General features: G+C 37.8%; 2 protein-coding genes and 1 pseudogene across 2 annotated transcripts; 2 read left to right on the top strand and 1 right to left on the bottom strand.

Moving 5' to 3' along the window:
* Positions 1–77,967: 77,967 nt before the first annotated feature.
* Positions 77,968–104,369, top strand: LOC136154541 (E3 ubiquitin-protein ligase RNF138-like; annotated as a pseudogene).
* A 2,168-nt stretch (positions 104,370–106,537) lies between these two features.
* Positions 106,538–122,156, top strand: SATL1 (spermidine/spermine N1-acetyl transferase like 1). The gene is given in 6 exon segments (XM_065916789.1): positions 106,538–106,834; positions 110,804–110,855; positions 119,872–119,950; positions 120,606–120,709; positions 121,306–121,346; positions 121,986–122,156. Coding segments are annotated over 6 exon segments (744 nt in total).
* Positions 122,157–127,039: 4,883 nt separating this feature from the next.
* On the bottom strand, positions 127,040–250,297 carry APOOL (apolipoprotein O like). The gene is made up of 9 exons (XM_065916438.1): positions 250,192–250,297; positions 211,330–211,434; positions 153,751–153,870; positions 149,992–150,046; positions 148,246–148,344; positions 140,905–140,996; positions 139,150–139,257; positions 138,855–138,966; positions 127,040–127,549 (listed from the first exon to the last, which is right to left on the bottom strand). The coding sequence occupies exons 1-9, from the start codon at positions 250,204–250,206 to the stop codon at positions 127,461–127,463; spliced, it is 795 nt and encodes a 264-aa protein (XP_065772510.1). The 5' UTR covers positions 250,207–250,297; the 3' UTR covers positions 127,040–127,460.
* Positions 250,298–288,358: the final 38,061 nt, after the last annotated feature.

Raw genomic sequence — 288,358 nt, 5'->3', positions numbered from 1 at the left:
ATGGCAGCCCACCAGGCTCCCCCGTCCCTGGGATTCTCCAGGCAAGAATACAGGAGCGGTGTGTCCTTTCCTTCTCCAATGCATGAAAGTGAAAAGTGAAAGTGAAATCTCTCAGTCATGTCCCACTCCTAGTGACCCCATGGACTGCAGCCTACCAGGCCCCTCCATCCATGGGGATCTTCCAGGCAAGAGTACTGGAGTGAGTTGCCATTGCCTTCTCAGGCAGAAACATTACGTTGCCCACAAAGGTTCCTCTAGTCAAAGCTGTGATTTTTCCAGAAGTGATGTATGGATGTTAGTTCAGTTCAGTTCAGTCGCTCAATCGTGTCTGAGTTTTTTGACACCATGAACCGTAGCACACCAGGCCTCCCTGTCCATCACCAACTCCTGGAATCCACCCAAACCCATGTCCATCGAGTCGGTGATGCCATCCAACCATCTCATCCTCTGCAATAAATTAGTCAGTCTACCTCAAGAGGCTGACACAGTCACTGATTCTAGAGAAAAATGTCTTCATCAGTTCAGTTCAGTCACTCAGTCGTGTCCAACTCGTTGCGATCCCATGAATTGCAGCACACCAGGCCTCCCTGTCCATCATCAACTCCCAGAGTTTACTCAAACTCATGTCCATCGACTCGGTGATGCCATCCAGCCATCTCATACTCTGTCGTCCCCTTCTCCTCCTGCCCCCAATCCCTCCCAGCATCAGGGTCTTTTCCAATGAGTCAACTCTTCGCATGAGGTGGCCAAAGTATTGGAGTTTCAGCTTCAGCATCAGACCTTCCAATGAATACCCAGGACTCATCTCCTTTAGGATGGACTGGTTGGATCTCCTTGCAGTCCAAGGGACTCTCAAGAGTCTTCTCCAACACCACAGTTCAAAAGCATCAATTCTTCGGTGCTCAGCTTTCTTTATAGTCCAACTCTCACATCCATACATGACCTCTGGAAAAACCATAGCCTTGACTAGATGGACCTTTGTTGGCAAAGTAATGTCTCTGCTTTTTAATATGCTGTCTAGGTTGGTCATAACTTTCCTTCCAAGGAGTAAGCATCTTTTAATTTCATGGCTGCAATCACCATCTGCAGTGATTTTGGAGCCCAGAAAAATAAAGTCAGCCACTGTTTCCACTGTTTCCCCATCTATTTCCCATGAGGTGATGGGACCGGTTGTCTTGATCTTAGTTTTCTGAAGGTTGAGTTTTAAACCAACTTTTTCACTTTCCTCTTTCACTTTCATCAAGAGGCTTTTCAGTTCCTCTTCACTTTCTGCCATAAGGCTGGTGTCATCTGCATATCTGAGGTTATTGATATTAGTCCTGGCAATCTTGATTCCAGCCTGTGTTTCCTCCAGCCCAGTGTTTCTCATGATGTACTCTGCATATAAGTTGAATAAGCAGGGTGACAATATACAGCCTTGATGTACTCCTTTTCCTATTTGGAACCAGTCTGTAGTTCCATGTCCAGTTCTAGCTGTTGTTTCCTGACCTGCATACAAGTTTCTCAAGAGGCAGGTCAGGTGGTCTGGTATGCCAATCTCTTTCAGAATTTTGTTGACTATAAAGAAAGCTGAGAACTGAATAATTGATGCTTTTGAACTGTAGTATCTTGAGAAACCCTTGGACTGCAAAGAATCAACCAGTCCTTCCTAAAAAAATTCAGTCCTGAATATTAATTGGATGGACTGATGCTGAAACTCTAATACTTTGGCCACCTGCTTTGAAAAACTGACTCATTGGAAAAAAAACCTGATGCTGGAAAAGATTGAAGGCAGCAGGAGAAGGGGACGACAGAGGATGAGATGGCTGGATGGCATCACTGACTCAAAGGACATGAGTTTGAGCAAGTTCCGGGAGCTGTTGATGGACAGCGAAGCCTGGTGTTCTGAAGTCCATTGGATTGTAAAGAGTGGGACACCACTGAGTGTATGAACTGAATTGAACTGAATCTTTTACCTACTGGGCTTTCCTGGCGGCTCATTGGTAAAGAATCCACCTGCATTGCATGAGATGTGGGTTCAGTCCTGGGTCAGGAAGATCCCCTGGAGGAGGGCATGGAAACCCACTCCAGTATTCTTGCCAAGAATAACCCGTGGACAGAGGAGGCTGGTGGGCTACAGTCCATGGGGTTGCAAAGAGTCTGACACGATAGAAGTGACTGAGCTCGCACATGCATGCAATCTTCTAAAAAGATGGATGTTTGACTACATACATTTTCCTGCCAAAATATTTCATATACATCATGACTCATACCCTACCTCTTGAGGACAGTACCTCAGAGCTATCTGAGAAGCTGTCTCCTGGGCTATAGTCCTTGTTGCGTGTTCTTTTGACAGCAGATTAAAAAGAAAACAAACTTTTTCTGACCATATGTCCTTACGTTTATATCAGAAAATATAATTACTATTCATGTATTGCCCCCTATTTTAAAGAAATTCCTTCATAATCAGTGATGAGTAAGAGAACCCAAAATTTAGTGGAATGAGCCCGAGGGTCAAGGGCAAGTTTCTGTCTTTACTCTCTTTTTTATCCATGTGCTTACGCTCCTTTAGTGATCACATCTACTCCTAGGGTTTGACTACCAGACATACATTATTTTTCCTCTTTGAGCCCCAATTTCCTCATTTAAAAATGGGACTAATATCTGCCTCATAATTTTCTGTTCTAAGCATTAAAGGAGATAATGTGTATAAAGTGCTGAGCACAATGCCTGCCAAGGCTTGTCTTTTCACTGGGTTTGTCTGAAAGAAAATTTTTAATATAGAGATACAACTTCTTCAATTATTTGTGCCATGATTTTCTATAAAGCAACTTTTATGTGTCAAAAATCTGGACACAGGAATAAAACACAGACCTTATAGTTTGGGGGAAAGGAAGAGTCAATTGTCTAGCCTCTGTCTCCAAAGGATGATAAAGGATTAAGCGGGAAAACATGCACGAAATATTTAAAAAATGAGAAATTCAGCAGTGTTTTAAGATAATCCTGGTCATTTGAACTTATTCACTTAAAGTTTTGAGATATAATTTACACATCATAAAGTCCATGCATTTAAAGTGTATAACTCAGTGTTAGTATATTCAGACTTACACAACCATCAATCTAATTTTGGAGCATTCTCATCACTTCCCAAAAGAAACTCTTTACCCACTAGCAGCCATTCATTATTTCCCGCAAATGCTCTCCCACCCCTGCCCTAAGCGACCATCAGTCTACTTTCTGACTGTATGGATTTGCTTATTTTAGGTTTCTCAGGTGAATGAAATCTTACAATATATAGTCCTTCGTAACTGGCTTTTTTCACTTAGCACAAAGTTATATCCATGTTGTAGAGTGTATAAATATTTAATTCACTTTTTAAACCAAATAATATTCCATTCGATACATACACCACACTTTGTTTATCTGTTCATTAATTGATGGACATTTTGAGTTGAGCTACGTCTTAGCTATTATAAATAAGGCTGCTATAAACAGTCATGTGCAAGATTTTGATTAGACATATGATTTCAGTTCTCTTGAGCAAATATCTGGAATTGTGGGTCATATGGCAATTTTATGTTTAACTTTTTGAGGATCTGTCAGACTCTTTTCCAAAGTGGCTGCACCAAAGATAGAAATATAAATCAATGGAACAGAATTAAAAGCCCAGATATACATCCACGAACCTATGGATACCTTATCTTCGACAAAGGAGGCAAGAATATACAATGGAAACAAGACAAACTCTTTAATAAGTGGTGCTGGAAAAACTGGTCAACCACTTGTAAAAGAATGAAACTAGAACACCTTCTAACATCATCCACAAAAATAAACTCAAAATGGATTAAATATCTAAATGTAAGACCAGAAGCTATAAAACTCCTAGAGGAGAACATAGGCAAAACACTCTCGGACATAAATCACAGTAGGATCCTCTATGACCCACCTCCCAGAATATTGGAAATAAAAGCAAAAATAAACAAATGGGACCCAATTAAACTTAAAAGCTTTTGCACAACAAAGGAAACTATAAGCAAGGTGAAAAGACAGCCCTCAGAATGGGAGAAAATAATAGCAAACGAAGCAACAAACAAAGGATTAATCTCAAAAATATACAAGCAGCTCCTGCAGCTCAACTCCAGAAAAATAAATGACCCAATCAAAAAATGGGCCAAAAAACTAAACAGACATTTCTCCAAAGAAGACATGCAGATGGCTAACAAACACATGAAAAGATGCTCCACATCACTCATTATCAGCGAAATGCAAATCGAAACCACAACAAGGTACCATTATACATTACCATCAGAGTCAGGATGGCTGCTATCCAAAAGTTTACAAGCAATAAATGCTGGAGAGGGTGTGGAGAAAAAGGAACCCTCTTACACTGTTTGTGGGAATGCAAACTAGTACAGCCACTATGGAGAACATTGTGGAGATTCCTTAAAAGACTGGAAATAGAACTGCCATATGATCCAGCAATCCCACTTCTGAGCATACACACCGAGGAAACTAGATCTGAAAGAGACACGTGTACCCCAATGTTCATCGCAACACTGTTAATAATTGCCAGGACATGGAAGCAACCTAGATGCCCATCAGCAGATGAATGGATAAGGAAGCCATGGTACATATACACAATGGAATATTACTCAGCCATTAAAAAGAATTCATTTGAATCAGTTCTAATGAGATGGATGAAACTGGAGCCCATTATACGGAGTGAAGTAAGCTGGAAACATAAAGACCAATACAATATACTAACACACATATATATATACAAGACATAAAAATGATGGTAATGATAACCCAATATGCAAAACAGAAAAAGAGACACATGTACAGAATAGACTTTGGGACTCTGTGGGAGAAGGCGAGGGTAGGATGTTCTGAGAGAACAGCATTGAAACAAGTATACTATCAAGGGTGACAGACCACCAGCCCAGGTTGGGTGCATGAGACAAGTGCTCAGGGCTGGTGCACTGGGAAGACCCAGAGGGATGGGATGGGGAGGGAGGCGGGAGGGGGCATCAGGATGGGGAACACATGTAAATCCATGGCTAATTCATGTCAATATATGGCAAAAACCACTACAATATTGTAAAGTAATTAGCCTCCAACTAATAAGAATAAATGGAAAACAACAACAACAACAACAAAGTGGCTGCACCATTTTACATTTACACTAGCAGTGTAAAAGGGTTCCAATTTTTCTGCATTTTCTCTAAAACTTATTTCATTGTCTGTCTTTTCTATTATAGCCATCCTAGTGGGTGTGAAGCAGAATCCCATTTTGCTTTCCCATGATGGTTAATGACATAACATCTTTTTCGGTGTTTACTATCCATTTGTATATATTCTTTAGAGAAATATCTATTCAAATACTTTGCCAAATTTTTAGCTATGTTATTAAACTTTTCATTTTTGAGTATAGGAGCGTGTTATATAATTCTAGATAAATATCCCTTATCAGAGATATGTCTTAGCAACATTTTCTGTTGGGCTGTCTTTTTACTTTCTTAATGGTGTTTCTTTGAAGCAGAGAAGTTTATAATTTTGTGATTTCCAATTTACCTATTTTTTGTGTGTCATCAGTTGTGCTTTTGTTGTCATATTTCATAAACTATCACTTAAAACAAAGTCATAAAAGTTTATACCTGTTTCCTTCTTCTAAGAGTTGTAAAGTTTTATTAATGGCTCTTATTTTTAGGTATTTGATCTGTTTTAATAATGTTAATTATTATATATGTTGTGAGATAGGTGTCCAATTCCATTCTTTTGCATATGAACAGTCAGTTGTCCCAGCACAATTTTTGAGAAGCCTGTTCTTTCCCTTATTGGATTATATTGGTACCCTTATCAAAAATCAATTGCCTGAAATGTGAAGTTTTATTTCTGAATGCTCAATTCTATTCCATTGATATGTCTATCCTTATGTCAGTACCTCACCATCATGATTATACAGTAGTTTTGTTTGGAAAGTGAGAACTTTAGCTTTGTTCTTCATTATTGTTTTGACTATCCTGTTTCCTTTGCATTTTCATAGTTTGTATTTCACATTTTATGGTCAGACTTACTCTTTCTCCAAAGCAAAAACAAAACAACAACAAGAAACAACAGTAAGTGGAATTTTGCTAGAACTTGCACTGAATCTGTATATCAATTTGGGGAGTATTGCTGTCTTAACAAGAGTAAGTCTTTGGGCTTCCCTGGTAGCTCAGTGGTAAAGAATCTGCCTGCCAAGGCAAGAGATGTGGGTTCGATCCCTGGGGCGGGAAGATCCCCTAGAAAAGGAAATGACAGCCTACTTCATCCAGTATTCTTGCCTGGGAAATCCCATGGACAGAGGAGCCTGGCAGGCTACAATCCATGGGGTTGCAAAAGAGTCAGACACAACTGAGCGACTAAACAACAGGTCGTTCAATCCATGAACGTGGAATTTCTTTCCAATTATTAAGGTCTTCTTTATTTCAACAAGGTTTTTAGTTTATAATTTTTACTTCTTTTGTTAAATTTGTTCCTAAGTGTTTTTATTTTTATGCTACTATAAATGGAATTATTTTCTTAATTTGATTTTAGGATTGTTCATTGCTAATGCCCATATATAATTGATTTGTGTATTTTGATCTTGTATCCTGCTCAATTTTAACCACAAGTTCAATATAACCTGAATTTATATTCAATCTCATGACTAGTATGTGTTGTAGGAAGGTATTGGCTATGCTATGATTCTTCTTTTAAGATCTAAAATCCTATTTTATTTTTTTTCAGCCTTGAGAAATACACACAAATGTATTGTAAAATGTATTGTAAAATATGGTTCTGGACATGCCCTGGACTTTCTAAGTATCCACAGCCAGAAATATTTTCATATGACACATCCTTATCTGCTTGCCTCACTTTCAATGGAAAATAGTCCTTTCTGAAACCCAACTCCTATCGTCAACTATTTGGTCCTAAATTTTCTCCAGGGATAACACTACTTTTTGAACTCTTCACATTCAATCTTCTTAAAAGTGTGAACCATGATACCTCTAGTTTTTTACTATCTGCTCTCTTCTCAATCTATTATAATCTGCTTTCTCTCCACTAGTCCACTGCAAATATGACTTACTCTGAGTCTTGAGACCAGAAGAAAAGCTTGAGCTAAAAGCAGATTTTGGAGTCATTTACTGCCATTGTTTTAACTATCATTTCTCTGGTGATGCCTCCCAAATCAATATTTACAGTCAAGATTTCTCTCTTAAGCTACAGATCTATGCATTCAACTGTTTAATATGTCACCACCCTCATGATCCACAGTTCCTTCATATTTAATAGGGCCAAAACTATCTCCAAATCTGCTCTTTCTTTGCCCCAGGCTTACTGAACAGACTACCAGTACTCAGATTAGTAGCCCAAACACCCAGCAACCCAAATCTGAAATCTATGGATTTATTCTACGTCCTCATTTTGTGTTTACCACACATCCTGTCAGACTTGTCAGTTCTAGGTTTTACATCTTTTTCACCTCCGTTACTACTAAATCAATTCAGGCTATGATACATTTTGTGTTGATTACAATTTTTGTTTCTATCTCCAATCTTGTCAGCTATTTACTCCCATTCATTCTGCACACAATAACCAATAATATTTCTAAAATGCAAATCTAATCATGACAGTCTTCTATTTAAAATTCTTCAGTTTTATTCCCCAGTTTTCTACACCCTGTCACAAACTTCAAGAAAATCCCTTAACACGACTTAGATCATTCTTTGAAAAAGACCATGCCTTTTTTCACCCTTGTGTTCCCTATGTTCTAGATATATTAAAACATGCGTATATTGTGTGCAGTTCTTCAAATAAGCCACAATTTCACTGACTCACATACCTTTATTTGGACTCTTGTACCTGGACTATACATTCGGCTTTTTTGCCTGAGTAACTTGTACTTATCTCTGGGAAGACTTCCTTAACATTCTTTGAGTTAGGGGACATGTGAATTAAAATATTCAAGTGGATATGAACAGTGCATATGAATGATAATTCATGGGGATATGAACTTTCTGTGATGGAAGTAAAGTCTGATGCTATAAAGAACAATACTGCATAGGAACCTGGAATGTTAGGTCCATGAATCAAGGTAAATCCGAAGTGGTCAAACAGGAGATGGCAAGAGTGAACATCGACATTTTAGGAATCAGTGAACTGAAATGGACTGGAATGGGCGAATTTAAATCCAATGACCATTATATCTACTACTGTGGACAAGAATCCCTTAGAAGAAATGAAGTAACCCTCATAAGTCAACAAAAGAGTCTGAAATGCAGTACTTAGGTACAATCTCAAAAATGACAGAATGATCTCTGTTCATTTTCAAGGCAAACCATTCAGTATCACAGTAATCCAAGTTTCTGCCCCAACCAGTAATGCTGAAGAAGCTGAAACTGAATGGATCTATGAAGACATATAGGACCTTCTAAAACTAACACCCAAAAAATACGTCACTTTCATTATAGGGGACTGGAATGCAAAAGTAGGAAAGCAAGAGATACCTGGAGAAACAGGCAAAATAGGACTTGGACCACAAAAAGAAGCAGGGCAAACAAAGGCTAACAGAGTTTTGCCAAGAGAACACACTGGTCATAGAAAACATCCTCTTCCAACAACACAAGAGAAGACTCTACATATGGACATCAGCAAATGGTCAATACTGAAATTAGATTGATTATATCCTTTGCAGCTGAAGATGGAGAAGCTCTGTACAGTCAGCAAAAATAAGATCAGGAGCTGACTGTGGTTCAGATCATGATCATGCAAAATTCAAACTTAAATTCAAGAAAGTAGGGAAAACCATCAGACCATTCAGATATGACCTAAATCAAACCCCTTATGATTATAGAGTGGAAGAGACAAATAGATTCAAGAGATTAGATATGATAGACAGAGTGTCTGAGAACTGTGGATGAGGTTTGAGTCATTGTACAGGAGGCAGTGATCAAGACCAACTCCAAGAAAAAGAAATGCAAAAAGGCAAAATGGTTGTCTTAGGAGGCATTAACAATAGCTGAGAAAAGAAGAGAAGCTAAAGGTAAAGGAGAAAAGGAAAGATATACTCATTTGAATGCAGAGTTCCAGAGAATAGCAAGGAGACATAAGAAAGTCTTCCTCAGTGATCAATGCAAAGAAATAGAGGAAAACAATAGAATGGGAAAGACTAGAGAACTCTTCAAGAAAATTAGAGATACCAAGGGAACATTTCATGCAAAGATGGGCACAATAAAGGGCAGAAATTTTATGGACCTAACAGAAGCAGAAGATATTAAGATGTGGCAAGAATACACAGAAGAACTATACAAAAAATTTTTATGACCCAGATAATCACGATGGTGTGATCACTCATCTATAGCCAGACATCCTGGAATGTGAAGTCAAGTGGGCCTTAGGAAGCATCACACGAACAAATTTAGTGGAGGTAATGGAATTCCAGTTGAGCTATTTCCAAATCCTAAAACATGATGCTGTGAAAGTGCTGCACTCAATATGTCAGTATATCTGGAAAACTTACCAGTGGCCACAGGACTGTAAAAGGTCAGTTTTCACTCCAATCCCAAAGAAAGACAATGCCAAGGAATGCTCAAACTACCGCACAATTGCCCTCATGTCATAACCTAGCATAGTAATACTCAAAATTCTACAAAGCCAGGTTTCAACAGTATGTGAACCGTGAACTTCCAGATGTTCAAGGTGGATTTAGAAAAGGCAGAGGAACCAGAGATCAAATTGCCAACATCCGCTGCATCATTGAAAAAGCAAGAGAGTCCCAGAAAAACATCTACTTCTGCTTTATTGACTATGCCAAAGTCTTTGACTACGTGGATTCCAACAAAGTGCGAAAAATTATTCAAGATATTGGAATACCAGACCAACTTTCCTGCCTCCTGAGAAATCTGTATGCAGATCAAGAAACGACAGTTACAACTGGACATGGAAAAACAGAGTGGTTCAAACTTGGGAAAGGCATACATAAAGGTTGTATATTGTCACCCTGCATATTTAACTTATATTCAGAGTACATCATGCAAATGGTGGGCTGGATGAAGCACAAGCTAGAATCAAGATTGCCAGGAGAACTTTCAATAACTTCAGATATGCAGATGATCCAACCCTTATGGCAGAAAGCAAAGAACTAAATAGCCTCCTGATGAAAGTGAAAGAGGAGAGTGAAAATGCTAACTTAAAGCTCAACATTCAGAAAACAAAGTTCATGGCATCCGGCCTCACCACTTCATGGCAAATAGATGGGGAAACAGTGGAAACAATGAGAGACTATTTTTGGGGGCTCCAAAATCACTGCAGATTTTGACTGCAGTCATGAAATTAAAAGATGCTTGAGCTTGGAAAAAGAGCTATGACTAACCTAGACAGCATATTAAAAAGCAGAGACATTACTTTGCCAACAAAGTTCCATCTAGTCAAGCTGTGATTTTTCCAGTAAAGATGTATGGATGTGAGTGTTGGACTATAAAGAAAGCTGAATGATGAAGAATTGATGCCTTTGAACTGTGGTATTGAAGAAGACTCTTGAGAGTCCCTTGGAGTGCAAGGAGATCCAACCAGTCCATCCTAAAAAAAAAAAAAAAAAAAAAAAATCAGTCCTGAATATTCATTGGAAGGAATGATGCTGAAGCTGAAACTTCAATACTTTGACCACCTGACGCGGTGAACTGACTCTTTGGAAAAGACCCTGATGCTGGGAAAGATTGAAGACAGAAGGAGACGGGGAAGACAGAGGATGAGATTGTCGAATGGCATCATTGACTCGATGGACATGAGTTTTAGTAAGCTCCAAGAGTGTGTGATGGACAGGGAAGCCTGGTGTGCTGTAGTCCATAGGGTCTCAAAGAGTCAGACACAACTGAATGACTGAACTGAAGTGAACTGAACTGAATTACCATAGCACTCTGTGAATTCTTCTCTATTACAGAATTGATCACATTATATTTTCATCATTTCTTCTACCAATTAGATTGTGAGTTTGAGTACTGTGTTATAATCATATCTTTATCTCTAATGCTTCATATAGTGTCTGGAAGCAATTAAGTACTCAATTGATATCTGATGAGAGATGATGCAGAAATATAAAGTACTATAGGTAATGGCAAACCACTTCACATTCTTGCTTTGATAACCTCATTAACAGTATGAAAGGCAAAAAGATATGACACTGAAAGGTGAAATCCCCAGGTCAGTAGATGCCCAATATGCTGTTGGATAAGAGAAGGGATATAGCTCCAGAAAGAAAGAAGAGGCTGAGCCAAAGTAGAAACAACACCTAGTTGTGGATGTATCTGGTGGTGAAAGTAAAGTTAGATTCTATAAAGAGCAATATTACATAGGAAGCTGGAATATTAGGTCCATAAATCAAGGTAAATTGAAAGTGGTCAAACAGAAGATGGCAAGAGTGAACATCAACATTTTAGGAATCAGTGAGTTAAAATGGATGTGAATGGGAGAATTTAATTCAGATAACAGTTATTCTACTACTGTGGGTAAGAATCCCTTAGAAGAAATGGAGTAGCCCTCGTAGTCAAGAAAAGAGACTGAAATCCAGTGCAATCTCAAAAATGACAGAATGATCTCAGTTTGTTTCCAAGGCAAACGATTCAATATAACAGTAATCTAAGGCTATGCCCCAACCACTAATGCTGAAGAAACTGAAGTTGAATGGTTCTATGAAGACCTACAAGACTTTCTAGAACTAATACCCCAAAAAGGTGTCCTTTTCATCATAGAGGACTGAAATGTCAATGTAGGAAGTCGAGAGATACATGGAGTAAGAGGCAAGTTTGGTCTTAGAGTACAAAATGAAGCAGGGCAAAGGCTAACAGTTTTGCCAAGAGAATGCATAGTTCGTAGCAAACACCCTCTTTCAGCAACACAAGTGACGACTCTACACATGGACACCACTGGATGGTCAATATAGAAATCAGCTTGACTATATTCTGTGCAGCCAAATATGCAAAAGTTCTATACAGTCAGCAAAAACAAGTCTGGGGGCTGACTATGGCTCAGATATTGAACTCCTTATTGCAAAATTCAGACTTGAACTAAAGAAAGTAGGAAAAACCACTAGACAATTCAGGTATGACCTGAATCAAATCTCTTATGATTATACAGTGGAAATGACAAATAGATTCAAGGGATTAGATCTGATAGATGGTGCCTCAAGAACTATGGATGGAGGTTCATAAAATTATACAGGAGGCAGTGATCAGGACCATGCCCAAGAAAAAGAAATGTAAGGAGTCAGGCTTTACAAGTAGCTGAGAAAAGAAGATAAGTGAAAGGAAAAGGGGAACAGCAAAGATAAACCCATTTGAATGCAGAGTTCCAAAAAATAGCAAGGAGAGATTATAAAGCCTTCCTAAGTGAGCAATGCAAGAAAAAAAAAAAAAAAAGGAAAGAAAGGAAAACAAAGACTGGGGAAGACTAGAGCTCTCTTCAAGATAATTACAGATACCATGGGGACATTTCATGCAAAGATGGGCACAATAAAGGACAGAAGCGGTAAGGACCTAACAGAAGCAAAACAAATTAAGAAGAGGTGGCAGGAATACACAGAAGAATTATACAAAAAAGATCTTAATGACCTGGATAACCACAATGGCGTGGTCACTCACCTAGAGCAAGACATCCTGGAATGTGAAGTCAAGTGGGCCTTAGGAAGCATTTCTATGAACAAAGCTAGTGGAGGTGTAGAATGCCAGCTGAGCTAATTCAAATCCTAAAAAAATGATGCTGTGAAAATGCTGCACTCAAAATGTCAACAAATTTGAAAACTCAGCATTGGCCACAAGACTGGAAAACATCACTCTTCATCCAGTCCCAAAGAAGGGCAATGCCAAAGAATGTTCAAACTATGACAGAATTGCACTCATTTCACATGCTAGCATGTAGTGCTTAAAATCTTCCAAGCTAGGCTTCAACAGTATGTGAACCGAGAATTTCCAGATGTACAAGCTGAAGTTAGAAAAGGCATGGGAACTAGAAATGAAATTGCTAACATTCATTAGATGATAGAGAAACCAAGGGAATTCCAGGTAAACATCTACTTCTGCTTCTTTGACAACGCCAAAGCCTTTGACTCTGTGGATCACAACAAACTGTGGAAAATTTTTAAGGAGATGGGAATACCAGACCACCCTACCTGCCTCCTGAGTCAAGATGCAAGAGTTAGAACCGGACATGGAACAACAGACTGTTTCAACATTGGAAAAGGAGTACGTTAAGTCTGTATACTGCCATCCTGCTTATTTAATTTCTTTGCAAAGTACATCATGCAAAAATTCAGTCTGGATGAAGCTCAGGCTGCAATCAAGACTGCTTGGGGTAATACCAATACTTTCAGATATGCAGATAACACCACCCTAATGGAAGAAAGTGAAGAGGAACTAAATAGCCTCTTGATGAGGGTGAAAGAGGAGAATAATAAAGCTATCTTAAAACTCAACATTCAAAAAAACGAAGATCATGGCACCCAGTCCTATCATTTCATGGCAAATAAATGGGTGAAAATTGGAAACAGTGACAGACTTTATTTTCTTGGGCTCCAAAATCACTGCGGATGGTGACTGCTGCCATGAAATTAAAAGACGCTTACTCCTTGGAAGAAAAGCTATGACAAATCTAGACAGCATATTAAAAAGTAGAGACATACTTTGATGACAATGATCCCTATAGTCAAAGCTACGGTTTTTCTTGTAGTCATATACGGAAGAGAGATTTAGACCATAAAGAAGACTGAGCACTAAAGAAGACTCCAGCAACTGTGGTGCTGGAGAAGACTCTTGGGAGTCCCTTGGGCAGCAAGGAGATCAAGCCAGTCAGTCTTAAAGGAAATCAGTTCTGAATGTTCATTGCAGGGACTGATGCTGAAACTGAAGCTCCAATATTTTGGCCACCTGATGTGAAGAACTGCCCCATTGAAAAAGGCCCTGATGCTGGGAAAGATTGAAGACAGGAGAAAAGGGGCGACAGAGGATGAGATGGTTGGATGGCATCATTGACTCAATGGACATGAGTTTGAACAAACTCTGGGACATAGTGAAGGGCAGGGAAGGAAGCCTGGCATGCTCTAGTCCATGGGGTGGTAAAAGGCAGATATGACTTAGCAACTGAACAACAACAACACTTTAAGCCTTGAACTGTGGGGAATCTAAAATCTTTTCTACACATATTCATAATTCCGCAAGCTTCAGTGTTGAAATCTGGATGAAGACTTTCAGATACAACAAAATGCCACATCAAAATTTTGTCTCCTTCCAAAAAGGACCCCATTAATAGCAAGTTTTCTGAGACATCATGTCCATAGAACAAGAGATAAAAACTTTCAAAGATAGAACATTTTAGCAAAGCTAACAGAATTTAAGCTTCATAGTTTTTGTGTTTGGTTGATATGACTAAAATTACTTGAGCCTGAAAGAATTTGGTATGGTTACTTTGATCAGCCTAGAGTCATACACAACTGAGCACCTAACACTTTCACTATCAGTGGTTGAATTTTATTGCTGAATATGTGAGTTAATTAATTGCATGATCAACAATTTGTTCTTTACACTGAAATACAAAATCCAAAATTTTGTGACCAACTAGGTAACTATTGATGTAAATAGTATTTTCCTTTAATACAGTATGAAAGCTAGAAGTGATAAGTAAAAAGTGGCACTGTTTACTAAATATCTGTCCTTTAACATCATTAAATAATGTTAATTGAGCATTCATGAGGTATATAGCAACCATATAAGCGTAAGGGAATATCAAGATGAATTTTGCCACATTCATTTTATTAAGAAATTTGCAATCCAAGCGGAAAAGTAATGAAGATATTTACTCCCAATATTTTAGAGTATCTCCACTTGAAATATACTGTTTTGCATGTACAAATGTGTTTGAAAAACCTCAGTTCAGTTCAGTTCAGTCGCTCAGTCGTGTCCGACTTTTTGCTGGGACTGCAGCACGCCAGGCTTCCCTGTCCATCACCAACTCCCAGAGTTTGCTCAAACTCATGTCTATGGAGTCAGTGATGCCATCCAACCATCTCATCCACTGTCATCCCCTTCTCCTTCAGCCTTCAATCTTTTCCAGCATCAGGGTCTTTGACAGTGAGTCAATTCTTCACATCAGGTGGCCAAATTATTGGAGTTTCAACTTTATCATCAGTCCTTCCAATGAATATTCAGGATTGATTTCCTTTAGGATTGACTGGTTGGCTCTCCTTGCACTCCAAGGGACTCTCAAGAGTCCTCTCCAACACCACACTTCAAAAGCATTAAAAGACTGTGGCTAATTTATATTAACAACTATTTTCATTTAGACATTCCCTTTTATAATATTGACTATTTTTATTCCTTATAGCAAGACACACATGCAACTCTTCTTAACCATCTCCTGAAATTTTTCCACTTCCCCACATGCCACCCCATCCACAGACATGTAAAACTATCTTTAAACCCACAACAACCTGAAAATTTAGTAGTTAATTATTTTACTGAAAGTATGAAAAAGAGAGCACCATATCTCCACTGGATTAAAACATATATATTTTTTGCACTTTCATGTGTATGTTATGGCCAAATATCTTTTTTTATACTACAATTTTTAGATGCAAAAAAGGTAAAAATTTATTTCGAAAGAGATAATAAATAGCAGAATATACTAAAAACATATGTGAGAACTTTCAGAGACTCATAGTAGTTTTTTGATGAGCAAATGAGAACTATTAGAATTCTGTGCTAGTTTGTTTTCTTTTTACAATAATAGAGTAAGGGTTAGAAATTTCTAGAAGAGTCTAAAAGGTCTAGAACTTTAAAAAAACACTTTTGCTTTATTTTGAGTTTATGAATTTAAAACATACCAAAGAATCCAGAAAAAAGTGCAAATTATTTTAGTGCTTAATGCCACATCTTATTTATCCATTCCTCTGTTATGAACATTTAGGTTGCTTCCATGTCTCGGCTACTGCAAATAGTGCTTCTATGAACATTGCGGTGCATGGATTTTTCGAATTATGATATTCTCCAGATATTTGACCAAGAGTGGAATTGCTGAATCATGTGTTATCTTTATTTCTAGTTCTTTAAGGAACAACCATTCAGTTTTCTTTGGTGGTTGCACCAATTTACTTTCCCATCAACAGTGTAGGAGGCTTCCTTTTTCTCCTATCACTTATTATTTATGAACTCTTTTTTTATAGTTTTATTTTTATGGGATTATATTTGCTTTACAATGTTGTGTTAGTTTCTACTGAACAACAAAGTGAATCAGCTATAAGTATACATATATCCCTTTCCTCGTGAGCCTCCCTCCCACATCCCCATCCCACCCCTCTAGGTCATCACAGAGCACCAAGCTGAGTTCCCTGTTCTATACAGTAGCTTCCCACCAGATATCTGTTTTACACATGATAGTGTATATATGTCAGTGCTACTCTTCTAATTCATCCCATGCTACACTTCTCCCATTGTGTTAACATGTCCATTCTCTATATCTGTATCTCTATTCCTGCCCTGCAAATAGGTTCATTTGTATCATTTTTCCAGATTCCATATATATGCATTTTTATACACTGTTTTTTCTTTCTTTTTAATTTTTTTAAAATTTATTTTTAATTGGGTGAAAATTCCTTTACAATACTGTATTTGTTTATGCTATATAACAATGCAAATCAGTTATACTTATACATACATCACCTCCCTCTTGAGCCTCTCTCTCCTCCTCCCAACCTACCCCTTTAAGTGATCAAGAGAGCCAGGCTCGGCTCCCTGTGTTATATAGCAACTTCTTATCAGCTATCTATTTTACACATGGCAGTGTATATATATTGATGCTACTTTCTCCATTTGTTCCACTATCTCCTTCCCTTACTGTGTCCACAAGTCCATTCTCTATATCTGAATCTCTACTGCTTCTCTGCAATAGGTTCATTATATCATTTTTCCAGATTCCATATATATATGCTAATATGCAATATTTGTTTTTATCTTTCTGGCTTACTTCAATCTGTATGACAGACTCTAGGTTCATCCACATCACTACAATGATGCAATTCCATTCCTTTTCATGACTGAGTGATATTCCATTGCCTATATGTACCTTATCTTCTTTACATTTCTCTGTCAATTGACATTTAGGTTCTTTCCATGTCCTGGCTATTCTAAATAGTTCTGCAATGAACACTGGGGTGCATGCGTCTTTTTGAAGTATGATTTTTCTTAGGGTACATGCCCAGTAGTGGAATTGCTGAGTCATATAGGATTGGGGGCAGGAGAAGAAGGGGATGACAAAGGATCGCATTACCGACTCAATGGACATAGGTGTGAGTAAACTCCAGGAGTTGGTGATGGACAGGGAGGCCTGGCGTGCTGCGATTCATGGGGTCACAAAGAGTCGGACATGACTGAGCGACTAAACTGACTGACTGACTGACTGATAGAAGTTTTATTTTTTAGCTTTTTAAGGAACTGCTATACTGTTATCCATAGTGGCTGTATTAATTTGCACTCCCACTCACAGTGCAATAGGGTTCCCTTTTCTCCACACCCTCTCCAGTACTTATGGTTTATAAATTTTTTGATGATGGCCATTCTGACTGCTGTGAAGTGGTACCTCATTGTAGATTTGATTTACATTTCTCTCTTAATTAGTGACATTGAATATCTTTTAATGTGCTTGTAGGCCATTTGCATGTCTACAAAGAAGAGCAATTAAAGAGGATAGGGAAATGCACTATGAGCCTGAAAATGTCTACAAATACATTTTTTATTGTTGTGATAAAAATAAAAGAATAAATAAGGAATAAGGAATAAAAGATAAAAAAAAGATAGGAAAAAATCATTTGAACTACTTGATTACCATGATTCAATAGGTTCAGATTTTTTATAGATTCTACATTTAAAAAGACCACAGAATCATTTCTCAGGCTCTGATCATATGCCTCCAAAGAGACAAATGAGAGAAAACACAAAAGTAGGTCTTAGAATTAAGAGTATGATTAGAGAAGATATTACATGAATTATTTTCTTTGGTTTTTACTGAGGGAAACTAATAATAAAGCTTTCCTGAAAGTGTTTAGTAAATCAAAGGTATCAGAAAAAAATTATTTTAAATGTTTAGATAGTCTATGCCTTTTCTATCCAGTATAGTAGCCGCTAGCCATATTTAGTTATTTAAATTTAAATTCATTATAATAAAAGAGCCCATTTCTTAGTCATACTAACTGAATTTTAATTCCACTATAACCACATGTGGCTAGTGGTTGACATATTGGGCAGCATAGATTTATAGAACATTTCTGTCATTGCAGAAAGTTATAGTTGAAATCACTTGTCAAATCTTAGTCAATGTACTAGATGTAGGAGGATCATAAGAACTAGAGAACATCTCTTAGTTTGAAGGAACTCAGAGTTAAAATTGTGCAGTAGATGACCACAAAGTGTAAGACTTTTTTTGTTTGTTTTTATAAATGGCCACTTCAATCCATAAGGATAGAATTCTGAGAACTATAGACCAATAATTCTTATTCTTACATTGTGGGCCAGGTGGAAAATTAACAGCAATAACATCAAATGCTTAAGAAAGCATAACCTACTAGGTAAAAATGATCATGATTTCTATAAGGAAAATTATGATTGACAAAATCAACTAGGGTTTTTTGCACATTTTTAGTAAGGGAGTTGAAATGGTTATAACTTATTTAGACTTTCAAAAAATTTCCATAAGTTTCCACACCAGAAGCCTTTAAAAGTGTCTGCCATTGACTACTTGGTCTCCAAAATTCCTTCCAAACTAACATCTGATGCTGACCTTCATGACATTGAACTGCCAAGCTGACAACAATAATCTGCATGGAGATCTCCCAAGGCTAGGTGAGTGGGTAGGACTCAACAGATAAGCTTCAATGAGCCAAATGTTATTTATTAGAAAATGGGCTTCAAAAAATAACCTTGACATTTAACATACTGAAAACACAGGGTTGAAGGATAGCAAAATAAAAAAGAACTCCTTTGATTCTTCAAATATAAAGGAAGCTGAAGCAAATTTAAAGTATAATATGTCAGAAAGGATATAAAATCTTAGCAGTGACTATCATAGAATTTTATCTGCTATCTAGTCTTTAACTCCACCTGAAGATGTCACTTCTGTCTCATCCTACCCTCTTTTGGAATATTTCCAGTTTTGAGGAGTGTACCCCTCACTAGACCAATTTGTTTAATTATTCTCTAACTGCTAGAAAATAGATATATTACATTGAACTGAAGTTTGCCTCCATTAATTTCCACCATTGGTTTTGGTTCTGCCTTTTGGAACTAGGCAAAATGAACATAATCTTTCTTCCCCTGATATTCCCTACATATGCTTTAAGACACCTATCATGTGCAACATGTACATGTATTTCCTTGCCCCTAGTGGGGATGCAGACAGTAAAAAAATAACCACCCAGATTAGAACATAGGTGCAAAGTACATATATATATATACGTATAAATATATATATATATATATACACACACACACACACATATATATATATACATATATATATATACTATATATATATTATATATATAATATATATAACACAAAGATGTGTTACTGAGGGAGACACAGCTTCCTGCAAGAGGGTATAGCAAAGGAACCTGATTCAGACCTGTCCATTGTTTCATGGATCTTTATAATCTCCCTGGATACCAGGGATAATCATGTTCATCTGTCTTCCCACACAACCCATCAAAAGTTTGGGCTAAAGAGATTCTCAACCAATGTTTATTTTCAAAAACATTTTATTTTGAAATTATTTTAGATTACAGACAAGTTGAAAAAAATGCACAGTGAGTCCTGGATTACTTTGACTCTGCTTCCTCCAATGTTCACATCTTACATAAGTATTTGTTGTTCAGTCTCTAAGTCGTGTTTGACTTTTTCCACTTCATGGACTGCAGCACGCCAGGCTTCCCTGCCCTTCACTATCTCCCAGAGTTTGTTCAAACCCATGTCCATTGAGTCCATGATGCCATCCAAACATCTCATTCTTTGTCATCCCCTTTTGCTCCTGCCCTCAATCTTTCCTTGTATTAGGGTCTTTTCCAATGAGTTGGCTCTTCCCATAAGGCCAAAGTATTGGAGGTTCAGCTTCAGCATCAGCCCTTGCAATGAATATTCAGGGTTGATTGCCTTTAGGATTGACTGGCTTGATCTCCTTGTTGTCCAAGGGACTCTCAAGAGTCTTCTGTAGAACTGGAGTTCAAAAGCATCAATTCTTCAGCGCTCAGCCGTGTTTATGGTCCAACTCTCACATCCATACCTGACTATTGGAAAACCCAAAGCTTTGACTACACAGAATTTTGTCAGCAAAATGATGTCTCTGCTTTTTAATGTGCTGTCTAGGTTGGTCATAGCTTATCTTCCAAGGATCAAACATCTTTATTTCATGGCTGCAGTCACCATCCGCAGTGATTTTCGAGCCCAAGAAAATAAGTCTGTCACTATTTCCGTTTCTCTACATCTATTTGCCGTGAAGTGATGGGACCAAATGCTATGGTCTTAGATTTTTTTAATGCTGTTTCAAGCCAGCTTTTTTCACTCTCCTCTTTCGCTTTCATCGAGAGGCTCTTTAGTTCCTCTTTCTGCCATTAGGGTGGTGCCATCTGCATATCTGAGGTTATTGACATTTCTCCTGGGAATCTTGAGTCCAGCTTGTGCTTCTTCCAGCTCAGCATTTTGCATGAAGTACTCTGCATATAAATTAAATAAGCAGGGTGACAATATACATCCTTGATATACTCCTTCCCCAGTTTGGAAGCAGTCTGTTGTTCCATGTCCAGTTCTAACTGTTGCTTCTTGACTTGCATACATACAGATTTCTCAGGAGGCAGGTAAGTTGGTCTGGTATTTCCAAATCTTTAAAAATTTTTCACAGTTTGTTGCCATCCATCCGTACAGTCAAAGGCTTTAGGATAGTCAATGAAGCAGAAACAGATGTGTCTCTCTATCATTCGGTGAGTATTGACAATTTTATCTCTGGCTCCTCTGCCTTTTCTAAATTCAGCTTTAACATCTGAAAATTCTCTGTTCACGTACTGTTGAAACCCAGCTTGAAGGATTTTGAGCATTACCTTACTAGCACGTGAAATGAGTGCAATTGTAAAATAGTCTGGACTTTCTTTGTGATTGGAGTGAAAATTGACGTTTTCCAGTCCTGTGATCACTGCTGAGTTTTCCAGTTTGCTGGCATTTTGAGTGCAGCACATTCACAACATCATCTTTTAGGATTTAAAATGGCTCAGCTGGAATTCTATCACCTCCACTAACTTTGTTCTAAAAATGCTTCCTAAGGCCCACTTGATTTCACACTCCAGGATGTCTTGCTCTAGGTGAGTGGTCACACCATCGTGGTTATCCAGGTCATGAGAACCTTTTTTGTACAGTTCTTTTGTGTATTCTTGCCACCTCTTCTTAATCTCTTCTACTTATGTTAGGTCCTTACCATTTCTGTCCTTTATCATGCCCATCTTAGCATGAAATGTTCCCTTGGTACCTCTAATTTTCTTGAAGAAATCTCTAGTCTTCCTCATTCTATTTTTTTTTAAACTATTTCTTTGCATTATTCACTTAAGAAGACTTTCTTACCTTTGCTTGCTATTCTTTGGAACTCTGCATTCAGATGGGTATATCTTTCCTTTTCTCCTTTGTCTTTAGCTTCTCTCCTTTTCTCAGCTAATTGTAAGGCCTACTGTATATAACTATATGTACATAACTATAGCACATTATCAAAATCAGGAAAAGAATAATGGCACAATATTACTAACTAACAACTGTAACTAATTAACATAACTAACTAAATAAGGTTTTATTTATTCCATCATTAAAAACAAATTGCAATGAAAAATTTTGAATGACTAATAATTTAAACAAGGATTTTCCTTTTCTCACCCTGTCCCCTAATCACTAAGTTCCCACCCCCTAACCCCCCAACAGTAGTCATTTTTATAGTCGCTTGTGTATTAATCCAAAGTTTCTTTATGTAAATAGAAGCAAACACGAATATATATTCTTACTTTCTCTCCTTTTTATACAAAAGGAAGCATATCATACACATTCTTTTGCATCTTTTTTTTTCCACTCTACCTTTCTTGGAGGACTTTTTATATCAGAGATAACTTCTTTTGTAAAGTCCTTAAACATTCCAGTATATAGATGTACTATAGACTATTTAACTAGCCTCTCTTGATAGGCATTTGTGTTGTTTCCAATCCTTTCCTTTTGTAATTGATGCTGCAATAAAAAATCTTGCAAATGTATCAGTCTGCACCTATGGGAATATATTTGAAGGATATAAACTCTCCAAAGGCATATTGCTAGATCAAATGATACATGCATTTGTAATTGCCAAACTGCCTTTCCACCAACCATTTTCCTCAGAGCCTTTCTAATGGAATATATTATCAAGCTTTTGGTTCTTTACTAAAATGATAGGCAAATATGATATTTCAGTAGTCACGTTTCTATCACAATAATGAAGGAAGCTTAACATCTTTCTATGTTTAAGAGCCACTTGAATTCCCTCTTCAATGAATTGTCAGTTCATCTAATTTCTCCATTTAGTGTTGATCTTTAACTTCACGTATATGAAGTTTTTATATATTAAGGAAAATTAACCTATAGTTTCCCACATAAAGAAAAATATTTTTAATATTTTGGCTAAAGTATTTCCATCATATATGTATACTTTAGAAAAAAGAGTTGTAATCCTTCAGCATTATATTTTTATCTTCCTATTTTCCACCTGATTGATGCTTCCCTTACAATGCTATTAGTGTGACACAAATCAGTTAAGATTTAATCAGAATTACCATGATTCGATAGTGATGGCAAATCCTCTCAATGATTTGGCCCTGAATGCTTAACTACAGGTTTTCTGCTTTTGAATTTTCAGAGCCTCTTCCTCTCCAAACCAGATGGCCTACAAAGATATATTTAATGGTTAATCATTGCCATCTGCTGGTAAAGATGGAAATTTCATCTAGCTACTTGCACTTGTAGCTTGGATAATTTGCTATTAAAAATGAATTTTTAAAATGTTGATGTGTCACTCATTATCAGAGAAATGCAAATCAAAACCACAATGAGGTACCATTACACGCCAGTCAGGATGGCTGCTATCCAAAAGTCTACAAGCAATAAATGCTGGAGAGGGTGTGGAGAAAAGGGAACCCTCTTACACTGTTGGTGGGAATGCAAACTAGTACAACCACTATGAAGAACAATGTGGAGATTCCTTAAAAACTGGAAATAGAACTGCCATATGACCCAGCAATCCCACTCCTTGGCATACACACCGAGGAAACCAGATCTGAAAGAGACACTTGCACCCCTATGTTCATCGCAGCACTGTTTATAATAGCCAGGACATGGAAGCAACCTAGATGCCCATCAGCAGATGAATGGATAAGGAAGCTATGGCACATATACACAATGGAATATTACTCAACCATTAAAAAGAATTCATTTGAATCAGTTCTATTGAGATGGATGAAACTGGAACCCATTTTACAGAGTGAAGTAAGCCAGAAAGATGAAGACCATATACTTTAGACCATATAGTATACCATATACTAACACATATATATAGAATTTAAAAATATGGTAACGATAACCCTATATACAAAACTGAAAAAGGGACACAGATGTACAGAACAGACTTTGGGACTCTGTGGGAGAAGACGAGGATGGGATGTCCTGAGATAATAACAATAAAACAAGCCTACTATCAAGGGTGAAACAGATCTCCAGCCCAGGTTGGATGCATGACAAAAGTGCTCAGGGCTGGTGCACTGGGAAGACCCAGAGGGATGGGATGGGGAAGGAGGTGAGGGGGGGATCAGGATGGGAAACACATGTAAATTCATGGCTGATTCATGTCAATGTATGGCAAAAAAAACCACTACAATATTATAAAGTAATTAGCCTCCAACTAACAAAAATAAATTAAAAAAAAAAAAAAAGGTAACAATAATCCTATATGTAAAACAGAAAAAGAGACACAGATGTACAGAACAGACTTTTGGACTCTGTGGGAGAAGGCGAGGGTGGGATGTTCTCAGAGAATAGCATTGAAACATGTATACTATCAAGGGTGATACAGATCTCCAGCCTAGGTTGGATGCATGAGACAAGTGCTCAGGGCTGGTGCACTGGGAAGACCCAGAGGGATGGGATGGGAAGGGAGGAGGGAAGGGGGATCGGGATGGGGAACACGTGTAAGTTCATGGCTGATTCATGTCAATGTATGGCAAAACCCACTACAATATTGTAAAGTAATCAGCCTCAAACTAATAAAAATAAATGAAAGTTAAAAAAATTAAATGTTGATATATGGCAAGTTAAAATGTTGATGTACAACAGAAAACCACAAAATTATGTAAAGCAATTGTCCTTCAATTAAAAAAATTAATATATATATATATATATATATATATATATATATAAAGTGACACACGGTATAAAAAAAAAGAAAAAAAATACATTTCCTGTTTTCAAGTCATTCAATGCCTAGTGGAAAGACAATCCCATAAACAGACTTTTAATATCAAGTGATAGAAGTGCAACAACTAAGGTAAATACAGAGCAGGCTGTGGAAGTCCAGTAGGAGGAAACTAACCAGGGAGGGGAAGTCAATCCTTTCTAGAGGAGATGAGGCTGGACCTGAGCATCATTTCTATCCCATCTACAATTTCCACTCACTTACATGGAGTGAACAACACTTTATCTTTAATAAAGCATATGCTTTAAAAAAATTGCAGAAAATCTGGATGCTTGATAGTCTTAAATAAAATGACAAAGAAATAGAAACAAAAATTTAGAAATCTTATGAGTTTAGTCAAAACATAGCTTTCTTTGAAACCACTTATTCAAAAGATGCATGCATCTCAATGTTCATAGCAAGCAGCATTATTCACAATAGCCAAGACATGGAAACAATCTAAGTGTCCATCAACAGATGAATGGATAAAGATGTGATATACAATGGAATACTACTCAGTCATAAAAAGAATGAAATTTTGCCATTTGTAGCAGCATTCATGGATTTGGAAGATATTATGCTAAGTGAAATAAGTCAGAGAAAGATAAATACTGTATGATATCACTTATATGTGGAATCTAAAAGCTACAACAAACTCCTGAATAAGCTACATAAAAGAAGCAGACTCACGGAGCTAGAGAACAAATTGGTGGTTACCAAGGGGGGAGGAAGGGCAATAAAAGGGTAAGAGAGAAAGGTACAAACTGTTGAGTGTCAGATAGGCTCAAGGATGTATTGTACAAAGGGAATATAGCCAATATTTTTAAATAACTGTAAATGGAAAGTAACCCTTAAAATCATATAAAAAGTAAAGCACAAAAAAATAATAAAATGAAGGTTAAAATGCTGCAAAATATACTCCTTTTTCAATTACTAAGATTCCTTTAGTGTTTCTAGCCAATTAGCAGAATATTGGACTTTTGAAGAAACTAATCACAAACGTATTATTTCTACCTTGCTGATTTCCAATTCATTTAAATTTTATTCATTGTTTTGAACAAATTAATTTTGTGAATTAGATAAGTGATGCAATATAAGGCTTCAACTATGTAAATATTCAGAAGCCTGTGACTAATCATTTACTGATAAGGTAGAATATTATATCGTATTGAATATAACATATTCAATGATAATGCAGACTGAAAATGTAACAATGGTCTGGAGATTATCACAGTTTGCCCAGTGCTATCTATACTGCAGTTTGATAATGTTTAACTGTTTCAAGATGATATTAACAACCTCTAATGAAAAATTATTTCATGATAATATTCTCATGTTTGTAAAGAATACTTTAATTACTGGATATTATTTTCATTTATTATCTAGGAAGAATAGTCACCCGGATTTAGTAAATGGATAATTTAAAGCCTAGCTTATTATCTCCTCCTGTTTTCAATTTACTCTGTTTGAAAATTAATTATTCCAGCAATTTGGTAAATGTGTGATTATAATGTCAAATTTAGAAAATTTTATTGTTAGTCAAAGTATTCTTCCTTTTCAGTGAGCACATCTCAATATTTGTTGCCTCCACTATATGGTTTATTATTTGCTCTTTAAGTCATACCAGTATTTATTTCTATGCTCTTCAGACTATCCCTGAGTTTCTTAAAAAATGTATTTTTTTTCTCTTGACATAGTTGCTGTATATTTCACTAGGTGAAAGTAGTCAAAACATGTTACAGCCTGTAGCTGAATGTCTCCGAATCATGCCATGTAAGCTTGACTTTAAAGGCAGATAAACGTAAAAAAAAAAATTATCAGAACAACAACCAAAAATAAACAACAAAGGCAATGGTGAATTCTCACAGGACTAAACTGTGCTGCACACGTTTCTGCTAGAGCTTCACAGAATATATTGGGACTTCTAGGTATATGCTTATGATAGGATTGTAACAGCTTTGAAACCCACAAGCTATTCTGTGGTAAAAGTAAAACTGGGTGGAAGTGAAGAAGAGGTAGCAAGAATATAGTAGTCTAACCTCCAGTCACTCAAACCTAATTGTTAAGTCAATTAGAAAAGATTAATGTTGACAACTCGAGAATTAACTCAGGTTCTGCTTTTTAGTTCCTGGTTCTCTGTGTGTGAACTACCTGGATAAAGAATATAGTGATAACTTTGCATGAAGAAGCATTAATCAATTCTGTGGAAATCTGATCTGGGGCTTAGCTTCTGAAAATTCTCACACGTCAAAGTCAATATTTTATATGTACACTCAGAGCACAGTACATCTGAACACCTTTCTAAAAAGTGTAACTCAGCTTGAAAGTTTCCTAGTCCTCTATTAAATTGTAAACCTGCAGTCCATTTCTTCTTCCTAATTCCCCGACTCTAGGAAACCATCAGGAAGAGAAGAAAATGGCAGATTGACAAGAGGCATAGCAGTTCACTTGTGGCGTCCCCAGTAAAGGGAAGTTTAGGTGGTCACAGAAATGAAGAGAAAGTGTCTACAGTGGAAGTATTCAGATAGATATAACAAAAACTAAGTAGGAATTTAGAAATCAACTCTGAATATTCATTGGAAGGACTGATGCTGAAACTGAAACTCCAGTACTTTGGCCACCTGATGGGAAGAGGCGACTCATTGGGAAAGATCCTGATGCTGGAAAAAGTTGAAGTCAGGAGGAGAATGAGGCAACAGAGGATGAGATGGTTGGATGGACATGAGTTTGAGCAAACTCCAGGAGATGGTGAAGGACAGGGAAGACTGTCTGTGGGGTTGCAAAGAAATAGACACGATTTAGTGACTGAACAGCAATGGGATTAACAGATACAAATTGCTACACACACACACACACACACACACACACACACACACACACAAAAGAATGAAATTTTGCCATTTGCAGCAATTTAGCTGAAACTAAGGTACATTATGATTAGTGAAATAAGTCCATTGGTTTGTGTTCTTTTGAAAAATATCTATACAGATTCTCTGCCAGTTTTTAATCAGATTGTTTTTTGCCTGTTGAGTTATGTGTTCTTCATATATTTGGGGGTACTAATCCCTCATCATCCATATGATTTATAAATTTATAAATATCTTCTCCTATTAACTAGGTTACCTTTTTGTTTTATTGATGGCTTTCGTCACTGTGCAGAAGTTTTTTTTTTTTTTTTTAAATTTTGGCCTAGTCACATTTGTTTATTCTTGCTTTTGTTTCCCTTGCCTTTAGAATCAGAGGCACAAAACATTGCTAAGATCAATGTCAGTGAGATTACTGCCTATGTTTCTTCTAGGAATTTTATGGTTTTGAGTTTTACACTCAAACTGTTATTCCATTATGAGCTAATTTTTGTGTGCTGTGTATGTTAGTAGTCTATTTTTTTCTTTTGCATGTGGCTTTCCAGTTGTCTCAGCACCTTTACTAAAGAGCCTCCTCTTTCTTTATTGTAAGTTCTTTGCTTCATTGTCGTAGATCAATTGTCCATATATATGCGGATTTATTTCTGGGTTCTTAATTTGGTTCCACTGATGTATGTGCACTTTTAATGCCAGCACCATGCTGTCCTGATTACTATAACTTTAAAATATAGTTTGAAATGAGGGGTCGTAGTGCATCCAGCTTTGTCCTTCTTTCTCAACATGGCTTTGGGCATTCTGGGACTGTTGTGTTTCCATATAGATTTTAGTAATGTTGGCATACATGAAATTAAAGCACATTAATGCATTAAAATACAATGCATTCCAATGGCATTGGAATCTTGATAGGTATTGTGTTGAATTTGGAGACTGCTTTGAATAGTAAGGACACGTTAGTAATATTGATCCTTACAAACTATGAATGCAGAGTATCTTTCCATTTATTGGGGTCTTCTCCAGTTTCTTTCATCAATGTCTTATAGTTTTCTGTGTGCAGATCGTTCAGCTCTTTGTTTAAATTTATACTTAGGTATTTTACTCTTTTCAATGAAATTCATGTGGGATTGCTTTCTTAATTTCTCTTTCAGAGAGTTTCTTATTAGCATATAGAATTGCTACAAATTTCTGTATATCGATTTTGTATCCTGTCACATTGCTTAATTCATTTATTAATTATAACAGTTTCTTTTGGTGGACCTTTTAGGGCTTCTATTTATAAGTATGCATCATCTTTGAATAGTGATAGTTTTACTTCTTCCTTTCCAATTTGCATGATTTTTCTTTCTTGCCTAATTGTTCTGGCTAGGACTTCCAATGATTCGTTGAATAGAAGTTGTGAGAGTAGGCATCCTTTTCTTCTTGTTGTTAGTTAAAGCTTTCAGCTTTTTATCATTGAGTTTTGTATTATCTGTGGACTTGTCACATATGGCCTTTATTATTTTAAGATATGTTCTCTCTATACATCCTTTGTTGAAAGTTTTTACATAAATGGATGTTGAATTCAGTCAGATGATTTCTTCTGCATTTATTGAGATGATCATATCATTTTTATCTTTCATTCTGCTCATATGGTACATCACATTTATTGATGTGTGGATACTGAACCATCCTTGCATACCTGAGATAAATCCCACTTCATCATTGCTTATAATCTTTTTAAAGTACTGTTGAATTTTGTTACTTATAGTTTGCTGAGGTTTTTATTATTTATTTTTTTTGCATCTATGTACATTAGGGATATTGGTCTATAATTTCATCTTTCAGAGACGCCCTTGTCTGGTTCTGGTATACTCAATAAAGCAGAAATAGATGTTTTTGTGGAATTCTCTTGCTTTTTCTATGATCCAGTGGATGTTGGCAACACTTTGGTTCCTCTGCCTTTTCTAAATCCAGCTTGAACATCTGGAAGTTCACAGTCCATGTGCTTTTGAAGCATGGCTTGGAGAACTTTGAGCATTACTTTGCTCATCTATTTCTGCTTTATTGATTATGTCAAAGCATTGACTCTGTACATCACAACAAACTGTGGAAAATTCTTCGAGGGATGGGAATACCAGACCACCTTACCTGCCTCCTGAGAAATCTGTATGCAGGTCAAGAAGCAACAGTTAGGACCAGACATGGAATAATGGACTGATTCCAAATTGGGAAAGTAGTACGTCAAGGCTGCCTATTGTCACCCTGCTTATTTAGCTTATATGCAAAGTACATCATGCAAAATGCCAGACTGGATGAAGCACATGCTGAAATCAAGATTGTCAAGAGAAATATCAATAACCTCAGATACACAGATGATACCATCTTTATGGCAGAAAGTGAAAAGGAACTAAAGAGCCTCTTGATGAAAATGAAAGAGGAGAGTGCAAAAGCTGGCTTAAAATTCACCATTCCTAAAACTAAGATCATGGCATCTGGTCCTATCTCTTCATGGCAAATCGATGGGGAAGCAATGGAAACAGTGAAAGACTATTTTCTTGGGTTTCAAAATCACTGCAGATGGTGACTGCAGCTATGAAATTTAAAGATTCTTGTCCTTGCAAGAAAACCTGTGACCAACCTAAACAGCCTATTAAAAACAGAGATATTACTTTGCTAACAAAGGTACATCTAGTCAAAGCTATGGTTTTTCCAGTAGTCGTTTATGGATGTAAGTGTTGGACTATAAAGAAAGCTGAGTGCTGAAAAGTTGATGCTTTTGTACTGTGGTGCTGGAGAAGACTCCTGAGCGTCCCTTGGACTGCAAGTAGATCAAACCAGTCAAACCTAAAGGAAATCCGTCGTGAAAATTCATTGAAATGACTGATGCTGAAGCTGAAAGCAGTACTTTGGCCACCTGATGTGAAGAACTGACTCACTGGAAAGAACCCTGATGCTTGGAAAGATTGAAGGCAGGAGAAGAAAGGGACGACACAGGATAAGATGATTGGACGGCATCACCGACTCAATGGACATGAGTTTGAGCAAGTTTCAGGAGTTGGTGATGGACAGGGAAGCCTGGCGTGCTGCAGTCCGTGAGGTTGCAGAGTTGGACACGACTGAGTGGCTGAATTGAACTTTCTGGTTTTGTCATCAGAGTAATGCTGATCTTGTAAAATGAGTCTGGAATTGTTTCCTTCTCTTCTGTTTTTTTTTTGTTTTTTTGTTTGTTTGTTTGTTTGTTTTTTGTTTTGTTTTGTTTTGTTTTTGAAAGATTTCAAGAAGAATTGTCAATTGGTATTAATCCATGAATGTTTGCTAGAATTCACCAGTGATACTGTCTGCCCTTAAACTTTTGTTTGTTGGGATGTTTTTGATTATCAACCAATCTGTTACTGGTAATCCATCTGTTTGGATTTTCTATTTTTTCATAACTTTTTCCTTAAAAGTTGTATGTTAATATTAATTTATTCACTTCTTATACATTGTCCAATATCTTGGCATACAATTGTAGTTGTTCCTTATGATCCTTTATATTTCTTTGGTATCACTTATAGCTTGTCTTTTATTTCTGATTTTGTTTGACTCATCACTATTTTTCTTCATTATTCTAGCCAAACGGTTCTTAATTTCATGTGCTTTCAAAGAACCAGGTCTTCTTTTTATTATCTTTTTATTGGCCTTTTCGTTTCTGTTTTTTTGTTTCTGCTGTGATCTTCATTTCCCTCCTTCTACTTATTTTGCTTTTTGTGTGTTCTTTCTTTTTATAATTTCTCAAGTTGTAAAGTTAGGTTTTATATTTTATATTTTTCTTGCTTTTTGAGGCAGGTATTTACTGTTATTAACTTTCCTCTTATAACTGCTTTTGCTGCATACCATTAGGTTTTTGTTGTTGTTGTTGTTATGTTGCATTTCCATTTTTGTTTGTCTCTAGGTATTTTTAAATTTGCTCTTGATTATTTTAGTTGACTTATTGGTTGTGACACATTGTTTAATCTTCACATATTTATGAATTTTCAATTTTCTCCTTGCAATTTATTTCTAGTATTATGCATTGGATTGAAAATAATGCTTAATATAATTTCAGTCTGTTCAAATTTAACACTTGCTTTAGGTCCTAACATATATCCTAAAGAAGGTTACACATGTGTACTTTATTAATTAATTAATTTATTCTTTAAAATCTTTCTTTTTTTGCATATTTTTATTTGTTGAAGGCTAATTTCTTTACAATGCTGTAGTGTTTTTTGCCATACATTGACATGAATCAGCCATGGATTTATATGTGTTTCCCATCCTGAACCCCTATTTCACCTACCTCCCTATCCCATCGCTCTGGGTCATCCAAGTGCACCAGCCCTGAACACTTGACTAATGCATCCAACCTGGACTGGCGATCTGTTTCACACTTGATAATATAAATGTTTGGATGTTATTCTCTCAGATCATTCCACCCTCGCCTTCTCCCATAGAGTCCAAAAGTCTGTTCTATACATCTGTGTCTCTTTTTCTGTCTTGCATATAGGGTTATTGTTATCATCTTTCTATATTCCACATATATGCATTAGTATACTGTATTGGTCTTTATCTTTCTGGCTTACTTCACTCTGTATAATAGGCTCCAGTTTTATCCATCTCATTAGAACTGATTCAAATGTATTATTTTTTTATTATTTTTTTTTTGTTATTATTATTGTTTTTTAGAATCTCCCAATTTGGAATAATCATATGAATCTCTTCTCTCCAGTTTTTGAATAGCAGTTTAGCTGGAGAAAGAGTTAAGCCAATCCCTCATCTACGCATTCTCATCTGCCTTTCTGTAAGAGAAAAAGAGTACTGCATGTGTTAAAATTACATTTGGAGAATCTGACAGACACTTTTGGGTGCCATTCCAATACCCATTTTCTCCTTTCCTTTTGCCAACCAAACCTTCATTTTTATCAAAGCAATGTGATCAAAGTCTTGAGTAATGGAATATTGCATTTCCTCCAAAGATATCCATATTATAATCCATTGAACTTTTGAATGTTACCTTAAACAGTGAATGGGAATTAAAGTTACAGATGGAGTAAAGGGTGCTAACCATCTAATATCAAGATAGGGAGGCTGCTCTGGATTTATCTGGGTAGGTCCAATTTATTTTATTTTATTTTATTTTTAAAGTGGAAAAGGAGGGCTGAAATGGTATTTGGAGTGATTCAGTGTAAGAAGGACTGAACCCACCAATGCTGGCTTTGACAGAGACCATAAGCAGAGGGATGTGAGTACCTTAGAAGCTGGAAAAATAGAGGAAACTTATTTTCCCCTAGAGCAGGAGAAGTCCAGCCATGTCCATACTTTGATTTTAGCTCAGTGAGAATAATGTTGAGACTCTGACCTATAGAATTTTAAGAGAATAGATTAGTTTCATAAACCAACTAAGTTCCTGGTGATTTGTCACAGTGGCCATAGGAAACTAAGATTAAACCTGATAGATGAGCTCACTTTTACAAATACTGAGTTTTCAATGCTTTTTCAATATCCACATGAAGATGCCCCATAGGCAGATGACCACATGGAAAAGTCTGGAAGATGTCTCAACTACAGATGCAGAATTAGGAGTTACTACAGATGATAATTAGAACAATGAGAGCAAATTAAATTGCTTATGGAGAATGAATAAGTTTAGAAGAAGAAAGGACTTAACTCCAGTAGTTAGTGAATTGAGTAGGGGAAGAAGCCAGCGAGGAGGCTGACGAGGAGCAGAGTTAGGCATGATAAAATGAGATCAAGCCTCACAAAACCAAAGGAACAGAATGTTTCAAGCATGGTCATTGGTAATCAATGCTGATGATTATACTAGTAAAATATAGACTGGAAATCGTATATTAGATTTTGTGACAGAAGTAATTGGTTATACTAGTAAGAGCATTTTGGGTGAAATAGTAGGTGTACTAGGTATTGAAGCTAAATTGATGTGAACTGAGGGATGAGCAAGGAGAGAGAAATGAAGGCAGGGAGTAATGACAACTCATTCCAGAAACTTGACAGTGAAGGAAAGAACTGAGAAGTTGCAGGGGAAAATGTTATTAAGGGAGTATATTTAAGTAGGCCCTCGCAGAAGCAAGCATCAAGATGGGATTAGACTGTGCAAGGTTTTTCTTTTTTCTTTTTTTTTGAATTAGAGAAAATGAGGAGAAATATGGAAAAGGCTGAGAAAGTATGACCCTGAGTGAAGGAGAGAGGGAAGGAAAGTTGGGAGAAAATTTCTAGACTGCTGTGTAGTCTAAGGAAGGTTCATCAAAGCCATTAGGGAGTCCTCAAGCCAAAGTCAGTCATCAGAGTAGTCCCATGACTTTCAGAAAAGAACTCACATTAGCATTCTTCTTTGTCTCTGCCATAAGCTGGGGTAGTGTGGGGGAAGCATGGTCTCCAGGCAAAATGCAGGAATGGATTTCAGAACACAGTAGTATGGACCCTTGGTTAGAGGTCTATGGGACACATTCTTCATGGCTTTCACAGATGGGTTTTCATGGCTTTTTTAAAAGTTTAGTGTATATTTAAGCTCATTAGATGGAGCCAATAGAGAGAGAGAGAGAGGTAGAAGATACCCAGGATAAAAGGAAGATAACTGATGCAGCAAGGTCCAAGTAAAGGCTGGGGAAGATAGGATCTGTCAGAGTAAAAGTTATTGCCCTTAGATGAGATGTGAGATGATTTGAAAGAAGAGGGTGGATGTAGGAGCATTTGTTGGTTTGGGAGTTTCAATCTCATGGTTTCCATTTACTCTTTAAATTACAACATTGTTAATTGGCTATACCCCAATACAAAAAAAAAAAAGTTTAAAGTTTGGAAAAAAGGTTACACGTTGAGGTCATTTCCTGAGAATGGGAGTATGAGTGTGTGGGTGGGTCAGAGTTCAAGGAAAGACATAAAGTAATCACTGTGGGGAGTTGGAGAGTGACCTGTCTTGTGGTCAAATGGCTGAACAGTATTAATGTGCCCAGTTGAGTCTGGTCATGTAAACCAGTGGCATTAACCTACCCCTATCCTCCCAGCTCTTTCATTATTTTACTCCTCACCCAGTCTGTTCATTGGATTGTTAATCTGTTAACAACCTACCTCCATGAATACTGCCAATATCTTTTGAAACATAATGACTTATTCCTTCCATCTGTGACATCTCATGAGCCTCCAGGTCCCGTCAGTTTATTTTATAGAATTTACCTCAAACTGCCTTTCCTCTCAATCTTTTTCTCTCACTGCTCGAGTGATAGGATTTCTCATCTCTACCTTCTAACTTGTTATTTTGCCTCTCATCTTGTCTCCTTTAAATCCATCTTGCACATAACCATCAGAGTGATCAATCTAAACATTAAATCTGATTTTGATTATTTAAGGGCTTCCCTTGTGGCTCAGCTAGTAAAGAATTTGCCTGCAATGAAGGAGACCTGGGTTCAATCCCTCAGTTGGGAAGATCCCCTGAAGAAAAGGAAGGCTACTCACTCCAGTATTCTGGCCTAGAGAATTTCATGAACTGTATAGTCCATGGGGTCACAAAGAGTCAGATATGACTGAGCAACTTTCACTGACAATTATTTTAAATCTTTCAATAAAATAACCAATAAAATTTAGTCTAAACTCCTTAACAAGGCATATGAAAGCCTTTGTGACATAACTTTTGGCTACCTCCCCAGGCTCATCTCTTATCTTATGCCCTTGCTCACTTTTACACACCAGCAGTACTTGGAAATTTCCTGCATACTCCATGTTATTTTTCATTTCTCCGCTTTTTGCTTTCCCTCTGTCTCAAAAACTCTCTCTCAAGCTCACTTTATAAAGCTAACTCTCACTCACCTTTTATGAGAGCTTTGCCATCGCCTTCTTTTATGGCCTTCTTCCTTCACCAGTATTATCACACTTCTCCCTAGTGGTTTATTGGTTAATTGTTCTTTGGGTTCCTACTTTCTTGTATACATTTTTATCATTGTACTGATCACGTTGGATAAAAATAAGTGGCTTTTGTCTCTGTCTTTTGTATTAGTCTGAGCTCCAGGGACTATCCCAGATTCATCTTTGTATCACTGCGACTAATCAGTGCTTGACACACAACTGGTGTGAAATAAGTGCCTTTTAGATAAAGGAGGGTAGACATTGAGATGGCCAATAAACACATGGAAAGATGCTTAACATCATTAATTATTAGAGAAATGCAAATCAAAACTACAATGAGGTATCACCTCACACCAGTCAGAATGGCTATCGTCAAAAAATCTACAAACATTACATGCTGGAGAAGGTGTGGAGAAAAGGGAACCCTCTTGCACTGTTGATGGGAATGTAAATTGATACAGTAACTATAGAGAACGTTATAGGGGTTCCTTAGAAAACTAAAAATGGACCACTGTATGACACAGCAATCCCACTACTGTGCACATACACAGAGAAAAACATAATTCAAAAAGACACACACAGGACTTCTCTGGTGGTCCAGTGGTTAAGAATTTGCCTGCCAGTGCAGGCGACACAGGTTCTATCCCTGGTCCAGGATGGGATAACTAAACCTATGAACTGCAAGTACTGAAGGTCATGTGAATAGATCCCATGCTCCACAACAAGAGAAGCCTCTGCAATGAGAAGCCCCTCACACTGCAACTAAATTGTAGCCCTGACTTGCCAAAACTAGAGAAAGCCCACATTCAGCAACTAAGATCCAACACAGTCAAAAAAGAAGATAAATAATTTTAAAAAATTTTAAAAATATACATGCACCCCTATGCTCACTGCAGCACTTTTTACAATAGCCAGGACATGGAAACAACCTAAATATCCATCAACAGAGGAATGGATAAAGAAGATGTGGTACATATATACAATGGAATATTACTCAGTCATAAAAAGGAATGAAATTGGGTCATTTGTAAAGACATAGATGGATTTACAGACTGCCATACAGAGTGAAGTAAGTCAGAAAGAGAAAAACAAATATCATACATTAACACATATATGTGGAATCTAGAGAAAAGATTTTGATGATCTTATTTGCAAAGCAGAAATAGAGACACAGACACAGAGAACAAATGTATGGATACCAAGCAGGGATGGGGAGAGGTGTGCTGGATTGGGAGATTGGGATTGACAATTTCACGCTACTATGTATAACAGATAACTAATGAGAACCTACTGTATAGCACAGGAAAATACTCAATGCTCTGTGGTGACTTAAATGGGAAGGAAATCCAAAACAGAGTGGCTGTATTGTATGAGTACAGCTGATTCACTTGTCTGCACAACAGAAGCTAACACAGCATTGTAAAGCAACTATACTCTAATAAGGGCTTCCCTGGAGGCTCTGTAGTAAAGAATACACCTGCCAATGCAGGAAACGTGGGTTGATCCCTGGGTCAGGAAGTTGCCTTGGAGAAGGAAATGGCAACCACTCCAGTTTTCTTGCCTGAAAAATTCCATGGACAGAGGAGTTCAGAGGGCTACAGTCCATGGGGTTGTAAAGATTTGGATATTACTGAACAACTAAGCAAGATACTCCAATAAGGAGTCATAAAAGAATAAATAAAGGAGGGATAAAGGAAGACAAGTAGGAATAATGGAAGAAAGGAAAAGGGTAAGGAAGAACCCAGATCTTGGAATCATTCCACAACGCCACTCAGTTACAGAAATTATTTAGTAATTCTTAGTTTATTTTAAGAGACTACTTTATAATCAAGCCATATATTTCAAATAAAATTCATTTTTATGTGTTGATGCTTTGATGAAATCCTATATGTATATCTAGTAACTAAAATGTATTCAATATTCTCTGTAAGCGATTTCCAACCAACCTTCTGTGCATTTCAATGAGCATGCTATAAAGATATATGCCATAAATCAATAAGCAAATGTTAATGCTGAATTTTGGAGATAACAAGTATTTGCCATCCCTGGTGAAGTAATGAAGTTGGTAACTGAAAATGAAAGCTTTGCTCTGTGGTCATAGAGAGGGTGGGGGGAAGGAAAAGTTAAACCCACTGAAAAGTAAAAAATTAAAAAAAAAAAATTTTAAAAAGTAAAAAAAAATTTTAGAGATAAGAATTGATAGCATTAAAAGAGAAAGAAAGGTAAAGGATAATTTATAGCAGAGGAAACTCATACCCATAGCTTTATATAAATATTCCAAGTACGCTTTGAAGTTGATCATATGATATTGTATTTTATTTTTTTTCTGCAGGAAACTTAATAGTTGGGTTTCATCTACAAGCGTCCTATCCTATAAGGGACTTCTGGCTCCTCAGAACTTGGATGTACAATTTGTTGTCTCTCCCTTTGAATATAGCTTGATTTCGGACCTCCTGGGGTGGACGAACTCTGCAAGGAAGTTGAAAATATCAAACATAATTAAATGATACTTAATAAAATCTCTATTCTTGTTTAGATATACTCATGTATTAGAAAATTGGACATACAATATCTGAATCATTTTAAGAATTTGTTTAATCACCATTATAAATGTTAGTTATTTAAAACAACACACAGAAAATTTTTAGCAAAAGAATTGTTGGCTGCCTTTATATAACGATTAAACACTGTGCTCGTAGTAGTTTCCCTAGACAAGTTTAGACACAGTGCAATCCGGAATCTCCATAGTAAAGTAAGAATCTAATATTACAGGAGCAAATTTACATAAAAAAAAACGAGACACTTCTTTTTTCCCTGAAATTACAGTATCAAAGTCCACACTCTAATCTTGCAGGGATGAATGTTAGTACTATATAACTGTAAATTAAAGTTGTCACTTTTATGAAGTATCTTACTTTTCTTTTATTGTATAATCATATTGACAAATATTAATCTACATCACTAGTTTTTCCAAAACAAATGTTTCCAAATCATTAATATAACAACACTGTTTATGTCATAGTAACCCAGACTTGTGTCACTGCTACAAAAGTTTTTTATGATAGGGGTCATACTGAAACCTCACTTTCTTAGCATAACACGTTACTTTTTAACAATTAAAAGTCTCTACTTACAGATGCCCTTTTCTATTGCAGAGACCCTGAGAAACATGTTCATGAGCATTTAGAAATACTATTTTAAAACAGATCTGAGAAAGGAATGAATGCTGTAGGCCTTTATTTTGAGAGTTCTCTATTTTTATTGGAAAACATTATACTAATCACCTTCCCCACTTGTAAGAGAATGGTTCAAAGATAAACACACACACATGTACACATGTTGACCATGACTCTGTAGCAGGCATTCTGCTTGGCACTCAGAATACAATAATGAATAAGTGGTGGTTGTTGATCTGGATGAATTAAAAATCAAGTGGAAGACACATATACTATAGAAAGGCAGACAAATATTTATAACATGATCTCTTAGTATAAGAATGAAGACAGTAGTAGCACTGTTGGGAGGGCAGAGAATAGAGCACTACCTCTGCGTAAAGATTTGGGAAAGGCTTCATGAATGTGATACCTAAAGTATATACTAGGATGAGTAGGAGTTTTGCAGACATAGAATCATAATTGCTTGGGAACCATGTACTTGGGAAGCCATATATTTGGTATGGCTGGAACATAGAGTGGAAGCCTGAGATCAGCAAGAGATGGAGGTAGAGAGTTGGAGAGATGAGGGGGGCTAAAATCCTTCATATTATGCTTACTTGAGGAACATTGATGTATTTGTATGAGGATCAAGCATGGTGTTTTAAGCTAGATTACAATCAGATCATATTTGGTTTTAAGATGATAACTTAGGCAGCAGTGTGACAGGTAAACCTGAAATAGGAACAGAGGTGGCAAAGGAATTAGTTGGCCATAATTTAGAAGAGGTGGCTCAGTAGTAAAGAATCTGCCTGCCAAGCAGGAGATGTAGGTTTGATCCCTGAGTCAGGAAGATCCCCTGGAGTATTCTTGCTTGGGAAGTCCCATGGAGAGAGGAGCCTGGTGGGCTACAGTCCATGGGGTCACAAGAGCTGGACATAGTAACTAAACCACCACCACCAATTTAGAAGAGACATACTGAAGACCTGAAGTAAGTCAGTGACAGAGGGAATGAGTTGTTCCAGAACTGAAGGGGTTCCTGGAAATGTGGGCCTTTCACTTTTAAAGCCAAGACTGTCCCAACTGGTTTGTCTTGGGACAAACCAAGCAAATTGTGGTGAGTTGGTCACCCTAGATTTAAGGGAAAAAAGAACAACACACGACTTCATGCATGATTAGACTTAAAGGGAGCAGTAAAGGAGATAAAAGAACTTCTTTATGCTTACAGACTCCAGTCTTAGATGATTGGGTCAGTGGCACCATTCACTATAATACAAAATATAGGAGAGGAATAGGGCAGAGTGGAGATAATATCATACGTCTTTAAGGAGTCTGCTAGAAATATAAGTGTACAAATCTCCTATAGAGTATTAGAATCACTGGTCTAGATCTAGAGAGACTTTTATGGGTTGACATTAGATTTGAAATTTACCAGCAAGATGGAACCTTGAACAAACAGTACGATTTAAGCTGTAGACAGAGTTGGAAGTTCTTGGAGTTTGCTCGACTCATGTCCATTGAGTCAGTAATGTCATCCAACCATTTCCTCTTTTGCTGCCCTGTTCTCCTTTTTCCCTCAAGCTTTCCCATCATCAGGGTCTTTTCCAATGAGTCAGCTCTTCGCATCAGGTGGCCAAAGTATTAAGGTCTTATAACAATTACAACACTTGAACATGTCTATACATATGCATCGGATATATGCTATATGACATGGGCAAAGCTGCCCTGTCTTCCCCAAGATAGCCTTGCGCTCACCAAAGTTAATGGTAGACAAAAGTCAAGCAAGACTTAGGAAACCGGGAATTTTCCTGCTCTGCCAATAATTAAATACTGGAGAGCCTTATTCCTCCTAGAACTTTAGGCTTCTCACTATCAAATGAGAGACTTAGACTAGATGACCTGCAGGGTACTTTTCAGCTCTAGCTTTCTCTGATATCTAGGTGTCCTCCTGTGGAGCAGCCTTTCCACAGAACAACATCTCCCTCTGGCTGCATACCTGACCTCCATCCATCCATCCATCCACAAAAGCAGTTTTCCTAATTCCATTTAGTTGTCTATATTGTGTTCTTTTATTTTGCTGGATTTCCTTAAGAGGATTGTTCTCCATTCTTTGTGTGACAATTTGCAGATTTCCATTTTCTTAGGGTCAGTTCTTGGAGCTTTTATTAGTTTCCTTTGTTGATGTTATATTTACTTGGTTTTTGTTATCCTTGATTTATTACATTGGTATCTGCACCTTTTACTGTGCACATTTAGGCAGAGGCGGATCTTCACCAATCAACTCAGGTTGTGTTTCTAGGAATATCTGTTGATAATGTCCTTAGGCAAGTGGGGTCTGCTATTATGTTGAGGGTGAAGGGAGGCAACTATTCAAGCTCTGATTTTGGGGATGGGGAGGTGTGCCACTGGCTGAGAACATGTGGATAGCACTGCTAGCTTGGTTCTCTACACAAGTAAGCCTGTTAGATGGTGCTGTACTTTGCTGGATTCTCTGGTCAAGCTTACTAGACGATTGAGACTGGGTACTATGTTCTGTAGTAGATGGACCTATGAATTAATTTCCCTCCCTGGTAGGGAATCAAGCGCCTGTATGGCTTTATTGTTTGGGACCCCAAATCAGGCAATAGTGTGCACTGAATTCCTCACTCAGGTGAAAACACCAGCTTTTGTTTTTTGCTTTTGCTGAAAATAGGGAAAGATATGGGTTGTGCTCTCTGTTCAAGTGCCACTCTAATCAGGGATGTTGGATGGCCTATGCAGCTTCCTGTGCTCTGGTTAGGTTCCCTGCTCAGGCAAGATAGAGGCTGTATTCAGCAATGAGCAGGGCCATGAATTAGTTTCCCTGCTTGGATGCAGTGACAGATGCAACCCTAAAACTATTAAAGCTCTTTGTTTGTTGTCTTAAGCCAACCCATACTCCAAGTTCTCTGGCCAAACATGTTCATTGGCTCTGCTGTGCAAACTATCAGCTCTGCCTGCCTGCTTCTTGCCTTAAGTGTTGCTGGGCTGCACAGCTTCCAGATATTCTTACTAGCCTTTCTGATCAGATGAGGTGGGAGATACTCTTCACATTGGGTGGGGATATGTCTCAGTTCCCTTGGCTGGGCAAGCCCACCTCTTGGTCCAAGCATTGCTGATTACACAGTTTCTAGGTGTTGCCAGCTTTTCTGGTCAGATAGAGCTCTGGATCCATAGTAGGTGGGGCTATGTTTCAGGTCACTTGCCTGAGTGGGACAGTGAAGGGTCACTGTAGGCAATGCCCATTTTTTTCCAAGCAAGCTTTCTTGTCTAGAGGGGCTGGGAGTTACCCTCAGCCCTGTCTATGAGTTAATCTCCCAGCCTGGCCTTAGCAAGGGAGCCCTCCAATCCCACTGGCTTTAATCTGGGAGCAATCAGCTCTAGATGTCTTTCAGCTGGAGTGTTGCTAGGCTACACAGCTTCTAGGTGCTCGCACCAGCCTCTCTGATCATATGGGGTTGGGAGACACTCTCCCCAGTGGATGCATCCCAGTGGGCTCAGCTCCTTGCCTCAGACTCCTTGGCCCAGGCTCTATGACCAGAAACACTCCTCATCTGAGTACCCAAATAAGGCATATCCACATCCTGACGAGAACTATTGAGCAGGTCACATAAATAAGCCTGGTCAAAATGCACCACTGACTTGGTTCTGCAAATAAACAAAGCCATTTAATTAGGATTACTGCTTGGGCACTGCAGCTATGAATTTGGTCTGCCACAATCCTTGTTGAAATCCCCTTCCCTCCGCTCCATAACAGTCAGATTCCCGATGGTTGAACCCTGCAAGTTCACCTGAAATCCTCATGTGGTGAGACCAGAGTAGGGGCTCTCACAAAGCAACCCATGAAGCTTAGGAGGTTGGTTGACCCACTGGGCTCTCCTTTCCCACTGGAGGAAACACAGACCTCTCTGAGTGGTGCTATACTGGCAAGAGGAGGGACAATGCAGTCAATGTGGTGCGGCTCCTCTTATCCTTCTAATGCAGTATCTCTTGGTCTCTGTGGTGCAGGGCATGCTTTAATCTCACCCCTATTTCTAGAATTCTCTCAGTTGTGCCATGCTCTTGAATAGATGTTTAGCTCCTCTTCCGAGGAATGAAGTCAAGAATGACACATGTTGCCATCTTGGTGCTATCACTCGCCCCACTGTGGGTTTTTTGGGGAAGGTCATTTTGTCGTGGTCACTCAACTAAAAATGACCCTCCCCCCACAAAATGCAACACTTCAATATGTCAACAAACATCAGATATTCATTTCTGGTGGGTTAGTTTCAGTTTTATATTGTTCGTTATATTTGTCAAGAACATTCATAAAGATAACTTTCAGGTGTTTCTTCATTTTTGATTTCTGATTTTAAACACATACAAAGAAACAGTTTACACCTCATATTAGTTCTTAACATGTAACCAGACATCAGCAGTTAGCCAGTATTCAGCATTAGCTTGAGCAATGTGCTATTTAATGTATCATGTACACTAAAACACAAATAGCAGTTGTCTTGTTAAAATATGATCAGTTAATAATAATCATAATATCAGTCTGACCTCTGAGTTATTCTTATGAAATTTAACCAGTCTTCTTTGATCTCAAATCTCCTGTCTAAATATTACAAATTTATGTTATATATATAGCATATTAATTCATATGAAGTCTTACATGTACTATACCTTGGACTCTTATTTCCTAATCCCATTTTACAAAATGAAATAGTGGTGATAGTCTTATAAGCTAAACCTTCTGTATCTTTATCTTAACTGGTTCTGTCATATAATTTTGCTATAGCAAAGCCTTAGTATTCATTATAATACTTATATATGAACTGTGACACTAATTGTATACAGAAATTGAAATACATGATACACACAAAAAGTGGCTTCATGTGCATTGCCAAAGAGTACTTGTCCCCATAGTTTGCTTCAGGTTTAGCTGTTTCCAGGAAGCCATCCCAGTTAAAAGACGGGTAGATATAAGGATCGTCCTCTTTGGGTTCATGAGTCATCATGCTATTTTAAATGAAAAAATAAACATGGAATATTTTAGGATATTTAAAAAATTCAAACACACCTAGACTGTTTTCATATATTCTCTAGGAAGGAAATAAATGAAGTCATCCAGAAAGCACATTAGATAACAGATATACTAATATAATGGCATCTTTCAGAAAACAAAGAAACCATTCTTCTTTTATTCTATTCCTCACTAAAACTAAAGTTTTTGTTAGGGATTATTTACTGTGTCTAAGAGTATCTAAGAAATCACTAGGATACTTAGATAAATGAAGGAAATACAATTTTAAAAATCTTACAGATTAATTAAGGTCAATGTTGTTTTCCTCCAGAAATATATTAGAGTTATCTTCTGGCATAAACAAAATTATGTATATATTCATAGTTAGAAACATTGTTGTTTCTGACAATGCCCCTCCCTCTCTGCAACCCCATCTCCTACTGAGAAATAAATACAAATCCTTTCTATTAAAATTATTTCCATCTAAGTTTCTGCTTTTTCCCCCCTCCCCCGCCCCGCCCCCAGTATTTACAAGCTTAAATTTTCCTTTTAAGGGATTGCTTACGTGTAATTTCTTCCAGAGTTCTGTTGTGGTAGAGATACAGGACTTCTAGGAAAGACACTTTGAAGGGATGAGCTCCAGGGATGCTGCACATAGATTTTTTTTTTAAGGACAAGAGGAAAGGTTTAGTCATGATTTTAAGGAGATTGGAAATACAATGACCCATATTGATTGTTGTTGTTTAGTCGCTAAGTTGTGTCTGACTCTTTTTGACCACCGTGGACGGTAGCCTGGCAGGCTCCTCTGTCCATGGAATTCTCCAGGCAAGAATACTGGAGTGGGTTGCCATTTCCTTCTCGAGGGGATCTTCCCTACCCAGGGATCGAATCTGCGTCTCCTGCTTGGCAGGCAGATTCTTTACCAACGAGCCACCAGGGAAGGTGGCTCATATTGATACCACATGCTAAATATGTAAATATCAAGATATTTCTAAGCTTGTCCCTAAAAGATGACAAATAAACATATATTATTAAAAGGCAAATGTTTGGGTATTATGGTAGTAACTTAGCAGGTCTTTGTATCTGTCTGTCATCTATTTATGTTTATCTATCTTTCTATGATATAGAATGGCTTAAAAAAGGGGAAATGCAAATGGAAGGTTCATTTCAGCTGTTACTGCAAGAAGTGAGTGAACCTTCCAGCCAAAAGAATTAAATATAAACCCCCCCTTCCCATTGTTATAGTGTGAAAAATGTTTATCCCCAGAGAAAACAAAGTTGACAAAAAGTAGCTTAGAGAATACTGAGGCTGAATATAGAGAGTTGCAGCATTAAACAGATACACTATACAGCAGAGTTTCGGAGGGAGGCTAATACATATAAACCTCAACTAATAAAAACTTTCTTCTTAAAGACCATGCTTTCAGTAAGCGCATAAGTAAAGAGTAAATTCTAATAATAACAGACTTTGAAATTGGCCTTATATCATAGACATGAGTCATATAAGCGGGTCCAGACGCGATCTATGCAGAACCTATTCTTAAAGTCATGCTAGTTATGAATGGGTTCATAACATTGTGACATAACCATTCTGATGAGCCATACTAAAATCAAGAATATTTTAACATAGCTACTTTTACGGAGATATTCTGACATGGGGAAATTTGATACAGACTGTAAAATAATTCACTGTACATTCTGATTAACAAAAGATTAAGTTGGATGTGAAATATATACCAAAACTCATCCCTAAGCTTCAGTTCATGTCCATCCACAACCACCCTGGAGAAGGGGGAACCTTGGTTTGATAATAATATTAGACATGATATAAAGGTAAGGCATCATCTGGAAAGAGAAACTGATATAAACAGGAAGAATGAAACATACCCAGTAGGTTTCCTCCATTGTTTAAATATTTTTCTTCTGTCTTTGGGCTTGCTTCTCCTGCTTTTTTTTTTCAATCTTCTTGAAAATGTAATAGAAGGCCACCGCAAAACACAAAAGGAAAACCATAACTCTTGAAAATGTGATTTCAGTGAAGCTTGGCAAGAAAGTTTCTCCTGTCTATAGCCAGTCCTTCTTGTCTTTGCTGCCTGATGTCACAGTAGACAGAATCACAGGCTCCTGACTATTCTGTGCATCATTTCTTAAAGGGGCTATGTTTTCCATCCATGGACTTAATTACATTGGTCCAGGACTTTTTCTCTAGCAGGCAAGAGAAACTAGCATGTCTGATGCAATGGAATGAGACCTATCTAAATTTCGGATTTGGGGGCCACAAACCAGATTTTCTAGCTTTAGCAATGCAGATATACTTGGGGGAAAGAATCCCATAGGAAGCAGTAGGTGAGTCTCAGCACATAGAGGGATGTCCTCTACTTCCCATTTGTCCAATTTTGGCCTAATTTAAACTCATTAAGCCAGACTTGGGCCCTGGTTCAACTAGATAGATGTAGAAAAGTGTTTCAAGCAGAACCTAAGGAATAGAGAACTTTTGAAATGTGGTGTTGGAGAAGACTTTTGAAAGTCCCTTGGACTGCAAGGAGATCAAACCAGTCCATCCTAGAGGAAGTCAGTCCTGAGTGTTCATTGGAAGGACTGGTGCTGAAGTTGAAACTCCAATACTTTGGCCACTTGATGTGAAGGACTGACTCATTTGAAAAGACCCTGATGCTGGGAAAGATTTCAGGCAGGAGGAGAAGGGGATGACAGAGGATGAGATGGTTGGATGGCATCACCGACTCAGTGGGCGTGAGTTTGAGTAAACTCCAGGAGTTGGTGATGGGCAGGGAGGCCTGGCGTGCTGCAGTCCATGGAGTCACAAAGAGTCAGACATGACTGAGTGACTGAACTGAACTGGGCTGACTAGAAGGTGAGGTCAGATTGACATGGTGACTTTTTTTTAAAGATCAGATACTAGAGATAGTGGTGATGGTTATGTGATTGCAGTGGGACACTCTACCCTTATGAGCTCATGGGGGTCCAGAAAGAAGAATAGCAGCTAGCTATGAAGACATTTGGGGCTTCCCTTGTCGCTCAGCTGTAAAGAATCTGCCTGCAATATGGGAGACCTGGGTTATATCCCTGGGTTGGGAAGATTCCCTGGAGAAGGGAAAGGCTACCCACTCCAGTACTCTGGCCTGGAGAATTCCATGGACAGTCCATGGGGTCACAAAGAGTCAGACATGACTGAGCGACATGCCGGCTGTGAGGGACAGCGCAGAAGCGCGGCAAGAGGAGCTGCCCTCCCCCAAGGTCAAGGGCGGCGTCTGAGACCCAAGCTGAGATGGCGCAGGAGCAGTCGAGAGGAGCTACCCCACGTCCGAGGTCAGGGGTGTTGGCCGAGAAAAGTTACTCCATGGCGGAGTTCTGGGGCAGTGGCCGAGAGGAGCTTCCACAGCCTGAGGTCTGGGGTGGCGGCCAAGAGGAGCAACCCCCGTCCAAGTCCAAGGAGCGGTGGCTGCACGGTTGCAGGAGGGCCGATAAGAGGTACCTCATGTTCAAGGTCAGCAGGGGCGACCGTGAGGAGATACCCCTCATCCAAGATAAGGAGGAGCGGCTGCATTTTGCTGGAACAGCTGTTAAGAAATACCCCACCTCCAAGGCAAGAAGAACCCAAGTAAGAGGGCATCAGAGAGCAGACACACTGAAACCGTAATCACAGAAAACTAGCCAATCTGATCGCACAGACCGTGGTCTCGTCTAACTCAGTGAAACTAAGCCATGCCATGTGGGGCCACCCAAGACTGACCGGTCATGGTGGAGAGGTCTGACAGAATGTGGTCCACTGGAGAAGGGAATGGCAAACTACTTCAGTATTCTTGCCTTGATAACTCCATGAACAGTATGAAAAGACAATATGATAGGATACTGAAAGAGGAACTCCCCAGGTCAGTAGGTACCCAATATGCTACTGGAGATCAGTGGAGAAATAACTCCAGAAAGAATGAAGGGATGGAGCCAAAGCAAAGACAATACCCAATTTTAGATGTAACTGTGATAGAAGCAAGGTCCATGATGTAAAGAGCAATATTGCACAGGAACTGGAATGTTAGGTCCATGAATCAAGGCAAATTGGAAGTCGTCAAACAGGAGATAGTAAGAGTAAACTTCGATATTCTGGGAATCAGCAAATTAAAATGGGCAAGAGTGGGTAAATTTAAATCAGATGACCATGATATCTACGACTGTGAGCAGGGATTGCTTAGAAGAAATGGAGTAGCCATCATGGTCAACTAAAGAGTCCGAAATGCAGTACTTGGAGGCAATCTCAAAAACGGCAGAATGATCTCTGTTCGTTTCCAAGGCAAACCATTCAATATCACAGTAATCCAAGCCTACACCCCAAGCAGTAATGCTTAAGAAGCTGAAGTTGAACAGTTCTATGAAGACCTCCAAGACCTTTTAGAACTAACACCCATAAAGAATGTCCTTTTCATTATAGGGGACTGGAATGCAAAAGTAGGAAGTCAAGAAACACCTGGAGTAACAGGCAAATTTGGCCTTGGAGGAGGGAATGAAGCAGGGCAAAGGCTAATAGAATTTTGCCAAGGAAACAAACTGGTCATAGCAAACACCCTCTTCCAACAACACAAGAGAAAACTCTACACGTGGACATCACAAGATGGTCAACACCAAAATCAGATTGATTATATTCTTTGCAGTCAAAGATGGAGAAGCTCTATACAGTGAGCAAAAACAAGACCAGGAGCAGACTGTGGCTCAGATCATGAACTCCTTATTGCTAAATTCAGACTGAAATTGAAGAAAGTAGAGAGAACCACTAGGCCATTCATGTATGACCTAAATCAAATCCCTTATGATTATAGAGTGGAAGTGAGAAATAGTTTTAAGGGATTAAATCTGATAGAAAGAATGCCTGATGAACTATGAATGGAGGTTTGTGACATTGTACAGGAGACAAGGGTTAAGACCATCTCCATGGAGAATAAATGCAATAATCAAAACGGCTGTGTAAGGAGGCTTACATATAGTTGTGAAGAGAAGAGAAGCGGGAAAAATAAATGAGAAAAGGAAAAATATCCCCATTTGAATGCAGAGTTCCAAAGAATAGCAAGGAGAGATAAGAAAGCTTTCCTCAGAGATCAGTGCAAAGAAATAGAGGGAAACAACAGAATGGGAAAGACTAGAGATCTCTTCAAGAAAATTAGAGATGCCAAGGGAAGATTTCATGCAAAGATGGACTCGATCAAGGACAGAAATTGTATGGACCTAACAGAAACAGAAGACTTTAAGAAGAGGTGTCAAGAATAAACAGAAGAACTGTACAAAAAAGATCTTCATGACCCAGATAATCACGATGGTGTGATCACTCACGTAAAACCAGACATCCGGGAATGTGAAGCCAAGTGGGCCTTAGAAAGAATCACTACACACAAAGCTAGTGGAGGTGATGGAATTCCAGTTGAACTGTTTCAAATCCTGAAAGATGATGCTGTGAAAGTGCTGCACTCAATATGCCAGCAAATTTGGAAAACTCAACAGTGGCCACAGGACTGGAAAAGGTCAGTTTTCATTCCAATCCCAAAGAAATGCAATGCCAAAGAATGCTCAATCTACTGCGCAATTGCTTTCTTTTCACATGCTAGTAAAGTAATGCTCAAAATTCTCCAAGCAATGCTTCAGCAATACATAAACCATGAAATTCCAGATGTTCAAGCTGGTTTTAGAAAAGGCAGAGGAACCAGAGATCAAATTGCCAACATCCACTGGATCATTGAAAAGGCAAGAGAGTTCCAGAAAAACATCTATTTCTGCTTTATTTACGATGCCAAAGCCTTTGACTGTATGGATCACAATAAACTGTGGAACGTTCTGAAGGAAATGGGAACACCATAACACTTGAACTGCCTCTTGAGAAGCCTATAGGCACATCAGGAAGCAACTGTTTGAACTGGACATGAAACAGCAGACTGTATGTCAAGGCTGTATATTGTCACCCTGGTTATTCAACTTATATGCACTGTATATCATGAGAAACACTGGGCTAGAGGAAGCACAGGCTGGAGTCAAGATTGCCGGGAGAAATATCAATAACCTCAGATATGCAGATGACACCAGCCTAATGGCAGAAATTGAAGAGGAACGAAAAAGCCTCTTGATGAAACTGAAAGAGGAGAGTGAAAATGTTGGCTTAAAGCTCAACCTTCAAAAAACTAAGATCATGGCATCTGGTCCCATCATTTCATGGGAAATAGATGGCGAAACAGTGGGAAGAGTGCCTGACTTTATATTCCTGGGCTCCAAAATCACTGCAGATGGTGATTGCAGCCATGAAATTAAAAGACGCTTACTCCTTGGAAGGAAAGTTATGACCAACCTAGACAGCATATTAAAAAGCAGAGACATTACTTTGCCAACAAAGGTCCATGTGGTCAAGGCTATGGTTTTTCCAGTGGTCATGTATGGATATGAAAGTTGGACTATAAAGAAGCTGAGCACCGGAGAATTGATGCTTTTGAACTGTGGTGTTGGAGAACACTCTTGAGGGTCCCTTGGACTGCAAGGAGATCCAACCAGTCCATCCTAAAGGAGATGAGTCCTGAGTATTCATTGGAAGGACTGATGCTGAAGCTGAAACTCCAATACTTTGGCCACCTCATGAGAAGAGTTGACTCATTGGAAAAGACCCTGATGCTGGGAGGGTTTGGGGGCAGGAGGAGAAGGGGTCGACAGAAGATGAGATGGCTGGATGGCATCACTGAGTCGATGGACATGAGTTTGAGTAAACTCTGGGAGTTGGTGATGGACAGGGAGGCCTGGCGTGCTGCAATTCATGGGGTCACAAAAGAGTTGGACATGACTGAGTGACTGAACTGAACTGATGAAGACATTTTTCTCTAGAATCAGTGACTGTGTCAAGCTCTTGAGGTAGACTGACTAATTTATTGCCCAAACAAAAAAAATTAGAAATGAGAATGACAGGGGCAACCATGTTTACACTGGAACAACCAACAGAAAGTGAGACTAACCTCATCACCCTACCTTGAAGTCACAAGTTGTTGGAACGAAAAGCTGAGCCTCCACCTGTTTTTCAGAAATACAGTCAACACAGCTTCCATTTTCTATATCAAAAGAAATTCTTCTTCCATATCTTGCTTTGGAAAACCTTGAAATACCCTGTTTGGTAGTACGTAGGCACAATCATTGATTCTGTTTCTCAGCACCCACAATGAGGTTGACCTTGTGAGAGTGTGGGACTGATATATTCCAATTTATGCCATTGTGGAACCAAAGCACTAAGCCATGGTCCACCTTGACAACTTCAAAAGAAAAAGAAAAAGCTATGTGGAGGGCATTTTTTTCTACATTAGTAAATGCAGAAAAGTGAGCAGATTCTCATTTTTTTTCCATTTATTTTTATTAGTTGGAAGCTAATTACTGTACAATATTGTAGTGGTTTTTGTCATAAATTGACATGAATCAGCCATGGATTTATATGCACTGTTTATAATAGCCAGGACATGGAAGCAACCTAGATGCCCATCAGCAGACAAATGGATAAGGAAGCTGTGGTACATTTACACCATGGAATATTACTCAGCCATTAAAAAGAATTCATTTGAATCAGTTTTAATGAGATGGATGAAACTGGAGTCCATTATACAGAGTGAAGTAACCCAGAAAGATAAACACCAATACAGTATACTAATGCATATATATGGAATTTAGAAAGATGGTAATGATAACCCTGTATGCAAAACAGATTCTCATTTTTTTCCCATTTATTTTTATTAGTTGGAGGCTAATAACTTTACAATATTATAGTGGATTTTGCCATACATTGACATGTATCAGCCATGGATTTACATGTGTTCCCCATCCCGATCCCCCCTCCCGCCTCCCTCCCCATCCCATCCCTCTGGGTCTTCCCAGTGCACCAGCCCTGAGCACTTGTCTCATGCATCCAACCTGGGCTGGTGATCTGTTTCACCCTTGGTGGTATACTTGTTTCAACGCTATTCTCTCAGAACATCCCACCCTCGCCTTCTCCCACAGAGTCCCAAAGTCTGTTGTGTACATCTGTGTCTCTTTTTCTGTTTTGCACCACTTGTTAAAGAGGTTGTCCTTTTTTCCATTGTATATTTGCCTCCTTTGTCAAAGATAAGTTGTCTATAGGTTCGTGGATTTACCTCTGGGCTTTCTATTCTGTTCCATTGATTTATATTTCTGTCTTTGTTCCAGTACCTTAGTGTCTTGAAGACCGTGCCTTGTAGTAGAGCCTGAAGTCAGGCAGCTTGATTCCTCCAATTCCATTCTTCTTTCTCAAGATTGCTTTGGCTATTCGAGGTTTTCTTATTTCCATACAAATTGTGAAATTATTTGTTCTAGTTCTGTGAAGAATACCATTGGTAATTTGATAGGGATTGCAATGAATCTATAGATTACTTTGGGTAGTATACTCATTTTCACAATACTGATTCTTCCAATCCATGAACATGGAATATTTCTCCATCTATTTGTGTCCTCTTTGATTTCTTTCATCAGTGTTCTATAGTTTTCTATGTATAGGTCTTTTATTTCTTTAGGTAGATATACTCCTAAGTATTTTATTCTTTTTGTTGCAATGGTGAATGGTATTGTTTCCTTAATTTCTCTTTCTGTTTTCTCATTGTCAGTGTATAGGAATGCAAGGGATTTCTGTGTGTTAATTTTATACCCTGCACTTTTCTATAGTCATAGATTAACTCTAGCAATTTCCTGGTAGCGTCTTTAGGGTTTTCTATGTACAGGATCATGTCATCTGCAAACAGTGAGAGTTTCACTTCTTTTCCTATCTGGATTCCTTTTATTTCTTTTTCTGCTCTAATTGCTTTGGCCAAAACTTCCAAACTTATGTTGAATAGTAGTGGTGAGAGTGGGCATCCTTGTCTTGTTCCTGACTTTAGGGAAGATATTTTCAATTTTTCACCGTTGAGGTTAATGTTTGCTGTGGGTTTGTCATATATAGCTTTTTTTATGTTGAGGTATGTTCCTTCTATTCTTGCTTTCTGGAGAGTTTTTATCATTAATGCATGTTGAATTTTGTCAAAGGCTTTTTCTGATTCTACTGAGATAATCATGTGATTTTTATCTTTCAATTTGTTAATGTGGTGTATTATATTGATTGATTTGCAAATATTAAAGAATCCTTGCATTCCTGGGATAAAGCCCACTTGGTCAAGATGTATGATCTTTTCAATATATTGTTGGATTCAGTTTGCTATAATTTTGTTAAGGATTTTTGCGTCTATGTTCCTCAGTGATATTAGCCTGCAGTTTTCTTTTCTTGTGGCATCTTTGTCTGGTTTTGGAATTAGGGTGATGTTGTCCTTATAGAATGAGTTTGGAAGTTTACCTTCTGCAATTTTCTGGATGAGTTTGAGTAAGATAGGTGTTAACTCTTCTCTAAATTTTTGGTAGAATTTAGCTGTGAAGCCATCTTTTCCTGGATTTTTGTTTGCTGGAAGATTTCTGATTACAGTTTTGATTTCCTTGCTTGTGATGGGTCTGTTAAAATCTTTTATGTCTTCCTTGTTCAGTTTTGGAAAGTTATAGTTTTCAAAGAATTTGTCCATTTCTTCCAACTTGTCCATTTTATTGGCATATAGCTTATGGTCATATTCTCTTATGATCCTTTGTATTTCACTGCTGTCTGTTGTGATCTCTCCATTTTCACTTCTAATTTTGTTGATATGGTTCTTCTCCCTTTATTTCTTAATGAGTCTGGCTAACGGTTTGTCAATTTTGTTTATCTTTTCAAAAAACCAGCTTTTTACCTTGCAGATTTTTGCTATGGTCTCTTTCTTTCTTTTGCATTTATTTCTGCCCTAATTTTTAAGATTTTTTGCCTTCTACTAACCCTGCGGTTCTTCATTTCTTCCTTCTCTAGTTGCTTTAGGTGTAGAGTTAGGTGATTTATTTGACAATTTTCTTGTTTCTTGAGTAAGGTTGTGTTGCTATGAACCTTCCCCTTAGCATTGCTTTTACAGTGTCCCACAGATTTTTGGTTGTTGTGTTTTTATTTTCATTCGTTTCTATGCATATTTGGGTTCTTTTTTAATTTCTTCTATGGTTTGTTTGTTATTCAGATGCATGTTATTTAGCCTCCATATATTTGAATTTTAAATAGTATTTTTTTTTCCTGTAATTGAGATCTAACCTTACTGCATTGTGGTCAGAAAAGATGACTGGAATGATTTCATGTTTTTTTTTTTTTGTTTTTTTTTTTGAATTTACCAAGGCTAGATTTATGGCCCAGTATGTGGTCTATTCTGGAGAAGGTTCCATGTGCACTTGAGAAAAAGGTGAAATTAATTGTTTTGGGGTGACATGTCCTGTAGATATCAATTAGGTCTAGCTGGTCCATTGTGTCATTTAAAGTTTGTGTTCCATGTTAATTTTCTGTTTAGTTGATCTATCCATAGTTGTGATTGGGGTATTAAAATCTCCCACTATTATTGTGTTATTTTTAATTTCCCCTTTCATACTCATTAGGATTTGCCTTACATATTGCGGTGCTCCTATGTTGGGTGCATATATGTTTTTAATTGCTGTATCTTCTTGGATTGATCCTTTGATCATTATATAGTGTCTTTCTTTGTCTTTTTTTCCCAGCCTTCATTTCAAAGTCTATTTTACCTGATATGAGTATTGCGACTCTTGCTTTCTTTTGGTCAATGTTTGCATGAAATATTTTTTTCCAGCCCTTTGCTTTCAGTCTGTATGTGTCCTTTGTTTTGAGGTGGGTCTCTTCTATACAACATATATAGGGGTCTTGCTTTCATATCCATTAAGCCACTATTTGTCTTTGGTTTGAGGCATTAAGCTCATTTACATGTAAGGTAATTATTGATAAGGATGGTCCCGTTGCCATTTACTTTGTTGTTTTGGGTTCGCGTTTGTACAACCTTTCTGTGTTTCCTGGCTAGAGAAGATCCTTTTGCATTTGTTGAAGAGTTGGTTTGGTGGTGCTGAATTCTCTCAGCTTTTGCTTGTCTGTGAAGCTTTTGAATTCTCCTGCATATCTGAATGAGATCCTTACTGGGTACAGTAATCTGGGTTGTAGGTTGTTCTCTTTCATTACTTTAAATATGTCCTGCCATTCTCTTCTGGCCTGAAAAGTTTCTATTGAAAGATCAGTCGTTATCCTTACAGGAATCCCCTTGTGTGTTATTCATTGTTTCTCCCTTGCTGCTCTTAATATTTGTTCTTTGTGTTTGATCTTTGTTAATTTGATTTAATATGTGTCTTGGAGTGTCTCGCCTTGGGTTTATCCTTTTTGGGACTCTCTGGGTTTCTTGGACTTGTGTAACTATTTCCTTCCCCATTTGGGGGAAGTTCTCAGCTATTATCTCCTCGAGTATTTTCTCATGGCCTTTCTTTTTATCTTCTTCTTCTAGGACTCCTATGATTCGAATGTTGGGGCGTTTCACATTGTCCCAGAGGTTCCTGAGGTTGTCCTCATTTCTTTTGATTCTTTTTTCTTTTTTCCTCTCTGCTTCATTTTTTTTCCATTTTATCTTCTACCTCACTTATCCTATCTTCTGCCTCCATTATTCTACTTTTGGTTCCCACTAGAGTGTTTTTGATCTCATTTATTGCATTATTCATTATATATTGACTCTTTTTTAGTTCTTCTAGGTCCTTGTTAAACATTTCTTGCATCTTCTCAGTCCTTGTCTCCAGGCTATTTATCTGTAACTCCATTTTGTTTTCAAGATTTTGGATCATTTTTATTATCATTAACCTAAATTCTTTTTCAGGTAGATTCCCTATCTCCTTCTCTTTTGTTTGGCTTGGTGGGCATTTTTCATGTTCCTTTACCTGCTGGGTATTTTTCTGCCTTTTCATCTTGTTTATATTGCTCTGTTTGGGGTGGCCTTTCTGAATTCTGGTGGTCTGTGGTTCCTTTTTATTGTGGAGTTTTCTCCCAATGGGTGGGGTTGGACGCTTGGCTTGTCAAGGTTTCCGGGTTAGGGGAGCTTGCTTCGGTGTTCTGTTGGGTGTAGCTGGATTTCTTCTCTCTGGAGTGCAATGGAGTGTCCAGTCGTGAGTTTTGAGGTGGGTCTGTGGGTTTGGTGTGACTTTTGGTGGCCTGTATATTCACGTTCAGGGCTTTGTTCCTTCATTGCTAGAGAATATGCGTGGTATGTCTTGCTCTGGAACTTATTGACTTTTGGGTGGTGGTTTCTTTCAGTGTAGGTATAGAGGTTTTTGGATGATCTCTCATTCCTTAATATTCCTTGTAGTTAGGAGTTCTCTGGCATTCTCGGTTTATGGGCTAGTCTCCTGCCTCTAGATTTCAGTCATATACTTCCAGTAGGCTCAAGACTTCTCCATCCATACAGCACTGATAATAAAACTTGTAGGTTAATGGTGAAAAGATTCTCCACAGTGAGGGACACACAGAGAGGTTCACAGAGTTATGTGAAGAGGAGAGGGGGGAAGGAGATAGAGGTTAGCAGGAGGATAAAAGTGGGGACTCAAGAGGAGAGAGACAGATCTAGGAAATATTCTGTTCCCTAAGTGTTCTCCACAGCCAAGAGCACCCACAGAGATTCACAGAATTGGATTGAGAAGAGAAGGAGGAGGGAGGAAACAGAGGTGATCTGGGGTGGAAAAAGGAGAGTCATAAGGGGAAGAGAGTAATCATCACACTCTTGAGTAAAAATGGGTACTGAATATTGGATTCATAGATGTCGAAAATTGATATCAAATACTGAAAAACAAAGATTAAAAGTATAGTGTACAGGATAGACACTTAAAAATAAAGAAGAGATGCAGAAGTACAGAACAGACTTTTGAACACTGTGGGAGAAGGTGATGGTGGGATATTTCGAAAGAACAGCATGTATATTATCTGTGGTGAAACAGACCATCAGCCCAGGTGGGATGCATGAGTCAAGTGCTCGGGCCTTTTGGGCTGGGAAGACCCAGAGGAATCGGGTGGAGAGGGAGGTGGGATGGGAGACTGGGATGGGGAATACGTTTAACCCTATGGCTGATTCATATCAATGTATCACAGAACCCACTGAAAATGAAAAAAAAAGGATAATTGCTATAAAAAATAAATAAATAAAAATAAATTATTTTAAAAAGCAACAAAAATTTAATAAATAAACTTGAAGTTTGCTTTAAAACTACGATTTTTTTTTTGGAAAGTTTATAGTGGGTTATGAAAATGAAAATTAAGGAGTAATAGAGGAGTAATAGTTCAGTTTATTCACTCAGTCGTGGCCAACTCTTCGTGACCCCATGAATTGCAGCATGCCAGGCCTCCCTGTTCATCACAAACTCCTGGAGTATAGTCAAACTCATGCCCATCAGGTCAGTGATGCCATCCAGCCATCTTATCCTCTGTCTCCCCCTTCTCCTCCTACCCTTAATCCCTCCCAGAATCAGGGACTTGTCCAATGAGTCAACACTTTGCATGAGGTGGCCAAAATATTGGAGTTTCAGCTTCAGCATCAGTCCTTCCAATGAACACCCAGGACTTATCTGCTTCAGGTTGGACTGGTTGCATCTCCTTGCATTCCAAGGGACTCTCAAGAGTCTTCTCCAACACCACAGTTCAAAGCATCAAATTTTCAGCGTTCAGCTGTCTTCACACCCCAAATTTCACATCCATACATGACCACTGGAAAACCATAGCCTTGATTGATGGACCTTTGTTGGCAAAGTAATGTCTCTGCTTTTTAATATGCTATCTAGTTTGGTCATAACTTTCCTTCGAAGGAGCAAGTGACTTTTAACTTCATGGCTACAGTTCCCATCTGCTGTGATTTTTGGAGCCCCCCCAAAAAAAGTTTGACACTGTTTCCACTGTCTCTGCATCTATTTCCCATGAAGTGATGGGACTAGATTCCATGATCTTAGTATTCTGAATGTTAAGCTTTAAGTCAACTTTTTCACTCTCCTCTTTTACTTTCATCAAGAGGCTTTTTAGTTCGTCTTCACTTTCTGCCATAAGGGTGGTGTCATCTGCATAGCTGAGCTTATTGATATTTCTCACGGCAATCTTGATTCCAGCTTGTGCTTCTTCTAGCCCAGAGTTTCTCATCATGTACTCTGCATATAAGTTAAATAAGCAGGGTGACAATATACAGCCTTGACATGCTCCTTTTCGTATTAGGAACCAGTCTGTTGCTCCTTATCCAGTTCTAAATGTTGCTTCCTGACCTGCATACAGGTTTCTCAAGAGGCAGGTCAGGTGGTCTGGTATTCCCATGTCCTTCAGAATTTTCCACAGTTTATTGTGATCCACAAAGTCGAAGGCTTTGGCATAGTCAATAGAGCAGAAATAGATGTTTTTCTGGAACTCTTTTGCTTTTTGATGATCCAGGAGATATAGGAAATTTGATCTCTGGTTCCTCTGTCTTTTTTAAAACCAGCTTGAACATCTGGAAGTTTTCGGTTCACGTATTGTTGATGCCTGGCTTGGAGAATTTTGAGCATTACCTTACTCGCCTGTGAGATGAGTGCAATTTTGCGGTAGTTTGAGCATTCTTTGGCATTGTCTTTCTTAGTTATTGGAGTGAAAATTGACTTTTTCCAGTCCTGTGGCCACTGCTGAGATTTCCAAATTTGTTGGCATATTGAGTGCAGCACTTTCACGGCATCATCTTTCAGGATTTGAAATAGCTCAACTGGAATTCCATCACCTCCACTAGCTTTGTGTGTCGTGAGTCTTTATAAGGCCCACATGACTTCATATTCCAAGATGTCTGGCTCTAGGTGAGTGATCATACCATTGTGATTATCTGGTCATGAAAATCTTTTTTGTACTGTTCTTCTGGGTATTCTTGCCACCTCTTCTTAATATTTTCTGCTTCTGTTAGGCCCATACCATTTCTGTCCTTTATTGTACCCACTTTTCCATGAAATATTCCCTTGTTATCTCTTATTTTCTTGAAGAGATCTCTAGTCCTTCCCATTTTGTTGTTTCCCTCTATTTCTTTGCATTGATCGCTGAGGAAGGCTTTCTTAACTCTCCTGGCTATTCTTTGGAAGTCTGCATTCAGATGGGGATATCTTTCCTTCTCTCCTTTGCTTTTCATTTCTCTTCGTTTTACAGCTATTGTGAGGCCTCTTCAGACAACCATTTTGCCTTTTTGCATTTCTTTTCCATGGGAGTGGTCTTGATCCCTGTCTCCTGTACAATGTCAAGAGCCTCTGCCCATAGTTCCTCAGGCTCTCTGTCTATCAAATCTAAACCCTTAAATATATTTCTCACTTCCACTGTATAGTCATAAGGGATTTTATTTAGGTCATACCTGCATGGTCTATTGGTTTTCTCCACTTTCTTCAGTTTGAGTCTGAATTTGGCAGTAAGGTATTCACGATCTGAGCCATAGTCTGGTCCTCATCTTGTTTTAGCTGACTGTATAAAGTTTCTCCATCTTTGACTGCAAAGAATATAATCAATCTGATGATGTCCATGTGTAGAGTCTTCTCTTGCGTTGTTGGAAGAAGGTGTTTGCTATGACCAGTGCGTTCTCTTGGCAAAACTCCATTAGCCTTTGCCCTGCTTCATTCTGTACTCCAAGGCCAAATTTGCCTGTTACTCCAGGTGTTTCTTGATTTCCTACTTTTGCATTCCAGTCCCCTATAATGAAAAGGACATCTTTTTTGGCTGTTAGTTCTAAACGTTCTTGTAGGTCTTCATAGAACCGTTCAACTTCCGCTTCTTCAGCGTTACTGGTTGTGGCATAGGCTTGGATTACCATGACATTGAATGGTTTGCCTTGGAAACAAACAGAGATCATTCTGTCGTTTTTGAGATTGCATCCAAGTACTGCTTTATTGACTCTTTTGTTGACTATGATGGCTACTGCAATTCTTCTAAGGGATTCCTGCCTACAGTTGTATATATGATGGTTATCTGAGTTAAATTCACCCGTTCCAGTACTTTTTATTTTATTGTATTGTATTAATTTTATTTTATTAGTTGGAGGCTAATTACTTCACAACATTTCAGTGGGTTTTGTCATACATTGACATGAATCAGCCATAGAGTTATACGTATTCCCCATCCCGAACCCCCCTCCAACCTCCCTCCCACCGGACTCCTCTGGGTCCTCCCAGTGCACCAGAGCCGAGCACCGTTACAGTACATTTTAGTTTGCTGATTCCTAGAATGTCGACATTGACTCTTGCCATCTCCTATTTGACCACTTCCAATTTGCCTTGATTCAAGGACCTAACATCCCAGGAGCCTATCCAATATTGGTCTTTACAGCATCGGACCTTGTTTCTATCAACAGTCCCATCCACAACTGGGTATTGTTTTGACTTTGGCTCAATCCCTTCATTCTTCCTGGAGTTATTTCTCCACTGATCTCCAGTAGCATATTGGGCACCTACCGACCTGGGGAGTTCCTCTTTCAGTATCCTATCATTTTGCCTCCTCATACTGTTCATGGGGTTCTCAAGGAAAGAATACTGAAGTGTTTTGCCATTCCCTTCTCCAGGGGACCACATTCTGTCAGATCTCTCCACCATGACCCGACCACCTTGGGTGGCCCCACATGGCATGGCTTAGTTTCACTGAGTTAGACAAGACTGTGGTCCTGTGATCTGACTGGCTAGTTTTCTGTGATTATGGTTTTAGTGTGTCTGCCCTTTGAAACCCTCTCGCAACACCTACTGCCTTACTTGGGTTTCTCTCACCTTGGCCATGGGGTATCTCTTCACAGAGTAACAGATAGTGAGAACTCACACTAACGAAACCAGTTGAATACAAGACCCAGCATCATACCACCACAAGTAACATCCTATGCTGGCTGCCTCATGTAAACAACAAACAAAGCAAAAATGTAAGCCAAATAATCAGCAGACAGGATTATCACCTCAGCCTTGCCCATCAGAGGAAAAGCAAGCAAACAGGGAGACAACAAAAACAACAAAAATCTCAGCACAAACTCACCCAATACAAAGATTACACGAACACCTGGACCAAACTTAGGAGGGCAGAAACCAAAAGGAAGAAGTAATTCAACCTTGAAGCCTCGGGGAAAAGAGACCCCAAACACAATAAGTTAAAAAAAAAAAAAGTAATGAAAAGGTAGAGAAACACTACACAAATGAAGGAACATACTAGAAAGACAGAAGTCCAAATAAATGAAGAGGAAATAGGCAAAATACATGAAAAAGAATTCAGAATAACGATAGTAAATCTTTGAAAACAAATTGGAGAAAATGCAAGAATCAACTAAGAAAAATCTTTAAGTATTAAAGAATAAGCATGCAGAGACAAATCACACAATTAATGAAATTAAAAATACTCTAGAAGGATTCAACAGCAGAATTTCTGAAGCTGAAGAATGAATCAGTGAGCTGTAAGGTAAAATGTTGGAAATAACCTCTGAATAGTAGAATAAAGTAAAAGGAATGAAAAGGACTGAGGAAAGTCTTAGAGACCGTTGGGACCATATCAAGTTCAACAACATTTGAATTATAGGGGTCCCAGAAGATGAAGAGAAAAAGAAAGGGCATGAGAAAATTTTTGAAGAGATTATAGTTGAAAATTTCCTCAGCATGGAAAAGGCAATAGTCAATCAAGTCCAAGAGGCACAAAGAGTCCCATACAGGACGAACCCAAGGAGAAACATGCCAAGACACATATCAGTGAAACTAACAAAGACTAAAAACAATGAAAGAATATTAAAAGCAGCAAAGGAAAAGCAACAAATTACATACAAGGGAAACCCCATAGGTTTAAAAGCTGATCTTTCAGCCAAAACTTTACAGGCCAGAAGGGAATGGCAGGATATATATATATATATATATATATATATATATATATATATTAAAGTGCTGAAAGGAAAAACTCTACAACCAAGATTAGTGTACCCAAGAAGGATCTCATTCAAGATTGATGGAGAAATAAAAAGCTTTTCAGACAAGCAAAAGTTAAGAGAATTCAGTACCACCAAACTAGTTTTACAACAAATGTTAAAGGGACTTATATAGTCAAGAAATATAAGAGAATAAAAAAGATCTACAAAATCAAATCCAAACAATTGAGAAAATGGCAATAGAAACATATATATCAATAATTATTTTAAATGTAAATGAATTAAATGCTCCAACTAAAAGACGAAGATTGGCTAAATGGGGACAAAAACAAGACCCATATATATGCTGTCTACAAGAAACCCACTTCAGACTTAAAAACACATATAGACTGAAAGTGAGAAGATGGAAAAATACATTCATGCAAATGGGAAGCAGAAGAAAGCTGGAGTAGCAATCCTCATATCAGACAAAATAAACCTTAAAGATTATCATAAGAGGTAAGGAACACACTACATAATGATCAAGGGATGAATCCAAGAGGAAGACATCACAATTTTAAGTATCTATGCACCCAACATGGGAGCACCTCAAGACACAAGACAAACACTAACAGACATAAAAGGAGAAGTTAACACTAACACAGTAGTAGTAGGACACTTTAACACCCTACTCACACCAATGGAGAGATCATTAAAATGGAAAATTAATAAGGAAACACAAGTCTTAAATGATACATTAAATGAATGAATCTCATTGATATCTTCAGGACATTCCATCCAAATGCAAAAGAATACATCTTCTTCTCAAGTGCACATGGAACATTCTCCAGGATAGACCACATCTTGGGTCACAAAACAAACCTCAGTAAATGTAAGAAAATGGAAATCATATGAGGCATATTCTCTGACCACAATGCTATGAGACTATTGTTTTGTTTTCTTTTTTAATTTATTTTAGTCAGAGGCTAATTACTTTACAAAATTTTAGTGACTCTTGCCATACATTGATATGAATCAGCCATGGGTGTACATGGGTTCCCCATCCCCATCCTTCTGGGTCATCCCAGTGCACCAGCCCTGAGCACCCTGTCTCATGCATCCAACCTGGACTGGAGATCTATTTCACATATGATAATGTACATGCTTCAATGCCATCCTCTCAGATCATCCCACCCTCACCTTCTCCCATAGAGTCCAAAAAACTATTCTATATATCTGTGTCTCTTTTGCTGTCTCACATATAGGGTTATCATTACCATCTTTCTAAATTCCATATATATGCATTAGTATACTGTATTGGTGTTTTTCTTTATGGCTTACTACACTCTGTATAACAGGCTCCAGTTTCATCCACCTCATTAGAACTGATTCAAATGTATTCTTTTAATGGCTGAGTAATATTCTATCTCTAAAACAGCTCAATTCCAGAAAATTAAGCGACCCAATCAAAAAATGGGCCAGAGAACTAAACAGACATTTCTCCAAAGAAGACTTACAGATGGCTAACAAACAATGAAAAGATGCTCAACATCACTCATTATCAGAGAAATCCAAATCAAAACCACAATGAAGTACCATCTCACGCTCGTCATAAAGGCTGCTATCAAAAAGTCTACAAACAATAAATGCTGGAGAGGGTGCAGAGAAAAGGGCACCCTCTTACACTGTTTGTAGGAATGCAAACTAGTATAGTCACTATGGGGAACAGTGTGGAGATTCCTTAAAAAACTGGAAATAGAACTGCCATATGACCCAGCAATCCCATTGCTGGGCATAAGCACTGAGGAAACCAGAATTGAAAGAGATGCATGTACCTCAATGTTCATCACAGCACTGTATATAATAGCCTGGACATAGAAGCAACCTAGATGCCCATCAATTGATGAATGGATAAGAAAGCTGTGGTACATATACACAATGGAATATTACTCAGCGATTAAAAAGAATACATTTGAATCAGTTCTAATGAGGTGGATGAAACTGGAGCCTATTATACACAGTGAGTTTAGTCAGAAAGAAGAACACCAATACAGTATAGTAACACATATATATGGAATTTAGAAAGTTGGTAATGATGACCCTATATGTGAGGCAACAAAAGAGACACAGATGTATAGAAAAGTCTTTTGGACTCTGTGTGAGAAGGCGAGGGTGGGATGATCTGAGAGAATAGCATTGAAACTTGTATAGTATCATATGTGAAACAGATCGCCAGTCCAGGTTTGATGCATGAGACAGGGTGCTCAGGGTTGGTGCACTGGGATGACCCTGAAGGATAGGATAAGGAGGGAGGTAGGAGGGAGGTTCAGGATGGGACACATATATAAACCCATGGCTTATTCATGTCAATGTACGGCAAAAATCACTACAATATTTTTAAATAATTAGCCTCCAATTAAAATATATAAATTAAAAAGTAGAAAAGGAAAGAAAAGACAAAATAAATAAAAATGAAAATAATGCCTATCAAAATAAATAAATAAATAAATAAATAAAGCGAGGATAAGTTATTTCTTAAATATTTCCTGAATCATTGTATTCTAGTACTTGGATTTTTCCCTTTTAGTCTTTTTTTTAAATTGAAGAACAGTTGTTTCATGTATACAACAAAGTAATTCTGTTTCATATATATGTATATGTATATATATATTTTTTTTCATATTCTTTTCCATTGTAGGTTATTATAAGATATTGAATATAGTTCCCTGCAATATACAGTATGGCCTTTTTGTTTATTTTATATGCAGTAGTATATCTATGTTAACCCCAAGGTCCTAATATATTCCTCCTCTGATTTCCCCTTTAGTAACCAGGAATTTGTTTTCTGTCTGTCTCTTTCTGTTATTAAAAAAAGGTAATTTGAATTGTTTCAAAGATTCCACATGTAAGTAATATCAAATGATGCTTTTCATTCTCTGTATGACTTACTTCACCTAGTAGGATCATTATGTCCACCCATCCATGTTGCTGCAAGCGGCATTATTTCATTCCACTTTATTGCACAGTAGAATTCCATTGTATATATGTGCTATGCATTCTTTATTATTTATCTGTTGATAGACACTTAGGTTGCTTCCATGTCTTGGCAACTATTAATAATGCTGCTATGAACATTATGGTACATGTACCTTCTTGAATAAGAGTTTTTGTCTTTTCATGATATATGCCAAGGGTAAAATTGCTGGATCATATGGTAGCTATGGGCTTCCCAGGTGTTGCTGGTTGTTAAGAGCTCACCTTCCAATTCAGGAGATGTAAGAACCACGGGTTCAGTCCCTGTGTTGGGAAGATCCCCTGGAGGAGGGAATACTCCAGTATTCTTGCCTGGAGAATCCCATGGACAGCGAACCTTGGCAGACTAAAGCCCATAGGGTCAGAAAGAGTCAAACATGTCTGAAGCAACCTAGCCTGCATCATGCATGCATGGTAGCTATATTTTTAATTATTAGAAGAAATTCCATGCTATCAGTTTACTTGGATATTTCCCTTTAGTATTTTTTTAAAAATCAGGTATAGTTGATTTAAAATATTGTGTTGGATTCAAATGTACAGCATAGTGATAAAAGCTTTTGCAAATTATATTCCATTATAAGTTATTACAAGATCTTTTCAATTTTTTTCACTTAATTAAAAAATACATTTATCCTAATTTTACTCTTTGATATTAAAATAAAAAGGAAAAAACTGTAAAATTTAAATATCATGCCTTGAGAAACTCATGGACAGTATGAAAAGGTAAGAAGATAGGACACTGAAAGATGAACTCCCCAGGTCGGTAGGTGCTCAATATGCTACTGGTGATCAGTGGAGAAATAACTCCAGAAAGAATGAAAGGATGCAGGCAAAGCAAAAACAACACCCAGTTGTAGATGGGACTGGTGATAGAAGCAAGGTTCGATGCTGTAAAGAGCAATATTGCATAGGAACCCGGAATGTTAAGTCCATGAATCAAGGCAAATTGGAAGTGGTCAATCAGGAGATAGCAAGAGTGAACACTGACATTCTAGGAATCAGTGAGCTAAGATGGACTGGAATGGGTGAATTTAACTGAGATGACCATTATATCTACTACTGTGGGCAGGAATTCCTTTGAAGAAATGGAGGAGCCATCATAGTCAACAAAAGAGTCTGAAATGCAGTACTTGGAGGCAATCTCAAAAACGGCAGAATGATCTCTGTTCGTTTCCAAGGCAAACCATTCAATATCATGGTAATCCAAGTCTATGCCCTGACTAGTAATGCTGAAGAAGCTGAAGTTGAACAGTTCTATGAAGACCTCCAAGACCTTTTAGAACTAACACCCAAAAAAGATGTCCTTTTCATTACAGGGGACTGGAATGCAAAAGTAGGAAGTCAAGAAACACCTGGAGTAACAGGCATATTTGGCCTTGGAGGAGGGAATGAAGCAGGGTAAAGGCTAATAGAGTTCTGCCAAGAGAACTCACAGGTCATAGCAAACACCCTCTTCCAACAACACAAGAGAAAACTCTACACATGGACATTACCAGATGGTCAACACCAAAATCAGATTGATTATATTCTTTGCAACCAAAGGTGGAGAGGCTCTATACAGTCAGCAAAAACAAGACTGGGAGATGACCGTGGTTCAGATCATGAACTTCTTATTGCCAAATTCAGAGTGAAATTAAAGAAAGTGGAGAAAACCACTAGACCATTCAGGTATGGCTTAAATCAAATCCCTTATGACTTATACAGTCATATGACTTATACTTATGACTTATACATATGACTTATGACTTATACTTATCCCTTATACAGTGGAAGTGAGAAATAGATTTAAGGGACTAGATCTGATAGAGTGCCTGATGAACTACGGACAGAGGTTCATGACATTGTACAGGAGACAGGAATCAAGATCATACCTAAAAAAAAGAAATGCAAAGAAACAAAATGGCTGTCTGAGGAGGCCTTACAAATAGCTGTGAAAAGAAAGGAAGAAAAATCAAAGGAGAAAAGGAAAGATATTCCCATTTGGATGCAGAGTTCCAAAGAATAGCAAGAAGAGATAAGACAGCCTTCCCCAGTGATCAATGCAAAGAAATAAAAGATAACAATAGAATGGGAAAAAACTAGAGATCTCTTCAAGAAAATTAGATACCAAGGGAATATTTCATGCAAAGATGGGCTCAATAAAGGACAGAAATAGTAGGGGCCTAATAGAAGCAGAAAATATTAAGAAGAGGTGGCAAGAATACACAGAAGAACTGTACAAAAAAGATCTTCATGACACAGATAATCACAATGGTGTGATCATTCACCTAGAGCCAGACATCCTGGAATGTGAAGTTAAGTGGGCCTTAGGAAGCATCACTATGAACTATAGAAATGATCCCTGAAATCTATAGTGAAACAGATCACCAGCCCAGGTGGAATGCATGAGACAAATGCTCGGGCCTAGTGCACTGGGAAGACCCAGAGGAATCGGGTGGAGAGGGAGGTGGGAGGGGGGATCGGGATGGGGAATACATGTAATTCCATGGCTGATTCATGTCAATGTATGACAAAACCCACTACAATATTGTGAAGTAATTAGCCTCCAACTAATAAAAATAATTGAAAAAAAAAAATAAAGAGAGAAGCATCACTGCGAACAAAACTAGTGGAAGTGATGGAATTCCTGTTGAGCTATTTCAAATCCTGAAAGATGATGATGTTAAAGTGCTCTACTCAATATGCCAGCAAATTTGGAAAACTCAGCAGTGGCCATAGGACTGGAAAAAGTCAGTTTTCATTCCAATCACTAAGAAAGGCAATGCCAAAGAATGCTCAAACTGCCACACAATTGCACTCATCTCACACGCTAGTAAAGTAATGCTCAAAATTCTCCAAAGCAGGCTTCAGCAATACGTGAACCATGAACTTCCCGATGTTTAAGCTGATTTTAGAAAAGGCAGAAGAACCAGAGATCAAATTTCCAACATCCGCCAGATAATCAAAAAAGCAAGAGAGTTCCAGAAAAACATCTATTTCTTCTTTATTGACTATGCCAAAGCCTTTGACTGTGTGGATCACAATAAACTTTGGAAAGTTCTGAAAGAGATAGGAATACCAAACCACCTGACCTGCCTCTTGAGAAACCTGTGTGCAGGTCAGGAAGCAACAGTTAAAACTGGACATGGAACAACAGACTGGTTCCAAATAGGAAAAGGGGTACGTCAAGGCTGTATATTGTCACCCTGCTTATTTAACTTATATGCAGAGTACATCATGAGAAATGCTGGGCTGGAAGAAGCATAAGCTGGAATCAAGATTGCCGGGAGAAATATCAATAACCTCAGATATGCAGATGACACCACCCTTATGTCAGAAAGTGAAGAAGAACTAAAATGCCTCTTGATGAAAGTGAAAGAGGAGAGTGGAAAAGTTGGCTTAAAGCTCAACATTCAGAATACTAAGATCATGGCATCTGGTCCCATCACATCATGGGAAATAGATGGGGATACAATGGAAACATTGGCTGACTTCATATTTCAGGGCTCCAAAATCAATGCAGATGGTGGTTGCAGCCATGAAATTAAAAGAAACTTACTCCTTTGAAGGAAAGTTATGACCAACCTAGATAACATATTAAAAAGCAGAGACATTACTTTGCCAACAAAGGTCTGTCTAATCAAGGCTATGGCTTTTTCCAGTTGTCATGTATGGATGTTAGAGTTGGATTTTAAAGAAAGGTGAGTGCTGAAGAATTGATGCTTTTGAACTGTGGTGTTGGAGAAGACTCTTGAGAGTCCCTTGGACTGCAAAGAGATCCAAGCAGTCCATCCTAAAGGATATCAGTCCTGGGGTTCATTGGTAGGGATGATGTTGAAGCTGAAACTCCAATACTTTGGTCACCTGATGTAAGAGCTGACTCATTTGAAAAGACCCTGATGCTGGGAAAGATTGAGGGCAGGAGGATAAGGGGGCGACAGAGGATGAGATACTTGGATGTCATCACCGACTTAATGGACATGGGTTTGGGTTGACTCAGGGAGTTGGTGATGCACAGGGAGGCCTGGCGTGCTGTGGTTCATGGGGTTGCAGAGTGGGACACGACTGAGTGCCTGAACTGAACTGAACTGAACTGAATTGCTATTAATCGTATCAAAAATCCCTTTTAAGGAAAGTTTTTCTCCATCAATTTCCTCTGGTTCTCCTTAAGATATTTGAAGTGTTCGAATAAAGATACTTTTTTTTTTTTTTTAACATGAAAAGAAAATTCTAACTTGACACTCCCTGGGTATTTGCTGAAACTTTTATACTAAGGAAGATCATTTGCCTAAGAGTCCTATATATAAAATGCCAAGTAGTTAAGCATGTCTTTTTAGTGGTTCCTCCTATAAAGAGGAGGATATTAATTAATCTTTTATTTATATACTGCTAAATTTTTAAGAGATTCCCAATATCCCAGTGGTACTTTTATAATTTTCTAATATATATATTACAAAATACACATATATTTAAACTGGAGTATAATTGCTTTACAGTGTTGTGTTGATGTTGTTGTTTAGTCACTCAGTGTTGTTGATGTTGTTTGTGACCCTATGGACTGCAGCATGCCAGTCTTTCCTGTCCTTCATTATGTCCTGGAGTTTGTTCAAACTCATGTCCTTTGAGTCGATGATTGCCTCCAAACATCTCACCCTCTGTCACCCTCTTCTCCTCCTGCTGTCAATCTTTCCCAGCATTAGGGTCTTTCCCAATGAGTTGATTCTTCACATCAAGTGGCCAAAGTATGGGAGCTTCAAATTCAGCATTAGTCCTTGCAATGAATATTCAGGGATTAATTCCTTTAGGATTGGCTGTTTTCATCTCTTTGCTATCCAAGGGACTCTCAAAAGCCTCCTCTAACACCACAGTTCCAAAACATCAGGTTTTTGGCACTCGGCCTTCTTTATGGTCCAACTCTCACATCTGACATGACTACTGGAAAAGCCATAGCTTTGACTCTATGGACCTTTGTCAGCAAAGTGATGTCTGTGCTTTTTAATATGCTGTCTAGGTTGGTCATAGCTTTCCTTCCAAGGAGCAAGTGTCTTTTAATTTCATGGATGCAGTTACTGTCAGCAGTGATTTGGGAGCTCAGTGCAACTATGAGCAATGCCTTATAGGGCCACCCAAGACAGATTGGTCATAGTGGAGAGTTCTGACAAAACATGGTCCATTAGAGAAGGGAATGGCAAACCACTTCAGCATTCTTGCCTTGAGAATCCCATGAAGAGTATATAAAAAGGTAAAAAGATGTGACACTGAACAGTCCAATGTGTTACTAGGGAAGAGTGGAGAAATAGCTCCAGAAGGAATGAAGAGGCTGAGCCAAAACGGAAATGACACCCAGTTGTGGATGTGTCTAGTGGTGAAAATAAATTCAGATGCTGTTATGAACAATGTTGTGTTAGCTTCTGCTATACAACAAAGTGAATCACCTATATGTATACATATATGCCCTCACTTTTGGACTTCACTCCCCCTCTCCCATCCATCTAGGTCACCATAGAGCCCCGAGTTGAGCTCCCTGGGCTATACAGCATGTTTCCTCTTGCTATCTGTTTTACAAATGGCAGTGCACATATGTCAATCCCAATCTCCAAGTTCATTCTCATTCCCCCATTCCATGTTCACTTATCCATTCTATATGCTTGTGTTTCTACTCCTGCACTGCAAATAGGTTCATCTGTACCATACTTTTGATTCCACATATATGTGTTGACATATGATATTTATGTTTCTTTTTCTGACTTACTTAGGTCAGACTATGACAGACTATAGGTATGACAGACTATAGGTCAATCCCTATCTCTACAAATGACACAATAGCATTCCTTTCTATGGCCAGGTAACATGCCATTGTATATATGGAACACATCTTCCTTATCCATTCATCTGTTGATGGGCATTTAGGTTGCTTCCATGTCCTGGCTACTGTAAATTGTGCTACAATGAACATTAAGGTGAATGTGTCTTGAATTATGGTTCTCTCAGGATATATTCCCAGTAGTGGGATTGCTGGGTCATATGGTAGTCCTATTTTTAGTTTAATAAGGAAACTCCATACCGTTCTCCATAGTGGCTGGATCAATTTACATTCCCACCAACAGTGCAAGAGTGTTCCCTTTGCTCCACACTCTCTCCAGCATTTATTCTTTGTAAATTTTTTGATGATGGCCATTCTGACCAGTATAACATGATACCTCATTATAGTTTTGATAATAATAATAATTTAATAATCAATGATGTTGAGCATATTTTCATGTGCCTCTTGGCCATTGGAATGTCTTCTTTGGAGAAGTATCTATTAGATCTTCTGCCCATTTTATGATTAGGTTTCTTTTTCTTTCTTTTTTTTTTATGTTGAGATTTGTGAGTTATTTGTAAATTTTGGAGATTAATCCCTTGTAAGATGCTTCAGTTGGAAATGCTTTCTGCCATTCTGAAGGCTATCTTTTTGTTTTGTTTATGGCTTCCTTTGATGTTCAAAAGTTTTTAACTTTAATTAGGTCCCATGTGCTTATTTTAGTTTTTATTTTCATTACTCTAGGAGATGGGTCAGAAAAGAGCTTGCTGTGATTTATGTCAAAGAGCGTTCTGCCTATGTTTTCCTGTAAGAGTTTTATATTTTCTGGTCTTACATTTAGGTCTTTAATCCATTTTGAGTTTACTTTTGTGTATGGTGTTGGGGAGTGTTCTAATTTCATTCTTTTATACCTAGCTACACAGTTTTCTTAACACCATTTATTGAAGAAACTGTCTTATTCTCATTGTATATTCTTCCCTCGTTTGTCATAGATTAGGTGACCATAAGTGTGTGGGTTTATCTCTGGGCTTTCTATCCTGTTCCATTGATCTATATTTCTGTTTTTTTGTGCCAGTACTGTGTTATCTTGATTACTGTAGATTTGTAGTATTGTCTGAAGTTGGGGAGCCTGATTCCTCCTGCTCCATTTTTCTTTCTCAAGATTGCTTTGTCTATCCGGGGTCTTTTGTGTTTCCATACAAATTGTAAAATGTTTAGTTCTAATTCTGTGAAAAATGCCCTTGGTAATTTGATAAAGATTGCATTAAATCTGTATATTTCTTTGGGTAGTATAGTCATTTTCACAATATTGATTCTTCCAATCCAAGAACATGGTATATCTCTCCATTTGTTTGTGCCATCTTTGTTTTCTTTCATCAGTGTTGTTTCGTTTTGATAGCTTATGGTGAACAGTGTTGCTGTATTCGTGGTCTCTGGAGGAGAAGATTTAACTCTGGAACAAGATAGTCTCAGTCACTTGGAGATTTGTGTAGATTTTATTTAAAGTGGAAGTGACAGAAAAAGCTTCTGACATAGACATCAGAAGGGGCAGGAGAATACCCGCCTCACAAGTTTAATTGGGACCTTATATACTTCTCAACTAGCTGCTGAGAATAGGTAAAAAATACCTCAAGGCGATGAGAATTTTGCCCAGATCATGTCCTGTAACATACATCCTGGGATGACATTAGCATGAGATTAGCTGGGAACAGGTTAACCCAGAGCTCAAGGCTGCGGAAATTTTTACCCAGACCTCCCATAATGTACATCTAAAGCTAAAAAAAAAAAAAAAAAAAGACATGTCATTGAACAAGAGATACTGTTGCCTATGAGGCCTACTTGTCTAAGGCAAAAGAATGTGAAAAAGAAAGAATATTTACCTCTTCCTTAAAGGGGCCTTAGGGTTGGACTCCTTATCAACCTGCCTAAGTTAACTCAGTTTTCTGAGTACAGGACTTTATTTATATCCTTAGGCAAGTTTATTCTTCGGTATTTTATTCTTTATATTCCTATGGGAAATGGGATTGTTTAGAATTTCCCTTCTGATATTTCATTTTATTGTATAAAAATACGAAAGATTTCTGTATAATTATTTTGTATTCTGCAACTTTACTGACTTCATTGATGAGTTCTAGTAGTTTTCTGATAGTGTTTTTAGGATTTTCTATGGATAATACCATGCCATCTGCAAATATCAACAGTTTTACTTCTTGTTTTCCAATTTGGATTCTTATTATTTCTTTTTCTTGTTTTATTGCCATGGCTAGGACTTTCAAAACTATGTTGAGTAATAGTGGCTTAGAATGGACATCCTTGTATTACTCCTGATCTTAGACGAAATGTTTTCAGTTTTTCACCACAGAGAATGACATTTGCTATGGGGTGGTCATATATAGCTTTTATTATGTTGAGGTAGGTTCCCTCTGTGCCCACTCTCTGGAGAAGTTTTATCATAAATGGGTGTTGAAATTTGTCAAAAGCTTTTTCTGCTTCTATTGAGATGATCATATGTTTTTGTATCCTTTAATTTGTTGATATGGTTTATCAGGTTGATTGATTTGCTTATATTGAAGAAACCTTGCATCCTTGGGATAAATCCTACTTGATCACAGTGTGTGATCCTTTTAATGTATTATTGGATTCTGTTTGCTAGTATTTTGTTGGGGATTTTTGTGTCTATGTTTATCAGTGATATTGGTCTGTAATTTTCTTTTTGGTGACATCTTTGTCTGCTTTTGGTATCAGGATAATGCTGGCCTCATAGAATGAGTTGGGAATGATTTTCCTTCTGCATTTTTTGCTAGAATTTGAGAGGGATGGGTGTTAGCTCTTCTCTAAATATTTGATAGAATTCACCTGTGAAACCGTCTGGTCTTGGACTTCTGTTTGTTGGAAAATTTTTAACTGCAGTTTCAATTTCATTACTTGTGATTGGAAGGCTATACTTTCTAATAATTTGTCCATTTCTTCCAGGTTGTACTTTTCATTGGTGTGTAGTTGTTTGTAGTAGTCTTTTATGATCCTTTATATTAGGTTGGTGCAAAGGTAATTGTGGTTTCAGACCGTGATTTTTGAATCATTATAATTAGGCTCAAACACATCTTTATTAATTAAAATAGGAACCATTACAATCAACACTTTTTTGCCAATGAGAAATACGTTTATTCCTGTAGCATGAAAATCCATGCTTCAGGACTTGATGAATTCTTGGAAAGCATTTTCTGCTTCCTGGTGGTTGTGGAAGCATTTTCCCTGCAAAAAGTTGTTGAGATGCTAAAAAAAAAGTGGTAGTGGGTTCGTGAGAGGTCAGGTGAATATGGCTGATAAGGTAAAACTTCGTAGCCCAATTCAATTAACTTTTGAAGCATTGATTTTGTGACATGCAGTTGGGTGTTGTCATGAAGAGTTGGGCCCTTTCTGTTGACCAATGCCTACTATAGGCATTGTAGTTTTTGGTGCATTTCATCAGTTATTTAATGATTTCGTTGGGTTTCAGAAAGTTGTAGTAGATCAGATGGGCAGTAGACCACCAAACAGTGACCATGACCCTTTTTTGGTGCAAGTTTAGCTTTGGAGTTTCTCGGTCCAACCACTGAGTTGATCATTGGCAGTTGTCATATAAAATCCACGTTTTGTCACACATCACAATCCAATCAAGAAATGTTTCATTGTTGTTGCATAGAATAAAAGAAGATGACAGTTCAAAACAATGACTTTTTAAAAATTTTCAGTCAGCTCGTGAGGCACCCACTTATCAAGCTTTTTTACCTTTCCAATTTGCTTCAAATCCCAAGCAATCACAGAATGGTCGATGTTGAGTTCTTTGGCAACTTCTCCTGTAGCTGCAAGAAAATTAGCTTTGATGTCAACTCCCAATGGCTGGCCACTACACTCCTCATCTTCAAGGCTCTCTTCTTTGAAAAGCTTCTTGAACCACCACTGCACTGTACATTCATTGGCAGTTCCTGGCCAAATGCATTGTTGATGCTGCAAGTTGTCTCTGCTGCTTTATAACCCATTTTGAACTTGAATAAGAAGAAGTAAAGTCAAGTCACTCAGTCGTGTCTGACTCTTTGCAACCCCGTGGACTGTAGCCTACCAGGCTCCTCCATCCATGGGATTTTCCAGGCAAGAATACTGGAGTGGGTTGCCATTTCCTTCTCCAGGGGATCTTCCCGACCCAGGGATCAAACCTCGGTCCCCCACATTGCAGGCAGACGCTTTACCCTCCGAGCCACCAGGGAAGCCCTGGTGAATAAGAAAATTGCTCAAATTTGCTTTTGTCTAACATAATTTCCATAAACTACAATAAATATAAAATGAGCAGCAAAGAATAAATTATCCTGGAGAATGTTCTGTATGCACTTGAGAAAAAATTGTATTCTGCTGCTTTTGGATGGCATGTTTTATAAATGTCAAGTCTATCAAGTCTAACATGTCATTTAAGGCTTGTGTTTCCTTACTAATTTTCTGTATTGATGATCTGTCCATTGGTGTAAATGGGGTGTCAAAGTTCCCCACTATTATTGTGTTACTGTTGCTTTCCCTTTTATGGTAGTTAGCATTTGCCTTATATATTGAGGTGCTCATATATGAGGTGCATATATATTTACAATTCTTATATCTTCTTGGATTGATCCCTTGATCATTATGTAGTGTTCTTCTTTGTCTCTTGTAATAATCTTTTTTAAACTCCATTTTGTCTGATATGAACATGGGAAATCTTTTGTTCATCCCCTCACTTTCAGTGTATGTGTGTCTCTGGGTCTGAAGAGGGTCTCGTGTAGACAGAATATATATATGTGTGTATTTCATTTTTTTTAATATTCATTCAAACTATGTCTTTTGGTAGAAGTAATTAATTCATTTACATTTATGGTATTTATCAATATGTATATTCCTGTTACCATTTTGTTTATGGTTTTGAGTTTGTTTTTGTAGACGTTTTCTTCTTCTTTTCTGTTTCCCACCTACAGAAGGCCTTGTAGCATTTGTTGCAAAGTTGGTTAGGTTGTGCTGAATTCTCATAGTGACAGCTTATGGTGAATGATGTCAGATTTGTGATCTCTGAAGATGATTTAGCTTTGCGACCAGGGACCAGGCTTAATCACTCAAGAGCTTTTGTGTAGCAGAGTTTTATTAAAATATAAAAAGGAACAGAAAAAGCTTCTGACATAGATACCAGAAAGGGGACAGAGTGCCCCCCCTAGCTAGTCTTATCAAGTTCTTAAATACTTTTACCAGACCCACTCCCACAACATACATCCTAAATTAACAAGATTAGGACTAACAATAGAAAGGTCTTACCAGACCTTTTTTCTCCCTCCTAAAATAACAAAATTAGTCAGAAAGTTCCTGTTAAAAAGAAGAAACATGTCCTTGAGCAAGATACATTGTTGCTATATAATCCATTTGTCCTTTTCTCCTCCTTGAAGGCCCCAGACTCCTTATCAAACTTCCTAAGAATTAACTCTCTCAATAGCTTTTGCTTGTCTGAAATCTTTAGATTTTTCTGTAGAATCTGAATGAGATTTTTGCTAGTTTGAGTAATCTTGGTTTTAATTTTTCCCTTTCATTACTATAAATACATCCTGCCACTTTCTTCTGGCCTGCAGAGTTTCTGCTGAAAACTCAGCTGATATCTTTATTGAGATTTCTTTATATGTTACTTTTTGCATTTCCCTTGCTGTTTTTAATATTTTTTCTTTGTATTTAATTTTTGTTTATTTGATTAATACATATCTTGGTGTGTTTCTCTCTAGGTTTATCCTGTATGAAACTCTCTGTGATTCCTGGATCTGCCTGGCTATTTCCTTTCCATGTTAGGGAAGTTTTCATCAATAATCTCTTAAAATATTTTCTCAGACCATTTCTCTTTTTTTCTTCTGGGACCTCTATAATTCAAATAATGGTGTGTTTACTCTCCAACATAAATCACATCAGGATCCTCTATAACCCACCTCCCAGAATATTGGAAAGAAAAACAAAAATAAACAAATGGGACCTAATGAAACTTAAAAGCTTTTGCACAACAAAGGAAACGATAAGCAAGGTGAAAAGACAGTCTTCAGAATGGGAGAAAATAATAGCAAATGAAGCAACAAACAAAGGATTAATCTCAAGAATATACAAGCAACTCCTGAAGCTCAATTCCAGAAAAATAAATGACCCAATCAAAAAATGGGCCAAAGAACTAAACAGACATTTCTCCAAAGAAGACATACAGATGGCTAACAAACACATGAAAAGATGCTCAACATCACTCATTATTAGAGAAATGCAAATCAAAACCACAATGAGGTACCATTACACGCCAGTCAGGATGGCTGCTATCCAAAAGTCTACAAGCAATAAATGCTGGAGAGGGTGCGGAGAAAAGGGAACCCTCTTACACTGTTGGTGGGAATGCAAACTAGCACAGCCATTATGGAGAACAGTGTGGAGATTCCTTAAAAAACTGGAAATAGAACTGCCATATGACCCAGCAATCCCACTCCTGGGCATACACACCGAGGAAACCAGATCTGAAAGAGATACGTGCACCCCAATGTTCATCGCAGCACTATTTATAATAGCCAGGACATGGAAGCAACCTAGATGCCCATCAGCAGACGAATGGATAAGGAAGCTGTGGTACATATACACAATGGAATATTACTCAGCCATTAAAAAGAATACATTTGAATCAGTTCTAATGAGATGAATGAAACTGAAGCCCATTATACAGAACTAAGTAAGCCAGAAAGATAAAGACCAATACAGTATACTAACGCATATATATGGAATTTAAAACGATGGTAACAATAACCCTATATGCAAAACAGAAAAAGAGACACAGATGTACAGAACAGACTTTGGGACTCTGTGGGAGAAGGCATGGTGGGATGTTCTGAGAGAATAGCGTTGAAACAAGTATACTACCAAGGGTGAAACAGATCACCAGCCCAGGTTGGATGCATGAGACAAGTGCTCAGGGCTGGTGCACTGGGATGACCCGGAGAGATGGGATGGGGAGGGAGGTGGCAGGGGGGATTGAGATGGGGAACACGTGTAAATCCATGGCTGATTCATGTCAATGTATAGCAAAAATCACTACAATATTGCAAAGTAATTAGCCTCCAACTAATAAAAATAAATGAAAAAAAATTAAGAAAAAACAAAACAAATAATGGTGTGTTTAATGTTTTCCCAGAGGTCTCTGAGACTGTCCTCATTTCTTTTCTATCTTTTTTCTTTATTCTGTTCCTTGGTAGTTTCCATCATTCTATCTTCCAGTTCGCTTATTCATTCTTCTGTCTCAATTGTTCTGCTATTGATTCCTTCTAGTGTATTTTTCATTTCAGTTATTGTATTGTTCACTGTTTATTCTTTAGTTCTTCCAGGTCCTTGTTAATCATTTCTTGCATTTTCTATATCCATGCTTACATTCTATTTCCAATATTTTGGATCATCTTTACTACCATTACTCTGAATTGTTTTCCATGTAGTTTGTCTATTTCCTCTTCATTTATCTGGTCTTGTAGGTTTTTACCTTGCTCCTTCATCTGTAACATAGTTTTTATCACTTCATTTTTTTTTAATGGGTGGTGCTGTACTTGTCTTGGTGGTTGTTTGACCTGAGGCATCTGCCACTGGAATTTCCAGGCATTTGGGTGGAGCCAGGTCTTAATGCCAAGATGAGGACCTCTGGAAGACTTGCTCCAATTAATATTCCCTGGGGCCCGAAGTTCTCTGTTAGCTCAGAGACTTGGACTCAGTGTTCCCACCACAGAAGCTCAGGCCTGACCTGCGAACCAAGACCCTGAAAGTTTCACCACATGGAAAAAAAAAAAAATCAAAAGAGCAACAAAGAGTAAAGAGAAGAGCAATAACACAGAATAAAAAATAATAAGAAATATATTAGAAGGAATAACAGCAAAATTAAACACCAATTCCTACCCCCTCTCCCCCCACCATGGTTGAGTTCTCTGAGGTCACATCCTACACAAAAGATGACTTCTACTGTCCCGTCTGTCAGGAGGTGTTCAAAATGCCTGTGCAGACCACAGCCAGTCAGAACTTTTTTTTTTTTTTTTTTGTAGAAAATGTTCCCTGACCACAATGAGAAAAAGTGGAATACGTTGTCCCCTCTCTCATGGAAATGTGACTTAGAAGTGGGAGGGCATATCATGAACTAGACTTAAACCTTGAAAATATGAGAAAATTTTCTTGTAGCTCCACAAAACAGATTAAATTATATTTCATGAGACATCATTGCAAATATTATAAGAAGTATCAAGATGAATGCGGTTCTTCTTCTATCATTCCAAACTTTCAGATTCCTCAAGATTCAGTATGGAACAGTAGTAGGAGTGAAACATCCATATCTGATAGCACAGAAACTTATTGAAAGAATAAAAGTTCTTCTGGGCATCTCATCTTTAAATGTCCCTTGTGTCAAGAATCAAATTTTACCAGACAGTGTTTAGTAAACAGTAATCACCTGTCTCGTATATCACATGTTTCATTCATTTTAGCAGTAATCACCTATTTCTGATAGCTCCTGTGGCGTGTCCTATTTGTGTATCTCTTCCTTGAGAGTCCCTTGGACTGCAAGGAGATCCAACCAGTCCATCCTAAAGGAGATCAGTCCTGGGTGTTCATTGGGAGGACTGATGCTGAAGCTGAAACTCCAGTACTTTGGCCACTTCATGCGAAGAGTTGACTCATTGGAAAAGACCCTGATGCTGGGAGGGATTGGGGGCAGGAGGAGAAGGGGACGACAGAGAATGAGATGGCTGGATGGCATCACCGACTCGATGGGCATGAGTTTGTGCAAACTCCGGGAGCTGGTGATGAACAGGGAGGCCTGGCGTGCTGTGATTCATGGGGTCACAAAGAGTTGGACACGACTGAGTGACTGAACTGAACTGAACTGAACTCCTTAGCCAGATTACTAGAAATTTCATTAGTCATCTAAATCAAAGATATCAGTTTCATTATGGAGATTTGTGAATCTTCAATTAGTTGAGGAAACCCAGTATCAAACTGCTGTTGAAGAATCTTTTCAAGTAAATATCTGTAGGTTGTAGACATCATTGCATCTTTGAACCTGTAAGTGCCGTCTTTAAGGAGAAAACTACATGAAGTCACCATTTCAATAACTTGATGTGTATATTAGTAAAAGTAATTCAGTTTATTGTTTTAGATTTTTAATTGAAAAATAAAGGTGGGCCATCTAAGAACTTCATTCTCTTAATAAGTTAAAAGATAAAACTTAGGACATTATCTTTAAAAGCATTAAAATGATTACATTTCATTAACATAATGTTGAAAAGGGAATGCCTGTTGTACTTATAGTATATATTCTTGAATTTTTCCTTGCTTTTGAAATTTGTTTGCTGCAGTTCCTCCAATTGATGCTATTGTATACAGGTAACACAGTACCAAATTCTGAAAAATGCGATTGATATACACTTAACAAATCTGAGCTAGTTATGTGAGTTGCATAATGGAGACTTGAAGCGCTAATGAAACTGTTCAAAATAAGCATTTAAAAATACAGATTCTAGCCAAAGAATTTATATACAAGAAAATTGTATTTATATACAGTTTACTGTTTTTGAAGACTAGTGAGATTTCTTTAATAATTTTTAACTGTTTAAAAAGTGAAAGATCATTGTATGGATAGTTCCTTTTTGCTGTTAGAGGAAATATCAAGAGAAAAATGTATTTCTTTTGTGGGCAGTTGGTAGTTTCAAATCTTGTTTGACTAATTCGTAAGCTTAAAGTACAATAAGCTAAATTACAGCTCTTTGGTCTCAGAATTTTCAATAGCAGAATTGCTATTGGTTAGCTAAATGAAACTTTTATTAGAAACTTTAAATTGGTGATATTACAGTATATGGTGGCGGTTTAGTCACTAAGTCATGTCCGACTCTTGCAACTCTATGGACTATAGCCTGCCAGGTTCCTCTATCCATGGGATTCTCAAGGCAAAAATACTGGAGTGGGTTGCCATTTCTTTCTCCAGGGGATCTTCCCAACCAAGGAATCAAACCCTGGTCTCCTGCATTGAAGGCAGATACTTTACCAACTGAGGTATGAGGCAAGCATGGATTACATTGTGTGTGTGTGTGTACATATATATGTATTTAGATGAGTGGCTTGATTTATCTCACTTTAGAAATTCATTCAAAGTCAAAGATGCATATGTGTATATACATGCACTTTTGTATGTATATACATGCATAAGCATGTAGTTCGTCAGGTTATATATATACTTTATATTAAGATTTTAAAATGAACAAGCAATATGGGATTGAAGTATTTATTTGATTTGATTAAAATTTTGTATATCACCAAATTTTTAAAGGTAACAGTCAAATGCTAAATCGTCTGCTTGGCTACTATGGCACCTTAAAAATTGAGTTTACACACCTACAAATTACCTGTGCATATGGTGTTCATTTGTTATCTTAAAGATAATGTGAGACTAGAGTAGTGAGATGGATTCTACCAGCCACTCTGTTACACTGTATTTTAGTCACTAATGAGAATCACAAACATAGAAAATATTATATATATTATATACTTGTAGTTTAAATATGCCAATGTTACTGTCTAAATTCATCCCACCCTCTCCTTCCCCCGCTGTGTCCATAAATCTGTTGTCTATCTCTGCGTCTCTATTCCTGTCCTGCAGATAGGTTTATTAGTACCATTTTTCTGGATTCCATATGTATGTGTTCATATATTTGTTTTTCTCTTTCTGACTTACTTCATTCTGTATAACAGGCACTAGGTTCATCTACTTCAGTTCAACTGACATTTGTTCTTTTTATGTCTGAGTCATATTCCATTGTATATATGTACCACACCTTCTTAAACACCAACCATGTGTCAAAATTGCTTGAGCCCCACATTTATCAAGGGTCAAGTACTATGGTGCATGCTTTATATACACAATCCCATTTAATCCTAACAACAAATTTGGCATAATGATCCCAGTTTCATAGAGAAGGAAATTGAGGCTTAGAGATGTTAACATGCCTGAGATCACACAATTTGGAAATGGTTGAGTTAAGATTCAAACTCATGACTAGTGTGACCTCCTGAATCCATTGTTCTGAACCAAATTTGGAGACACTTCACTGTCTATGTACATGTTTTCTTTTATTTAATCAACCCCATATTTGATGTGCATTTTAATTATTTCCAATTTTGTGGTATCAGTGCTCCAGTGAACATATTTGTGCAATAAATTTTTAAATAAATATTACTTTAAATATTCCCAAAGAGCCTGGAAACTTTTTGGAAAAATAGCAGTAGATGAAGCCCAGACAAAAGCTCTTTTTGAGATACTTAGCAGGGTGGAGTCAAGATGGCAGAGTAGGAGGACATGGAGTTCATATCTCACTAGGGCACAACTAGCACCTTGGGTGCTAGTGGGAGTCCTCAGACACCAGAAGGGACAGAAAGAACCTCAGTGCAACTGGGTAGGTCATGGGAGGGAAGCAGGGAGACAGAAAACGTGGAGGCAGGACAAGATTATGCCCCAGAAGGGTGCCTAGAGGAGGGGAGAGGTTCCTGTGCTTGGAGGGATCCACTCCATGTGGGGGGATCAGCAGGGATGGAGAGAAACCTTAAAAGAACTTGGAGATTGGAGGGGAATGCATCCAGTGTCTCCCCTTCCCAATGGGCTCCAGCATGACTGCTCGGATCCCAGGTCTGAGCTCCTCCTACCTAGGCCTCTTCTGGCCATGTGAACCCCCATGTCTGGGCTCCCCCCAACCTTCGCAAAGTCTTCTCTGGCTGTGTGGGTCCTGGCAGATCAAGTGGCAGCCCTGAAAGGACCTGCTCTGGCTGTGAAATTCAGGAAGGCTGAGTGCTATACACCCTCTAAGGACTCCTCCAGCTGCACAGGACCCTGTGAGCCTGCCTGTGGAGGTTTGCATGGGCATGCATGCCTCGGACCAGCTCCAGAAACAGATGCTGGTGAGAGGAACACACAGACTTTAGGCTGACACAGTGGGTCCAGAGACGTACCTAGAGATCTTGGAGGCCTGCTGAGGAGGCAGAGGTATGCTGCAGTTCACCATGGGGCAAGGACAACAATACAAGAGGCATCAGGGAATTTTTTTATTTTTTTATTTTCTTAATCTATTTTTTAAAAATTTTATTTTATTTTTTACTCTCTTTTTTTTTTTCTCTTGGCTGTTTTTCTGTTTTCTTATCTTGGTGCTTCATCCCCCACCCCAAAAACTAACATTAACAAAAAAAAAAAAGCTAAAACAAAGTTCACTGTAGAAATTCAACAAGGGTTTTAACAAAAACAAAGTATACCTTTTTATAAGTATATGTACATATATTATCAGCAAACTACTACTGAGATTTCATGTTCTTTTATTTATTTATTTTAAAGAAAGCATAAACAATTATATTAGTATGGAATGTCAGCTAATCAATTCTTTTATTCTGTGATATGGGCCTTCTAGTGCAAGTGATTTTATGATTCTCATTCAGTTCAGTTCAGTTGCTCAGTTGTGTCTGACTCTTTGCAACCTCAAGGACTGCCACATGCCAGGCTTCCCTGTCCTTCACCATCTTCCAAAGCTTGCTCAAACTCATGTCCAATGATGCCATCCAACGATCTTGTCCTCTGTCATCCCCTTCTCCTCCTGCCTTTAATCTTTCTTAGCATCAGGGTCTTTTCTAATGAGTCAGCTCTTCTCATCAGGTGGTCAAAATATTAGAACTTCAGCTCAGCATCAGTCATTCCAAAGAAGATTCAGGGTTGATTTCATTTAGGATTGACTGGTTTGCTCTTTTCAGTCCAGAGGGCCAGGGAGTCCAGCTTGTCCCTCTGTGACAACTTAGAAGGGTGGAATGAGGGGTGGAGTAGGAGGGAGGCTCAAGAGGGAGCCATACACCTATGGCTAATTTGCAACGTTGTATGGCAGAAACCAACACAACATTGTAGCAACTATCCTCCTATTAAAAAAGCATTTGTTGAATGATAGCAAATTTTATAAAAACATTATATGTAATGCTATAGTAACTGGAGAAGTCTAACAATACTTTGTTAAGTAAAGATAATTACTATGATGTCAAGTTTATTTAAAATTTTACATACTTTTAGGTAGAGAGAAAAAATATATAGAGAGGCAAAGGATAGTCATTGAAATGTAAATAATGATTATGTACAGATAGGACTCTGAGAGATTTTTCATTTCTATTTTATATGTTTCTTAGGTCTCCCAGTCTTCTATAGTCATTTATTCCTTGAAAAAGCAAATGTCTTGAGTTCCTACCCCAGGTAACAGCAGGGTTTATGCTCTTTACCTATCCCTCCTCTCTATAGTGAACTTCTTCTTAGATATCTTCTCACCAATCAGTCCAAGCTATAGTTCTACTAGTCCCTGTGTTCAACTCCTGCAGGTGCTGTCTTCTTTCAGCACCTCTGTCACACATGTAGCCTTCATTCTTCCATTTACATGTCTCGGAACCACTGAGGCTAGTTTAGTGACTTCCATTAAATTATTGGTAGACATACTTCCACACAGCATCCAATAGGAAAAATTTTAAAACTGAATGAGTGAGTGAGTGAAGTTGCTCAGTCGTGTCTGACTCTTTGCGACCCCACGGACTGTAGCCTACAAGGCTCCTCCATCCATGGGATTTTCCAAGTAAGAATACTGGAGTGGACTGCCATTTCCTTCTCCAGGAGATCTTCCTGACCCAGAGACTGAACCTGGGTCTCCCGCATTGTAGGCAGATGCTTTACCATCTGAGCCACCAGGGAAGTTTAAAGTTGAATACTGATATCTTAAAGAGAACCTTTACTGGTTGTCTTGTGCCCTAGAATGTAGTGTATTACAGTTGGGCCAGGTACTGCTCCTCAAGCCAAGAAGTCTTCCTTTCATTTAACCTCTATTTTCCTAGTTTCTAAAATGTCCAGCCTCTTTCTCAAGATTTCTCCCTGGGGAAAAAAATCCAATTTATTGTTTTTATATGCAAAACAATCTAATTTTTAGTCCTCCCTCCCAGACTAGGCTTTGGACCCATATTATCTTTTACAAAACTTCCCTCGTGGCTCAGTTGGTAAAGTGTCTGCCTACAATGAGGGATACCCGAGTTCAATCATAGGGTTAGGAAGATCTCCTGGAGAAGGAAATGGCAATCCACTCCAGTATTCTTACTTGGAAAATCCCATGGATGGAGGAGCCTGGTAGGTTACAGTCCATGGGGTCGCAAAGAGTTGGACATGACTGAGCGACTTCACTCACTCACTCACTCAATGTTGGGGAACTTTTCTAAACAAAACAAAACAAAAAATCCATGCATCCCTGATTTACACCCTCAGCTAAGCAAATGGACAGCGTAAGTAAAGTCATGATTTCCTTTAATTGGAAATTTGCTGACAATATATGGAAAGGAATAAAATGAAAATTCTTGGATGTGCTCATTTTTAATCAGAGCAAAATCTAGAGGAAATTTTTCGTCTGTTACAGATATTTTCCAAATGTTTTACAATGAGCATGTGTTTTTTAATAAAATAAAATATAGCAAATATTATAAAAATATAATTCTTTTCATTGATGAATGTCTCCAAAGCATTTTAGATTTTTATTTCAGAAAATAACTGCTATATGTTAGTTCTGTTCTCCTTGCCTTAAACCCTTCCTCATCTTGTGCCCTCAACTTCTGCAATTTCCTTTTCTTTCTTTTTGTTTGTTTGCATTTTACAGGGGTAAAAATAAAAAGCCTGTAACTTCAAAGGGACAGGAAAAAGGTTGGCTGTGAAGTATAGGGAGATTGCAACAAATTTATCTGCTTGCTATAGATGAAAATTATACAAATGACTTTCTCAATTGTAAGGAGGATCTTATGTATTGTAGTCATTAGTTTAAGTGCATAAATATATCCATTTTTAAACCTATAGGAAGTGGCTTATATATTATATTAAATTAAAAACATTTTGGTAGAGTAGAATATAAATGTACATTTTGATTCTTAGAATTTGGCAGGTTTGGGCTTACAAAATTAACAAATTAGGCTAGATCTGTAATAAAAGATCTGCATGTTAAGAATAAAGCTAGATTTTAGAAATTTTCTGATAATATCTGGAAATGATAAAAACCTGAAATTTAAATAATATGTATGTATTTATTAAATATAAGCAAGATTACAACGTTTATCATTTAGACTTTGTCCCTAAACTGGACAGCTCCACCTTTTGGCCAAGACTGATTATTGCCACTTCTGTCTAAATAGATAAAAAAACTATTTTTTCCCTGATAATATATCAGGTACAGTGTGGTGATAATTTGCATGACTGATAAAGACAGTCTCATTTTGTTTCTAAGATGGAACAAGCTGTGTTAGTAAGTAACTGCGAGCAAGAATATGCATTTTTGATACAACCTCTTAAAATCACCATTATATAAAGTTTAAAAAAAATTAAAAACTAACACCTAAATCACCTTCAAGTTATGATAAGGTTCATGAGTCAAAATATAAAATAAACTTATTAACAGTTCTAGATCATACACTGTAATTTCTAATGGTACCTCTTTAAGGCATCAGCCAGAAACCTAACACATGTCTCCTCCTATAAAAAAAGTCATTCATCCCTACCATAAACTATGAAAGTGGTTGGATTTTTGTTAAGCAAACAACAAAATTCTTTCACCTCTTTTCGGGCATTTCAGTTCAGCTCAGTTAAGTTCAGTACAGTTGCTTAGTCATGTCTGACTCTTTGCAACCCTATGGACTGCAGCATGCCAGGCCTCCCTGTCCATCATCAACTCCCGGAGTTTACTCAAACTCATGTCCATTGAGTCAGCGCTGCCATCCAACCATCTCATCCTCTCCCGTCCCCTTCACCTCCTGCCTTCAATCATTTGCAGCATCAGGGTCTTTTCAAATGAGTCAGTTCTTCATATCAGGAGGCCAAAGTATTGGAGTTTCAGCTTCAACATCTGTCCTTCCAATGAATATTAAGGACTGATTTCCTTTAGGACGGACTGGTTATATCTCCTTACTGTACAAGTGACTCTCAAGAGTCTTCTCAAACACCACACTACAAAAGCATCAGTTCTTCAGCTCTCTGCTTTCTTTATAGTCCAACTCTCACATCCATACATGACTATTGGAAAAACCATTGCCTTGACAAGATGGAAATTTGTTGGCAAAGTAATGTCTCTGCTTTTTAATAAGCTATCTAGGTTGGTCATAAATTTTATTCCAAGGAGCAAGTGTCTTTTAATTTTATGGCTGCAGTCTCTATCTGCAGTGATTTTTTTTTTTTTGAGTTTTATGAACAAAGCACCGTTATTAAATGAGAAACAAGTCCTTTCAAAGATACCCTTCACCATTCAATATAGAAAATGGTGGAAAGTCAGTTACAGACCAACAAATACTACAGCTCAGCATGAGAGCTCTCTGATTCTTTAAACACTGTCAAAGAGTAAAACAAAGAATACTTTTACTGATTAAAAGAAATTCACATGAAGAAGATAGAATAGTCACAGTGGAAGTTGGATGACTTTCTACAATATATATGGAAGGTATCAATCTTTCAGCTCAAATGACTGAATGTACTACCACCAGAAATATTTCCTGATTTCAAAATTGCAACAAGTTTTGAATGCCAGGGTGAAATCATATAAAATGTAAGAGCTCCATTTACTATTACAAAGATGATCAAAGATCAAAATGGTAAGTCTAAATCATGCACACTAAAATATCTAAACCTTTTTACAGCATGGCTGCAGATGCATGTGACGACAATGTAGGAAATGTTTTTTCCCTGGCTTGTGCAATAGTTTTCTTTTTTTTCTTTTTTTAATTTTATTTTGTTAGTTGGAGGCTGATTACTTCACAAAATTTCAGTGGGTTTTCTCATACATTGACATGAATCAGCCATAGAGTTACACGTATTCCCCATCCCGATTCCCCCTCCCACCTCCCTCTCCACCCGATTCCTCTGGGTCCTCCCAGTGCACCAGGCCCGAGCACTTGTCTCATGCATTTCACCTGGCCTAGTGATCTGTTTCATCATAGATAATATACATGCTGTTCTTTCGAAACATCCCACCCTCACCTTCTCCCACAGAGTTCAAAAGTCTGTCCTGTACTTCCTTTTTTTTTTTTTTTTTAAATATTATTTTATTAGTTGGAGGCCAGTCACTTTACAACATTTCAGTGGGTTTTGTCATACATTGACATGAATCAGCCATATAGTTACACGTATTCCCCATCCCGATCCCCCCTCCCATCTCCCCCCCCACCCGACTCGTCAGGGTCCTCCCAGTGCACCAGGCAAGAGCACCTGACTCATGCATCCCACCTGGGCTGGTGGTCCGTTTCACCATAGATAGTATACATGCTGTTCTTTCAAAACATCCCACCCTCACGTTCTCCCCCAGAGTTCAAAAGTCTGTTCTGTACTTCTGTGTCTCTTTTTCTGTTTTGCATATAGGGTTATCGCCACCATCTATCTAAATTCCGTATATATGTGTTAGTATACTGTAATGTTCTTTATCTTTCTGGCTTACTTCACTCTGTATAATGGGCTCCAGTTTCATCCATCTCATTAGAACTGATTCAAATGAATTCTTTTTAACGGCTGAGTAATATTCCATGGTGTATATGTACCACAGCTTCCTTATCCATTCATCTGTTGATGGGCATCTGGGTTGCTTCCATGTCCTGGCTATTATAAACAGTGCTGCGATGAACATTGGGGTGCACGTGTCTCTTTCAGATCTGGATCCTCAGTGTGTATGCCTAGAAGTGGTATTGCTGGGTCATATGGCAGTTCTATTTCCAGTTTTTTAAGAAATCTCCACACTGTTTTCCATAGTGGCTGTACTAGTTTGCATTCCCACCAACAGTGTAAGAGGGTTCCCTTTTCTCCACACCCTCTCCAGCATTTATTGCTTGTAGACTTTTGGATAGCAGCCATCCTGACTGGCGTGTAATGGTACCTCATTGTGGTTTTGATTTGCATTTCTCTGATGATGAGTGATGTTGAGCATCTTTTCATGTGTTTGTTAGCCATCTGTATGTCTTCTTTGGAGAAATGTCTGTTTAGTTCTTTGGCCCATTTTTTGATTGGGTCGTTTATTTTTCTGGAATTGAGCTTCAGGAGTTGCTTGTATATTTTTGAGATTAATCCTTTGTCTGTTTCCTCATTTGTTATTATTTTCTCCCAATCTGAGGGCTGTCTTTTCACCTTACTTATAGTTTCCTTTGTTGTGCAAAAGCTTTTAATTTTCATTAGGTCCCATTTGTTTATTTTTGCTTTTATTTCCAATATTCTGGGAGGTGGGTCATAGAAGATCTTGCTGTGATTTATGTCGGAGAGTGTTTTGCCTATGTTCTCCTCTAGGAGTTTTATAGTTTCTGGTCTTACATTTAGATCTTTAATCCATTTTGAGTTTATTTTTGTGTATGGTGTTAATAAGTGATCTAGTTTCATTCTTTTACAAGTGGTTGACCAGTTTTCCCAGCACCACTTGTTAAAGAGATTGTCTTTTTTCCATTGTATATCCTTGCCTCCTTTGTCAAAGATGAGGTGTCCATAGGTTCGTGGATTTATCTCTGGGCTTTCTATTCTGTTCCATTGATCTATATTTCTGTCTTTGTGCCAGTACCATACTGTCTTGATGACTGTGGCTTTGTAGTAGAGTCTGAAGTCAGGCAGGTTGATTCCTCCAGTTCCTTTCTTCTTTCTCAAGATTACTTTGGCTATTCGAGGTTTTTTGTATTTCCATACAAATTGTGAAATTATTTGTTCTAGTTCTGTGAAAAATACCGTTGGTAGCTTGATAGGGATTGCATTGAATCTATAGATTGCTTTGGGTAAAATAGCCATTTTGACAATATTGATTCTTCCAATCCATGAACACGGTATGTTTCTCCATCTGTTTGTGTCCTCTTTGATTTCTTTCATCAGTGTTTTATAGTTTTCTATGTATAGGTCTTTTGTTTCTTTAGGTAGATATACTCCTAAGTATTTTATTCTTTTTGTTGCAATGGTGAATGATATTGTTTCCTTAATTTCTCTTTCTGTTTTTTCATTGTTAGTGTATAGGAATGCAAGGGATTTCTGTGTGTTAATTTTATATCCTGCAACTTTACTATATTCATTGATTAGCTCTAGTAATTTTCTGGAAGAGTCTTTAGGGTTTTCTATGTAGAGGATCATGTCATCTGCAAACAGCGAGAGTTTCACTTCTTCTTTTCCTATCTGGATTCCTTTTATGTCTTTTTCTGCTCTGATTGCTGTGGCCAAAACTTCCAACACTATGTTGAATAGTAGTGGTGAGAGTGGGCATCCTTGTCTTGTTCCTGATTTCAGAGGAAATGCTTTCAATTTTTCACCATTGAGGGTGATGCTTGCTGTGGGTTTGTCATATATAGCTTTTATTATGTTGAGGTATGTTCCTTCTATTCCTGCTTTCTGGAGAGTTTTAATCATAAATGAGTGTTGAATTTTGTCAAAGGCTTTCTCTGCATCTATTGAGATAATCATATGATTTTTATCTTTCAATTTGTTAATGTGGTGTATTACGTTGATTGACTTGCGGATATTAAAGAATCCTTGCATTCCTGGGATAAAGCCCACTTGGTCATGGTGTATGATTTTTTTAATATGTTGTTGGATTCTGTTTGCTAGAATTTTGTTAAGGATTTTTGCATCTATGTTCATCAGTGATATTGGCCTGTAGTTTTCTTTTTTGGTGGCATCTTTGTCTGGTTTTGGAATTAGGGTGATTGTGGCCTCATAGAATGAGTTTGGAAGTTTACCTTCTTCTGCAATTTTCTGGAAGAGTTTGAGTAAGATAGGTGTTAGCTCTTCTCTAAATTTTTGGTAGAATTCAGCTGTGAAGCCATCTGGTCCTGGGCTTTTGTTTGCTGGAAGATTTCTGATTGCACTTTCGATTTCCTTGCTTGTGATGACTCTGTTAAGATCTTCTATTTCTTCCTGGTTCAGTTTTGGAAAGTTATACTTTTCTAATAATTTGTCCATTTCATCCAAGTTGTCCATTTTATTGGCATAGAGCTGCTGGTAGTAGTCTCTTATGATCCTTTGTATTTCAGTGTTGTCTGTTGTGATCTCACCCTTTTCATTTCTTATTTTGTTAATTTGGTTCTTCTCTCTTTGTTTCTTAATGAGTCTTGCTAATGGTTTGTCAATTTTGTTTATTTTTTCAAAAAACCAGCTTTTAGCTTTGTTGATTTTTGCTATGGTCTCTTTAGTTTCTTTCGCATTTATTTCTGCCCTAATCTTTAAGATTTCTTTCCTTCTGCTAACCCTGGGGTTCTTCATTTCTTCCTTCTCTAATTGCTTTAGGTGTAGAGTTAGGTTATTTATTTGGCTTTTTTCTTGTTTCTTGATGTGTACCTGTAATGCTATGAACCTTCCCCTTAGCACTGCTTTTACAGTGTCCCATAGGTTTTGGGTTGTTGTGTTTTCATTTTCATTTATTTCTATACATACTTTGATTTCTTTTTTGATTTCTTCTATGATTTGTTGGTTATTCAGAAGCGTGTTATTTAGCCTCCATATGTTAGAATTTTTAACAATTTTTTTCCTGTAATTGAGATCTAATCTTACTGCACTGTGGTCAGAAAAGATGACTGGAATGATTTCAATTTTTTTGAATTTTCCAAGACCAGATTTATGGCCCAGGATGTGATCTATTCTGGAGAAGGTTCCGTGTGCACTTGAGAAAAAGGTGAAGTTGATTGTTTTGGGGTGAAATGTCCTATAGATATCAATTAGGTCTAGCTGGTCCATTGTATCATTTAAGGTTTGTGTTTCCTTGTTGATTTTCTGTTTAGTTGATCTATCCATGGTTGTGAGTGGGGTATTAAAGTCTCCCACTATTATTGTGTTACTATTAATTTCCTCTTTCATACTCGTTAGTGTTTGCCGTACATATTGCGGTGCTCCTATGTTGGGTGCATATATATTTATAATTGTTATATCTTCTTCTTGGATTGATCCTTTGATCATTATGTAGTGTCCTTCTTTGTCTCTTTTCACATCCTTTATTTGGAAGTCTATTTTATCTGATATGAGTATTGCGACTCCTGCTTTCTTTTGGTCTCCGTTTGCGTGAAATATTTTTTTCCAGCCCTTCACTTTCAGTCTGTATGTGTCCCTTGTTTTGAGGTGGGTCTCTTGTAGACAGCATATATAGGGGTCTTGTTTTTGTATCCATTCAGCCAATCTTTGTCTTTTGGTTGGGGCATTCAACCCATTTACATTTAAGGTAATTATTGATAGGTGTGGTCCCGTTGTCATTTACTTTGTTGTTTTGGGTTCACGTTTATACAACCTTTCTGCATTTCCTGTCTAGAGAAGATCCTTTAGCATTTGTTGAAGAGCTGGTTTGGTGGTGCTGAATTCTCTCAGCTTTTGCTTGTCTGTAAAGCTTTTGAATTCTCCTTCATATCTGAATGAGATCCTTGCTGGGTACAGTAATCTAGGTTGTAGGTTATTCTCTTTCATTACTTTCAGTATGTCCTGCCATTCCCTTCTGGCCTGGAGGGTTTCTATTGATAGATCAGCTGTTATCCTTATAGGAATCCCTTTGTGTGTTATTTGTTGTTTCTCCCTTGCTGCTTTTAGTATTTGTTCTTTGTGTTTGATCTTTGTTAATTTGATTAATATGTGTCTTGGGGTGTTTCGCCTTGGGTTTATCCTGTTTGGGACTCTCTGGGTTTCTTGGACATGGGTGGCTATTTCCTTCCCCATTTTAGGGAAGTTCTCAGCTATTATCTCCTCGAGTATTTTCTCATGGTCTTTCTTTTTGTCTTCTTCTTCTGGGACTCCTATGATTCGAATGTTGGGGCGTTTCACATTGTCCCAGAGGTCCCTGAGGTTGTCCTCATTTCTTTTGATCCTTTTTTCTTTTTTCCTCTCTGCTTCATTTATTTCCACCATTTTATCTTCTACCTCACTTATCCTATCTTCTGTCTCCGTTATTCTACTCTTGGTTCCCTCCAGAGTGTTTTTGATCTCATTCATTGCATTATTCATTTTTAATTGACTCTTTTTTATTTCTTCTAGATCTTTATTAAACATTTCTTGCATCTTTTCAATCTTTGTCTCCAGGCTATTTATCTCTACCTCCATTTTGCTTTCAAGATTTTGGATCATTTTTATTATCATTATTCTAAATTCTTTTTCAGGTAGATTCCCTATCTCCTCCTCTTTTGTTTGACTTGGTGGGCTTTTTTCATGTTCCTTTACCTGTTGGGTATTTCTCTGCCTTTTCATCTTGTTTAGATTGCTGTGTCTGGAGTGGGCTTTCTGTATTCTGCAGGTCTGTGGTTCCTTTTATTGTGGAGGTTTTACCCAGTGGGTGGGGTTAGACGATTGGCTTGTCAAGGTTTCCTGATTAGCGAAGCTTGCGTCAGTGTTCTGGTGTGTGGATCTTGATTTCTTCTCTTTGGATAGCAATGGAGTGCCCAGTAATGAGTTTTGAGATGGGTCTATGTGTTAGGTGTGACCTTGGGCTGTCTGTATGTTGACGTTCGGGGCAATGTTCCTGCGTTGCTGGAGAATTTGCGTGGTATGTCGTGCTCTAAAACTTATTGGCTCTTGGGTGGTGGTTGGTTTCGGTGCAGGTATGGAGGCTTTTGTACGGTCACTTATTACTTAAAGATCCATGTAGTCAGGAGTTTTCTGGTGTTCTCAGGTTTTGGGCTTAAGTCTCCTGCTTCTGGATTTCAGTTTTATTCTTCCTGTAGTCTCAGGACTTCTCCAACTATACAGCACTGATAATAAAACTTCTTTGTTAATGGTGGAAAGTTTCTCCCCCGTTAGGGATACCCAGAGAGGTTCACCGAGTTACATGGAGAAGAGGAGAGGGAGGAGGGAGATAGAGATGGGCAGGAGGAGAAAGAGGGGGACTCAAGAGGAGAGAGACAGATCTACGAAGTTGTCTGATCCCAGAGTGTTCTCCGTAGCCCAGACACCCACAAAGATTCACAGAATTGGATTGGGAAGAGAAGGGGAAAGGAGGAAATAGAGGTGTTCTGAGGTAGAAAACAGAGTCAAGATTGGGAGAGAATAATCAACACATTCGTGAATAAAAATGGGAGCTGAATATTGGATTCTTAAATGATCACAATTTATATCATATACTGAAAAACAAAAATTAAAAATCTAGAGTAGAGGTTAGACTCTTAAAAATACTATATTAAAAACAAAAACCAAAACACACAAAAGAAATTTTAGAAATATATATGAAGTTTGGTATAAAAATAGGGCTTCTCTTCTTTTTTTTTTTTTTTTCCCTTTCTTCTGTAAGGTTATAGTGGATTGAAAATGAAAATTAAGGCGCAGTAAAAGGAGTGCTAGAGGGCTTTAAAAGAAATAAGAGAAAAAGAAAAAGAAAATAGAAGAGAAGAAGAAAAAAGAACAGAAAAAAAGAAGAAAAAGAAGAAAAAGAAAAAAAAAGAAAAAAGAAAGAGAAAAAAAATTGTTTTGTCTAATTAAAAAAAAATCGTAAAAATCTATGAAAGTTAAGGAGTAATGGGGGAGTAATAAGGAATTTTTAAAGGAAAATAAAAGAGAACCAAGAAAAAAGAAAAAAAATTTTTTTTTTTCCTTACTTAAAGAAAAAAAAGAAAAGAAAAAGAAAAAATATATCTAGGAATTTCTCTGGAGCTGTTGCGGTCAGTGTGGGTTCGGCTCAGCTTCAGATAGCTCCTCGTTCCAGCTTACACTTCTCGATATCTACAGGCCCTTCCGGTGTAGTCAGTCGGTGGTTTCTTCAGGGATTTTAATCTGTTGCACCGGTCCCTTCTTAAGCGGCTCCCTTTATTTGGGTTCTGTTGCCGGTCTCTCTTCCGCGGCTTATTTCCGCCCTGACACAGGGGGCGGAGGTGGATTCTTATTCAGGTAGCTAGTTCCGTCGCGCTGCGGGGAGGGGCCGTGCGGGGAGGGGCCGTGCGGGGAGGGGCCGTGCGGGGAGGGGCCGTGCGGGGAGGGGCCGGCGCTCCAGGGAGAGGCTGGCGCTCTTTTCTCGGTCTGCGCTGCTCAGGCTCCGGGCTGCTCTGTATGAAGCGCGCGCCACGCTGCGCGCGGCTCCAGCCCTCGGGCGATTCACAAAAGCACAGCACACAAAGCTGGGCCCGCGCTCCAGCCCCACGCCGCCCGAGCGGCCCAGGCAGCCAGGCGCTTGACGGGCGCTCTCTCCCCGGGTGCGGCGCGTCTTCTGCCCTGCGCGGTCCCAGTCTCAGTCCCCACCGGCGCCAGTCGGGCGTGCGCGCCCTCTGCCCTCCGCGTCCCCAGCCCCAGTTCCCGCCCGCACCGGTCGGGCGCCCGCGCCCTCCGTCTCGCCGCGACCCTCCCGGCGGACTTCGGTCGCCCAGAATCTCGGTCTCTTTGTTCTGCGAACGGCCGGCAGTGTGTTCCGGCCGGTTAGTTTTCTCTCTCTCTTGCTCTCCCACAGTTCAAGCTGGCAACTCACAAATGCTCCCTCCTATTGTCCTCAGGGCGCTCAGGCCCGGACCCTGCCCCAAGTAATGCCGCCCGCCCCTCTCCGTTCCGCCCCCACTTGCTGGTCGCGGATGCGGGCGTCTGGGGTACTTTTCTGCTGGGAGTTGCTTTTAGGCTCGTAATCTGTGGGTTTTATTTATTCTATCCCTCCCAGTCAGATTCAAACTCTTGAGATTCCAACACTTCCCCCAGGCCCGCCAGTGCGAGGGTTTCCCGGTGTCTGGGAACGTCCTCTATTAAGTCCCTTCCCGGGATGGATCTCAGTTCTTAGCTCTTTTGTTTCGCTTTTTATCTTTTATATTTTGTCCTACCTCCTTTCGAAGACAATGGGCTGCTTTTCTGGGCGCCTGATGACCTCAGCTAGCGATCAGAAGTTGTTTTGTGAAGTTTGCTCTGCGTTCAGTTATTTTTTTGATGAATTTCTAGGAGAGAAAGTGGTCTCTCCGTCCTACTCCTCCGCCATCTTGGCTCCTCCTCTGTCCTGTACTTCTGTGTCTCTGTTTCTGTTTTGCATATAGGGTTATTATTACCATCTTTCTAAATTCCATATATATGTGTTAGTATGCTGTAATGTTCTTTATCTTTCTGGCTTACTTCACTTTGTATAATGGGCTTCAGCTTCATTCATCTCATTAGAACTGATTCAAATGAATTCTTTTCAATGGCTGAGTAATATTCCATGGTGTATGTGTACCACAGCTTCCTTATCCATTCATCTACTGATGGGCATCTAGGGTGCTTCCATGTCCTGGCTATTATAAACAGTGCTGCGATGAACATTGGGGTGCACGTGTCTCTTTCAGATCTGGTTTCCTCGGTGTGTATGCCCAGGAGTGGTATTGCTGGGTCATATGGCAGTTCTATTTTCAGTTTTTTAAGTAATCTCCACACAGTTTTCCATAGTGGCTGTACTAGTTTGCATTCCCACTAACAGTGTAAGAGGGTTCCCTTTTCTCCACACCCTCTCCAGCATTTATTGCTTGTAGACTTTTGGATAGCAGCCATCCTGACTGGCGTGTAATGGTACCTCATTGTGGTTTTGATTTGCATTTCTCTAATAATGAGTGATGTTGAGCATCTTTTCATGTGTTTGTTAGCCATCTGTATGTCTTCTTTGGAGAAATGTCTGTTTAGTTCTTTGGCCCATTTTTTGATTGGGTCATTTATTTTTCTGGAATTGAGCTTCAGGAGTTGCTTGTATATTCTTGAGATTAATCCTTTGTTTGTTGCTTCATTTGCTATTATTTTCTCCCATTCTGAAGACTGTCTTTTCACCTTACTTATAGTTTCCTTTGTAGTGCAGAAGCTTTTAAGTTTCATTAGGTCCCATTTGTTTAGTTTTGCTTTTCTTTCCAATATTCTGGGAGGTGGGTCATAGAGGATCTTGCTGTGATTTATGTCGGAGAGAGTTTTGCCTATGTTCTCCTCTAGGAGTTTTATATTTTCTGGTCTTACATTTAGATCTTTAATCCATTTTGAGTTTATTTTTGTGTATGGTGTTAATAAGTGATCTAGTTTCATTCTTTTACAAGTGGTTGACCAGTTTTCCCAGCACCACTTGTTAAAGAGGTTGTCTTTTTTCCATTGTATATCCTTGCCTCCTTTGTCAAAGATAAGGTGTCCATAGGTTCGTGGATTTATCTCTGGGCTTTCTATTCTGTTCCATTGATCTATATTTCTGTCTTTGTGCCAGTACCATACTGTCTTGATGACTGTGGCTTTGTAGTAGAGTTTGAAGTCAGGCAGGTTGATTCTTCCAGTTTCATTCTTCTTTCTTAAGATTACTTTGGCTATTCGAGGTTTTTTGTATTTCCATACAAATTGTGAAATTATTTGTTCTAGTTCTGTGAAAAATACCGTTGGTAGCTTGATAGGGATTGCATTGAATCTATAGATTGCATTGGGTAGAATAGCCATTTTGACAATATTGATTCTTCCATTCCATGAACACGGAATATTTCTCCATCTGTTTGTGTCCTCTTTGATTACTTTCATTAGTGTTTTATAGTTTTCTATGTATAGGTCTTTTGTTTCTTTAGGTAGATATACTCCTAAGTATTTTATTCTTTTTGTTGCAATGGTGAATGGTATTGTTTCCCTAATTTCTCTTCTGTTTTTTCATTGTTAGTATATAGGAATGCAAGGGATTTCTGTGTGTTAATTTTATATCCTGCAACTTTACTATATTCATTGATTAGCTCTAGTAATTTTCTGGAAGAGTCTTTAGGGTTTTCTATGTAGAGGATCATGTCATCTGCAAACAGTGAGAGTTTCAATTCTTCTTTTCCTATCTGGATTCCTTTTACGTCTTTTTCTGCTCTGATTGCTGTGGCCAAAACTTCCAACACTATGTTGAGTGGTAGTGGTGAGGGTGGGCACCCTTGTCTTGTTCCTGATTTCAGGGGAAATGCTTTCAATTTTTCACCATTGAGGGTGATGTTTGCTGTGGGTTTGTCATATATAGCTTTTATTATGTTGAGGTATGTTCCTTCTATTCCTGCTTTCTGGAGAGTTTTAATCATAAATGAGTGTTGAATTTTGTCAAAGGCTTTCTCTGCATCTATTGAGCTAATCATATGGTTTTTAAACTTTGAATTTGTTAATGTGGTGTATTACATTGCTTAATTTGCGGATATTAAAGAATCCTTGCATTCCTGGGATAAAGCCCACTTGGTAATTGTGTATGATTTTTTAAATATGTTGTTGGATTCTGTTTGCTGGAATTTTGTTAAGAATTTTTGCATTTATGTTCATCAGTGATATTGGCCTATAGTTTTCCTTTTTTGTGGCATCTTTGTCTGGTTTTGGAATTAGGGTGATTGTGGCCTCATAGAATGAGTTTGGAGGTTTACCTTCTTCTGCAATTTTCTGGAAGAGTTTGAGTAAGATAGGTGTTAGCTCTTCTCTAAATTTTTGGTAGAATTCAGCTGTGAAGCCATCTGGTCCTGGGCTTTTGTTTGCTGGAAGTTTTTTTATTATAGTTTCGATTTCCTTGCTTGTGATGGGTCTGTTAAGATCTTCTATTTCTTCCTGGTTCAGTTTTGGAAAGTTATACTTTTCTAATAATTTGTCCATTTCATCCAAGTTGTCCATTTTATTGGCATAGAGCTGCTGGTAGTAGTCTCTTATGATCCTTTGTATTTCAGTGTTGTCTGTTGTGATCTCACCCTTTTCATTTCTTATTTTGTTAATTTGGTTCTTCTCTCTTTGTTTCTTAATGAGTCTTGCTAATGGTTTGTCAATTTTGTTTATTTTTTCAAAAAACCAGCTTTTAGCTTTGTTGATTTTTGCTATGGTCTCTTTAGTTTCTTTTGCATTTATTTCTGCCCTAATCTTTAAGATTTCTTTCCTTCTGCTAACCCTGGGGTTCTTCATTTCTTCCTTCTCTAATTGCTTTAGGTGTAGATTTAGGTTATTTATTTGACTTTTTTCTGCTTTCTTGATGTAAGCCTGTAATGCTATGCACCTTCCCCTTAGCACTATCTGCAGTGATTTTGGAGCCCCCCAAAATAAAGTCTGCCACTGTTTCCATTGTTTCCCCATCTATCTGCCATGAAGTGATGGGACCAGATGCCATAATCTTCATTTCCTGAAAGTTAAGTTTTAAGCCAACTTTTTCACTCTCCTCTTTCACTTTCCTCAAGAGGTTCTTTTGTTCTTCTTGACATTCTGTCATAAGGGTGGTGTCATCTGCATATATGAGGTTATTGATATTTTCCCTGGCAATCTTGATTCCAGCTTGCACTTCATCCAGCCCAGCATTTCAAATGATGTACTCTGAATATAAGCTAAATAAGCAGGGTGACAATATTCAGCCTTGATGTACTCCTTTTCCGATTTGGAACCAGTCTGTTGTTCCATGTCCAGTTCTATCTGTTGCTTCTTGACCTGCATACAGATTTCTCAGGAAGCAGGTCACGTGGTCTGGTATTCCAAATTCTTGAAGAATTTTCCACAGTTTGTTGTGATCCACACAGTCACAGGCTTTGGCACAGTCAATGAAGCAGAAGTAGATGTTTTTCTGGAACTCTCTTGCATTTTCTATGATGCAACAGATTGGCAACTTGATCTCTGGTTCATGTTTCTTTTCTAAACCCAGCTTGAACATCTGGAAGTTCATGGTTCATGTAATGTTGAAGCTTAGCTTGGAGATTTTGAGCATTACTTTGCTAGTGTGTGAGATGAGTTCAATTGTGCAATAGTTGAGCATTCTTTGGTGTTGCCTTTCTTTAGGATTGGAATAAAAACTGATGTTTTCCTGTCCTATAACGACTGCTGAGTTTTCCAAATTTGCTGGCATATTAAATGAAGCACTTTCACAGAATCATCTTTTAGGATCTGAAATAGCTCAACTGGAATTCCATCACCTCCACTAGCTTTGTTCATAGTGATGCTTCCTAAGGCCCACTTGGCTTCACATTCCAGGATGTCTGGCTCTAGGTGAGTGATCATACCATCATAATTGTCTGGATCATGAGGATCTTTTTTGTATAGTTCTTCTGTGTATTCTTGCCACTTCTTCTTAATATCTTCTGCTTCTATTAGGTCCATACCATTTCTGTCCTTTATTGAGCCCATCTTTGCATGAAATATTCCCTTGGTATCTCTAATTTTCTTGAAGAGATCTATAGTCTTTCTCATTCTATTGTTTTCCTCTAGTTCTTTGCATTGATCATTAAGGAAAATTTTCTTATCTCTCCTTGCTATTCTTTGGAACTCTGCCATCAAATGGGTATATCTTTCCTTTTCTCCTTTGCCTTTAGCCTCTCTTCTTTACATAGCTGTGTGTAAGGCCTTCTCAGACAACCATTTTGTCTTTTTTTTCATTTCTTTTTCTTGGGGATGGTCTTGATCATTGCCTCCTGCACAGTGTCATGAACATCCATCCATAGTTCTTCAGGGACTCTGTCTATCAGATTTAATCCCTTGAATCTATTTGTCACTTCCACTGTAGAGTCATAAGAGATTTGATTTAGGTCATACTTGAATGGTCTAGTGGTTTTCCCTACTTTCATCTATTTAAGTCTGAATTTGGCAATAAGGAGTTCATGATCTGAGCCACCATCAACTCCCGGTCTTGTTTTTGCTGACTGTATAGAGCTTCTTCATCTTTGGCTGCAAAGAATATAATCAATCTGATTTCAGTTTTGACCATCTGGTGATGTCCAGGTGTAGAGTCTTCTCTTGTGTTGCTGGAGAGGAGGGTGTTTGCTATCACCAGTGTGTTCTCTTGGCAAAACTGTGATAGCCTGCTTCATTCTGTACTCCAAGGCCATATATGCCCGTTACTTTAGGTGTTTCTTGACTTCTTACTTTTTCATTGCAGTCCCCTACAATGAAAAGGAGATTTTTTTGGGTGTTAGTTCTAGAAGGTCTTGTAGGTCTTCATAGAAACATTCAACTTCAGCTTCTGCAGCATTACTGGTCGGGGAATATACTTGGATTACTATGATATTGAAAGGTTTGCCTTGGAAATGAACAGAGATCATTCTGTCATTTTGAGATTGCATCCAAGTAGTGCATTTTGCACTATTTTGTTGACTATGATGGCTCTTCCATTTCTTTTAAGGGATTCTTGCCCACAGTAGTAGATACAATGGTCATCTGAGTTAAATTCACCCATTCGAGTCCATTATAGCTCACTGATTCCTAGAATGTGGACGTTCACTCTTGCTATCTCCTGTGTGATCTTGATTCATGGACCTAACTTTCCAGGTTATTATGCAATATTGCTCTTACAGCATCGGACTTTACTTCCATCACCAGTCATATCCACAGCTGGGTATTCTATCATTTCAGAAAAGTCATAATGAGAACAGGGTATTCTTTATTTTGTCTGCACTTTCAGTTATGTGACTTAAGTTACTTAACATCTCTGAATCTCAGTTCCTTTACCTGAAAAATGAATATAATAATATTATCTACCTCACTGGGTAAGGTAATCTTCACAATGGGGATTAAATGAGTAAATTGTCCCCTAGAACCATGACTAACACCACAGGAATCATTCATAAAATTTTAGCTTTCATTATTACAGGTTGATCAAGATCAGGAATGTATCTGTATCTAATTTGTGTTCGTTTTGGCATAGTTCTGTGACATTACTGTATTTATCTGTCATGCTAAGAAGGTGAGCTAAGTTCCACTAATAGCTAGTATGAGTCAAATTTTGTTTTATTTATTTATTTATTTATTTATTTATTTTAATTTTATTTTATTAGTTGGAGGCTAATTACTTCACAATATTTCAGTGGGTTTTGTCATATTTTGATTTTACTCTTTAGTTCTATTCAAACCTAGTATCTACAGAATGGACCTAGAACTTTGTCCCCATTTTGGCATATATTAGATTTGGGAAAATTAATCTTTCTAAGTTTCAGTTTCTTTATTGATAAAATGAAGAACAAGGGTATATATCTCTTATGGTTGTTTTGATGATTCTTTTTAAGGTTTGAATGTTTTTATTTTTTAATTTTAAATTAATTAATTTACATAAATTGGAGGCTAATTATATTACAACACTCTAGTGATTTTTGTCATACCATTCATTGACATGAATCAGCCATGGGTCTACATGTAATCCCCATCCCGAACCCCCTTCCACCTCCCTCCCCATCCCATCTCTCAGGGTCATCCCAGTGCACCAGCCCTGAACACCCTGCAACGAAGCTGGTCTGGTGATCAGTTTCACATATGATAATATACATGTCTCAATTCTGTTCTCTCAAATCATCCCACCCTTGCCTTCTCCCACAGAGTCTAAAAGTCTATTCTATACATCTGTGTCTCTTTTGCTGTCTCACATATAGGGTCATCATTACCATCTTTCTAAATTCCATATATATGTGTTAATATACTGTATTGGTGCTTTTCTTTCTGACATACTTCACTCTGTATAATAGGCTCCAGTTTCATCCACCTCATTAGAACTGATTCAAATGCACTCTTTTTAATAGCTGAGTAATATTCCATTGTGTATATGTATCACAGTTTTCTTATCCATTTATCTGCTGATGGATATCCACATCCTGGCTATTGTAAACAGTGCTGTGATGAACACTGGGGTGCATGTGTCTTTCAATTCTGGTTTCCTGGGTGTGTATGCCCAGCAGTGGGATTGCTGGGTCATATGGCAGTTCTATGTCCAGTTTTTTAAGGAATCTCCACACATTTCTCCACAGTGGCTATACTAGTTTGTATTCCCACCAACACTGTAAGAGGGTTCCCTTTTCTCCACACCCTCTCCATCATTTATTATTTGTAGACATTTTGATAGCAGCCATTCTGACTGATGTGAGATGGTACCTCATTGCGGCTTTGATTTGCATTTCTCTGTTAATGAGTGATGTTGAGCATCTTTTCATGTGTTTGTTAGTCATCTGCATGTCTTCTTTGGAGAAATGTCTGTTTAGTGTTTTGGCTAATTTTTTGATTGGGTCGTTTACTTCGATTACTCTGGGAGGTGGGTCATAGAAGGTCCTGCTGTGATTTATGTCAGAGAGTGTTTTGTCTATGTTTTCCTCTAGGAATTCTATAGTTTCTGGTCTTACATTTAGATCTTTAATCCATTTTGAGTTTATTTTTGTGTATGGTGTTAGAAAGTGTTCTAGTTTCATTCTTTTACAAGTGGTTGATCAGTTTTCCCAGCACCATTTTTTAAAGAGGTTGTTTTTTCTCCATTGCATATTCTTGCCTCCTGTGTCAAAGATAAGGTGTCCATAGGTGCATGGATTTATCTTTGGGCTTTCTATTTTGTTCCATTGATCTATATTTCTGTCTTTGTTCCAGTACCATAGTGTCTTGATAACTGTAGCTTTGTGGTATAGTCTGAAGTCCGGCAGGTTGATTCCTCCAGTTCCATTCTTCTATCTCAAGGTTCTATCTTCTATCTCCACTCTTCTATCTCAAGCTATCAAATAGCTTTGGCCATTTGAGGTTTTTTGGTATTTCTATGCAAATTGTGAAATTATTTGTTCTAGTTCTCTGAAATATATCATTGGTAGCTTGATAGGGTTTGCATTGAATCTATAGATTGCTTTGGGTAGTATACTTATTCTCATTATATTGTTTCTTCTGATCCATGAACATGGCATCATTCTCCATCTATTTGTGTCATCTTTGATTACTTTCATCAGCCTCAAAAGTTCTCCATCCATACAGCAGTGATGATAAAACATCTAGGTTAATTGTGAAAAGATTCTCCATAGTGAGGGACACCCAGAGAGGTTCACAGAGTTACATGGAGAAGACAAGAGGGATAAGGGAGATAGAGATGACTAGGTGGAGAAGAGGGGGAGTCAAAAGGGGAGAGAGCAATCTAGTGAGTAATCAATTCCCTATATGCTCTCCACATACTGAAACACTCAGAGAGGTTCACGGATTTACATAGAGAAGAGAAGAGGGAGGAAGGAGATAGAGGTGACCAGGAGAAGAGGAGGAGTCAAAAGGAGAAAGACAGATCTAGCTATAATCAGTTCCCTAAGTATTCCCCACAGCCCAGAACACCCAAAGAGATTCACAGAGTTAGGTAAAGAAGAGCAGGGGGAGGGAGGAGATAGAGGTGACCTGGAGGAGAAAAAGAAGAGTCCAAAGGGGAGAGAGCAATCAAGCCAGTAATCACACTCCTAAGTAAAAATGGGTACTGAAGATTGGATTCTTAAAGGTACAAAATTGATAACAAAGACCTAAAAGCAAAGACGAAAAATATAGAGGTTAGACTCTCAAAAATACAATATTAAAAAAACAAAACAAAATCACAAAAATTATAAACATAAATATATATATATATATATATATATTTATGAAATTTGCTTTAAAAATAGGGTCTTATTTTGGCAAGGTAATCATAGGTTATAAAAATAAAAATTAAAGGAGTAATAAAGAACTTAAAAATAAAAAAAAACTTTTCAAATTAAACAATGATAATAATAATAATATATATCTAGGAATTTCTCTGGAGTTGTTGAGGGCAGTTTAGGGTCAGTTCAGTTTCAAATTGTTCCTCGTTCCATCTTATACTTCTTCTCAAGATTTATAGGCCCCTTCCAATGCTGAGTCAATATTAACTACAAGGTTTTAATCTGTTGAACCTGTCACTTCCAGAGCAGTTCCCTCTTCTTTGTTTATTTTGGCTTCCTGTGTTTGCAAGTCTCTTCAGTGTCTAATTTCTGCCCTGACACAAGGGGTGGAAGGTGGTCACTTATTTATGCTCACTTGTTCAGCTGTGTTGTGGGTAGGGAGGGACACTGCAAACAAATATCACTGGCGTGTGTGTGGAGTGCTCACAATGTCTGAGCCACACTGGGTTTGCCCCAGCTCATGGTGTGTGTGCTTTTCTGGTCTACACAGCTCAGGCTCCAGGTTGCTTTGCAGGGCAACTGTCTAAAGTGGGCCTGGGTTGCGTGCACTTCTCAGGTCTAAGCTGCTAAGTTTCCAGTTCTCAGGTACTCTGCAAAGGCACAGACTCGGTTGGGTCTGCATTATGTGCCCTTCCCAGTTCTGAGCAGCTCAGGCAACCAGGTGCTTGATGAGTACACTCTCCCAGGTGGGCAGTGCATCTTATCACCTTCCTGGTTCCAGCCCCTCAGTTTACTGGGTGCACTGTGAGTGGCCCATCTCAGGTGTGCTCTGTGTCTCCTTTGGGGACCTGATCTCTGACTGTGACCCTCCTGGTGGATGTCAACCATCCAGGATCCCAGGAAGACTTGGTTAGCAACCGGGAGCCTGCTCACGGTTTGGTGGAGAATGCATCTCTGGGGCCAAGATTGCCCCTAGTCTTCCAGCTCTGGCTGCCGCCCGCCTGCCTCTCTGCCTCCGGCAGGGGGATGGGCCTGTCTGCAGCTGGCTAGCTCTCCTCTGTATTTGCTCAGTCCTTTGTTTTTTGAGCAGGTCCAACAGTTCCTTAGGTTAGAGTTTTTCACGGGAAAGTTCTCTCCCTTTCTTCTCTCTCTGGCTATCCCACAGTTTGGGTTGTTATCTCCTGTTAGCTCCTTCAGATTGTCCTCAGGGCATTCAGGCCAGGTCCTTACCCTAAGCATGCAGCCCGTGCCTCCCTGTTCAGTCCCTGCTTCCTGTTGGTGAATGTGAGCATCTGAGCTACTTCTCTGCTGGGAGTTGTAGTTAGGCAAGTAATCTGTGGGTTTGTTATTTTTTTCTCCTTCCCATTATGTTGCCCTCTGAAATTCCAAAACTTCCCACAGACCCACCAGTAAGGGGGTTTCCTGGTATGTGGAAACTTCTCCTCCTTCACGAACCCCCACCCCCCGGGATGGGTCTCTGTTCCTAACTCTTTTGTCTCTCTTTGTAACTTTTATATTTTATCTTATCTCCTTTTGAAGAGAATGGGCTGTCTTTCTGGGTGTCTGGTGTCCTCTGCCAGCATTCAGAAAGTGTTTTGTGGAATTTCCTCAGTGTTCAAATGATCTTTTGATGAATTTGTGGGGGAGAAGGTGATCTTCCTGTCCTATCCCCCTGCCATCTTAGGACTGACCCCGACTTTGATGATTAAATGAAGTAATGCATACATAAAGACCTATCAGCAAACTGTGAGACTTCACAGCTTCAACCAACATTTTCTGGTATTTTTTAAAAAAATACAAGACACTCCATCTACAACAATATTAGCACCAGCACATAATATATGTTATTAAGGAAGTGATCCAACAGATAAAAAGATAGGAGAAGGAATTCTATGAAAGGAGATGGGGTGAAAGGACAACATACCTGATCTTACAGATATGGGGGGTGGAGATAAGTACAGTGTGTATAATGGATAGGATAATATCATGGTAAAAATCCTGGAACTGGAATCAGATAGACCTGGGTCTGAATTCAGGCTCTTTGCCAACTGTTCAGATCTTGGTTAGCTTACCAAATCTTTTGAATCAATTTCCTTAGAATTGGGGATAATAGGGTTGCTGTGGGATTGAATGTGAAAATGTAAAAAAAAAAAAAAAAGTTCCCACTGAACCTAGGTCAGAAAATAACTCAAAATGTAGTAGCCACAGATATTCTTAATTATTTGTAAAGAAATATTTTCTTCATTAGGGACTTGAATACCTCTCTAGGAGAATCCTTTTAAACATTCTACTGCCTATGGTGTGGGGAAAAGATAATAAGTAAAAGTCAGAACAAAAATAGGAAGTGAATTATTTCAGGGCTGGAGCATGGGGAAAGCAGAAAGGTTTAGGGCAAATATCTTTAAATTGGTTGGTTAAAACAGTGGGCACTGAGGATGAATGTCTAGCATATACTCTGAGATTCCTTCTAGCTTTTTGTTTCAGCCTTGTCGCTCTTGCGAGGAGGAAATAAAGTGGTCAAGCAGGCCCTGCCTCACCCCTCCCTCATCACTTGGGGGAGCATGTATACATGTAAATAAGGGCATTGTGATTTCATCGCTGTGAGGCAGTGACAGTGCAAGGTGTTGCGGCAGTAATAGTCTCCCAGGGTCATTTTCTTCTGCCCCTCACTTCCGGCCCATTGGTAGGGAACAGCCAGATGACAACCTGAAACCCAGATAAGCATACAACTATGATAGCTGGTGGGGTCAACTCCAGCAAATCAGAGGCATCAATAATCTTTTTTAGATAACACTCTTTTATTTTCCCATTCTCATCGTGATAGAGAGGTATCTCAAAGAACGAATCAAGTGAGATAAAACAGAAACATCCTACAGCCTTCCACAACAGCACTGTAGTTAAGGGCTCCTATTACATCAAGGCACTTAGTCATTGGCCAACCAGTCCTCTGCCAACCCACAATCCATCAACTAGTCATAAGTCAACTAGCCCTCAGCCAACCAGACACGAATCAACTAGGTATGAATCAATCAAGCCTACCAGACATGAACCAGCCAGGCACGAGCTTACTTGGTATGAAGCAACTGGACATGAACCAACCAAGCACGAGCTTACCTGACACTAACCAACTGGGTCAACTAGGCATGAGGCAACCAGGCCTGTTCTAAATAAGCATGAGGCAATCTGGCACAAGGCAAGCACTCCTGAGCCAATCAGGCATGAAGCAAACAGGCATGAGCCAATCAAACACAAGCCAATCAGGCACAAGTCAGCCAGGCCTGAGTCAACTGCAACCAGGCCCGAGCCAATCAATCATGAGTCAACTAGGCCCGAGCCAATCAGGCACAAGTCAAACATGCATAAGCTAATCAGGCAGGAGCCAACTAGGAATGAACCAGCCAAGTCTGAGGCAACCAGGCAGGAGCCAATCAAGCATGAGGCAACCAACTGTGACTTCTTTTAGAGTAAGACCTGCGGAGGCTCGAGACTGCCCGGAAATCCTGCATCTAATTAAAGTAAGCTGCTTTCTCTTCATTCCATGGAGCTTCATGGCATTTGTTTAAGACTGAGGGTATGGAAGGCATATTCTGTCTGAATCCTAGCTCTGTCAATTATGACTCATGTATATAAATTTCTGGAAGTTACTTAAGCTCTATAAGCTTCTGTTTCCACATCTAAAATCAAGATCACAATACTATCTATTCACAAGATTGTTGTAAAGATTCAGAATATAAAATGATTACATATAAATTGCTTGACTTATAGTGGGGGGCTTAAAAAATCAAGGGGGAACCAACATGGATATTTCAGGGACCTAATGCGTTGTTCCTCCTGAGGAAATTTTAACTTTAAGAAAGGATCTTCAATAAAAGGAATGCTTAACTCACATGAATGACCTGTCAGTGATAGAATTTCTAGCTAGTAATGGCTAAGATTTTAGGATAGGGCATCTTTGTTTGAAGACCACACCTACTTGTGGAATCTCATGATTAACTGTCCAGAAACAATATTTGTCCACAGCAGTTTTTCTGTGTAATTTCAGACTGTTGTTTGACTACTGAAGCGCATCCACAGATATCCTCCCAGGAGTTCAAGGAGTGGGGTTAAAAGTTTCTCATTTAAAAATTCATTTTAATGGTTTTCCTGGAAATCATCCCAGTGCAGTAAAAGGGACAAACAATTAGCCATAGCTACTGTGCTGGAGCTCTGTGGCACTCAAGGCAATCATTTATGTGATACACAACCTAAACAATTCCATATAAAAGCCCATATAAAAGCAGTTGGTTAGATTTTTTTAAAGGAGTAAATATGTGGCTGGAACAAGTCACCCTTATAAAATATTTTTGTAATGGAACTGTTTCCATCTAATATATAATTTAAATTAGGCCAAGTTTCTGTTCCTTTGGATCAGAGAATGTGTTTTCATGGGCAAAATAAAATACTGGAAGTTTTCAAGTGAAATATGTCTGTCAAAATGATGCTAGGCCTGGTTACAGATCTGTAAGAACTGGATTATCTATCTTTCCATGTCTTCTATTTTATTCTATTCACCAAAGTTCCCACATCATTTCTCTAACTGGCATTAATCCACATGACTAGGTCATCAATCAAGATACTATCTCAACATGGTAATTATTCTTGAACCATATTTTCCCAGGTAGAAAATAATTTTAAAGAGTTTTTTTTTTTTTTAGCTTATTACCTAACATTCAGTTGGCAGTTAATACATTTACTATTGAACAACAATGAATCTTTCTATCCAGAAAACTTACCTTCCTTATCTTTACAAACAGGGCCCACTGTTATCACCAAGGGAAAAACATCACTAGATTCTCTGACTTTAGTGAACCTATATCTGTGAAGTTCCTAACCACATTTACTTTTGAATTTGCCTCTTGTGCTTGAATAAACACTATATGTTTCTTGGAAATAATTTTAATGAATATTCACTGTAGAAAATAATAGAAAAGATAAATTACTCTGTACCACAGACATGAATATGATTAATTTGCTTTTAGATGATCTTCTCTAATGCATATATATCTATTCATCCTTACTCCTATTCATTGCTAAGTTTGCAAGGCGTTCTCTTTGTAAATGAATTTATGAGAGTTTGCCATCATAATAATTCATTCCTTAACTGAGAGTTTTCCAGGTTTTACTTACTGTCCTGCCAAGAGACTTAAAACTCTTCCAAGCATCCTCTATATGCATCTGTTTTATCCTATTAATCACCACACCACAGCATTATTTGGCCATCTAGCCACTTTATGGCTAGGCAGTCATAACTTCCTGCTTATCAGACTTTCCATTTAAAGCCTTTTTATGGTAGTTCTCAAAGTGTGGTTTTTGGACCATGTGCTTAGCACATGTGGAAGGCCATGTGCTAAGTACTATAAAGGATGTTGCTGTTCTTTAATAGCTGTCATGTCCAACTCTTTTGTGATCTCATGAACTGTAGGCTCCTCTGTCCATGGGATTCTCTAGGCAAGAATACTGGAGTGGGTTGCAGTTTCCTTCTCCAGGGGATCTTACTGATGTAGGTATCAATCCTATGTCTCCTGCATTGGCAGGGGGATTCTTTACCACTGAGCCACCTGGGAAGCTCCACTATAAAGGATACCAGATTATTAAACTATAGCTGCTGCCCTCAAAGAGCTTACAGTCTTAGGGAAGGTGCTCCAAACAGCAGCCAAAATGCTCAAACTTCATTGGGCTCTGGTTGCACTGAGAATAAAATCCAAATTTCTCAGCAATGCTTTATATAATCTGGCCCTTGCTGTCTTCCTTATGTATTTTAAAGACTTTTTCCATTATGAATTTAATGCGATTCCAGTCAAAATCTCCAAGAAGAATAAATGTGTGACTATTTCTAGAAAAATTCCAAAAAGAAGAGTGATGAGGGGGTGTGATTCCTACCAGATACTGTAAAGCTGTAAGTAATTAAAATACTATGGTAATCTATTACAGTAGATGCAGAGATAGATCACTGGAACAGAATGGAGAGTCTAGAAGTTCTCTTAGGTATATATGTGAATGTAGTACATAATAGGGCCTCCCTGGTGCCTAAGCAGTAAAGAATTTTCCTGTCAATGCAGGAGATATGGGCTTGATCCCTGGGTTGAGAAGATTCCCTGGAGAAGGTAATAACAACCCACTTCAATATTCTTGCCTGGGAAATCCTATGGACCGAGGAGCCTGGTGGGCTACAGTCTGTGGAGTCTCAAAAGATTTGGATAGCACTTAGCAACTAAACAAGAACAATAATGGTACATAATAAAGTGGACATTTCAATTCAGTTAATAAAAGATGGGTTATTAAATAAACAGTGTTAGGATAATTGGGGAAAAAGACAAAGGTGAAATTCCACCTTCTTACACACAGATAAAACCAAATTAATCAATTATTAATATATAAAGAACTTAAAACAGATTGGTGGTTCCTAGAGGTGGGAGGTGTGGGTGGGGGAGATGGCTGAAGGCAGTTAAAGGATAAAGACTTCCAGGTATAAGATAAAAAAGCTCTGGGGATGTCATATACAGTATAGTGGCTATAGTTAACAAAGAAGCCCATAGTTAACAGAACTGTAGTGCATATTTGAAAGTTATTAAGAGACTAGATCTTAAAAGTTCTCATCACAAGAAAAATTGTAACTATATGACATCATTAATGTTAACTAAACTTATTGTGGTAGTCATATCACAATGTATACCTACATCAAATCATTATGTTGTGCACCTTGGATTAATACAATGTTATATGTCAATTATATCTCAAAAAACTGGAAAAAATAAAAAAAAATTAAGAAAGGAACAAAAGTGACTATTTTTATAATTCCAAAGGGGGGATTGCCTTTCCAAACATGAGATCCAAACTGTGAAAAATTAATTTGAAGGTGTAGAAAAAACTATATTAAAAAATCAAATAAATTCTAAAGTTAAATTGGAAAGAACACCTCACAAACAAATACAACAGACTTCTCTGTAAAGTCTGTGAACTTTATAAGACTTTGTGACATCTACCTTGAATGCTCAGAAAACCTTTTCGCTTTACTTTCTGATTTCATTGTATTCAAGGCTAGTTACCTAGATAGCTACCTAGTTACCTAGATAGACCTTCATAGGAGTGATGTATTGACATAGTTAATTTCTCTATATATTTATTCTCTTGTTGCATATGCTATTTTGGATTTTAAGTTTCTAGATGACTGGAGTTAAGTCTGATTCATTTTAATACTACCCACAGCATTGTATGTTAATAAATGCTCAATGAAAACTTCATGCTTATCATCTTAAGAATTTGTTACTAGGAATCCCCTTGTAGTCTGCTGGTTAGGACTTGGCGCATTTACTGCCATGACATGGGTTTAATCTCTGTTTGGGGAACTAAAAGATACTGCAAGTTGTGCAGAATGGCCAAAATTTTTTAAAAATTAAAGAATTTGTTACTAAACCATAAACTGAAAGTTTTCTCTACTTTGACAGGAATTGGCTGCCTGTGAAAACATGCTAGATGCAGTGAAGTTAACATCAAAGGGTAAGATGATATTTTCAGAGTTAGAAAAAGAAACATGGCGTAATGTATGCACAAAGCGTTACTTGTACCTAGATATGTGGATGCTGCTGTCCTTGGTGCACAAAGAAACTGTCATTAATAGTATCTAGATGTACAGGGCAAAAGTTCGTATGAAGTGCTATTAATAGTTTTGTAAGTGCAGCAGTATATTTTCCCCATTTTTAAAGTATGAAACTGATAGTTAAGTCATCTTTACAGCAGCAATGGACTTCAACATTTTTTCAATATATAAAATGAGACGTGTAGTTGATCAAAGACAGTATAATTTAATGCCCAATATGTTAGAAGAAGCCTGATAGGATGAAATGGATAAAAACAAAATGACTTAAAACTATTTTCAAGGAATTTACTACATTTTGATAGCCAGCAATATTAATAGGCTAGTTCAGTTCAGTCACTTAGTTGTGTTTGACTCTTTGCGACCCCATAGACTGCAGCATGCCAGGCTTCCCTATTCATCACCAACTCCTGGAACTTGCTCAAACTCACATTCATCGAGCCAGTGATCCCATCCAAACATCTTAGCCTCTGTCATCCCCTTCCCCTCCTGTCTTCAGTCTTTCCCAACATCAGGTTCTTCGTATCAGGTGGCCAAAGTATTGGAGTTTCGGCTTCAGCATCAGTACTTCCAATGAATATTCAGGGCTGATTTCCTTTAGGATTGACTGGTTTGATATCTTTTCAGTCCAAGGGACTCTGAAGAGTCTTCTCCAACACCACAGTTCAGAAGCATTAATTCTTCGGTGCTCAGCTTTCTTTATAGTCCAACTCTCATATCTATACATGACCACTGGAAAAACCATAGCTTTGACTAGATGGACCTTTGTTGACAAAGTAATGTCTCTGCTTTTTAATATGCTGTTTAGGTTGGTCATAACTTTTCTTCCAAGGAGCAAGCGTCTTTTAACTTCATGGTTGCAATCACCAGCTGCAGTGATTTTGGGAACCCAAGAAAATAAAGCCTCTCACTATTTCCATTGTTTCCCCATCTATTTGCTGTGAAATGATGGGACCAGATGCCATGATCTTCATTTTTTTAATGTTGATTTTTAAGCCAACATTTTCACTCTCCTTTTTCACTTTCATCAAGAGGCTCTTAAGTTCCTCTTTGAATTCTGCCATTAGGGTGATGTCATCTGCATATCTGAGGTTATTGATATTTCTCCCGGCAGTCTTGATTCCAGCTTGTGCTTCATCCAGTTTGGCATTTCGCATGATGTACTTTGCATATAAGTTAAATAAACAGGATGACAGTATATAGCTTTGGCGTCCTCCTTTCCCGTTTTAGAACCGGTCTGATGTTCCATGGCCAGTTCTAACTGTTGCTTCTTGACCTGCATACAGATTTCTCAGAAGGCAGATAAGGTGGTCTGGTATTCCAGTCACTTGAAGAATTTTCCACAGTTTGTTGTGAACCACACAGTCAAATGCTTTGTTGTAGTCAATAAAGCAGATGTTTTTCTGGAACTCTCTTGCTTATTCGATGATCCAGTGGATGTTGGCAATTTGATCTCTGGTTCCTCTGCCTTCTCTAAATCCAGCTTGAACATCTGAAAGTTCACAGTTCACATGCTGTTGAAGCCTGGCTTGGAGAATTTTGAGCATTGCTTTGCTAGTGTGTGAGATTAGTGCAATTGTGCAGTAGTTTGAACATTCTTTGGCACTAATTTTCTTTGGGATTGGAAAGTAAACTGACCTTTTCTAGTCCTGTGGCCACTGCTGAGTTTTCCAAATTTGTTGGTATATTGAGTGCAGCACTTTCACAGCATCATCTTTTAGGATTTGAATAGCTCAATTGGAATTCCATCACCTCCACTAGCTTTGTTCATAATGATGCTTCCTAAGGCCCACTTGACTTCACATTCCAGGATGTCTGGCTCTAGGTGAGTGATCACACCGTCGTGATTATCTGGGTCATGAAGATCTTTTTTGTATAGGTCTTTTGTGTATTCTTGCCACCTCTTCTTAATATCTTCTGCTTCTGTTAGGTTCATACCATTTATGTCATTTATTGTGCCCATCTTTGCACAAAATTTTCCCTTGGTATCTCTAATTTTCTTAAAGATATCTCTAGTCTTTCCCATTCTATTGTTTTCCTCTATTTCTTTGCATTGATCACTGAGGAAGACTTTCTTATCTCTCCTTGCTATTCTTTGGAACTCTGCATCCTAATGAGTATATCTTTCCTTTTCTCCTTTGCCTTTAGCTTCTCTTCTTTACACAGCTATTTGTAAGGCCTCCTCAGACAACCATTTTGCTTTTTTGCATTTCTTTTTCTTGGGGATGGTCTTGATCCCTGCCTCCTGTACAATGTCACGAACCTCTGTTCATAGTTCTTTAGACACTCTATCTATCAGATCTAATCCCTTGAATCTGTTTGTCACTTTCACTGTATAATCGTAAGGGATTTGGTTTAGGTCTTATCTGAATGGTCTAGTGGTTTTTCCTACTTTCTTCCATTTAAGTCTGAATTTGAAATAAAGAGTTCATGATTTGAGCCACAGTCAGCTCCTGTTTTTGCTAACCATATGGAGCTTCTTCATCTTTGGCTGCAAAGAACATAATCTGGTTTCAGTGTTGACCATCTTGTGATGTCCATGTGTTGTGTTGTCTCCTATTTTGTTGGAAGATGATGTCTGCTATGACCAGTGTGTTCTCTTGGCAAAACTCTATTAGCCTTTGCTCCACTTCATTTTGTACTCCAAGGCTAAATTTGCCTGTTATTCCAGGTATCTCTTGACTTCCTACTTTTGCATTCCAGTCCCCTATGATGAAAAGGACATCTTTTTTGGGTGTTAATTCTACAATGTATTGTTAATTCTATGTTTTCATAGAATCTACAAGATGATGAATTACAACATTTTAGGCAGGGAATGAGAGAAGAAATGAAATGATTAAAGTGTACAGTCCCTGACTTACTTATGGTATGACTTAAAGATTTTTGGACTTTATAATGGTTCAAAAGCAGTACACATTCAATAGAAACTCTAGGTCATATTTTGAAGTTTGTCCTTTACCTAAGCTAGCTATATGCATAAGATGCTTTCTTATGATGCTAGGCAGAAGCAGTGAGCTGCGGCTCCTTGTCAGCGATGTAATCATGAGGGTTAATAACTGATACATTTACAACCATTCTGTACCCATACAACCATTCTGTTTTCATTAAGTAATCAGTAAATTACATGAGATATTCAACACTTTATTATAAAATAGGCTTTGTGTTAGATAATTTTGTCCCACTCTAGGTTAATGTAAGGGCTTCTTCAGTAGCACTAGTGGTAAAGAACGTACCTGGCAATGGAGGAAATAATGAGATGTGGGTTCGATCCCTGGGTCAGGAAGATCCCCTGGAGGAGGGCATGGAAACCCACTCCAGTATTGCTGCCTGGAGAATACCATGGACAGAGGAGTCTAGCGGGCTGCAGTCCATAGGATCACAAAGAGTCGGACCCAATTGAAACAACAGCATGCAGGCTAATCTAAGTGCTCTCAGCAGGTTTAAGCTAGTGAAATGAAAGTCATTCAGTCATGCCCGGCTCTTTGCGACCCCATTGACTATACAATCCATGGGATTCTCCAGGCCAGAATCCTGGAGTGGGTAGCTGTTCCCTTCTCCAAGGGATCTTCCCAACCCAGGGATCAAACCCAGGTCTCCTGCATTGCAGGCAGATTCTTTATCAGCTGAGCCACCAGGGAAGCCCAAGAATACTAGAGTGGGTAACCTATTCCTTTTCTAGTGGATCTTCCCAACCCAGGAACTGAAGTGGGGTCTGCTGCATTGCAGGCGGACTCTTTACCAGCTGAGCTACCAGGAAAGCCCCAGGTTGAAGGTAGGTTTAGGTTTAGGCTAAACTATGATGCTCAATAGTTTGGGTATATTAAATACATTTTTGATTTATGATATTTTCCACTTATGATGAGTTTATCAGGATGTAACCCCATCTTCGGTCAAGTGAAGTCTTGACCTAAATAAAATTACACACATGGGATTCCAAATAAATCTGAGGATCAGTTTCATCACTCCTGTGAAAGAGGATGTTAGAATTTTTATTGGGATGGCAGTGAATCTTCAGATAACTTTGGATAATATTGACATCTTAACAATATTAATTTAAGTCTTATCTATGAACACAGGATAACTTTTAATTTTTTGAGATCTTTAATTTCTTTCAGCAATGTTTTATAGTTTTTTGTATGTATTTCACCTCCTTGGGTACATTTATTCCTAGGTATTTAGTTATTTTTTAGGGGCGGTTGTAAATGAAATTGTTTTTTTTCTTTTGTCTTGAGGAATTGCTTTTTTAATTGATTTTTTGGTTTGTTCTTTGCTGGTATATAACAATACAACTGATTTATGTTTGTTGATCTTGTAGCCTGCAACTTTGCTGAATTTGTATTAGTAGCTTTCTTTTGGATTCTTTGGAATTGTCTATAAATAGGCTTATGTCATCAGAAAATAAGGGCTTCCCAGGTGGTAGTAGTGATAAAGAACTTGCCTGCCAATGCAGGGAACATGAGATGATCCCTTGGAAAAAGGCGTGGCAAACCACTCCAGTATTCTTCCCTAGATACAGGTCATTTTACCTCTTCCTTTCTAATTTGGATGGCTTTTATTTCTTTTTATTGTATAATAGCTCTAGCTATAACTTCCAGTACAATGTTGAATAGCAGTGTTGAGAGTGGGCATCCTGTCAGTTGCCTTTTCTGTAACAATTGAGATGGTTCTGTGCTCTTTTTCCCCCTTTGTTCTGTTAACATGATTGATTTCCTTATATTGAACCATCCTTTCATCCCTAGGATGAATCACACTTGGTCATAATGAATGATCCTATTAATATACTGTTGGGTTCAATTTGCTATTAATATTTTGTTGAGTACTTTTGCATCTGTATTAATAAGGGATATTGGTCTTTGATTTTCTTGTGATGTCTTTTTCTGTATTTGGTATCAGAATAATGCTGACTTAATATGAGTTATAAAAAGTTCCCTCCTCTTCAATTTTTCAGAAAGAGTTTGAGAAGGATTGGTGTTAATTCTCTAAATGTTTGGTAGAATTCCCCAGTGAAACCATCTGGTGGTCCCTGACTTTGCTTTGTTGGGAGATTTTTTATTATTATTGATTCAAACTCTTGTTATGGGGCTGCTTAGATTTTATTTCTTCTTGAATTCATAAGTTTCAAGGAATCTGTTCGTTTTGGCTATCTAATTTGTTGGTGTACAATTCACAGTACTTAAAATATTTTTTATCTCTGTAAGATCAGTGGATTTTAATTACTTGGCTTTTTTTATTTTCTTCTTTGTCAGTCTACCTATAAATTTGTTGACCTTTTCAAACAACCAACTTTTGGTTCCATTGATTTTCTCTATTGCATTTCTATCTTCTATTTAGCTTAATCTTCTTTCTAATCTTTATTGCCTTCTTTCTGCTAGTTCTGGTTCCTAAGGTGTTAGATTAATTATTGCTTGAGGCCTTTCTTTTCTTTTTTTCTTTAATGTTGGCATTTCCAACTATAAATTCCCTTCTGAGCACTTCTTTCACTGCATCTCATAAGTTTTTTTTTTTCATTTATTTTTATTAGTTGGAGGCTAATTATTTTACAATATTGTAGTGGTTTTTGTCATACATTGACATGAATCAGTCATGGATTTACATGTATCCCCCATCCCGATCCCCCCTCCCACCTCCCTCTCTACCTGATCCCTCTGGGTCTTCCCAGTGCCCCAGATCCGAGCACTCGTCTCATGCATCCAACCTAGGCTGGTGATCTGTTTCACCCTAGATAATATACATGTTTCGATGCTGTTCTCTCGAAACATCCCACCCTCGCCTTCTCCCACAGAGTCCAAAAGTCTGTTCAGTACATCTGTGTCTCTTTTTCTGTTTTGCATATAGGGTTATCATTACCATCTTTCTAAAATCCATATATATGTGTTAGTATACTGTAATGGTCATAAGTTTTATATGTTGTGTTTTCCTTCTCATTCATCTCTTTTTTTCTAATTTCTCTTTTTACTTCTACTTTGAGCCATTAGTTTTTTGAGTGCATTGTTAATTTCCACATATTTGTGAATTTCCTAGTTTCCTTCTGCTGATTTCTAGTTTCAATCTATTGTGATTGGAAAAGATACTCTGTATGGTTTTGATCTTTCAAAATGTATTAACACTTGCTTTCTGGCCTAACATATCGTCTATCCTAGAGAAAGTTCAAGAAAAGTGTGTATTATGTTTTTGGGTGGGGTGCACTATTTCTGTTAGGGGTTCAGTTTTGTTCTTATAATCTATCAATATTAATGTATTTATCATTGTTCTGGTTGTTCAGTACATTATTGAAATTGATGTCATGAAGTTCCCTACTATTATTTTAGAGCAGTCTCTATCTTCAATTCTCTCAATATTTGCTTCATATATTTGGGAGCTCTGATGTTTGGTGCACAAATGTTTATAAATGTTATATCTTCTTGCTGAATTGAACCTTCTATCACTAATATCCTTCTCCCCTGTAACAGTTTTCCACTTAAAGTCTATTTTGTGTTATATTAGTACAGCCACTCCAGCTTTCTTTTGATTACTATTTGAATGAAATGTCTTTTTCCATCATTTCACTATCAACCTTGTGCCTATTAAAGTTGTTTTTCTTTTAAAAATTATTTTAACTGGTGGATAATTACTTTACACTATTGTGATGGCTTATGCCATATATCAACATGAATCAGCCATAGGCATATATGTGATGCCTCCCTCTTGAATCCCTCTCCCTCCTCCCTCTCCACCCCATTCCTCCAGGTTATCACAGAGCACCAGCTTTGGGTTCCCTGCATAGAGCCTATGATACAGAGTGAAGTCAGCCAGAAAGACAAATATTGCATATAAATGCATATATATGGAATCTAGAAATTTATTTTTAATTGGAGGACAACTGCTTTACAATGTTGTATTGATTCCTGCCATACAACAACAGCAATCAATACTATATATTCTTGTTTTTTTTAAATCTAAAGTGAGTCTCTTATAAGGGTTTCCCTGGTGGCCCAGTTGGTAAAGAGTCTGCCTGCATTGTGGGAGAGCTGGTTTGATCCCTGGGTTGGGAACATCCCCTGGAGAAGGAAGTGGCAACCCACTCCAGTATTCTTGCCTGGAGAATTTCATGGACAGAGGAACCTGGTGGGATAAAGCCCATGGGGTCACAAAGAGTTGGACATGACCTTTTTAATAGTCAGTGTCTCTTATAGATAGCATATAGTTGGATCATGCTTTTTTTTTTTCTTTTAATCCATTCTGCTAATCTCTGTCTTTTGATTAGGGCATTTAATCCACTTATATTTAAAGTAATTACCAACAAGGAGGGACTTCTGACATTTTCCCATTTGTATTCTATGTAGTTTTTTGTCCTTCATTTCCACATTTCTACCTTCTTTTCATTTTTGCAGTAAAATGTTTTGATTCCCTTCTCATTTCCTTAGGTGCATATTCTATAGATATTTTCTTTAATGTTATCATGGGGATTACATTTATTAGGTTGGCCAAAAATATTTGTTCAGGTTTTATGGAAAAACTCAAATGAGCTTTTGGCCAACTCAATAACATCCAAAAGTTGTAATAGTAAAATTTGAATTTATATTAGCTTAATGTCAACAGCATACAAAAACTCTTCCCTTATATATCTCCATTCCCCCTGTTTACGTCATTGATGTCACAGATTACATCTTTATACATTGTGTGCCCAAGAACAAACATTAATGACTAATTTTATGCACTGTCTTTTAAATCATGTAGAAAATAAAAAGTAGAACTATAAATAAATTTAAAGTGACACTAGTTGTTTTTTTTTTTTTATAATTGCCCATATATTTACCTTTAACTAGGCACCATTATCTTTATTTCTTCATATGGCTTTCAGTATTGCCTATTTTCCTTCTATTTCAACCTGAAGGACTCCATTTTGTGCAGGGCAGGCCTAGTGATAATGAATTTCCTCAGCTTTTTTTTTTCTTTTGAGTTTGGGGGAGAACTGGGGATATCTTAATTTCTCTCTCATTTTTGAAGGATTTTTTGGTGGATATAGAATTCTTGGTTAAGTTTTGCAGTCTTCCTCTCTTCCCCTGTCCTCTGTACTGGCTGCCTAGGTTTCTGATGAGAAATCAGATCATAATCCTATTGAGGATCCATTGTATGTGACAAGTTATTTCTGTCTTGCTGCTTTGAAGATTTTCTCTTTAATTATGTGTCTTGGTATTGATCTTTTGGGGCTTATACTACTTGGAGTTTGTTGAACTTGGATTTGTAAAATGATGTATTGCATCCATTTTGGGAAGTTTTCAGTCATTATTCAAATATTCTTTTTTCCTTACTTTCTCTCTTCTCCTTCTGAGAGCTCCATAATACATATGTTGGTCTGTTTGATGGTGTTCCACAGGTATCTTAGGCTTTTTACTTTTCTTGTTCCTCAGACTTGATAATTTTAATTATCCTGTCTTTAAGTTCACTGACTCTTTTTTCAGCTTGCTTAGAAATTTGGATTTTGAACCCCTGCAGTACACTTTCATTACGCTTTTCAGCTTCAGAATTTTTTGGTGGGGATTATTTTTTATAATTTCTGTTTCCTTATTGGTATCTCTACTTTGTTTATACATATTTTTCCTGTGTGCATGTCTCCCTTTAGCTCTTTGAGCACATTTAAGACAGTTGTTTAAAAGTGTTTGTTAATGATCGAGTGGGTGGGGGCAGTTGGAAGCCACCACTAGGCTGATGGCTGAATTTCACCAAAATTAACTGAAATTTATCAGTCAAGCTGTCCTCTGGAAGCTGCAAGTACAGGTATTAAAATAAACTCTAGTTCCAAAATAGTCACTTCAGGCAGTTTACGCCTGTACAATTGTTGTACAGGTGAAGAAAGGAATTCTGGCATTGCCAACTACACTATCTTCCTTCTCTTTACTCTAAACTTTCTAATATATTTTATGTGAATTGATATTTCAGATTTACTCAGGAATGGCTTTGGGGACAATCCCCTTTTCTACTGTCTGATTGCAGAAGTACACAATCTTCAAAAACCATCAGTTAAATAAACTTCCATTTTTCAATTCAATCAGGACTATATTTTCTCTACCCTGAAAACAAAGTACAGTTTGATAGCATACAGTTACTCTTAAGCCAAGGAGACGAGTGTAAGTACATAAACTAAGTTTTGCTCTCTGAAAGAGAAAATGTGTGGTATGCATTTAAGTTGGACTTCGCAGGTGGCACTAGTGGTAAAGAACCAGCCTGCCAATGCATGAGATATGAGAAACGGGTTCAATCCTGGGTCAGGAAGATCCCCTGGAGAAGGATAGGACAACCCACTCCAGTATTCTTGCCTGGAGAATCCCATGGACAGAGGAGCCTGGTGGGCTACAGCCCATGGTGTCGCAAAGAGTTGGACAAAACTGAAGTGACTTAGCACACAACACACATGCATTTATGTTTGTATATGCACAGAAAAAAATTAGGAAGAATATACTCCACACTGTTAAAAGATGGGTTATCTCTTAAATGTTGTATTATAAGGACTTAAACCTTCTTTATTATACATTTCTGTATTATTTAAAATTTTGTCCAGCAAGCTTTTATTACTTTAATAGATAAAAATGAACACAAAGATATTCCATTTTGGAGGAAAGAACATTGTAAGAGTCAATGTATTAACTTCTTTATAACCCCTCTTTTCTCTTCCTAGGTAAAGTGACTGTTGGATTTGCCATGTACTACTTTACATATGACCCCTGAATTGGCAAGTTACTTTACCTAGAGGACTTATATGTCATACAAGCTTACCAAGGTCAGGTAACACATAGTATTACTTATATTTTAAAAATTAAAATGGTATATTTTAAGGAGTTTTAGTATAAATATGGTGTTTAAGTTAATTTATATAACTAATTCCTATTTCATGAGACTGATCACTATCCTAGTTATCCTTGCATATGGTATGGTGAAGACTCAATCACAGATTAGAAAATATTTATTAGTTCCCATCAAGGCTTGAATAAGCCAAGTTATCAAAACTATACTTTTATCTTTTTTGTTTTGTTTCTTTTTTTTTAAAGCTATACTTTTATCTCTAAAACATGCTTTTACATTTTGTGTTGATTTGTCTAAAATGAATAAGAAATATATTCCGTGATAAGATGAGAGTGACAAGGGCTCATTTCCTCTTCACTGTTCTTTAAAATAAATCCAAAGTCTTTTCCATTACCTTTGGAACCATATTCCAATTCAGAAAAAGAGATATGAAAAACATTCATGAGCTGAATTTCAACACAAGCTATTATGAATATGTAACAACCAGATAACAGGGTTTAAGCTAAAGCAAACAAATTGTTAAGTGGAATTTTTCAACTTATGTTTTTTCATTTTGTATTATCTATTTAAAAGGTCTAGGTATTGGAGCTGAAATGCTGAAGAGGCTAAGTCAGGTATATATTGCAGTTAGTATTGTTATTCTATGTGTTATCCTTTTCTTCATCAAATGTTATTATTTAACATTGCATAAATTAGATACTTTATCTTAACATTGGAAAATAATCTCAAAATATACTTAATCTTTTATTCAAATTAAACTGGTTTTCAAATTAAGATATTGATACAGCTCTTGTTTGACTTATGTTTAAGAGTTGATATAATCCACAACCACATTATATACCTTTTTGCTACAAAGCAGAAGCAAGTAAAAGGGAGATTAGAAGGCAATTTACCCATAAAATGTGTCTACAGTATGAACATGAGAACAATATAAAAAGATTCTTTTGCATTTTGGAAATACATATAAATAAATGTTTTCTGTAGGATAAAGAAAAAAACTGAATTAGATTTATAGAAAAACCAATGAGTAGATTTTGCAAGTTTGTTTTGGACTTCTAAAGAAAGGGTTTTAAAACTCAAGAGGACTTTTTTTCTTTTTACAGATTTAGAGAACTCCAAGCGATAAATATTGCATTATTATTTGGAAGTATTTTACACACACACAGTGCCTTGCATATAGTAGATCTTCCATAAAATAAATGTGACAATGAAGATTATACTTTCAAATAAAAGTAATACTTGTTTTTAAACAGATAGCCATTAGAAGTCAGTGTAACTGCATGCACTTTCTTGTCGTCATTTGGAACCAGGCTTCTATCGACTACTACACTCGTCGAGGGGCTTTAGACCTTTCCTCCGAGGAGGGCTGGCATCTGTTCAGGTTTAACAGAGAAGAACTCATGGACATGGCAGGGGAAAAGTGAAAGGTGACTTATCACTTGTCCCAATATAGGCTCCAACATCTGAATATAACAACTTGTCCCAATATAGGCTCCAACATCTGAATGTCGCCTGAGTCCAACAGCAGTTTGGCTGTCATATAATACAGCAAGTGAACAACTCTGGTTTCAGCTGATCTTTGAAACAGATTTTGTAGATACAACTTGCCATTATCCATATTAACATACTAATGGTTAGTAGAAGAGCTGATAACCCAAAAGAGCAGATAATTCAAAAATAACTTATACTTGGCTTTAGGATATTTATTTTTTTACCTACTGTATCCTATGAAATTTCAAATGCTTATATTTTCATATTGTAACACATCTGAAATTTGGATAAGTATTATGATCAACTGGCAGCACTTTTCCCTTAGAGGTCTTGGATTTGATGAAATATTGTACATTTGCTCACAAACAGATTTGAGGTAAAAAAAAAAAAAGTATAAAATACTAAAGCTAAGTTATGAAAAGCTTACCTATGAATAACTAGTAAATGAACTGCTTTCCCACCTTGAGCAGATCAAGGACCACTGCCTTGACTTCATCTCAGAACTACATTCCATCTCTGTCTTTATTTTTGAACTAAATTCCATCTCTGAGAAACCAACTTTTGTTGTAACTATCTTAGGGAAGATATTACATAGCACACTGTATCTGTGTATGTTTCTATCCTTTCTAGTAGGATATAAGTATTTTGATAGAATTATAATTATTTTTTCACCCTACATTACAACCAGCATGTGAGTTCCTACTATGTACCAGGTATTGTGGGTATAAAAGCTATGAAGTGAAAGTGAAAGTTGCTCAGTTGTGTCCACCTCTTTGTGACCTTCTGGACTGTAGCCCATCAGGCTCCTCTGTGAAATTCTCCAGGCAAGAATACCAAAGTGGGCAAGTTGCCATGCCCTTCTCCAGGGGATCTTCCCAACCCAGGGAACGAACCTAGGTCTCCTGCATTGCAGGCCGATCCTTTACCATTTAAGCTACCTGGCAAGCCCATTGAAAAAGCTATACAAAGATGATTCAGTTATACCACAAGGAACCTTGTAAATGAAAAAAAATACTAATCTAGCTTTAGTTTTATAATAAATTATGTGGGCTATCACAGCCATAAGTACCAAATGTAAGAGAATGTACAGGAGAGTATCTAAATCCTACCTTGGGGAACTGAGAAAGGATGGGTTTGAAGAATAAGTAGGAAGTTGGAATGAAGTGTGACAAGACAAAAACAATTCTGAGACACTAGCATAGGCAGAGAAAGAGGTAATAAGAGAGCAAAGCATGTTTATGAAGCAAGTGGTATTATAGATAACATACTGGGCAGCCAAAAAGTTTGTTCAAGTTTTTCTGTACAGTGTTATGGAAAAATCCAAATGAACTTTTTTGCCAACCCAATATAATATACTTGATAGTAGGGTGGCTGGGGAGAGGGAAGGAAGGGTTAAAGTTTAGCTGGGATCATATATGAAGGCCTTGTATGTCATGCTAATGGGTCTTGATTTGATCCTGTAGACAATGTTGAGTCACTGAAAATCTCAGGAAGACAATTATGTCATAATAATCTGATAGATGGGTAGCAGACACTATATATTAACTTAAACTCAACACCATTCCAAATTCCTTACCACTTGCCTTTCTCTTCATAGACAAAAATGTAATTTGCCAATCTTAAATATGACTTATTAGACAAATTTTGGTTAAGATATAGACAGAAGTCTTTTGAGAGGGACTCTAAGAAATCATTTAATTCTCTGATAAGAGGGAGTCAGAAGCATCTGGTACAGCTTTTTGTAACCCCTTTTCCTATTTTGAATGTGTGTGTGTGTTTCCCAGAGGTATAGGAGCCATTTTGTGATCATGAGGTGACAAATCAACATGCTAAAGAGTATAGTAGAAAGAGAAATATGGCTATATCCTTGATGACACCAATGAGTCACTATACCAACTCTGTACGGACCAATTACAGACTTTAAACAGACTCATTTATTTAAGCAGCTATAGTTAACTGGTTTACTGATACTTATAAGCAGGATGCAATGTTAAGTGACAGAAAGCAGACTGATGGCAAGCAGATTGACCAGAAGCATATATAATAATCCAGGAAACTGATTATGAAGACCTGAATGAGAGTAAGGATTAGAGAAAGTAGAATCGATTCAAGAAACAAAGAAGTGAGAGAGATATAGAGACAATTTAATTTTAGGTCTTTTGATATTGGGGCTTCCCAGGTGGCTCAGTGGTAAAGAATTCACCTGCCAATGTAGAAGATGCAGGTAGACCTGGGTTCAATACACTGGAGGAGGGAATGGCAACCCACTCCAGTATTCATGGCTGAAGAATCCCATGGACAGAAGAGCCTGACCTCCTGAGAAACCTGTATGCAGGTCAAGAAGCAACAGTTAGAACCAGATGTGGAACAACAGACTGGTTCCAAATTGGGAAAAGAGTATGTCAAGGCTGTATATTGTCACTCTGCTTATTTAACTTATATGCAGAGTACATCATGTGAAATGCTTGGCTAGATGAAGCATAAACTAGAATCAAGATTGCAGGGAGAAATATCAATAACCTCAGATATGCAGATGACATCATCCTAATGGCAGAAAGCCAAGAGGAACTAAACAGCATCCTGATGAAGGTGAAAGAGGACAGTAAAAGAGCTGGCTTAAAACCCAACATTCAGAAAACTAAGATTATGGCATCTGGTCCCATGAGTTCATGGCAAATAGATGGGGAAACAATGGAAACAGTGACAGACTTTGTTTTCTTGGATTCCGAAATCACTGCAGCCATGCAATTAACAGGTGCTTGCTCCTTGGAAGAAAAGCTATGACAAACCTGTGCTGTGCTGTGATTAGTCACTCAGTCATGTCCAACTGTTTGCAACCTCATGGACTATAGCTTTCCAGCCTCCTCAGTCCATGTGGATTCTTCAGGTAAGAATACTGGAGTGGGTTGCCATGCCTGCCTCCATAGGATCTTCCCAACCTAGGGATCGAATCCAGGTTTCTCTCAGTGCAGATGCATGTTGCCTACTAAAAAGCAGAGACATCACTTTGCTGACAAAGGTCCATCTAGTCAAAGCTATAGTTTTTCCAGTAGTCATGTATGGATGTGAGGGTTGGACTATAAAGAAGACTCAGTGCCTAAGAATTGATGCTTTTGAACTATAGTGTTGGAGAAGACTCTTGAGAGCCTCTTGAACTGCAAGGAGATCCAACCAGTCCATCCTAAAGGAAATCGACCCTGAATGTTCATTGGAGGGACTAATTCTGAAGCTCCAATACTTTGGCCACTTAATGTGAAGAGCCAGCTCACTAGAAAAGATGCTGATGCTGGAAAATATTGAAGACAGGAGGATAAAGGGATGACAGAGGATAAGATGGCTGGATGGCATCAATGACTCAATGGACAGGAGTTTGAGCAGGCTCTGGGAGATGGTGAAGGGCAAAGAGGCCCGGAGTGTTGCAGTCCATGGGGTCACAACGAGTTGGATACGACTAAGTGACTGAACAACTATTGATACTGAGAATCTCTATGGGATATACAGGGCTTTCCAGGTGGTGCTAGTGGTAAAAGAACCTGCCTGCCAATGCAGGAGATGGAAGAGATGTGGGTTTGATCCCTGGGTTGGGAAGAACCCCTGGAGGAGGGACTGGCAAATCACTCCAGTATTCTTGCCAGGAGAACCCCAGGGTTTTTGGAGAATCCCTCTGGGCTACAGTCCATAGGGTCGCAAAGAGTCAGACATGACTGAAGCAACTTAGCACACATGCACATATTGGATATAAGATAGATATGAGTAATAATTATATAGGTACACACTTCTGGAGAAATATGGAAATATAAATAATAGGGACATATAAATGATGCTTGAAGTCAGTGAAGTATGTTGAATGGAAGTGAGAGAGCAGAGTGAGAAAAAACAAGAAATGCAAATTGAGGAGCCTGAGTATGTAAGGGATTCAGAGCAAGAGAAGAATGAGTAACAAGAGGAGCAGGAATAACACTAAAAGGAGGACTGAATTTCAGGAGGGAGTAGTTACGAGTTAATCATTACAGAAAATTCAAGTAGGTACAGAGGATGAGATTATTCGATAGCATCACTAACTCAATGAACATAAATTTGAGCAAATTTTGGGAGATAGTGAAGCAAACTCTGGGAGATCTGGTGTGCTACAGTCTATGGGGTCGCACAGAGTCAGATATAACCTAGAGATTGAACAACAACAACATAGAGGCCAAGGTGTAGCAAGTTATAGAGGAATTGAAATTGAGGACATAAGAAAGTGACATTAATTAGTGTTTTATGAAGTCTGGAAATCATAGGAAGGAGAAAGAAAAGATAGCTCAAGAGGAAGAGGGAGTTAGGGAAAGGGTCTTGCTACTGTTGTTTTTGGATAAAGAGGATATGAAGCTGTTAGAGACTGAGGAAAGAAATCAGTTAAAAGAGAAACAAAGGACTGAAAACTAAACAGGATGGAATATGGTACTAGAAAAGATGGAAAGGAGATCAGGAACACAAATAGAAGCATCAGCTTTAGAAAAGGGGGATGTATGGCTGAAAAGTGATAAGTCTTGAAGACAGATGGGAAGAAGTTGGGAAAGACTATGTCTAATAACTTATTTTTCCCTCTGTGTAATAGGAGACATAGTCATCTTTGGCTGGTATAGGAGATTTCAGAATAAGAGGTCTGTAAAACCTCTCCTGGAGACCAGAATAGGAAACTACCCAGGAATCAGTAGAAAGAATGCTAAGCAGCACTGAGGGGTCCCATGTAGCACATAGTCCTCTCAAACAGACTAATTTTTGGACATCTAAGAGGAGTTAGCATTAATTAAACAAAGAGACAAAGCCAAGCCCATGTCATAAAATATGTATATTTTATTACATCTCTGGGAAATGCAAAACAAATGGGGGAGTGAACACATCCTTCCACACACCATTCTAATTTAGTTGATATTAATTCAGAAAAGCTACAGCAAATATATATGTGTATATGTATATATATTTATATATACACACATTTTTTTTTATAAACACACTTAAAGTCACCAAATGCATCCTAATACTTCTACTTCTGCCTCCTCATCGATCATTTAATGTTGTTTGGATTGTATTCAGTTTGTGTTTTAGTCACTTATGTGATTTGCCAAACTGTACATTAGAAGATGTAAGGGAAAACTTGGTTTAATTTATACCCTATGCATCAGTTACCCATTACACCATCTTTTTCACCATTATTTGAGACTTCACATATGTTGTAGTTCTGTATGCAGACTATTTCAACTTCTAGTGCTGTACATATCTATATCTTCTGGATGGGACTGCCCGTGATCCATGAGCTTGGGGTCAGGCATAAACTGTGTAGCACCTGATAAAGTATTAAAATGAAAAAAAAAATTAGTCATTCATTTAACAAATTTCTTGTTAATGTGGGGAACACATCAATGAGCAAAACAGATAAAAATCTCTACCAACATGGACCTAACATTCAAGTTGGGTGAAAGAGACAATAAGTTAAGTAAACAGTATGTCAGATGGTGGTATGAAGAAAAATAAAACAGAGTGGAGAGACATATGGAGAGATTGGGTGATCTGCAATTTAAAACAGGGTGGTCAGGGAAAGAAAGCCTTCCATATTTGAGCAAAGAACCAAAGGAGGTGCAGGTATGAGCCCTGTAGCTATCTGAGGGAAATGCCTTACTGAAAGAGCAGGTTGCAAGTGTAACAGACCTTAGGTATGTCTGAGGAGCCATAAAATGGCCAATATGGCTGGAACAGAGTTAGCAAGATGTGCTGATGGTGGATACAATGAGTGATAGAAGTCATGATCAGAAAACAGTGGAATGCTAGGCCACACAAGGTCATAAGAAAGTTTTTCTCTTTTATTCTAAGAGATGAGAAGTCACTGGACAGTTTTGAGCAGAAGTGTAATATGATATTGTGTTTTTTAAAAGGTTACTCTTGGCTATGTGTAGAAGAGAGTGTAGGGAAACAAGCATAGAAGTAGGGAGACCAGTTAGGAAGCTATTATAGCAAAGAAGACTGCAGTACCCCAGGAGGGAAATGGTAATGGCTTTTATTAGGGTAGTAGAGGTGGTGAAAAGGTATTGAATTCTGGATAAATTAAAGACAGGATTTCCAAAATGGATTCAGTATGTCGTGTGAGGGATACTCTTTAATTTGAGAAACTAAAAGAATGGAGTTGACATTTACTGAGATGGAGGAAATATAGAAACATGTTTTGTTGTTGTTGTCATTCAGTCGCTCAGTCATGTCCGACTCTTTGCAACCTCATAAACTGTAGCCCACCATGTTCCTCTGTCCATACAATTTCTCAGGCAAGAATACTGGAGTAGGTTACCATTTCCTTCTCCAGGGCATCTCCCCAGATCAGGAATTGAACTTCCATCTCTTACATTGGCAGACAGGTTCTTGACCACTGAACCACCAGGGAAGCCCCAGAAACATGTTTGGGAGAAGGTAAATGAAGTGTTAAGTTTTAGGTGTGCTATATTTGCATTGCTAACTAGACATCACTTCATGGCAAATAGATGGGGAAACAATAGAAACAGTGATAGACTTTGTTTTCTTGGGCTCCAAAACAACTGCAGCCATGAAATTAAAAGACACGTGTTCCTTGGAAGAAAAGCTATGACCAAAACAGACAGCAAACTAAAAGCAGAGACATTACTCTACAACAAAGGTCCATCTAGTCAAAACTATGGTTCTTCCAGTAGTTATGTATGTATGTGAGTTCAGTTCAGTCGCTCAGTCATGTCCGACTCTTTGCGACCCCATGAAGCGCAGCACGCTAGACCTCCCTGTCCATCACCAACTCCTGGAGCCCACCCAAACCCTTGTCCATCAAGTCAGTGACGCCATCCAACCATCTCATCCTCTGTCGTCCCCTTCTCCTCCTGCCCACAATCTTTCCCAGCATCAGGGTCTTCTCAAATGAGTCAGCTCTTTGTATCAGGTGGCCAAAGTATTGGAGTTTCAGCTTCAGCATCAGTCCTTCCAGTGAACACCCAGGACTGATCTCCTTTAGGATGGACTGGTTGGATCTCCTTGCAGTCCAAGGGACTCTCAAGAGTCTTCTCCAACACCATAGTTCAAAAGCATCAATTCTTATGCACTCAGTTTTCTTTATAGTCCAACTCTCACATCCATACATGACAACTGGAAAAACCATAGCCTTGACTAGACAGACCTTTGTTGGCAAAGTAATGTCACTGCTTTTTAATATGCTGTCTAGGTTGGTCATAACTTTCCTTCCAAGGAGTAAGCCTCTTTTAATTTCATGGCTTCAATCATCATCTGCAGTGATTTTGGATCCCCCCCCCAAAAAAGTCAGCCACTGTTTCCACTGCATCCCTATCTATTTGTCTTGATGTGATGGGACCAGATGCCATGATCTCAGTTTTCTGAATGTTGAGCTTTAAGCCAACTTTTTCACTCTCCTCTTTCACTTTCATCAAGAGGCTCTTTAGTTCTTCTTCACTTTCTGCCATAAGGGTGATGTCACCTGCATATCTGAGGTTATTGATGTTTCTCCTGGCAATCTTGATTCCAGCTGGTGCTTCCTCCAGCCCAGCATTTCTCATGATGTACTCTGCATATAAGTTAAATAAATAGGGTGACAATATACAGCCTTGAGTTACTCCTTTTCCTATTTGGAACCAGGCTGTTGGTCCATGCCTAGTTCTAACTGTTGCTTCCTGACCTGCATACAGATTTCTCAGGAGGCAGGTCAGGTGTTCTGGTATTCCCATCTCTTTCAGAATTTTCTACAGTTTACTGTGATCCACACAATCAAAGGCTTTGGTATAGCCAATAAAGCAGAAATAGATGTTTTTTCTGGAACTCTCTTGCTTTTTTGATTATCCAGCGGATGTTGGCAATTTGATCTCTGGTTCCTCTGACGTTCTAAAACCAGCTTGAACATCTGGAAGTTCACAGTTCACGTATTGCTGAAGCCTGATTTGGAGAATTTTAAGCATTACTTTACTAGCGTGTGAGATGAGTGCAATTGTGGGGTAGTTTGAGCATTCTTTGGCATTGCCTTTCTTTGGGACTGGAGTGAAAACTGACCTTTTCCAGTCCTGTGGCCACTGTTGAGTTTTCCAAATTTGCTGGCATATTGAGTGCAGCACTTTCACAGCATCATCTTTCAGGATTTGAAATAGCTCAACTGGAATTCCATCACCTCCACTAGCTTTGTTTGTAGTGATGCTTCCTAAGCCCCACTTGACTTCACATTCCAGGATGTCTGGCTATAGGTGAGTGATCACACCGTCGTGATTATCTGGGTCGTGAAGATCTTTTTTGTACAGTTCTGTGTATTCTTGCCACCTCTTCTTAATATCTTCTGCTTCTTTTATGTCCCTACAATTTCTGTCCTTTGTTGATTCCATCTTTGCAAAAATGTTCCCTTGGTATGAGAGTTGGACTATAAAGAATGCTGAGTGCCAGAGAATTGATGCTTTTGAATTGTGGTGTTGGAGAAGACCGTTGAGAGCTCCTTGGACTGCAAGGAGATCCAACCAGTCCATCCTAAAGAAAATCAGTCCTGAACATTCATTGGAAGGACTGATGCTGAATCTGAAACTCCAATACTTTGGCCAACTGATGTGAAGAACTGACTCATTGAAAAAGGTCCTGATGCTGGGAGGGATTGAGGGCAGGAGGAGAAGGGGACAACAGAGGATGAGATGGCAGGATGGCAGCGCTGACTCAATGGACTTGAGTCTGAGTAAACTCCGCGAGTTGGTGACGAACAGGGAGGCCTGGTGTGCTACAGTTCATGGAGTTGCAAAGTGTTAGACACGACTGAGTGACTGAACTGAACTTACTGAACCAGACATCTGAATAGAAATACTGAGTAAGCAGTTAGAAATGTGAATCTAGAGTTCAGGAGTCGCCTCGCTGTTTTATAAATTTTATGTACCTAGGCTATAAATAGCATCTAAAACTATGGGAACATATGAGGTCATCCAGAACATCAGAAAAGAAGTCCAAGGAATGAGCCCTTTGGATCCTCCAACTTTTTGAGGTTAAGAGTATTAGGAGAATATAGCAGAGAAGACTGCAAAGAAACAGCCAGTCAGTGAAGTAAGAGAACCAAGAATAAGTGATATCCCACAGGCCAAGTAAAGAGACTGTTTCAGGGAGGAAGGAGTGACCATTTCTGTTAGAAGTTACTGATGGATTATATAAGATAGAGATTGGGAATGGAACCTGGATTTGGCAGTGCGGATCAATGGTGATTTTGATAAGCTGACTGTGTACCAGGCAAGATGTCACATTATTTTCATGCATTATCTCAGAATAACACCATGAGACAGATGACATTTTTATATTATCCATGTTTTACAGATAAGGGCATTTTAATGTAGAGGTTAAGAAACTTGAGCAGTGTCATCCAGGTGATTAAGTAGTGGAGCCAGGATTGAATCCAGTTTTGTCTGACTCCCAATACAACAACCCTGGCTTTTCTGTAAAGTGAGGGTTAGAGTAGGCAGAAATGTCACAAAATGTCACAAAACCCTGGCTCTTCTGTAAAAGGGGGATTAGAGTAGTCACAAAATATCACAAAATTACTTTAGTATTCAACAGAATAATAAATACAAAGTGGTACATATACTACCCTGTGTATGTTAAGTAGGTAAAAAGAATTTTTATATTTATTTTGTGACATACACTAAAAATATTTTTCACATTTTTTTTATTTTAAATATTTTTCAAATTCTGATTCATTTTGAAATGATTTTTTTTTACATCTGAGAGACACACCTTTTTGCCATAAAGGAATTTAGTTTCTAGGTAAAAGTGAGAAATAGATTTATATACACATTTATTTTACAGCTACCTTTTCAGAAATAGTTTCTGTTTTATAAACTGGGATAGATCTATATGTAACTTCACCACTAAGTATATTTTAAAAACAGCCAGATCTTAAATAATCACTACCCGTGACAAGAATACATTTCTCCATAGACTTTTAAACTGGAAACCTTTTGGAGGAGGGGAGTCTGTGGACAGAATTCATGTGATCTATGAACTTGGATAGGGGAAATTTGTCTTTGTTTTCATTAACCTCTGACTGAAAAATGAATGTCTTCTTCAATAATGAATGCAGGCAACAAACCACAATACTATACACTTAATAGTACCTTAGACTCTGTCACTAATAGAAACCATAGATATTTTCATATCACACTGCAGTTGCAGATATCTTGAAATATTTATACTTACTACTACTTCAAAATTATACCCTTTATCAGATATGTTGTTAAATATTGTTGATTAATACAATTAGGGAAGCTCATACATTACTGTGTATTTTGTTTATGCATTTAAAAACATTCTGAGATGGGGTCTGTAGTACAAGTAGGTTAAGAAACAGTGGTTCTGACTTCTCCTTTTCCAAATGCATCTTCCTGGTGGAAGCTTTTGGTCAGTACAAGTGAAAAATGTACTAAGAAATAGTTTTATCAAATAGACATACTATAGGTTCAGTTCAGTCGCTCAATCGTGTCTGACTTTTTGTGACCCCATGAATTGCAGCACGCCAGGCCTTCCTGTCCATCACCAGCTCCTGGAGTCTACCCAAACCCATGTCCATCGAGTCGGGGATGCCATCCAACCATCTCATCCTCTGTCATCCCCTTCTCCTCCTGCCCTCAATCTTCCCCAGCATCAGGCTCTTCTCAAATGAGTCAGCTCTTCGCATCAGGCGGCCAAAGTATTGGAGTTTCAGCTTCAACATCAGTCCTTCCAATGAACACCCAGGACTGATCTTCTTTAGGATGGACTGGTTGGATCTCCTTGCAGTCCAAGGGACTCTCAAGAGTCTTTTCCAACACTGCAGTTCAAAAGCATCAATTCTTTGGCACTCAGCTTTCTTTATAGCCCAACTCTTACTATAGATATACTATAATAAGCATTGACAAATACTTATTTTATATAAGCCTGAATGTGTCTGATTTGCTTAACAATGTTCATCAACTGACTAAGTTTTCTAACACTTCTACTAACTTTCTTAATTTATATTATTGTCCAAAATCTGGTCAAATAGTCAGCTCACCTATATTTGAAAGGCTCTGTTGCCTTTAGATCCCCATCTCTCAAAATGTGTTGAAGGGCTTGAGATTTTTTGTTTATTCATAGCTTATATTGGTCATTATTAACTAGAGGAATGTGCATACAGAATTCCTTGTGGAGCTTTTCCTATAATCCACCTGCTTGGAGGCCTCACCACTGGAAATTCTAATTTATAATTCTTATGCAGAGTGAATTTTAGGGAAAAAAACTCAAGAAATTGTGATGTGGATCCCTCTGGCTTAGAACCACTTAGCCTAGTTCATTTGATTCCTGCCTTTTTAAAAAGGGTTTGTCTCATGCTTTTCTGAGTAATTAAAGATTATATTTTTCCTCAGAAATTTCTTCATCCTTTTGATAAAAGGCTCTCTGTCTTCCCAAAGAATTAGCAGTCATAAAACTCTTCTTGAATCTCATTCCCCTAATCATGATAATGCTTTTCTTTGTAGTTTATCATATTTTAAATCTCTAATAAAAAATATTTATGCTTAGCTTTTTTAGTCAACTTTAAAAAAAGCTGCTGTTATAGCAAACAGGTAAAGAATAAAGTTGTTTATAAAACAGCAAAGAATTATTGTCTCAAATAGCCATTAGGTGTTACCTGTTCACTGATAATTTAGTTCACGCCTTATCTCATTTATATTTTAAGCAAGTTCATTATCAAAACTAGGACAGACCACTAATAAATTGCTGAGCGAAATTATGAATATTAGAGATTCTATTTTTGTTTCTTCTGCATAAAATCAGGATGATATTCAGTATTCAGCTGTCTCAGTAACTGAAACACTTAAACATATTAATCATTGCAAAGTGTGTTCTCCCACTGATCTATTCTTTCCATTCTTTTTTCTCTCTGGCTTCAGTTTGTCTTTTTTATCCTATATTTGAGTTCATTATTTCTGTCCTCTTTTTGTATACAATCTGCTATTAAACCCATCCAATAAGTTCATAATTTCAGGTACTGTATTTTTCACATCTAGAATATCCACTTGATTTTTTCAGATTCCAACTGGCTGTGAAATTTTCCATCCTTTTGTCCATTTTGTTCATCATATTTTCCACTTGACATATTAGCCATAGTTATTTTAAAGTGCTTTTCTGCTAACTTCAATATTTAGATCACCTGTGGGTCTGCTGTAATTTTTTTTCTCTTTTCTTAGTCATATCTTCCTGTCTCTTTGCATGACTAGTATTTTATTTGTAGGACTTCCCTGTAGCTCAAATGGTAAAGAATCTGCCTGCAACTCAGGAGACCAGGGTTCGATCCCTGGGTCTTGAAGATCCTCTGGAGAAGGGAACAGCAATCCACTCCAGTATTCTTACCTGGAGAATCCCATGGACAGAAAAGCCTGGCAGGGTACAGTCCACAGGGTTGTGAAGAGTTAGACAAGACTGAGTGACTAACACACATTTTATTTGTATGGTGGACACTGTGTAAAAAAGAACTGTAGAAGCTCCAGATAACATCATCTGCAGAGTGGGGACTCTTTTCCTTTCTTGGGGAGGTGTAAAGTATTGATACTTATCATCTCACTACAATCAGGCACTGAGCTGTGTTGCAGTTTACAGAAGAGTCAATCAACCCTGTTCCTCAGGTATGGTACTCTCTAGCTTCTGATTGACAGCTTGAGTTTCTGTCTCCCTAACACTAAAAGACTGTAGGAAATTTTGTTTTGCCTATCAGAATTTTGATTTTGGATATTTAGTGTCATGACCCATATAATAATCTGGGAAATATCATGAGGGGAACATGAGTCATGAATGTATGGTACACCTCATCCCTCTAAAATAGGAATCAGCAAATTTATTTGCAAAGGACCAAAGTAAACATTTAAACTTTATAAACCATAAGGTCTCCATCACAACCACTCAACTCTGCCAATTTAGGGTGAAAGCAGCCACAGACAATACATGAATGAGTGTGGCTGTGTTGCAATAAAACTTTATTTATGGATATTATAATTTATATTTCATACAATTTTCACTTGTCATGAAACATTTTTCTTCTGATTTTTAAAAAACTATTTAAATTACATAGGAACTATTCTTGGCTTGTGGAATGTGCAAAAAGAGTGAGCCAGATTTAGCACAAAGTCCATAGCTTGCCAACATCTATTTGAGAGAGACATTAATCTTGTGAGACTGTGAGAGATTTCATTCTTTTTTTTCTTTACAAATTATTTTAATATATTATGTATATTAATATATATGCATGTATACACTGTCAAGAAAGTTTTCTTAACTCGAAAAAAGTTTCTATGAAACATCTTCATTTCGACTACTTAGAGACAGAATATATTTATTTTTTTCTGATTACAAAAAAGTATGCTGATTATAAAAATCCAAATATTATATAGATAAATTAAAAAGCAAAGGTCTCCCACAATCATAACTCTAGAAATAACTGTTTTCAATAATTTAAACAGGTTAGTACAAATTGTTCCAGAACACAGGCATATGTGCACACACATATATACAGACTACAATTTGGTTTTTGTTACTTAATAATATATCCTGGACATTCATCCATATCATTTCATTCTGCTTTCATCAGATTTTGAAGAGGTCCATGTCACCAAATTTCCAAATTTGTGATTCCCAAAATAACAGTTGTCACCATAAATGTATATGGATGATAGAGGACAATCAAACTCACGCTCTGAGTCACAATATATTGTTGGACAATATACACAAGTTATTCTGTATGGTGAGAAGTGGTGGCCAGGGACGTGCTCCCCCACTAAGTAATGTGCTCCCAAAGTGTGCTCAATGACAAATTTGTTTATTGGCAAAATGGACAATTACTCTAGGCCAATGATAATGATATATTGTAACACTCATTGAGAATTTAGTATGTGCTTGACAGTGTACTTTTTGCTTTACATGCAATATCTCACTTAATCTTCATAACAATCATGTCAAAAAATACTATTATTGACTCTCTTTTATAGATGAAGAGACTGAGGCTTGGGGTATTAGATAACTTGCCCCAGGCAATAGAACCAGTAAATGCTGGATTTAGGATTAAGATTCATGTTCTATCTTAAAACCGCTTTTGCACAACAAAGGAAACTATAAGTAAGGTGAAAAGACAGCCCTCAGATTGGGAGAAAATAATAGCAAATGAGGAAACAGACAAAGGATTAATCTCAAAAATATACAAGCAACTCCTGAAGCTCAATTCCAGAAAAATAAATGACCCAATCAAAAAATGGGCCAAAGAACTAAACAGACACTTCTCCAAAGAAGACATACAGATGGCTAACAAACACATGAAAAGATGCTCAACATCACTCATTATCAGAGAAATGCAAATCAAAACCACAATGAGGTACCATTACACGCCAGTCAGGATGGCTGCTATCCAAAAGTCTACAAGCAATAAATGCTGGAGAGGGTGTGGAGAAAAGGGAACCCTCTTACACTGTTGGTGGGAATGCAAACTAGTACAGCCACTATGGAAAACAGTGTGGAGATTTCTTAAAAAACTGGAAATAGAACTTCCATATGACCCAGCAATACCACTTCTGGGCATACACACTGAGGAAACCAGATCTGAAAGAGACACGTGCACCCCAATGTTCATTGCGGCACTGTTTATAATAGCCAGGACATGGAAGCAACCTAGATGCCCATCAGCAGATGAATGGATAAGGAAGCTGTGGTACATATACACCATGGAATATTATTCAGCCATTAAAAAGAATTCATTTGAATCAGTTCTAATGAGATGGATGAAACTGGAGCCCATTATACAGAGTGAAGTAAGCCAGAAAGATAAAGAACATTACAGTATACTAACACATATATACGGAATTTAGAAAGATGGTAACGATGGCCCTATATGCAGGGCAGAAGAAGAGATGCAGAAGTACAGAACAGACTTTTGAACTCTGTGGGAGAAGGGGAGGGTGGGATGTTTCGAAAGAACAGCATGTATATTATCTGTGGTGAATCAGACCACCAGCCCAGGTGGGAGGCATGAGTCAAGTGCTCGGGCCTGTTGAGCTGGGAAGATCCAGAGGAATCGGGTGGAGAGGGAGGTGGGATGGGAGACTGGGATGGGGAATTCGTGTAACTCTATGGCTGATTCATATCAATGTATGACAAAACCCACTGAAAAATAAATAAATTAATTAAAAAAAAAACAAAAACAAAAAAACCTATGCTCATGATCACTACTGTTTTTCACATAATGGACCTTTGGGATTGCATATGAAATGTGGAAATAATGTGTCTCAATTCTGGGTCTACTATATAATCAACCCTGAATGATATATGATAAGGATGAATAGTACTGAGTATCTCTCTCCTCTATATGTCTCCTTAGAATGCTTTTCATATACCAGATTACCTATGATAAGCAGGCAAAAGGTTCCAGAATACAGATGTGAAAAGAAAACACATTGGCTAGGAGTGTCTGGTCCCACTGTTAAGCTGTAACATCTCCACAAAGATCTCTGGAGTTGACAGGCATTTAGAGAAATGACCAGATATATTATATACTTGAGGGAATATGATAAACTATAGATTATTCAGAGAGTCTAAAACCTGTATAACTTATCTTGATTAGAAAAGAGAGGAGACAGGAAAATATTAAAATTCAAATCAGGTTTGTTACTCAGTGAGAGCTTTTATAAAGATTAAGTGACAGGAGAGGAGACTAAAATCTCCTCAGAGGAAATTAGAGACTAAAATCATGTTTTAAATTAGATAATCTATATGCAAAGGAGGAGCTTGGACTTCAGTGTCAAGAATATCTAGACTATAAAAATAACTCTATTTGTAAACTATAATTTTGGGCAGGTTACTTAAGTTCCCTGAATCTCAGTCTATTCATCATAAAACAATTATAATTACACACACACCAGAGTTTTTTTTATTTTGCTTTTTGGGAGAGGATTGAATAACACATTTATAGTTCTTTGCCCCAAAGCAGTTGCTCAGTAAAGGGCAGATATTTTCATTATTCTCTAATTCTCTATGTCTGAGTTGGTCCTATTTCCTTTGTAATAAGATGACTTGATGCATAGTATCATTTACTTAGTACAGATAAACCTACATAAGCCAATGACTGGTGAGTTTATGTGAATATACTATTGAAATGATATCTGTTTCTTTTTGATCACAGTAAAACCATGGCAGTATTTGTTTAGAAAGTATAACTGTCACATTTTGATCTCACATAGTTGCCTGTATCTAATACTAGCAAAGATACTAGTATTATAATTTGTGCTATTTATACTATTTATGCTGAAAGTTTTCCTAGTATCTAAACTAAATAAAACTGAAGGTGGAAGCAAAGACAGATGGGGATAGAACAAGAAATGGAAAACTGGTATTTCTTCTATGTAGATGTGACACATTGTTATAGCCTATAAGCTAGAAGAATCCAGAAAGACACATTTTCCTCTACCTGATTGAGAACTTCATAACCTAAAAAGATACACAGACTACAGATATGAGGACAAAACATTTATGAAAACACATAAATAAATTCAAACTACTAATTATAATACTATAAAGTTATTTAAGAAAATATTAATTTTAAAAACGAATTATTCCAAACAAACCTGATGTAGATTTGGTCTTTGTTTCAGAGTTGAGTTCTGTTGGCAAAGGCACTGAATGTTTCAGGTTGTGAGTTGTTTCTGCAGGTATTTCTATTTCATCAGCACTTCCTAGCTGTTTACCAAAAAAATTTTTCTTTCATAAGTAAATTATTTTACTAAAAGAATAAAATATCCTAAAAAATTATAGCATGCAAGGTAGTATATTCCTTCATCTCTTTTCATTCCATCCTTGACCTCTGTCTAGGACATCCACCTAAACAAAACAGTCTACATTTTTAGTCCATTTAAACTCTACCTTAGTTTCTTCTTTATGTTCAGGAAGTTTTTTGTTGTTTTTTGTCCACAGTGATTTAACAGCTTCATACACTTGCTGGCTTGTAGCATATGCCTTTTTCCCAGCTACCTAATTAAAACAAAAAGAGAGTCAAATAATATAAATTTTTAAAAGTTAAAATAACAAATATTAAAAAAAATTATGTCTTGTATTTTATATGAGAAACCAGGTCAGAATCAACAGTAAAGCTATAAGTCTCTAGATCATGATAACACACAGCTTCATTTTCTATATCTTATACAAAAAATTATTTGCCTCATGATATATATTATTTTGAGGTGTGATTTTTTTTCAAAAGCTTAACAACATGTCACAGAGATGTTTCCATATCAGTTTGTATACCAGAAGATCTGCTTCTAATAGCTGCACAGTGTGTACTCTATAAGGAACACATCATAATTCATTTAACAAACCCACTATTGATGGGCATATGAGCATTATGATTTGTTTAACAAATCCTTTGGTGACGGGCATCCTTTTTTTTCTTTTGGCAATTATAACCATGCTGTAATTAGCATCCTTTCACAAATAACTGGGATCATATACCCTTGTGGTAATTGCTTGGGTATATCATTACATTTTGATTTTTGATACTATTGCCACATGGCCTTCAGAATTTCAGCACTGTACTGTAGCAATTTACACTCTCACCAAGAGTATATAACTATTTTCCAACTCAATTTCTCAGCAGCAATTTTATGAATCTTTTAAATCTCTGTCAAATGGAAAGGCTAAAAACCAATATCTAAATTATCTTTTAAATTTGGATTTATTTGATTGCTGATGAAGTTAAGCATCTTTAATATATTAGGCCACTTACATTTCTTATTTTGTGGATTGTTTGTTCATATACTTTCTTCATTTTCTTAGAGGGCATTCATTGTTTTCCTATTGATATATACGAGCTTTTCATATATGGAAGGATATTATTTAGTCCTGTGTTCAGTTCAGTTCAGTTCAGTTGCTCAGTCGTGTCTGACTCTTTGCGACCCCATGAATCGCAGCATGCCAGGCCTCCCTGTCCATCACCACTTCCCGGAGTTTACTTAAACTCATGTCCTGTGTTATATATGTGCAAATAAGTTTCCCAATTTTTCATCTATCCTTTAACTTTGTATATGGTATACTGTGATCAACAGAAATGTATGACTTTGATGCAGTAAAATACATTATTTTTTTTTTTCTTTGATGGCTTCTGGCTGTGTTTTAAGAAGGCCTTTCCTATCTCAAGATTATACAAAAATACATTTCTGCTCTTCTAATATTTTATAGCATTATATTTTCTCATTATATCTTTATTCTACTTGCAATATTTTTGCATGATATTTGGTAAACATCGAAATATTTTTCTGAAATGTCAATTATTTCACTATTCCACAATTATTCTCCTATTCCAACTATATCTTGAATAGTCCACCTTTTCTTTACACACTGATCTGAAATGCCACTTGTAGCTTAATCCTCAAACCAGCATTTATATTGTTGAATTATATTTAAAAAATTAATCCTATTTATTTGTGATAATCATGTAATTAACAATGGCATTAACAAGCTGAGATGCTAATGTGATTTTGCTAACAGAGTTGCCAGCAGAGTTAATACCAACTATATTTCCCTGAAAATTAAATGTTAAAGGTACTGTGTGACATTTAAATATTGTCACACTGAGAATTTAAACAAATACTGAAATGAAGCTATCACTTAAAAAGAGCTTACCTTTGCAATTATTACTGATTGAACAGGGTAGCAAACAGTTGCTCCCAAAGTGGCCAATCCCAATGGATAAGCAATTCTCTTAAACCGAGAACCTGTAACATTCAAACAAACTATTAAACTCCAAACAGATGCTGCCAGACACTTGATGCTTTTATAACTTTAATGTTTTCTTTGTTCTGCTTTAAGCCATCATTTATGCTAAGTTATTTTTTAGGTAAAAATACCAATCAAGATGAGAGATAAAATGTCCTTAAGTATTACAGTTCAATTAATATCCCTTAGTTGCCACGTTCAATTTAAGAAAAGTATTCTCAATCTAACATTGATAATTACCTACACAAGGGGGGTTGATGATTTTCTTCTTTTTAAAAGCTAGGTATTTTTCATGTCCTAAGAAACCCAGAGTTGTAGCCACAGCTTTACCAAGTTTGTAACACCATGTTAAACTGAAATGGACTCTTTTCAGATATTTTTTTTAAACTATGTCTCTAGAAAGATGAAATGATCCAACTAATAAAGTTAAAGATTTTAAAAGGTACATAGCTCCTTCATGTCATTGTTTTAGAATACTGAAGTAATAATTTAATAATTGCAAGTAACTTGTAATAATTCATTCATTTTCACTACTGCCTTAATTAAGCATCTAGGAGTCATTTTGAAACTTTGTTTAAAGTAGCAAAATTCTTTAAAAAAAAATCTTCCAAATAGAACCTCACTAGGAATTGATGATTTTGAACTGTGGTGTTGGAGAAGACTCTTGAGAGTCCCTTGGACTGTAAGGAGATCCAACCAGTCCATCCTAAAGGAGATCAGTCCTGGGTGTTCATTGGAAGGACTGATGCTGAAGCTGAAACTCCAATACTTTGGCCACCTCATGCAAAGAGTTGACTCATTGGAAAAGACCCTGATGCTGGGAGGGATTGGGGGCGGGAGGAGAAGGGGATGAGAGAGGATGAGATGGCTGGATCCAGGCATCACCGACTCAATGGACATATGTTTGAGTAAACTCCAGGAGTTTGTGTTGGATACAGAGGCCTGGCGTGCTGCGATTCATGGGATTGCAAGGAGTCGGACACTACTGAATGACTGAACTGAACTGACTGAGGAACTTCATATATAAAATCTATAGACTTGAAGTTAACTCTAGTTAGCCTGAGGAAGTGAGGATCATTATCAAGCCCTACCTACATGGCTTTTCCAGAATTCCCATATCACCCCTGAACACTTTTATGGAACCCTAGATTCTACAGAATAATTTGAAACCCACTACTCTAAGCCATAGCTTAGTTCAAACAGACTGTTAGCTCAAAACATTATGTATCTTAAATACTTGTCTGAGTACCCTTGACTTTAAATATGATCTGGGAAATTATTATAGATGATGGGATTTCTAATTATGGTAAGTACTTTTATTCTCTGGAACAGAATTTACAACTCAATTAAAAAATGAGACAGTTTATCTAGTATATCAGTAAAATATACTAGTTTATCTGGTATATCAGAAAAATATAGCAGGCAACTTCACAGTTTAGGGAAGGTAAAACAAGATGTATTTCACTATCTGGTTTTGACTATTAGTAATGAGGCCTTCTACAGTCATGTCTATAATAGAATAAGCATTGAGGGAGGTGGGTAGGTAGGTTGCTTCAACCTTTAGTTTTACTTTCCTTTAGATATAGACTGGTTTTGGTGATATTGGGAAAGAAGGACTAATTATATTAAAATAGGTCTTGTTCACTATTGTCCTAGTATCTGTAGTTTGGTTCTTCATTTTCAGTTCAGTTCAGTCGCTCAGTCGTGTCCGACACTTTGTGACCCCATGAATCGCAGCACGCCAGGCCTCCCTATCCATCACAAACTCTTGGAGTTTACTCAAACTCATGCCCATCGAGTCAGTGATGTCATCCAGCCATCTCATCCTCTGTCGTCCCCTTCTCCTCCCACCCCCAATCCCTGCCAGCATCAGGATCTTTTCCAATGAGTCAACTCTTCCCATGAGGTGGCCAAAGTATAGGAGTTTCAGCTTCAGCATCAGTCCTTCCAATGAACACCCAGGACTGATCTCCTTTAGGATGGACTGGTTGGATCTCCTTGCAGTCCAAGGGACTCTCAAGAGTCTTCTCCAACACCACAGTTCAAAAGCATCAATTTTTCGGTGCTCAGCTTTCTTCACAGTCCAACTCTCAATTCCATACATGACCACTGGAAAACCCATAGCCTTGACTAGACGGACCTTTGTTGGCAAAGTAATGTCTCTGCTTTTTAATATGCTATCTAGATTGGTCATAACTTTCCTTCCAAGGAGTAAGCGTCTTTTAATTTCATGGATGCAGTCACCATCTGCAGTGATTTTGGAGTCCAAAAAGATAAAGTTTGACACTGTATCCACTGTCTCCCCATCTATTTCCCATGAGGTAATGGGACCAGATGCCATGATCTTAGTTTTCTGAATGTTGAGCTTTAAGCCAACTTTTTCACTCTCCTCTTTCACTTTCATCAAGAGGCTTTTTATTTCGTCTTCACTTTCTGCCATAAGGCTGGTGTCATCTGCATATTTGAGATTATTGATATTTCTCCCGGCAATCTTGATTCCAGCCTGTGCTTCTTCCAGCCCAGTAAAATCAGTTCTTGATTTTACTGGCCTAATATTTCTTACTGTATGTTTCCTTGACTCAGCCAAATTCTAATTCTGCTGCTCCTAAACTTGGAAGGTGGCAGGTTTTCCTTGATGTGTCATCTTATTTTATTCGTTATTTACTTTTTTTGTAGTTGCTATACTTTTAAAAATCATTTTAAAATTGAAGTATAACCATTTCTTTATTGATAAACATTGAAGAGTATACCATTCTCAAATCAACTATCCAAATGTTTAGTGTTGAATATTGCATATGCTTGGATTTGTTCTGTTTTTTCATATGACTATATATCTATGGGAAAAAAATTGAAGTGTGTTTGATTTACAATGTTGTGTTAGTTTCAGGTGTATAGCAAAGTGGTCCAGTTATATATATATATTCTTTTTCAGATTCTTATCCATTATTGGTTATTACAATATATTGAATATAGTTCCCTTGTTATATCATTGTTGTTTATTTAGTTTATATACAGTAGTGTGTATATATTAATCCCAAACTCCTAATTTCCCTCCCTCTCTCCTCCCCACTATCCCCTTTGATAACCATAAGTTTGTTTTCTATGTCTATGATTCTATTTCTGTTTTTTAAATAAGTTCATTTATATCACTTAGATTCCCCATATAAGTGATATCATATGATATCTGTCTTTCTCTTACTTCACTTACTATGATAATTTCTAGGTCCATCCATGTTGCTGTAAATGGCATTATTTCATTCTTTTTTAAGGCTGAGTAATAATATTCCATTCTATCTGTGTGTATATGTACACATATCACATATTCTTTATTATTTTAAATATTAAAAGATTTACATTCATCCTCTCTTTACTTGATATGAAAGACCAGTTTACAAGACAATAAATTGCATTTGTGTTCAAGTGCCCTACTCCTATAAGTAGGAAATGACTCTAGACATAGTCACTAACTAGCTATGTAATATGTACTATGCAATCATTGAACGATTTCCTTTCTCTAGACTTCTATCTGTAACATTATAGGATTACACTAAACCAACATCTTTCATACTTTTTTGACCATGACTCACACTGAAGAACAAATTTTGACATATCTCTGTTTCTATTTCTCTTTCACATACAAACACACACATACACTACTGAAACAAAAGTTTCACAATATTTATCCATACGGGGTACAAAACACTCTTATATTTGCTATCCTCCTCTATTTTGTTTGTGAATAAAATGCTTCCTGAGAATCACCATATTTAATTCACTACCTACTTATAAACTGAGCTCTGTAATTTAAAAAATTGGATTAGATTATTCTAGCTCTGACACTTTGGAGTCATTGTGGATGACTTAAGGAACAGTCTCTCTTACAAGTGAATTGTGAGAACTGAGTAATACACTTTGGCCAGTTTCCTTTAAAATTGAATTCTTTGTCTTATTGTCACATATGGTGATCTTGGTTTTCAATGTCTTTCCTAACAAATAATTTATAATATGTATGCAATTAAAGGTTGCATATAGTGTTAGAATAAAAACTATGATACAAGGAGCCATTAATATTATCTATAGGGACAGTGTTAGATCTGTTGTGATAGGTACATGGGTTATAGTAGCATGCTGGAATATTCTTATAACTTACAGAGGTTTTATATCTGATTAGGTATACTTGGGTTAAGGCTACTTTAAGGACTAAAGCCAGGTAAACCAACCATAATGCATCTGACGCCAAACTCCAGGCTGGTTGAGAACTGTGGTTCAGCTGGTTCTAACCACGTGTAATTTAGTTTAGAGATAATGACTGGCATTGGGAGACAGAGGATAAATGGAAGGTGCTCAAAATGGCTAATGACCAGAGAACTGACCAGCTTTGTAAGGGCTTAAGTAAGGAGGGTAGGCAGTAATTCCTACTGAGAGAGATTTCCATACCAGAGATGGAAGATGGGCAAATACAAAATTCACCATGTGTTTAGGAGAGTTATTTAATGATGTGCAGAAAAGAGTTAACATATGCCCAAGACTGCTACTGTTAGTAAGGTATGCTTGCAAGACTGGCTGGCACCTGGAAACCTGACTGGTAAGTAGTTCACTACACTAAGAGAAAATGTTTCCGGAATCACAAGAATGGTTCAGTTCAGTTCAGTTGCTCAGTCGTGTCTGACTCTTCACGACCCCATAGACCACAGTACGCCTGGCTTCCCTGTCCATCACCAACTCCCGGAGTTTACTCAAACTCATGTCCATCGAGTCGGTGATGCCATCCAACCATCTCATCCTCTGTCATCCCCTTCTCCTTCCGCCTTCAATCTTTCCCAGCATCAGGGTCTTTTCCATTGAGTCAGTTATTCGCATCAGGTGGCCAAAGTATTGGAGTTTCAGCTTTAGCATCAGTCCTTCTGATGAATATTCAGGGATTACTTCCTTTAGGATTCACTGGTTGGGTCTCCTTGCAGTCCAAGGGACTCTCAAGAGTCTTCACCAACACCATGTTCAAAAGCATCAATTCTTTGGTGCTCAGCTTTCTTTATAGTCCAACTCTCACAAATAACATGGCTTATGCTGAACAACTATTGATACTTTACTTCTGGGAGTCTGGAATCTTGGTACATGCCAGACAAACAGTGTTTATATGACTAGCCTCCAATAATAGCCTTGGTCACTCAGTCTCTAATGAGCTTCTCTGACTGACAACATCTCATAAGTATTGTCACAATTCATTAGTGGAAGAATTAGGTGCATCTTATGACTTATACAAGGAGCCTGGCGGGCTTCAGTCCATAGGGTCACAAAGAGTTGGACATGACTCAAGTGACTGAGCATGCACACATGACTTACATGACTCTACTGGGAGAAAACTCCTGGAAGCTTGTAATTCGTTTCTTCTAAGCTTTGTCTGATGTATCTTTTCCCTTTGTTGATTTTACTTTTCATCCTTTCAATGGAATAAATCTTAGCCATGAATATGACTATAGGTTGAATCCCCTAAGTCTTCTGAGCTAACCATCAAACCTGGGAGTGGCTGTGGGGACTCTCTCTGTAGAAGTGGTATAGTGAGAAGGAAGGACAAAGTTGGTAGAGATACAGAGTACAAAGATGAAAAGAAATCAAATATATTAACCCTCATGTGCTGAATGAGAGTAGTGAGTGAGTTGTCTACCTCAGAATCTCCATTCCCAGCTAGCTGATGTCAGTTCCAACAACCTTGATCAGGATGAGACCAAGAGGGAATAATTTTTTTTTTCTGAGATATATCAGTATCTCTGTCTTGATTTCTTAATATAGTCCCCCAAATATGGGTGTTCACAACTAAGCAAAGAAAAGTAGTTTGAGTGGCTAGTATACATTATTATATAAATGTAAAAATTTTAAGACTTTTTAATAGCAATAGATTATTAAGATCTTGTCAAAAATAATGTTGTCTAAAAGATGAAAAACAAAATGATAAATTACAATTTTAAAAGGAACAGCTATATATTTTTCAAATTTTATTTTTAAATGACCATTCAGGAAATTCAACTTTTGGGGGGGGGTTCAGTTCTATCCATTTTAATATATGTACAGAGTCATGAAACCACGACTACAATCAGGGTATGTTCTATCACTCCTAAAAATTATCTTATGTTATCCCTTTGTAGTCACACCTTTCCCCCACTCCTAACCCCTGTGAACCACTGACTTATTCTTTGTCACTAAAGTTTTGCCTTTTTGAGAATAATGTGAATGGAATCATACATTGTGTAACTTTTTAAGACTGGCTTCTTTAACTCAGATTCATCAAGACTGTTGTACGTGTCAATGGTTCATTCCTTTTGTTCCTAAGTAGTATTTCTTTGTATGAATGTGCCATAGATTAGTTTACTGTTGAAAGACATTTACGTTGTTTGCAGCTTTCGGTGGTTATGAATGGAGTTACTATAAATACACCAGGGAAGCTTGGCATGCTGCAGCTCATGGGGTTGCAAAGAGTCAGACACGACTGGGCGAATGAACAACAACAACTATAAACATTAGTGTACAGGTTATCCAGAGTAAATACCCAAGAGTGGGAATACTGGATCTCATAGTAATTACATGTTTAACTTTATGAGAAACTGTCAGGCTATTTTCCAGGATGGCTATCTCATTTTGTATTCCCACCAAAAGTGTACAAGGGTGTCAGTTGCTCTGCATTCTCAACTACATTTTGTATGAGCATTCTTCTTAATTTGAGATATTCTAATAGGTATGTATTGTTATCTCACTGTATCTTTTAAAAATATATATTTATTTTTTAATTGAAGGATGATTGCTTTACAGAATTTTGTTGTTTTCTATCAAACATCAAGAATCAGTCATAGGTGCACCCACATCCCCTCCCTTCTGAGCCTCCTTCCCATCTCCCTCCCTCTTGAACCCTTCTAGATTGTTATAGAGTTCCTTGCATCATACAGCAAATTCCCATTGACTATCTATTTTACATATGGTATTGTAAGTTTCCATGTTACTCTCATCATACATCTAACTGTAGTTTTAATTTGCATTTCCCTAATAACTAATGATATTGGACTTCTTTTGGAATCACTCTATTTCTAAAAACACAAAAAAGTCTTCGTGAAAGTAAAGTAAACACACGGTACTATAGAATCTAAAAATTTTTTACATTAGGCTATCAATAAGGGATATGAGGTTTTCCTGTAGCAGTAAAATTCAGCAATTAGTATAATAGCATTGAAAGAGGGAATATATATATTTTAACCTTACCTTTTCTTGCTGAAATGAAGCCTGCCAATCCTGAAACTGTAATCACTCCAATTTTTGGAAGAAAATCTCGAGGTGGATTCTTCAGATATACATATGCATCTCGAGAAATCAGTTAAAATTAATATGAATAATTTACAATTGGGCATTCATATCAGTATGATGAAAAGTTAAGAGATTTACTAAGATAATAGCAGATGATTTAAACATTCACGAGAGCCAACTCACTGGAAAAGACCATGATGCTGGGAAAGATCAAAGACAAAAGGAGAAGGGGATGAGATGGTTGAATGGCATCACTGGCTCAATGGATATGAGTTTGAGCAAACTCCAGGAGATAGTGAAGGACAGAGGAGCTTGGCAGGCTACAGTCCATGGGGTTGCAAACAGCTGGACAAGGCTTAGCGACTGAACAACAACAAAAAGAACTACACAAAATAATGATTTGAGCAGCAACTTAAAAAGCCAGTTATAATAGTTACCTGCTACAAAATAAAAATCTTCCTTCCACAGGTTATTTTATAGCACTTGTTTTCTTAATAGAGGTAAGTATTACATTTTAATGAAACATAATGCTAGAGTTCACACTTTAAGATGGATTACTATAAAGTAAATTCCTGATTGTATATGCACAATAATGGAAATGCTTCTGGCCTTATCGATTTAAACAATGGTAGGATCCAGAAAGAATTGAAATAGATACTTTATTAAGGAACTTTGAATAAGAGTCTAGTAAAACATGCAGCTACTACACTCTGCTTGTCACACTATTCCCCAGTAACCTCAGAATAGTTGTTGCTCTCAGTTAAAACCAATGATCAGAGTACAGACAAAAAAATAGATGGAGAGTGGGTAGAGGTTCAGATTTCTTGACTTTTTTATATGTTTATATGGTTTCTGATTCCATGCAACCCCCAGAAACACTTCTATCACAATTATTTAATTATTTAATGGAGTTCATTTATTTAATATTCCTCAAGGCTGATGAGACATATAACTTGGAATTAATTAGAATTAATCTCTACACACATTATATGATGATACATATACAGGTTATCAATACCAGTGACATTTAAAAATTTTAGCTAATCTTTCTGTCCCTACTCCCCATACACATTTATTTTGACAACTGTCTTAGGCTAAGAAGGGAGCTATATCTGCTGCCAAACTTCATTATCAAATTAACAAGTCAAATACAATTGTTTTCCAACATTGGCTCAAATATTCTAGGGTGACTAATTGAAGTACTGTTTCCCAGCAATTGGTAGCAAACTACTATGCATTTTAACAGCAATCAGTACTTATTTAAACTAACTAATAATAATGGAGATATATTTCAGTTTATGGTTTATGAGTATGTAATATGGGTTTTGTAACCAAAACAGTTTGAGTCCAGGTGTTGCCACTTACTAGCTATGTGACCTTGGTAATCCACTTAACCCTCCTAAACCACAGATTCCTCATCTATAAAATGGGAGTAAGTATAATACCAACATTCACAGGTTTGCTACAAAATTAAAATGGATAAATTATGTAAAATGCTTATTATAGTGCCTCAGCATATAACAATTGCTAAATAAATAATGGATACCATTGTTTTATTATTGTCATAAACTGCTATATGGAGTATCTTCTGAGTTGGTAAAACATGATGATGGATAACACTCCAAGTTTGTTTTCTCACATGTAAACACTGCAAGTTAAAAAGACAGTAGAACATTTCTGAATATAGATGGTTCACTCACCTACCTTTTCCAAATTGCACTGTATCCATTATCCCATTTTTCACAAAGACATAAACACCCTAAGTAAAAAGGGGGGGAAAAAGGACATCTGTATTTTTGAAGATATTGATAATTAGATCAAATAGCCCACATCTCTGAGAGTGTATGAAATTTCACCAAAATAAATCTAGCTTCTTTATTATCTATCAGAACACTTCTTGAACTTAGCTTCTCTTCTTATTTTTCATCTATTTAACATGGATAATACATGTTACTATTTTCCTCATATAAATGGGTAAAGTAATGCCTAGAAAACACATCAGAGCTGCTCACAGAAAAGTTATTACAGAAATACAAAGATTTATCATCTTATTTTATGACGCTGTAGAAAAATGAATGGAATTTTTAAAAAGTATGAAGAGAGCTATATTTCAGCATAGAAGCAACATCTGATTAATAAAGATGCAGTACAATATTGTAAAGTAATTAGCCTCCAACTAATAAAAATAAATGAAAAAAAAAGATGCAACAGCAACAACATTAATGATTTGTGGAGAAAACAAAAAGCCTAAACAAAGTGTTTCATCTCCCTCTTCCTTAGTTTGCATTCAGTTCAGTTCAGTCGCTCAGTTGTGTCTGACTTTTGTGACACCATGGACTGCAGCACGCCAGGCTTCCCTGTCCATCACCAACTCCCAGAACTTGCTCAAACTCATGTCCATCGAGTCAGAGATGCCATCCAACCATCTCATCCTCTGTTGTCCCCTTCTCCTCCCGCCTTCAATCTTTCCCAGCATCAGGGTCTTTTCAAATGAGTCAGTTCTTCGCATCAGGTGGCTAAAGTATTGGAGATTCAGCTTTAGCATCAGTCCTTCCAATGAATATTCAGGACTGATTTCCTTTAGGATGGACTGGTTGGATCTCCTTGCAGTCCAAGGGACTCTCAAGAGTCTTCTCCAACACCACAGTTCAAAAGCATCAATTCTTCGGTGTTCAGCTTTCTTTATGGTCCAACTCTCACATCCACACATGACTACTGGAAAAACCATAGCTTTGACTATATGGACCTTGTCAGCAAAGTAGTGTCTCTGCTTTTAATACGCTGTCTGTGTTTGTCATAGCTTTTCTTCCAAGGAGCAAGTGTCTTTTAATTTCATGGCTGCAGTCACCATCTGCAGTGATTTTGGAGCCCAAGAAAATAAAGTTTGTCACTGTTTCCATTGTTTCCCCGTCTATTTGCCATTAAGTGATGGGACCGAATGCCATGACCTTAGTTTTTTGAATATTGAGCTTTATAGTGTGCATTAGAAAAATAAATAAGACATTTATCTTAGGATAGAAATCATCCTACACAGACTGCTGTTCATCTTGTTTTTTCAATAGGAACATAAATTCTCTGCAAATCAAGAGCATATTAACCCACTGGAGGAATTAAAGCTTTAAATCAAATTCCTCCTTTTACCTGTTTCTATTTTAATACAGGAAATATTGTTACACACATTTTTTCAATAGGTATTATCTCATTTACATCAGAAGAAAAATGAAGGTATGGAATAATTTACCAGTACCAATTGCCCATTGTCATGCTGTATTCTATTAATGGAACTATTAATATTTAATAATTATTAATTATTAAATATTATTATTAATTATTAAACATTAATAAATAATAATTAATAATTATTCCATTCTATTAATGGAATTCTATTAATGGAACTGCAAAACACAGTGTAAATAGTCTCCTTCTATGAACTAGATGCTATGAAATCATGGAATGAAAACAACAAAAGAAAACAACAACGACAACAATAAAAGATTTTCAAAGCAAAGAAAATAGAAATAATTACATTAAATAAGAAAGAAATGTTATTGCTATTGACAAAGTATTAGTAACTTTGTCTCAGATACTTTCATGATGATCAGATGCAGAACCTGTTCATTATGTTTTAAAGCTGTACAAACCAACACGTGCCCTAATTGCCACTGAGCTATTTCTCCTCAGGGACTGTCTCTTGAAAAAATGTTTACTTTCGAAGTTATAATACTTACAGACCAGTTGATTGGGAATCATGTAACTGTTGAGGAAGAAAACTAGTCACTGCTTTTGGGGAATTTTCCTTAGCTGTGTTTAGGGATTCACTTTTACCACTGGAGGTCACTGCTACCTAAATTTCAAAACACTAAGGAATAGGAATAGAAAATGAATTTGCCCTCCATGATTCTAAGTTTAATGCAGAATGTAATTTGAGTCAGAGGTAATTTTTAGAGAATAGATTATTTTTAAAAGAAAATTGGAGAGGAAACGTTTACATTGAAGATGAAATGCATTTGAAAGCACCCTCCTTCAACCTATTCAGTTCAGCATATTAACAGAATAAAAAGTTCTTTTGGTCTTAAATTGGGTGACGGTAACAATACCAATTTAAAGATCCCTCAGGAACAATTTCCCTCACTGAAAACAACTTTGAGGACACTATGGAAAATGAGCTCTCAAGAGATTTCAGTCTGAATCATCCAGATGTTGACATATAGTCTCACGGGCATGATTCAGACCCTATTAGTTAAGCTATTTCTTGCTAAGATCAAACTATAGTACAACTAGTCAAACTATTAAGGGTGTGTTAAAAGTCTATCGTAATTTTTTGACAGGCATAAAATAAAACACTATATATTCATCAGATGTTTGAAATGCCAGCTGAAATGACCATAGTTCAAAGATTTGCTATTTAAGAACATTAGAATTTTCTTTCTAAAAAGAATGGATTAGAAACAAAAAAGGCACAAGGGTTCACAATTGATAGGTTAGATTTGTGGTTATTAGGTCACAATGATTAAAATAATAGTACCGACCTTATCACTATGACATTTACACTGGAAATGTTGATGTTAGCACACCTCTATGTGGATGTGATAATGAAACAGCAGTAATGTACTAGCTTATTCCACCATTCTACTGCTGGATAGTGTTGATTCAAAGCTAAGTATTAAAATAAGGTGAATTCTATCTTGCCCAATAGATGACTACAGTCAGAAATGTCTTATGAAGCAAACCCAATATGTTTACATTTTACTTAGTCAAATAAGGAACAATGCAGAAGTAACCTCAGAACTTCATGTAAAAACTCAAGCAATGTTTTGTACATGCCATGTGACATAAATGATTGTTGAACTTCTTTAATCTATGCAGTAGTGGTAGAGTACATTATATATGGCCACAAATTTTTTGCTGCTACTCATACTGAGAGATGGTATCTAATTTCTCTCTCATAAAAACTGGGTTGGCCTTAGTGACTTTATTTAACAACAAAATGTTGTACAAGTAACTTTTCTGGACATTTTAAGATGGGTAAGAAGCTTGGTGAATTGTGACTAGGGCCTCTTGCAACATTTTATCTAGAAGCCCTGAACTGTCCATATAACTTATCTGACTACCTGAGGCTGGGTGTAGATGCTTCAGTCAACATTCCCAGCTGAGCTCAGCCTTATAGCCATCTGTGACAAGGTGCCAGTGATGAGAATGAAGCTGTCTTGGACTCTGTAGATCAGTCCATTCACCTGACAAATGCCACTGAGTGACCTTTGTCAATACCATATGCAACAGAACAATCAGCTATCCGAAGTATGATTAAATTTCTGACTCACAAAATCATGAGTTAGAATAGTTACTATTTTAAGCCATTAAGTTTTGGGACAGTTTGTTATACATCACTGGATAACTGGAACAATTGTTATGTAAGACAAATGAGAACCCTCTGATATTAAACCACTATCAGAATTCACTTACCTTGCACCAGCCAATATAACGACCAGTTGTAGTGCGAATGGATGCAAAGCCCATTTGTAAATGACCAGGCTGCTCTTCAACATATTTAGATTGGAGAGGTGGTGCAGTATATATGGGGAGCTAGAAGGGAAAAAGTTCATGTCAAAAATATAAAATAGCTGAACTTCTTTTTTCCAGCATATGGCAGAATAAGAATCCTTATCAACCTTCCTACTGAAAACAACTGAAAAGTACTGATAAAATATATTTTGCGTGTGTGCTAGGTCACTTCAGTCACGTCCGACTCTTTGCGACCCTATGGACTATGTAGCCCACCAGGCTCCTCCAGGCAACAATACTGGAGTGGGTTGCCATGCCCTTCTCCAGGGAAACTTCCTGACCCAGGGATCGAATCTGCATCTCTTATGTCTCCTGCATTGGCAGGCGAGTTCTTTACCACTAACGCCACCTGGGAAGACCAAAATATATTTTAAACCATTTTAAATGCAGGAATAACCTGGTAACCTGTTTATAAAGACTATTCAAAAGCCAGACATTAGGTGAAGGCAAAAATGCAGAGATGAACAACAAAACCAGCTTCTACCTTGATGTCATTTGCTGTGAAACAGATGGTTAATGGAGTATGGATTCAGAAAACAAAACCCAGAATGAGCTTCAGGTGGGCAATCTTACTGGAGACCCTTTAAAAACTGACATCTCAAGGTGCTGCACCCCAAATTAAGGTTGAGCTAGAAATAAACATTTCATTGCAAGGGGCTGTTAGGATAACTGATTGTCTCAAAGACTGGTCACTGAGTAGAGAAGAAAGAACATTTCCTAAGAATTGGCAGTCACAAGTGAGAACTCATAAACTATAGCACAAAACTATCTCAATAATCTAAGAAATCTCAAATCAAGTATACATGTAGTGTGTGCCCAGGCTGGTATCCCCCACAGATATGTAGCAGATGCAAATGAACAGATCCTCTCTGGAGGAAGCCACCCAGACTTCAAAGAATTATAACAGATAAAGTTCTAAGAAATATGAAACCACAATTTTGAAAAATTTTAAAAAATTCAAAGAAGCAAAATTAGAAAACATTAGAAAGGATCTTGACAAGAGCTAGCAGAAACAACAAAGAGCAGAATCAGAACCGCAAAAATGTCTACACTAGAACATATGATATCAAATACATGTATTTTTTTTGTTGTTGTTGACAGTGAGGGCCACTCCATTTCTTCTAAGGGATTCTTGCCCACAGTAGTAGATATAATGGTCATCTGAATTAAATTCACCCATTCCTGTTCGTTTTAGTTCATTGATTATTAAAATGTTGATGTTCACTCTTGCCATCTCCTGCGTGACCATGTCCAATTTACCTTGATTCATGAACCTAACATTCCAAGTTCCTATGTACCATTTTTGTCTACAGGATTGGAATTTACTTTCAACACCATACCCATTCACACCTGAGCATCATTTCTGCTTTAGCCCAGACAATTCATTCTTTCTAGAGCTATTTCTCTGCTCTTCCCCAGTAGCATATCAGACACCTACCGACTTGGGGTGCTCATCATCCAGAGTCATATATTTTTCCCTTTTCATACTGTTCATGGGTTCTCTAGGCAACAATACTGAAGTGATCTGCCATTCCCTTCTCCAATGGGCAACATTTTGCCAGAACTCTCCACCATGACCAATCCATATTTGGTGACAAGAGTCCAAAATGCAGTACATGGGTACAATCTCAGAAACGACAGAATAATCTCAGTTTGTTCACAAGGCAAACCATTCAATATCACAGTAATCCAAATCTATGCCTCAACCACTAATGCTGAAGAAGCTGAAGTTTTATGGTTATATGAAGACCTACAAGATTTTCTAGAACTAACATCAAAAAAAAAAAAAAATGTCCTTTTCACCATAGGGGATTGGAATGCAAAAGTAGGAAGTCAAGAGTTACCTGGAGTAACAGGCAAGTTTGGTCTTAGGAGTACAAAATGAATTAGAGCAAAGGCTAATAGAGTTTTGCTACAAGAACACAATGGTCATAGCAAACACTTCTTCAAACAACACAAGAGATGACTCTACACATGGACATCATCAGATGGTCAGTACCAAAATCAGATTATATTCTTTGAAGCCAAAGATGGAGAAGCAAAAACAAGACCAGGAGCTGACTATGGCTCAGATCATGAGCTCCTTATTGAAAAATTCAGGCTTAAATTGAAGAAAGTAGAGAAAATCACTAGATCATTCAGGTATGACTTAAATCAAATTCTTTATGATTTTACAGTGGAGGTAACAAATAAATTGAAGGGGTTAGATCTGATAGAGTGCTTGAAGAACTATGGATGGGGGTTCATGACATCGTACAGGAGGTGGTTACCAAAATTAGTCCACAGAAAAAGAAATGCAAGAAGGCAAAATGGTTGTCTGAGGAACTCTTATAAACAGCTGAGAAAAGAAGAAAAGCAGAAGGCAAATTAGAAAGGGAAAGGCATACCCAACTGAATGCAGAGTTCCAGAGAGCAGAAAGGAGAGATAAGAAAGCCTTCCTAAGCTAACAATGAAAAGAAATAGAGGAAAACAATAGAATGGGAAAGACTAGATATTTCTAAAGAAAACTGGAGATATCAAGGGAATATTTTATGCAAAGATCTGCACTACAAAGGACAGAAATGGTAAGGACTTAAAAGAAGCAGAAGAGATTAAGAAGAGTAGCAAAAAAAAAAAAACAAACAAAAAAAAAAAAAAAACACCACAGAAGCCTTAAGACCTGGATAACCATGATGTTGTGGTCACTCACCTAGAGCCAGACATCCTGGTGCGTGAAGTGGGCCTTAGGAAGCATTACTACAAACAAAGCTAGTGAAGGTGATGAAATTCCAGAAGAGCTATTTAAAATCCTAAAAGATGATGCTATTAAAGTGCTGCACTCAATATGCCAATAAATTTTGAAAACTCCTCAATGGCCATAGGACTGGAAACGGCCTGTTTTCATTCCAATCTCAAAGACAGACAGTGCCAAAAAATGTTCAAACTATCGTACAACTACATTCATTTAGCATGCTAGCAAGATAATGCTCAAAATCCTTCAACCTAGACTTCAGCAGTACATGAACTGAAAACTTACAGATGTACAAGTTGAATTTAGAAAAGGCAGAAGAATCAGAACCCAAATTGCTGATATCCGTTGGATCATAGAAAAAGCAAGAGAATTTCAGAAAAATATCTACTTCTGCTTTATTAACTATGCCAAAGACTTTAATTGTGTGGATCACAACTGTGGAAAATTCTTAAAGAGAAGGGAATACCAGACCACCTTACCGGTCTCCTCAGAAACCTGTATGCAGGTCAAGAAGCAATAGTTAGTACTGGACATAGAACATGGACTGGTTCAAAATTGGGAAAGGAGTATGTCACGGCTGTATACTGTTACCCTGCTTATTTAACTTACATGCAGATTACATCATATGAAATGCCAGGCTGGATGAGTCACAAGCTGTAATCAAGTTTGCCAGGAGAAATATCAACAATCTCAGATATGCAGATGATACCACTCTAATGGCAGAAAGCAAAGAGGAACTAAAAACAAAACAAAACTCTTGATGAGGTTCAAAGAAGAGCGTTAAAAAGCTAGCTTAAAATTCAACATTCAAAAAACTAAGATCATAGCATGGCATCTGGTCCCATCACTCCATGGCAAATAGATGAGGAAAAAGTGGAAAAGTGGCAAATTTTATTTTCTTATGCCTGAAAATCACTGCGAATGATGACCATAGCCACAAAATTAAAAGACACTTGCTCCTTGGAAGAAAAGCTATGACAAACCTAGACAGTGTATTAAAAAGCAGAGACATCACTTTGCTGACAAAGGTCCATATACTACAAGCTATGGTTTTTCAAGTATTCATGTACAGATGGGAGAGTTGTATCATAAAGAAGGCTTAGTGCCAAAGAATTGTTTTTTTCAAATTGTGGTGCTGGAGAAGACTCCTGAGAATCCCTCAGATAGCAAGGAGATCAAATCAGTCAACCCTGAAGGAACTCAACCCTGAATATTCATTGGAAGTACTGATGCTTAAGCTGAAGCTCCGATACTTTGGCCACCTGATGTGAGGAGCTGACTCACTGGAAAAGACCTTGATGCTGGGAAAGATTGAGGGCAGGAGAAGAAGGGGTGGCAGAGAATGAGATGGTTGGATGGCATCACTGACTCAATGAACATAAGCTTGACAAGCAAACTCCAGGAGATGGAGTGAAGGACACAGTTAAGGGCAGTAAAGTCTGGTGTGCTGCATTCCTTGTGGTCTCAAAGAGCTGGACAGGACTCAGCAATTGAACAACAACAACATATATTTTTATATTTAGAGAAATAGAAAGGGAAATTTGAGTTTAGAGCAAGAACTACAAAAATTACCAAAGTTAATGAAAATAAAGTGAAAGAGAATTTCTACAACTGGAGATTAAAACTTAAAGAACTCCGCTGATAAGTTTTGATAGATCAGAAACAGTTTAGAGTTTCTGAGGGACTTTGTGAACTAGTAGTCCTGAGAGAAATTGTTATGCAAAGAAATGAAAAAAAATATGAAAGTGGTATGTACAATAGATTGAGAAATATCAACTTAGGTCTAATCAGAGTTCCAAAAGAAAGGAGAAAGATGGGGTAGAAGTAATATTTTAAGAGAATAGTTAAGAATTTTCCAGAACTTAAGAACGCTTGACAGGTTCAGAAATCCAACATATCCCAAACAGGATAAATAAAAAGTAGTCCACATTTAGGCAAACCATAGTAAAACTCCATAATGCCAAGGACAAAGGGGGGATATTAAAAAGAAAACCAGATAGAAAAGACAGATTACCTTCACAGGAATAAAAACTAGATAAACTTCTGCAAAACAACATTGGAAGGCACGATATAATATCTTCAATGTGTTAAAGAAAGTAACTCAACTGAGAATTATATATTCAGTAGAATACCTTTGTTTCAAAAATGAGGGGAGAAGTAAGGACACATTCAGACAGACAAAATTCAAGGTAGTTTGAAAACAAATGACCCTCAGTGAGAAATTTCACATCACGTACTTAAGGTAGAAGAAAAATGTTCCCATTGAGAAGGTCTGTGATAGAAGAAAGAATCATTAGCAAAGAAAGTGATAAATACGTAGGTAAAACTGAAGCAATGAAAATATAACATAATAATTGTATGCATGTATTAAAAAAATAGAACTACCTCCCTGAAGGTAGTATAAATTAGGAAAGGCTTCCCAGGTGGCGCAGTGGTCAAGAATCCACCTGCCAATGCAGGAGACGCGGGTTCAATCCCTGGGTCAGGAAGATCCCCTGGAGCAAAAAATGGCAACCCATTCCAGTATTCTTGCCTGAAAAATTCCATGGACAGAGGAGCCTGGCAGTCTAAAGTCCATGGGGTCTCAAAGAGTCAGGCATGACTGAGCGCACACACACACACACACACACACGCGCGCGCGCACATACACACACTCCCGCGTGTGCACACACACACACACGGACACACACACATGCGCACACACACACATGTAAGTTAGGAAGGGATGACAGAAATTAAAATGTTCTCAGTTTCTAGTATTGTTTGGATGGAGGGTGAATATAATGATGAGACTTGAAATGAATACAGGTTAAAATTTCTAGGGTAACCAATAAAGAAAATAAAAAGAAGGTAGAATCAGCAAATTCTGTTATAGAAAAAATAAATTAAGTGTAAACATAAAGCAAAGAAATAAGAAGAGGTAACAAAACCCACAAAAGCTTGATATAAAAAATTCCAAGGATATTAAAAATTATAGTAAATGCAAATGGATAAAATGATCTAGTTAAAAGCCAAAGACAAAAAGAGTGTATTTACAAAATACAGTCACATGCCTTTTATATGAGACATTCCTAAAACAACTATTTAGGAAAGTTAGGGGAAAAACAGGAATAAAAAATACATATTGGGCAAATAGCCACCAAAAGAAAGGTACTATAAGTGATATGAATATTAGGATAAATAGATTTTAAGACAAAAACCACTATTAGAGATAAAGTGCCTATATTAAGTCCAAACGTTTAAATAAGAGAGATTACACTCTTAAACTTGTATGAATCTATTAATATATTTTCAAAATAAATGAAACAAGGAAAAACAGACAAAATCACCATCACAGGGAGTTTAACTTATTATCTATGATGGCTGATCAAAAGGAGATTTAAAAAATAGTAATGAACAGAAACAGGCAAACGACAACCTGTGGACCAGTCACCTGTTTATGTAACTCAAATTTTACTGGATCACAGCTATACTCAGTCATTAATGCATTGTCTATGGCTGCTTTTGTGCTACAACAATAGTTAAGAAGATGTGACAGAGATGTGTATGTTTAAAATATTTACTATAAGGCTTTTTAAAGAAAAAAACTCTATTGATTCCTGGTACAGAAAAATATAATCAATAAGTTGGTCTCATGGACATATATAGCACAAAGAATTGAACAACTGTAAAATACATAATATTTTCAAGCACAAATGAAAATGTATAAAAATTGACCACACCCTGTGCCATTTCAGGAATTGAAACTCTCAGGAAGTTTCAAAGGACTAATATACAGAATATGCTAACACAAAATTCCAACAGCTAAATCTTAATGGTAAGAGACTGAATGTTTATTCCCTTACATCAAAATCATAAAAAATGCCACTCTTACTACTTCTATTCAACATTTTACTGGAGGTTCTAGTCAGTGCATTCAGGCAAGAAAAAGAAATAGAAGACAATAAACCTGAAAGGAATAAATAAAACTCTCTCCATTCACAGATGACAGGATCTTGTACACAGAAAATCCTAACAAATCCAGCATAATCCCTATAACAAATAAATTCTACAAGGTTGCAGGATAAAATAATACACAAAAATCAACTGTATTTTTATATGCTAGCAATGAATGATCTGAAAATGAAATTAAGAAAGCAATTCCATTTAAAACATCAAAAAATAAAATCCTTAGGAATAAATTTAACAAAGACGTGTAAGACTTGTACACCAAAACCTATAAAAAATGTTGAAAGAAATACAGAAGATGTAAATAAATAGAAGACATCACGGAATCCCATGTTTTTGGATTAGAAAGCTAATATTGTTAAAATGGCAATTACTTCCCAAATTGATCCACAGATTCAATGGAAGCACTTTGAAAATTCCAATTGCCTTTTTTCCCCATAAAAAGAAAAATTTGATGCTAAAATTCATACAGATGTGAAAGGGACCCAGAATAGCCAAAACAATCTTGAAAAAGAAGAAAAATGTTAGAAGACACATACTCCCTAATTTCAAAACTTGTTACAAAATAATGGTGTGTTATTGTTATAGGGATAGACATATAGACAAATGGAATAGAATTTTGAGTCTAGAAATGAACCCATGCATTTATGGTCAACTGATTTTCAACAAAGTAACAAAGAAAATTCAATGGAGTAAAAATAGTATTTTCTATAAACAGTGCATGGACAACTACTAACTCACAAAAGGACAAAGTTGGATCCTTACCTCATGCCACAGACAAAAAATTAATGCAAAATGGATCATGTAAATAACTATAAGAGCTAAAACTATAAAACTCTTAAAAGAAAACATAAAGGTGAATCTTCATGATTTTGGGTTAAGCAATATTTCTTGTATACAACACTAGAAGCACTAGCAACAAAACTAAAAAAATAACAATAAGTTGAACTTCATAAAAATTAAAAAATTGTGTTGCAAATGATATCATCAATATAGTAAAAGGACAACCATAGACAATATTATAAATCATGTGTCTCATAAACAACTTGTATCTAGAATATATAATCTATATATATTCTGAACTTCCAATTCAGCAATAAAAAGGCTAATTACCCAATTTAAAAAATGACAAAGAATCTGAACAGACAGTTCTTCAAAGATGTACAAATTATCAGCAAGCAGATGAAAAAAAATGCTTGATACTATTACTTATTACAGAAATGCAAATCAAATCCCCAATTAAGTATGATTTCATACCCACTAGGATGGCTACAATCAAAAAAAGCATAAAATAACAAGGACTGGTAAATATGTGGAAAAACTGGAACCTTCATACACTGCTGGTGAGAAGATAAAATGGTGTAGTTGCTTTGGAAAACAGCCTGGCACTTCCTTAAAAAGTGAAAGCTGAGTTACTATATGGATCGGAAATTCCACTTCTAGGTCTATACCTCAGAGAAATAAAAATAAATGTTGACACAAAATTTATACACCAAAGGTCATAGCAGCATCAGCCATAATAGCCCCAAAGTGGAAATAACCCAAGTATCTATCAGCTGATACACGGATAAATATTTGCTGTATTTACAGAATGAACCACACTCATCAATAAAAGGAAACTACATAATTATATGTTCTATAACATGGATGAAACTTGAAAACATTTTGGTAATTGAAAGAAGCCAGTAACAAAAGGTCATATATTATATGATTCTATTTATATGACATGTCTAGCTTCGGCATTTTCATAAGGAAAGTAGATCAGTGGTTACCAAGGGCTTGGGAAAGAGTGAAATTGAAGTGATGATAATGGGTATGAGCTTTCTTTTTGTAGTGATAATTTTTTTTTCTAAAATTAGCAGTAAGGGGATTTCCAAGATGGCAGAGGTGTAGGAGGATGTGAAGTTCATCTGCCCCTACAAACACATCAAGAATACATCTATATATGGAACAGTTCTCACAGAGCACCTGATGAACACTAGCAGAGGACCCTGGAAACCTAAAGGACAAGAAAGATCTCCACGTAACTGGGCCGGGCAAAAAAAAAGAAGAGAAAAGGAAGAGAGGAAGCAGGACGGGACCTGAGTACCTGGTGAGGAGCTGGAGGTGAGGAGAGGCTCCATCATCCGGGGAAGCCCCTTTATCAGCAAGGAGATCAGATGGGACAGAAGGGGAGATTTGGGGTCTTGGAGGAGAGGTCAGCAATTGGTCAGTGGCAGGGAGGACAGAGGGAGACCTACAGAGGGTTTGTCCCACAGCATTGTGCACCTCAGTCAGAGATGGGTGTCCTGGGGCTAGGTTCTGTAACGTGGGGTTTGGAGAGCACACCAAAGGAGGATACTGCTGCTGGCTATGAGAAGACAGCATGAGGGGATGAGAGTGAGGAGCTATGAAACCAGGAATGCCTGTGGAGGAAGCCATGACCACTATAGAAGCAAAGTGCCACTGTTGAGTGACGCAGAAGGGAGGGGCCACCATTCCAGCCTTTCTCCTCACACGTGCAAATGCTGAACCATGTCTCCACAGGTACTAGGGAGGGCTCCTGAAAAAGAAGGCTCATGTACCCCTGCCACTGTCTCCTCTACTACGTCTCTCACCTTCCCGCTTGGGCAACCTGCAAGCTCTGATCGCTGCCAGACCAGCTAGTGCATTCCAATCGCTACCCCAGCACCCTCCCACCTGGGCAGCCTGCTCGTCTTGATTGCCACCTCAGCTCCTTCCTGCCTGATGGGCTCATGTTTTCTGGCAATCTCTGGAGCAGACTCTGGTGGGGCTGAAACCACAGCTGAATCCCAGGGACAGTGTAATTAAGGAAGAAGAGCTGAAATCTCTCCTGGTAGCTGTATGAACCACAGAGTTATCCTCTGCTAATGGCTTCTTATAGTCAGCTACTATGAAATGTCTGAAAGTACAATGAGTGCTCCTACAGCTGGGATGGGTCTGACTTTAGCAGCTGCAGGCTTTGTAGGCATGTACATGCAAGGGGTTGGGGCAGGCCAGAGTCTGAGCTGCCTCCACAGCTTCCAGTGACTCCAGGTGTGCAACTACTGCAGTCCTGGGACCTGACTTCAGCGGATCTGCACAGGTGGCCTGGTGAAAAAAACACCTGAGAGTCACCAGGGCCAACTGATGTCATATCCACAGTTAAGGTGGGACTGAGAGCAGCACCAACAACAGTGTACATTGTGAGCTCACACAATAGGCAAAAGGGGACACAACAGAGCACACTGACAGGTGAATAGCTCCAAAGGAAGAATATTCAGTGGCTTCTCTCCCAGCAGGAGTGCTTCAATCCCACCTATATTGTACCATAGATCACAAACACAGCCAAAAATCATATCTGGGGGCCTCTATTCCAACAAATAGGGAGCAGACCTCACACCTGACCAAGCAGTGACAACCAAACAGCAAAGAGGAGGCCCTGCTCAATATCCAGTCCCTACAACATCAGTCAAACCATCTATCAAGGGAATAGCATAAGCCTCAGGACAAATCTCATCTACGAAGGGGCAGACTCCAGAAGCAGGAGGAACTAAGATCCTGCAGCCTATGGAAAGACCACAAACAGAGTAAGTTTGACAAAATGAGACAATAAGGAAGTATGTTGCAGATGAAGGAGCAAGATAAAAACTTACAAGAACAACTAAATGAAGAGGAGATAGGCAGTCTATCTGAAAAAGAACTCAGAGTAATGATAGTAAGATGATCCACAATCAGAAAAGGAAATGGAGGTACAGATTGAGAAGAAACAAGAAATGTTTAACAAAGACTTAGAAGAACTAAAGAACAAACAAAGAAAGAGATGAACCATACAAGAACGGAAATAAAAAATACACTAGAGGGAATCAAAAGCAGAATCACTGGGGCAGAAGAACAGATAAATGAGCTGGAATACAAAATGGTGGAAATCACTGCCACAGAACAGAATAAAGAAAAAAGAATGAATATAAATGAGGACAGTCTCAGAGACTTCTGAGAAATTAAATACACCAACATTTGAATTAGGAGAAAATTAGGAGATTTAACATTTGAATCAGAAGAAGGAGAAAAAAGATCCTGAGAAAATATTTGAAAAGATTTTAGATGAAAACTTCCATACCACAGGAAAAGAAATAATCATCCAGGTCCAGGAAGGTAGGAGTCCCATCTAGGATAAACCCAAGGAGGAAATGCTGAGACACATATTAATCAAATGAAAAAAATTAAATACAAAGAAAAAATATTAAAATCTGTAAGGGAAAAGCAACAGATAACATATAAGAGAACTCTCATAAGGTTATCAGCTGATTTTTCAGCAGAAACTCTGCACTTCAGAAGGGAGTGGTAGGATATATTTGAAGTAATGAAAGGGGGGAAAAAAAAACTACAACCAGGAATATTCTACCCAGCAAGGCTCTCATTCAGATTTGAGAAATCAAAACCTTTACTGGCAAGCAAAAGCTAAGAGAAGTCAGCACCACCAAGCCATCTATACAACAAATGCTAAAGGAACTTCTCTAGGCAAGAAAAAACTAAAAAGATACTACAACTAGAAACAAGAAAATTACAAATAGGAAAGCTCACTGGTATAGTATCAAAAGAAGCAACCATGAGAAGTGGAGTACAAATGAAGGAAAGGGAAATTGCATCTGAAATTAAGAGACCAACAACTTAAAATAACCTATATATAGACTGCTTTATCAAAACCTCATGGGAAATACAAACCCCAAAACTACAACAGATAAACACAAAAAAGCAAAAGCAACTCAAACACAATACTACAGATGGTAATCAAACCACAAGAGAGGAAAACAAAAGAGGAAGGGAAGAAAAAAGGCCTACGCAAACAACCCCAAAACAATTAAGAAAATGGCAATAAGAACATACATATCAATAATTACCTTAAATGGAGATGGATTAAATGCCCCAACCAAAAAGACATGGACTGGTTGAATGGATACAAAAACAAGACCCATATATAGCTGTCTACAAGAGACCAACTTCAGATTTAGGGGCATACACAGGTTGAAAGTGAGGGGATGGAAAAAGGCATTCATTCCACACAAATGGAAATCAAAATAAAGCTGAAGTAGCAATACTCATGGAGAAGGAAATGGCAACCCACTCCAGTATTCTTGCCTGGAGAATCCCATGGACAGAGGAGCCTGGCATGCTACAGTCCATGGGGTTGCAGAGAGTTGGACATGACTGAAGCGACTCAGCAGCAGCAGCAGCAGCAGCAGCAATACTCATACCAGATAAAACAGACTTCAAAGACTGTTATAAAAGACAGGAATGACTGTACATAATGATCAAGGGATCAATAGAAGAAGAAGATATAACAACTGTAAATATATATGCATCCAACATAGGAGCATCTCAATATACAAGGCAAAGGCTAACAGCCATTAGAGGGGAAATAACAGTAATAAAACAATAGTGGGGGACTTTAAAACCCCACTTACATCAATGGAAAGATCATCCAGACAAAAAATGAATAAGAAAACACAAGCCTTAAATGACACATTAAACCATGACATGCCATTCAAAAGCAGCAGAATACATTTTCTTCTCAAGTGCACACAGAACATTCTATGGGATATATCACATCTTGGGTCACAAATCAAGCCTTGGTAAATTTAAGAAATACAAATAGGATCAAGCATCTTTTCTGACCACAATACTGAGATTAGAAATCAACTATAGAAAAAAAACTGTAAAGAAACAAACATGTGAAGGTTGAATAACCAATAAAAACTGAAGAAATCAAACAGGAAATTAAAAAATACCTAGACAAATGACAACAAAACACCACAATCCAAAACCTATGGGACTCAGCAAAAGTAGTTCTGACAAGGGATTAATCTCCAAAATATACAAACAGCTCATGAAGCTCAATATACAAAAAACAAACAAACAAACAAAAATGAGCAGAAGATCTAAATAGACATTTCTTCAACAAAGACATATAGATGGCTAAAAACCACATGACAAGATGCTCAGCATCACTAATTATCAGAGAACTTCAAATCAAAACTACAGTGGGGTATTCACATGTCAGAATGGCCATCAACAAAAACGTCTACAAACAATAAATGCTGGAGAGGATGTGGAGAAAAGGGAACCCTTCTATACTGTTCTTGGGAGTACAAACTGATACAGCCACTATAGAGAACAGTACGGAGGTTCCTTAAAAAAATATGGGAATAAATCTATCATATGACCCAGCAATTCTACTACTGGGCATTTATCTCAAGAAAACCATAATTTGAAAATATATATACACCCCAACATTCATTGCATCACTACTCACGATACCCAGGACATGGAAGCAACCTAAATGACCATCAACAGAGGAACAGATAAAGAAAATGTGAAATATTACTCAGCCGTGAAAAGAATGAAATAATACCATTTACAGCAACATGGATGGACCTAGAGATTGTCATACTGAGGTGAAGTAAAAGGGAAAGTGAAAAGTCGCTCAGTTGTGCCCAACTCTTGCGACCTCATGGACTATACAGTCCATGGAATTCTCCAGATCAGAATACTGGAGTGGGTAGCCTTCTTCTCCTCCAGGGGATCTTCCCAACCCAGGGATCAAACCCAGGTCTCCCGCATTGCACGCAGATTCTTTACCAACTGAGCTACAAGGGAAGTCCAAGAATACTGGAGTGAGTAGCCGTTCCCTTCTCCAGTGAATCTTCCTGACCCAGGAATTGAACTGGGGTCTCCTGCACTGCAGGTGGATTCTTTACCAACTGAGCTATCAGGGAAGTCCAAGATGAAGTAGAAGAAAAACAAATATGTGACATCACTTATATGTGAAATCTAAATAAGGGTACAAATGAGCTTATCTACAGAACAGAAATACAGTTACAGATATAGAAAACAAACTGATGGTTACAGGGGGGGATAAATCGAGAGATTAGGATTTACATATGCACAATGTGCGTGTGTTCGTGTGTGCTAAGTTGTTTCAGTCATGTCCAACTCTTGGCAACCCCATGAACCATAGCCCACCAGGCTCCTCTGTCCATGGGATTCTCTAGGCAAGAATACTGGAGTGGGGTGCCATGCCCTCCTCCAGGGGATCTTCCTAACCCAGGGATCAAACCTATCTCTCTTATGTCTCTTGCATTGGCAGGTGGGTCCTTTACCAGTAGTGCTACCTGGGAAGCCCATATATACACATTACTGTATATAAAATAGATAACTAATAAAGACCTGCTATATATTGCTGGGAACTGCTGGGAACTCTGGCCTATATGGGGAAGAAAAAATCTAAAAAAGAGTGGATATAAAAAAAAAGAGTGGATATATGTATATATATATATATAACTGATTCATTTTACTGTACATCTGAAACAAACACATTATATTATATTCCAATGAAAATTAAAAAAATAAAATTAGCATTAAATCTAAATATACTAAAACCCAATTATTTCTTAAAAAAATAACTAAAACATGAATAAATGCTTATGACTTCTGATTAGGCAAAAATTTCTTGGACATGACATCAAAATCATAACCCATAAATTTGAGAATTGACAAATTAGATTTTATAAAAATTAAAATCTTCTGTTCCCCAAAAGACACTGTCAAAATGAGGTAGTGTGTGCAGAACAATGACCCCCATCCAAAAATGTCTTAATCCTTGGAAGTCATGAATATGTTATGTTACAATAAATGAGAGTTAAGGTTGCATATATAATTAGCATTAATCAGTTGACCTTAAGATAGGAAGATTTGCCTGGATTATCTGGGTGGGTTCAAAGTAATCCTCAGACATTAGAAGCAGAAGGGGTGCATGGAAGGGTAATGCCAGGGGGAGATGTAACTTTAGAAGAATGGTCAGAGTGCTGTGACATGAGAATGACTTATACTAGTTTTCCTAGCTTTGAAAATGAATGAAATGGGCCATAAGCCAAGGAAAGTGGTCCAGTCTCTAAAGCTGAAAAAAAGAAGAAAATGGATTCTCTCAAGAGCCTCCAGAAACAAATGCAACCTTGCCAACACCTTGACTTTAGCCCAGTATACTTGTGTTAGAATTCTAGCTTAATAAAAACTATAAGATAATAAAATTGTGTTGTGTAAAATCACTAATTTTCTGGTAGTCTGTTACAGAAGCAATGAAAAAGTAATATATATAGAAGAGAAAAGTCACAGTTTAGGAGAAAATATTTGCAAATCACATATCTGCTATAGGGTTGAAAGCCCAGAATATATATAAAAAAATAAAGCTCAATAATAGCAAACTAAACAAATAACCTAATAAATATGTGCCAAACATTTTAACAGATTATTCAACAAAGAAGAATGGCAAATAGCACATGAAAAGATGCTCGATATATTGTTATTAGAAAAATACAATTGCAATGTTATACCTGTATATAACCACTAGAATAACTAATACATAAAATGATGTTCATCTTCATTAATAACATGGAAATGCAAATGAAAACCACAGTGAGAAAGCATTTCAATGTCACCTATTTGGCAAAGTCTGACAGTATCAAGTTGACAAGAATATGGAGCAACCTTGATCTGGGCTATATACACACAACGAAATATTATAAATTAGGGGGAAATATACAAATTACAGCTACACGGAAAAATCTGGATGAATTTCAGAAATGTTGAGCATAAAAAAGTATTTGTAGAACAAAAGGGGAAAAATGGAGAAAAGGATATGTAGGTATATTTCCATCAACATATAGTTCAAAAACTTATAAAACCAAAAACACTGTTTAGTAATACTGACATACAAGGTAAAGTTAAAAAGTAAAGAAAGGAAGCAATAATCAAAATTCAGAATAGGGTAATGGTTATCTCTGTATGGATAGGGAGTGTGATAAGAACAAAGGGATTTTATTTTGTTTTTCCTTTAAACTAGATGGTTGGTATATGGTTGTTCATCATGCTATTATTGTTATACCTTTCATAAACTGATTAAATAGTCTTTTAATTCTAATCTAGTCAATAAAAACAAATATAAAACATAAAATAATTATGAAAAATTAATGAGGTAAGAACTTAGTCCCTTCAAAAATACATATTATCTGCTTTATATTCAGGGTGTATCATCTTTCCTTAAGATTTGAGAAAGACATATTTGGGAAGAATCAAGTTTACCCATCAATAGCAAGGGAATTAGATCATTAATAGCCTTAGATCTTCCGTCAGCAACAAATATGAGACAGTTTAGTTTTGGTAAAACTTTACAAGTAATGGGTCACAAAATTCTTGTTTTACCATTAGACAGATCGCTCTTTGCTACCCGTACCAGGTTAAAATGTTTCTTTTCAGGCTAATGCTTGAAAATTAAATTCACTACGTTAGCAACTATGTGTAATTAGGAAGGTCAAAGGTACATATTTTATATTAAAGGGGTGTAACATGCATAAAAAGCAGGTACACAGCAGGTAAGGAAGTTCCCCAGCTTCCAAGAAAGGAAGAATATATGTGGATGTATGGGTGTTAAAACAGATAAAATTATTTACTTACATGTTTGTTTCTTTACATGTACATGTTTCTTTTTACACTCCCCAATTCAAACTTTATGAGTCATAGAGTGTTCTTGTTCTCTCTTGTATCCTAATCAAAACCTGCTGATTTTTCATTTATACCCCAGTATAAATTAGATCAACAGTCTAAAGGACAGGTTTGCTTTTTGTGGTCTATTGTAAGCAAAATTTTGAATATGCACTTTCCTAGGAAGAACATTCAAAATTTTCATCAGATTCTCAAAGGAGTCAAAATGGTTAAAATCAGTGCTTTAAACTATTTTCCTTCTTAGATATGGGCATTCAAGCATACTTGAAAGGTTTATGATAAAAGTACTTCTTGAAATGATAAACAAAATTGACAAACTCTTAGCTAGACTAACCAGCAAAAAAAAAAAAAAAATGAAAGAGAGAGGGTAGATTCAAATAAAATTAGAAATGAAAGACCAGATATTACAATTGGTGCCTCGGAAACAAAAGGATCATAAAAGACTATCATGAATAAGTACATGTCAACAAATTGGATAACTTAGAAGAAATCAATGAATTCCTAGAAATATACAACCTAACAAGAAGAAATGGAAAGTCAGAAGAGACCAGTTGAGAAATTGAGTCAGTAATCAAAATCCTCTCAGCAAAGAAGAACCCAGGATGAGATGGCTTCACAGGTAAATTAAAAATTCAAATACCAGCTCGTCTTGAACTCTCCCCCAGACCGGAAGAGGGAATACTCCTAAACTCATTTGATTGTATCACTCTGATAAAAAACAGACACAGAAACTATAGGAAAATAAAACCACAAACCAATATCCCTAGCGAAGTGAAAGTGAAAGTTGCTCAGTCATGTCTGACTCTTTGTGACCGCATGGACTATACAGTCCATGGAGTTCTCCAGGACAGAATACTGGAGTGGGTAACCTTTCCCTTCTCCAGGGGATCATCCCAACCCAGGGACTGAACCCAGGTCTCCCCCACTACAGGCAGATTCTTTACTAGCTGAGCCACAAGGGAAGCCCATTCCTAGTGAATACATATGCAACAAATTTCAATAAAGTAAAAGTAAATTAAATTCAACAGCATATTAAAAGGATTATACAACAGGAACAAGTGGGCTGTATCCCTGGAATGCAAGGATGATTCACTATGTGCATATCAACGTGATATACAACATTAGCAGAATAAAAGATAAAACCCATATTTGTGATTACCTCAATAGATGCAGAAAAAGTATCTTACAAAATTCAAAATCCATTCATGAGAGAAAGCTCTAAACAAAACTTAACAAACATATATGAAAAGCCCATGGCTAACATCAACTGGATAAAAAACTGAAAAATTATTCTCTAAGTCTACTCAAATCAGGGATACCCACATTCAAAACTTCTATTTAATACAGCATTAGAAGTTCTAGCTAGAACAACTAAACAAGAAAAACAAATTTAAAAAAATTCAAATCAGAAAGGAAGAAGTTAAGGATCTGCACAAGACACAATGATGTATGTTGAAAACTCAAAGAACAACCAAAATTTATGAGAATTAATAAATAAAGTCATTAAACTTCAAGATATAAAATCAACATACAAAAAATCAGTGGTGTTTCTACACATTAGAGGTGAACTATCAAAAAAATTAAGAAAATAATTCCATTTCCAATAGCTATAAAAATAATAAAATAGTCAAGAATAAACTCAACCAGAGGTGAGAGACTTGGACACTGAAAATTATTAAAAAAAACTGATAAAGGAAATTAAAGAAGACACAAAAAAGGAAAGATATCCCATGTCCATGGATTGGAAGAATATTGCTAAAATGCCCATGCTGCCCAAAATGATGTATAGATTAAATGCAACTATTAAAATCCCAATGGCATTCTTTACAGAAAAAGAAAAAAAAAGTCCTAAATTTCAAATGAAAAAAAAAAAAAAATCCTGAATAGAAAAGCAAGTTTTGATCAAGAACAAAGCTGGACGTACTCACACTTTCTGATTTCAAAACCGTAATCAAGAAAAATAAATGCAACAAGGGAAAGTGGTTGTCTGAGTTCTTACAAATAGCTGAGAAAGGAAGAGAAGCAAAAGACAAATGAGAAAGGGAAAGATGTATACATCTGAATGCAGAAGCAACAGTTGGAACTGGACATAGAACACGGACTGGGAAAAAAAAAAACAAAACAACATGGACTGGTTCAAAACTGGGAAAGGAGTATGTCAAGGCCATATATTGTAATCTTGCTTATTTAACTTATGTGCAGAGTACATCATGCAAAATGCTGGGCTGGATGAAGCACAAGCTGGAATCAAGATTGCTAGGAGAAATATCAATAATCTCAAATATGCAGATGACACCATGCTAATGGCAGAAATCACTGCAGATGGTGACTGCAACCAGGAAATTAAAGGATGTTTGATTCTTGGAAGAAAAGTTACAACAAACCTAGACAGCATATTAAAAAGTAGAGACATTATTTTGCCAATAAAGGTCTGTATATTCAAAACCATGGTTTTTCCAGTAGTCATGTACAGATGTGAGAGCTGGACCATAAAGAAGGCTGAGTGCTAAAGAATTGATGCTTTTGAACTGTGGTGCTGGAGATTCTTGAGAGTCCCTTGGACAGCAAGGAGATCAAACCAGTCGATGCTAAAGGAAATCAATCCTGAATATTCATTGGAAGGAATGATGCTGAAGCTCAAACTCCAATACTTTGGCCACCTGATGCAAAGAGTTGACTCACTGGAAAAGACTGTAATGCTGGGAAAGATTGAGGGCAGGAGGAGAAGGGGCAACAGAGGATGAGATGGTTGGATGGCATCATTAACTCAATGGAAATGAGTTTAAGCATATTCCAGGAGATAGTTAAAGACTGAAAAGCGTGGTGTGCTGGAGTCCATAGGGTCACAAAAAGTTGGGTATGAGTGAGCGACTGACCAACAACAACAAATCACACTTTCTGATTTCAAAATATATTACAAAGTTATAGTAATCCAAATATTATTATACTGACATAAAACACGCATATAGAACAATGTAACAGAACAGGCTATACAGAAATAAATATATACCTTTATGGCCAAACGTGATCTTTGACAAGGGTGATAAAGACAGTGGGAAAAGGATAATCATTTCAATAAATGGTGTTGGGGACTTCCTTGGTGGATCAGTGGTGAAGAATCTCCTGCCAAGGCCGGAGACATAGGTTCGACCCCTGATCTGGGAAGATGCCACATGCCACAGTTCAACTAAGCTTGTGCACCACAACTATTGAGCCTGTGCTCTAGAGCCTGGGAACCATAACTACTGAGCCCACACTCCACAACTACTGAAATCTGTGCACTGTGGAGCCCATACTCTGCAACAAGAGAAACCACTGCAATGTGAAGTTCACAACTACAGTGGCCCGTGCTCACCACAACTAGCAAAAGCACACACCCATGGAATGAAGACCCAGCACAGCCAAAAATAAATAAATAAATAAAACAACTAAAAAAATCGTGTTGGGAGAACTGGGTATCCAGATTCAAAAGAATGAAACTGGACCCTAATTTCATATCTCATACCATATACAAAGATCAACTCAAAATACATGAAGAGGAGGGAGCAAAGATGGTGGAGGAATAGGACGGGGAGACCACTTTCTCCCCCACAAATTCATTAAAGGAACATTTGAACACAGAGCAAACTACACAAAACAACTTCTGATCGCTAATAGAGGACATCAGGCACCCAGAAAAGCAGCCCATTGTCTTCGAAAGGAGGTAGGACAAAATATAAAAGATAAAAAGAGAGAAAAAGACTTAGGGACGGAGATCCAACCCAGAAGGGAGACTTAATAGAGGAAGTTTCCAAACAACAAGAAACCCTCTCACTGGCGGGTCTGGGGAAATTTTTGAATCTCAGAGGGCATCCTACCTGGGAGGAAAAATAAATAAAACCCACTGATTACATGCCTAAAAGCAACTCCCAGCAGAAAAGTACCCCAGACGGTCGCATCCACTACCAGCAAGTGGGGGCTGAACAGAGAGAAGCATTGCTTAGAGTAAGGACTGGACCTGAATGCCCTGAGGGCAATCTGAGGGAGCTAACGTAAGATAGCAACTTAAAACTGTGGGATAGCAAGAGAGAATTAACGTTCATCAAGACAGTATGGTACTGGCACAAAGACAGAAATATAGATCAATGGAACAGAATAGAAAGCCCAGAGAAAAATCCACGAACCTATGGACACCTTATCTTTGACAAAGGAGGCAAGGATATACAATGGAAAAAAGACAATCTCTTTAACAAGTGGTGCTGGGAAAACTGGTCAACCACTTGTAAAAGAATGAAACTAGAACACTTTCTAACACCATACACAAAAATAAACTCAAAATGGATTAAAGATCTAAATGTAAGACCAGAAACTATAAAACTCCTAGAGGAGAACATAGGCAAAACACTCTCTGACATAAATCACAGCAAGATCTTCTATGACCCACCTCCCAGAATATTGGAAATAAAAGCAAAGATAAACAAATGGGACCTAATGAAACTTAAAAGCTTTTGCACAACAAAGGAAACTATAAGTAAGGTGAAAAGACAGCCCTCAGATTGGGAGAAAATAATAGCAAATGAGGAAACAGACAAAGGATTAATCTCAAAAATATACAAGCAACTCCTGAAGCTCAATTCCAGAAAAATAAATGACCCAATCAAAAAATGGGCCAAAGAACTAAACAGACATTTCTCCAAAGAAGACATACAGATGGCTAACAAACACATGAAAAGATGCTCCACATCGCTCATTATCAGAGAAATGCAAATCAAAACCACAATGAGGTACCATTACACGCCAGTCAGGATGGCTGCTATCCAAAAGTCTACAAGCAATAAATGCTGGAGAGGGTGTGGAGAAAAGGGAACCCTCTTACACTGTTGGTGGGAATGCAAACTAGTACAGCCACTATGGAAAACAGTGTGGAGATTTCTTAAAAAACTGGAAATAGAACTACCATATGACCCAGCAATACCACTTCTGGGCATACACACTGAGGAATCCAGATCTGAAAGAGACACGTGCACCCCAATGTTCATCGCAGCACTGTTTATAATAGCCAGGACATGGAAGCAACCTAGATGCCCATCAGCAGATGAATGGATAAGGAAGCTGTGGTACATATACACCATGGAATATTACTCAGCCGTTAAAAAGAATTCATTTGAATCAGTTCTAATGAGATGGATGAAACTGGAGCCCATTATACAGAGTGAAGTAAGCCAGAAAGATAAAGAACATTACAGTATACTAACACATATATACGGAATTTAGAAAGATGGTAACGATGGCCCTATATGCAGGGCAGAAGAAGAGACGCAGAAGTACAGAACAGACTTTTGAACTCTGTGGGAGAAGGGGAGGGTGGGATGTTTTGAAAGAACAGCATGTATATTATCTGTGGTGAAACAGACCACCAGCCCAGGTGGGAGGCATGAGTCAAGTGCTCGGGCCTGTTGGGCTGGGAAGATCCAGAGGAATCGGGTGGAGAGGGAGGTGGGATGGGAGACCGGGATGGGGAATTTGTGTAACTCTATGGCTGATTCACATCAATGTATGACAAAACCCACTGAAAAATAAAAAAAAATTAAAAAAAAAAAATAAAAGCCCTAACCTAAGGCACAGCCACCCGTTCGCAGAACAAAAGAACTGAGCAATACCGGAGAAGAGCTAGCCTGCTGTGGACTGGCCCAACTCCTGCTAGAGGCAGGGGGGAGGCGGGCACCAGGCAGAGCCGGAAAGAGGCAAACTCGACCCCAGAGACGGCATCCCCCACCAAACTGCAAACAGGCTTCCAGTTTCTAACCAAAGACATCCTGAGATTCTGGATGGTTGACATCAACTTGGGAGGGTCGCAGCCAGAGATCACCTCCCCAGAAGAGACACAAGGCACACCGGCTGGTGCGCCCAGAAACTGAGGCGGGGACGGGGAAGGGAGAAGTTATGCTGCACCTGGGGAGAGTGCCCTCGTCAAGTTCCTGGTTGCCTGAGCTGCTTGGGGACAGGGAAGGCACAAAACGTAGGCCCAATTGAGTCTGCACATTTGTGGAGTACCTGAGAACCTAAACCTGAGGGGCTTAGGCCTGGGAAGTGCATGCAACTCAGGGCCTGCTCCCTGAAGGGCAACCTGGAGCCTGAGCAGTGTAGATGGGGAAAGCACACACTCCGTGAGTGAGGGCAAACCCAGTGTGGCCAAAACACTGCGAGTACTCCTCACACATGCCAGTGATATTTGTTTGCAGTGCCCCTCCCTCCTCACAGCATGACTGTACAAGCAAGCCTAAAAAAGAGACCACCTGGGCCCACTTCTGTCAGGGCGGAAATTAGACACTATAGAGACCTGCAAACAAAAGCCAAATAAACAAAGGAAACTGCTTTAGAAGTGACAGGTGCAACAGATTAAAATCCCTGTAGTTAACACTGACTACACTGGAAGGGGCCTATAGGTATTGAGAAGTATAAGCTGGAAAAAGGAACTATCTGAAACTGAACTGAACACACACTGCCTAAAACAGATCCAGAGAAATTTCTAGATATATTTTTACTATCATTATTATTTTAATTTAAAAAATATTTTAAAAAATTCTTTTTCTTTTCTTTTTATAAAGTCCTCTACTACTCCTCTATTACTCCTTAATTTTCAATTCTATAACCCACTATAACCTTGCAAAACAAAAAGGAACCTACTTTTAAAGCAAACTTCATATATATTTCTTAAATTTTTTGTTTTTCTTTTTTTATTATTGTATTTTTAAGAGTCTAATGTCTACTCTAGATTTTTAACCTTTGTTTTTCAGTATTTGATATCAATTTTGGACATTTAAGAATCCAATCTTCACTACCCATTTTTACTCAGGAGTGTGATTACTGGTTTGATTACTCTTTCCCCCTTTTGACTCTGCTTTTTCTCCCCCAGATCACCTCTATTTCCTCCCTCCCCACTCTCTTCTCAATCCAATTCTGTGAATCTCTGTGGGTGTTCTGGGCCACAGAGAACACTTGGGGAACAGAGTATTGCCTAGATCTGTCTCTCTCCTCTTGAGTCCCCCTTTTGCCCCTCCTGCTCACCTCTATCTCCTTCCTCCCTCTCCTCTTCTTCATGTAACTCTGTGAACCTCTCTAGATGTCCCTCACTGTGGAGAATCTTTTCACCATTAACCTACAAGTTTTATTATCAGCGCTGTATGGATGGAGAAGTCTTGAGGCTAATGGAAGAGTAAGACTGAAATCCAGAGGCCGGAGACTTAAGCGCAAAACATGAGAACACCAGATAACTCCTGACTACAGGGAACATTAATTAACAAGAGATCATCCAAAAGCCTCCATACCTACACTGAAACCAACCACCTTCCAAGAGCCAAAAAGTTCCAGAGCAAGACATACCACACGAATTCTCCAACAATGCAGGAACATAGCCCTGAGCATCAATATACAGGCTACCCAAGTCACAACAAGCCCATAGGCCCTTCTCAAAACTCACTACTGGACAATCCATTGCACTCCAGAGAAGAAACCCAGCTCCACCCACCAGAACACCGACGCAAGCTTGCCTAACCAGGAAACCTTGACAAGCCAATCATCCAACCCCACCCACTGGGAGAAACCTCCACAATAAAAAGGAACCACAGACTACCAGAATAAAGAAAGGCCACCCCAAACACAGCAACCTAAATAAGATGAAAAGGCAGAGAAATACCCAGCAGGTAAAGGAACATGAAAAATGCCCACCAAGCCAAACAAAAGAGGAGGTGATAGGGAATCCACCTGAAAAAGAATTTAGAATATGATAATAAAAATGATCCAAAATTTGGAAAACAAAATGGAGTTACAGATAAATAGCCTGGAAACAAGGATTGAGAAGATGCAAGAAATGTTTAACAAGACCTAGAAGAAATAGAAAAGAGTCAATGACAAATGAATAATGCAATAAATGAGATAAAAAATACTCTGGAGGGAATCAACAGTAGAATAACAGAGGCAGAAGATAGGATAAGTGAGGCAGAAGATAAAATGGAGGAAATAAATGAAGCAGAGAGGAAAAAAGAAAAACAAGAATCAAAAGAAATGAGGACAACCTCAGGGACCTGTGGGACAATGTGAAATGCCACAATATTCAAATCACAGGAGTCCCAGAAGAAGAAGACAAAAAGAAAGGCCATGAGAAAATACTCAAGGAGATGATAGCTGAAACCTTGCTCAAAATGGGGAAGGAAATAGTTACAAAAGTCCAAGAAACCCAGAGAGCCCCAAACAGGATAAACACAAGATGAAACATCCCAAGACACATATTAATCAAATTAACAAAGATTTAAAAAAAATCAAACACAAAGAACAAATATTAAAAGCAGCAAGGGAAAAACAACAAATAACACACAAGGGGATTCCCATAAGGATAACGGTTGATCTTTCAATAGAAACTCTTCAGGCCAGAAGGGAATGGCAGGACATACTTAAAGTAATGAAAGAGAATAACCTTCAACCTAGATTACTGTACCTAGCAAGGATCTCATTCAGATATGAAGGAGAATTCAAAAGCTTCACAGACAAGCAAAAGCTGAAACAATTCAGCACCACCAAACCAGCTCTCCAAAAAATGCAAAAGGATCTTCTCTAGACAGGAAACACAGAAAGGTTGTATAAACGTGAACCCAAAACAACAAAGTAAATGGCAACGGGACAATACTTATCAATAATTACCTTAAATGTAAATGGGTAGGATGCCCCAACCAAAAGACAAAGACTGGCTGAATGGATACAAAAGCAAGACCCCTAGATATGCTTTCTACAAGAGACCCACCTCCAAACAAAGGACACATACAGAATGAAAGTGAAGGGCTGGGAAAAAAATAGTTCATGCAAATGGAGACCAAAAGAAATCAGGAGTAGCAATACTCTTATCAGATAAGATAGACTTTCAAATAAAGGCTGTGAAAAGAGACAAAGAAGGACACTACATACTGATCAAAGGATCAATCCAAGAAGATATAACAATTATAAATATATATGCACCCAACATAGGAGCACCACTATATGTTAGACAAATGCTAACAAGTATGAAAGGGGAAATTAAGAATAACACAATAATAGAGGGAGACTTTAATACCCCACTCACACCTATGGATAGATCAACTAAACAGAAAATTAACAAGGAAGCAAAACTTTAAATGACACAATGGATCAGCTTTACCTAATTGATGTCTATCGGATATTTCAATGCAAAACAATCAATTTCACCTTTTTCTAAAGTGCACATGGAACCTTCTCCAGAATAGATCACATCCTGGGCCATAAATCTAGCCTTAGTAAATTCAAAAAATTGAAATCATTCCAGTCATCTTTTCTGACCACAATGCAGTAAGATTAGATCTCAATTACAGGAAAAACAAAAAACTATTAAAAATTCAAACATATGGAGGCTAAATAGCATGCTTCTGAATAACCAACAAATGATAGAAGAAATCAAAAAAGAAATCAAAATATGCATAGAAATGAATGAAAATGAAAACACAACAACCCAAAACCTATGGGACACTGTAAAAGTAGTACTAAGGGGAAGGTTCATAGCAACACAATATTACTCAAGAAACAAGAAAAATGTCAAATAAATAACCTAACTTTACACCTAAAGCAACTAGAGAAGAAAGAAATGAAGAACCCCAGGGTTAGTAGAAGGAAAGTAATCTTAAAAATTAGGGCAGAAATAAATGCAAAAGAAACAAAAGAGACCACAGCAAAAATAAACAAAGCTAAAAGCTGGTGTTTTGAAAAGATAGATAAAATTGACAAACTGTTAGCCAGACTCATCAAGAAACAAAGCGAGTAAAACCAAATCAACAAAATTAGAAATGAAAAGGGAGAGGTCACAACAGACAACACTGAAATACAAAGGATCATAAGAGACTACTACCAGCAGCTCTATGCCAATAAACTGGACAACTTGGAAGAAATGGACAAATTCTTAGAAAACTATAACTTTCCAAAACTAAACCTGGAAGAAATAGATCTTAACAGACCCATCACAAGCACGGAAATCAAAACAGTAATCAGAAATCTTCCAGCAAACGGAAGCCCAGGATGAGATGGCTTCAAAGCTGAATTCTACCGAAAATTTAGAGAAGAGTTAACACCTATCTTACTCAAACTCTTCCAGAAAATTGCAGAAGAAGGCAAATTTCCAAATTCATTCTATGAGGCCACCATCACCCTAATACCAAAACCAGACAGAAATGCCACAAAAAAAGAAAACTATAGGCCAAAAGCACTGATGAACATAGATGAAAAATTCTTAACAAAATTCTAGCAAACAGAATCCAACAACGTATTAAAAAGATCATACATCATGACCAAGTGAACTTTATCCCAGGAATGCAAGGATTCTTTAATATCCACAAATCAATCAATGCAATCCACCACTTTAACAAATTGAAAGATAAAACCCATATGATTATCTCAATAGATGCAGAAAAAGCCTTTGACAAAATTCAACATCCATTTATGATAAAAACTCTCTGGAAAGCAGGAATGGAAGGAGCATACCTCAACTTAAAAAAAGCTATATATGACAAACCCACGGCAAAAATTATCCTCAACTGAAAATTTGAAAGCTTTTCCCCTAAAGTCAGGAATAAGACAAGGGTACCCACTCTCACCACTACTATTCACCATAGTTTGGAAGGGCAGAAAAAGAAATAAAAGTAATCCAGACTGGAAAAGAAGAAGTATAAACTCACTGTTTGCAGACCACATGATCCTCTACATAGAAAACCCTAAATATTCTATCAGAAAATTACTAGAGCTGATCAATGAATATAGTAAAGTTGCAGGATATAAAATTAACACACAGAAATCCCTTGCATTCCTATGCAAAATGAGAAAACAGAAAAAGAAACTAAGGAAATAATACCATTCACCATTTCAACAAAAAATAAAATAAAACAAAATACTTAGGAGTTTGTCTATCTAAAGAAACAAAAGACCTATATATAGAAAACTATAAAACACTGATGAAAGCAATCAAAGAGGAAACAAATAGATGGAGAAATATTCCGTGTTCATGGATTGGAAGAATCAATATTGTGAAAATGACTATATTACCAAAGCAATCTATAGATTCAATGCAATCCCTATCAAGCTACCAATGGTATTTTTCACAGAACTAGAACAAATAATTTCACAATTTCTATGGAAATACCAAAAGCCTCGAATAGCCAAAGCAATGTTGAGAAAGAAGAAAGGAACTGGAGAAATCAAGCTGCCTGACTTCAAACTCTTACTACAAAGCCACAGTCATAAAGACAGATGGTACTGGCACAAAGGCAGAAATATAGATCAATGGAACAAAATAGAAAGCCCAGAGATAAATCCAAACACCTATGGACACCTTATCCTTGACAAAGGAGGCAAGGATATACAATGGAAAAAAGACAACCCCTTTAGCAAGTGGTGCTGGGAAAACTGGTCAAGCACTTGTAAAAGAATGCAAGTAGAACACTTTTTAACACCATACACAAAAATAAACTCAAAATGGATTAAAGATCTAAATGTAAGATCAGAAACTATAAAACTCCTAGAGGAGAACATAGGCAAAACACTCTCCGACATAAATCACAGCAAGATCTTCTATGACCCACCTCCCAGAATATTGGAAATAAAAGCAAAAATAAACAAATGGGACCTAATTAAACTTGAAAGCTTTTGCACAACAAAGAAAACTATAAGCAAGGTGAAAAGACAGCCCTCAGATTGGGAGAAAATGATAGCAAACGAAGCAACAGACAAAGGATTAACCTCAAAAATATACAAGCAACTCCTGAAACTCAATTCCAGAAAAATAAATGACCCCATCAAAAAATGGGCCAAAGATCTAAACAGACATTTCTCCAAAGAAGACATACAGATGGCTAACACATGAAAAAATGCTCAGCATCAGTCATTATCAGAGAAATGCAAATCAAAACCACAATGAGGTACCATTATACGCCAATAAGAATGGGTGCTATCCAAAAGTCTACAAGCAATAAATGCTGGAGAGGGTGTGGAGAGTGTCTGGAGAAAAGCAATAAATGCTGGAGAGGGTGTGGAGAAAAGAAAAAATTGAGCCTCTTACACTGGTGGGAATGCAAGTTAGATCAGCCACTATGGAGAACAGTGTGGAGATTCCATAAAAACCTGGAAATAAAACTGCCATATGACCCAGCAATCCCACTGCTGGGACATACACACCGAGGAAACCAGATCTGAAAGAGACATGTGTACCCCAATGTTCACCACAGCACTGTTTATAATGGCCAGGACATGGAAGCAATCTAGATGCCCATCAGTAGACGAATGGATAAGGAAGCTATGGTACATGTACACAATGGAATATTACTCAGTCATTAAAAAGAATACATTTGAATCAGTTCTAATGAGATGGATGAAACTGGAGCCCATTATACAGAGTGAAGTAAGCCAGAAAGATAAACACCAATACAGTATACTAACACATATTTATGGAATTTAAAAAGATGATAATGATAACCGTATATGCAAGACAGAAAAAGAGACACAGATGTATAGAACAGACTTTTGGACTCTATGGGACAAGGCGAGGGTGGGATGATCTGAGAGAATAACATTGAAACATGTATATTATCAAGTGTGAACCAGATCGCCAGTCCAGGTTGGATGCATGAGACAAGTGCTCAGGGCTGGTGCACTGGGAAGACCCAGAGGGATGGGATGGGGAGGGAGGCGGGAGGGGGGATCAGGATGGGGAATACATGTAAATCCACGGCTGATTCATGTCAATGTATGGCAAAACCCACTACAATATTGTAAAGTTATTAGCCTCCAACTAATAAAAATAAATGGGGAAAAAAAAAAAGAGAATCTGTTTTGCATACAGGGTTATCGCTACGATCTTTCTAAATTCCATATATATGCGTTAGTATACTGTATTGGTGTTTATCTTTCTGGCTTACTTCACTCTGTTTAATGGACTCCAGTTTCATCCATCTCATTGAAACTGATCCAAATGAATTCTTTTCAATGGCTGAGTAATATTCCATGGTGTAAATGTACCACAGCTTCCTTATCCATTTGTCTGCTAATGGGCATCTAAGTTGCTTCCATGTCCTGGCTATTATAAACAGTGCATATAAATCCATGGCTGATTCATGTCAATGTATGACAAAAACCACTAAAATATTGTACAGTAATTAGCCTCCAACTAATAAAAATAAGTGGAAAAAAATGAAAATCTGCTCACTTTTCTGCATTTACTAATGCAGAAAAAAATGCCCTCCACATAGCTTTTTCTTTGTCTTTTGAAGTTGTCAAGGTGGACCATGGCTTAGTGCTTTGGTTCCACAATGGCATAAGTTGGAATATATCAGTCCCACACTCTCACAAGGTCAACCTCATTGTGGGTGCTAAGAAACAGAATCAATGATTGTGCCTACGTGCTACCAAACAGGGTATTTCAAGGTTTTCCAAAGCAAGATATGGAAGAAGAATTTCTTTTGATATGGAAAATGGAAGCTGTATTGACTGTATTTCTGAAAAAGAGGTGTAGGCTCAGCTTTTCGATCCAACAACTTGTGACTTCAAGGTAGGGTGATGAGGTTAGTCTCACTTTCTGTTGGTTGTTCCAGTGTAAACATGGTTGTCCCTGTCATTCTCATTTCTAAGTGTTTTGGTTTGGGCAATAAATTAGTCAGTCTACCTCAAGAGGCTGACAAAGTCACTGATTCTAGAGAAAAATGTCTTCATCAGTTCAGTTCAGTCACTCAGTCGTGTCCAACTCTTTGCGATCCCATGAATTGCAGCACACCAGGCCTCCCTGTCCATCACCAACTCCCAGAGTTTACTCAAACTCATGTCCATCGACTCGGTGATGCCATCCAGCCATCTCATCCTCTGTCGTCCCCTTCTCCTCCTGCCCCCAATCCCTCCCAGCATCAGGGTCTTTTCCAATGAGTCAAGTCTTCTCATGAGGTGGCCAAAGTATTGGAGTTTCAGCTTCAGCATCAGTCCTTCCAATGAATACCCAGGACTCATCTCCTTTAGGATGCACTGGTTGGATCTCCTTGCAGTCCAAGGGACCCTCAAGAGTGTTCTCCAACACCACAGTTCAAAAGCATCAATTCTCTGGTGCTCAGCTTTTTTTATAGTCCAACTTTCACATCCATACATGACCACTGGAAAAACCATAGCCTTGACTAGATGGACCTTTGTTGGCAAAGTAATGTCTCTGCTTTTTAATATGCTGTCTAGGTTGGTCATAACTTTCCTTCCAAGGAGTAAGCGTCTTTTAATTTCATGGCTGCAATCACCATCTGCAGTGATTTTGGAGCCCAGAGAAATAAAGTCAACCACTGTTTCCACGGTTTGGCCATCTATTTCCCATGAAGTGATGGAACCGGATGCCATGATCTTAGTTTTCTGAGGTTGAGCTTTAAGCCAACTTTTTCACTCTCCTCTTTAACTTTCATCAAGAGGTTTTTTAGTCCCTCTTCACTTTCTGCCATTAGGCTGGAGTCATCTGCATATCTGAGGTTATTGATATTTCTCCCGGCAATCTTGATTTCAGCCTGTCCTTCCTCCAGCCCAGTTTTTCTCATGATGTACACTGCATATAATTTGAATAAGCAGGGTGACAATACACAGCCTTGACATACTCATTTTCCTATTTGGAACCAGTCTGTTGTTCCATGTCCAGATCTAACAGTTGCTTCCTGATGTGCCTATAGATTTCTCAAGAGGCAGGTGTTGTGGTATTCCTATCTCCTTCAGAACATTCCACAGTTTATTGTGATTCACACAGTCAAAGGCTTTGGCATCGTCAATAATGCAGAAATTGATGTTTTTCTGGAATTCTCTCGCTTTTTCAATGATCCAACAGATGTTGGCAGTTTGATCTCTGGTTCCTCTGCCTTTTCTAAAACCAGCTTGAACATCTGGAATTTCAAGGGTAATGCATTGCTGAAGCCTTGCCTGGAGAATTTTGAGCATTACTATACTAGCGTGTGAGATGAGTGCAATTGTGCGGTAGTATGAGCATTCTTTGGCATTGCCTTTCTTTGGGATTGGAATGAAAACTGAACTTTTCCAGTCCTGTGGCCACTGTTGAGTTTTCCAAGTTTGTTGGCATATTGAGCGCAGCACTTTCACAGCATCATCTTTCAGGATTTGAAATACCTCAACTGGAATTCCATCACCTCCACTAGCTTTGTGAGTAGTGATTCTTTCTAAGGCCGACTTGGCTTCACATTCCGGATGTCTGGCTTTAGGTGAGTGATCACACCATCGTGATTATCTGGGTCATGAAGATCTTTTTTGTACAGTTCTTCTTTTTATTCTTGCCACCTCTTCTTAATGTCTTCTGCTTCTGTTAGGTCCATAAAATTTCTGTCCTTTATCGAGTCCATCTTTGCATGAAATCTTCCCTTGGCATCTCTAATTTTCTTGAAGAGATCTCTAGTCTTTCCCATTCTGTTGTTTCCCTTTAGTTCTTTGCACTGGTCTCTGAGGAAAGCTTTCTTATCTCTCCTTGCTATTCTTTGGAACTCTGCATTCAAATGGGGATATCTTTCCTTTTCTCATTTTTTTTTCCCGCTTCTCTTCTTTTCACGGCTATATGTAAGCCTCCTTACACAGCCATTTTGATTTTTGCATTTATTTTCCATGGAGATGGTCTTAACCCCTGTCTTCTGTACAATGTCACAAACCTCCATCCATAGTTCATCAGGCATTCTTTCTATCAGATCTAGTCCCTTAAAACTATTTCTCACGTCTACTCTATAATCATAAGGGGTTTGATTTAGGTCATAAATGAATGGTCTAGTGGTTCTCTCTACTTTCTTCAATTTCAGTCTGAATTTAGCAATAAGGAGTTCATGATCTGAGCCACAGTCTACTCCCGGTCTTGTTTTTGCTGACTGTATAGAGCTAATCCATCTTTGACTGCAAAGAATATAATCAATCTGATTTTGGTGTTGACCATCTGGTGATGTCCATGTGTAGAGTCTTCTCTTGTGTTGTTGGAAGAGGGTGTTTGCTATGACCAGTTTGTTTCCTTGGCAAAATTCTATTAGCCTTTGCCCTGCTTCATTCCCTCCTCCAAGGCCAAATTTGCCTGTTACTCCAGGTGTTTCTTGACTTCCTACTTTTGCATTCCAGTCCCCTATAATGAAAAGGACATCCTTTATGTGTGTTAGTTCTAAAAGGGCTTGGAGTTCTTCATAGAACTGTTCAACTTCAGCTTCTTCAGCATTACTGGTTGGGGCATAGGCTTGGATTACTGTGATATTGAATGGTTTGCCTTGGAAACAAACAGAGATCATTCTGCCATTTTTGAGATTGCCTCCAAGTACTGCATTTCGGACTCTTTTGTTGACCATGATGGCTACTCCATTTCTTTTAAGGGATCCCTGTCCACAGTAGTAGATATGATGGTAATCTGATTTAAATTCACCCATTCCTGCCCATTTTAATTGGCTGATTCCTAGAATGTTGCTGTTTACTCTTACCATCTCCTGTTTGACCACTTCCAATTTGCCTTGATTCATGGACCTAACATTCCAGTTCCTGTGCAATATTGCTCTTTACATCATGGACCTTGCTTCTATCACCAGTTACATCTACAATTGGGTATGGTATTGTCTTTGCTTTGGCTCCATCCCTTCATTCTTTCTGGAGTTATTTCTCCACTGATCTCCAGTAGCATATTGGGTACCTACCGACCTGGGGAGTTCCTCTTTCAGTATCCTATCATTTTGCCTTTTCATACTGTTCATGGGGTTATCAAGGCAAGAATACTGAAGTAGTTTGCCATTCCCTTCTCCAGTGGACCACATTCTGTCAGACCTCTCCACCATGACCCATCAGTCTTGGGTGGCCCCACATGGCATGGCTTAGTTTCACTGAGTTAGACGAGACCACGGTCTGTGCGATCAGATTGGCTAGTTTCTGTGATTAGGGTCTCAGTGTGTCTACTCTCTGATGCCCTCTTACTTGGGTTTCTCTTACCTTGGACGTGGGGTATTTCTTAACAGCTGTTCCAGCAAAATGCAGCCGCTCCTCCTTACCTTGGATGAGGGGTATCTCCTCACGGTCGCCCCTGCTGACCTTGAACATGAGGTACCTCCTCTCGGCCCTCCTGCAACCATGCAGCCACCGCTCCTTGGACGGGGGTTGCTCCTCTCGGCCGCGGCCCCAGACCTCAGGTTGTGGTAGCTCCTCTTGGCCACTGCCCCAGAACTCGGTCATTGGGTAGCTTTTCTCGGCCATCACCCCTGACCTCGGACGTGGGGTAGCTCCTCTCGGCCACTCCTGCACCATGGCAGCTTGGGTCTCAGACGCCGCCCTTGACCTTGGGGGAGGGTCAGCTCCTCTGGCCGTGCTTCTGCGTGGTCCCTCACAGCCGGCGTGTTGCTCAGTCATGTCCGACTCTTTGTGACCCCATGGACTGTCCATGGAATTCTCCAGGCCAGAGTACTGGAGTGGGTAGCCTTTCCCTTCTCCAGGGAATCTTCCCAACCCAAGGATAGAACCCAGGTCTCCTGTATTGCAGGCAGATTCTTTACAGTGAGCCACAAAGGAAGCCCCAAATGTCTTCATAGCTAGCTGCTATTCTTCTTTCTGGACCCCCATGAGCTCATATGGGTAGAGTGTCCCACTGCAATCACATAACCATCACCACTATCTCTAGTATCTGATCTTTAAAAAAAGTCACCATGTCAATCTGACCTCACCTTCTAGTCAGTCCAGTTCAGTTTAGTCACTCAGTCATGTCTGACTCTTTGTGACTCCATGGACTGCAGCACGCCAGGCCTCCCTGCCCATCACCAACTCCTGGAGTTTACTCAAACTCATGCCCACTGAGTCGGTGATGCCATCTAACCATCTCATCCTCTGTCATCCCCTTCTCCTCCTGCCTGAAATCTTTCCCAGCATCAGGGTCTTTTCAAATGAGTCAGTCCTTCACATCAAGTGGCCAAAGTATTGGAGTTTCAACTTCAGCACCAGTCCTTCCAATGAACACTCAGGACTGACTTCCTCTAGGATGGACTGGTTTGATCTCCTTGCAGTCCAGTCAAAAGTCTTCTCCAACACCACATTTCAAAAGTTCTCTATTCCTTAGGTTCTCCTTGAAACACTTTTCTACATCTATCTAGTTGAACCAGGGCCCAAGTCTGGCTTAATGAGTTTAAATTAGGCCACAAATGGACAAGTGGGAAGTAGAGAACATCCCTCTATGTGCTGAGACTCACCTACTGCTTCCTATGGGATTCTTTCCCCCAAGTATATCTGCATTGCTAAAGCTACAAAATCTGGTTTGTGGCCCCCAAATCCGAAATTTAGATAGGTCTCATTCCATTGCATCAGACATGCTAGTTTCTCTTGCCTGCTAGAGAAAAAGTCCTGGACCAATGTAATTAAGTCCATGGATGGAAAACATAGCCCCTTTAAGAAATGATGCACAGAATAGTCAGGAGCCTGTGATTCTGTCTACTGTGACATCAGGCAGCAAAGACAAGAAGGACTGGCTATAGACAGGAGAAACTTTCTTGCCAAGCTTCACTGAAATCACATTTTCAAGAGTTATGGTTTTCCTTCTGTGTTTTGCGGTGGCCTTCTATTTCATTTTCAAGAAGATTGAAAAAAAAAAGCAGGAGAAGCAAGTCCAAAGACAGAAGAAAAATATTTAAACAATGGAGGAAAACTACTGGGTATGTTTCATTCTTCCTGTTTATATCAGTTTCTCTTTCCAGATGATGCCTTACCTTTATATCATGTCTAATATTATTATCAAACCAAGGTTCCCCCTTCTCCAGGGTGGTTGTGGATGGACATGAACTGAAACTTAGGGATGAGTTTTGGTATATATTTCACATCCAACTTAATCTTTTGTTAATCAGAATCTACAGTGAATTATTTTATAGTCTGTATCAAATTTCCCCATGTCAGAATATCTCTGTCAAAGTAGCTATGTTAAAATATTATTGATTTTAGTATGGCTCATCAGAATGGCTATGTCACAATGTTATGAACCCACTCATAACTAGCGTGACTTTAAGAATAGGTTCTGCGTAGATCTGGTCTGGACCCACTTATATGCCTCATGTCTATGTTATAAGGCCAATTTCAAAGTCTGTTATTATTAGAATTTACTCTTTGCTTATGCACTTACTGAAAGTATGGTCTTTAAGAACAAAGTTTTTATCAGTTAAGGTTTATATGTATTAGCCTCCCTCTGAAACTCTGTTGTGTAGTGTATCTGTTTAATTCTGCAACTCTCTATATTCAGCCTCAGTATTCTCTAAGTTACTTTTTGTCTACTTTGTTTTCTCTGGGGATAAACATTTTTCACACTATAACAATGGGAAGGGGGGTTTATATTTAATTCTTTTGGCTGGAAGGTTCACTCACTTCTTACAGTAACAGCTGAAATGAATCTTCCATTTATATTTCCCCTTCTATAAGCCATTCTATATCATAGAAAGATAGATAAACATAAATAGATGACAGATAGATACAAAGACCTGGTAAGTTACTACCATAATACCCAAACATTTGCCTTTTAATAATATATGTTTATTTGTCATCTTTTAGGGACAAGCTTAGAAATATCTTGATATTTACATATTTAGCATGTGGTATCAATATGAGCCACCTTCCCTGGTGGCTCGTTGGTAAAGAATCTGCCTGCCAAGCAGGAGACGCAGATTTGATCCCTGGGTAGGGAAGATCCCCTCGAGAAGGAAATGGCAACCCACTCCAGTGTTCTTGCCTGGAGAATTCCATGGACAAAGGAGCCTGCCAGGCTACCGTCCACGGGGGTCAAAAAAGAGTCAGACACAACTTAGAGACTAAACAACAACAATCAATACGGGTCATTGTATTTCCAATCTCCTTAAAATCAGGACTAAACCTTTCCTCTTTTCCTTAAAAAAAAAATCTATGTGCAGCATCCCTGGAGCTCATCCCTTCAAAGTGTCTCTCCTAGAAGTCCTGTATCTCTACCACAACAGAAATCTGGAAGAAATTACATGTAAGCAATCCCTTAAAAGGAAAATTTAAGCTTGTAAATACTGGGGGCGGGGCGGGGGAGGGGGGAGAAAGCAGAAACTTAGATGGAAATAATTTTAATAGAAAGGTTTTGTATTTATTTCTCAGTAGGAGATGGGGTTGCAGAGAGGGAGGGGCATTGTCAGAAACAACAATGTTTCTAACTATGAATATATACATAATTTTGTTTATGCCAGAAGATAACTCTAACATATTTCTGGAGGAAAAAAGCATTGATCTTAATTAATCTGTAAGATTTTTAAAATTGTATTTCCTTCATTTATCTAAGTATCCTAGTGATTTCTTAGATACTCTTAGACACAGTAAATAATCCCTAACAAAAACTTTAGTTTTAGTGAGGAATAGAATAAAATAAGAATGATTTCTTTGTTTTCTGAAAGATGCCATTATATTAGTATATTAGTTATCTAATGTGCTTTCTGGATGATTTCATTTATTTGTTTCCTAGAGAATATATGAAAACAGTCTAGGTGTGCTTGATTTTTTTTAATATCCTAAAATATTCCGTGTTTATTTTTTCATTGAAAATAGCATGATGACTCATGAAGCCAAAGAGGACAATCCTTATATCTACCCATCTTTTAACTGCGATGGCTTCCTGGAAACAGCTAAACCTGAAGAAAACTATGGGGACAAGTACTCTTTGGCAATGCACATGAAGCCACTTTTTGTGTGTATCATGTATTTCAATTTCTGTATATAATTATTGTCACAATTCATATAAAAGTATTATAATGAATACTAAGGCTTTGCTATAGCAAATTTATATGACAGAACCAGTTAAGATAAAGATACAGAAGGCTTAGCTTATAAGACTATCACCACTATTTCATTTTGTAAAATGGGATTAGGAAATATGAGTCCAAGGTATAGTACATGTAAGACTTCATATGAATTAATATGCTATATATATAACATAAATTTGCAATATTTAGACAGGAGATTTGAGATCAAAGGAAGACTGGTTAAATTTCATAAGACTAACTCAGAGGTCAGACTGATATTATGATTATTATTAACTGATCATATTTTAACAAGACAACTGCTATTTGTGTTTTAGTGTACATAGTACATTAAATAGCACATTGCTCAAGCTAATGCAGAATACTGGCTAACTGCTGATGTCTGGTTACATGCTAAGAACTAATATGAGGTGTAAACTGTTTCTTTGTATGTGTTTAAAACCAGAAATCAAAGAAGATGAAACACCTGAAAGTTATCTTTATGAATGTTCTTGACAAATATAACGAACAATATAAAACTGAAACTAACCCACCAGAAATGAATATCTGATGTTTGTTGACATATTGAAGCGTTGCATGTTGTGGGGGGAGGGTCATTTTTAGTTGAGTGACCACGATAAAATGACCTTCCCCAAAAAACCCACAGTGGGGCGAGTGATAGCACCAAGATGGCAACATGTGTCATCCTTGACTTCATTCCTCAGAAGAAGAGCTAAACATCTATTCAATAGCATGGCACAACTGAGAGAATTCTAGAAATAGGGGTGAGATTAAAGCATGCCCTGCACCACAGAGACCAAGAGATACTGCATTAGAAGGATAAGAGGAGCCGCTCCACATTGACTGCATTGTCCCTCCTATTGCCAGTATAGCACCACTCAGAGAGGTCTCTGTTTCCTCCAGTGGGAAAGGAGAGCCCAGTGGGTCAACCAACCTCCTAAGCTTCATGGGTTGCTTTGTGAGAGCCCCTACTCTGGTCTCACCACATGAGGATTTCAGGTGAACTTGCAGGGTTCAACCATCGGAAATCTGACTGTTATGGAGCGGAGGGAAGGGGCTTTCAACAAGGATTGTGGCAGACCAAATTCATAGCTGCAGTGCCCAAGTAGTAATCCGAATTAAATGGCTTTGTTTATTTGCAGAACCAAGTCAGTGGTGCATTTTGACCAGGCTTATTTAAGTGACCTGCTCAGTAGTTCTCATCAGGATGTGGATATGCCTTATTTGGGTACTCAGATGAGGAGTGTTTCAGGTCATAGAGCCTGGGCCAAGGAGTCTGAGGCAAGGAGCTGAGCCCACTGGGATGCATCCACTGGGGAGAGTGTCTACCAACCCCATATGATCAGAGAGGCTGGTGCGAGCACCTGGAAGCTGTGTAGCCTAGCAACACTCCAGCTGAAAGACATCTAGAGCTGATTGCTCCCAGATTAAAACCAGTGGGATTGGAGGGTTCCCTTGCTAAGGCCAGGCTGGGAGTTTACCTCAAAGCCAGGGCTGAGGGTAACTCCCAGCCCCTCTAGACGAGAAAGCCTGCTTGGAAAAAATGGGCATTGCCTACAGTGACCCTTCATTGTCCCACTCGGGAAAGTGACCTGAAACATAGCCCCACCTACTATGGATCCAGAGCTCTATCTGACCAGAAAAGCTCGCAATACCTAGAAACTGTGTAATCAGCAATGATTGGACCAAGAGGTGGGCTTGCCCAGTCAAGGGAACTGAGACATATCCCCACCCACTGTGAAGAGTATCTCCCACCTCACCTGATCAGAAAGGCTAGCAAGAATATCTGGAAGCTGTGCAGCCCAGCAACACTCAAGGCAAGAAGCAGGCAGGCAGAGCTGATAGTTTTCACAGCAGAGCCAATGAACATGTTTGGCCAGAGAACTTGGAGTATGGGTTGGCTTAAGACAACAAACAAAGAGCTTTAATAGCTTTCGGGCTGCATCTGTCACTGCACCCAAGCAGGGAAACTAATTCATGGCCTTGCTCATTGCTGAATACAGCCTCTATCTTGCCTGAGCAGGGAACCTAACCAGAGCACAGGAAGCTGCATAGGCCATCCAACATCCCTGATCAGAGTGGCACTTGAACAGAGAGCACAACCCATATCTTTCCCTGTTTTCAGGAAAAACAAAAAACAAAAACTGGTGTATTCACCTGACTGAGGAATTCAGTGCACACTATTGCCTGATTTGGGGTCCCAAACAATAAAGCCATACAGGCGCTTGATACCCTACCAGGGAGGGAAATTCTTAGGTCCATCTACTACAGAACATAGTACCCAGTCTCAATCATCCAGTAAGCCTGACCAGAGAATCCAGGAAAGTACAGCACCATCTAACAGGCTTACTTGTGTAGAGAACCAAGCTAGCAGTGCTATCCACATGTTCTCAGCCAGTGGCACACCTTCCCATCCCCGAAATCAGAGCTTGAATAGTTGCCTCCCTTCACCCTCAACATAATAGCAGACCCCACTTGCCTAAGGACATTACCAACAGATATGCCTAGAAACACAAACTGAGTTGATTGGTGAAGATCCGCCTCTGCCTAAATGTGCACAGTAAAATGTGCAGATACCAATGTAAGAAATCAAGGATAACAAAAACCAAGTAAATATAACATCAACAAAGGAAACTAATAAAAGCTCCAAGAACTGACCCTAAGAAAATGGAAATCTGCAAATTGTCACACAAAGAATGGAGAACAATCCTCTTAAGGAAATCCAGCAAAATAAAAGAACACAATATAGACAACTAAATGGAATTAGGAAAACTGCTTTTGTGGATGGATGGATGGATGGAGGTCAGGCCTGCAGCCAGAGGGAGATGTTGTTCTGTGGAAAGGCTGCTCCACAGGAGGACACCTAGATATCAGAGAAAGCTAGAGCTGAAAAGTACCCTGCAGGTCATCTAGTCTAACTCTCTCATTTGATAGTGAGAAGCCTAAAGTTCTAGGAGGAATAAGGCTCTCCAGTATTTAATTATTGGCAGAGCAGGAAAATTCCCGGTTTCCTAAGTCTTGCTTGACTTTTGTCTACCATTAACTTTGGTGAGCGCAAGGCTATCTTGGGGAAGACAGGGCAGCTTTGCCCATGTCATATAGCATATATCCGACGCATATGTATAGACATGTTCAAGTGTTGTAATTTTTATAAGTCCTTAATACTTTGGCCACCTGATGCGAAGAGCTGACTCATTGGAAAAGACCCTGATGATGGGAAAGCTTGAGGGAAAAAGGAGAACAGGGCAGCAAAAGATGAAATGGTTGGATGGCATTTCTGACTCAATGGACATGAGTCGAGCAAACTTCAAGAACTTCCAACTCTGTCTACAACTTAAATAGTACTGTTTTTTCAGGGTGCCATCTTGCTGGTTAATTTCAACTCTAATTTCAACCCATAAAAGTCTCTCTAGATCTAGACCAGTGATTCTAAAACTCTATAGGGGATTTGTACACTTATATTTCTAGCAGTCTCCTTAATGACCTATGATATTATCTCCACTCTGCCCTACTCCTCTCCTATATTTTGTATTATAGTGAATGGTGCCACTGACCCAATTATCTAAGACTGGAGTCTGTAAGCATAAAGAAGTTCTTTTATCTCCTTTACTGCTCCCTTTAAGTCTAATCATGCATGAAGTCGTGTGTTGTTCTTTTCTCTCTTAAATCTAGGGTGACCAACTCACCACAATTTGCTTGGTTTGTCCCAAGACAAACCAGTTGGGACAGTCTTGGCTTTAAAAGTGAAAGGCCCACATTTCCAGGAACCCCTTCAGTTCTGGAACAACTCATTCCCTCTGTCACTGACTTACTTCAGGTCTTCAGCATGCCTCTTCTAAATTGGTGGTGGTGATTTAGTTACTATGTCCAGCTCTTGTGACCCCATGGACTGTAGCCCACCAGGCTCCTCTCTCCATGGGACTTCCCAAGCAAGAATACTCCAGGGGATCTTCCTGACTCAGGGATCAAACCTACATCTCCTGCTTGGCAGGCAGATTCTTTACTACTGAGCCACCTCTTCTAAATTATGGCCAACTAATTCCTTTGCCACCTCTGTCCCTATGTCAGGTTTACCTGTCACACTGCTGCCTAAGTTATCATCTTAAAACCAAATATGATCTGATTGTAATTTAGCTTAAAACACCATGCTTGATCCTCATACAAATACATCAATGTTCCTCAAGTAAGCATAATATGAAGGATTTTAGCCCCCCTCATCTCTCCAACTCTCTACCTCCATCTCTTGCTGATCTCAGGCTTCCACTCTATGTTCCAGCCATACCAAATATATGGCTTCCCAAGTACATGGTTCCCAAGCAATTATGATTCTATGTCTGCAAAACTCCTACTCATCCTAGTATATACTTTAGGTATCACATTCATGAAGCCTTTCCCAAATCTTTACGCAGAGGTAGTGCTCTATTCTCTGCCCTCCCAACAGTGCTACTACTGTCTTCATTCTTATACTAAGGGATCATGTTATAAATATTTGTCTGCCTGTCTATAGTATATGTGTCTTCCACTTGATTTTTAATTCATCCAGATCAACAACCACCACTTATTCATTATTGTATTCTGACTGCCAAGCAGAATGCCTGCTACAGAGTCATGGTCAATATGTGTACATGTGTGTGTGTTTATCTTTGAACCATTCTCTTACAAGTGGGGAAGGTGATTAGTGTAATGTTTTCCAATGAAAATAGAGAACACTCAAAATAAAGGCCTACAGCATTCATTCCTTTCTCAGATCTGATTTAAAATAGTATTTCTAAATGCTCATGAACATGTTTCTCAGGGTCTCTGCAATAGAAAAGGGCATCTGTAAGTAGAGACTTTTAATTGTTAAAAAGCAACGTGTTATGCTAAGAAAGTGAGGTTTCAGTATGACCCCTATCATAAAAAACTTTTGTAGCACTGACACAAGTCTGGGTTACTATGACATAAACAGTGTTGTTATATTAATGATTTGGAAACATTTGATTTGGAAAAACTAGTCATGTAGCTTAATATTTGTCAATATGATTATACAATAAAAGAAAAGTAAGATACTTCATAAAAGTGACAGCTTTAATTTACAGTTATATAGTACTAACATTCATCCCTGCAAGATTAGAGTGTGGACTTTGATACTGTAATTTCAGGGAAAAAAGAAGTGTCTGTTTTTTTTTTTTATGTAAATTTGCTCCTGTAATATTAGATTCTTACTTTACTATGGAGATTCCGGATTGCACTGTGTCTAAACTTGTCTAGGGAAACTACTACGAGGACAGTATTTAATCGTTATATAAAGGCAGCCAACAATTCATTTGCTAAAAAATTTTGTGTGTGTTGTTTTAAATAACTAACATTTATAATGGTGATTAAACAAATTCTTAAAATGATTCAGATATTGTATGTCCAATTTTCTAATACATGAGTATATCTAAACAAGAATAGAGATTTTATTAAGTATCATTTAATTATGTTTGATATTTTTAACTTCCTTGCAGAGTTCGTCCACCCCAGGAGGTCCAAAATCAAGCTATACTCAAAGGGAGAGACAACAAATTGTACATCCAAGTTCTGAGGAGCCAGAAGTCCCTTACAGGATAGGACGCATGTAGATGAAACCCAACTATTAAGTTCCCTGCAGAAAAAAAATAAAATATCATATCATATGATCAACTTCAAAGCATACTTGGAATATTTATATAAAGCTATGGGTATGAGTTTCCTATGCTATAAATTATCCTTTATCTTTCTCTTTTAACGCTATCAATTCTTATCTCTAAAATTTTTAACTTTTCCTTCCCCCCACCCGTCCCTATGACCACAGAGCAAAGCTATCATTTTCAGTTACCAACTTCATTAATTCACCAGGCATGGCAAATACTTGTTATCTCTAAAATTTAGCATTAACATTTGCTTATTGATTCATGGCATATATCTTTATAACATGCTCAGTGAAATGCACAGAAGGTTGGTTGCAAATCGCTTACAGAGAATATTGAATACATTTTAGTTACTAGATAAACATATAGGATTTCATCAAAGCATCAACACATAAAAATGAATTTTATTTGAAATATGTGGCTTGATTATAAAGTAGTCTCTTAAAATAGACTAAGAATTACTAAATAATTTCTTTAACTGAGTGGCGTTGTGGAATGATTCCAAGATCTGGGTTCTTCCTTACCCTTTTCCTTTCTTCCATTATTCCTACTTCTCTTCCTTTATCCCTCCTTTATTTATTCTTTTATGACTCTTTATTGGAGTATCTTGCTTAGTTGTTCAGTAATATCCAAATCTTTACAACCCCATGGACTGTAGCCCTCTGAACTCCTCTGTCCATGGAATTTTTCAGGCAAGAAAACTGAAGTGGTTGCCATTTCCTTCTCCAAGGCAACTTCCTGACCCAGGGATCAACCCACGTTTCCTACATTGGCAGGTGTATTCTTTACTACTGAGCCTCCAGGGAAGCCCTTATTAGAGTATAGTTGCTTTACAATGCTGTGTTAGCTTCTGTTGTGCAGACAAGTGAATCAGCTGTACTCATACAATACAGTCCCTCTGTTTTGGATTTCCTTCCCATTTAAGTCACCACAGAGCATTGAGTATTTTCCTGTGCTATACAGTAGGTTCTCATTAGTTATCTGTTATACACAGCGAGAAACTGTCAATCCCAATCTCCCAATCCAGCACACCTCTCCCCATTCCTGCTTGGTATCCATACATTTGTTCTCTGTGTCTGTGTCTCTATTTCTGCTTTGCAAATAAGACCATCAAAATCTTTTCTCTAGATTCCACATATATGTGTTAATGTATGATATTTGTTTCTCTCTTTCTGACTTACTTCACTCTGTATGGTAGTCTGCAAATCCATCTATGTCTTTACAAATGACCCAATTTCATTCCTTTTTAGGACTGAGTAATATTCCATTGTATATATGTACCACATCTTCTTTATCCATTCCTCTGTTGATGGATATTTAGGTTGCTTCCATGTCCTGGCTATTGTAAATAGTGCTGCAATGAGCATAGGGGTGCATGTATATTTTTTAAATTTTTTAAAATTATTTATTTTCTTTTTTGACTGTGTTGGATCTTTGTTGCTGAATGTGGGCTTTCTCTAGTTTTGGCAAGTCAGGGCTACAATTTAGTTTCAGTGTGTGGGGCTTCTCATTGCAGAGGCTTCTCTTGTTGTGGAGCATGGGATCTATTCACATGACCTTCAGTACTTGCAGTTCATAGGCTTAGTTATCCCGTCCTGGACCAGGGATAGAACCTGTGTCGCCTGCACTGGCAGGCAAATTCTTAACCATTGGACCACCAGAGAAGTCCTGTGTGTGTCTTTTTGAATTATGTTTTTCTCTGTGTATGTGCACAGTAGTGGGATTGCTGTGTCATACAGTGGTCCATTTTTAGTTTTCTAAGGAACACCTATAATGTTCTCTATAGTTGCTGTATCAATTTACATTCCCATCAACAGTGCAAGAGGGTTCCCTTTTCTCCACACCTTCTCCAGCATGTAATGTTTGTAGATTTTTTGACGATAGCTATTCTGACTGGTGTGAGGTGATACCTCATTGTAGTTTTGATTTGCATTTCTCTAATAATTAATGATGTTAAGCATCTTTCCATGTGTTTATTGGCCATCTCAATGTCTACCCTCCTTTATTTAAAAGGCACTTATTTCACACCAGTTGTGTGTCAAGCACTGATCAGTTGCAAAGATACAAAGATGAATCTGGGATAGTCCCTGGAGCTCAGACTAATACAAAAGACAGAGACAAAAGTCACTTATTTTTATCCAACGTGATCAGTACAATGATAAAAATGTATACAAGAAAGTAGGAACCCAAAGAACAATTAACCAATAAACCACTAGGGAGAAGTGTGACAATACTGGTGAAGGAAGAAGGCCATAAAAGAAGGTGATGGCAAAGCTCTCATAAAAGGTGAGTGAGAGTTAGCATTATAAAGTGAGCTTGAGAGAGAGTTTTTGAGACAGAGGGAAAGCAAAAAGCGGAGAAATGAAAAATAACATGGAGTATGCAGGAAACTTCCAAGTACTGCTGGTGTGTAAAAGTGAGCAAGGGCATAAGATAAGAGATGAGCCTGGGGAGGTAGCGAAAACTTATGTCACAAAGGCTTTCATATGCCTTGTTATGGAGTTTAGACTAAATTTTATTGGTTATTTTATTGAAGGATTTAAAATAATTGTGAGTGAAAGTTGCTCAGTCATATCCGACTCTTTGTGACCCCATGGACTATACAGTTCATGAAACTCTCTAGGCCAGAATACTGGAGTGAGTAGCCTTCCTTTTCTTCAGGGGATCTTCCCACCTCAGGGATTGAACCCAGGTCTCCTGCATTGCAGGCAAATTCTTTACTAGCTGAGCCACAAGGGAAGCCCTTAAATAATCAAAATCAGATTTAATGTTTAGATTGATCACTCTGATGGTTATGTGCAAGATGGATTTAAAGGAGACAAGATGAGAGGCAAAATAACAAGTTAGAAGGTAGAGATGAGAAATCCTATCACTCGAGCAGTGAGAGAAAAAGATTGAGAGGAAAGGCAGTTTGAAGCAAATTCTAAGAAATAAACTGACAGGACCTGGAGGCTCATGAGATGTCACAGATGGAAGGAATAAGTCATTATGTTTCAACAGATATTGGCAGTATTCATGGAGGTAGATTGTTAACAGATTAACAGTGCAATGAGCAGACTGGGTGAGGGGTAAGATAATGAAAGAGTTGGGAGGTTAGGGGCAGGTAAATGCCACTGGTTTACATGACCTGACTCAACTGGGCACATTAATACTGTTCAGCCATTTGACCATAAGACAGGTCACTCTCCAACTCCCCACAGTGATTATTTTATGTCTTTCCTTGAACTCTGACCCACCCCCATACTCATACTCCCATTCTCAGGAAATGACCTCAACGTGTAACTTTTTTTCCAAATTTTAAACTTTTTTTTTTTTTTTTTGTATTGGGGTATAGCCAATTAACAATGTTGTAATTTAAAGAGTAAATGGAAACCATGAGATTGAAACTCCCAAACCAACAAATGCTCCTACATCCACCCTCTTCTTTCAAAGCATCTCACATCTCATCTAAGGGCAATAACTTTTACTCTGACAGATCCTATCCTCCCCAGCCTTTACTTGGACCTTGCTGCATCAATTATCTTCCTTTTATCCTGGGTATCTTCAACCTCTCTCTCTCTCTCTCTCTCTCTCTCTCTCTGTCTCTCTGTCTCTCTCTCTCTCTCTCTCTACTGGCTCCATCTAATGAGCTTAAATATACACTAAACTTTTAAAAAAGCCATGAAAACCCAACTGTGAAAGCCATGAAGAATGTGTCCCATAGACCTGTAACCAAGGGTCCATACTACTGTGTTCTGAAATCCATTCCTGCATTTTGCCTGGAGACTATGCTTCCCCCACACTACCCCAGCTTATGGCAGAGACAAAGAAGAATGCTCATGTGAGTTCATTTCCGAAAGTCATGGGACTACTCTGATGACTGACTTTGGCTTGAGGACTCCCTAATGGCTTTGTTAAACCTTCCTTAGACTATTACAGCAGTCTAGAAATTTTCTCCCAACTTTCCTTCCCTCTCTCCTTCACTCAGGGTCATACTTTCTCAGCCTTTTCCATATTTCTCCTCATTTTCTCTAATTCAAAAAAAAAGAAAAAAGAAAGAAAAACCTTGCACAGTCTAATCCCATCTTGATGCTTGCTTCTGGGAGGGCCTACTTAAACATACTCCCTTAAAAACATTTTCCCTTGCAACTTCTCAGTTCTTTCCTTCACTGTCAAGTTTCTGGAATGAGTTGTCATTACTCCCTGCCTTCATTTCTCTCTCCTTGCTCATCCCTCAGTTCACATCAATTTAGCTTCGACACCTAGTACACCTACTATTTCACCCAAAATGCTCTTACTAGTATAACCAATTACTTCTCTCACAAAATCTAATATACGATTTCTAGTCTATATTTTACTAGTATAATCATCAGCATTGATTACCAATGACCCTCCTTGAAACATTCTGTTCCTTTGGTTTTGTGAGGCTTGATCTCATTTTATCATGCCTAACTCTGCTCCTTCTCAGCCTCCTCGCTGGCTTCTTCCCCTACTCAATTCACTAACGACTGGAGTTAAGTCCCTTCTTCTTCTAAACTTATTCATTCTCCATAAGCAATTTAATTTGCTCCCATTGTTCTAATTATCATCTGTAGTAACTCCTAATTCTGCATCTGTAGTTGAGACATCTTCCAGACTTTTCCACGTGGTCATCTGCCTACTGGGCATCTTCATGTGGATATTGCAAAAGCATTGAAAACTCAATATTTGTAAAACTGAGCTCATCTATCAGGTTTAATCTTAGTTTCCTATGGCCACTGTGACAAATCACCAGGAACTTAGTTGGTTTAAAACACTAATTTATTCTCTTAAAATTCTATAGGTCAGAGTCTGAACATTATTCTCACTGAGCTAAAATCAAAGTATGGACATGGCTGGATTTCTCCTGCTCTAGGGGAAAATAAGTTTCCTCTATTTTTCCAGCTTCTAAGGTACTCACATCCCTCTGCTTATGGTCTCTGTCAAAGCCAGCATTGGTGGGTTGAGTCCTTCTTACACTGAATCACTCCAAATATCATTTCTGCCCTCCTTTTCCACTTTAAAAATAAAATAAAATAAAATAAATTGGACCTTCCCGGATAAATCCAGAGCAGCCTCCCTATCTTGATATTAGATGATTAGCAACCTTTACTCCATCTGTAACTTTAATTCCCATTCACTGTTTAAGGTAACATTCACAAGTTCAATGGATTATGATATGGATATCTTTGGAGGAAATGCAATTTTCCATTACTCAAGACTTTGATCACATTGCTTTGATAAAAATGAAGGTTTGGTTGGCAAAAGGAAAGGAGAAAATGGGTATTGGAATGGCACCCAAAAGTGTCTGTCAGATTCTCCAAATGTAATTTTAACACATGCAGTACTCTTTTTCTCTTACAGAAAGGCAGATGGGGATGCGTAGATGAGGGATTGGCTTAACTCTTTCTCTAGCTAAACTGCTATTCAAAAACTGGAGAGAAGAGATTCATATGATTATTCCAAATTTGGGAGATTTTAAAAATAATAATAATAACAAAATAATAATAATAAAAATTAATACATTTGAACCAGTTCTAATGAGATGGATAAAACTGGAGCCTATTATACAGAGTGAAGTAAGCCGGAAAGATAAAGACCAATACAGTATACTAATGCATATATGTGAAATTTAGAAAGATGGTAACAATAACCCTATATGCAAGACAGAAAAAGAGACACAGATGTATAGAACAGACTTTTGGACTCTATGGGAGAAGGCGAGGGTGGGATGATCTGAGAGAATAACATCCAAACATTTATATTATCAAGTGTGAACCAGATCGCCAGTCCAGGTTGGATGCATGAGACAAGTGCTCAGGGCTGGTGCACTTGGATGACCCAGAGGGATGGGATAGCGAGGTAGGTGGGAGGGGGGTTCAGGATGGGAAACACATGTAAATCCATGGCTGATTCATGTCAATGTATGGCAAAAACCACTACAGTATTGTAAATTCATTAGCTTCTGACTAATTAAAAAATAAAGGGAAAAAAAATACATGAAACATGGCACTCAAAGCCAGTGCACTGGGACAACCCAGAGGGATGGGATGGGGAGGGAAGTGGGAGGAGAGTTCACAGTGGGGAAACACATGTATACCTGTGGCTGATTCATGTCAATGTATGGCAAAAACAATCACAATATTGTAAAGTAATTAGCCTCCAATTAAAAGAAATAAATTAATTTAAAGAAAAGAACAAAAATCTGTTCTGTACATCTGTGTCTCTTTTTCTGTTTTGCATATAGGGTTATCGTTACCATCTTTCTAAATTCCATATATATGCATTAGTATACTGTATTGGTCTTTATCTTTCTGGAGAACAGCATCGAAACATGTATATTATCTAGGGTGAAACAGATCACCATCCCAGGCTGGATGCATGAGACAAGTGCTCGCGCCTGGTGCACTCGGAAGACCCAGAGGAATCGGGTGGAGAGGGAGGTTTGAGGGGGGATCGGGATGGGGAATACATATAAATCCATGACTGATTCATATCAATGTATGACAAAACCCACTACAATATTGTAAAGTAATTAGCCTCCAACAAATAAAAATAAATGAAAAAAAGAAAGAAAGAAAAGAACAAAAGGAAAACAGATTGAAGAATTAAATGTAAAACTACTAAAAAAAGGCAGAAGGTAAAAGTTCCCTGACACTGGTCTTAGCAATGACCCCAAAAGCACAAACATGAGCAAAAATAAACAAGGGAAATAACACTAACTAAAAAGCCTCTGTGCAGCAAAGGAAAAAAAATTAACAGGGACAACCTAAACAAAGGGAGAAAATATTTGGAAAACTTATATCTATTAAAGGTTAACATCCCAAACATATAAGTAACTCATATAACTTAATCCCAAAAAATAATTGATTAAAAACACGGGCATGCTGGAGGCAGAGAAGCAGGTTTGTAACAGCCAGAGCCAGAAGGCAAGGGGAAATCTCAGCCCCAGAGAATGGCATCCTTCATCAAACTGTGAGTAGGCTCCAGTTGCTAACCAAGTATTCTTGCGATCCTTGTCAGTTGACATCTGCCAGGAGGGTTGCAGCCTGAGATCAGCTCCCCAGAGAAGACACACAGCACACCTGAGACGATGTTCTTGTGGCACACCCAGGAAACCTCGAATAGCCAAAGCAATCTTGAGAAAGAAGAATGGAACTGGAGGAATCAACCTGCCTGACTTCAGACTATACTACAAAGCTACAGTTATCAAGACAGTATGGTACTGGTACAAAGACAGAAATATAGATCAGTGGAACAAAATAGAAAGCCCAGAGATAAATCCAAACACTTATGGACACCTTATCTTTGATAAATGAGGCAAGAATACACAATGGAGAAAACACAATCTCTTTAACAAGTGGTGCTGGGAAAACTGGCCAACTCCTTGTAAAAGAATGAAAGTAGAACACTTTCTAAAACCATACACAAAAATAAACTCAAAATGGATTAAAGATCTAAATGTGAGACCAGAAATTATGAAACTCCTAGAGGAAAACATAGGCAAAACACTCTTTGACATAATTCACAGCAGGATCCTCTATAACCCACCTCCCAGAGTAATGGAAATAAAGGCAAAAATAAACAAATGGGACCTAATTAAACTTGAAAGCTTTTGCACAATGAAGGAAACTATTAGCAAGGTGAAGAGAGAGCCTTCAGAATGGGATAAAATAATAGCAAACAAAGCAACTTACAAAGAATTTATCTCAAAAATATACAAGCAGTTCATGCAGCTCAATACCAGAAAAATAAACAACCCCATCAAAAAATGGGCCAAAGAACTAAACAGACATTTCCAAAGAAGACATACAGATGGCTAACAAACACAAAAAAATGCTCCACATCACTCATTATCAGAGAAATGCAAATCAAAACCACAGTGTGGTAATACCGTCTCATGCCAGTCAGAATGGCTGTTATCAAAAAGTCTACAAACAATAAATACTGGAGAGGGTGTGGAGAAAAAGGAACCCTCTTACACTGTTGGTGGGAATGCAAACTAGTACAGCCACTATGGAGAACAGTGGGAGATTCTTTAAAAACCTGGAAATAGAACTGCCATAAGACCCAGCAATCCCACTGCTGGGCATGCACACCAAGGAAACCAGAATTGAAAGAGACACGTGTACCCCAGTGTTCATCGCAGCACTGTTAACAATAGTACAGTAGCTAAGACATGGAAGCAAACTAGATATTCATCGGCAGACAAATGTATAAGAAAGCTGCGGTACGTATACACAATGTAATATTACTCAGCTATTAAAAGCAACACATTTGAATCAGTTCTAATGAGTTGAATGAAACTGGAGCCTGTACAGAGTGAAGTAAGTCAGAAAGAAAACACTAATATAGTATATTAACGCATATATATGGAATTTAGTAAGATGGTAATGATGACTCTATATGCAAGACAGTGAAAGAGACACAGATATAAAGAACAGACTTTTGGACTCTGTGGGAGAAGGCGAGGGTGGGACAATTTGAGAGAATAGCATTGAAACATGTATATTACCATATGTGAAACAGATTGCCAGTCCAGGTTCAATGCATTAGACAGGGCGCTCAGGGCCCATGCACTGGCACAACCTTGAGGGATGTGATGGGGAGGGATGTGGGAGGGGGCTTCAGGATGGGGGACACATGTTCACCCATGACTGATTCGTGTCAATGTAAGGCAAAAGCCACTGCAATATTGTGAAGTAATTAGCCTCCAATTAAAATAAATAAATAAATAAAAACATGGGCAAATAATTTTAACAGACATTTCTCAAAAGAAGGCATACAAATGTCCAACAGGTATATGAAAAGGTGTTCAACACCCATAATCATCAGGGAACTGCAAATTAAAACCACAAAGATATACCATGTCAAAACTGTTAGGATGGCAAAAGTCAAGAGATAACAAGTGTTGGCAAGAATTTGGACTAAACAGATCCTTTAAAAAATGCTGGTAGGAATGTAAATTTGTATAGCCATAATGGAAAACAAAATGGAGGTTTCTCAAAAAGTAAAAAACAGACCTACCATATGATCTGCAATCTCACTTCTGTAACTATATCCAAAGAAAATGAAATGTGGATTTTGAAGAGATATTTGTACCTCCCATGTTCCCTGCAGCATTATTCAAAGAGCCAGATATGAAAACAACCTAAAAGTCAATCAGCAGATGAATGAATAAAGAAAGGTGTATTATGAGTGTGTGTGATACTGAATAGTACAATTTTCATGGCTTAAAAATGTATACTTATATGTGTGTGCATGAATGGAATATTAGGATATCCCCCATTTTTGACAACATGGCTGATCCTAGAGGACATTATGCTAAGAGAACTAAGGGAGACACAGAAAGAGAAATATTGCACAATCTCATTTATATATAGAATCTAAAATAGACTCAAAACCAGAGGTAGAATAGTGGTTATCAGTGTGGGGTGAGGTAGAGGGAAAATGGGGAGGTGTTGGTCAAGAGTACAAAGTTTCAGTTATGCAAGAAAAAGTTCTACAGATCCACTGTATATTATAGAGACTAGTGACTACGGTTAATAATGGTGTATTCTATATTTAACATTTGCTAAGAGGGTAGATCTTAAATGTTCTCACCACACACACACACAAGGAAAGTGGTAACTATATAAGATGACAGATGTTAATTGGCTTGACTGTGCTCATTTCACAATGTATACATATGTCAAAAAATCAAACTGTACACTTTAAATTTAAGAAGGCTTTCTTACTTATCCTTGCTATTCTCTGGGACTCTGTATTCAGTTGGGTATAGCTTTTTCTTTCTCTTTTGCCTTTCAATTCTCTTCTTTCCCAGCTACTTGCAAAGCCTTCTCAGACAACCCCTGTGCCTTCTTGCATTTGTTTTTCTTTGGGATGGTTTTGGTCACTGCCACCTGTACAATGTTCTGAACCTCCGTCCCTAGTTCCTCAAGCAATCTATCACATCTAATAAAGACAGAAATGGTATGGATCTAACAGGAAAAAAAACAACAACAGTGAAGTCACTCAGTTGTGTCTGACTCTTTGTAACCCCATAGACTGTAGCCTGCCAGGCACCTCCATCCATGGGATTTTCCAAGCAAGAATACTGGTGTGGGTTGCCATTTTCTTCTCCAGGGGATCTTCCTGATCCAGGGATCGAACCCAGGTCTCCTGTACTGCAGGCAGACTCTTTACCATCTGAACCACCAGAGAAGCCCATGAGAAGATATTAAGAAAAGGTGGTAAGAATACACAGAGAAACTATGAAAAAAAAGGTCTAATGACCAAGATAACCACAATGGTGTAGTCACTCACTTAGAGCCAGACATCCGGCAATGTGAAGTCAAGTGGGCCTTGGGAAGCATTACTATGAGCAAAGCTAGTGGTGGTGATGGAAGTCCAGCTGAGCTATTTAACGTCCTAAAAGATGGTGCTGTTGTAGTGCTGCACTCAATATGTCAACAAACTTGGAAAACTCAGCAGTGGCCATAGGACTGGAAAAGGTCAGTTTTTGTTCCAAACCCAAAGCATGTTCAAACTACAGTGAATATTCAGTCATTTGACATACCAGTAAGGTTATTTTCAAAATCCTTCAAGCTAGGCTTTAGTAGTATGTGAATCAAGAAATTCCAGGTGTACACACTGGGCTTCAAAGAGGCAGAGGAACCAGCGATCAAATTTCCAGCATTTCTCTTCTTTCTTTTTGCTCTCTGACTGCCATGGCTAGGATTTCCAAAACACTGTTGAATAGCAGTGGTGAGAGTGGGCACCCTTTCTTGTTCCTGATTTTAGAGGATATGCTTTCAATTATTCACCATTGAGGGTAATGTTTACTGTGGGTTTGACATATATGACTTTTATTATTCTTAGGTATGTTCCTTTTATGTCTGATTTCTGGAGATTTTTTTTTTATCATAAATGGGTGTTGAATTTTGTCAAAGTCTTTCTCTGCATCTGTTGAGATAATCATATGGTTTTTAATCATTCAATTTGCTAATATGATGAATCATATTGATTGATTTGCAAATACTGAAGAATCCTTACATCCCTGGAATAAAGCCCACTTGGCCATGATGTATGATCTTTTTAATATGTTGCTGGATTCTGTTTCTAAGAATTTTGCTGAAGATTTTTGCATCTATGTTCATCAGTGATATTGGCCTGTAGTTTTGGTTTTTTGTGGCATCTTTGTCTGGTTTTGGTAATAGGGTGCTGGTGGCCTCAAAGAATGAGCTTGGGAGTTTGCCTTCCTCTGCAATTTTCTGGCAGAGTTTAAGACTGGTGTTAGCTCTTCTCTAAAATTTTGGTAGAATTCACCTGTGAAGTCATCTGATCCTGGGCTTTTGGTTGCTGGAAGATTTTTGATTACAGTTTCAATGTCCATGCTTGATATGCATCTGTTGAGATTTTCTATTTCTTCCTGGTTCAGTTTTGGAAGGTTATACTTTTCTAAGAATTTGTCCATTTCTTCCAAGTTGTCCATTTTATTGGCATATGATGTTCACACTAGTCTCTTATGATCCTCTGTATTTCTGTGTTGTCTGTCTGTTGTGATTTCTCCATTTTCATTTATAATTTTATTGATTTGATTCTTCTCCTGTTTTTTCTTGTTGAGTCTGGCTAATGGTTTGCCTATTTTATTTGTCTTCTCAAAGAACCAGTTTTTAGTTTGTTGATTTTTGCTATAGCCTCCTTTGTTTCTTTTTCAGTTATTTCTGCTCTGATTTTCATGATTTCTTTCCTTCTATTAACTTTGGGGTTTTTCTGTTCTTTTTCTAGCTGCTTTAGGTATAAAAGTTGGGTTGTTTATTTGATGTTTCTGTTGTTTCTTGAGGTAGGCCTGTATGGCTAAGAATCTCCCTCTTAGCACTGCTTTTACTAAATCCCATAGGTTTTGGGTTGTCGTGTTTCATTATCATTTGTTTCTATGCATATTTTGATTTCCTTTTTTATTTCTTCCATCATCTGTTAGTTATTAAGAAGCATGTTGTCTAGCCTCCATATGTTTGTGTATTTTTATAGTTTTTTCTTCCTATAGTTGATATGATCTTACCATTCTGTGATCAGAATAGATGCTTGAAATGATTTCTTTCTTTTTTTTTTTTTTTTTTTTTACAATTTACCAAGGGTAAATTCGTGGCCCAGGACATGATCTATCCTGGAGAATGTTCCATGTGCACTTGAGAAAAAGGAGAAATCCATTGTTTTTGGGTGAAATGCCCTGTATATATCAATTAGACCTAACTGATCCATTGTATCATTTAAAGGTCTGTTTCCATGCTAATTTTCTGTTTTGTTGATCTATTCACAGGTGTGAGTGGGATATTAGAGTCCCCCACTATTAGTGTGTTACTGCTAGCATTGCCTTTCATACATGTTAGCATTTCCCTTACATATTGTGGTGATTCTATGTTGGCTGCATATATACTTACAATCGTTATATCTTCTGGGATTGATCCTGTGATCACTATGTAGTATCCTTCTTTGTCACTTCTTTTTTCTTTTCATTTATTTTTATTAGTTGGAGGCTACACTTCTACATAGAAAACACTAACAATACCACCAGAAAATTACTACAGCTAATCAAAGAATGTAGTAAAGTTGCAGGATATAAAATTAATACACACAAAACCCTTGCATTCCTATACACTAACAATGAAAAAACAGAAAGAGAAATTAAAGAAACAATTCCACTCACCATGAAAATGAAAATTATAAAATACATAGTAATAAATTTACCTAAAGAAACAAAAGACCTATATATAGAAAACTATGAAACACTGATGAAAAAAATCAAAGAGGACACGAAAGGATGGAGAAATACACCATGTCTGTGGATTGGATGAATCAGTATTGTCAAAATGGCTATACTACCCAAAGCAATCTATAGATTCAATGCAATCCCTATCAAGCTACCAATGGTATTTTTCACAGAACTAGAACAAATAATTTCACAATTTGTAAGGATATACAAAAAACCACGAATAGCCAAAGCAATCTTGAGAAAGAAGAATGGAATTGGAGGAATCAACCTGCCTGACTTCAGGCTATACTACAAAGCTGCAGTCATCAAGACAGTATGGTACTGGCACAAAGTCAGAAATACAGATAAGTGGAACAAAATAGAAAGCCCAGAGATAAATCCAGGTACCTATGGACACCTCATCTTTGACAAAGGAGGCAAAAATATACAATAGAGAAAAGACAATCTCTTTAACAAGTGGTGCAGGGAAAACTGGTCAACCCTGTGTAAAAGAATGCAACTAGAACACTTTCTAACACCATACACAAAAATAAACTCAAAATGGATTAAAGATCTAAATGTAAGGCCAGAAAGTATAAAACTCATAGAAGAAAACATAGGCAGAACACTCTTCGACATAAATCACAGCAAGATCCTTTATGACCCACCTCTCAGAGTAATGGAAACAGAAAGTAAATAAATAAACAAATGAGACCTAACTAAACTTAAAAGCTTTTGCACAATGAAGGAAACTATAAGCAAGGTGAAAAGGCAGCCTTCAGAATGAGAGAAAATAATATAAAATGTAAAAACTGACAAACAATTAATCTCCAAAATATACAAGCAGTCCATGCAGCTCAATAACAGAAAAATGCACAACACAATCAAAAAGTGTAGAAAAAAACCAAACAGATATTTCTCCAAAGAAGACATATAGATGGCAATGTGGGAGACCTGGGTTTGATTCCTGGGTTGGGAAGATCCCCAGAGAAGGGAAAAGCTACCCACTCCAGTATTCTGGCCTGGAAAATTCCATGGATTGCATAGTCCATGGAGTCACAGAGATGGACACAACTGAGTGACTTCCACATACATACATATGTGAATAGTCCATAGCACTTAGCTGGCAACTTTGTTTAATAAGTAATTCAATTGAATTCTGTTTAAAATGTACTGGGGAACACAATAAATACCAAGATATCTTGCTCATTCCATAACATAGTAAAGAGCACAGATTTACTTTAAAATTCAGAAATATGTAAATTAATCATTAGAGACAAATGCCAGTTTCCTATTATCCAACCTAGATTTTAAGCTTTCCAAAGACAGAAGTGCCAAGGTAGGCTTAAAAACATCATCTCACTAAGATTAATAAAAAGGAGATAAAAGTACTGAGAGTCTGCAAGTATACAGGAGAGTAAATCTATTCTAGACTGCCAATGAAAATTAATAAAACTTTACTCATTGCTTTGTATATGCCTCACATATATAAGAGGAGCTCAGGAAATTTTTTGTTTGTTTGTTTAATGAATAATTAAATACCACCTTTATGCATGTCAGTTTGGCAACTTACTGGTATTTTTCATGCTTCCTTACCTACAATTCCATTTCTAGAGATTTATCCAAAGTAAACAGTTACATATGTACTGTAAAGAATCAGGTACAAAGTATTTTAACAAAGCACTGATTACAATAATAAAATAATTGGAAATACACTAAATTTCCAGAATATATGAAAAATATACATTTGATAATGATGTATTCATACAACAGAATATTTATGCCACTATTAAGAATTCTGTCCAATGCCATCCAACAGTCAGTGACAGGGTCAAGATTCAAGAATATTCATTAAGAAAAATCACAAACTGCTTTTCATTGGATTTAGTATTTTAGATGTTTGGGCTAAAAATAATACAATATTTACTTTGAGACATCTTGTAACTATTACCCTCAACTTAAAAAACATACCTAACAAATATTTCAAAGACATTTTTTATGAATAGAGTTAACAAATAAACCAACCTCACAGTTTTTACATCATATTTATGTCATACAAAATTCACAAACTTTTGTAGGCAAGTTACCTGCTCTGGTTTCACTAGCTGCTTTTTGGACTCCTCTTCTTTGGCTGCATGCACACTTATAGATGCATATATTAGACCTGCTGGCATGGTTGTCAGCTTTCCCATCTGAGAAAATACATCAAAACGCATTTTTAATTGTAAAGTTTCCCACCCTCTATTTCCTGATAAATTTGGGGGAGGCACATTTGAAGAACACTATGGGTTTCATTTAAATGTATTAAATACTCAAGCATTCCAAACAATTCATACCTTTTTAGGATATAATTCCTAAAATTCTTCTCTCATGCTAGATGGTAGAGTATTATTTTCACCAATTTGTTAACTACTTACTTCATATGGAATATAGCAATATAATAATTAGTAGGAAGAAGTGAATATAAAATTTTACAGGTGAAGTGAGATAGATTATGATATTCACTCAGTTCACAAATATTAACTGAACAATTACTATATGCCGGACCCACTGGGAACAAAACAACAACTCTTGTTTTCATGGAGCTGACATTCTAGTGGAGTGAGACAGAAAATATACACAATACATAAATTATATGGTATATTACAATTGATAATGCTAAGGAGAAAGTAAAAAATAAGGGTGATCTGAAGTACTACGTGATTCAGCTTTTATCTTGAAACAAAATTTATAATCACATTATTTATAAAAATAACTTCCTACCATTACAAATCTTATGCCCCTAACTAATACATTCCTTTTTAGCTATTATATTTAATGCTTGATCTAAAGCCAAAAGTGACTTTTGTTTTTGATATAACTTGATTTAAATTAAGAATGCAGGAAAATTACTGGCTCTAAGAACAAAATGCTCCAGTGTTTATCCAGTATCAAAATAATTCCTAAAGATTATACATTCAACAAGGCTAAATGAAAAACTTTCCAGGGAACAACTATTTTAAGAGCTTTATTCTTTAGACTCGAAAGGAGGGCCTGCTGAAATTGACAAAAGACATCCACAGGGAAGAGGTTTCTCTGGCTTAAACATAAGTGGAATTGTACAAGAACTGGAAGAAACACCAGCCAAAGAATTCCAGACGTTCTCGGATAACAGTGATAGTAACTGGATTTCATTTCTGACATATCTTTCCATAATTTCTGGGCAGAATAAGGGAAAGTACTGGTACTAGTAAAGCAATTTCCTGTTTAGACATGACTCTGATTTAGATTGAGACTCCAAAAATATACAGTAAAATTAAGACTCAACACTAATAAAAAGAAATTGTTTTCACTGTTTTTCTACCTTCAACCTTCCCTCTAGTACATATGTCAGCATCATAGAACAATTTATCTAGTCCTGGTTTCCCGAAATACATCACTTTTGATTTCTTATACATAGTTGGTATTTACTAATGATATAACAAGATTTCCACTCAATATATAATGCCAGGTATCAAAAGTATATATATATTAAAACTGATGCTGGCAAGAATGTTCTCCTATATATCTGAAAAAACAGTTTAATAAAGCTCTGAAGTGATTATTTGAATCATGTCAATTCTTACAATATTTTAAAGCTATTTTTAAAATACCTGATTAGACCTTACTTCCTAGATAGGAGAAAAAAAAATTTGAAGATGCTAATACCTGAAAAAAATTCAACAATCTATGTTCTCATTCATAGTCATTTTACTTCACATAATGGAAAAATAACACATAGGCTATAAAATAATTTCACAGGTATTACTTTATAATCCAGTGCTACAGAGTGTGGACTAATTAAACTAGTGGCCTAAACTTTTCCATATTTCAGCCCGGGAACTTGGGGCACAGTTTCCAGCCTGAAATATGAACTTTTCCATATTTCAGTCTGGGAACTTGGGGTGTAAGCCACTAATTAGTCCATAGAAGAGAATATTCTTGCCAGCATCAGTTTATATATATATATATATATATATATATATATATATATATATATATATATATATATATTTTTTTTTAAGTTAGGGCTTCCCTTACAGTGCAGTTGGTAAAGAATCTGCCTGCAAAGCAGGAGACCCCTGTCCAATTCCTGGTTCACAAAGATGTGCTAGAGAAGGGATAGGCTACCCACTCCACTATTCTTGGGTTTCCCTTGTGGCTCAACTGGTAAAGAATCTGTCCACAATGCGGGAGACCTCAGTTCGATCCCTGGGTTGGAATGATCCCCCAGAGAAGAGAAAGGCTACCCACTCCAGTATTCTGGCCTGGAGAATTCCATGGACTATATAGCCCATGGAGTCACAAAGAGTTGGACACGACTGAGCGAGTTTCACTTTCACTAAAAAGTTAAAATAGTAGTATAACCTTGAAAAATGCCCAAGTATTGATATCTTTGCTACATTTTCTACTCTGTAGGGCAGAGTCCATCCACCTTGACTTTCAGTGATAAAGCTATATGGCATAATGGCAAAAACATAAGCTCACAAGTTGCATGACTTGGTTTTGAACTCAAGTTGTGGAGCTTACTGTCTACGTTTGGGCAAGTTACTTAAACTCTTTAAGAGTTATGCTGCCCAATATGGTAATTACTAGCTACACTGTTGTTCAGTTACTAAGTCATGTCCGACTCTTTACAACTGCAGCACTCCAGGCTTCCCCGTCCTTTATTATCTCCCGGAGTTTGCTCAAACTCATGTCCATTGAGTCAAACATGCCATCCAACCATCTCATCCTCTGTGGCTCCCTTCTCCTCTTGCCCTTGATCTTTCCCAACATCAGGGTCTTTTCCAATGAGTCAGCTCTTTGCATTAGGTGGTCAAAGTATTGGGGCTTCAGCTTCAGCATCAGTCCTTCCCATGAATATTTAAGGTTGATTTCCTTTAAGACTGAAAGGTTTAATCTCCTTGCAGGCCAAGGGACTCTCAAGAGTTTAGTCCCAGCTCTGTTCTTAAACAACTATGTAATCTCTAGTTAAGTCACAGGTCTACGTTTCTTTATTTGTAAAATTATCTTGTGCAGATAATCTCTGAGGGCCTTAGAACTGCATTCTCCAACAGGGTAGCCAATATCCACATGTTATTTAAAATTACATCTCAATTAATGAAAATTTAAAAGTTAAAATTAAATTTTAATTAAAATTCAGTTCCCTCATCCCCCTAGCCACATTTCAAGGTCTCAATAGATACATATGACTCTAGTGGCCACCAACTGGACAGCACAGAAACAGAACATTCCTACCATAGGGGAAAGTTTTACTGGATGGTACTGCCTTACAGTTCCAACCTTTAGGATTTTCTTATAATTCTATCAAAAAAGAGATTAAGATTTTGATGAGATATATACACTCCTATGTTTATCACAGCATTATTCACAATGGTCAAGACATGGAAACAACCCAAAAGTCCATCCACAGAGGGGTGGATATAAAAGATGTGGTATACATACATGTGCATGAGTGCCTGTGTACTAAATTGCTTTGATCATGTAACCATAGGGTTACTCTTTGTAACCTTATGGACTGTAGTCCCCCAGGTTCCTCTGTCCATGGGATTCTCCAGGCAAGAATATTGAATTGGGTTGTCACGCTCTTCTCCAGGGGATCTTCCCAATCTAGGGATCAAACCTGGGTCTCCTTTGTCTCCTGCATTGACAGGCAGGTTCTTACCACTACCACTACTTGAGAAGCCCATACACAATGAAATATTATTCAGCCATGATAAAGGAGGATATCATGCCATTTTCAATGATATGGATGGACTTTGAGCATATTATATTAAACCATATAAGTCAGAGAAGGACAAGTACTGGAGAATGTCAGTTACATGTGAAATCTAAAAAAGTCAAACCTGTAAAAATCAGATAGTAAAATGATGGCTACTAAGGGATGTGGGGGAGGGGAATAAGACTGATGAGGTATAAGGGTACAAACTTGTACATAGTAAATAAGCCATAGAGATCTAAGGCACAATATAGACAATGTTGTACTATAATTACATAATTTGATAAATATTATATAACAGCAGTCACATTACAACATATACATGTATAAAAGCAACAAATAATACACCTTAAATTTACATATTACATATCAAATTTATTCAATAAGAAACGATGATTGCTGCTTTCAAATGTACCAGTTTTAACTCTAAATCCATATATTCAGGGCATATATGCTAACCTGAAAACAGCAGAAGAAAGAACTGGACACTATTTATACTACTGTAGAAGAATATAATGGCATTACATTTTTAAGAAAGTAAAATATGAAAATAGAAATTTTATCCTGTTATAGGAATGATGGTTTAAAACTATAAATCAGAAAACAGTCTCATAAAATCATGAAAACAAACCTATAAAACAGCTGATCCTGGAACAGTGGAAAGCTTAGGGGTGCTGACCCTCCTTGCAGTCAAAAATTCATGTGTAACTTTACAGTTGGCTTTCTATATCTGTGGCTCCACACCCATAGATTCAACCAAACTGGGATCATGCAGTACTGCAGCAAGAATTTAGTGAAAAGAATCTGCATATAAGTGGACCTGTGCAGTTCAAACTCGTGTTGTTCACTGTATTCATTATACTTACATCTTCCCATTTTTTACACAAATAGTAGTCAAACCACTGTGCTAGATACTAGAAAAATAAACTTTAAAATATATGCCCCCACTTCCCAAGCCCCATCTCGAAGGGAATTTACCACCACTTTTCTATCCTTGTCTCAGTTTACTACTCTCCCTCAGGAATTCTTTGATGTAGTTAAGCTCAACTGGTTGCTTATTTCCATGTCATAACCCCCAGGAATACCCTCTCTACTATATTGGCCATTCTTAAGAACTACTTAGATATAGTACTCTTCATGTGGTCTTTCCTACCCCTCTAATTATATATTATATATATAATATTTATTAATTATATATATAATTTATATATATATATATATATATAATTATTTCTAATTAGAAATAGTCAATCAAATCCAGGAAGCACAGAGAGTCCAGGCAGGATAAACCCAAAGAGGAAAACACTGAGACACATAGTAATCAAACTGACAAAAATTAAAGACAAACATAAAATATTAAAAGCAACAAAGGAAAAAAAAATAAAAGCAACAAAGGAAAAAGAGCAAATAACATACAAGGGAATTCCCATCAGGCTATCAGCTGATTACTCAACAGAAAGTTTACAAGCCACAGGGGAATGGCGTGATATATTTAAAGTGATGAAAGGGAAGAACCTACAACCAAGAATACTCTACCCAGCAAGACTCTCCTTCAGATTTGATGAAGAAATCAAAAATTTTCTAGACAAGCAAAAGTTAAGAGAATTCAGCACCACCAAACCAACTTTACAGCAAATGCTAAAGGAACTTCTCTAGACAGGAAATAAGAGAAGGAAAAGACCTACCTCCACAAAATAAACCCAAAACAATTAAGAAAACAGTAATAGGATCATGTGCTGTGCTGTGCCTAGTCACTCAGTCATGTCCAATTCTTTGTGATCCCATGGACTGGAACCCACCAGGCTCCTCTGTCCATGGGATTCTCCAGGCAAGAATACTGGAGTGGGTTGCCATGCCCTCTTCCAGGGGACCTTCCCAACCCAGGGATCGAACCCAGGTCTCCCACATTGCAGGCAGATTCTTTACCATCTGAGCCAGGGAAGCCCAATAGGATTATATGTATTGATAAAAAAACCTTAAACGTAAATGGATTAAATGTATCAACCAAAAGACAGACTGGCTGAGCAGATGAAAACATGTACATGTATGAAAATATGTGCACTCCACTTACCACATCACTTTGCTTGACCCCCCAAATTGCATGTAATTATTTTATACTGTTAGGTTAATCATGTTCCTATTATAGCTTGTATTTGTAATTATCTTTTTTTTTTTTTTTTTTTTGGTCTGGCTATTGATCGTGAAAACCGATAAATATATTTCACTATTATAATTATGTAACTATTCCTCACTTAAAACAAGTATACCATGATTGGTCAACAGAAAAATAACTGATTTCTGTATCACCAAAACTACCATTTAATAGAAAAGCCTGTAATCACTTTTTAAAATCCAGATCCATATCAGAATTATCCTTGAACTTTTTGAAAAATTCAAATGCCCAGTTATTGCTTTCTTTTTTCCACCAGAGCTCCAGATAAGATTCTAGTTAGCATCCGTGTTTAAAAACAACTGAACTATATGAGGACCTTTTACTTTTATCTAGTTAAATGGCAACCCACTCCAGTATTCTTGCCTGGAGAATCCCAGGGACAGAGGAGCCTGGTGGGCTGCCGTCTATGGGGTCACACAGAGTTGGACACAACTGAAGCGACTTAGCAGCAGCAGCAGCAGTTTGCTTCATTTTTTCTATCTCATATTCAGTGCTCCCATTTCATTTAGTTTGTTTTCATTTTCCCAACTTTTTTTTATGTTATTTCTCAAGCCTTCATCAAGTGTAATAGAAAAGATTTTATATACACATATATGAATAATATGTGTAATATATGTATTAGAATACTTATGAGTTTTTGCTTAACTAAAACTGTATAACATTTGATTCCACTTGTTTCACTTAGTATGAATAGAATGTAAGATTTCTAATTTTAAGAAATAGATATGCAACAAGAAACAGAGGTTTCCTATATAGCATAGGGAACTACAGTAAATAGCTTGCAATAACCTATAATGGAAAATAATTTCAAAAATAATATAAAAGCATATATAACTGAATCACAAAACAAAAGAATTCTAATTTTTGAAATTTAGTAATGTTTATCTTTTTGCCAGTTTTTCTAAATGTCCTATGGACATCTTATAACAATGTATGAGACACAAAATCTAAATATATTTGTTTAGGATGTAAGACTAATATAAATCAATATAAACAGAAATCTATTAAATTATTAATGACATCATTCAAGATGCTCCTATCCTTATTTTTTCTGTACTTGATAAAATATTCTCAGAGAAATGTTAATATGTCTCACTATGATTATACATATTTTTCTTTCCTCTTATATTTTTCTTATTTTGCTTTATGTATCTTTGTTTCTTTGTTGTTAGGTGTCTAATGGTTTATGTCTATCTTCTTTGTGAACTGTACCTTTTATCATTAAAAATATTCATCTTTTTTCATTTAAAAATAAATAAATAAATTTATTTAATTTAATATAAGCAAAGTTAAATAATGAAGGTACTGAATGATGAAGAATAGGTTAAACTCTCTCTGGTTTAAGATGAATGGGAAGTACACGGTACACTTCAGTTCTAATCTTCATCAAAATTAAAATTCCAGTATTTAAAAAGTTCAATCTTAAATTAGCCAGAACAAATAACTGCCCACCTCAGTGTGGCTTGGATAGATATGTTTGTGTTTTTTTTTTAACTGTAGCATTAACTTGTAGAACATTATGTTAAAGCATTTCAAACACCAAGTGCTTTAATTATGATGTACTAAAGAACCAAATTATTTTAAAATTTATGAACACTCAATTATTGTGATGTAATTATTACTAAATCCTAAAGGAGTCAATCCTAAAGGAAATCAGTCCTGAATATTCATTGGAAGGATTGATGATGAAGCTCTAGTATTTTGGCCACCAGATGCGGAGAACTGACTCATTGGAAAAAAACCTGATGCTGGGAAGGTTTTAAGGCAGGAGGAGAAGGGGACAACAAGAGGATGATATGGTTGGATGGCATCACCAACTTGATGGACATGAGTTTGAGCAAGCTCTGGGAATTAGTGATGGACAAGAAAGCCTGGCATGCTGCAGTCCATGGGGTTACAAAGTGACACACGACTGAGGGACTGAACTGAATTATTACTAACATCTGAAAGTGTCAAAAGTTGATCTAAGAAAAATAAAAACTAAAGTAGAAAATTAAAAATAAGAACAGGAAATGTAGCAGTTACATAAACATTTTAAACATCCTCCAGAAGTAGTAATGCAGATTGACATAATTCAATTTTATTCAGTTTATGGTAATCAGAGTCAGAAAAATACTAACTTACTGTCAAAACCAGTAAATAAATTTTCAAAAACATCTAACGGTCCCCTTTCACAATACATATTTATAACCATGTGTATATCAAAGAAACTAGGCTATATCTACCTTATAGTGTTGTAGGAAAGGAATATTGAGAGCATTCTATTTACTTGAGAAAATGATAATACTCCAGTAAGAGATGATTTTCAAGGTGTTGTCAATTTAGAGTTCAGTTGCTACTAAATTTCAAAATAGGATTAAATAAACTATACAGAAAATGAAGTGAATCTTTCTAAAATACTGCTTTATTTTCATGGCTCAACAAACACGCCATCTTAGTTTCTCCCTCTGTATATATCCTCTGGGGTTAGCAGACATTTGGTTTTGTTCAAAATGTCTGTAAGACGTTTGGCCCACATCAAAAGGTCTTTGATATTTGGTCCTATCCAAAACCACTTGAAAGAGATCAAATACGCTCATGGATGTTTTAGACGGGACCAAATTTCAAGGATCTTTTGGTGTTGTCCAAATGTCTCATTAACCAATTGTCTTATGGACCAAATGTGTTTGTTAGACCCTCTGGCTCTAACCAAATTCATCTTCCTAGGCCAAAACATGTCAAGTACATTCCTTCCTCAGTGCCTTCACTCACTTCATTTTCTCTGCTAGACTATCTACCCCTCTCCTAAACCTAACAGTGACTGGCACATAGTAGGTACTCAAAAAAAAAAAATCTGTAGAATGAATACACTTGCCAAACCCTGCCCTTCCTTGAAGGTCTAGCTCAAGTCCTACTAACTCACTCATAGCCATCTTTCTAAATTCATAAAGCTCTTATTTGTGTGAAACTCTAATCTGGAATTAAACAAACATAATGTTACGTTACTATTTACCCTTAAAAAAAAAAAAAATATATATATATATATATATATATATAGCCTATTTTTCTACTAAAATATAGGTTCCTAGTGAGTAGTCTTATGCCTCTTTGCATTCACAGGGCTCTGTAGGGCTAAGGATCTGGAAAAAAAAAGTTATAAAATAATTCACTCATTTATATAGGGCAGTATACATAGGTAATTTAGCAAGTTCTACTATATAACATTTATTGACTACCTATGTGCCAACCATTTGTGAAGGGAAATGATAACTAAAGGTCCTTAAAGCTAATCTGAAATTGTCAGACTGATTCAATGGTCTGAGTTTTTTGAGAATTCAATGAAAATTATGCATTATGGTCTCTCCAAATGTAGTTATTCTCAAAATTTTGCATATGCTTGCAGCCTCTGCCATACTCTCTGATGCACTTGGGGACCCAATTAATTCAGCCCCACAGCAACTAAAATTTTTCACAAATACATCTTATTCTAATTCAAGTATAAATGACTCAGAGAAATTTTCTTATTAACAATTCTCACAAGAATGTTTAAAGAATCAAATACTACAGTAGATGAACATTTTATAAACTGCTTAGTGTTAGATAAATGGAAGGAAGTATTCTTATACCACATTTCTTGACGAAATTTCCACCTTATGAAGACTATATCTAATGAACAAACCTGATTCCTTTTTATTAGAAACAACATTCTACTTTGCATGTGTCATGCCAAAACTTCTTCATGAAATCAATGTAATTATTATATCAAATATATTAAAATATAATACTCTCTAAGTTGATGCATTTTTAGCTACAATGGTCAATGATAGCTTGCTTAAGTAATACCTTAGGGAAAATTATGCCTTTATATGATAATTGCTTAATTTTTAAAAAGCTTCATTTTTTGAGGTCAAAAGATTCAGAAATGGCAGGAGTTGGAAAGGTATGAAAAGAAGTATTCCTCTTAGTGTAAGGTTGGTGCCTGAGGAGCTGTTCACAAGGAAAATCTCATCAGCACAAGGGTGTTTATGATTTGCAACTTAGTGACTAAACCACTACCACCACCACCATACTCTGGTAGGGTAAAGAGGAAAGTTATTGTCTGCCGTTCCTGGTAAAGGAAAAAAGTAGCTTACCCATCTCCAATTGCTCCTACTTTTTGCTCTTTCTTCTCCTCACCTCTTTCCCCCACCCTTTTTTTTCCCCAGCAAATATCTATTCTACTTTTCCTTTTCTAATAGACTTTTAAAAAAATACTTATTTATTTAGGTTGCTCTGGGTCTTCATTGTTATGCACAGGCTTTCTCCAGTTACAGTGAGCAGGGGCTATGGTTCATTGTGGTGTGTGGGCTTCTCATCACGGTGGCATCTCTTGGGAACACAGGCTCTAGGTGTGTGGGCTTCAGTAGTTGTAGCATGTGGGCTCAGTAGTTTGGTACATGGCATATGGGATCTTTCCAGACCAGGGATTGAACCCATGTCCCCTGTATTAGCAGGTGGATTTTTAACCATGGGACCAGCAGGGAAGTCCTTGTTTCACTTATTTTTCAATCCTTATTTTATCTCCATTTCCTACTTTTCCATCTTTCTCCCTTTCCTTTGTAGATCTGAATGGCTAATAGCTTGCCTTATCAGCAGGGGAGAGAAGACTGTGACTTTCTGGGTGATTTCTGGGTGATTTCCTTCATCCACAGAGCTAAAGTACAAACACACAGGTATAAATATACAACTGATGAAGTTTAGCCTCTTTTGAAATATTAGGTAGGAGGCAGGAAGAACATAATTTGGTCTAGAAAATCAAGCACTGCTTCGAGATAAACTAAACATTATTGAAACCAATATAAAATGGTAAGAAAGACTGTTTTCAAAATATCATGCTGTGTTTCAGCACCTTCTTTCTACTAGAGTTTCAGTCTCAGAATACAAAGGGACCTTACTGGTCTTCTGGTTCAGTCATTCCTCTGACAACAGAATCCCTCCTATAACACACTATCAAGTGACCTTCGAGTGTATGTACTGATCCCCCTCAGTAATGTGAATCTCCACTAATAGATCATTCCATGTTTTTATAGCTCTATGAGAAAACTCTTCTAAAGACAGCACTGAAACATGCAGTTTTCACTGGTCCTGATTACACTCTTTTGGTTCATGGAGCTGAGGTCCAGCCACTCTTGCCAATGAAAGCATATTATAAAACTCCATTACTAACTTGTGTGTCCCTTATATTACTTTTTCAATATTAATAAATTTTATGACAATAGCAAGTGCACTAACTCATCTTCTGCTTTAACAGAGATATCACCATATCTTTTTTTCTGACTAAAATTGAAACAAGAAAAGGTGTTAATGCTTCATTATGTAACGATTGTATAAGAACTATTTCTTGAGAGCAAGATAAAAGTCTTACACAAGACTTTGTTCTGTTTTAAAGTAATCACCAGTGAGTCACTAACAGGTCTATATATATCATGGTGCTTATTTTCTTAAAAAAAATAATCAGTGGGTGAATCATCTCTAAGACAATAAGCTATTATTAAATCTACTGAGAACAGAGTCTATCAGCAACAGCATTACTTATTATACTGGTACATGGAAATCAAATACTTTACTGAAACAGGAAATTTTAAAGCTCTGCCTGTACTTGTACTGTGCTCAAACACTTGTACTGAAGAACAAATAAACTATGAGAATGTATCTGTACAAGTTGGGCCTTCCATGTCAGAATTTCAAACAGTCTATTTCAAAGGATTGAAATGCTGAGATAAAAAATAAAGAACCTGTGAAAAAGCTATAGGGATAAAACAGCCACAAACTATAAAGGCTTTAGCATCACAATCCTCAAAGGTTTGAGACTCTAGTATGCCTTAACTTGCACTCTTATCAGTTAGGTTTTTAATAGATGATCAAGGAAAATGGTAATCTCACTTCCTCTACTAGAATTCTACCAAGAGAATCCTCAAATTTGGCTTATTCTTAAAGAAAGCTTTCTTAATGCATGTTTCACATTATAGTTTTTTTTAGTAAACAATCTCAGCAATAACCTCTGCATTTAAATTACACATAGATGGTATGGTAACCAAACAAACACATTGTATTTTACACTTTTAAAGATTATTTCTCTCATTAAAATAAAATGAATAACCATCAAGGGTCTGAAACAAATCAAAATAATTCTAGGAAGAAACAAGGATACCCAGGTTCGATCCTTGGGACGGGAGGATCCCCTGGAGAAGGAAATGGCAACCCACTCAAGTATTTTTGCATGGAAAATTCCATGGATGGAGGAACCTGACAGGCTAAAGTCCATGGGGTTGCAAAGACACGACTGAGGGACTTCACTTCAAGAAGAAACAAGGCTATAACTATATACTCATTTTAATAAAAACTGAATATATAACACAATGAATTTCTATTCTACTTGTTTGAGACTATTGCTGTTCACTGTCACGAAAAACAAGTTACCAGCCTACTGGCATGAAGGAGGTGTGACTTAAATTGGGATCTGAGAGTCAAAAGAAATGTAGCATTATACTAGGTGCTGGGAATATAAAGATTATTTTAAATACTATTAAAAACAACAGCAGCTAGAAATTACTGGATATTTGCTATAGCCCAGGCACAGTATTGTGCACAGTACATATTATCTTTTTAGTGTCTCCTAGTATAAAATGCCACAAAATAAGTACTATTCTTATCCTAATTGTTCAGATAAGAAAACAGAGGTTTAGACAGGTTGATTTGACGAAAGTTATACAGCATGTGGGGAGAAGGCAATGGCAACCCACTCCAGTACTCTCGCCTGGAAAATCCCAGGGAAAGGGGAGACTGGTGGGCTGCCGTCTATGGGGTCGCACAGAGTCGGACACGACTAAAGCGACCTAGCAGCAGCAGCAGCATACAGCATATGGAGCAGTGAAACTCTCACACAAGCCCAAAGAGATCTGCATATGATTGTTCAAAGTAGCATTATCTGTAACAGAAAAAGGTGTGGGGGAAGTCACCACAACTTTCATTAAAAGAATAGAAAAATAATGTAGTATATTCTTACAACAGAATACTATACACAATGGAAATGAATGAACTAGAACTACACATACAATCATGAATAAATATTGCAAACAATGCTTTGATAAAAACAAGATGTAACAGGAGAATATAAGCAGCATAAACAAAATTTATATAATGCTTAAAAGTACACAGCAAAATAGTGTATAAAGTTTAAGAACACATGCATATAGAGTAAAAGCCTAAAAACAGGCACAGCAATGTTAAATACAAAAGTGAGGAGAGTGGCTATGGGAAGTTCAAGGAGCAAGGGGAATACAGGCAGAGTTGGAAGAATACACAGGAGGTTTCAATTGCATCTGCAGTGCTCACTAATACCCCTTTGTACAACAGTAATATATTACATTTAAAAAAATCATAATTATTTTTTGTTTCAATGGCTTTTTGCTGCCTTCAAAATAAAGTTTCAACTTATCCTAGCATTCAAACACTCCATCATTTTCTTTTTTCTAATGCAATCTTTTCTTCTATAAAGTAAACCCAAATTAACCTTTCTGATTTAGTCAACCCAATAGCCTTAAGTTCCTAGAACAGAAAACAATGTTCAACCGAAAGCCATTGTTGACAATCTAACTGCTTCATTCTTAGTGAACTAAATACTATCATGCAAGGTCTGAGAGGCCTCAAACTATCATAATATATATAGGTTATTTATTGAATTGCTTAGGATTTATTATACATATTATATAATATTTAAATATATGTTCTCTTATAGTCTCCATTGTATGTGGATATGACTTCTGTCAACAAAACTGTAAGTAAGAGCAGAAACGACATCATAAATTTGTGCTCATCTGTATAGTACTTGGTGTGTAATCAAAATTATTTCAGCTGTTGAACAGAACTTGAGGCATTTTATACTGCTACAATCCTCAGATAATTCAGACTTTAATGAAATGAGGAATTCCTAACTACAAGTTAATAACAGAGGTTCAAGACAAATAAAACATCCTGTCTTGGAATAATGTTAAAGATACAGACTTAATAAAAGAAACTACATATATCTACTTGACAATAAGGAAGCTGAAGTGTGAAGTGAAAGTGTTAGCTGCTCAGTCATGTCCGACTCTTTGCAACCACATGGACTGTAGCCCACCAGGCTTCTCTGTCCATGGAACTCTCCAGGCAAGAATACTGGAGTGGGTTGCCATTTCCTTCTCTAGGGGATCTTCCTGACCTAGAGACTAAACCTGGGCCTCCTGCATTGCAGGCAGATTCTTCATAGTCTGAGCCACCAGGGAAGCCCCAAAGTGTGGTTATCATTATATAAAATCCAGTATACAATACAACTAAATATTTCCTTTACCAGTGTAAGGTGAAGATTTTGGAGTTGAGGGTTACTTTTGTTTTTAAAGATGAGAAGCCTCAATTGTTAAAAAAAAAAAAAAAAAAAAAAAACAAGCAAGAACTATAATTTAACAACTCTGAGTCACAGCTGCAATCACAAAAAACACTCTCCTTAAGAATCATTACCCAGTTTGTGTACTTTCTGAGAAATATGCCGCAATTCTCAACTCTGTTACTCTTTATGTAACGTTTCTTTATTCTCTGGCTGTTTTCTAGATCTTCTCTTTTTTTCAGAAGTATGAAAATGAGGTGCATAGGGGAATGGGATGTATTTGTGTATATGTGTTGTATTTCTTTTTCATGAGGTTCTCTCTGATTCTTAGATTTATGATTTGATGTATGTCATTATTTTTGAAAAATTCTCAGTCATTATTTCTTCAAAGATTTCTTCTGACCTGCAGAAATATTATTAGTGAATATCAATAAAGGTTAAAACTACAAGTCACAAGAAGAGTCACTTTTTAAAGTAAATTTTTTCAAATGACGTTTTGAAAAAAAATGCATAAGTATAGTCCATAGTAATATTACCCTTTTTAATAATTAATATATTTTTATTTTTTAAGCTTTTTACTTTGTATTGGGGTATTGCAGCCATGAAATTAAAAGATGCTTACTCCTTGGAAGGAAAGATATGACCAACCTAGATAGCATATTAAAAAGCAGAGAAGGTCCGTCTAGTCAAGGCTATGGTTTTTTCCAGTGGTCATGAATGGATGTGAGAGTTGGACTGTGAAGAAAGTTGAGTGCTGAAAAATTGATGCTTTTGAACTGTGGTGTTGAAGAAAACTCTTGAGAGTCCCTTGGACTGCAAGGAGATCCAACCAGTCCATCCTAAGGAGATCAGTCCTGGGTGTCCATTGGAAGGACTGATGCTGAAGCTGAAACTCTAATATTTTGGCCACTTCATGCAAAGAGTTGACTCATTGAAAAAGACCCTGATGCTGGGAGGGATTACGGGCAGGAGGAGAAGGGGACGACAGAGGATGAGATGGCTGGATGGCATTACTGTCTCAATGGACATGAGTTTGAGTAAACTCTGGGAGTTGGTGATGGACAGGGAGGCCTGGCGTGCTGCGATTCATAGGGTTGCAAAGAGTCGGGCACGACTGAACGACTAAACTGAACTGAACTGATACCCAATTAACAATGTTGTGACAGTGTCAGGTGAACAGTGAAGGGACTAAGTCATACACAAAAGTGTATCCATTCTCCACCAAACTCCCCTCCCATCCAGGCTGCCACATAACATTGCATAGAGTTTCATGTGCTAAACAATAGGTACTTGTTGGTTATGCATTTTAAAGCCAAAGATGGAGAAGCTCTATACTGTCAGTAAAAACAAGACCAGGAGCTGACTGTCACTCAGATCATGAACTCCTTATTGCCAAATTCAGACTTAAATTGAAGAAAGTAGGGAAAACCACTAGACCATTCAGATATGACCTAAATCACATCCCTTATGATTATACAGCAGAAATGAGAAATAGATTTAAGGGGCTAGATCTGATAAACAGAGTGCCTGATGAACTATGGACGGAGGTTCGTGACATGGTACAGGAGGCAGGGATCAAGACCATCCCCAAGAAAAAGAAATGCAAAAAATGAAAACGGCTGTATGAGTATGCCTTTCAAATAGTTGTGAAAAGAAGAGAAGCAAAAAGCAAAGGAGAAAGGGAAGAAATACCCATTTGAATGTGGAGTTCCAAAGAATAGGAAGGAGAGATAAGAAAGCCTTCCTCAGCGATCAAGGCAAAGAAATAGAGGAAAACAATAGAATTGGACAGACTAGAGATCTCTTCAAGAAAATCAGACATACCAAGGGAACATTTCATCCAAAGATGGCTTCAATAAAGGACAGAAATGGTATGGACCTAACAGAAGCAGAAGATATTAAAAAGAGGTGGCAAGAATACATAGAAGAACTGTACAAAAAAGGTCTTCATGACCCAGGTAATTACGATGGTGTGATCACTCACCTAGAGCTAGACATCCTGGAATGTGAACTCAAGTGAGCCTTAGGAAGCATCACTACGAACAAAGCTAGTGGAGGTGATGGAATTCCAATTGAGCTATTTCAAATCCTAAAAGATGATACTGTGACAGTGCTGCACTCCACATGCCAGCAAATTTGGAAAACTCAGCAGTGGCCACAGACCTGGAAAAGGTCAGTTTTCATTCCAATCCCGAAGAAAGGCAAGGCCAAAGAATGCTCAAACTACCACACACTTGCACTCATCTTACATACTAGTAAGATAATGCTCAAAATTCTCCAAGCCAGGCTTCAGCAATATATGAACTGTTAACTTCCAGATGTTCAAGCTGGTCTTAGAAAAGGCAGAGGAATCAGAGATCAACTGCCAACATCTGCTGGATCATTGAAGAAGCAAGAGAGTCCAGAAAAAACATCTATTTCTGCCTTATTGACTATGCCAAAGCCTTTGACTGTGTGGATCACAATAAACTGGAAAATTCTGAAAGAAATGGGAATACCAGACCACCTGACCTGCCTCTTGAGAAACCTGTATGCAGGTCAGGAAGCAACAGTTAGAACTGGACATGGAACAGACTGGTTCCAAACAGGAAAAGGAGTACGTCAAGGCTGTATATTGTCACCCTGCTTATTTAACTTATATGCAGAGTACATCATGAGAAACACTGGGCTGGAAGAAGCACAGGCTGGAATCAAGATTGCTGGGAGAAATATCAATAACCTCAGATATGCAGATGATACCACCCTTCTGGCAGAAAGTGAAGAAGAACTAAAAAGCCTCTTGATGAAAGTGAAACAGGAGAGTGAAAACGTTGGCTTAAAGCTTAACATTCAGAAAACTAAGATCATGGCATCCAGTTCCATCACTTCATGGCACATGGATAGGAAAACAGTGGAAACAGTGGCTGACTTTATTTTTTTTGGACTCCAAAATCACTGCAGATGGTGACTGCAACCATGAAATTAAAAGACGCCTACTCCTTGGAAGGAAAGTTATGACTAACATAGACAGCATATTAAAAAGCAGAGACATTACTTTGCCAAAAAAGGTCCGTCTAGTCAAGGTTATGATTTTTCCAGTGGTCAAGTATGGATGTGAGAGTTGGACTATAAAGAAAGCTGAGTGCGGAAGAATTGATGCTTTTGAACTGTGGTGTTGGAGAAGACTCTTGAGAGTTCCCTGGACTGCAAGGAGATCCACCCAGTCTATCCTAAAGGAGATGAGTCCTGGGTGTTCATTGGAAGGACTGATGAAGTTGAAGCTCCAATACTTTGGCCACCTGATGCGAAGAGCTGACTCATTGGAAAAGACCCTGATGCTGGGAAAGATTGAGGGCAGGAGGAGAAGGGAATGACATAGGATGAGATGGTTGGATGGTTCATCGTCTCAATGGACATGAGTTTAAGTAAACTCCGGGAGTTGGTGATGGACAGGGAGGCCTGGCGTGCTGTGGTTCATGGGGTCACAAGGAGTTGGACAGGACTGAGTGACTGAACTGAACTGAACCGAATAAGTCTGAGAGAGCTAGTTCTTAGGTAGGTTTATAAGGAGTACAGTTGGGGAGTAAGAGGAAGGGACAAACATTTTCTTTTCTTTGTCTTAGTCACATAGGTTTTTTCTTAAGCTCTGAGTTGTTATGGCAACAATCTAACTTTCTTTAAGCCCAGAGCTAATGATTACACAACAAAACAAAACATCTTGCTCAAGGATATATTTTTCCTTAAACTCTGTACTAATGATTATATAACAACAATGTATCTTGCTGGATGATATGCTTCTCCTTAACAGGAACCTATTCCTTCTGGCTAATCTTGTTATTTGTTATTTTAAGATGCATGTTGTGGGGGTGGGTCTGCTAAGACCTTCACAACCTTGACACATTCTTTTGACCTGTTGTTAGTAACCAAGTGAAAACGTCTATAAATCCCTTGCTATGAAAGGGGCGGGGGGGGGGGGACTCTTTCTGCCCACTTCTGATGTTTGTGCCAGAATCTTCCTCACTCTTTCTGCCCACTTCTGATGTCTGTGCCAGAATCTTTCTCTATCCCATTCCACTTTGATAAAATTTTTGCCACACAAAGCTTTGAGTGACTGAAGTTGTGTGTTTGTCCCAAAGCCAAATTTTTTTCTTCAGAGATCATGAATCTGACACTGTTAGCTATTATCTCCATCTCAAACTCCTTAACTATCCCTTCTCCCAATCCTGTCCCCTAGCAGTCGTGAATGAGTCTCTTCTCTTAGTGTGTGAGTCTCTTTCTGTTTTGTAAGTAAGTTCGTTTGAATTATTTCCTTTTAGATCCCACATATAAGGGATGTCATATGATATTTTTCCTTCTCTATCTGACTTACTTCACTCAGTTTGAAGCAATTAACATTTTTAAATCTAGTGAAAGTGAAAGTTGCTCAGTCATGTCCAACTCTTTGCAACCCCATGGACTATAGAGTCCATGGAATTTTCCAGGCCAGAATACTGGAGTGGGTAGCCTTTCCCTCCTCCAGTGGTCTTCCCAACCCAGGGATTGAACCCAGGTCTCCCACACTGCAGGTGGATTCTTTATCAGCTGAGCCACAAGATGCAAGTCCATCTAGAGTGATGAGTAATTTCCCTCTAAATATATTTAAGTATAAATGCCTAAATATTAAAATTTGAATCATATGTTTGCATATAGGTGTAAAAGAATGCACTGATTCATTCATTCAACAACCATTCAAGCGTCTTCTGTATACTATATCTCAAGAGCCTAAGAAACTTGAGATACAAATATGAATAAAACGTGATCTCTGCTTTTAAGGAAACTTTTAACTTAATGAGGGCAAAAACCACAAAAATAAATGCAATACACAGTTTTAAGCAGTATAAAAGAAGTGTGTACAATGGGGACACAGAGAAGGAATTAATCTTTTCTATTTAGGGAGCAGAGATAAGGATTATATCTTCATTTCCAAGTATTTCAAAGAGATGGAAAATTTCACCTATACAGGACATAAATTGCCCAGTCTATGAAAGCCTGGGATAATTCAGAATTTCATCATGTTACTCTTATGAACTATTAATTAATACTTCTTCAAACAGGATACTTTGTTCTTTAAGGGAAAGAAGTCTAAAAGGTACTCAAAGTTTTAACTCAGTCAACAAACACTTCCTAAGGAAACACTATGCTCCAGGCAGGTGTCATCTTAGGCGATGAGGGGTATAAATATGCAAAAACATTATTCTTGCCCTCAAGTACTGTATAATCTCTAGTGTGGGAGTTGGACAAGTATATCACTAGTAAAGGATGATAAAAGACTATGGTGGAGGACTTCCACTTATGGAAAAATGAAATAGATACATTTTTTCCAATTCCTTTCACTAAGTACAGCTCAAATATAAGATATTATATAGAAAATAAGTACAGGAAGACTCAATGGTGGAGAGAAGATGGAAGACCAGATAGGGATGTCAAGACCTGAGGAATGACATGGGAGTGAGGTCCCTGGATCTTCTTTTCGCCTCATATGTCTTAGACTGTCTGTTGAAGAAGCTAGCTACACAGAAATGGCAACCAGTGAGGACAGCCACCCAAGAAAAGCAGCTCTCCTTAGCCAAAAGACCAGGAAAGGTGTGGTCCAGCAAGACACAAAAGAGCCACTCTACTACAGCCAAACACCACAGACTAAACTGCACAAGCCAAGGCTGAGGGGAGAGAGAACCTAGACTTTCATTCTGGCTAGGAAGGAAATGGCAACCTACTCCAGTATTCTTGCCTGGAAAATCCCATGGATGGAGAAGCCTGGTAGACTACAGTCCATGGGGTTGCAAGAGTTAGACATGACTGAGCGACTTCACTTTCACTTTCAGGCTGAAATACAGTATTCTAACACTCCCCATCCCACCAAGGTAGCATCACAGAAGGTAGTACTTTCATCCCTGCCAGATGGTAATAAGCCCTGACCCCCAAGATATTAGTGGAGACCATATAGGGAATCTGGATATCCATTACCATCTGATATTAATGAGGGCACCCTTTCCCTTTCCTGCCAAAGCAATATCTGAGAAGGCCTAGTGGAGAGTCATGATTTTCCCTATCATAACACAGTAACAAGGTCACTCCCCCTCCCCACTCCACTAACAGTGCTCACTAGTAGGAAGCACTAATGAGGTACTCCTACCCCTCCCAGCTGGGGTACTAAGAGCAGAAATCTATGGGAGACCTAAATTCACAGTTGCTCAGGAATATCAAGAGGGCTCTCCCCTCCTTGGGTGTCAAAAGACACTGAGCAGGGAAGCTTGACTTCTACCCTCAATCGCATCTTAATTTATTTATTTTTTTCCATTTATTAGTTGAAGGCTAATTACTTTAAAATATTGTAGTGGTTTTTGTCATACATTGACATGAATCAGCCATGGATTTACATGTATTCCCCATCCCAATCCCCCCTCCCACCTCCCTCTCCACCCGATTCCTCTGGGTCTTCCCAGTGCACCAGGCCTGAGCACTTCTCTCATGCATCCAACCTGTGCTGGTGATCTGTTTCACCCTAGATAATATACATGTTGCGATGCTGTTCTTTCAAAACATCCCACGCTCGCCTTCTCCCAGAGTCCAAAATTCTGTTCTGTATATCTGTGTCTCTTTTTCTGTTTTGCATATAGGGTTATTGTTACCATCTTTCTAAATTCCATATATATGCTTTAGTATACTGTATTGGTCTTTATCTTTCTGGCTTACTTCACTCTGTATGATGGGCTCAAGTTTCATCCATTTCATTAGAACTGATTCAAATGAATTCTTTTTAATGACTGAGTAATATTCCATGGTGTATATGTACCACAGCTTCCTTATCCATTCATCTACTGATGGACATCTAGGTTGCTTCCATGTCCTGGCTATTATAAACAGTGCTGTGATGAACATTGGGGTGCACGTGTCTCTTTCAAATCTGGTTTCCTCAGTGTGAATGCCCAGGAGTGGGATTGATGGGTCATACGGCAGTTCTAGTTCCAGTTTTTTTAAGAAATCTCCACACTGTTCTCCATAGCGGCTGTGCTAGTTTGCATTCCCACCAACAGAGTAAGAGGGTTCCCTTTTCTCCACACCCTCTCCAGCATTTATTGCTTGTAGACTTTTGGATAGCAGCCATCCTGACTGGCGTGTAATGGTACCTCATTGTGATTTTGATTTGCATTTCTCTAATAATGAGTGATGTTGAGCATCTTTTCATGTGTTTGTTAGCCATCTGTATGGTTTCTTTGGAAATGTCTGTTTAGTTCTTTGGCCCATTTTTTTATGGGGTCGTTTATTTTTCTGGAATTGAGCTGCAGGAGTTGCTTGTATACTTTTGAGATTAATCCTTTGTCTGTTGCTTCATTTGCTATTATTTTCTCCCAATCTGAGGGCCGTCTTTTCACCTTGCTTATTGTTTCCTTTGTTGTGCAAAAGCTTTTAAGTTTCATTAGGTCCCATTTGTTTATTTTTGCTTTTCCTTCCAATATTCTGGGAGGTGGGTCATAGAGGATCCTGCTATGATTTATGTCAGAGAGTGTTTTGCCTATGTTCTCCTCTAGGAGTTTGATAGTTTCTGGTCTTACATTTAGATCTTTAATCCATTTTGAGTTTATTTTTGTTATGGTGCTAGAAAGTTTTCTAGTTTCATTCTTCTACAAGTTGTTGACCAGATTTCCCAGCACCGCTTGTTAAAGAGATTGTCTTTTCTCCACTGCATATCTTTCCCTCCTTTGTCAAAGATAAGGTGTCCGTAGGTTTGTGGATTTATCTCTGGGCTTTCTATTTGGTTCCATTGATCTATATTTCTGTCTTTGTGCCAGTACCATACTGTCTTGATGACTGTAGCTTTGTAGTAGAGCCTGAAGTCAGGCAGTTTGACTCCTCCAGTTCCATTCTTCTTTCTCAACAATCTTTGGCTATTCAAGGTTTTTTGTATTTCCATACAAATTGTGAATTTATTTGTTCTAGTTATGTGAAGAATACCATTGGTAGCTTGATAGGGATTGCATTGAATCTATAGATTGCTTTGGGTAGTATAGTCATTTTTACAATATTGATTCTTCCAATCCATGAACATGGTATATTTCTCCAGCTGTTTGTATCCACCCTTTTGAAACTCTAAAGAAGAAAGACTGTTACTGCCTTGATCCTTATCACATACCCCTGTCTGACTCCTCCCTATTCACCAGGGAGGGGTGAATAGTTATTGAGGCACTAGCCTACTGTTTTACCCCTTTGCCAGGCAAGGTAATAAATCCACTCTTTCCTTCTCCTCCATAACTCTGTCTTCGTATTACTGTTTGGCACATATTATTGACGCACAGAGAGCCAAGATTTTGGCAACAGGATGACTTTATAACTTTGTCAGGCAAATGGGGACACAGTGGGCTCCTGCCTTTAAAAATTTTGTTTCCCAAGCCCAGAGGATTTGATGAGGTGTTTCATAATAATGGTTCAAGGGGCAAGGGAGGGTGGGGCCTGCACTTCTTCAATCTCCTCTCAGGTGGTCTCCAGAAAAAACTGTGGGTAGTGACTGCAGTCATGAAGTTAAAAGTTGCTTGCTCCTTGGAAGCAAAGCTATGACACACCTAGACAGCATATTAAGAAGTGGAGATATCACTTTGCCGATAAAGTTCCACCTAGTCAAAGCTATGTTTTTTCCAGGATTCGTGTATGGATGTGACAGTTGGACCATAAAGAAGGCTGAGCACCAAAGAATTGATACTTTTGAACTGTAGTGCTGTGGAAGACTTTTGAGAGTCCCTTGGACAGCAAAGGGATAAAACCAGTTAATCCTAAAGGAAATCAGTCCTGAATATTCATTTGAAGGACTGATGCTGAAGCTGAAGCTCCAATACTTTGGCCACCTGATGCAAAGAACTGACTCATTGGAAAAGACCCTGATGATAGGAAAGATTGAAGGCAAGAAGAGAAAGGGATTACAGAGGATGCAATGATTGGATGGCATCACTGACTCAATGGACATGAGTTTGAGCAAGCTCAGGGAGCTGGTGAAGAACATGGAAGCCTGGTCTGCTGCAGTACATGGGGTAGCAAAGAGTTGGACACAACTTAGCAACTGAGCATGCACACGTGCATAGGTGGATTTGTCAGTTGGTGAAAACTGGAAGATACCATACACACTAATTTCCCATCCCTAGCTCCTTCTCTATTGAGAAGGTTCAGGAAGCCAGTTGGTGAAAATTCCAGTCCCATATTCCCTCATGTCTCTATGCTGCTAAAGAGTTGTTCTGATACTCACAGTACCTAATTGGCACACCATAAAATATCTACTGAATACAAGTAAAGGCATTAAAGGAGGAAGAGAAGAACAAAAATCGACATGAGACATAGATAATAAAAGCAAAATCTCAAAAATAAATCTAATTGCATCAATAATTAAATCTGAGTGAGTTAAACAATTCACCAAAAGATAGTTTGTCAGATTTTATTAAAAAAAAAAAAAACACAAAATCCAAGTGCATCCTGTCCAAAGAAAATATATTTTAGATACAAAGATATGTTTAGGTTAAAAATAAAAGCATAGGGATTTCCCTGGTGGCCCAGTAGTAAGAGGAGGGGATATATGTATACCTATGTCTGATTCATGTTGAGGTTTGAGAGAAAACAACAAAATTCTGTAAAGCAATTATTCTTCAATTAAAAAATAAATAAAAATAAATAAAAATTTTAAAAGAATTTAAAAAAGGAAAAAAAGGACTCTAACCTCCAATGCAGGGTACAAGGGTTAAACCCTGGTCAGGGAACTAAATATGCTGTGGGGCAACTAAACCAACAAGCTGCGACTAGAGAGCCCACACACAACTACTGAGCCCATGCACTCTGGGGCCCGAGCCACAAATAGAAGCCCACATGCTACAATGAAAGATTCAGTGTGCCACAACTAAGACCTAATGCAGGCAAAAAAATAAATAAATAATTTTTAAAAGTAAAAGCATAGAAAATGATACACCAGGAAAACAGCCACCATGATCTGACTGTGAGGCAAAAATCGTTACTAGAGCTAAAGAGACATATTATGATGGTAAAATAGTAAATCTACCCGAAACATATATCATCACAATTATAAACATATATGCACCTAACAACAGAGCCACAAAATACTTGAAACAAAAACTGACACAAAACACAGAAAGGAAAAGCAGAACAAACAGAAAGCAAAGAACAAAGAAAACAGAAGGGAAAAATTAGACAATGTAATCATAACAGAAATTTCAATGTTTTATTTTAATAATGAATTCAACTAGGCAGAAAATCAGCAATTCAGAAGATCTGAACAATATAAACTAAGTAGACCTAACAGACTTCCACAGCATGCTTCTATTCCACAACATTAAAATACACATTCTTATTAAGTGCATATGGAACATTCTCCAGGATAGACCATACAGTAGATATAGAACAGGTCTCAAAAGATGCTAAATTATACAAAAAAATATAATCTCTAACTACAATGGAATTAAATTAGAAAAGAACAACATAAAGATCTAAAAAATGTACAAGAATGTCAAAAATAGTTAAAAACAAAACCAACTAAACACTCCTAAGTACCAACAGGCCAAAGAAGAAAGTTCACAAGTAAAATCAGATAACACTTTGAGTTGAATGAAAATGAAAACAAGAGACCAAAACTTACATATGCAGTAAAAGCAGTATTGAAAGGGAAATTTATATATAGCTGTAAATGCTAGAAAAACAATACCTCAAATCAATAATCTAATAATTTATCTTAGGAAAGTAGAAAAGGAAACTTAATCCCAAAGCAAGTAGAAGGAAGGAAGGAATGAAGATTAGAATGTAAACAAATGAAATAGAGGAAAGAAAATTAACCCAGAAAAATCAACACAACCAAAAGTCACTTCTTTAAAACGAGCAACAAAATTCACAAGCCTTTGAACAAGGTCAGAAAACGCTCATATTACTAAAATTAGTAATGAAAGTTGTTTTTGTTGTTTAGTTGCTCAGTCGTGTCCAACTTTTTGGCAACCCCATGGATTGCAGCCCACCAGGCTTCTCTGTCTATGGGATTTCCCAGGCAAGAATACTGGAGTGGGTTACCATTTCCTTCTTCAGGGGATCTTCCTGACCCAAGGATCAAACCTATGTCTCTTCCATTGGCAGGCAGATTCTTCCCTGCTGAGCCACTAGGGAAGCACATTAATGAAAGACAGGACATCATATACTCATCTTACAGGAAAAATATTTTAAGTTGATATTATGAACAACTGTACAACAAATTAGATAACTTAGAAGAAATGAACAAATTCCTAGAAAGACACAAATTACCAAAAAAATGAAAGAAGAAATGGAAAATCTGAATATGTAACTAGTACAAGGGGAAGTGTTGCCTCCTGTGCTATTTTTTGGACAAGTTTTTGAAAGATTGATGTCAATTCTTTTTTAAAGATTAGACAGAATTATTAAGAAAAAAAAACCTTCATATAAGGAAAGCTCAGGTGTAGACTGCTTCATGGGTCAGTTGAATTCAGTTCAGTCTCTCAGTCATGTCCAACTCTTTGCAACCCCATGGACTGCAGCACGCCAGGCTTCCCTATCCATCACCAACTCCTGGATCTTGCTCAAACTCATGTCCATCAAGTCAGTGATGCCATCCAACCATCTCATCCTCTTTTGTCTCCTTCTCCTCCTGCCTTCAATCTTTCCCAGCATCAGGGTCTTTTCCAATGAGTCAGTTCTTCGCATCAGGTGGCCAAAGTATTGGAGCTTCAGCTTCAGCATCAGTCCTTCCAATGAATATTCAGGACTGATTTCCTTTAGGATGGACTGGTTGGATTTCCTTATAATCCAAGGGACTCTCAAGAGTCTTCTCCAACACCACAGTTCAAAAGCATCAGTTCTTTGGCGCTCAGCTTTCTTTATGGTCCAACTCTCACATTCATACATGACTACTGGAAAAACCATAGCTTTGACTAGACAGATCTTTGTTGGCAAAGTAATGTCTCTGCTTTTTAATATGCTGTCTAGATTTGTCATAGCTTCATGGGTAAATTCTACCTAATGTTTAAAGAAGAAAAAAGAGCAGAGGAGGCAACACTTTCCTTCTCATTTGGTGTCCTGTCACTAAAACCAAAGACATCACAAGAAAACTACAGACCAATATCGCTTATAAATATAGGCTAAAAATCTTTAAGTAAAAAATAAAATTGAATATAGACACATATAAAGAGACTTATGCATCTGACCAAGAGTGATATATATCAAGAATGCAAGGTTATTTAGAGGGGTTGGATGGGGTGGGAGATGGGAGGGAGGGCACAGAGGGAGGGAACATAGGTATACCTGTCTATGTTGGATTCATGTTAATGCATGGCAGAAACCAACACAACATTGTATAGCAATTATCCTTCAATTAAAAATAAATAAATTTTAAAAAAGAATGCAAGGTTAGTCTAACAAATGAAAAGTAATCAATGTATCATGTTAGTTAAATAATGGACAATAAAACAAATGACCATAGCCCAGGTAGGAGGCATGAGTCAAGTGCTCGGGCCTGGTGGGCTGGGAAGACCCAGAGGAATTGGGTGGAGAGGGAGGTGGGATGGGGGACCGGGATGGGGAATACGTGTAACTCTATGGCTGATTCATATCAATGTATGACAAAACCCACTGAAAAATAAAAAAATAAAAATAAAAAAATAAAATAAAATAAATAAATAAAAAAGAATGCAAGGTTAGTCTAACAAATGAAAATTAATCAATGTATCATGTTAGTTAAATAATGGACAATAAAACAAATGACCATATCAACAGACACAGAAAAAGCATTTGACAAATACTAGTACTTTTCCATGTTTTTAAAAAGCCACTCAACAAATTAGGAATAGAAAAGAACTCCCTCAACCCAGTGAAGGGTGCCTATAAATTCCCACAGCTAACAATTTCATGATGAGTAGCTGAAAGCTATGATCAGGAACAAGAACAGAATGTCTACTGTCACTACTTCTATTCAACACTTCACTGGAAGTTCCAGCCAGGGCAATAAGACAATGAAAAGAAATAAAAGGCGTGTAGTTTAGAAAAGAAGTAAAACTATCTCTATACACGACATGATTTTGTATGTAGAAAATCCTAAGAAATACACTCATACACACACACGTACATGCATGTACTCAACTATTCAAGATAATAAACGAATTCAGCAAGGCTGCAAGGTACACTGGATACAAATCTATATACAAAGTTACACTTTATTCCTATTTGCCTGTAATAAATAATATGAAAATGAAATTACAAAAACAATTTCATTAACAAGAACATTAAAAGAATAAAATAGGAATAAATTTAATACAGCGCTAAATTTGCAAGTCTTGCAAGACTTGCAAAATAAGCACAAGACTCTCTAGGCTGAAAACTACAAAATCTTGTTGAAAAAAATTAAAGACCTAAATCAACTGTAAGACATCCCAAATTCATGAATTGTCAGTCTCAGCACTGCCAAGATAGCAATACTTTCCAAAGTGATCTACTGATTCAATGTAATCACTATCAAAATTCCAAATGCCCTTTTTTTCAAATTGATATGCTGATTATAATATTCATATGGAAATGCAAGGAACCTAGAAAAGTCAAACATCTTGAGAAAAAGGATAAAAATTGGAATTCTCATCACAAGGAAATTTTTTCTATTTCTTTAATTTTGTATCTAAACAAGATGATATGTGTTCACTAAAGTTACTATGATAATCATTTCAGACTGTAAGTCAAATCATTCTGTACAACTTAAACTTATGAAGTTCTGCATGTCAATTACATCTCAATAAAACTGGAAGAAAAAAAAACTTTTAAGGTCACTCATGAAAGACAGGAAGACTGAGAAAATATTTCAGATTAAAGCAGATCAAAAAGGAATGATAAGGAAATGTCATGCATGATTCTAGATTTGGATCCTGACCTCTGGGCTTCCGTGGTGGCTCAGATGGCAAAGAATCTACCTGCAATGCAGGAAACGTGGGTTCAATCCCTGGGTCAGGAAGATCCCCTGGAAAAGGAAATGGCAACCCACTCCAGTATCCTTGCCTGGAGAATTCCAGGATAGAGGAGCCTGGTGGGCTACAGTCCATAGGGTCCCAAAGAGTCAGACATGATGAATGACTATCACACTAGAAAAGAAAAGGAGACATTGTGCAGTGGGAGAAATTTGAATGGCATCTATGGATTGGATGGTAGCATTCTATCGGTGTTACCATCTCACATTGGGAGGCTTGCACAAAGGTTAAAGAACAGTATATACTTCTGAGGAAATACATGGTGAAATATTCATGGGTGAAATAGCAACATGTCTGCAACTTGCTCTCAGACTGATCAGAAGAGAAAAAATTTAAAAAAAAAGAAAAGGAAAAATTATAATAGAGGTGAAAGGGAGAAAATGGCAAAAGTTAACAACTGTAGAATCTGATTTAAGATGAGTTCTTTGTACTCTTCTTTCAGCTTTTCTGTAAATTTGAAATTATTTCACAATGCTGCTAAGTCACTTCAGTCGTGTCCGACTCTGTGTGACTCCATCCCTGGGATTCTCTAGGCAAGAACACTGGAGTGGGTTGCCATTTCCTTCCCCAATGCATAAAAGTGAAAAGTGAAAGTGAAGTCGCTCAGTCATGTCTGACTCTTCGCGACCCCATGGACTGCAGCCTACCAGGCTCCTCCGTCCATGAGATTTTCCAGGCAAGAGTATTGGAGTGGGGTGCCATTGCCTTCTCCGTATTTCACAATAAATAACACTAAAAAAAGGCCCAATTTAGAAAACTCACATTTTCCCATTTCAAACTTAATAAAAGCTATAGCAAAGAAGACAGTATAATACTGACACAAAGACAGAATACAGATCAATGGAACAGAATTGAGAGTTCAAAAATAAACCCTTATGTTTAGGGTCAATTAAATTTTGATAAACGTGCCAAAACAATTTAATGGGAAGATGAATTGTCCCTGCCACCGCATGGCTGTGAATTTTTGTCATAGGAGCTCTATTGTGAATTTTGTCACAGGGACCAAACTTGCAATTTTGCAATAGAAATATACATATAAAAATACATTCCCAAGTTAAATGCAAATATTGGTTTTCAATTATTTATGCTGTTCCTTTCCTTCCATTAGCACTGATGAGCAAATAGATATAATGGTAATTTCTCTGCCTACAAAATTAAGTTCTGTTTAACTCTACTGGCTCTTTCATGATAAACACAAGGATCTGTGTTTCAATTAAACTAAGGTGGAGTAAATATTTCACTTTAACCATATTTTGATCAGTACAAAGATATGCCAAAGACAAATTATAAAATTATTTACCTAGTAAAGTAACATGAGTCATTCTTGTGGTAGAGGAAAAGAATAAGAAATCTAGGCAGGGGTGTATAATACTCTTACAGGAAGAGAACACAAATATTCAAAATAAAAAATACAATCTACCACCACTTGGCAACTAGAAGTTCTTAACCCATGGCAGGTGTTTAATCCATACTTGAATGAACTAAAAAGAACAATTATGAAGCAGCCTTATATTCTGTAGGCATTTAAACTATTTCCTCCTCTTTTCTCCCATAGTAACTTTTAGATATCTTTTGTTTTGAATAGAATTTGTGTTTATTTACCAGTTTCGGTTAGTAGAGTCCATTCCTTGAGGACAATATTTTGGTCTTGCTCTTCTTTGTCCTCCTGCTTTTAAAATTGATTGATTAATTAATTTCCTTTAATCATCAAATTTCAATCTAATTTACACACCATAGGAACGTGGGTACTTTAATGTGTTTAATGATTACATTATCTTTTTGGGGGCATATTTAAAAATGCATATTGTAGTAACGTGTACATATATTTTTAATTGTTGGCTTCCTAGGTGGTACAGTGGTAAAGAATCTGCCTACCAGTGGAGGAGATGCAAGAGAAAAAGGTTTGATCCCTGAGTCAGGAAGATCCCCTGGAGTAGGAAATAGCAACCCACTCCAGTATTCCTACCTGGGATATCCCATGGACAGAGGAGCCTGACAGGCTCCATAGGGTTGCAAAGAGTCAGACACAGTTGAGCACAGACACACATTTTTCATTATTACATATCTCATTTTTCCTTACATTTTTAAATAACATAAATGGTGTATTACAGTTATTTTGTTTCTTACCCTTTTTCATAAAACATAGCCGTCTGTTTTCATACAACCCATTTTTTTCCATCTGATGTATGGTGTATAGCCACCACATTTCACCTATCCACTGTCAGTGATAGATAACTACATTGCCTCAAACTCCCTGTCACCATAAGAAAAACACTGTGAGGCATATCACTCTATAAGTGTTCTCATGAACTTGTATATCTTTGTGATATACACTCAAGAACAGAACTGCCATGCCATAGGATATGTATATATACTTAATTTCACTGAATAAATCCCTACCAACATTTGGACTTAACTAGAATTCTATTTTTCTCTAGTTTAATAAAGTACTACCTCATTGTTCTAACATGCAGTTATCTGCTAATTATTTTAAGCATCTCTTCATGGGTTTTTTAGTTTTAGTTTTTCTCTTCTACATACCTTGTTTATATTTTGCTGTTCTTTGTATCCCCAATGTTTATCACCATCTCCTACACATTATAGGCATTAAGACTTTTTTGTCAATGAATGTATAAAAGAACAAGAATGTATGAAAGTATAAAGTATCCAGAAGACTCGTTAACAGTATGGCTGTAGAGGATAATTTAAAATGACCCCAAGCTTAGAAGCTCATGTTCTTAAATGAAATAAGGAATACAGAAGAAAAATCAAATTTGGCAAAGAGAAATGAATTTTGCCCTTGTTGAATTTGATGCACCTAAAGATATCAAGTATAAATTTGGAAATATGAATGAAAGAGGTGAACTACAGAGCCAGACTAAGCAGGGGATATGGCAGTAGCAGTTAGCCTAGTGATATGATAAGTCCCTGGTGAGTCTCAGAATGACTGAAAGAAAAGATTCGAAAACAGCCAGGCCAAATCTACATTAAGTATGCAACTCATGACTTAGCTTAGAGTACTAATATCAATCAAGTCTATATAACAGATGGTCATTCAGGGAGATTATAGAAATGGGTTACTTTTTCCCCCTAACATGTTCAAATTGTACTAAAAAAATTTTATTATCTACTATAAATTGCTATTACACTGGTTGTCTCAATGGTCTTTTTTTTGTCCATGGGCAACCAATTTTCCAATTTAAATTATAAGACCTTAATAAGTTAGCTTTTAAAAACAACTCTAAATATATTCCACTATATTTTCAACAACCTTATTACTTACTTCTGGAAAGTATTCAAAAGTACATTGTACCAGAAAAACCATGAACACCAAAAGTACCCATCCATTGCCTTGACCCTTCTAAGCAGTCCTGGAACACAGGTCACCATGCTATGAATAACAGAACTGATACACTAGCCAAAACTGACTCGACCAGGATTGGTACCTGAGCCAAAGACAGCCAACAATAAACTGCCTTGCCAAAAGGCCTGATGTGCAATTTCTGCCCAAGAATGGTACTTTGCAGTGGTTTGTGCCTAGCCAACCTGATCAGATCCTGTCTCTAGGAAAATCTGAATATGAATCACACAGAGTTAACAGAAGCAGAATAATCATGAGAATGACTACCAGCATTCATACGGTATCCTGAATGGTTCTACTTGCAATTTCTTTAGCTGGTGAGACAGTTTCCTAGGCATTCTTCCTAACCTGAATATCTTTTCATTAAACTACTATTCAAGATAACTTGATCTTGCATCTGTTCTTTACAACCTGAAAAAGCCTAGTACTCTTTTTCTCTAACTTGTATGAAAGCCACAAATTCCCTCCTAAACCAGTGGTTCTTGAACCTAGCAACACAGCAGAATCATTGGTGGAGTTTTAAAATATTATTAATATGTCCTATCTGGGATGGGGTTCAGGTATCAGTATTTTTTTTTCCAGAATATCACATAGCAATAGAATGAATGAGCTAGCATATGTGTGTAATGGCTGAATCTCAAAAATATAATATTGGGTGAAAGAAGCCAGATATAACAAAGTAAATACTGCATAATTATATGTACATAAAGTTAAAAAAATAGACAAGACTAATCTATGGTGGAGGAGGAGAAAAGGGGAAGTTTCTGGGCTGCTGGTAATGTTCTTTTTTTTTTTGTATTTTTTTATTTTATTTTATTTTATTTTATTTTATTAGTTGGAGACCAATTACTTCACAACATTTCAGTGGGTTTTGTCATACATTAACACGAATTAGCCATAGAGTTATACGTATTCCCCATCCCGATCACCCCTCCCACCCCCCCTCCACCCGACTCCTCTTGGTCCTCCCAGTGCACCAGGCCCAATATTCTTTTATTCTTTTAATTTGGGTGCTGGTTGAACAAGTACGTTCATCTTTTGACAATTTACTAAGCTGCTTGTGATTTATGTACTTAATTGTATGTATGCTATACTTCAGCTGAAAACAAGTTCCCATCAAAGAAAGAAAAGTAGTTCTCCTTTAAAGTTCATACCACTCACCTATTCATCCTTAGCACCTGCCTCCTGGTCACTTCATCACATCGAACATTTAGGATCCTGGTCAAGAGCCTTCTTCTATACTCTGTCCAAAGAATGCTCAAACTACCACGCAATTGCACTCATCTCACATGTTAGTAAAGTAATGATCAAAATTCTCCACACCAGGCTTCAGCAATATATGAACCGTGAACTTCCAGATGTTCAAGCTGGTTTTCGAAAAGGTAGAGGAACCAGAGATCAAATTGCCAACATCCGCCGGATCATCGAAAAAGCAAGAGAGTTCTAGAAAAACATCTATTTTGGCTTTATTGACTATGCCAAAACCTTTGACTGTGTAGATCATAATAAACTGGAAAATTCTGAAAGAGATGGGAATACCAGACCACCTGACCTGCCTCTTGAGAAACCTATATGCAGGTCAGGAAGCAACAGTTAGAACTGGACATGGAACAACAGACTGGTTCCAAATAGGAAAAGGAGTACGTCAAGGCTGTATATTGTCACCCTGCTTATGTAACTTATATGCAGAGTACATCATGAGAAATGCTGGGCTGGAAGAAGCACAAGCTGGAATCAAGATTGCCGGGAGAAATATCAATAACCTCAGATATGCAGATGACACCACCCTTATGGCAGAAAGTGAAGAGGAACTGAAAAGCCTCTTGATGAAAGTGAAAGAGGAGAATGAAAAAGTTGGTTTAAAGCTCAACATTCAGAAAACTAAGATCATCGCATCTGGTCCCATCACCTCATGGGAAATAGATGAGGAAACCATGGAAACAGTGTCAGACTATTTTTGGGGGCTCCAAAATCACTGCAGATGGTGGTTGCAGCCATGAAATTAAAAGACGCTTACTGCTTGGAAGGAAAGTTATGACCAACTTAGCATATTGAAAAGCAGAGACATTACTTTGCCAACAAATGTCCATCTAGTCAAGGCTATGGTTTTTCCAGTGGTCATGTATGGATGTGAGAGATGGACTGTGAAGAAAGCTGAGCGCTGAAAAATTGATGCTTTTGAAGTGTGGTGTTGAAGAAGACTCTTGAGAGTCCCTTGGACTGCAAGGAGATCCAACCAGTCCATTTCAAAGGAGATCAGTCCTGGGTGTTCATTGGAAGGAGTGATGCTGAAGCTGAAAACTCCAATACTTTGGTCACCTCATCAGAAGAGTTGACTCATTGGAAAAGACCCTGGTGCTGGGAGGGACTGGGGGCAGGAGGAGAAGGGGACGAGAGAGGGTGAGATGGCTGGATGGCATCACCGACTCGATGGACATGAGTTTGAGTAAACTCCGGGAGTTGGTGATGGACAGGGGGGTCTGGTGTGCTGCAATTCATGGGGTCGCAGAGTCGGACACGACTGAGCGACTGAACTGAACTGAACTGATACTCTGTCTGCTGTGCTAAGTCGCTTCAGTTGTGTCTAAGTCTTTGCAAACCTATGAACTATAGCCCACCAGGTGCCTCTTTTCATGGGGTTCTCCAAGCAAGAATACTGGAGTGGGTTGCCATTTCTTCTTCCAGAGAATCTTCCTGACCTAGGGATGGAACACTCGTTTCTTACTTCTTCTGCATTGGCAGGAAGGTTCTTTACCACTAGTGCCACCTGGGAAGCCCTCTTCTATACTCTAAATCCTGCTATAACTCTGAGTGACTTTAATGTCCATGTGACTGAGCCACTCAAAAGCCTCACCTTGCTGTTCTTTGACTTCACCTTCTTAGAGCTTTCACTCCACTGCAGTTATACACTCCATGAGTACATCCTGAATTTACCATTTTCCGGAACTTGTTAACAGCTTAAATTATAAACTCAATAAGCTTTTCTCTGACTACAACCTCCTATTTCAACTTTGATTTCCTTACTGTCTTACTCTGGTTCTTTGAGCCAATAATATTATCTACCATAGAAAACTTTTTGTGAGAATTAAGTGAAATGATGTCATCAACAGCATAATACAATGTCTGACACACAGGAAATGCTCAGTACATGGTAGCCATATTTCAATACTATGTATTCTATTATAAACAAACATTTTTAAGGACTCAAATTTTCCCCAAATTCACCCAACTCTTGGCATTAATGAAATCTGGTTTTTGACACAATATTTCTCCTGATCCTTTTAAATGAAAGCCAGTCCTTCAGCTATTCTCTCTGATTCAAGAAGTCAGGAGGAAAGATCAGTACAGACCTTGTTCTCAAGGCTAATTCCACATCAGTGTTCTATCATCATATTTGCTCAAAAAGCTCTTATCTTTCAAAATGCATGTAAACTATTTTCAGAGTTATCTAACCAACATTCAGGACTCCTTTCTACATTATCCCTTATTATTAAACTCTGGGGCTTCAAAATTAACACAGATCATCCATTTTACACCTTGGCCTTACAAATGCTTCATCAAGGTTAAGCCCCATGATCCGGACTCAGATCAGAGATTTCAGATTCAGATTGACCACCTACAACTGTGTGACTGTGGCAGAGTGCACACCTTTCTAAATTTCACCTTCTTTCTAAATTTTACCTTCTTTCTAAATTTCACCTTTCTAAATTTCAGCTTCTTTACCTGTAAAATGCTCATAACAGCAACTACTCATTGGGCCATTGTGAAGCATAAATGTGAAAATTCACATAATGAACTTAGCAAAATGCCTAGTGCAGTAAATGTTCAATAGTTTAATAGCTGTAATCACTGTCATTAATTTTTAGTAGTTCTTGGCACATTTCTCCCTGTCTCCAAACCTGCTCAGGTCTCCTGACATGTTTTTCCTCCAGTTTCATTGAGATTTAATTGGCATATAGTCTCCTACTTTATTTAAATGAAAAGACATCTTTTCTGGAACTTGCTACCACCATCTTAAGATCTCTTCCCTACTTTGACCATAACATTTTTCTCCAGAGTAATGTACACCTTCCTTTCAGAGGAGGCAAGGAGTAGTGGAAAGATCAAGGACTTTGAAGCCAAATATACCTGTGTTTGTGGAGAAGGCAATGGCACCCCACTCCAGTACTCTACCTGGAAAATCCCATGGACAGAGGAGTCTGGTAGGCTGCAGTCCATGGGGTCGCTAAGAGTTGGACACGACTGAGCGACTTCACTTTCACTTTTCACTTTAATGCTTTGGAGAAGGAAATGGCAACCCACTCCAGTGTTCTTGCCTGGAGGATCCCAGTGGGGAGCCTTGTGGGCCGCCGTCTATGGGGTCGCACAGAGTTGGCCACGACTGAAGTGACTTAGCAGCAGCAGCAGCATACCTGTGCTTGAACCTGGTTCTTCCACTTAGTAGCTATATGACCTGGAGCCAGCACTTTTTCTAAGCCTCAGTTTTTTCATATGTAAAATGGGGATATTACCCCATTTCTTAGGGTCATCAAAAATATTAAACTGAAATAACACATGTAAAGCAGCCAGTCAAAGTAGGTGCTAAATGAATACCAGTTTCCCACCCCTTATCCTTTTCCTCAATTCAGTCGCTTAGTCATGTCCAAGTCTTTGAAACCCCATGGACTGCAGCACGCCAGACTTCCCTGTCCATCACCAACTCCTGGAGCTTGCTCAAACTCATGTTCATTGAGTCGGTGATGCCATCCAACCATCTCATCCTCTGTTGTCCCTTTCTCCTCCTGCCTTCATTCTCTCCCAGCATCAGGGTCTTTTCCAATGAGTCAGTTCTTTACATCAGATGGCCAAAGTATTGGAGCTTCAGCATCAGTCTTTCCAATGAATATTCAGGACTGATTTCCTTTAGGAAATCTTTTCCCTAACCACTTATAATCTGGGGATTCCTCAGATTATTGGCAGTAAAGAACCCACCTGCCAATGCAGGACATGTAAGAGACACAGGTTCCATCCCTGGGCTGGGAATATCCCCTGGATGAGGGCATGGCAACCCACTCCAGTATTCTTGCCTGGAGAATCCCATGTGCAGAGAAGCCTGGTTGTCTACAGTCCATAGGGTTGCAAAGAGTCGGACATGACTGAAGCAACTGAGCACAGCACAACACAACCCTTTACAATCTAGGTTCTCACTCTACCACTTTACCTCACTTTAGCTCTTATTAGCATTATGACTTTGGGGAACTTAATTGAATTTTCTTAACCTTAGTTTTTCATTTATAAAATGGTGATCATAGTATCTTCAATATAAAGTTGTCTTGATAGTTAAGTGAAATAATATACACAAAGTATTTTAGCATGGTGCCTAACCTTGTAGGAAGCCCTTAATAAATAGCAGCTACCAATGACTTATTACTGACCAAATCAAAAAACTGTTAAACTGTCTCCTTCTCTAGGCTCTGGTGACAACATACTTCTCAGGTTTGCTTTTCAACCATTGACCAGTCATTCTCTGTACTCCCTCCATGAAGTCTTTCTTTATTCTCTTCAACCAGGTGTGAGCTCTCTTCTGAACCCTCAGATCACTTTTTACTTCTCCTGAGGCAAGGCACTTCCTCTACTCTGAATCATCATCATTTGTTAAACAGTGCTTAACTTAATTTCTTTTATCTCCATTGCCTGACACTTATTTATTCATGCAGAATTTATTGAGTACCTGATATAAGTCAAACTTGTGCTTAGTACTAAGGATACAAAAATTAACATATAATTACTGCTCTCAAATAGCTTATCGTTTAGGAGGGTAGAATAGACAGTACACAGTCTATTACTTGCAGTGTGATAAGTCCAAAGGTAAAAGTATGCCCAGGGTCCTCTGGGAGCACAAAGGTGAGTTACTTAAATCAGACTGGGGAGATCTGGGACACTGTCTTGGAAAAGGCATTTTACATTTAGCATATGGGGAGGCAGTACACAAATCACTGTTAAATTAATCAGTGAAATATGAATAGGAACTAACTACATGAGGATGGTAAAGGGCACTTCAGACCAGAGAAAGAGCAGGGAAAAAGTACTGATGTTAGGAGAGTTCCTGAAAGGTAGGAAAAGAAGCTGGAAAGCCAAGGCAGGCTGGGCTGTTCTAGACACATGAGAGTCTGACCTGACCCCAGAGGACGGACGATGGAGTGCCAATAAAGATTTTTAAGTAGTGGAGGGGCATAATCAGATTGGCATTTTAGTACTCTGGCAGTGCAGGGGAAAAATAATTTCATTAGAGCCAGGCTAGAGGCAGCGAGTCCAGTTAGACGGGTGTTTTGGTAATTCAAATAAATTATGAATGCAGAAATGAAGTGAGAACAGCTTATCAAGCCTGATACAGAGCCTGAATTATTCATATTTGTATCTCCTGCAAGCAGTGCATTTTACACTGACAACCTGCTACAAATATCTACCCATAGATAGATATTTGTCGACTGCTGTTACTGAAACTTACTTAGGGAACTGCAGTTGGCAGCCAGTTGGGTCACTTCCTGTACAGATCCCTAAGTAAAAGGATCATTTCGCATTGCAGAACTCAAAAGAAACAGGTTTGTTATTCAAACCCGTAGAGTAACAGCAGTGAATACAAACCCGCGCACTGTAGAGAGACCTCTCTATTCTGGTCTATTTTACCAGAAATAATTTTCAAACGAAGCCCTTCAAAGGGTCGTGAGGCCCCGCCCTATGCACCCAGACAAACGCCCGGGCTTCTTTTCTCTTTGTTTTAGCTCAAGACACAAGTCTGTTTGCTGCTCGTCGCCCAGCCGGCCATTTTCACCCAGCAGTTTCCCAGTTTTCACCCCACCGCAGTATAAAGTCAACAGCAGGGAACTGAGGAGAGTATAGTTCCAGGCTGCTGCTGCCGCTGCTAAGTCGCTTCAGTCGTGTCCGACTCTGTGCGACCCCAGAGACGGCAGCCCACCAGGCTCCCACGTCCCCTGGGATTCTCCAGGTAAGAACACTGGAGTGGGTTGCCATTTCCTTCTCCTGTGCATGAAAGTGAAAAGTGAAAGTGAAGCCGCTCAGTCGTGTCCGATTCAGCGACCCCATGGACTGCAGCCTAGGCAGGTGTATTGAGGCTTCAAATCGGTTAAAGATTCCCTGACCTTGCCAGTTCTCTCGCAACCTCATCTCCATCTCGCCCCTTGCGAGACTCCTTTCTGAAGTTAGGAGGACCCCTTCTATGGTTATTAGAGTGCTATCAGCACTCCAAAAAACTAGGCAAGTTATTATTTTTTTTCACTTACCCTAAGGGCTGCCATAGCTGTGACCGCCTCCGCCCAAGTCGTCGAACGGGGAGCGGAAAGGGACAAAACAGTTCAACTAGATTCCACTTAAACGCTAGCTTCAGACAGTCCCGCCCCTCGCCGGCTGGCTCCGCCCTTTCTCCGCCCTTCTAGTTCTGCTCTGGGAAGCTGCAGCAGTTTGTCCTCTCTGGGGAGAAATGATTTAACTTTGTAATTGATTGTCACTGTCCCTGATAACACCTCTCAGAATATATTCTCCATAGTCCATTTGAAAGTTACTTTTCTGGGTGCAGAACTTTTCATTACGTTAGTTGTTTCTGGGACATGAGATTTTTCTAGCTAAGGACTTAAAATTCAAGTTCAGCTGTCTTAATAAATACTGATAGTGAAAGTCGCTCAGTTGTGTCCGCCTTTTTGCGACCTCATGGACTATACAGTCCATGGAATTCTCCAGGCCAGAATAGTGGAGTAGATAGCCGTTCCTTTCTCCAGGGGATCTTCTCAACCCAGGGATTGAACCCAGGTTTCCCTCGTTGCAGGTGGATTTTTTTACCCTGAGCCACCAGGGAAGTCTGCCTTAGTAAATAGCTAGTCACAAAAAGAACGGGTTACTTCTACAATTCGTGGGCAAGTTCATACAGTCCAGTCTAAGACTATGTGATGAAGCACCTACTATGTGCCAGGCATTTGTTCAAAGTAGAGAATAATGTAATGCCTTCCCTCACAGAGCTTATGATTCCAGGAAGAAAAGAGAAACAGACAAATGTTACAAAATGCCAAGTGCTATGAAGGAAAATAAAAACAGTTATGGGGATGGGGTGTGAATTTACTGATTTCGATACATTAGGGAAAGGCATTCTGATAAGGTGACATTTGAAAAAAGTCCTGAAGGAATTTAGGGAAAAACATTCCATGCAGAAGCAGCAGCAATTAAAGAAAAGCCAATGTGTCAGACGTGGCTACATCTGATGGCATTGACTTAATTTAAGGTGAGAAGAAAAGTATGTGTAACTTTTAAACAAGGTATATGGTAAACCTCAGTGACTTTTGATAGCCATACTAAAGAAAGCAAATTCCCTTTACTTCACATGGTCAAAGAAGCTGAGATTTCTAAAAGCTAAACTCAAAGACTGATTCTTTGGGTTTCTAAAACTACTTCAGGTGAATTTATACCTAACCTTGATAGGTCATTTATGTAAAATTTTACAGCTTTGAGCAAGAGAGACGTTCTCTCCTGATATTTTTAAGGGGGCTATCTGGGAGGATCTGGAAGGCTAAGAGCATTCAAAATCCCTGTACCTTTCTCTCTGAACTACTCATAATTCCTGATACCAATTTCTATATTGGTTAGCATTCTTTGTTGACAAGCAACAAAGCCCAGCTCTGGATGATATAAGCAAAAATGGAACTTATTTTAGACAAATAATTGAATCAAAAGTAAAGCTAAATAACTAGAATTTTAAAATGTCAGGAACCAAGATAGCAATAAGAATCTAAATAGGAAGAGCTAATCAACAATCAATTCCAGGCTTTATTGTCTAAAAGCATGTGTTCCAACAATTTTTAATTATTACAAAGTCTGCTTATTGGGCTCCACTCCATCCATGTCCATCTGCTTACATCTTCTATAAATCTTAGTTGTAAGCTACAGTTGTTAGCAATTTTAGCTAACATTAATAAATATAAAATAATTTTGAAAGATATTAGCCAATAAACCAAATTAAGAGAAATTCTGGAGACATAGGATCAGAAACATGAGCAGGGATCAGTGAAGGCTTGGATGCAGGTAACACAGTAAGGGTTGTTCCACAGAATAAGTATGCATGTCATTTTCATCATAGAGGATTAGAATGCAAAAGTAGTAAGTCAAGAGATACCTGAAAAAAAAAAAAAAAAAAAGAGAGAGAGATACCTGGAGCAATAGGCGAGTTTGGCCTTGGAGTACAAAATGAAGCAGGGCAAAGGGTAACTGAGTTTTGCCAAGAGAATGCACTGGTCATAGCAAATGCAGTCTACCAAAAATGTAAGCGATGAGTCTACATATTGACATCACTGAATGGTGAAAACCAAAATCAGACTGATTATACTCTCTGCAGCAAAAGATGGAGAAGCTTTATACTGTCAATGAAAACAAGATATGGCTATGACTATGGCTAAGATGATGAGGTCATTATTGCAAAATTCAGGCTGAAATTGAAGAAAGTAGGGAAAACTAATAGATCATTCAGGTATGACCTAAATCAAACCACTTATGATGATACATTAGACGTGACAATAGATTCAAGGGATTAGATCTGGTAGACAGAGTGCTTGAAGAGCTATCGACATAGGCTTATTACATTGTACAGGAGGTGGTGGCTAAAACTATGCCAAAGAAAAAGAAATGCATGTAGGCAAAGTGGTTGTTTGAGGAGGTCTTACAAACAGCTGAAAAAAGAAGAGAAACAAAAGGCAAAGGAGAAAGGGGAACATAAACCTAACTGGATGCAGAGTTCCAGAGAGCAGCAATGAGAGATAAGAAAGCTTTCTTAAGTGAACGATGCAAAAAAAAAAAAAAAAAAAAAAAAATAGAGGAAAACCGTAGGAGAAAGACTATAGATCTCTAAGAAAAGTGGAGATGCCAACGGAACATTTCTTGCAAAGAAGGGCACAATGAAGGAAAGAGATGGCAAGGACATGACACAAGCAGAAGAGATTAGGAAGAAGTGGCAGGAATACACAGAGGAACTATATGAAAAAGATCTTCATAACACAGATAACCCTAGAGCCAAAGATCCTGGAGTGTGAAGTCAAGTGGGCCTTAGGAAGCATCACTATGAACAAAGCTAGTGGAGGTAATGGAATTCCAGCAGAGCTATTTCAAATCCTAAAAGACGATGCTGTTAATGTGCTGCGTTCAATATGCCAGCAAATTTGGAAAAGTCAGCAGTGGCCACATAACTGTAAAAGTTCAGTTTTCATTTCAATCTCAAAGACAGGCAATGCCAAAGAATGTTGAAACTACCATGAAATTGTGCTCATTTCACATGCTAGCAAGGTAATGTTCAAAATTCTTCAAGCTAGGCTTCAGCAGTATATGAACCAAGAACTTCCAGATGTACAAGCTGGATTTAGAAAAGGCAGAGGAATCAGATCAAATTGCCAACAGCTGTTGGATCATCGAAAAAGCAAGAGAGTTCCAGAAAAGCATCTACTTCTGCTTTATTGACTACACCAAAGCCTTTGACTGTGTGGATCACAACAAACTGTGGAAAATTCTTAAAGAGATGGAAATACCAGACCATCTTATCTGTTTTCTATGAAACCTGTATGCAGGTCAAGAAGCAAAAGTTAGAACTGGATATGGAACAGCAGACTGGTTCAAAATTGGGAAAGGAGAATGTCAAGGCTGTAATCCTGTCACCATGCTTGTGTAACTTATATGCAGAGTACACCATGTGAAATGCTGGGCTGGTTGAAGCACAAGCTGGAATCAAGATTGTCAGGAGAAATATCAGCAACCTCACATATGCAGATGATACCACTCTAATGGCAGAACGTGAAGAGGAACTAAAGAGCCTCTTGATGAAAGTGAAAGAAGGGAGTGAAAAAGCTGGCTTAAAGCAATATTCAAAAAACAAAGATCATGGCATCTGGTCCCATCATTTCATGGCAAATATATGGGGGAAAAGTGGAAACAATGACAGATTTTATTTTCTCAGGCTCCAAAATCACTGCAGATGGTGACTGCAGCCATGAAAATTAAAAGAGGGTTGCTCCTTGGAAGAAAACCTATGAGATACCTAGACAGCATATTTTTACAAAAAGCAGAGACATCACTTTGCCGACAAAGGTCCATATAGTCAAAACTATGGTTTTTCCAGTAGTCATGTATGGATGTGAGAGTTGGACTATAAAGAAGGCTTAGTGACTTCCCTCCTTCCCTCTCTCTCTGTCTTTGTAGTGACCATTGTAACAGATGTGAAAAGATTATCTCATTGTGATTTTGCATTTGTCTGATGCTTTTTGATGTTGAGCACTTTTAATATACTTGTTGACCATTAATCTGTTCTCTTTGGAGAACTGTCTATTTAAGTCTTTGCCAATTTTAAATCTGCACATTTTGGGGGGGCTATTGAATTATAGAATTCCTCATGCTTTTTGGAAATTAACCCTTTCAGATATGTGGTTTGCAAATATTTTCTCCCATTCCATGGATTGTCTGACAACAAAAGCACAGACAACAAAAGTAAAAATGATCAAGTGAGATTACAATCATTTAAGTTTTTAAAGTTGAAATATGACCTGTTTGTAGAAAAGTGTATAAGCTGGAATTATTATAGAGTATACCCATTCAAGTAACTGCACACAGATCAAGAAATAGAACATTTTCAGCACTCCAGATTCCTTTCTTGTGCTCACTCTCAGTCAGTACCTACCATCAACTCCAAAGATAACCACTAGAGTGTCTTTTAGCACTATATGTTAGTTTTATCATGTTGGGAATTTATGTAAGTGGAATCATACTGTAGGTCCTCTTTGTGCTTGACTTCTTTTCTCACATGTTAAAATCTATTGATGTTATACTTTTATGGGCAATTGAGATGTTTCCAGTTACTCAATATTGTGAATAATGTTGCTGTAAACATTTTTGCACATGTCTTTTGATGCATGTACAGGATTCATGTATGTGGTTCAGTTGGGTATCGCCTTAGCCTGCGTTCCTCAGAACACTGAGTCTGAGATAAAGTTTATGTGTTGTTATTTTATTAGGGAGTACATTCACAAGGCAATTAAGTCTCAGAAGAAGTGAGTCAACAAAAGAGTGTATTCCCTGGTTTTGTATATAGGGTTATCATTAGTGGGCCTACCACAATTAGAAATGAAAACAACTGACTGCTCAATATCACAATCTCTTCTTTGAGAGGCTGTATCGATTGTCAGAAGACAGTCTGACAGTAGGAAGAAAAGGAATATTGTTTATTCAGTGGTTCTCCCCATGCTCATGCTCAGTTGCTCAATAACAGATTGTCCCAGAGTGAATTCAATGGGAGTACATATCAGTTCATTTCAGTTCAGTCACTCAGTCGTGTCCAACTCTTTGAAACCCCATGGACTGTAGTACGTCAGGCTTCCCTGTACATCACCAACTCCTGGATCTTGCTCAAACTTATATTCATTGAGTCAGTAATGCCATCCAACCATCTCATCCTCTGTCGTCCTCTTCTCCTCCTACCTTCAATCTTTCCCAGCATCAGGGTCTTTTCCAGTGAGTCAGTTCTTCACATCAGGTGGCCAGAGTACTGGAGTTTCAGCTTCAGCATCAGTCCTTCCAATAAGTATTCAGGACTGATTTCCTTTAGAATGGATTGGTTGGATCTCCTTGCAGTCCAAGGGACTCTCAAGAGTCTGTTCCAACACCACAGTTCAAAAATATCAATTCTTTGGCGTTCAGCTTTCTTTATGGTCCAACTCTCACATCCATACATGACTACTGGAAAAACCATAGTTTTGGCTAGACAGATCTTTGTTGGTAAAGTAATGACTCTGCTTTTTAATATGCTGTCTAGGTTGGTCATAGCTTTTCTTCTAAGGATCAAGTGTCTTTTAATTTCATGACTGCAGTCACCATCTGCAGTGATTTTGTGCCCCCCCCCAAAAGTAAAGTCTCTCACTGTTTCCATTGTTTCCCCATCTATTTGCCATGAAGTGATGGGACCAGATATCATGATCTTAGCTTTTTGAATGTTGAGTTTTAAGCCAGCTTTTTCGCTCTCCTCTTTCACTTTCATCAAGAAGCTCTGTAGTTATTCTTTGCTTTCTGCCATAAGGGTGGTGTCATCTGCATATCTTGAGTCCAGCTTGTGTTTCACCCACCCCGGCATTTTGCATGATGTACTCTGAATATAAGTTAAATAAGCAGAGTGACAAATATACAGCCTTGATATACTCCTTTCCCAATTTGGAACCAGTCTGTTTTTCCATGTACTGTTCTAACTGTTGCTTCTTGATCTGCATATAGATTTCTCAGGAGGCAGGTCAGGTGGTATGGTATTCGCATCTCTTGAAGAATTTTCCACAGTTTGCTGTGATTCACACAGTCAAAGGCTTTGGCATAATCAGTAAAGAAGAAGTAGAAGATTTTCTGGAACTCTTTTGGTTTTTCTATGATCCAACAGATGTTGGAAATTTGATTTCTGCTTCCTCTGCCTTTTCTAAATCCAGTTTGAACATCTGGAAGTTAATGGTCCACATACTGTTGAAGCCTGGCTTGGAGAATTTTGAGCATTACTTTTCTAACATGTGAGATGAGTGCAATTGTGCAGTAGTCTGAGCATAATTTGACATTGTCCTCCTTTGGGATGGGAACGAAAACCGACTTTTTCCAGTCCTGTGACTATTGCTGAGTTTTCCAAGTTTGCTGGAACATTGAGTGCAGCACTTTAACAGCATCATATTTTAAGATATTAAATAGCCCTGTTGGAATTCCATCACTTCCATTAGCTTTGTTCATAGTGATGCTTCCTAAGGCCCACTTGACTTCACATTCCAGGATGTCTGGCTCTAGGTGAGTGATCACACCATCATGGTTATCTGGGTTATGAAGATCTTTTTTTGTATAGTTCTTTTGTGTTCTTGCCACCTCTTCTTAATATCTTCTGCTTCTGTTATATCCATACTGTTTTTGTCCTTTTTTGTGCCCATCTTTGCAAGAAATATTCCCATGGTATCACTAATTTTCTTGAAGCGATCTGTAGTCTTTCCCATTCTATTATTTTTTATTTCTTTTTAAAAGAATTATTTATCTTTTAATGGAAGAATAATTGCTTTACAGAATTTTGTTGTTTTCTGTCAAACCTCAACATGAATCAGCCATATGTATACATATATCCCCTCCCTTTTGAACCTCCATCCCATCTCCCTCCCCGTTCCACCCCTCTAGGTTGATGCAGAGCCCCTGTTTGAGTTTCCTGAGTCATATAGCAAATTCCCATTGGCTCTCTCTTTTACAATATGATAATATAAGTTTCCATGTTACTCTTTCTATACATCTCACCCTCCCCTCCCCTCTATTTCTTTGCATTGATTGCTGAGGAAGGCGTTCTTATCTCTCCTTGCTATTCTTTGGAACTCTGCATTCAAATGGGTTTATCTTTCATTTTTTCATTTGCCTTTAGCTTATCTTCTTTTCTCAGCTATTTGTAAGGCCTCCTCAGATAATTATTTTGCCTTTTTGCATTTCTTTTTCTTGGGGATGGTCTTGATCCCTGCCTCCTGTACAGTGTCACAAACCTCCATCCATCATTCTTCTGGCACACTGTCTATCAGATCTAATCCCTTCAATATATGTGCCGTTTCCACTGTATAAGTGTAAGAAATTTGATTCAGGTCATACATGAATAGTTTAGTGGGTTTCCCTATTTTCTTGAATTTAAGTCTGAATTTTGCAGTAAGGAGCTCATGATCTGAGCCACAGTCAGCTCCCAGTCTTGTTTTTGCTAACTGTATAGACCTTCTCCTTCTTTGGCTGCAAAGAATATAATCAATCTGATTTCAGTATTGACCATCTGGTGATTTCCATGTGTAGTTTTGTTTTTCTACACACACACACACACACACACACACACACACAAGAGAACACACAAGTTCTCTTGCATTGCTGGAAGAGAGTGTTTGCTATGACCAGTGCATTCCCTTGGCAAAACTCTGTTAGCCTTTGCCCTGATTCATTTTGTACTCCAAGGCCAAATTTGCTTGTTACACCACATATCTCTTGACTTCCTACTTTTCCATTCCAGTCCCCTATGATGAAAAGGACACCTTTTCTGGGTGTTAGTTCTAGAAGGTCTTGTAGGTATTCATAAAACCATTCAAATTCAGTTTCTTCAGCATTACTGTTTGGGGCATAGAGTTGGATTCCTGTGATATTGAATGGTTTGCCTAGGAAACGAACAGACCTCATTCTGTAATTTTTGAGATTGCACCCAAGGACTGTTTTCAGACTTTTTTTTTTGACTATGAGGGCAACTCCATTTCTTCTAAGGGATTCTTGCTCAAAGTAGTGTATATAATGGTCATCTGAATTAAATTCTCCCATTCCAGTTCATTTTAGTTCGCTGATTCCTAAAATGTTGATGTTCACTCTTGCCATCTCCTGTTTGACCACTTCTAATTTACCTTGATTCATGGACCTAACATTCCAGGTTCCTATGCAATACTGCTCTTTACAGCATTGGACTTTACTTCCATCACCAGTCACATCCACAACTGGGCATTGTTTCCCTTTGGCTCCATCTCTTCATTCTTTCTGGATTCATTTCTCCACTCTTCTCCAATAGCATATTGGACACCTACTCACCAGGGGAGTTCATCTTTCAGTGTCATGCCTTTTTGCCTTTTCATACTATTCATGAGGTTCTTAAGGCAAGAATACTGAAGTGGTCTGCCATTCCCTTCTCCAGTGGACCAGATTTTGTCAGAACTCTCCAGCATGACCCGTCCATCTTGGGTGGCCCTACACAGCATGGCTCATTGTTTAATTGAGTTAGACAAGGCTATGGTCCATGTGATAAGTTTGATTAGTTTTCTGTGACTGTGGTTTTCATTCTACCTGCCCTCTGATGGATAAGGATAAGAGGCTTATGGAGGCTTCCTGATAGGAGAGACTGACTGTGAGGGAAACTAGGTCTTCTGATGGGCAGGGTCATGTTCAGTAAATCTTCAATCCAATTTTCTGTTGATGGGTGGGGATGTGCTCCCTCCCTGTTTGACTTGAGACCAAACTATGGTGGAGGTAATGAAGATAATGGCGACCTCATTCAAAAGGTCTTGTGCATGCACTGCCGCACTCAGTGCCTCCGACCCTGCAGCAGGCCGCCGCCAACCCACACCTCTGCTGGAGACTCCTGGACACTCATAGACAAGTCTGGGTCAGCCTCTTGTGGGGTCACTGCTCCTTTCTCCTGGGTCCTAATGCACACAGGGTTTTGTTTGTGCCCTGCAAAAGTCTGTTTCCCCCAGACTTACTTGTGTAAGTTCTGTAATCAAATCCCACTGGCCTCCAAAGTCAAATTCCCTGGGAGTTCTCAGTCCCTTTGCCAGATTCCCAGGTTGGGAACTCTGTTGTGGGTTCTAGAACTTTCTTAACAGCATGACAATTTCTTTGGTAAAATTGTTCTGCAGTTTGTGGGTCATCTGCTCGATGCCTGTATGGTAGGGTTAATGGTGACCTCCTCCAAGAGGGCTTATGCCACAGTCTGTGTGATCCAGGTTTCTGCATCCAGAGCCCCTGTCCCTTTGATAGAACACTGCTGACCTGTACCTCTGTAGGAGACTCAAACACAGGTCTGGCTCAGTCTCTGTGGGGTCTCTGAGTCCTGATGTGCAAGACACCAGGTGGTAGAGTTGAAGGGCACGTGCTCATCTTCTCCTGAAAGAAGTCCAAAATTACAACTCACTGCTGAACAACCATCAACAGGAGAATGTTGGATCTCACAAAAAAAAAAAAAAAAAATTATCCCATGCCCAAGGGCAAAGGAGAAGCTCCAACAAGATAGTAGGGGGGGTAAAACCACATGTAGAATCAAATCCTATACCCACCAGAGGAGGCTTGGAGGGCTCAAACAAAATCTTGTGTGCACCAGGACCCAGAGACCTCAACTTTAGTAGATGCAGTCAAAAATTTTTTCAAAGTGATTATACAAGTTTACAGTTTCATCAGTAGTGCTTGAAGATTCCAGTTGCTCAACAACTTCATAAAAAATTGGCATTGTCTTTTTCACTTTAACCATTCTGATAGGTGTTTAGTGGTATCTCATTCAAGTTTTTAATTGCATTTCTCTGATGTCTAATGAAATTAATCACCATTTTATATTTCAATTGGCCGTTTTGATGTTATCTTTCATAAAGTGCTTATTCAAGTTTTTAAATCCATTTTTTTCCTTTTCTGTTGTCCATTTTTCTTATTTATTTGTAGGTGTTCTCCATAAGACTGCATATAAGCACTTTGCCAGTAATATGTGTTTTTAAAATTTTCTCCCACATGGTGGCTCACCTTTTTATCCCTTCAATGGTGTCCAGAAACCAACCCTACTGGACCTTGATCTGAGACTTCTAGCCTCCAGAATTGTTAGAAAATATATTTTTGTTATTTAAGTCATCCAGACTATGGTATTTGGTTGTGGAAACCTAAGCAGGCTAATACATTATCCTTCTTATATATTGCTTGCTTCCATTTACTAATGTTTTCTTTAGGATTTTTACATCTATGTACATGATGGTTATTGATTTTTAATTTTCTTTTAAGACTTTGGTATCAGTGTTTTATTAGCTTCATAAAACAAGCTGTGAATTGTTTCCTCTATTTTATGGAAGAATTTGTTTAAGATTGGCATTATTGCTTCCTTAGATGTCTAACAGTTTTCACCAGTGAAGCCACCTAGGCCTGGAGATTTCTTTGTAACAAAGTTTTTAATTATAAATCCAAATTATTTAATGTGCTCTCAAATTTTCTGAAAGTGGCTGTTTTGCTGAGTTGTGCACAGTTCTACAATAACACTTGTTTTAAAAAGGTGAATTTGTTCCAATATGATGGATATGTTAGAAAATAATTTGAAACTTACATAAATTTTATGTGCATTCATATACTATTTCATTGATAAGAAACATGATGTGAATGTAGAAAATGGCTGCCAACTCAAAGTTTGAAGTAAGCAAGCATTTTGAAAGAAGTGAGAGAATATATAATAATTCCTGAGCAGTAGGTATAAAGAAATCTTCACTTTTGGACCATCTGAGACAGTACTGTGAAAATAAACATCTACAGCTAGAAAAACTTCAGGAAATACAAAATTAGTCACGAGACCTAAAGTAATAGAAAAAATGAAAAGATTGATGATTTTGTGGACTAACTACACAGGAATAACCTCTCTCACAAGCACTGAGAAATCACTGCCTGCGTGTGAGCTAAGCCGTTTCAGTCTTGTCTGACTCTTTGTGACCATATGGGCTATACCTGCCAGGTTCTTCTGTCCGTGGATTCTCTGGGCATTCCATGAGAATCCATGAGAATCTCCAGGATTCTCCTCCAGGGGATATTCCCAACCCAGGGATCAAACCTGGGTCTCTTATGCCTCCTGCATTGGCAGGTGGATTCTTTACCACTAGCACCAACTGGGAAGCACTGGAAGTCACTATCTATGCACAAAGGCCTTAAATGAGAATTATTAAATCCTGTGGAAGTGGCTTGGCTCCTTTAATGATGGTTTGATGGGAGGCAGAAGAAGATGGCAAAGGAGTAAGATGGGGAGATCAACAGCCTTCCCACAAATACATCAAAAACTCATCAGGATATGGACAACTCCTACAAAGCAATCTGTAGGCGACAATAGAAGACCCCAGGCCTCCAGTGGGGCAGGCTAAGCTCCTTGGACTGAGGTAGGAGAGAGGATGGAGACATAAAAAGCGAAAAGACTGAGCACTTCTGGATGGGAGTCCTGAGGGAGGGAGGGAGTCATGAAGCAGGAAGAGTTCCCATGCACTGGGAAGCTTCATCACAAGTGGGCCCAACGGGGAGCTGTGGAATCTCAGAAAGCCAGGCAAAGCTGGGAATTAGGCAGAAAACAGAGAAAGTTGCACTTCTCAGCCCACAAACAGCTCACAGATTGTGGCCTCAACCAGATGGCAGGCTCGGGGAACCAGAAGAGCCCACAGAAGCCCCGTGTCACAGAGAGCAGACCTGGGGAGCTGAAAGAAGAACACCCAAGCCCCTTGATAAGGAAGGCCCAGAGGGCTGAGGAACAGAGAGCCCTGGGGGCTGAGGGAAGCCCACACAAATGTCCACAACACAGAAGGCAGGGCCAGGGAGCCAAGAAAAGATCCACACAAGCCCCTCCCTACCTAGCAAGCTTCAGCCTGCAGTGCAGAGCAGGATCTGGGCACAGAAGCACCAGCTAAGATTCTATGGACAAGTAGGGGACTGGTGGCAGAGAAGATAATGCTGAGAAGGCCACTTTGACGTGGCTGTGGAAATAGATGTGACTAACACTTCCAAAGCCAGAAGGACTGCCCAAAGACATACTTAAAACAGAGCAGGACTGTATGGCCCTTGCCCTCCCCCCACCATGCCTTCTGCCTGCCTCTTGCCTGTGGAAAACTTTAATCAAAGAATAAGCTTAATCAGAAAAGTGAGAGATGCTGAAACCAAGAAAAACAGTCTAAGGAGACTAAATAATAATAACATAGTCATTAAGCATAGTCAAGGACCTTTAGTTCTTTCTCAAGAGCTGTAGATAATATTCTAAGCCATATCCTGTGAGCTGTCTTATAGATACTAAAACCCCAGGTGGAAAAGTTAACTACATGATGACCAGACTTTACCCAGGACTTGAGCTGCCATGATTAGGAGAATTGACCGCGAAGAAATGGGGACAAGTGCACCCTGAAACTGAACATTAACTGTACCTAAAATAACCAAGATGATGCTAGTAATACCACTGATGACCAATTGAAGATGACTGTTAGAGATGACTATACTGTTTCTGCATGTGACCCCCCCACACACACACACTTTGTCTATAAAAGCTCTCACCCCTGCTTGTTGGGAGGAGGGGTCAGCCTTTGGACAGATAGCTGCCACCCTCTCCCCCATTTGCTGGCATCTGAAATAAAGCAAGCATTCCTTTCCACCAATCTGGCCCGCTTATTGGCTTTTGAATGGCAAGCAGTTGTATCCCCCACATATACCTTTCAGTAACATATGAACCCATAGACACCCTAAAACCTACTACTGGACACTGCACTGTCCTTCAGAGAGGAGATCCAGCTCCATCAACCAGAACACAGGCACAAGCTCCCCCAACCAGGAAAACATCACAGGACACTAATCCAACCCCATCCACGGGGGCAGACTCCACACCACAGAACTATGATCCTGAGAGCTTTTTGTTGTTCTTCTTCTTATTATAAATTACACTGTTTATTCCCCCTACATATTTCTACCTTCACATTAGCCTTTTGTGGTGCTGTGGAGTTTTACTCTTATTTTTCTTGTTAAAAAAATTTCTTTTAAAGATTTTTTCACCTTTTTTTGTGATTTTTAATATGAAACTGCCTTTCATATAGTTCTTTACCAGCTGTAGCTATTCCTGAATATATATAAATCCTTTTCACATACATCTATTTATCTTTGCTTTTCTATTTTTTCTTTTCTCTCTTTTTTAACCCTCTTTCCCACCCCCTCGTTTTCTCTTTTCTCTCCTTATTCTCTTTTTTCTTTCCTCGCTTTTTTCTTTCACTCTTACTTTCTTCACCATGTAAGTTAAATTTCTGTGCTCTTTTTGCTATATTCCCCAGTTGGCAATCTGCTCAGGCCCAGTTTTCAAGATTGAGCATTAGTTTAGCTCTGCTTTTAATTGGTCAATATCACCTTTGGTTTCCCTTGTTCATCAAGTCAATTTCCTGTACTCTTTATTTTTTTTTTAATTTATTTTTATTAGTTGGAGGCTAATTACTTTACAATATTGTAGTGGGTTTTGTCATACATTGACATGAATCAGCCATGGATTTACATGCATTCCCCATCCCGATCCCCCCTCCCACCTCCCTCTCTACCCGATCCCTCTGGGTCTTCCCAGTGCACCAGGCCCGATACTTTGGTTATAACTGTATGTATGGAAGTGTGTGTATATGTCCCAGTATTTCCGTAACTACCTGCTTGATCTGCTTGATCTCCTCCCACTAGAACAGATACAAGTCACACCTAACAAAAAGTCAACACAAACCACTCGACAAACATTTTTCTCCAAGGGCAAAAACCAAAAGGAAGGAGGAATACAATCCTAGAGCCTAGGAAAAGGAGACCTCAAGCAGAGCAAGAGAAAAAAAAAAAAATGAAAAGACAGAGAAATACATCACAAGTGAAAGAACAAGATAGAAACTCACAAGACCAGATAAACAAAGAGGAAATAAGCTATCTACCTGAAAGAGAATTCAGAAGAATGATAGTAAAGATGCTTTGAAGACTTGAAAATAGAATGGAGAAATTGTAAGAAACTTTTAACACAGTTAATATAATCACCAAGGACATAGAAGAAATAAGGAATAAGTAAACATTTCACAATTACTGAGATGATGATTTGATGGTTTAAGACACTGTTGTAATTTCCAAAGCTTTCAGCCTTAGGTAAAAATATTACAGATCTAAAACTTGCAAAATAATTTCCAGCAGTGAAACACATGTTAATTGAAGAAAAAGGATTATATTAGTTTCCATTTTCAATTTTAATGAAATAGTTATCTGCATCTCTTGAATGGCCATTTAAAGAAAGAATAATATGACCTAGGATTCAATGCTGTGAAAGATTGCAAATTTTATTTAAAATTACTTCCCAGTGACTCATGAGCTGCAACTCTTGCTACATCCACTTCCATAAGCAAACTTCAGATGACTTTCCTATGTATTGTTTGTAGTATTTATATATTTCTTACTAGTTTAACATGCATAAAAGTGTACTACCAATTTTATTAAGTTCCTATATTTTTGTAATGTGTCACTGAAGAAGTGTTTGGGTGCTACACCCCTAATCTCATTTGCCCTATAAGATCTGCAGTTTTTATTATATGATTTCATGGTGAATTGCTTTTTAGGGATGCATATGTTGAGTTATAGTATTATCGACTTATTTAATCTTAGTTGTCAGAATATTGGCACAAAATTACTCATAATCTACTAGTGTAAATGAGTGAATCATAAGACATGCAAGAACTATATAGCTTTTTTTTGGCCTACCTTTTATTTTCCTATTTTTGAAAAAAAAAAAATGATACAAAGAAAACAACACTAGTGTAATGATCAATGGTACTTAGCCTCGGTGTCAGGAAGACAATAGAAAGAGAGAGAGATACTCGAGCAAACCTTAGAGCATTCCCTTCTTTTCAATTCCAAGTTTTCAAGACAAAATATTCTGATTTTTAAATATTTAGACCACACACATAGTCTGCAACCCAAAACCTGGAGGTTATGAGTAGTATAAAGTGGCAGGAATTCCCAAGTCCTAGTCCTGTATTTTGTATTGTTATTACTTAGCTGGGTTCTTGGACTCTTTAATCAATAGAAATTTATATTAAGACAAGAAAATTCAAGCAAGATTTCATAGGGCTCATGCCAGGTGAAGTCATCTCCAAGATATGGTGATGGTGTGAATTTTCCACTTAATCAGAGATCCTGGGTACTTGCACAGTGCTCTTCATAGAAACCCACTAGCTGCAGTGCCTTCTAGACTATAGTTTATGGAATTCAAGGATGCGGCCAGGCATCTGAACTTCAGGATACAAAGCCTCTGCAATATGCCTTTTCCCCCACTGTTCCTACTGACTTTAGAATTTTGTTTATTCTTGTTTTTGTTCGGTCACCAAGTCATGTATGAGTCTTTGTGACCCTATGGACTGCAGCATGCCAGACGTTGCTGTCCATTATTTCCTAGTGTTTGCTCAAACTCATGTCCATTGAGTCAGTGATGCCATCCAACCATTTCATCCTCCGTCATCCCCTTCTCCTCCTGCCCTCAATCTTTCCCAGTATCAGAATCTTTTCCCATGAGTTGGCTCTTTGCATCAGATGGCCAAAGCATTTGAGGTTAAACTCCAGCATCAGCACCAATCCTTCCAATGAATATTCAGGGTTGATTTCCTTTAGGATTGGTTCATTTGTCATAGCTTTTCTTTTTATTCATAAAAGTCTTAATTCTAAAATGTCTCCCCCACAATAGGGTCTGACAATCATGAGAAAGAGTCTGACTCAGTTCTTCCACAACACACTAACTTTTAATTTTTTACATCTTTTCTGAAGTCTTTTGAAATAGAATTTTCCTTAATTGGAAGGGAGGAATAATTACTCCATACATTCATGTGTGTTAAGTCGCTTCAGTTTTGCCTGACTCTTTGGGACTCTAAGAACTGTAGCCCATCAGGCTCCTCTGTCCATGGGGTTCTCCAGGCAAGAATACTGAAATGGGTTGCCATGCTCTCCTCCAGGGGATCCTTCTGATGTCTCTTAAATCTCCTGCATTAGCAAGCGAGTTCTTTACCACTGCCATTAGTGCCACCTGGGAAGCCCAAATACTCCATACTTTTTACAATTAGTATCCTTCTATCCAGAGTAAAAGAGGAGCTCGTTGTTACAGCAGAAAACCAAATCCCATAACTATTACGCCCTGTAACAGTTGAGCTTCCGGTTTTTTTTTAAAGTTGATCAACCTTGAGTAATTTCTGTTTTTCATAATCAAATGTGCTCAGAGACAATTATATAGTGGAGTGAAGGAGGATGTGAGTTGATGATGAGTTCCGTTTTGGATGTGCCTGGTATGAGATATTTTGGGGACATTCAGTTGCATATTGGAGCTTTGATGAGAGGTCTGAACTGTCTACAAATATTTTTGAATCTTGCATATAGGTGATTAATGGATGAAACTGCTCAGGGTAAGCATGGAGTAACCTTTCTTTCAGTTATCTCAAGGCTAGTTGGAAGTTTCAGAGTAAAAATATGAGAAAATAAGTTTGTTCACATAATCACAAATTTGAGATCTTAGATTAATATTTTTACAGAAATCTCATTATATTCTTAGTAAAAATTGTATACTCAAAGCTTGTGTGTGCACATTCAAGACATTTGCATTTTCTCTTTCTTTAATTTCCAGCATTTGAATTTTGTCTTTAAATTTGTTAAATTTGCATTTTATTGTTACTAATCAGGTTGCCTCAGATCTTTAACAAAAATTAATCATTGGTGGAAAAATTTGTCAAAAATACATAATAGTTATTAAGATAGTCTAAGTACTACAATAAATAACTTAAAAACCACAAGCCATAAAAATATAAATATGGATACTGAACATAGACTTTATATTTTTCTGTATCAGTTGAATTTTTTTCTTATAGGAATAAATTCACATATCACATATTTAATAAAATGCACATAAATAATAATTGGTGAAGTATTAGAAAAAACAGTATAAACAACTCTCTTCTTATGGACAGAGGTGAAATAGGTAAGATATCTAGAAGGGAAAAGAGTACCAGTTTTTTTTTTAGTATGCTTTTTGAACAAGCATAGACTATTTATGATCATGCATTTAGATACATGCATCTTGGAATGCAATAATTTTGCATAAGTAGTTAAAAAAAAAAAAGAAAGAAAATTATTTCCAGGAACTGCAATGATAAATATCTAAAAATTTGATTTTATTGAACCAGTGATATATTCACTCCAAATTCCTAGCATGTTGTCCATTATGAGAATTATGAAAATAATGGATTGATTTTATTGATGATTTTGTGCCATATCCAGAGTACATTCAATGTGAACTGAGTTTTTCTAAAACAAGTATGAAGTAATTATTTGTAAAATAAAATTGATAGCATTTTTTCTCTTAAAGTTGTTGTTCAGTCACTTAGTCATGTCTGACTCTTTGCAACCCCATGGACTGGTTAAATTTGAGAAGAGACCAAAATAAAGAAGCATCATTCAAAGATGTATTTATGATAGGAAACAGAGAAAAAGACTTGCTAATGACTGTGTAAAGCTAGCTATTAAGCATTTGTACAGAGAGCTCAAGCTGCTGGTAAATTTCTTCTAAAAACTATATTTTTAAACACTGCATAATATCAAATATATATATAAAGCAGGAGAGAAATGATTATAAAGGATGTGCACAGGGCAAATCTTTGAGACTGTGAGTTTAGGCATCCTGTATTTCCTATATATATTTCCCAGATATAATACCAAAAGTTCAGGCATAAAAAGAGAAAATTAAGTTGGATTTATCAAAATTATAAAATTTCATGCTTCAAAGGACACCATTGAGAATGTGAAAAAAAATTATATATATATATATATATATATATATATATATATATACACACACACACACACACACACATATATTCTAGAAAGATTGGGAGAGAAAACTTTTGCAAATTGTATATCTGAAAAAGTGACTTTGTATCTAGAATATGTAAAGAACTCTTACAATTCAATAGACAACCTAGTCTTTCAATGAGAAGGAACCTAAATTAACATTTCTACAAAGGAATTATACAAATGTCTAACAAGCACATGAAAAGATGTTCAACACCCTTAGTCATCAGGGAAATGCAAATCCAAATTGCAATGAGATATCACATCATATTCAGGTTTTGATTAGCTATAATCAGAAAGGTTCACAGTGACAGTTGTTGGTGTGGATGTGGAGAAATTAGAACTCTCCTACACTGCTGATGGGAATGTAAAATGGCACAGCCACTTTGGAAAATAGTTTGGCAGTTCCTAAAATTGTTAAACATAGAAATAACTTATGACCTAACAATTCCACTATTCGGTATCTAACCAAGAAAAATGAAAAATATGTGCACACAAAAACTTGTGCACCAATGTTCACAGCAGCACTATTCATAGTAGATAAAAAGTGGAAAGAAGCCAAATGTCCACCAACCAATGAATGTGCTGAAAAATATGGTATATACATTTAATAGAGTACTGCTTGGCAATGAAAGTGAATAAAGTGCTTATATATATTAAAACATGGATGAAATTTTAAAACTTTATGCTAAGTTAAGGAAGCCAGTCACAAAAACTGAAATAAAAATTAAGTGAATTTTTTTGAAGTTCTAATATTCAGTTGTATGTTTCCTAAATGATGATTTAAATTATTTGTATAATTGGTGTTATATGTGTGTGTGAATTATATATATGTAATATATAGACACATGAATTTATAAAATTCACGTTTAGTTAGTATCCGTCCATACTTGTCACACAGAAAGAATTGCATACCATTCATTTAAAAATGCATTATGAATAAACACTGTTTGAAAAGTTTAGGGATGGAACTTCCCTGGCGATGCAGTGGATAAGAATCAGTCTCTAAATGCAGGCGACACAGGTTCAATCCCTGATCCAGGAAGATTCCACATGCCATGGAGCAGCTAAGCCCCAGCTCCACAACTACTGAGCCCACGTGCTGCAACTACTGAAGCCCACATGGCTAGAGCCTGTTCTCTGCAACAAAGAAGCCACCACAATGAGAAACCCATGCACCACAATGAAGAGTAGCCCCTGCTCACCACAACTAGAGAAAGCCTAGTCAAAGAAATGAAGACCTAGCATACCTAAAATTATATATATATATATATATATATACATATTTTAAATATAAGGATGAAGTGTAGTCAAATTTCCCCTAACTGCTCATCTCATGATTATTCATACACTTTTTCCATTAAACAGACACTCTAGTTCCAAAATATTTGATACAATTATCTTTCCTCTCCCCATATGCCTGTATATAATTAGTTCTTCAAAGGGAAATAACCGTGTTTATAAAATGTTTATTGTCATTATTTTTGTATTAGAGCCATTCAATAAATATTTGTTGCCTAAGTAAAATATATTCTTTAAAAAAAAAAAAAAGAAACGGTCGCAAAAGTTTCCATACTCTATGATTCCATTTACCATTAAATGTCCAAAATAGGGAAATCTCTAGAGATAGAAAGTAGATTCATGTTTTCCTAGGGCTGGAAAGTTGCGGGGGGGGGAGGGAATGGAAAGTAACTGCTTATGGATACAGGATATCTTTTGGAATTATAAAATGTTCTAAAATTAGATTGTAGCAATGGTTGCACAACTCTGACTATACTGGGCTTCCCAGGTGGCTCTAGTGGTAAAGAACCCACCTACCAAAGCAGGAGATGTTAGAGATGTGGGTTCAATCCCTGGGTCAGGAAGGTCTACTGCAGGAGATCTACTGGTAACCTCCTGGTACCTTGTAGTACTGGTAACCCACTCCAGTATTCTTGTCTGGAGAATCTCGTGGACAGAGGAGCCTAGCAGGCTATGGTTCATAGGGTCACAAAGAATTGAACATGACTGAAGTGATTTGTCATGCACATGTGAGCATACTAAAGCCATTATATAAAAGTGAATGTTTATAAGTTGTATCTTAATAAAACTGAGAAAAAAAGAATATGTGCTAGCATATATTTTCTTTAGAGTGGGGTGAAACCACACATATGCAGAACACATTTCAAGAACTATTTCTTGATATATGTGTAATATGTATAAGACAGACTAGTTAATTATATTGTGAATTAATTATAAACATAAACCTGAAAAGAATCATAGAACTAGGATATTGATGGCCATGTGAATCTAAATGTTTTCATATAACCTCTAACAGAGAGTAAAATCAACTAGGAGTGTAAATAAAACCACATATGACCCGTGTGTTTAGCATTACTAGGAGACCATACCACAGATCCAAATAGGAAAAGGAGTACGTCAATGCTGTATATTGTCACCATGCTTATTTAACTAATATGCAGAGTACATCATGAGAAACACTGGGCTGGAAGAAGCACAAGCTGGAATCAAGATTGCTGGGAGAAATACCAAACCTCAAAAAAAAAAAAAAAAGAAATATCAATAGCTGCACATATGCAGATGACACCACCCTTATGGCAGAAAGTGAAGAGGAACTAAAGAGCCTCTTGATGAAAGTGAAAGAGGAGAGTGAAAAAGTTGGCTTAAAACTCAACATTCAGAAAACTAAGATCATGGCATCTGGTCCCATCACTTCATGGGAAATAGATGGGGAAACAGTGGAAGCAGTGTCAGACTTTATTTTTGGGGGCTCCAAAATCACTGCAGATGGTGATTGCAGCCATGAAATTAAAAGACGCTTACTGCTTGGAAGGAAAGTTATGACCAACCTAGATAGCATATTAAAAAGCAGAGACATTACTTTGCCAACAAAGGTTCGTCTGGTCAAGGCTATGGTTTTTCCAGTGGTCATGTATGGATGTGAGAGTTGGACTGTGAAGAAAGCTGAGCACTGATAAATTGATGCTTTTGAACTGTGGTGTTGGAGAAGACTCTTGAGAATTCCTTAGACTGCAAGGAGATCCAACCAGTCCATCCTAAAGGAGATCAGTCCTGGGTGTACATTGGAAGGACTGATGCTGAAGCTGAAACTCCAATACTTTGGCCACCTGATGTGAAGTTGACTCATTGGAAAAGACCCTGATGCTGGGAGGGATTGTGGGCAGGAGGAGAAGGGGACGACAGAGGATAAGATGGCTAGATGGCATCACCAACTCAATGGGCATGAGTTTGAGTAAACTCCGGGATTTGGTGATGGACAGGGAGGCCTGGTGTGCTGCGATTCATGGGGTCGCAAACAGTCGGACACAACTGAGCGACTGAACTGAACTGAAAGTCCAGAGAGATTAAATGATTTGCTAAAGTTGATATGGTAGTGACAGAGACTTAGGATACTGATTTTTAATCCAGTGCTCTGAGAATGTTTGTTTCTTAGAGAAGATTAACAGCTCTTTTGTTTTAAATTAAACATCACAGTCAACATGAAAAGGGTGAAGTATGATGATATAACAAAAACTGAATTATTAATCAGATTCTACATTTCTGAAGAACTATCAGGTTTCCCCTCTTTCAAATGCCAATATTTTTTGCTCGTTGTGTAAACATAATTAAAATATGACTTTCTTTGTTCTATTGGCTTATGCTTTATCAAAAGCGAATGAAGTAGTTTAGTCTATGAATTTGAGCTTCAGTTACCCAATATCCTAATTACAAGATTTGAAATTATGTATACAGGTTATCTACATTATATATTTTTAACAAATTATTTTTCCTGCTTTGTGAATTATCAAATTATTTTGCTCATTTTTCTAAGAGTCTTAGAGTTTGAAATTAACACTTCAGATAATAAGGTTACTAATCTCTTTTGCTTCTCTGGAGATTTTTCTTAATTTGTTTTCCCTATTATATCATTTTTTTTGACATATAAAAGCTGTAAATCTCCTGTAGTCAAGCCATTTTTTTAAACTTCCTTTTTATGATTTTTCTGACAAGCTTAGATAAATCTATACAGGTTTGAGGAGCCACCTCTATTTTCTTCTAGAGTTTGGCTAGCAGGGTGTCTAATTCATATTCTTTGGTAGATAAAATAATCACAGCATTGCTTATCACCTTCTTTTGTGAATATGTAAAACCATAGCCTGTTTGAAACTCTTAAAATATGCATTGTCTTCAGGTCACTGAGTGATCATGCTCGTGGAAAATCATAAAGTTCCTTTATATCTGAGAGTTATTAAATACCAGGGTTGTTTATTCAAGATATATCTTATCCTAATTATTTTCAGTTTACAGCTCTATAAGGAATACAAGATGTTAAACCCCATCTTGAAAATAAGATAGCTCTTCTACTTTCTGTTTGTATATTAGGTCCTAACTTTTTTCATATTATTGAATAAATTTATGATTTGGAAATCATTGATAATATTATAGTAAAATTTTAAAAATTTTGTAAACAAATGTAAGTTCTAGTAGTAGGCTAGAAAAATCTTAATGCAGCTTTTAGCTTCTGTATAAAATCTTTCAGATTTTAAATATAAAATATAGTGACTAATCCATTAATTATTGGCTGATAATTCTTCCCACTTGTTTGCTCCATTCACTCTTCTATAAGCATTACTGGGATTTTCAAAATAACATTTATTATTCCCCCATACCACCCCCTTGCCCACCAAAGGTGCAGAATGGAGGGGAAAAGGAGGCAAACACTTTTTATAGACTTGTATTACTTAATTCTGCTGCATGCATTCAGACATTTTTCTAGCACTCTATCATTTCTGGTACAGTGGCATTTTGCCTGTATCTCTCACCTTATAAATCCTAGTTATATTTTTATATGAGTGGATGATCTATTCAGTGTCCCTTAAAGACGGAGAGCTACCCATTCACTTTAACTTTCTTAGTATTAAGCACAGTGGTATACACATAGAAGGCAATTCAGAAATGTTTTTGGATAATGAAATAATAATGTTTTCTATAGTTCTGAGTAAAATTTGAGATATTCTAGACGTTATTTCTATAAATGTGAATGTTGCATCAGACTACATTATATTTTTTAGAAAGGCAATAAGTTGATGCTTAATTATCAGGCCGTGACTGTTATCTATACTTTTGGATATTAATTATAAAATATTTTTCCTTTCCTCCAAATTAAATATCTAAAACTTTTAACTATATTTCTGCATCAGAGGTATCTTGTATCTGTTAAAAATAATATTTTAGCATATATGAATCCTGATATGTATCAGATTTGATCTACACAGACCTAAAGTATTTTAAAAAGTTAAAAATTGTCAAAAATCTATTTGTAAATAAGTAGACAAAAAGATTCCAGTTGTTTAAATATTGATTTCAACCTAAAAAATAAAACAAATTCTGTTCAATTAGTGTTCATAAGATATAAATATCCAAGTTCCTATTCATTTCATTACATGTTTAACTCCAAAAGTTGAAAATTCAAATTAATTTTCCACTTATGAATGGAATGTATCTTACAAATGTATCTCTCTTTCTCTCTTGATCATTTGAATGATGGTGATATATTTTAGAGGCAATCTAAAATGTCGTTTAATATAAAAATTTATTGTTTATCATTTTTTGAGGCTCTTACGACATTTAAATCACTCAAATAATTTTCCTTCATGACCAATTGTAGTTACACATGAATGCAATGTCCAGTTCTGTCTGACACATGTACTCAAAGGATTCATGCACTTAAATGTCATTAGAATTAACACATTTTCTTTTTAAATGTTCGATTCATCAATGAATGCCTGTCATGGTTTCAGACTTCTTAAAAACAACATCTTGTTTTCTCCCCCACAAATTCATTGAAAAAACATTTGAACACAGAGCAAACTACACAAAACAACTTCTAATCACTAATAGAGGACACCAGTTCAGTTCAGTTCAGTCACTTAGTCATGTCCAACTCTTTGTGACCCCATGAATTGCTGCATGCCAGGCCTCCCTGTCCATCACAAACACCCAGAGTTTGCTCAAACTCATTCCCATCGAGTCCGTGATGTCATCCAGCCATCTCATCCTTGTTGTTCCCTTCTTCTCCTGCCCCCAACACCTCCCAGCATCAGGATCTTTTCCAACGAGTCAACTCTTCGCATGAGGTGGCCAAAGTATAGGAGTTTCAGCTTCAACATCAGTCCTTCCAATGAACACCCAGGACTGATCTCCTTCAGGATGGACTGGTTGGATCTCCTTGCAGTCCAAGGGACTCTCAAGAGTCTTCTCCAACACCACAATTCAAAAGCATCAATTTTTTGGCGCTCAGTTTTCTTCACAGTCCAACTCTCACATCCATACATGACCACTGGAAAAACCATAGCCTTGACCAGACAGACCTTTGTTGGCAAAGTAATGCCTTTGCTTTTTAATATGCTATCTAGGTTGGTCATAACTTTCCTTCCAAGAAGTAAGCGTCTCTTAATTTCATGGCTGCAGTCACCATCTGCAGTGATTTTGGAGCTCAAAGGAATAAATTCTGACACTGTTTCCAATGTCTTCCCATCTATTTCCCATGAGGTGATAAGACCAGATGCCATGATCTTAGTTTTCTGAATGTTAAGTTTTAAGCCAACTTTTTCACTCTCCTCTTTCACTTTCATCAAGAGGCTCTTTAGTTCCTCTTCACTTTCTGCCATAAGGGTGGTGTCATCTGCATATCTGAGGTTATTGATATTTCTCCTGGCAATCTTGATTCCAGCTTGTGCTTCTTCCAGCCCAGGGTTTCCCATGATGTACTCTGCATATAAGTTAAATAAGCAGGGTGACAATATGCAGACTTGACGTACTCCTTTTCCTATTTGGAACCAGTCTGTTGTTCCATGTCCAGTTCTAACTGTTGCTTCCTGACCTGCATACAAGTTTCTCAAGAGGCAGGTCAGGTGGTCTGGTATTCCCATCTCCTTCAGAATTTTCCACAGTTTATTGTGATCCACACAGTCAAAGATTTTGGCGTAGTCAATAAACAGAAATAGAGACATTAGGCACCCAGAAAAGCAGCCCATTGTCTTCGAAAGGAGGTAGACAAAATATAAAAGATAAAAAGAGAGACAAAAGAGTTAGGGACGGAGATCCATCCCAGGAAGGGAGACTTAATAGAGGAAGTTTACAAACAACAAGAAGCCCTCTCACTGGCAGGTCTGGGTGACGTTTTTGAATCTTGGAGGGCATCCTAACTGGGAGGAAAAATAAATAAAACCTATAGATTACAGTCCTAAAAGCAACTCCCAGCAGAAAAGTACCTCAGACGGTTGCATCCACCACCAGCAAGTGGGGGATGAACAGGGGGGAGCAGGTGGTATTGCTTAGGGTAAGACTGGACCTGAATGCCCTGAGGACAATCTGAGGGAGCTAACGTGAGATAGCAACTTAAACTGTGGGATAGCAAGAGAGAGAGAATTAACCTGCAAAAAGCCCTAACCTAAGGCATAGCCTGCCCGTTCGCAGAACAAAAGAACTGAGCAATACCAGAGAAGACCTAGCCAGCTGCAGACCAGCCCATCCCCCACTGGAGGCAGGGGAGAGGCGGGCGCCAGCCAGACCAAGAAAAAGGCAAACTCGGCCCCAGAGAGGGCATCCCCTACCAAACTGCAAACAGGCTTCCAGTTTCTAACCAAAGGCTTCCTGAGATTCTGGATGGTTGAGATCCGCTGGGAGGGTCACAGCCAGAGATCAGCTCCCCTTAAGAGATACAAGGCACACCAGACCAGTGCGCCAAGAAAATGAGGAGGGGATAGGGAGGGGAGAAGTCACGCTGCACCTAGGGAGAGTACTCACATCAAGTTCCTGGTTGCCTGAGCTGCTTGGGGACAGGGAAGGCACAAAACGCAGGCCCAACCGAGTCTGCACCTTTGTGGAGTACCCGAGATCCTGAACCTGAGTGGCTTAGGCCTGGAAAGTTTATGCAACTCAGGGCCTGCTCCCTGTAGGGCAACCTGGAGCCTGAGCAGTGTAGAGGGGGAAAGTATACACGCCGTAAGCAGGGGCAAACCCAGTGTGGCCAAAACACTGCGAGTACTCCTCACACATGCCAGTGATATTTGTTTGCAGTGCCCCTCCCTCCTCACAGCATGACTGAAGAAGCGAACCTAAACTAGAGACCACCTCTGCCCACTTGTGTCAGGGCAGAAATTAGACACTGTAGAGACCTGCAAACAGAAGGCAAATAAACAAAGGGAACTGCTTTAGAAGTGACAAGTGCAACAGATTAAAATCTCTGTAGTTAACACCGACTACACAGAAAGTGGCCTATAGATATTGAGAAGTATAAGCTAGAAGAAGGAACTATCTGAAACTGAATTGAACCCACACTGCCTGCAACAGCTCCAGGGGAATTCCTAGATATATTTTTATTATTATTATTATTTTTTAATTAAAAAAAATAAAAAATAAATTTTTGTCTTTTATTTTTTTAAAGTCCTCTATTACTCCTCTATTACTCCTTAATTTTCATTTTTATAACCCACTATCACCTTGCAAAAAAAAAGGACCCTATTTTTAAAGCGAACTTCATATATATTTCTTAATTTTTTTCTGTTTTTGTTTTTTTTAATATGGTATTTTTAAGAGTCTAACGTCTACTCTAAATTTTTAATCTTTGTTTTTCAGTATTTGATATCAATTTTGGACATTTAAGAATCCAATTTTCAGTATCCATTTTTACTCAGGAGTATGATAACTGGTTTGATTACTCTCTCCCCCTTTTAACTCTCCTTTTCTCCCCCAGATCACCTCTATTTCCTCCCTCCCCACTCTCTTCTCAATCCAATTCTCTGAATCTCTGTGGGTGTTCTGGGCTGCAGAGAACACTTAGGGAACAGAGTACTGCCTAGATCTGTCTCTCTCCTCTTGAGTCCCCGTTTATCTCCTCCTGCACACTTCTATCTCCTTCCTCCCTCTCCTCTTCTTCATGTAACTCTGTGAACCTCTCTGGGTGTCTCTCACTGTGGAGAATCTTTTCAACATTAACCTAGAAGTTTTATTATCAGTGTTGTATGGACAGAGAAGTCTTGAGGCTAATGGAAGAATAAGAGTGAAATCCAGAGTCAGGAGGCTTAAGCCCAAAACCTGAGAACACCAGAGAACTCCTGACTACAGGGAACATTAATTAATAAGAGATCATCCAAAAGCCTCCATACCTACACTGAAACCAACCACCTTCCAAGAGCCAAAAAGTTCCAGAGCAAGACACACCACACGAATTCTCCAGCAATACAGGAACATAGCCCTGAGCGTCAATATACAGGCTACCCAAAGCCACACCAAACCCATAGACCCATCTCAAAACTCACTACTGGACACTCCTTTGCACTCCAGAGAAGAAATCCAGCTCCACCCACCAGAACACCAACGCAAGCTTCCCTAATGAGGAAACCTTGACAAGCCAAACGTCCAAACCCACCCACTGGGAGAAACCTCCACAATAAAAAGGAACCACAGACCACCAGAATATCAAAAGGCCACCCCAAACACAGCAATCTAAATAAAATGAAAAGGCAGAGAAATACCCAGCAGGCAAGGAACATGAAAAATGTCCACCAAGCCAAACAAAAGAGGAGGAGATAAGGAATCTACCTGAAAAAGAATATAGAATAATGATAAGAAAAATGATCCAAAATCTTGAAAACAAAATAGAGTTACATATAAATAGCCTGGAGACAAGGATTGAGAAGATGCAAGAAATGTTTAACAAGGACCTAGAAGAAATAAAAAAGAGTCAATTAAAAATGAATAATGCAATGAATGAGATCAAAAACACTCTGGAGGGAGCCAACAGTACAATAACGGAGACAGAAGATAGGATAAGTGAGGTAGAAGATAAAATGGTGGAAATAAATGAAGCAGAGAGGAAAAAAGAAAAAAAGAAATCAATCAATGTAATACATCACATTAACAAAATGAAAGATAAAGAAGATATGGTTATCTCAATAGACGCAGAAAAAGCCTGTGACAAAATGCAACATCCATTTATGATAAAAACTCTCCAGAAAGCAGGAAGAGAAGGAATATACCTCAACTTAATAAAAGCTATATATGACGAACCCACAGCAAACATTATCCTCAATGATGAAAAATTTGCTGATATTAAAGAATACTTGCATTCCTGGAATAAAGCCCACTTGGTCATGGTGTATGATTTTTTTAATATGTTGTTGGATTCTATTTGCTAGAATTTTGTTAAGGATTTTTACATATGTGTTCATCAGTGATATTGGCCTGTAGTTTTCTTTTTTTTTGTGGCATCTTTGTCTGGTTTTGGAATTAGGGTGATGGTAGCCTCATAGAATGAGTTTGGAAGTTTACCTTCTTCTGCAACTTTCTGGAAGAGTTTGAGTAAGATAGGTGTTAGCTCTTCTCTAAATTTTTGGTAGAATTCAGCTGTGAATCCATCTGGTCCTGGGTTTTTGTTTGCTGGAAGACAAAAACAACTACAATGTTGTAAAATAATTAGCCTCCAACTAATAAAAATAAATGAGAAAAAAAAAAGATGAAAAATTGATAGCATTTCCGCTAAAGTCAGGAAGAAGACAAGGGTACCCACTCTCATCACTGCTATTCAACATAGTTTTGGAAGTGTTGGCCACAGCAATCAGAGCAGAAAAAGAAATAAAAGGAATCCAGATAGGAAAAGAAGAAGTAAAACTCTCACTGTTTGCAGAAGACATGATCCTCTACATAGAAAATCGTAAAGACTCTACCAGAAAATTACTAGAGCTAATCAATGAATACAGTAATGTTGCAGGATATAAAATTAACACAAAGAAATCCCTTGCATTCCTATACACTAACAATGAGAAAACAGAAAGAGAAATTAAGGAAACAATACCATTCACCACTGCAACAACAAAAACAAAATAAAATACTTAGGAGTATATCTACCTAAAGAAACAAAAGACCTATATATAGAAAACTATAAAACACTGATGAAAGATATCAAAGAGGACACAAATATATGGAGAAATATAACGTGTTCATGGATTGAAAGAATCAATATTGTGAAAATGAGTATACTATGCAAAGCAATCTATAGATTCAATGCAATCCCAATCAAGCTACCAATGGTATTTTTCAGAAAATTAGAACAAATTATTTCACAGTTTGTATTGGAAATACAAGAAACCTCAAATAGCCAAAGCAATCTTGAGAAAGAAGAACGGAACTGGAGAAATCAACCTGCCTGACTTCAGGCTCTACTACAAAGCCACAGTCATCAAGACAGTATGGTACTGGCACAAAGACAGAAATATAGATCAATGGAACAAAATAGAAAGCCCAGAGATAAGTTCACATACTTTTGGGCACCTTATATTCCACAAAGGAGGCAATAATATACAATTAAAAAGAGGCAATCTCTTTAGCAAGTGGTGCTGGGAAAACTGGTCAACCACTTGTAAAGGAATGAAACTAGAACACTTTCTAACACCATACACAAAAATAAACTCAAAATGGATTAAAGATCTAAATGTAAGACCAGAAACTATGAAACTCCTAGAGGAGAACATAGGCAAAACACTCTCCGACATAAATCACAGCAAGATCCTCTATGACCCACCTCCCAGAATACTGGAAATAAAAGCAAAAATAAGCAAATGGCACCTAATTAAACTTGAAAGCTTTTTCATAACAAAGGAAACTATAAGCAAGGTGAAAATACAACCTTCAGAATGGGAGAAAATAATAGCAAATGAAGCAACAGACAAAGGATTAATCTCAAAAATATACAAGCAACTCCTGAAGCTCAATTCCAGAAAAATATGACCCAATCAAAAAATGGGCCAAAGGTCTAAACAGACATTTCTCCAAAGAAACCATACAGATGGCTAATAAACAGGTGAAAAGATGTTGAACATCACTCCTTATCAGAGAAATGCAAATCAAAACCACAATGAGGTACCATTACACGTCAGTCAGAATTCCTGCTGTCCAAAAGTCTACAAGCAATCAATGTTGGAGAGGGTATGGAGAAAAGGGAACCTTCTTACACTGTTGGTGGGAATGCAAACTAGTATAGCCACTATGGAAAACAGTGTGGAGACTCCTTAAAAACCTGGAAATAGAACTGCCATACGACCCAGCAATCCCACTCCTGGGCCTACACACCGAGGAAACCAGATCTGAAAGAGTCACGTGTATCCCAATATTCATCGCAGCACTGTTTATAATAGCCAGGACGTGGAAGCAACCTAGTTGCCTAACAGCAGATGAATGGATAAGAATGTTGTGGTACATACACACAATGGAATATTACTCAGCCATTAAAAAGAATATATTTGAATCAGTTCTAATGAGTTGGATGAAACTGGAGCCCATTATACAGAGTGAAGTAAGCCAGAAAGATAAACACCAATACAGTATACTAACGCATATATATGTAATTTAGAAAGATGGTAACAATAACCCTCTATGCAAGACAGAAAAGAGACATAGATGTATAGAACAGAATTTTGGACTCCTTGGGAGAAGGCGAGGGTAGGATTATCTGAGAGAATATCACTGAAGCATATATATTATCAAGTGTGAAACAGATCGCCAGTCCGGGTTGGATTCATGAGACAAGTGCTCAGGGCTGGTGTACTGGGATGACCCAGAGGAACGGAATGGGGAGGGAGGTCGGAGGGGGTTCAGGATGGGGAACACATATAAATCCATGGCTGATTCATGTCAATGTGTGGCAAAAACCACTACAACACTGTAAAGTAATTAGCCTCAAACTAATAAAAAATAAAGGAAAAATAAAAACAACATTTGATAACATTCCTCCAGTGGCATCTATTTCAGTGTAGTAGATAAAATAGATGGTCGTCTATAACATCAGAGTATTTGATGAAAACTGAGGGTTTATTTGGGGGTAACTAAAAACCTGATCTTATACATAATTTTTAAAACAATTTTTGTTTTTAAACTACAATATTGCTTTTTTTTTTTTTTTATCTCTCTAGTAACCTAAGCACTGGCTGTTTCTTTTGTGGGTATTACTTACAAGGCACTTAAACTGAGACTTTCCTGATACACCCTTTTACAAGAACAACCATTTCTATAACTCCTTTGTTACCACTGCTGCACCCCACTATAGTAAGAGAGGAAGATGATTACACTACTTGATTTACTAGGACTTCAATCCCAATGTAGTATGATTTTCTAGTAATTCACTGCTTTTCAGTTAATGTGTATTTGATGGCTAGACACTACCTGACAGGCACTATCCTACACCCTGATGAAACTCTTCTAACATTCAGTACAGTTCAGTTCAGTCGCTCAGTCGTGTCCGACTCTTTGCGACCACATGAATCACAGCATGGCAGGCCTCCCTGTCCATCACCAAATCATGAAGTTTACTCAAACTCATGCCCATCGAGTCCATGATGCCATCCAGCCATGTCATCCTCTGTCGTCCCCTTCTCCTCCTGCCCCCAAAGCCTCCCAGCATCAGGGTATTTTCCAACGAGTCAACTCTTCACATGAGGTGTCAAAGGACTGGAGTTTCAGCTTCAGCATCAGTCCTTCCATTAAACACCCAGGACTTATCTCCTTCAGGATTGATTGGTTGGATCTCCTTGCAGTCCAAGGGACTCTCAAGAGTCTTCTTAAACACCACAGTTCAAAAGCATCAATTTTTTGGCACTCAGTTTTCTTCACATTCCAACTCTCACATCCATACATGACCACTGGAAAAACCATAGCCTTGACCAGAAAAACCTTTGTTGGCAAAGTAATGTCTCTGCTTTTCAATATGCTATCTAGGTTGGTCATAACTTTCCTTCCAAAGAGTAAGCATCTTTTAATTTAATGGCTGCAGTCACCATCTGCAGTGATTTTGGAGCTCGAAGAAATAAAGTCTGAAACTGTTTTCACTTTCTCCCCATCTATTTCCCATGAGATTATAGGACCAGATGCCATGATCTTAGTTTTCTGAATGTTAAGATTTAAGCCAACTTTTTCACTCTCCTCTTTCATTTTCATCAAGAGGCTTTCTCATTCCTCTTCACATTCTGCCATAAGGGTGGTGTCATCTGCATATCTGAGGTTATTGATATTTCTCCTGGCAATCTTGATTCCAGCTTGTGCTTCTTCCAGCCCAGGGTTTCCCATGATGTACTCTGCATATAAGTTAAATAAGCAGGGTGACAATATACAGCCTTGACGTACTCCTTTTCCTATTTGGAACCAATCTGTTGTTCCATGTCCAGTTCTAACTCTTGCTTCCTGACCTGCATACAGGTTTCTCAAGAGGCAGATCAGGTGGTCTGGTATTCCCATCTCCTTCAGAATTTTCCACAGTTTATTGAGATCCACATGGTTAAAGACTTTGGCATAGTCAATAAATCAGAAATAGATGTTTTTCTGGAACTCTCTTGCTTTTTCGATGATCCAGCAATTTGATCTCTGGTTCCTCTGCCTTTCCTGAAACCAGACGGAACATCTGGAAGTTCACGGTTCACGTATTCCTGAAGCCTGGCTTGCAGAATTTTGAGCGTTACATTACTAGCATGTGAGATGAGGGCAATTGTGCGGTAGTTTGAGCATTCTTTGGGATTGCCTTTCTTAGGGATTGGAATGAAAACGGACCTTTTCCAGTCTTGTGGCCAATGCTGAGTTTTCCAAAGTTGCTGGTGTATTGAGTGTGGCACTTTGATAGCATCACTTTTCAGGATTTGAAATAGCTCAACTGGAATTGCATCACATCCCCTAGCTTTGTTCGTAGTGATGCTTTCTAAGGCCCACTTGACTTCACATTCCAGGATGTCTAGCTCTAGGTGAGTGATCACACCATAGTGATTATCTGGGTCATGAAGATCTTTTTTGTACAGTTCTTCTGTGTATTCTTGCCACCTCTTCTTAATGTCTTCTGCTTCTTTTAGGTTCATAAAATTTCTGTCCTTTATCGAGCCCATCTTTGCCTGAAATGTTCCTTTGTTATCTCTAATTTTCTTGAAGAGATCTCTAGTCTTTCCCATTCTGTTGTTTTCCTCTATTTCTTTGCATCGATCGCTGAGGAAGGCTTTCTTATCTCTCCTGTCTATTCTTTGGAACTCTACATTCAAATGGGCATATCTTTCCTTTTTTCCTTTGCTTTTCATTTCTCTTCATTTCACAACTATTTGTAAGGCCTCCTCAGGCAACCATTTTGCCTTTTTCCATTTCCATTTCCATTTCCACTTCTTTTCCATGGGAATGGTCTTGATCCCTTTCTCCTGTACAGTGTCATGAACCTCCGTCCATAGTTCATCAGGCTCTCTATCTATCAGATCTAGTCCCTTAAATCTATTGCTCACTTCCACTGTATAGTCATAAGGGATTTGATTTAGGTCATACCTGAATGATCTAGTGGTTGTCCCTACTTTCTTCAGTTTAAGTCTGAATTTGGTAATAAGGTTTTCATGATCTGAGCCACAGTCAGCTCCCAGTCTTCGTTTTGCTGACTGTATACAGCTTCTCCATATTTGGCTGCGAAGAATATAATCAATCTGGTTTTGGTGTTGATCATCTGGTGATGTCCATGTGTAGAGTCTTCTCTTGTGTTGTTGCAAGAGTGTGTTTGGTATGACCAGTGCATTCTCTTCCCAAAACTTTATTAGACTTTGCCCTGCTTCATTCCGTTCTCCAAGGCCAAATTTGCCTGTTACTCCAGGTGTTTCTTGTCTTCCTACTTTTGCATTCCAGTCCCCTATAATGAAAAGGACAACTTTTTTGTTTGTTAGTTCTAAAAGGTCTTGTAGGTCTTCATAGAACCATTCAACTTCAGCTTCTTCAGCGTTACTGGCTGGGGCATAGGCTTGGATTACCGTGATATTGAATGGTTTGCCTTGGGAATGAACAGAGATCATTCTGTCGTTTTTGAGATTGCATCCAAGTACTGCATTTCAGACTCTTGTTGACTACGATGGCTACTCCATTTCTTCTAAGGGATACCTGCCCACGGTAGTACATATGATAGTCATTTGAGTTAAATTCACGCATTCCAGTCCATTTTAGTTCGCTGATTCCTGAATGTCGACGTTCACTCTTGCCATCTCCTGCTTGACTACTTCCAATTAGCCTTGAATCATGAACCTAACATTCCAGGTTCCTATGCAATATTGCTCTTTACAGCATCGGACCTTCCTTCTATCACCAGTCCCATTCACAACTTCTAACATTACTTTTCTGTAAAACAGTTGTGTTGGACTTGATCAGGAAAATGTCTTCTGACACAAAAATTTTTATGAATCTCTAAGTGTACATGAAGAGTTAAGTTCAAGGACCTTGAAGAGAGGACCTAAGTTTTCTTTTATTAGCAATAGATATTTATATTTTAAAAAAAATCCTGTAGCATGATGTGGAGTTAAAAGAGTTCAAGGTTTAGAATAAACCTGATGGGCTTAAATTCAGACTCTGGCTAGTTACTAGCTGAATGACCATAGACAACTTAATTTAACCTCTCTGTCTTTTTATTTATCTATCTAAGATAGTGTCCCACAGTGAGTATTAAATGAAATGGTATATGGGAGGTGCTTAAGATGCAGTATCCGGCAGATAGTGTGTGTTGAAAAGGTTGATAACAACCAGGAATTTGGGGCTCAGAATTTTTAAATTACTTTAAAAAACTCAGATCATAGCAGCTGGTTCTATCACTTTATGGCAAAGAGATGGGGGAAAACAATGAAAGAGATGGGGAAATAGTAACAGACTTTTATTTTCTTGGACTCCAAAATCACTGCAGATGGTGACTGCAGCCAGGTAATTAAATTGCGCTTGCTCTTTGGAAGAAAAGCTATGAAACCAAGATAGTCTATTAAAAAGCAGAGCTATCACTTTGCTGACAAAACGTTCATATAGTCAAAGGTATTGTTTTTCCAGTAGTCATGTACCAATGAGAGAGTTGGATCATAAAGAAGTCTGAGTGCCTAATAATAGATACTTTTGAATTGTGGTGCTGGAGAAAATTCCTTGAGAGTCTCTGGACAGCAAGTAGATCAAACCAGTCAATCTTAAAGGATATTAAAAATGAATATCCATTGGAAGGACTGATGCTGAAGCTCCAATAGTTTGGCCACCTAATGCAAATAGCTGACTCGTTGGAAAAAACCCTGATGCTGGGAAAGATTGAAGTCAGAAAAATAAGGAGGCAACATAGCTTGGATGTCATCACCGACTCAATGGACATGAGTTTGAGGAAGCTCTGGTATATAGTGAAGGACAGGGAGGCCTGGTGTGCTGTATTTCATTGGTCACAAAGAGCCATATATGACTTAGTGACTGAACAACAACAACATATCTAAAAGTTTATCTGCAAATGTATGATATATATTGTGCCCCCAAATCTTGTTCCTAGTTCATTGACTCACCACATAAGAACATTCACTTATATATTACCTAGTTCTGGAGATTTAAATAGAAATACCTTTGCTACACCAATAACACATAGTATTTTTTACTTAACAAGCTTTTCCTTATGCATTCTATGCCATTAGGTCAAACATTTGATGAACAATATATTCACTATTCTGGGTTTGATCTAGTTTGACTTTCTGTTACTAAAACTAAAATATCCAGTGATTCATGTAAGGATACATCCTTTCAGACTTCAAGATTTTTGTTTTTATTCTGTTTAGATAAACTTCAGTGAATGTTCTTTCTCTGTATATCAGTATTTCAACATCTATCATAATCAAACCCTTCAAAGTTTCAAAATTCCCTAAATTTGGGTATATTTGAGTGCAATATTCTTAAACTTTTGTTTTTGATAGTAAGTGTAACTGTGCTGACAAAGGGCTTATCTGAACACTGAGTGCCTATTAAAACTGAGAAATTCAGAGATTAGAAAATTCAGCAATCAGATAATAATCCTGCAATGGAAATTAAAAGTAAATGTTATAAGGTTCTCAGGCTTTTTCTGAAAGGCAAAGAGAATTGTGATATTAAAAATTATACTAGACTGTTCAATATATCATAGGTTGTAGGTGTGATTTATTAAAAAAATGAATTGTGATAAAACAAAACACCAATGACAATAAAAATAGGGGATATTTCTTACTGTTTATTAAAAATATACCAATGTTCCTTGCAATGAATGTGTTCTTAAAAGATGCACGACATTCTTATGTGTTTCTAAGTTATATATTTTCACTGACAAATTATTACTTTAGAGACATTTTGTCTGAAATAGGTCAATTCCTTAAGAAAAGCTTAAGTATTATTTTTATAAAATAAAGATTATTTTTAATATGATATTTTATAATGTGAGTGATTAATTCTTAATAAGTCAATTATCAATACCAAAAATTTCAATGTATTAAGTATTCATATACTGGGAGACATTGTAAACTTGAGTCAAAATATTTTCTTCTCTGTAGTTCCATAATTTTGGTATCACAGAATCAGCATTAATATCTTTACAGCAGAATAGCCCACTTTGAGGGAATTAATTACATAATAAATAAAGAGAAATTCAGAACCTTAACCAGAGCTAGCGGCAGATAAAATATACTGAAAAACTTGACATAGTCATTTTGGAATCTGAGATTTAGTGATTTTCTTGCAATGGAAACTCAGTGCTATGCATCTTATTGTTAGTGAAGTGAAGTGAGTATATGATGATTTTTATGTTTGCATTTCACTCTCCTCAACTGTGAATATATGGAAACTGAGGATATACCCTGCTTTATATTTTAGCTTACAAAGATTTCTTTTTCCTTTTTGTACTTTTTGAATGATTAAGAGGGTAGAGACATTAATATTATTGAATAATACCAAAGCATTTACCTTATAGGCAAGCATACCTTGTTAGAGAAAATGAGTAATGACTATACTATTTAGGTTATGAATAAAGCTTAGCACAGTGGGTTCTATTATATTTCTTCTCCCTTAATTTGTTATTTACCCATTTATAAATCTTTGATTAGATGGGCCCTCACTCTGGTTGAACCTGACTTGGAGTTTTGAGTTTCCTTTAATAACCACCCCAAGAGAGATCTTTTCAACTGCAAAGGACTTCTAAACTCTAGTATTAGAACATACATATGTCTAGCATAGGAAGAATACATTTATATGTTTTTAGTTACATATTGTCACTTAACCATATTGATGGCATAAAAAGGAAGGGAAGCAATTCAAAGTTGGAGGATAAGATGGAGCAAGTGGTCATCACTATCTGTGTCTCTTTGTGTGTCACATGAGCAATACACTTAGGGAATATTTGCAAAGACCTTGTCTAATAGTATTGCCCATTAAATATGTAGTCCTATTTTTTTACATATTTAAATACAGCCAAATAGGGCAAGATATACTTTGAGAAGAGGACAAAGAGTCTGACTTCATTTATATTTATCTGCTGACAGCTTGCAAACCTTGCTCTCCCTCTTTCCTTTCTTCACCCCAACCTCAGCTACTAACCACCAGAAAAGCCAAACCAGTCTCCTTTCCCTTCTCTGTCAAGCTATTTTTTTGGATCAATTTAGGGTGCTTGTCCTTATAACCCCAGAAAATCTCATTATGCAGATAAAAAACCTTTACATATTCTTCTGGGATGTATTTGTTTAGTGCTCTCAGTCTTTGCATGCTAAGTCACTTCAGTCATGTCTACTCTTTGTGACCCTATGGACTGCAGCCTGGCAGGCCCCTCTGTTCATGGGATTCTCCAGGCAAAACTATTGAAGTGGGTTGCCATGCCCTCCTCCAGGGGATCTTCCAGACCCTGGGTTTAAATCCACTTCTCTTGTGTCTCCTGCATTGGCAGGTGTGTTCTTTACTACTGGTACCACATACATCAGGATTGAATTCAAAGGTGGAGGGTGGGAAACTTGTTCTGTCTCTGTGGAGTGACCAAAATAAGCAGAAACTCTGATTTAAAAGAAAAAACATAATTCTTATCATTATAAACAAATACAGTACTGCAAGTAACTTACCAAGTTCTAATAATGATTTGATTTCTGTTTTCCAAAACCAATAATACATAAGAAATACTTTTGAAAAATCTGATGGTGTTCACTAGATGGCAGAAGCCACCTTTTATTCCTAGGAATGGAACCAAAAGTTTCCAGTCCAGAGAGATTTTGATTAATGCACATGAGATTTGAGAAATGTGATTCATACGACTATTCTTCATATCATTAAGTTAATCATTTCTAATGGCAAATGATCTGGGCCTTTGAGAAGCTTAACTCTTTTCCACTTTGAAAGTATCTAGCTTTGTCTCCATATCCCTGTTACTGTTACATAAATCACTCCTTAACATCACTGTCTAGATGTGGAAAAGTTATGCTT

The sequence above is a fragment of the Muntiacus reevesi genome, chromosome X (assembly GCF_963930625.1).
Source record: "Muntiacus reevesi chromosome X, mMunRee1.1, whole genome shotgun sequence".
Taxonomy (NCBI): Eukaryota; Metazoa; Chordata; class Mammalia; order Artiodactyla; family Cervidae; genus Muntiacus; species Muntiacus reevesi.
The sequence above is the reverse complement of the archived record's forward strand: the minus strand, read 5'-3'. Positions and strand labels throughout refer to the sequence as shown.

What these genes read in the sequence shown, in the direction of transcription:
- APOOL (XM_065916438.1), bottom strand. An exon ending in CTTCATTTCAGCAAGAAAAG is followed by an intron (nt 140,997 to 148,245) that starts GTAAGGTTAAAA and finishes TGAATGTTACAG; the next exon opens with GTTCTCGGTTTAAGAGAATT. An exon ending in AACATAAAGAAGAAACTAAG is followed by an intron (nt 138,967 to 139,149) that starts GTAGAGTTTAAA and finishes TTTGGTAAACAG; the next exon opens with CTAGGAAGTGCTGATGAAAT.